General features: G+C 39.0%; 2 long non-coding RNA genes across 2 annotated transcripts; both read left to right on the forward strand.

Moving 5' to 3' along the window:
- The first annotated feature begins 30,185 nt into the window (after positions 1-30,185).
- On the forward strand, positions 30,186-167,891 carry LOC125132057 (uncharacterized). Its single transcript, XR_007136126.1, has 6 exons — positions 30,186-30,503; positions 128,682-128,748; positions 134,622-134,686; positions 158,414-158,571; positions 160,185-160,312; positions 167,826-167,891. It is a non-coding gene; the product is annotated as an uncharacterized LOC125132057 (long non-coding RNA).
- An 8,631-nt stretch (positions 167,892-176,522) lies between these two features.
- On the forward strand, positions 176,523-184,685 carry LOC125133776 (uncharacterized). The gene is made up of 3 exons (XR_007136507.1): positions 176,523-177,155; positions 183,300-183,423; positions 184,529-184,685. It is a non-coding gene; the product is annotated as an uncharacterized LOC125133776 (long non-coding RNA).
- The last annotated feature ends 103,673 nt before the right edge of the window (positions 184,686-288,358 follow it).

Raw genomic sequence — 288,358 nt, forward strand, 5'->3', positions numbered from 1 at the left:
CTTTCTTTCCTTGTTATGCAGGGATGCTTTATTTATTTATTTTTAACTGTCCTCATCTCAAATCGGTGAGTCCAGGTCTCTACAAGGGTATAGGCTGCCTTTCTTTGTTTCTCCCCGTGGCTGTCCCCAGAATGGTAGACACGGAAGACAATTCTGAGGTGTTCGTATTCTTTTTCATATAGAGAAATGGGTGCAAACCTCCATGACATTAAATAGGTTTGAATCATCACAGATGACCTTCACAATCTAGGTCGTCATAATTTTAGGTGGATTAGAGGAAACTAATGAGGATTTTGAAACAAGCTTTGGACTAAAACTCTCATCATGCAAATCCACTGAAAAAACCCCAGAACTTTAAGACACAATTAACCCATCCCCAGTCCCCACCCTCCTGCATCTGACTCCTTTAATTTCTTCTGATTTTACTTTCTTCATAAAACAACAATAACCACAAGTCCGTGATTACTTTTTTTTTCTATTTTTCATCAGATCCCACAATGCTTTTTCATTGTCATCTTCTTTTTTTTTTTTTTTTTTTTTGTTCTAAATTGCTCTGTCCGCAGAGTCCTTTTTATTATGGTTTAGGACTCACAAGAGTTAATAGGCGAGACGGAGGGTGGGGGGAGGAACCCACTTGTTTTAAGCCTGGAGCCTGTCACCTTTTCTTGGCAATTACACTGCTAATGGCTGGGTCCCAAGCAAAGTGGCAAAGAATATCTCTTCTCACGTTCCCAACTCACAGTGCATTCCCAAATACCAGATGGTGTTTTTGGAATCCATTTCACTATGTTTGATATGACAATACTTTTGTATAATGTTAAATTATATATAACTATTGCAAATAGCTGAGATCAGAACAACCAAGAAGCGGAAAATTAGACACAAGAAGGAGAGATAGGAACTAAAGACTGTGGACTTTCATCTGCCCCCATTGTGTCCTGTTTCCCTGGGATTTTCTTTTAATCTGAAGAGGATTGGCAGGAGGGGGGCTGGGGTGCGGGGGGAGGGGGAGGGTGGTGGTGAGGGAGAAGCGTGGGGGATGGGGGGAGTGAGACGTAGTGCTGCTGTGTTGTTGCAACGAAATTACATCAAATTGGGATCCTCTCCCTGCTAGAGTTTGGTACACATCATGAAAAACTTGCCAGACGTTTCGAGAGTAGCGTCATCTCCTTTCCGTGGCCAAAACCCTCAAAAGAAGCCAAAGAAGACTGATAAAGCCCCACGCACAACCTTTTTGGAAAGTGTGTGTGTTTTTATTCCTTGGGGTGGGGGGCAAGTAAATGAATTACCAGATCCCAAAACCTCAGTCCCTGCCTTAGGAAGCGTTAGAAAGACAGCGGGAGGAAAAAAAAAAAAAAAAAAAAAGTCCACTGGACATGTTACAAGGGAATTCAACGGAAACAGTGAGAGGCTTTTCCTAGTTTGAGGGAACATGGATGTATTGATCTGATTTCTAAAACAGTGTGGATGGAACTGGCCCCTTGCAAGAAAAACAGCTCTAAGAATCCACCCTCGAGAAACCTGGGCCACGCCAGTGGAGCCCGTGTTTCTACCCCAGATGGCCAAATGGGGTAAACATATCACTTTGATTTTAATTTTCTGGCTATTTGACAATAGGCAACCTCTGGTCTTCTTTCCCCCACCTTCAAACAGGCCTTATCTCCCCATTGCAGGACTTATTGATTTCAGCCCAGAGCGAATGCATTACAGCCAAGTGATAAATTGCTTAAAATTATTCTTAAATGAAAACGCTGGAAACCTCCAGTGCGGCTTTTTGAATGGAGGGGCGGGCAGGGCAATTTCCAAACTGCCTGTATCAGAGATCCTTTCAGCCGATTGATTCCTTCTTCCTCAGCAACACTACTAAACCTTCCGAGCCAGGCGTCAGAACCAAGGGCTTACCCTATTCATGCCGCTAGGGTTTGATGATTTGTTTTCCCCTCCCACCCCATCCTGGCTCCGAGTCCCTCAAACCCCTTCTTTTCACAGTCACCCCTCCCCCACTTCCTTCTTTCCCCAGCATATAACCCCATCACCCTCCCCAGAAAGCTCCTACAGCTCCAGTGACTACTACATAATTAACAATAACTTGTAGTAATGCAATTTAAGAGTCCTTTTAATGGGCAGCGATGGTAGAATGTATAGCCCATCTTTCTTTGTCATCTGAGAAAAGCGGCCCCATGCAGAGCTGCTGGTTGCTGAGTGACGCTTTGTTGTCTGCACCAGACACAGTACCAGCTGCACTGGCAGGTAGCCGAAGTGCAAGGAGGTAGCTGCCAAACTATGCTATACAAAGGGAGCTGTGCCAGAGAGAAAGGGACCTTTGCATGTGATGACCTTTGACCCCCAAGCCAGCATGGATCCCATATTCATCCCTTCCAGACAATTGCATCTTTCATTCCTCCACAAACTATGATTAGAAAGGGGCCATTTGTGATCAGGGGTTGGTTAGCTTATAAGTTCCCAGCAATGGAGTTATTACATTTTTCTTCTATTTTAATGGTGACAATATTTTCCTTAATCTGGGGTAGGAAGGTAAGTAATTAAACAAGGGACCATTCTGAAAGCAAAACAGTCACCCAAGCAATGGCATGGGGCAGGGGTTCAGGGAACGTGAAAAGCGTGTAGACAATGACCATATGGCATTTAAAAAGTCAAACGGAAATTGCACTCTCACCTGATCACTGGGAAGGAATGGAATAAAACTGTGCATTTTTAAGGAAATTGCTAACCTACTCCACACTGCCATATAATACTTCTTTTATTCCACCGGCAACGCTTTTGTTTGGTCAACTTAGATTAATGAGAAACTAACAGCTTGTTTTTGAATATGTCCTAGCAAGTTCACTTTTGTTCCTCTTTGGAAAACATCAGCCATCTTCGGAAAAAGACTTTTATTTTGTTTTAGAGCCATTCTACATCAGGACTTATGAAAAGAAGCCTACAGCCTCAAGTAAGGACCACCTCAAAGTCACAGCAGCCTTTTGAATGTAACTCTTGGCCATCGTGTCTGGCGGGCAGAGAAATCAGTTGTCAGCATCACGCACCCACCACAGCAGCCTAACCTCCAGTGCGCCTAGGAAACGCTCTCACAAAAGCAGGAATAGAATGAACTAGAGGTTCAAATTTGACATCTTTCCAGAAAGAAAAGGGAGTCAGTGGTCTACGTGAGGGGACCCTCTGAGAGCCCTTCTAACAGCAGAGGCATTCTGGCACAGCCCTTCTTTGATTCGTTTCCCCAGAGAAGGCACTGTTCCTTTGAGGCTGGGGAAAAGCGGATACCTGCCGGCCAGCCCGGCGGAGCCGCACCTGACTTCAGGCTCCCATGTGAAGCCGTCTGTTCTTTATTTTCACTCGGTATGAAGCTAATGGAATTTGCAGTTGATTAACCTCAAATCTGGAGAAGTGATCCAGTCTAGGATCGCAGCTGGCGAGGCTGAGGCTGCTTGTACTTCTTAAGTGAGTCAGACAGCAACAAGTGTTCGCCCACAAAAGCAGAGGCCTGGAGAAAAAGGTGTGAGAGGGAGAGTCTCTTGGGTCTACAGTCAGCAGGCCCAGAAGCAGTCTGCGTTAGCATCTGAGCCCCAGAAAGAAAATGCTGGTGTCTGGATGACAAATTAAAAGGAGAATCGAATCTTCTTTTAACCCCCCCCCCCCCAAAACCAAAACAAAACACCTCCCTATAACATGGAGGTTTTACCTTGTGGAGAGGCAGCAGTGTGGCAGGTCAAGCCTGGACCCTGGAGCTTTGAATTCTGGCTCGCCTACTTACTGGCTGTGTGACTTCTGGCAAGTTACTGAACTTCTCTGTGTCTCAAAAGCCTTGTATGTCAACTGGCACTGATCATAGTAATCGAGGCATTGTAAGGAAGATTAAACAAATTAATATTTGTAAAGTACTTAAGAATAGTTTCTGGCCCATTATAAGCAAATATTCATTTCCTTAAAAGCAAAGGATTTTTTTTTTCCTCCAGGAAAATGTGCCAGGGTATATTTTTTTCTATCAGAGTCATTACTCTTATTCATACGGCATCAGGAGAAATTGTTTTTCTTCATCAGCTTCTAAATACAAAAGACAATTGTGGGTTTCCCGCTATTCTGCTTGACTAAAAAAAATTTACTGTACTCCCTCTCCTGTTTAAAAGAGTTGAAAAGGCAAAGACAACAAGGCTAAGGTTGTAGCTTATTGTTCTGTGTCAGACGGTAAAGGTTGCTGTTGACTTTTCTGAGGGGAAGCTTCCACATATGGTATATTTAGTGCATGAAATGTGGCAGTTGGATTCCTGTGTGTGTTTTTTTTTTTTTAAATTGTCATATAAACAAATAATTCCAAACATATTTCTTCTTGGTGGATTTGTTTCTATTTTGCAAATTGTTTCAGGCATCAATAAACAGGATTACACAAATGTGCATACAACTGCAAAACGCATTTAGTTTAGCAAGTGCTTCTCACATATTCATTTACTCAACAATGCTACTTTCAAGTCATGTCAACATTACTCCTTGCTGCCTCATGACTAATACAGTGTTACTTAAACCCATTTCACATCTTACATCCAAGGAACACCACGGAACTTTTTGGTTGGTACCACCTGGTTTCTAATTCAAATCAAATTGAGAAAGAGACCTTCCTCGGTTGTTTCTGCCCCAAAAAACACACTGATGGGTCTTCAGCAAGGGCTTAAAATATAAGATCATGAACATGTAAGCTCGTAGCAGAAAAAAGGAAAAAGTGAAAAGCGCATTAGACCACTGAAGAGGCTGTGAGTGAGAGGCATATGATTAACCAACAGTGAGACGGTTTCGTTGTCTGTTCTTTTTTATCAAGGAGGGTGAAAAGAATTTTTCACTTGTAAAAGTAACACATCACCAATTTCAAAAATGGTTCAAATCAGGTCTGTCACATCCATGGATGATAGAATGGGGGAAACACAAACGGAAACCCCTCACCCTGGGCATCATCATAAGAGAATCTGCTGTTTTGTGTGTGGAGTCAAAGATTTTGAAATGTGCAACCATTCGAACCACGGCAAATAGGAAAACAATACCCGTTATTCCCTCAATTTTCTTGAGCTAGAAAAGGCGAATGATAACAACATATGCTCTAAATGTGACCCATGCAGTTTAGCTTAAAGGCAAAATAAGATAAAAGTCAGCATTGCACACAGAGTTTAAACAGAAACATACGTATCTATACACGTTCTTTCCCTCTCCATATGTTCCCCTGTGGTGGGAATTATAATACTGTGCATCACACCTTTCACTCAAGGATCTCAAGCCCCTCTCAGAAATGAACACAAACCCGTGCACCAGCCCTGGGAAGCAGGTGGTGAGTATTACTATTATTAGCGTTTTACAAATGGGGAAACTTAGTGTTCCCTGACTTCTAGTTCATTAGCTCAAGGCGCTGGCACTCTTTACGGGAGGGGAGGTGTGCTTCCTCTCTCTCTCTTTCTCTCTTTTAAAATTTTTATTTAGTGACAATACACGTGAATTGTAGCACATAAAGATTCTAAAGGTTCAATGATGCCATTGGAAAAAGTTTTGCTTCTCTGCCATGGACTTCTTTTCATCCCGGAAACTGCCAAATATAACTGTCAGCAGGAAGAATAATGATCTCAAACTTTCCTCTGTGTATCTCTTTTGAATAGAGCTTGGAACGGTAACAAATGAAAGTCACAACCCAGGGGAGTGAGTTCCTGAACTGGACATTTTTAAAACCAAGAGTTAAACTTGAGCAGCTTAGAATTGAAGCTGACAAGTCACATCCTCCACGATCCCAACTCCTGGGCTGTGGTTGGGGAAGTCGACTTGGACCGCTTTCCAAAGCAGCCCAAACATTAAACCCAACACAGGTAGGTGTGTTTCACAGCAGAGTTAGCCAGGGCAATGTTTCAGATTAAGCTGTCAGCTGCTAAATTTTAACCCAGGTACAAATGCTTCGGAACCTGAGGTCTAAGCCGGCACCCGTAGTGAGCAGGCTGTCCGGTGAAAGTCAGCAAGCTGGTGCCAGCTTGGGGGTTTCCTTAAAAACCATTAACTTCTTGCCAGGTTCATGTCCTCTAAAGCAGGGCTTCACTTTGCTACAACTGGAAAGCCAAAGTGTTTCTGAATTTGACACAGTAGATTCTTGGGAAAAAAAGTTTTTAGAAATTATGTAAAAAAAATCACTTGGCTTTTCAGTTTGTGTATCTAAGGGAGAAACATTCACTTTGCTGACATCACATTTATATTTATTTATATCCTTGATGAGACCCAGCCCGATGTGAGATACACAGAAACACTTGAGGGGGGCTCCAGAAGTCTTTGGTTTTTTATTTTGGGAGAATCACACATAGCCAAACCCAGGAAAAAAAAAAAAAAAAAGAATCAGACCTCCCTTCCCTTCCCTTGCCAAAAACAAAAACAAAGAAAAAAAAATAAAAAAATAAAAACAAATAAAGAAATAGGAAGATAATCATAGCTAACATGTTGAGTGTTTGTTATGCACCATGCACTGTGCTGAGCACTATAAGTTCACACCCTTTAAAAATTATGAGAAAACAGAGGCTTAGAGTGTTTAAGTCACTTCTTCACAGTCACATAGGAAATGCTTTCGGACACTAGGTCTGTCTCTAGAGTCCATGCTTTTAATCATTGCTCACACTATCCAAAGACAAAATATAACTTATGTGGATTACTATGACCTAATGAAAGTGGGAAGAGAATGAAGTAGTAAGTAAAAGAGTGACTTTTAAAATCATTTCTTTGCAAAGAGCTGCTGTGGGTAATGATGTACAACCCATGGCTACCTGAGGTTGCCTTTGTTCCTCTGGATTAATCTCATGCCACCTTTCATCAAGCCTTCTAAAAGCCTAAGGGACAATATGATAATACGTGATAGTGGCTAGGGCAGTGCTAATCACAAGCACACGCCCAATAAAAGTCTATTGAAGGCAGAAATAAATGAAATGACTACATAGGTTTTCCAAAGGCACAATGACCTGTCAATGAATTGTTGGGGGCAACTTTTAAAATAGTGTCTAGTTTTTTCAGGCACCTAGCCAGCCGCCCCCACCCCCCCAGTCTTTGAGTTCTCATGGCATGCAAACACATGGATATTAAATTGAGCCAACCAGAATTAGGTCCAGGGATAGTGCTCCTTGGTGAGAGATGACACTGGGGAAAGTCATGCTATTAACAGCTAGAGGAAGAACTCAAGGGAGACTTAACTGCTCCTTTTTAAAGGGGAACTGTATCTAATCACTTATGACGGAGCATGATGGAAGATAATGTGAGAAAAACAATGTATATGTGTATGTGTGACTGGGTCACTTTGCTGTACAGCAGAAAACTGACAGAACACTGTTAACCAAGTATAATGGAAAAAATAAAAAAAAATTAAAAAAATAAAGGGGTGCAGTGAGTGGTAGAAATTCTGGAGAAGAGGCAAAATGTTCATTCAAAATCTATCTTCAAAAAGCTGACGAAAATATGCTCAACATAACTAATCATTTGGAAAATGCTAACCAAATCACGAGATTACTAGTCACACACATTAAGATGAGCTTTATTCAAAGAAACAGAAAGCAACAAGTGTTGGCAAGGATATGAAGAAATTGGAATTCTTGTGCATTGCTTTTGGGACAGTAAAAAGATATAGCTTCTGTGGAAGACACTGGTTGATCATCAAAAAATTAAAAATAGAATTGCATATGATCTAGCAATTCCACCTCTAGCATACACTCGAAAGAACTGAACGTAGCGACTTAAACAGATGTTTGTGCACCTTTGTTCAGAGCAGCGTTAGTCACAATAGCCAAAATGTGCAACAACCCAAATGCCCATTGATAGATAAATGGATAAACTATGGTGTATACATGCAATGGAATATTATTCTTCCTTAAAAAGAAAGGAAATTCTGTTGAGTGCCTCAGCATGGAAGAACCCCAACAACTTTATGCTCAGCGAAATAAGCCAGTCACAAAAGGAAAAACATCAAATGATCCTGCTTATACGAAGTACCTAGAATAGTCAAATTCATAAAGACAGAAAGTGAAATGGTGGTTACCAGGGGCTGAGGAAAGGGAGAATGGGGAGTTATTGTTTAATGGAATGGATGGTTTTTAAAAAAACTGAAGTATAGTTGACTTACAATATAATCTTCTGAAGTAAAACATAGGAATTAGATTTTTTTATACTCTATATAAGGTTATAAAATATTGAGTATGTTCCTAATGCTGTATATTATATTCTTGTATCTTAATTATTTTATACCTAGTAGTTTGTACCTCTTAATCCCCTTTACCCATTTTGCCCCTTACCTTACCCCTCTCCCCACTGGTCATCACCACTTTGTTCTCTGTACCTGTGAGTCCATTTCTGCTTTGTTTTAATCATCCATTTGTTTTATTTTTCAGATTCCACATGTGAGTGAAAACATAGTGTTTGTCTTTCTCTGTCGGACTTATTTCACTAAGCATAATACCTTCTAGGCCTATACATGTTGTTGCAAATGGCAGAATTTCATTCTTTCTTTATGGCTGAGCAATATTCCATTATGAATATATACACATACATATATATGTGTGTGTGTATGTACATATACCTATACATACATATATAAATATATATAATCTCGCATCTTCTTTATCAATTAATCTATTGATGGACACTTAGGTTGCTTCCACACCGTGACTATTGTGAATAATGCTGTTATGAATACTAGGCTATATGTATCTTCCTGAATTAATGTTTTTATTTTATTTATTTTTTTGTGTTTTTAGGGCTGCACTTGTGGCATATGGAGGTTCCCAGGCTAAGGGTTGAGTTGGAGCTGTAGCCGCTGGCCTACACCACAGCCACAGCAACACAGGATCTGAGCCATGTCTGCAACCCACACCAGAGCTCACGGCAATGCTGGATCCTTAACCCACTGAGTGAAGGCCAGGGATCGAACCCACAACCTCATGGTTCCCAGTCAGATTCATTTCCGCTGCGCCATGATGGGAATTCCTGAATTAATGTTTTTATTTTCTTTGGGTAAATACCCAGGAATGGGATTGCTGGATCCTTTAAGTTTTAGAGGAAAAAGTTTTGGAGATGGATAGTGGTGACAGTTGCACAGCAGCGTGATCGTATTTAATGCTACTGAATTTGTACACTAAAAAAAAGGTTCAGATGATAATAATTTTCATGTTATACATAGCAAGTATATTTTACCACAATTAAAAAACCCCTATCATCAAGAGTCAGTGGGCAGTGGGCTTGGAAGTGTGAAAACAACTGCAATCTTGGGACAGGCCTAATCTTTCAAGAAACCTTAATAAATTCCGAGTGTCCACTGTCATAGTAAAAGCATGCTTGGTGAGGGTGCTGGTGGACCCCTGGCCAGCAATCCGGGATGGAGAAGCAGGTGGCAGGTGCAGAGTCCCAAGTGTGTGGTGTTTCCCGAACCTGTTATTGGGTCCCACCAGCTGGCACACAGGGCCACAAGTTCCCAAACTCTGTTTTGAACACCTTTTGGATTTGGGCAGGTCTGTGATGTGTAGCATAGAGTCTCTGGGTTAGAGAGGTGTTTCTCTTTCACCACTGCCTGTGGCTTTTAACATCATTTCCTTGCCAGGCAGAGAAACGCCTTTTGTCCCCGTTTGACTTAAAGAACATTGTCCTTAGGTTACTTTCTCCCTAGTTACAATGAAGGCATTAATATCAGATATTAGAATTAGATGCCTAATGATTTTTTGAAGATGTAGACTAATTCCTTTCACGCTAAGTGGTACTCAATATGATTGTCTAGGAATCTAGAACAGGTAGGAATCTACAGCAGAGGTGCAGAATTGAATTTTGACCTAAATTATTAGAGCTTTGCATTACATGGATAATGATATTTATCTCTTCCTGTTTCTATTGTTTTCAATATTTTATAGCATTGCTTTCATATCCACTATTGCCTTAAAGATTCTTACAAGAAATCTGCAAAGGAAACAAGGCAGAAATTTTGACTAGTTTATAGACAAGGAAATTGCTAAAAGTTCCTTAAGATCAGGGCCGGCGTCTTGTTCCTCCCTCTGTGCCCTCAGTATGTGGCCTTTCCATGCCAGCTTCGAACACAATAGGTTTTCCACAAGTTCTTGCTAAAAGACTCAACAAAAATACGGAAAACTTAGTTAACTGCGTAAGGTTCTATAGTAATGAGAGCATGTCTGGAATTCCTTCTGATTTCTTTTTCTATAGCAACATTTTGGTATAAATAGCAATTCTTCTGGTGCCAAATTCCTGCTGGAGAATCTGTCCACCTGTAAGGTTAAATACATCTTAGCCAACCAGCCACCAGCCTGGTGGACTGAATGCCTCAGTGGTTTCCCCTTAGGTAAAAGATGTACATCTTGATTGGAAGCTGGCAAGGCAATGGTACTCCTACCCGAACCCTCCATGCCACCTCGCACCTCACAGCCCCTTCTCCAGTACTGAGCTCTCTGACTGCCGGGCTTCTGTCACCCTTTGCTGCCTGTGTCAGGTGATTCCTTGCTTACCTTCTAGACTAGCTGCTGTGGACCAGAATTCCTTTATCTTGAGGTTTTTTATCTCTATCTTATCAGGCAACCCCACTCCTGTTCCATCCTTCCAGGCTTCCCTGCTGGGTTCTGGGCCTTTGGTAGCTGGGCACCAAGCAAATTGCACCCTCCCCACCCCCCGCCCCCTCAAGGAGATGCTTCTCTCATTTCCCTTCTCTCTATCACAGTCTGCTCTGTTTCCTATTAGGGGATTGTGCATTTCAAATGTCTCAGCAGTGTCTGTCTCTGTAGCCGCAGTTCCTCTGCTCGCCCCATCCCCCATCCTCTTCCCCAAGTGAGACACAAGAGTGGGGAGCATCAATTTACAGTTTCTGTCCAGATACCAGATGTGCTGGGTGGAAGCAAATTGTCACAGAAAATGTTTGTAATTTCAGATAAAGATCAACATTATAGTCATAAGGATGGAAAGGAACAAAAAGAACTATAGTTTTTATTGTTATCATGATTGATAATAGTCCCAAGCAGTCTCCCTCCCTCGCTCTTTTTCTCTCATCCAGTTGGAAGTGATTATAAAGTTTTCTTCCAGAACTTCCCCAGTAGACAGCCTCTATCATGCTCTCATACACTACAGAAACACAGGAATCAGGGAAGGGATTTTTGTTAGAAAGTGGTGAAAAGTGATAACATTTCCAGGAGAAGCCTTTGTTTCGATGACAGGGTGTCATAGACGCTAAGTGATGAAAGATAGAAGGTACCACTGAAATGAACCCATCCAATCTTCTAAGTTTGGAGGCTCATCAAAAACAAAGTAACTGGCCCGAGGGCACAAAGCAAGATTGAGAAATGGTGCATATTATAAAAATGTTCTTGGAGAATCACAAAGCACAATAGCACTGTGAAACTTAGCAATCAACGAATAAGTTTAATGCTGGCTGGTCAAGCATAGTCTTAACCTATTAAAGCATAGATTTTTTTTCTTCAGATAATTAGGAATTAGTATTATACAGAATGTACTTTCACAGAACCTGGCTTAAGATAGTAAAGAGCAGCACCATCTCCAGTCATTTAGAAGTCTTACAAAGATGCTTCTAAAGAAACAAGAATTATTCTTGAAATGAGTCAGGGGGCTTGTAGAGAATGACTATGCTATCTCTCTATGTTCTTTGGAGATTGCTGGAGACATGAAACACCCACATTGGGTGACCTATGTTGATTTCATTTCCAAAGGGAGAAAACAATTCCTTTTTTTTTTTTTTTTTTAAATGGCCACACCCATGGCATATTGAAGTTCTCAGGGTAGGGGCTGAATCAGAGCTACAGCTGTCAGTCTATGCCACAGGAGCAGCAATGCAGGATCCGAGCCCTATCTGTGACCTACACCGTGGCTCACGGCAACGCCAGATCCTTAACCCACTGAGGGAGGCCAGGGATCAAACCGGAGTCCTCATGGATCCTAGTTGTGTTGTTAACTACTGAACCATGAAGGAAACTCCCAGAAAACAATTCTTTTCATGGCACATCCAATGAATGCTGTCTTCCAAAGTTAGAGGGAAAGCCCAGGAGAAAAACATTTCAAGGTAAGATTTGGTGAAACAAAGTCACCAGCTTTGAAAGGTATTGTCTGGTTACCTAGCCCAGGGGTTGGGAGAGAAGAACAATATTCTGCAATACTTAAAATGCTTTAGATAACAAACTCTATGGGTGGGTCTTTGAAAAGAGGTTAATTTGGAGCTTTATACCTCTGTTTTCCAATTGCTCCTTCCTTTTTCTTTCAGTCTTCTCTTTTCTTGCCTGGTGAGTGTGGGGTGAATGAACCAACCCAAATACTCATTTGCTCTGCCAACTCTGAGATTCCACTGGGTCCCAGGAAGAAAGGTTGATGATCTGGTAAAGTAATTCACTCACTAGGTGAGGTGCCCATAGATGGCATGTCAGCTATGAGATAGCTTGAAATAGAAAGAATTTAGATTCTGCCCCTCAGATTATAGTGTGTAGGTGACTGCCTACTCCACCTGTGTGGGATGAATGAGAAAATAAGGTGAACAAGGTAAAATGGTAAATTATTCAGTTTTTACTGCCATGGGACTTGAAAGAGGTAGGGAGACAAATACATCCAATAGAGTACTTGCCCTCATTTTCAGGAGGGGGAGTTTTGAGCATCTTCAAATGCTCAGAATTCTGATGCACAGGAGAGACGTGGCACACTCTCAAGTCCCTGTAGACAATGGTCAGGGAAAGGCGCATGACGTGGGGGTTAAGAGATCTGTAGTGCTCACGATACCAAAGCCCATACCAAGGCACTCAGGGCATAAATGAAGGAAGGAAGGAAGAGGTGAACAATCATTTAGTCTACCACGGTGTCACAGCACATAAAGTAGAGCATAGCGGGGGGCAGAGAAGAGTTAGACTTCACAAAAGAGTATAACACTTGTGATAGTTTTATAGAGATTGTTTTGTGCTTAAATTCTTATTTGTGAATCTTATTTCAGGTTCGCTCATCACAGACTCCATTGAATCCACAGGACCCATTGCAACAAGAGAATTCATTCAAAAGCAAAGTAAACACCTGATTAATCTGAACTAAATTAAATGGAAATGTGTGTTTTCTCTTGCTTTCTAGTTCTTATAATAGGATAATAGGTAGTCATAAGGACAGAAATTGAAATCAGAGTTTTTTTTTTCAAATGTGGTACTTGGCATATCAAAATCAACTGGGAAGACAGTTCAGTGCATATCCTGCTTGCCCCTGCCTTGTCTGAATCTGGAGCCTAAGAGCATTTATTGAGAGAAATTCCCCAGCCCTCAGGTGTGCTGCCCTGTTTTATTTTATTTTATTTTTTTGTCTTTTTGCCATTTCTTGGGCCGCTCCTATGACATATGGAGGTTCCCAGGCTAGGGGTCTAATTGGAGCTGTAGCTGCCAGCCTAAACCAGAACCACAGCAACATGGGATCCAAGCCTCGTCCAAGACCCACACCACAGCTCACGGCAGCACCAGATCCTTAACCCACTGAGCAAGGCCAGGGATCGAACCTGCAACCTCATGGTTCCTAGTCGGATTCGTTAACCACTGAGCCACAACAGGAACTCCGTGTGCTGCCCTGTTTTAGAATCATTTTTAGGGGATTTGTCTCTAGTTCAGGTTTAAAGGAAAGACCAGGGGATTTGGTAACTTCTTGGGGTAATTTTATGACATGGGGTAATTTTTTAACTCTTTGAAGTCTCAGTCCTTTGGTCTGGAAAATGGGGATAAACATACCTACACTTGAAAGAATGTAGATCAATGTGTTTGAAAATATCAGGTCACTGCCTGGCACAGAGTATAGTGTTCAAACAACATAAAATTCCTCCTGTTTCTAAACTTAAAGTCGTAAACTTACGCTCAGAACAATGCCTGTGAGCTCTGCAAATCCGTGGGCATTAAATAAAGATTCAGCATAATGCCCTGTTGAGGCAGGTAAGTATGCTATTATATTTTACAAGAAATCTTAGCCTCCAGAATGGAAACCAAAAGGGTCAACTCTTGGCCAACTAGAAAGTCAAATGAAGTAGTCTACCACTTCTCCAAAAATACTGATTGATAGAGATATTTTTAGAGATTTGACAAGTGCCCAGAGGATCAACTGAAGGGAACAGTTTTGTTCAGGAAAGGCAACCTGTCTATAAATAATATTAAAGGTCTTTAGATTTAACGCTTTCCAAGCCTGGAGTGTGCTTTTCTTTTTAGAAAAAAGAAGTCGATGTTTTAAGGGTTGAACTTTCAACACAAATACATTTTTGGATGGGAAGGCTGGGTAGGGAAGGAGCTTCATTTAAAAAAATTATTCTACCCCTTGTTTCTTTCCACAGGCGTCTCCTTAGAGATCCTATAATCGACTGGTTGGTTTAAAGACTGAGGAATACAAAGGAATGGAGCCCAGAAACTTCCAATGAAACTACCACTAATTAAATACCAGTTAAAAATGAAGAATATTTCCTTAACTACCTCTATCCTCCAACTACCCCATCAGCTCATCTCTCACCAAGTCCTGCTTTAATCACATTGGATGAATCACACTGGATGCTTTTTCCATTCTTGGTTCATCTTGAGGCTTCTACAGGTTCTGTTTACTTCTCTACTATGTTCCTACTTCTGTCTGGTGAAGTTCTATTTGGTTTTCACCATTCAGCTCAGTTCCCTCTCGTCTTCAAGTATTCTCTGATGACCCCAGACTGGGTTTTTGGCTTCTCTTTCAGCATCCTGGGCAAATGTCTGTCATTCCAGTTACCACATTCCACAGTAATTATATGTTCCCTTGTCTGTGTCCCTTAGCAGCAGGTGACTGGCATATCATTACCATTCAATAAACATCTGCAAAGTACATTTATTCTACAAACATTTATTAATCATCTACTGTGTGCCAGGACCTTTTCTAGCTAGAGGAGATACAGCAGTCCTGGAGACTATGTTCCTGACTTTCTAAAGCTTCTATTTTCATAGGGATAGACAGACACCAAATAAATAGTAAGAAATACAAGGAAGAAAAATAAAATTGGTAAGGCGGAAAGAAAGTGTGTTTGTCTTTGTGCAGTAGCTAATCCAGCTAGAGGGGCTGGGGAAGGCAACCAGCTAGGGTGCTTGGGGATGGCATTTGAGCAGAAATCTCCAAGATTTAAGGAAAAACCCTCCGTGGATATCTGGAGGAAAAACATTCTGGGCAGAGGGAAAAGCAAGTGCAAAGGCCCTGAGGCAAGTGTGTACTTGTCCTGATGGCAGAATAGCAAGGTGATGGAGTGAGTGAGAAGCGTAGTTGGACCTGAGGTCAGTCATCGAGGGAATGTGACATGTCCACTGGCCTGTGTCCTCTGTCTTAACTCCTTTCCATCCATCCTCCATACAGAGGCAGGAGCCATTGTTCAAAACATAAATCGCATCATGTCCCTTTCCCACTGAAAAATTTAAAATAATTCCCTGGCCTTTACAAATCATCTTCAGGTGCCTGTCCATGCAAAGATCTCAGGTTTGTCACACCCACTGCGCGCCCACACTGACTGCATCCCTCTCCTGATGGACTGGTTTGTTTCCCTCATCTGGGGTTACGTGTGTTGTTTTTCCTCTGAGTAGTGACCTCTACCCCTAAAGCTGATCTTCATATAAGTTGATCAACCTCCAAAATTCAGTAACAATTGTCATTTGTTCTGGGAAGTGTTTCTAGACACTGAACTTCCTTTTTACTCTCTCCCCAGCCTTATCCTTCAACCTAAGCCTGAAACTAAGCTGGATCCAAACCTTAGCTTTCTGCTAAATCCAGCCTCAACTGCACTGCTGACTGGAACCCTAACTTCAATCTAATCCTAAACCTAGCTTGAACTCCAGCCCAAACCTCACCCCTGACCCCAATCCTGACTGCATGGGCTGGCCAAGGGTCCTTTTCCTGCGATGCCAGATATGCGGCTCTGGGGAAGACGATGTGTGAGGTCCGGCAAGCCACACCAAGCTCGCTCCCCCTGAGCAAGTGCTCAGTTGACTTAGCGGCGTCTGCGGCTTCTCCAGTTTGAGAGAAATCTACCTGTAGCTCTTATTTGCCATCTGTATACCTTTGGTAAATGACCAAATCTCTTTATGACTCAACAAGGCCATCCATAAAATGGAGAAAATTAAATTGATGTCGCAGATTTCCAATGACTACAGCATAACCCAGGTACCATAGAACATAATAGGCTCTGGGAAGGTAAGCCAAAGGGGCTTCCTCTGCGACCTGGTGCTTCCTCTGAGGCCTCAGTCTTTTCTGATCCCTCTTAGGTGAGCAAGGTATCTTCTACCTTAGAAACCTAATACATTTTATTTGCCGATAATGTTATCCTTGAAATTTGGTATAATACTTCGTTCTAATGAAGACGATAGTGGTTTTCATCTTACATGTATGGAGAAATTTGAAGTTAAAACGTTTATTCTCTGATGTTTAAATTCCAATAAACGCCAACAAAGCAACATAAGAACAAACTACTGCAATACCTTAGACTTCTGGCATGAAGAGCATTGAACCTATAAATTAATTTGGGAGAAAACTGTTATATTTGCAATTTTAGGACAGTGTGTTTTAGTTCCACATGGGGGATATGTTTATTAAAGTCTTCTTAATGATGAGTAGTTTATTCATCTAAACTATTGGCAATGGAGTCATTTCCCGTTTTATCTTTTATCTGCCGTTGTATATAATTAGCTGTGGCCATTACTTAAGTAACCTATCTTATTAACTGCAAGAGTTTTTCATTTGGTTCTTTTGGATTTTCTAAGTATTTAATCAGGTCACCTGAGCAGAACAATGCTTTTATCTTCCTTCAATAATTATACCTTGTACTTCTGTTTCATATTTTTTGAGTTGGCCAGAACTTCCAGGATAACAATAAAATAATGATAATTTTGGGCTTCCTTACACTGTTCCTGATTTTAGTGGGCATTCTTCTTGTTTTACCACTAAGTATGATGTTGATTATTCTTTGATATGATTTTTTTTCCAGCTTCATTAAGCATGACTAGACAAGAAAGCCTGTGCAATTTCTACCTTTAGAATTTAATGTGTGTGTGCCTGTCCATGCACCTGTATGACATTAGACATTTTTGTAGAACTTTTATGAATGCTTTTAAAGATGACCTATACTGTATTTGTAAGAGGTCAGCATTGTCTAATAGCCTTAATATTATTAACTATATTTATTTAAATTCTCCATATCATTATTTATGGCTTCTCTAATTGAACTAAAGAGAGTGGATAAATCTGAGTTAACATTACATACACAAATTGTATCCTTTTCAGTTTCTCCTTAATTTTCTGAGCATTTTTGCTTTATATCATTTATTTATTTATTTATTTTTTGCTTTATATCATTTATTAGGTTAATTGCTGCATAAAGGGATTAATTACTACCATAGATTCATTATGCTATTCTCCAGTTTGTAAATATAAATAAGTAATCAATTTTTCCCTATTTAATTGCTTTTGCCTTGATGCCTACTTTGCTAGAAATTAATATTCTCTCTTCTCTTTTTAATTTCATCTTATTTAGTAACTCTTTGCCTTTCTTTCAAGTTTAGCATGGACAATTTTGTTTTAGGTATATCTTTTAGAGGCAGCAGATATTTGGATTTAATTTTTTACTCTAGTCAGAGAATCTTTGTTTCCTAATACTTGGACTTAATCACATACTTTTATTGTCATATAGATGACTTCAACTTCTGTCATTCTATTCTACATAATTTACTTTCTTTTTGATTTTTTGCTCTTTTTTTGTTTTGGGGGCTTGAAAGTATGGAATGTTGTGTGTGCTTTTTGATTTCTTAGTAATTGAGAAGATGTCTATTCTCTTTTTGACCTGACTTTTAATTTCAAAAAGCCAGACTTTGGTTTATATTTTTCTAATTCTCAGAGTCAACAACTTGAATTCTATTTAGAACTTAGAATCTCTTCTGTGTGACATCAGGCATTGAATTTTCATTCCTTTCCCACCCAATTTTATAGACAATCTTTTTGCCATTCTGAATAGCAGGTGATCTACGTAGGGTCCTTTCATTGACCTTTGCCTGGAATGTAAACTCAGCTCAGTCCATAAATGTCTTATGTGTGAGTTCTTTCTCCCCCTCTAGTTCAGAATGTTTTTTTTTTTTAATTCTATTATGTCTTTGATTATTGCTTCCTGTCCAATGGTCCTCTTTTCTTGGGAAGCATACTTGTAATTTTTTTTTTTTGTCTTTTTAGGGCTGCACCTGTAGCACATGGAGGTACCCAGGCTAGGGGTCGAATCAGAGCTGTAGCCACCAGCCTACATCACAGCTACAGCAACGTGGGATCTGAGCCGAGTCTGCGACCTACATCACAGCTCATGGCAATGCCGGATCCTTAACCCCTTGAGCAAAGCCAGGTATTGAACATGTGTCATCATGGATACTAGTCAGATTCATTTCTGCTGAGCCACAGCGGGAACTACCATCCTTGTAATTCTTGACTTGGAACTTTAGTTTCTGGGATAGGTGTCACTCTCTGTCATATGAGCTTTACAATCACTCTCCATGATTTGGGTCTGTCTGGGAAAGTTATTGAAAGTTTGACTCTGAAATTACTGGATCAATTTTCACAGTATTAATTCTGTCTTGCAGCAGGTTTAGCACAGGTCATTATCTTGAATTACTACCTGCTTTTGTCAATCTCTTTCAAAATTTTATCTTCTGGTTTTTATTTATTAATTTTTTTTTTTCAAATGGCTTTCTACTCCTGTTTTGGAGAGCAGAAATTTTTCTTTTTCTTTGCTTTTCTATCCTTTATGATTTTCAGATTTTTCTTCCAAGTCTTCCCTTGCTCTTGTTCAGCAGCATTTAATGCTTCTTATTTTGTACGTGGTTTTTATTTATCCATCTTCAAATAATAAGAGACCTAGCTGGATCTGTTTTTTTCTTACTCATAAGGCCTGTCTATTGCTTCTGATACCACTTCCTCTCCAATTGAGTTCTGTGGAAATCTTCTTCCCAGATCTATAATTGTACATCCAGTTGATGTCTTGGCTTGATTTCCAGTGTATTAGCATCTTTCCACTATTTTGCTGGTCTGTGATAAGAATTTTCTTTCTTTCTTTTTTTTTGGAGGGGGGTGTTGCTGTACCCATAGCACGTGGAAACTACCTGGTCAGAGACTAAACCCACACCTCAGCAGTGATAACATCAGATCCTTAACCCACTGAGCCACCAGGGAACTCCAAGAGTTTTTTCTTATCCCACTGCCTGACTCTCTAATATTCAGAGCAGATGAAGTACATAAAACTACAATTCCCAAGGACAATTCTACAAGGACACTGCAGCTTTCTCCATTTCTTCTCCAGCCTTTTGGGTGTTACTGATAGGACCACACTTTTGAGACTGCATTGGGTCAACACTAGCTTGCTCGCCACCCCTAATCAATTGTTTTGTGGTAGTAATATTTTTTCAACAATATAGACATATGAGTGGCAAAAGAGTATTGGCAAAGGGGATGTGCTAAATACATGTTGTCTATTGTTATTATTATTTACTTATTTATTTTTGTCTTTTTGCCTTTTCTAGAGCCGCTCCTGAGGCACATGGAGGTTCCCAGGCTAGGGGTCGAATCGGAGCCGTAGCCACCGGCCTACGCCAGAGCCACAGCAACCCGGGATCCGAGCCACGTCTGTGACCTACACCACAGCTCACGGCAACGCCGGATCCTTAACCCACTGAGCGAGGCCAGGGATGGAACCCACAACCTCATGGTTCCTAGTCGGATTTGTTAACCACTGAGCCACAAGGGGAATTCCTGTTATTATTTTTAATATTACTATTGAATACACTCTCATAGTTTCCTAATATAGTTTTCTTGAATAGAGGGACAGTGTCACTTTTTTTTTTTTTTTAAATACCGTGGCTTGTAGTAATAGATAAAACTCATGAGTTAGTTGTACCCAGGCCATGGTTCTCTCCCAAGGGACTAAGAGGCCACTGATATTCTATGGAAACTGTTGAGTAAAGGTGGCTAAGGTGAATTGAACATGTGAAAATTCCAAGTGTAGAAAGCACACTTGTATTTCAGCATGAATTTAAGTGACATGGGGATCCTCCCGTGGGTCTCTCTCACTAAATATCTTGGGAAATGGAATTATATCTTGAGAAAGGAGCACATTTGCTTGCATGAAATTTTATCACAAGATATGTGATTTCCGCAGCATGGGATGAGGTTATTGTTAGTAGGATGTTTTTTCATATATTTTTTCTGTTTCTGAGGTGTCTAAGCCACATGACCCTTGTGTTGCCCGAACTGAGTTGATAGGGCAGGGTAATCCAGCATGTTAGGGGGGCAATTTCTTTGCCTCTCAAACCAAATATACCATCTTGGGGGAATGTGTCTGTTTCGTGTGGTTTAACTGCCTTGCTATCTTCCTATGCCCCCTGGATATTGATCTCCTAGAAATCGATAGCTATCATCGCTGATGATGATGATAGTAAAGACAAAAATAATTATAATTTTTTTTTGCTTCTTCTTCTTCTTCTTTTTTTTAATGGCCGCACCTGCAGCATATGGAGGTTCCCAGGCTAGGGGTCAAATTGGACCTACAGCGGCACAGCCAGAGCAACATGGGATCCTAGCTGAGTCTGCCATCTACACCACAGCTCATGGCAATGTCAGATCCTTCACTCTCTGAGAGAGGCCAGGGATTGAACCTGCATCCCCATGGATCCTAGTTGGCTTTGTTAACTGCTGAGCCATGAAGGCAGCTCCCCACAATAATTATAATTTTAATGAAGTTTGAAATGTGTCAATGTTTTATACAGATTACATAATTTAATCTGTATAGCAATCCATGATGTAAGCATTATCTTTTGTCCTACTTTACAAATGAACACATTAGGCCATTTTCCTGAGACCACACTATTTGGGAAATTATGGAGGAGAGATTCAATATGGAGATTCAACACATATTCAATTCAATTCAATTCTCATTCTAAAATGTCTGTTCTGAAACACACTGTCTCTACACTCACACATGGACCTTCGGTTATCAACTACTTGAAGTCACTGTTGAGCAGTTGTGTTGAACCCCACTCTCATTCTCCCCACATAGTCCATCATGAAGAGAAGATATAGCAAAGGCCATGAGAGTTTTGGTTGAATGGGTTTATTTGGCACCTGTGCTTCTTAGGTTTGTCCATAGTGGTGTCTTCCATATCTCTTGCATTTAATAATTTTCAGAGAAAACTTTCCCACCTGCTGATTTATTTGATTCTCAAAACAGGCCCATGAGCCATGTGAGGATGACAATATTATTCTAAAGATGATGAAGCCGATAACCAGAGAGGTTAAGGGGATTTCTAAAGGTCACACAGATTATTAGAGGAAGATTTGGGATTAGCTATAATAATAATAAATCTTTCACTCAGTGTTTACCATATACCAAGTACCATGATAATCACATGAGATGCATTAACTCATTTAACTCTCAACCACCGAAGATGTTAAATCAATGACCAAGTTTCACTCCTAAAGCAGGACAGGACCAGAAAGAAAGCCCAGGTTGGGGCTGTCAGCTCTTAAGTCCCCACTTCTCTAATCCTTTTATCAGGGAGAAACACATTTTCTTTAAAGGACATTATATCTACTCTTAAATACCTATCTGTATGTGTAACATATTAAGATAATAATAACTTAGACTATTATTCATGAGGACACGGGTTCGATCCCTGGCCTTGCACAGTGGATTGAGGCTCAGATCTGGTGTTGCTGTGGCTGTGGTGTAGGCTGGCAGCTGTAGCTCCAATTAGACCCCTAGCCTGGGAACCTCCATATCCTGTGGGTACGGCCCTAAAAACACAAAAACAAAACAAAACAAAAAACCCCAAAACTTTTTATTAATAATCAGGGAAATGCCATCTAATACTGATCTTGGCAAAAATCAATGTCTGACACTATCAAGTGTTGATGACAGGGTAGTACAATATGAACTTTCATCCACTGATGGTAGAAACATAAGCTGAGCCAAAACCTAGTAAAATTAAAGTAAAATTGCATATACTTTATAGCCATGTTTTTCATTATGGCTGGAGAATGTTTAGGGAGAAGAGGAGTGGTCCCAAACAAGCTGGAGAGACAACATCATGCAGGCCTTATTAAGGATTTTCCTTTTATCTAAGAGGAAGTGTAACCTATTGAAATCACAGATTACTTGTGTTTGAAAAGATCCTTTAGCCTTATGTGTGAAGAATAAATTACAGGGGGCAAAGATGCATCCAATGAGACCAGTTAGGAGGCCACTGAGGCAATATGGGCTAGACAAGATGGTAGCTTCGACTGAGGGAGGACAGTGGAGATAGAAAAAAACAGATGGATTTAGAAACTATTTAGGAAGTAAATTCATGGAATAGACAAGAGGAAGGTGTTAGAATGTCCCCCCAGGCTTCTGGCTTGTGCAATATGCACTGTTTCATTTAATCCTCACAATAGCTCTCTGATGATCACACTTCCCAGTTTTAGGAACCTGATTCACAATTTTTTAGTCACTAGCCATAGTCACATGGTCTGTCCAAAGCAGAGCCAAGATTCACTCAAGTCCACCTGAATCTGAAATCTTTGCCTTTGACTGCTATGCTGCACTGGGGGATGGAAAGATCCACACGACCCATTACAAAAAAGAGAATCTTAAAATCAGCAGTTAAGTATGGAAATTAATGATAAATGGGCATCACTCAAATTTGAAAATATGCACATCCTCAGAGCCCAAGACCCCATGATGCCCATGCATCTTTCCATTAGTGCTACTTACTGTTTTCATGAGACAAATGGGAAACAAGATGAATATCTTGAATGAGTGTGATTTTGTTACATATAATTTTAATAGATAAAGAAATACATGTTCACTGTAGAAAAATAAAAAAATATAGGCTAATAGAAAAACAATGAAGACTCTTGTAATCCTTTGGGGTGGGGGAGGGGATAGGAATACTTGCTTGTATTTCATACATTGATGAATTTTATTATTCATTTATTTATCTTTTGTTATTTTAGGGCCACACCGGAGGCACATGGAGTGTTCTCAGGCTAGGGGTCTAATTGCTGGCCTATGCCACAGCCACGTGGGATCTGAGCCGAGTCTGTAACCGACCTACACCACAGCTCACAGCAATCGCTGGATCTTTAACCCACTGAGCAAAGCCAGGGATCGATCGTATGTCCTCACGGATGCTAGTTGGGTTCGTTAGCCATTGAGCCACCATGGGAACTCCTACTTGCTTGCTTTAATTCATCAATGCCATGCACTATAATTAACCACCACAGGTTTCTAGTAGAAGGATTGATCCCTAGAGACCGCAGTTTTCAACCCAGCCTTTGTGATGATTTTGACTTCAGAAGGAACTTTAGATTCTGGGGCTTCCCCTTAGTACAGTGGAGTGAAACTGTCCTGATCCAATGATCACAGTCTTTTGTTGAACCTGAGTCAGAGTGTGGCAGTGCTGGGTATACTGGTTCACTCCAGTGTAGGACTGAAAGAATTTCAGAATTTCTCCAGCAACTCACTGGCTTCTTCACCTCCACTCAGTATCCTCCTTGGTGGAGTGGAGGTGATGATATTGTGTCACAGGAGATTTTGAGGATTAGCCCACAGGAGGGCAGAGCACTTGCCGAGCGCAGTCCCTGTGCCCGGCAAGAAGTGGAAAATCTCCACAGAAACATGGCGGACAGCAGGGCCGACGGAACCCTTGTGCTGGGGGGGGGGGGGAGGGAGCGGAAACAGAGCCAAGGAGGGCCCGCAGGTTCTCATTGCTCTCACTTCGTCAACTGCTGTCCTGTGTAAAACAACTCTTTTTTTTTTTTTTGGTGGGAGGTACTTGCCTCAGGCTTTTTATCTCTTTAATTGGAGGTAAAAAAGAAAGGTAAGATCTAGGCTTTGTTCTTAAGGAACAAGCAACACGGCGGTGGAGCTGGATAGTAAACAGAAAGACTCCAACACCATTTCACCAGTGTCCTAAGACTGGGAGCAATGGGCTGTGGGGCCAGTAGGGAGTGGGGAAGTGACTCACTTTGCCTCTGGGGACCTGGGAAGGTTGCATTTGTCCTGGACCTGGCGGGAGGGTAGGATTTACTGGATGGAGAAGAAGGCTGGTGTGCCTGTGAAGAATTCCTTTCTTGGAACTCAGAGTCCATGAGAGCCTAGGGATGTCAAGGCCACTTTGAGAAAACCTGGGCTGGAGTGGAGGGAACCGAGGTGAGCAGTGGAGGCTCAGCAAGGCATATCTCCCGTCTCGGCACCCTCTCCATTTCCTCTGATATCCCCTCACTCCCCTCTCTGCTAACTGCTTTTCCTGCTTGAGGACGCCTCCCCCTATTTTGGATATTTAGAGGGTCCTTGCCTTCTACCTCCCACCCACAAAAGCCTGCCAGGGAAAAGAATCAGATGTGAATGGTTGAACCTGCAGTGTCGTTTATGTAGTTTACATTGCTGCGATCTTTTCCCCAGGGGTATTTGCCTTTAAGTTCCTTGTTTTTTTGTGGAATGAAACACTTTGATGCTGGAATCCCACTCTATCTTCTGATCCACAGTCTGTGCTCAATAGCTTTAGGCCCCCGGGGTGGCGGATGCGTTTTGTCTGGTTAGAGCAGTGTTGTTTTTACTGCTGTTGAGGGGTAAATATGTATCACTCTCCAGTTTCTCACAGATGCACCCCCCCCATCCCCACTAATTTATTACATTCTCATTGTCTTACACTTGGCTGACCTGCCTCATCTAGATATTTGTGTATGTGGCCCCCAGTGCGAAGCTTTGTTATTTCTTGGCTTTTCATTGAGCAATTACATCAGCCCCTTCTCTAGTAATTTTCCACCTCAGTTTTTTTCCTTTCTTAGGCAGTGCTACCCACAGTACCGTACCAACTTGTACCCTGGTGTTGGGCAGTGGGTTACAAATGTTCAAGGATTTCCTTCTCTTCACTAGGAGAGAGTCTAGACTTTAGCACCTGTTTCTAGGTTTTCACATGCTTACAAAAACGAGAATGGAGGCTGCTGTTTTTCTTAAAACATAACAAAACAATTTATGATGATTTTAATTGATTCTTAAATGAATGGGTGAAATCAATTATTTAGCCCACAATGTTTAGCTTTTCAACATGTGAAGGAAGCTTATCAAACCCAGCTGCTAAGGCATTTCATCCACATAACTAGAGTAGTGTAGCTGAGGGGCGGGGAGGGTGGATGAGGATGATTTGAGGGTTCTCATACCCTAATGTGTAGAGATGTTGTCTACACCTGGGAGAGGGTACATGTAGTGTGGTACCTATTGAGAGAGGTGAGACGGGTCAGCTACATCCACTGAATGTCTGATTCAGCTCACAAGTGCCCACGCCCCCCATGACCCTCTCTGCACTGCGACTTTGTGGAGGGCTGATCTGCTCAGGATTATGCCTCCCCACCTCTGACCTGGTCATTATTCCCAATTATCATCAATTTCAAACAGTCAGCAGAGCAATAGCATGCGCACATCAAGGATCACAAAAGAAACTGGGATTATGAGGAATAGAAAAATCTGTCCAACATGTGGCATCATTAAAGAGCTCTGGCTGAGACATATTGTTTATAGTCAGCAGTTGTCTGGAAAATAGATGTTTACTTATAGGGAGTATATTAAGATCTTTGCCATTAGGTATCCTGCATTGTATCTTCTCTTACAGAAAACTATGGTGGAATAAACTTTTAATTAGTGATTCTTGTGGCATAAAAAATATTACATAGCAATAGTGTTCTATGTTGGTGTTTCTGCTTATTAAAGACAAACAGAGAAGAGAGGGAGGAGAGGAGGCAGGGTGGGGGGAGAGAGAGGAGGGGGGAGAGAGAGAGAGAGAGAGAGAGGGAGCACTGGGAAACTTTTTTTTTGGAAGGATGGCCTTTTAAAAATGGTATGATCCATTTAAAACTGCAAGTGAGATATTTGCTAAATATAGATTACATTACTTAGGGGAAACAAATTCGTAATATTCAGCAAGAACTTAAACACACTAGGTTTCCTTGAGCCATCCATCTTCTGATGAAAGAGGTATTTTATTTAATTTATTAATTTTTGTATGCCCTCACCCATGGTATACGGAAGTCCCCCAGCCAGGGATTGAATCTGAGCTGCAGCTGTGGCCTATGCCGTGAGATCCTTTACCTCACTGCATTGGTCAAGGATCAAACCTGCTCCTTGGCAAGCAAGCCGAGCCGAGCCACTAGAGTCTTAACCCACTGCACCACAGCAGGAACTCTTTAAATGTATATTTTAATAAGATGAGGTGTGCTCTTTGAATCAGACTCTGTCACGTTCTCTCATGAGTTTCTTTAGTCCATGATGATACAAAATATTTCTCTTGAAAAGTAGGAATTTTTCTTTGCACAGCTCTTTCAGAACAGGGAGTGGGCATCACAAGACCCATGCCCTATCTTGCTTTTAATACAGTGTAATTTCTCTGCCTCTGATTTCTTAGCAAACAGATTTGTGCCCCCACAATACCATCATACAAATGGATGGATGATCCTGATTCCATAAAGTTCTGAATTCCCTTACATTTTAGTGCAAAAGGAATCAATTTGTTTATGACAAGTTTGGTCCCAGATGAAGCCAGTGGGCAGGCAGCGCAAGAGCAGCTCATCCTAAGTGTGTGCCTATCCTTGGGCAGTGTGCCGCCTTTCCTAAGTCCTGTGTATAGAAAGTTGGGCAGTGACACTTATGTCATAGTTTATGGTGAGGATGAAATGAAAAAAATTATGTAAAGCACCTAGGACAGATTTCTAAGCGACAGTTGGTGGTCAATCAATAGTAGCTGTCAGGATGAACTTCTCAGTTAGCTACAGAGGGGTTGGCTTCCCAGGGCCTTTAAAGCTTGAATGATGGCAGCTGGCAGAAGCAGCATTTGATTCTCACCCCTCTCCATCCCAGGGCCTTAGTTGGGGCTTGGTGCATATGTGGAGAACGAAAGATGCACCTCTAGAACAAGCTCCTAAAATTTAATTCCCAGATCTACCCTGCTAACTGACCAATTCATTTTGCCAGATCATATATTCCACATTTGTTTCATCTGTTTTCCTCAGTAGACGACCGACCACCCCCCCCCCCCCCCGGCCCCATTTCAATCAGAAGAAAAACTGTTAGATACTATCCTGGAGCCCTCTTAAGCCAAATTAATGAATGTGAATTGAGGGCAAGACAGGTGAACAGAGTGGAGTCAGGAAAAAGAATTCTCAGCATGATTTCTAGAACACAGCTCTGTGAATATGTATGACATGGTAAAAATCTAGGTCAGTGGTTTGTTTTTATTATTTATTTTAAAATTTAAATGATCTAATGGTATGAGACGACTCCTAACCTTCTTGTCCTGATTTGCTATTTCATTCCCTGCCAGACACTCATTTCACAATATAAGATCACCTGGAATATTCAGACCTGCTGTCCCAGTAAGAGAGATTACTTTCTCAACTGGTGCCAAGGGGATCTCGAAATGGTTCTGGGTCTCTTAGGTTAACCCTCTCACTCACCTTCCCTACCCGTTCAGTCACATGGGTATTGGGAATTTGGAGCAGAACCCAGGGGAGATGAACTGCAAAAGGGACCACCATCTAGTTTCCATTTCCAAAACAGTGCATCTTGCTTCTTCCCTTATAGCATTTCCTATTTGCTTAGTTTCTCATAGCTGTTTTAATAAGAAAGTTTGGAGAATATCCTGGGATTACAGACTTTGAATGAACTTTCATGCCCATAGTATAAACCCCTTTGGTTTAAAACTATCCCACTTAAAAGCATCTACTTATAACTAACAGCTGCTGGTTCTTTTCTTTTCATACTTGCGATGCACACACAAACACATATAGCATGAACATGTACACACACACACTGTATATATGTAAACATCCAGAAGGAACAATGCATTGTAAAAATTGTCCTATTGAGTTTGTAATCCAGTGTGAGTTACTGAGTGCTGATAAGTAAAGGAAGTTCAACCAGACAGTTTAATCCTCCAATTTCCTGTCTTCTAATCAGCCCCTGATTCTTTTGGTTTTAAATTAGAAACATTCCTGACAATATTCAGGACAGGTGAAGGAAAATCAACTAGAAAATAAGTAAGGACAAAGCACTTATTTTACTGTTTTAAAGTTCACGGGAGAAATATGAGTGTAATAACAGGAAATCAAGATTTTAAAAAAGATAGGAGAAGTACATAGGCTGGCTTAAGTAACCAATCACATTTCTGGATGGAGTACATTTGGATCATAATTTGATTTAAAGAAAAAAGATAGGAACATAGTTTAATGTATCTGTTTCTCCCTAAGTATAGTAAATGGTACTTTGAAAAATGTTACATAAGGCTAACCAAAAAGAAAGTGATAAGGATATTTTCTTAATGTATATGGGAGAAAAATTCTACTTCATTCAGTCAATCGTTGCTAATACTGTGAGAAAATAATGTTTGGAGCATACAGAAACTTTGAAGTTAATACATGTTCTTAGACATTAATAGAGTCACACATTTATAATGCTGGATAAAAATAAGACAACTGTGCGTTTAAAAATAAGCTCAAGTAGACTGTATATGCTTGAAATAGAACATGTGTAAGTCTGTTTATCATGGACACTTTCTTTTAAAAAATACTGAATTCTGAGAATACAATAAGATTTATTATTTACTGAATTCCCTCTTTTAATTCTTTTTATTTATAGCCATTGTAGCAGATTCCAAGTTATTTTAATCATCATGAAAGAGCTAGTGCAAATGAATAGAAAAATCTTCATTAGGCAATGTTTTCAAAGGAATTCAGAAGATAATCACTACCAAAATTTGTTCAATTGAGAATTGACATTTAAAAAATTGAAATGATAAACACAACTTAAGACGTGAATCCAAGCAAATAACAACAAAAGGTTTGCATGAAATATGAGTTCTTAGGTCTGAAGCCGTTAGAGCTGCCAATCATTTGGAAAGTAGGCTGGAGTTGAGAGTTTTTTTGAATTGTTGAACACAGTAAGACAGCAATTCATACAAGTACCTTGCTAATTTATATCTATATCCCTCTATCTGCAAATAGATATATATTTAAAGGCATTTACATCATAAGGCATAGCGTATCCTTCCTGCCCAAGTCTTTTCCTGGCATACAAAGTCTGAGTTGTAAAAATTTGGGTTAAGTGATGGATAGTTCTTGATTGAAAAATTGTATGGTAATTTCTAAAGAGAATACTTCCAAACTAAGTGCTTGGGAAACTAGCATGGGGTGAGGGAGTTGCAAGATGATTTAATAGCTTTCATTTCGTAGTTGCTATGAGTTTTTGAATTTGATCGCAGAAGCAAGACAAACGTATTTTATAATTTACATAAAAATAGTCCCATAATATCTTGTTATCAGTAAATCATTAGGAAGAGGAGAATGTTTATTCTGCCTTTATTTTAATGCCATGTGGGTAGAATGAAAATAATTCCACTGGATAGAATTATATTTTGAAGCATAGACAGACATTCAAGGTGCTTCCATTTCATCTGGAGTGAAGAAAAATTTCACAAGGCTTTCCCTTGGTTTTATGCCGGAAGGTTTCAAATAGAGATGTCACAACATAGCTAGATTAAGTTGATATGTAATATCTATTTCTTGATTTGCATGATTAAAGCATTAGAGAAGTGGCTCAGATATCAAAAGATTTCTCATAAGTGGCAGCGCCAAAGCTAATTACTGTTAAAATGTACATGCTCGAACCCTGGTCTCTTGTTAACTTCTAAGCTGTTTACATCTTCTTGAGATGGAGTCAAAGTTTTCATTTGACTTTTGGATATCAAGATCCCTTTCTCACTCCATTTTGATATCAAAAATGTATTTATCAATTCTTATATCCTATGTCCCTCAAGGCAACATTAGCTTCAACCAAAAAAAGAAAAGTGATAGAAGATAGAAAAAGGACCTTTTCAGTATTTATCATTTTAAAACACGTTTCTTAAACAAAAGTAGCCTTTAAAAGACAAAGCTAAAATGTATACTAAAAAAAAAAAAGCCCATTGATGTAGTCAACTGAGCTCCAATTAGTTATCCGAAAGTGCAGTTCAAACCCTACTGTAAGCCAGGGTGCATTATGAGAGGGGGTGGGGATAGAGAGGGCGAGAGGAGAGAGGTTGTTATTCTCAGTCTTTTATTAATCGGGTTCTTTCATTCTAGTGGGGTCTTTATTATTTGGAAAAACAAAAATGATCTGGGGCTCTCTCCATTCTCACCCCAAATTTTGGAGTAGGTAATGGCTGTCTACCACCTGGTCCAACATATGCCCCCAAACTAAAACAAACACACTCATTTGCCATACAAATTGTTTACGATTCATTAAAAAGCAAAATTGCATATCCCTGTGCTGGCCGCTGAGGCCGAGCCTCCACGGCGGAGGGGGCATTCACTGAGTTGCCTTTGTATGCTGGGAGGACCAAGCCGCTTCCCACTCTGCAGCCCGGAGGAGCCTGTGTAGCCAGATGACGCATGAGGTAATTTTAAAGCTTTATTTGCCTTTAGTGTGAAACTCGGATCTTGTACTGTTCTTTGGTGAAAGAAGCATATCAGCCAGGGGCAAGTCTAAATTTTTTTTTTGAGTTGGGGGGAATCGTTTGGGATAGTGGGGGGGGGGGTGTGTGTGGAGCCAGAGGAAGTGAATGCTATTCAAGGAAAGACCAGAGCCAAGAGAAAATGCAAAATTTATCTTAATTTTAATGACTCCTTTCCCCCTTCACCAGAGCTCTCAATTTCCCATCAATAATGGGAGGTTTACATTAGAATTATTTGTAACTGGCAGATCTAAAACACTGTGGTCTGTGGCCACCTTGGAGGGAAATAAAAAATCGATTTATTCTCTATGGTACTTCCACAACTTCTTTAAAGAGCATTCTGATCTCTTTCCCCCTTTCAAAGCAAAGATCTAGAAGTACTGAAGTTGAGAACCTTCCTGTAGTATGCAGCCTAAACAGCAGCATGTGAGCTTACGGCATTGTTTATTTTTAGTCAACTGCATTGCTAAGTGTTTCCACCACTTTTATATTTTATATTCCCGGCGGTAAAACATCTGTAAAATAATTTTAAATGAAAAGCAACTTCCAAGTAAACTTTACATAAAAGAAATGACAGTTTTCCAAGTTAAAAAAAGAAGAGCATTTGGTGATCTTTGCAAGAACGAAAAAAAAAAAAAAGATGACACAATTTGCCATAAAAAGTAACAGTCTATAAAATCTATGAACTCTTGCAATACAAGGAAGGAGAATGTCACGCAGAATATGACATCAGCGTGCAGTTTTTTTTTTTTTTTAACTTACAACTTAGAAAATAATAGCTAAACCAATCAGTATATTCATTTCTGGTGTTTAACAAGCTGTATAAGGCAAAGCAATAGGAAACATCACAGCATACAAGCAAACCTTGTTCTTGCTGGCAGAAACTCTAATGGGAAAATAAGTGCCCTGAATAAAAGTTCAGGAGCGAAGTGCATAGTCTCCTGCTAGTCTAATTAACCATAAGCTGAATCACCATTGTCCTGAGATCACTGGTAAGGTTTCTAAAGTCTAGTTAAGAAATTACAAGTTAAAACACACATGTGCACACATACACATAACCACATTAAACTCAACTGTCCTTAGAATGGACCTCCTGCACCCCAAGAAGCAGCCAGATAGAATCCTGCGGAAGCTCACTTTTAATAGTCTCCCAGTCCTCAGAATTCCTAAAAACTTGCCAAAATGATACCACCACTGGTCCAGGAAGGGGAAAGGAGAACTCTTCCCCGCAGATGATACAATGAAACCGACATGTCCCGTCTTGTAATTCCATTTGCCAGCCTCCCCTTCAACGCCACTCTCTCTCTCTCCCTTTCTCTCTCCCTCGTTTTTTTTTTTTTTTCTTCTTCTTCTTCTTAAACTGATATCTATGTGAAATGAGCTGAAGTTCACGGTCCAGTTAGGAACGGATAATACATTCATTGTCCTGGCAGCAAACTTTTTTTCACTCCCTGGAAGAATTCACGCTTGCCGCAAGAATAATAATTACGGAAAACTAAAAATGCACTGCTAACGAATTAATCCTTAACGGACACCATCCTAACGAGGGCGGTAATGATTTGAGGACACTCTTCCTCACAGGACTTGCATCTCCCGTGACAATAAGCTTTTGTGCATCCTCCCAACTCGCCCTACCTCTTATAGATCCAAGATGTCAAAGGTTGTCTGGCCTGGTTGACCGTGACATGTGAGTTAACTCGTTCTGTGGCCGCATGGCGGAACTTTTACTAAAACTTTATCTGTGCCCAGAATATCGAAAAGATGGGCTGTGTGGGTCTTTTCCAACCCAGCGCTACTGTTCCTAAGAGACTTAAGAGACCTGCTCTGACAAACAAATGGGGAAAGTTAGATGAGAGAGTGGGTCCCCGGATGGAACACAGGGAGTGGGAACCCAGAGCTCTCGCACAGGTGACTTCAGGCAACCCAGTTAATGGGGCAGGACCAGAGCGCGGCCAGGGTTTGGTTCTCCCCAGCGTCCTCAGAAAATACCACAGTCAAGGAAAAACCGTGCACCTCCTAGTCCTTGAAAACAAAAGTAAAGGGGACATAAAGCTAGAGAGAGGGAGGAAAACCTGAGGGAATAGCTCATCTTTTACCCCAAGACCTGCTTGGTTAAAACACCTACCTCTACCTTAAAACTTCTGACACTCTTAAAAAATTTTTTTTTTTTTTTTAAAAAAGCAATTCCTATACACTGTCCCATGGAAAACCAGGACAAGCCTTCCTGGGAACTCAAGTCGCAGAGTGGCAGAGAGGATGGTAAGAGGAAGCAGTGTGAGGCTGCCTCACTGAAGAGTGTGAAAAAAATCAAATGTGAATTTGATGAATGTGAGGTCTGGGACATTTTGTCAAAGAGGGAGGGAAAATAGAAAAGGGAAAAAAAAAAAAAAAAAAAAGCAGCCCCGGCTGCCAACTCACCATCCACCAAGTTCTGGCCGAGATGTCGTAGCAGAGCTGCCATTTGATGGAGCCGTCGGAAGCTTTCCCTGCCATTACGCTGTCAGCAAGCTTCATCTGATGCTAACTCACGGGAGATAAGACACCTAATTGAGAAAACATTTGCAGTGGCATGTGGGGCAACATGTAGTCCGGTCCATACCATATGGAATCATGGGTAAAAAAAAAATCTCCTTGACAATGAACCAATCTCTCACAGCCCAGTGGCAAGGTGAAGTGGAGATGAAAAGTCTGCTCTTAGCACTGTCTTCTCTCTCCTTTTTAAAAAACAAGAACCCACTGCTACACATCAAAGAGAGGCGGTTAAAATTAGGGCTTCATCACTCAGATGATTTTGGTCTGCAAGGTTTTTCCTTTCCTTCCAACAACCAATCCCCCCTCTTTTTTTTTTTTTTTTTTTTTTAAGGAGAATAAAGAGATTTAATAGGACAAAGGCAGGTAGTGGACTGCGGAGGGAGATCGCCACAGGCTATTAGCCTAAAATTTCTGCTTGACAGATGGAACTGCTTAGAGACTATCATGCAATGTTTTGGGCTTTTTTTTTTTTTCTTTCTCCCCACTCCCCCCCGCCCCCTTCGACTTTAAGTCTGATTCAGTATCTGTTTTTCACAGCCACTTTTCTCAAGAACGTGAGCTGTGCTTTTTCAAAAGTGTTTAGTTCAGTTTTCTTGTCTTACACATCTCGTTGGAAGCAAAGCGGAAAAGTCTAAAACTAAATCTGGGAACAGCTGAACAGGTTTTCCAAGGAGTTAAAAAAACAATTCTTAGGGAAAAGATTTCTCCTTCCTTACCTTAAAAAAAATTTGTTAGTTGATTTGGTTGTGTAATTTGGAACGTAAACACGAAAGGACAGTGTTCAAGTCCCTTGATTTTTGGTTTGGCTGATGTTGTTTTTACATGTGTGTTTTTCTGTGAGGAAATACATTACTGATATTTCACAAGTTCTAATCTAGGCTAGGTGCCATCTCTCTATTGTTTGGTATACCTTTAAAAAATAATTCTGGGGCTTTTCTGCTCTTTGTAAGTAGAATGATCAGTTGTTTTCAATCCAGTTTAACAGAGTTCAGGCTAAACTTGACATGAGCACTTCCTTATTCAGGGAGAATCACATCTGATTTCCTTACTGTAACCAAGCCATCTTCTTCACAGGGGTTTTTAACCACACATCCTCTCTTTAGTAGGAAAAATAAACCACAACATGGACCCACCAATAAGAATGGCTGTAAAAATGATTTTTTTCAAAAAAAATTTAACTGAGAAGAAGTACAAGCAACTGCTGAATTTCAAGTCATCTGACTTCAGAACTAAGAGGGGCGAGAGAAACAGGGAGAATGCCTTGTATTTGTTATATTTTATTCTTGCTAATGGTGTGAAATTAGGAACTGCAGAAATATCTTTATAAGAGCAGGGCACCAAACCCATCCTTTTTTTTTTTTTTTTTTTCTCCTGAATATAAGCGATTACTTCATCTCCAAGAACCTAGCAGTAATATTATAATTCTCTACACGGCAGGTCTCCTATATAGGCACCCGGGAGCATGTGAGAATTTATCTGCGGTATTTTTCAGGGCAACTGAACTGTGATTATTTAAAAAGTTGTGCATTTACAGCCCAGTTATCCAGCGGATTTTCTTCTAGTCACGTTTTCGATGGAATAATGTTTAGATGAACTTATACAGGACACATTATAAGTTCCAAAGAGGTTAAATTTGGTAGCTTTTGCTTTTCAATTTCTGACCTCTTCCTTAGTTGGTTTTATTTTAACCATTTAGCATCAGGAAAACAGCTGTTTTGACAAAAATATCATTTTAGCAAAGCAGATTTTATTCAGTTGCACCTGAAACGTTTCATAATTTAAAGCATCATCCACAGATGGCGTCTATGGGATGAACCACAAATACAATAAATAAGGCATTTTTTTTCCCTTCTCATCTCTCATTTAATGAATAAGAATTTAATTCTGATAATATGGGGTAGGAGGCGGTATCAGGAATGATCATCAAATATGGATATTGCCATTACTCTGAGAAGCATCTTTGTAGCCTTTATAATTCTGGTGTCACCTCTCTATTCAGAAAAAGAGTGGGTAGCAAGGAAGTGCTAAGTTATCCAGTGTCCATGAGCAAACAGACCTTCTGCCAGGACCTTGCTCTGAGCTTGCCGGTCAAAAGTGTGGTTGCCTTGTGTAACTGCTGCGTGAAATGACCTAGCCTTCAGCTTACCATTTAGCGAAAGAAAGAGAAGAAAGTTGAAAATGCTACATAAATGTAAAATAGGCTACACCGGGGTAAAAAAAAAAAAAAAAAAGGGAAAAGGGAAAAAGAAAGGAAATGGAGTAGTATTGTCTTTGCATCAACCTCTTGTTCCATTTTATTCTTTCCAACTTGTCTCTGACAAGCAGACAAAGCCAAAGTCTCCCCAGCCTTCTCCTATGGTATGAATGCACATGGCTATTTTCGACACGTGGGTCCAAAATTGTGGGTCCAATTTCTAAGTTTGTCCTGCTGCAGCCTCCGAAGTTGGAGGCATCTCTTATCTGAGCCGCTGCATTTCTGCAACTCAGCTTACCCTATGCATGCCCATTATTTATGAATGAATGGGACATAAGCTAAACCGGAGTCCAGATTTCACTCTGTGAATGATGGAATACTTGGGAGCATTTTACAGGAGATGGCACAGTAGTTTTGAAAAAAGAAATGAGAAATATTATTGGATAATAGTGTTTTAAATCCAGAACAATTAGTTGCATTTAACTTTATCATTGTTCTCTAAGAGGCTGGTGGAAACTGTCCTTTCCCATATAGCAATCAATCTTTTCACAGTGTGGCCCATTAATAGCCTTAAAACAAGATTAAATAAAACATGTTAAATATTGCAATTATTGTGGGAAATAAAATTATTTGGTGAGCATAATGGGGAGCAATTCAAGCATTTAACATGATCCAGGAAATGCTACTCCAAACAATTGCATTTGCTTTATGCATTTTTTCCCCTTTGATTGCTGACAGATGCCTTTTTGGAAACAAACATCTAAATGGTTTGCTTTCAGTCAGAAAAAAAAAAAATAACAGAAAGCGGCTACATGTTTTGAATTTAACTCGTCATTTGAATACTTCTTCCCACTGCACGTGAATGAATCTGAGGCAAAAACAGCCCTCTCATCAAGAAATGTCCATCAGGGTTTGGACTTGCTTACATTCTTTGGATATGTTTTCTAAGAAGTAGGAATCCCCCAGCTATGAAGTCAAGTGATGGGCTAAACTGCTGGGCATGTATGAGGAATATGGTCCGGGTGGCTATGGGGGAACATTAGACAGGGAACTGTTTTGTCATAACATGAGGCCCCCTGGGATAAAGACAAGTCATGGTCCAGGCTTTTTCCGGCTGTCCTGACCAACGCTACCGAAATCAACTACCTACCTCCCTTGGGTGAATGGGAAGAACCCAGGAGAGCTGAGGGGATGGGGGATTCCCATCTGGGTCTTTGCTGCAGTGCATTTGGATAAAGGCCTCAAAGACTCTGCTGCCAACAGGTGTATGATACCAAGGACAGGCTTTGGTTTTTGTCTTATGTTGTTAAAAGCCAACATGAAATAGAATATTAAATGATTTTTCAGAGGCTGGATAGTAAAGTCCTTGAAAAGACAGTTTCTGAAGTCCAATTGCACAAATCCTGGCTTGTTTGGTTACTGTGTGACCCCTCCTAGGTCACTTAACCTCTCTAATTCTCTGAATCCTAATCAGAAAGATAACTTGTTATCATATATAACTATATATATATGACTAGCATTTACATATACTAGTTAGTAGCAAAAGTATGCATAAAGTCAATAGTTCTGATATGCAGTGAGTTTTCAAGCAAAGTCATTATTTTGTTATTGATGTTTTGTTATTATTAATCCTCCTCCATTGAGAGGAACCCCCTTTCTCTCACCTCTGGTCCTGCCCTGTGAGGCTGGGTTAGGTCCCTTCACTCTGCTCTTTGATAATAATTGGTGCCTCACTCCATTTCAGCTCTTAGCCCCCTTTCCTAGAAGCAATCTTCCTCCCAGTTGGCCTTCCAAGAAGAACCATGAGATGCTTGAGGTCAGGGACCATGCCTTGTCTTAGTAGCTACAAGTTCAGGCTCAGTGCTGGGCAGACAGTAGGGGCTCCCTAGATTGTGAGAGAAAGCTAGTATAAAGGCACAGAACCTTAGGTGATTTGAAATTTGATTGCATTCTTCTCACATTTACACCACCTGTTCATTTACCTTGGCTTGAACTATTGTCCCTCCTAGTACAACATCTGCCTTTTACAAGTTAACACCCTTTCCAAATTCCTAGTCGGCAGGGATCTCTAGCCCCTTTGAATTTCCGTTGACTTCCTTATCTCTGTCATCCACTGGTACTTCACATAGACCAAATATATTTTGCCTTTAGTGAACATATGTCATTCATTCATTCATTCATTCACTCATTTAACAGAAACTTCTGCAATGTAGGCAACTACATTTTTTTTTCTCCTTTTCAAGATTTGTTTCGAGGGCCATTGGAAATTTGAAACTCTAGAAGAGCAACTTGATTTTGAATGCAACATGTAATAACAGCTAACATGTATTGAGTGCCACCCATTAGCCAGGCACTGTTCTAAGATTTTTTTTTTTTTTAAGATAGGTCCTTATATGGTAGGGTTTATTATTGACCCATTTTGTAAGCAAGAAAACAGGCTCTGAGAGTTTAAGCAACTTGTTTAGGGTCCTGGAGTAGAGATGGAAGAAGGATTCAAGCCTAGGAAACTCCAGAGCTTCACCAGCTGGTGTTGCCTCCAGCCTTTTGCGCCTGCTATGTGCCAGACCTTTATCAAGGTGCTTCCAGGTATGGTGTATCATTTAACCTCTGCAGCAACCCTAAGAAGTTGGTATTATTCTTTTCAATTTGCAGGTCAGAGTCAAAGGTCAGAGTCTTGCATAAGGACGCATATTAAAAGCAGTCAGCCCAGTATCTGTTTGAAAAACAAGTTCATGCTTTTCCTGTTCCAATTAGCTAGTACTCAGAAGACTTTTTAAAAATTTCTTTTGTATCATTGGGTGTTGGGCTTAATAAATATGTGTGGCTTTGAATCACCAGGCTCTTGGAAATAATGAAATTAGAAATGTACCCTGTTGCAGAAAATGCAGAGAAGTTCCTTTTAGGGCAATGGGGCATCTAAGACTTTTAAAAACCCTGTATTGAAGAGGGATTATTGACTATTAAAAGACCTAGGTCTTTTTCTAACCTTGATCAGGTGGGAAATCCTAAAATGATGTTCAGGACATCACTGTCTAACATGGAAAATAAGTGTGTACTCAAACATAAGCTTGGGAATTGGAAGAAGAATCTACACAAAAGTTTGGATAACCTAGTTCTCCCAAAGCCCAGAAAAATGCCAAGGTCTCTGGTGGGAGCTTTAGCCCTTTTGATGAAATCAGCAAAGTCTTCTGCACAGGTACTCATCATTACTGGGCATGAGTGTGGTGACTGAAAAAAATCAGTGTCCCAAGTCACCTGGCATGGTTTTCTCACCGTATGGCAGAAGCAAATGCTGCAAAGCTGCAAAGGGCAGAACTGAGGAAAATGCCAGGGGGTCCAGACAGCCCCATCAATTTTAATGATCTGCCCAGATTTTTGATCTAGGATATATATATTTTTTTCCTGAGAAAAAATATTGATAATTTTTTTCAGCAGAAACTCACCCGCCATGCCCTGCAAAGAATTGGTTTTCTCCCTAGTGGCAGCTCTTGTGCCTTGTTGCCATTTAGAAATTCTCTGACTTTTACTTTCTCTGCATTTTCTGTTAACCAGCTGCCACCCAAGATTGGACTAAACCCTCTGCCCCCTGTTAAAAAAGAGAAAAAGAAAAGATGCATACAACATAACCCTCTAATAAGTTTATTCACAACTTCTATGCAAGGCGCTTAAGAAAACTAAAAGGTTAATATATTCTAACTAGATGTTGGGTATAGAATGTCAGATCTGTCAAATTTCATTATAACTTGCTGCTCATTGGAAAAGATTTGATTTCTTTTGCCACTGTCCTACTATGTTCAAGTCACAGACTGCCAGCAGCAGCTCACTGAAGACCACAGGCTGGCAGTGAGCGGGCTCGAGTGGGAAACCAGCCGCAAGGACCATCTGTTTCCGATTTCTAGCTGAGCCAAGATGTGCAGTGAAGTGCATTCCATTCACCAGGCCAGCTTCTCCCCTGCTCAAGTTATTAGTGTTACAAGTGAAATTATCTTTTCCAAACAGCAGGGGAGCTATAATCCTTATGGAACAGGACTTTAAAACATACACACACACACTCACAAAACACACACCCACATATACACACACAACATTCAGACATCCTTTGTTCAAGTTGTGAGGAGAGCTCCTTGTAAATTTAATTACAGCCTTCACAGGATTTATAAAGTATGTTTTATTAAGCATGATAACCTCTGAGGCAGCCGTGTATACATTGGCCTCATTTAGTCTAATTGAATGATCAAATATCTTTAAGATGCTTTTTGTGGGCATGGTTAAAAATGACAAGATGGATAGATTTAAACCATCTTAAAATGTAACGGCTTTCAGAAGCGTTAATGGCTTTATAGGAATGATCAGTGAAACTCTTGCTCAGCTGGCCCAAGTGAGCCAATCGCGTGCAAATAGACCCAGCTGAGGCTAGGTAGCCAGCTACCAAATCTCAAAGGGGCCAAACAACAGGTGTCCCCTTATAAGTGGGGAGACTGTAATAAACTACCTCTTTGTGATTTGGGCTTGATCTTCTGTCTCAAGATGGATCATTTTTAGAAATATGTGCAGGTAAGGAAGCAAAGCTGATTGTATGATGGTGTAGTAGAAATAGCAAGAGAAGTCAGGAGGTCTTAATTAATGTTATAAACATGAGTTTAGTAACTACAGATGCTTGCCACTGTGCTAAGTACTCAGGGTACAAATGAAACTTGGGACCTGCCATCAAGGAACCTTCACCTCTAGTTGAGGAGACAAAGGAGCAGTACTGCTATTACAGTGTGATGGAACCACGGTGGGTCCTAGCTTTCGTTCTTCCACATTCCCCGTGCGTGCGTCTGGTTTGTCATGTGTTATCTGTAAAACGGAGAGGGCAATAGCCTACTTTCAGGGGGTGTTGTTGGAATTAAATAAACTATGTAAAAGTATGAGTCAGTGATAGGATCTTAGCAGGTACTCAGCATATATTATGATTTCTCAGTCCCCTCTAATGATCTCCTGAATACATAAGAATCTTATCATTGAGGAGTGGCTTCTCCATCGTGGATGAGTAGCACGTTGAATCCAAGGAAGCTGCCTCTTCTGTGGCTCCCTGTGCATGTCAGCCAGCCTCAGACCACAGGTTTCTGAGTACCATGCCTGCAGAGGGTGCCATAAAGAGCCATGAGTAGTTGGGCATCTAACATGAGCTTTTGGTTCATACTGAATGAGACCACTTTCTCCAAAAATAATCTTTTGTTTTCCAAGCAGTGATAACATGAATTTATTTAAAATAAGGAGAGGAAAGGAACATGACAAAGCCTTTTATTTTGTAGATTAAGAAAATGATGGAGTTCCCTGGTGGCTCAGTGAGTTAAGGATCACAGTGTTGTCACTGCTGTGGCTCAGGTCACTGCTGAGGCACAGGCTTGATCCCTGGCCCCAAAACTGCCGCATGCCACAGGTGCATTCAAAAAAAATAAAGAAGAAAGAAAGAAAAAGAAAATGAGGGCCAGTAAGTTAGTGGCAGAGACAGGACTCCAACTTAGAAACCCTAATATTCAGTGTCTCTGTTCACAACTCTACCAGTTGTTTCATAGCATTTGAAGAGCTGTACCCTGGACTATGTAATTCAGTTGTGTTCAGAGGCACATGAACCCAGGTGCTGTCTCTGCTGATTATATTATACAGCTGGCACTTGGGCCATTGTACTTTATTTGTGTTTGCAGATAGAAATGGAGGCATCTAGCACAGTCCACTTATTGGATGGATGGAAAAGCTAAGGACTAGTGTCCCAGGTGGGTGGTAAACTTTGAGTCTTTGGTAAGCTTGTGGAAATTTGCATATGAGGATTTTATTGAGGTGGCCGTCAGGGTCAAGACCTGCAGGGAAGTAAAACAAGGAGAACTGGGCAGAGGGAGGAGTTAAAAATCCATGCAGTCCCAACGAAGGCATAGCTAGTCTTACAGAGAACCCAGAAGCTGGGATGGCCCTACAGAACTTTTCCAAATTGGTCAAGGGGGCCAGATCTTTGTACTCTTGTAGTGATCATCCAGTCATTAAATGTAGCTTTGAGCTGCATGCATATTTCAGCCAAGACAAAATCCAGTGGGGTTTTCAGCTGAGAACTGTCAACTTCCAATGTTCCCAGTAGCTGCATGGCATCTGGATGGTGTGCCACAGGATCCATCTGAACTCAGAAGTCAAATGGCTTACTCAAGGACACCTGCCAAGTTAGTGGCAGACTTGTTAGTGGGCCTGGGCTTCATGAGTCTCAGTCCATAGCCTTATTCATTTCCCAGATGGAAGGGGGAAGGCATCATGCCTTCTTTAAGCAGACTCTACCCAGGACCTCTCTTGTTTTTAAGAGCAGTACACCTCTTTAAGAGAACTTTGTAAACTGCCATATTTATTGCCACAGTGACTGCTTGGGAAATTATTAGTTGAAAAATCATTGTGTGTTAATATATAAATGTGGAAAGAGAAAGTCCTGTCTGTGAGTGAGAAAAGAAAGCTGTGAAGGAATAGAAACAAGCTGTTGCCAGTACACATCCAAGAGTACCTCTTCTCATGGAGATAATGAGCAGGGAAAGGAAGCCAAGACAGTGAGACCAATGTTGGGCAGTTCTTGTTTTTTTTTTTTTTTTTTTTTTTCCTCTACCTCTCCAGCGACAGCCGTCTTTCTTGGCATTTGCAAAGGCTTCAAAGAATGAATGAAAGAGGGATTTGGACTGTGACTCTAAACACATGCAGTCAGATCTCTCTTTGCACTTCCCAAGAATCTCTTGGTAGAAGCACTTGTTGGCATCTCCCTGGAGGGCGGCACCAGCAGAGAAGAGAATCTGGGTTAGGGGAGGAGGAAGCAAAGTGTAGCAATGGAGTGAAAAACTGGTGTTTCCTTATCTCTATATTTTCATCTCAAGGAAGCTCTCCCACAGTGTACCTGGTCAAGAGATTAAAAACAAAAAAACAAAAAAACAAAAAAACCCCCAAAACCAAAGCATCCAAACCTGAAGCATTGATGGTGTGGGATAAACTCTTAGCTTCAAAGGAGAGTTTTGGAGAACAAATCCAAGTTCCAACAATCTCTTGAAAAGAGCAAATTTGTCTAAAGCTAAAAGAAGACTTTTAGATATCCGCTTCCCCATCTCACCTTTGACTCTTTAATGTCTTTTTCTTGTATGACTTCAGTAGGATTCTTATACTTGCTATAATATTAAAAAAATAAAATTATAACATTAACATTTTATTTAAATACATATAACATTTAATTAAATACAATCATAACATTTAAAAATTTAGTTTTTTAAATTTTATTGGAATATAGTTGACTTAGTGTTGTATTATTTTCAGGTGTACAGCAAAGTGAACCAAATATATACATATATCTATTCTTTTTCCCATATAGGTTATTACAAATTATTGAGTAGATTTTACTGTGCGATACAGTAAATTCTATTTTCTATTTTATACAGTAGTTTGTATATGTTATTCCCACCCTCCCAATTCCTCCCTCCTCCCAACGGTTTCCCCAACCATAAGATCGGTTTTGAAACCTGTGAGTTTGTTTCTGTTTTCAAACCATTGCCATTTCTACATTCCAGAAATACCAGAGAGCATGACATCTTCCATGGGACACCCAGAATGTCTAAGGTGGTACCTTTTCCTTAGGCCTCGATGGGACAATCTAAGAGATTTTTTTCTGCCTTTCTTTCCTGACCCCGTATAATGCGCAACCGCTTTTACACAGGATCGTGGACTACTCCTCATGAGAAGCAGAAATAGTTTCCACATCCACTTCAGGCAATTTTTCTTCCACTTCTCTCCTCATGGTTTGGTGTCAGCTTCTCCCCTCAACTCCTGCCTCTCCATATCCCACTCAGAGCCTGTATTTATAGTTAAGTACTTCTATCATTTATCTTTTTCCCTTTCCCTACTTTCTTTCCTTCCTCTTATCCTCTTTTTCAACATTTATTGGGCTCCTCTTTCAAACACTGTGTTAGTTTCTAAGGAGGTACAATTATAATCAATATAGGAACCTGCTTTCACGGCACCTGTCTTCGGAGCAGGGGAGCAAGCAATTCCAAGCCAGTGTGACAGATGCTGTGATGGGAACACATAGGGTACTAAGGGAGAACAGAAAAAGGGCACCAAACGTAGTATGGGGTTGGGAGTAGGAGTGGGTGGGTTACCTTTCCTGCAAGAAGTAACAGCAAATTTTGGCTTAAAGTATGACAAAGAGCATGACCGACAAAGGCAGATGTTGAGAAGGGGGATGGTGGCAGGACTTTGCAGTGCAAAAGAATAACATAGCAAAGACCCCAGGGAGAGACTGGGAACCTAAAAATAGCCCAATGTGCCTGGAGAGTCTCGTGTTACCTGATCATCACATTCTCTCTGTAGATGGAAATGCAGCCTACCATCTGTTTTTATATGATCCACAAACTAAGAATAGTTCTTACCTTTCAAATGTTTGGAAAAAAAATGAAAAAAAGGAATCATATATTATGAACTGCAAAAATGATATGAAATTCAAACTTCAGTGTCCATAATAAAGTTTTATTGAACATAGCCACACTCATTTGTTTCGGTGTTGTTTATGGCTGCTTTTATGCTGCAATGGCAGAGAAGAATAGTTACGTTGGAGACCATATGGCCTGAAAAGGGTAAAATATTTATTATCTGGCTTTTTGCAGAGAAAAGTTTGCTGACCCCTGGCCTAGTGAATGAAGCTTAGAGCTTGAAGTTTTACAGGCTTGGATTCAAATTCTGATCTTACATCTATGGGTACGACCTTCAACAAATTTCTTAAACTGTCTATATGTCAATTTGCTCACTTGAAAAATAGTCCTGATAATACTTCATGGGCTTGTGAAGATTGAAGGAGATACTGTCATATAGAGCTCCTGGGAATGATAAGTGCTGAAGTAAAATTATTTATTAAAAATAGGTAATGACAATTTCAACCCTTTTGAGCTCTTAATAACATTTGTGATAAGATAAATATGTTAACATTGTGAACTGCCATATTAATTCCAGGATGATTGCTTTGGTAAATAATCACGTAAAAAAGCACTGTCTGTCAGTAGATAAATGGAGAAAGAGAAAGTCGTATTTGTGAGTGAGAAGAGAAAGCTGTGAGGGATCAGGGACAAGCTGTTGCCAGAACTCCTCAAACAATTTAATAATCATATCTCAAATTGATGGAGTGCGTACTATGTTACATTTCTAAGTACTTTACATGCTTTATCTCATCTGATCATCATTTCAACCTATGAAGTAGTAACTATTGTCACACAGTTTTGCATATGAGGAAGACTGAGATTTAGAGAAGTTATCTAAATTAATCCAAGCCCCACAGCCCATGGGGAGTAGTGTCAGGACTTGAACCTGGAACGTCCTGATGCTAAAGTTTCTGCCTGAACCACTGTGATTTGGGAACATTATCTGATGAGAGCAAGGGTCCCAAGTCGCTGCAGTTCCTGGTGAGTGGCAGGTCCGAGCATCACTGTGAGCTGTGTTCTGCAGCAGGACCATTTTGGGAAAATGTTGAAACTGCCTGTATCCATTTGAGAGTCAGTTTCTCAGACGCTTCCCATGAGAACTACAACCAGGGTTACATCTTGAGACTTGTCCTATAAGGGGTGGTCCTTCATGTACTCTGTTACTTGGATCTGGCGTTGTGGATATGGTGGAATTGGTAGTGGATGAATGCGAATGTTTGGCTGTGTGACTGGGATAAAATGCTGGGATTAATCAAATCCGGTCTTCAAGTATTATTTATTCACATGGAAATGTCCTCATAAACTATTCTACCAAAACCCAAACCTAAGCACAATGATCTTAATTTGGTTAATTGTGTTTGTATATGTATATGCTTTCAAAAAGATGAGGTAGGACTATGCCAGGATATTCAGCAGTTGTTTGTCTCTGGGTTCTTTCTATTTCCAAAATTCTGAAACCGTGTTTATATAATTGTGCATGAATAAGAAAATATATAAGTGATGTGGAACTATGCACCCCAAAACTTAAAAATCTTAAAATTTAATGCCATAATTTCACCTTGGTACACTATCAAGTGTGGATCAGTGGTTGATAAATGAGGATCAGCCATTTTATACACAGATATGTGTTCATTTTAACACAATTTGAAATAGTATAAAACTAGAAAAAATGTTCTGTATAGTACAACTATTTGCAAGCATATTATGTAGCTATGAAAGAAACTGTTTACAAATGGAGAATGCTTATGATATTGAAAATAAGCAGGATTCAAAATTGAACATGCAGAATGAGCATGGTTCAGTGAAAATTTAGTATCATTTAAAAACAGAAACCCCACATTCAAATGTTAATGGTTGTATATATAACTGGTAGAATTATAATATTTTCTCTTTTTTTTCTGCATCTCTGCAGGTTCAAAAGTTCCTTTAATGAATGAGTATTATTTCTATAATGGAAAAAAATAGGCATACAAAACCTGTTGACATTGGAAATCTATGTCTACTGCTGATTAATTTTAAAAATCCACCCCTCCCTCCATAGCTGACTGCTTCTCTGTTGCTTCTGGTTAGCTGGATATTTCCCAGGTTAGTCACAAGGAACTTAATGAGAACGCCAAGCTGGGAATGAGGAGATGTGGATTCTAGCCAGGGCCATGCCACTAACCCACCACATAATCCCGGGTGAGTCCCTGTTCTTCACAGGTTCTTTATCTGAGGTTCTATATCTTTATTATAAAATGAGGAGAGCTTACATGAGACTTGGGTACCTCGGGTTTGGGCTGAAATAGAGAGAGAAATCAGGGATAGTGTGGGTGGTCCAAAATCTGGATCCCTTCCCTCCAACCCAACTCAACACAAACAGTTCTACTTTTACAATTTCCTCATTGAGTTTACGGGAAAAATTTTAAGTGAACAAGGATTCCAATGGTAGTAAAATTTTCGAAACTGCTGGACTAGACAATTTAGATTATCCATGTCTAGATCATTACCTGCTTACATAGTGTAGCTGCTGTCCATAGTTCTCCTTTTTATTTTTAATTTTCTATTGTGGTAAAAACATATAATATGAAATCAACATTCTTAAGTCTTCTAAGTACAGTATTGTTAACTATCTGCCCATTGTTGTAAAGCAGATTTCTAGAGCAGATGAATCTTTCATGACTGAACCTCTATACTCAGTGAACAACACCATTTCTCCCTCCCCCTAACTCCTGGCAACCATCATTCTTCTTTCTGCTTCTAAGGGTTTGACTGCTTTAGACATCTCACATAATTGGAATCATGCAGTATTTATCCTTTGGTGACTGGCTTAACTCACTTAGCATGATGTCCTTCCTCAAGGTTCATCCATGTTGTAGCATATGACAAGATTTCCTCCTTTTTTAAGGCTGACTAATATTTCATTGAGTGTATATATTATATATTTTTATCCATTCATTTGTTGATAGACTTTTATTTAAAAATTTTTTTAAATAAATCAATTTTTGTTTTTTCCATCATATCTCATTTATAGTGTTTTATCAGTTTTGTACTGTACAGCCAGGTGACCCAGTCACACATACGTATATACATTCTTTATTATTTTTTTAAAAATGATTTTTATTGTTTCCATCATAGCTGGTTTATAGCATTTGTTTATAGACTTTTAGGTTGTTGCTACCTCTTGGCTGTTATAAAAATTGCTGTAATAAACATGGGAGTGTAAATATCTCAAGATCCTGAGTTCAATTCTTTTGGATAAATATCCAGAAGTGGAGTTGTTGGATCATATAGTATTCTATTTTTAATTTTTTGAGGAAACTCCCTTCTGTTTTCCACAGCAGCTGTCACCTACCAACAGGTCACAAGTGTTCTACTTTCTTCACATCCTTAAAAGAACTTGTTATTTTCAGTTTTTGTTTTTGTTCTTTTATAATGGGCATCCTTACAACTATTAATTGATATCTCCCTGTAGTTTTGACTTGAATTTTCCCAATGATTAGCAATGTTGAACACCTTTTCATACAGCTGCTGGCCACTTGTATGTCTTTGTCTAAGTTCTTTGACCATTTTAAAATTGGGTTACCTTTCTTTTTTTTTTTTTTTTACTATTTGGGTTGTAGGATATATTTGGATATATTTTGGATAATATTAACCCATAGGATATATGGCTTCCATTTATTTTATCTCATTCTGTAGATTACTTTTTCACACGATTTTTTGTTTAGATACACAAGAAGCTTTTTAGTTTTATGTAGTCCCACTTGTCTATTTTTGCTTTTGTTTTCTGTACTTTTAGTGTCATATCTAAGACTTGCCATCCAGTGTATAGAGGCTTCCTTCCCTTATGTTTTATTTTGGGAGTTTTATATTTTTTGGTCTTACATTTAATGTCTTTAATTCACTTTGAGTTGATTTTTGAATATGATATAAGGGTCCAATTTCATTTTTTTGCATGTAGATGTCCAGCTACCCTAGCACCATTTGTTGAGATCATCTAGTCCCCATTGTTTGTTTTTGATCCTATGTCAAAAATCATGTCGTCATATATGCATAGGTTTATTTCTGTGCTGTCTGTTCTTTTCTGTTCATCTACATGTCTGTCCTTCTGTTGTGGTACCACACTGTTTTGATTACTTTGGCTTTGTAATATGTTTTTAATCCAGAAAGTGTGAAGCCTTCATCTTTGCTATACTTTCTCAAGATTATTTTGGTAATTTGGGGTCCTTTGTTGTTCCACATGAATTTTAGGATATTTTTTCCCTACTTTTGCAAAAAATTCCATTGGGATTTTGATAGGACTTTCATTGAATCTTAGATTGCTTTGGGTAGTATCGATATTTTAAAAATATTAAGTTTCCAATCCATAAACTTGGGATCTCTTTACATTTATTAGTGTTTTTAATTTCTTTCAGTAGTGTTTTATAGTTTTCAGTGTTTAAGTTTTTTACTTCTTTAGTTAAGTTTACTACTAAGCATTTTATTCATATTGATGCTTTTGTAAATGGGATTGTTTTCGTAATTTTCCTTTAAGATTGTTTATTGCTACACAGTAAAAACGCAACTGATTTTTGCATGTTGATTTTGTATCCTGCATCTTTGCTGAATTTATTTAACAGTTGTGTGTGTGTGTGTTTGAATTAAATTATTATGGTTTTCTACATTTCTGATCATGTCGTCTGTAAACAGAGACAGTTTTACTTCTTTCTTCATGATTTGAATGCTTTTTCTTTTTCTTTTTGGCTGCCTTTCAGCATATGGAGTTCCTGGGCTAGAGATCAGATTTGAGTCACATTTGTGACCTACACCACAGCTGGGGCAATGCCAAATCCTTAACCCACTATGTTGGACTGGGGATCGATGCACTCCAGAGACACCGCCAATTCCATTGTGCTATAGCAGAAATTCCTGCCTTTTACTTCTTTGTCTTACCTAATTGCTCTGGCTAATATTTTTAACACTGAGACCAATAAAGAGGTGAGATTGGATATCTTTGTCTAGTTCCTGTTCTTAGAGGAAAAGCTTTCAGTTTTTTTGATGCTGAGAATACTAGCTGCAGGCTTTTCATATATGGCCTTTATTACAATGAAGTAATTTCCTTATAGTTTGTTGAGTACTTTTAATATGAAAGGATGTTGAATTTTGTCAAATGCTTTTTCTTCACTTATTGAGATGATCATGTGATATCTATTCTTGATTTGTTAATGTGTTGTGTCTAGTTAATTTTTGTATGTTGAGTCATTTTTGCATCCCAGGGATAAATTCCACTTGGTCGTGGTGAATGATCTTTTAATATACTGTTGAATTTGGTTTGGTAGTATTTTATTGAGGATTTTGGCATCTATATTCACCATGGATATTAGCCTGTAGTTTTCTTTTTTTTTTTAATATGTTTTTATATGTTTTTGCTGTCAGGGTAATACTGACCTCATACAATGAGTTTGGAAATATTTCCTCCTCTTCAATTTTTTGGAAGAGTTTGAGGACAATTGGTGCTAATTCTTCTTTGAATGCTTGGTAGAATTCTCCAGTGAAACCATTTGGTCCTGGGATTTTCTTTGTTGGAAGGTTTTGATTAGCGATTCAAAATTTGTACTGTTTTTAAGAGTTTGACTAATTTAGATAGCTCACTTAAGTGGAATCATGAAGCATTTTTCCTTTTACAGTTATAGGTCTGTTCAGATTTTCTATTTCTTCATGATTTAGTCACTGTAAATTGCAGGTTACTAGAAATTTATCCATTTCTTTTAGGTTATCCAATTTGTTGGCATAATAATCTCTCATAAACCTTATTATTTCTGTAGCATCTGTTTTAATGCCTCCTCATTTATGGTTTTATTTTATTCTTTTTTTGTTAGTTTAGCTGAAACTTTTAAATTTTGTTGATTTTTTTAAAAACCTACTTGGTTTTGCTGAATTTTTCTATTGTTTTTCTATTCTCTTCTGTTTATGATTTAATACTTACAATTTCCTTCTGTCTGTTAACTTTGGATTTAGTTTGTTCTTTTCAAGTTTATTGAATTATAAATTTAGGTATTTGAGATTCTTTTCTTTTTTAATGTGTGTGTTTAGCACTGTTAACTTTCCTCTAAATACTGCTTTTATTGGGCCTCATAAGTTTTGGTACATTGTTTTTTCTTTGCCTCAAGTTAATTTATAACCTCCTTTTTGATTTCTCCTTTGACCCATTTGTTGTTCAAGAATGTATTGCTTAATTTTAACATATTTGTAAAATTCCCAATTTTCTTTCTGCTATTTATTTCTAGTTTCATTCCATTGTGGCTAGAAAAAAAATACTTTGCATGGTTTCCTTCTTAAATTTGTTAAGATTTGTCTTGTATGAGGAGGTATTAGCTCAAAGGTAGGGCATTTGACTGAAGATTTGTCTTGTGACCTAATATGTGATCTATTCCAGAAAATGTTCTGCAGTTTAGAAGAAGAACATGTATTTTTTTCTATTGTTGCTGTTGGTTGGAATGTTCTGTATATCTATTAAGTCCATCTGGTCTACAGAGTTGTTCCAGTCCTCTGTTTTTTTTAATTGATCATTGTCTGGATGTTCTTTCATTATTGAACAATGGTAATGTTGTCTGTTTATCCCTTCATTTCTGTCAATGTTTGTCCTGTATATTTGGGTACCCTGATATTGGGTGTAAATATATTTAATAGTTACACCTTCTTGGTGAATTGATCATTTTATCAATATACAATGTACTTCTTAGTCTCTTTGACAGTTTTTGACCTAAAGTCTATTTTATGGTATAAATATGGCTACTCTTGATCTTTCTTGGTTACTATTAGCATAGAATAGCTTTTTTTTTTATGTTTACTTTCAGCCTATGTGTGTCTTTAAATCTAAATTTACACACACACACACACACACATATATATTTTATTTTTTCTTATTCTTTTTAGGGCTGCACCTGTGGCATATGGAAGTTCCCAGGCTAGGGGTCGAATCAGAGCTGTAGCTGCAGGCCTACACCACAGCTGCACCAATATGGGATCTGAGTTGCTTCTGCAACCTACACCATAGCTCATGGCAATGGTGGATCATTTTTTCTTTTTTTTCATTTTTTTTTATTACTCAAATGAATTTATCACATCTGTAGTTGTATAATGATCATAACAATCTGATTTCACAGGATTTCCATCTCACAGCCCAAGCACATCCCCCCACCCCCCAAACTGTCTCCTCCAGAGACCATAAATTTTTCAATGTCTGTGAGTCAGCATCTGTTCTGCAAAGAAGTTCCGTCTGTCCTTTTTTCAGATTCCACATGTCAGTGAAAGCATTTGATGTTGGTGTCTCATTGTATGGCTGACTTCATTTAGCATGATAGTTTCTAGGTCCATCCATGTTGCTAAAAATGCCGGTATTTCGTTCTTTTTGTTGGCTGAGTAATATTCCATTGTGTATATGTACCACATCTTCTGGATCCACTCCTCTGTTGATGGACATTTAGGTTGTTTCCATGTCTTGGCTATTGTAAATAGTGCTGCAATGAACATTGGAGTACATGTGTCTTTGTGAGTCATGGTTTTCTCTGGATAGATGCCCAGGAGTGGGATTGAGCAATGGTGGATCCTAACGCACTGAGCAAAGCCAGGGATTGAACTTGCATCCTCATGGATGCTAGTCTGTGGTTCTTATCAATTGCACAGTTACCCTTTCTGCCTTCTTTGATAAGCCATCTCAACTGCCGTTGACTTATTTTGTCTGCAGACCTTGCCTGTGTTGCCATAGCTTTCAGTGACTGCTTCTTCTATAAATTTCTTCTAATTTTAACACCTATACCCATCAATGAGTACAGGAACAATGCTTTATCCATCTCAATGTCCCATCACAAGTGATGTCTACCCATGGCAGGTTTTTAGGAAATGCTGTTGCCAATTGTGCTTTCCTTAAGGAAGGTGGGCAGATTTCACTTTCTGGAAGTAGTGAGGAATTGAAGGAACTCAAACTCTCATTTATCTCTATTTTTTTTCTTTCAATTTGAGGCATCTTTAGAGTGAAGTTGAGAGCCCAAGCTATTGGGAAGGATTCTACCTGTATGGATAAGGTTTTCCATTTTAATATCTCCTTCCTTTTCTGTGCCATGGTGAGGTATTATATCAGGCACAATGTTTAATATAATGACAAAGACCTTAAAACAAAAAGTCACTGCCAGAGTGGGAGCCTGGACTAGACCTTAACTTGGAAATATACATCTTGTTTCTGGATCTCCTTTGGTATTTTCTAAACATCTCTTGTTTTTTTTTTTTCTTTTTAGGATAACACTTGTAGCATATAGAAGTTTCTGGGAAAGGGGTTGAATTGGAGCTGCACCTGCTAGCCTACACTACAGCCACAGCAACACCAGATACAAGTCACATCTGCAACCTATGCCACAGCTTGCAGCAACACATGATCCTTAACCCACTGAGTGAGGCTAGGGATTGAACCCCCATCCTCATGGATTCTAGCTGGGTTGTTAACCCAGTGAGTCACAATGGGAACTCCTTTCTAAACATCTCTTGATGTTCCCTTACTTGGAAAAGGAATCTTAACTTTATTCCAAAACTCATGTGAAACTTTTGATATTCATTCATTCATCTCTTCATAAATCATTTGTTGAGTACCTAGTGTGCAAAGCCCTGCTTCAGGCCTGTGTAGCCTCAGTAGGGCCAGTCTGCTAATTAAGTGCTTACAACTTTCAGAGCTGGGGTGTAGAGAGTAATAGTAATTCCTTAAAAGTTTGCTCCTCCACTTTATTTAGTAAAATGGTGCAAATTAAGCACATCTAGAAAAATGAAACATACCTGAAATAGAAAAATATAATCATTGCAAATGTTTACAAATACAAGGTAAATAGATCCAGGATTCATGCAAACACAGAACTATAAATATAAGGCACATGTGTATACAATATGTGTTCCTAATGCCTATGCAGACCCTTGTAAGTTGTCCATTTCAACACCAAATATTAAAATTCTCCTTAAAGATGTCAACAAGTTGCTAATTCATGGTAATATCATTCCACTCTAAAATCTACAGTTCCAAGTATAACTGGTACATAATTTTCGTTGCTGATATTGAAGCCTCAAGTAATAAATTGGATAATTACTGTGAAATTACATGGCTTTTGGTTTCTATACACACTGATAGTGACTAAAGGAGGGATGGGTTCATTTTGTATATTTATAAATTATTCACCTGTTCTGCTGGAGTTCTTGATTTTGCATTCATATATTCAAGAAATATCTCATTTTTGTGAGCATTTGCCTATGGCTGAAAAATAATAGAGTCTAATGAAAACAAAACCAAGTTATTGGTGTTTGCTTTACAATGTTCTTGAGAAGTGAATCTCATTTAAAATTGTCATTTCTGATCTCTAGATCTTTTGGTGACCTAACCAATTCATTTGAATTTTGGAGGTTAAGCCTTTTCTTTTTAAGATTCTGGGACTATGACTTAGGTACAACACGCATAATTCCGAGGTAACTTGAAAAGGAATTTACACAGAGCTATATTGGAAACATGAGCAAAGGAAAATTATACCCAGCTTCTGATGCTATTGCTGCTTGTATAAAGGATAGCAGAAATTTTTGCTTGTTCATTATCCCTTCCTTCTACCTTCTGAGGGTCATTCTCTGCTCACGATGTATTGTATCCTGGCGGCAATGTCAGCAAGGTACTCTGCCACTCCCAGCCAGAAGAAGAGAGCTCTCACTAATCTACTCCTGATGTTATTCTTGGAAATTTGAAAACTGACTGGAATGGAGGGATGAAAAATGGAGCTGACTCATTGTATAAGCAGTGTCTAAAAGGACCACCCTAGTGCTTATATTCTCAAATAGTCGTATGTTTCTGATGTTTCCAAAGTTTTGTTATTAATGTTTTCCTTAGATTCTATACCTTTTCATGTCATTTCAATACATTCCCTTTTTCTGGGAGGCAGAGTCTGATGTTATACTGAGCTTGTTTGTAATGTTTGCAGTCTAAGAACCCTAACAGAACTTGGGATTTCAGAGGTAATCATAGATTCATAGAGACTTTACATCTGTAATATACCCAAGAGATCATTTAGTCCAAACTTCGCATTTTACAGATAGAGATAGAAGCCTAGAGAAGAGCTGACTTGCCTAAGGTCATAGAACTATTTGTCAGTAAAGCAGGAAATAGAATTAAATTTGTTCAGTTCTACCAGTATGGACTAGAGTTAGATCCATAGATTTGAAAGATGTAAAAAAACAAAGAACTTACCTATAAAACAGTAGTAACACATTATCTTACCATTTACCCAATTTAGATAATGTGTTATTACTGTTTTATAGGTGAGCTGAGATTCCAAACAATTGTGACTTACCTGGTTTTGTGGATATTAGATGGTTTTTCTTTAAGATCCATGCTCATTCATATTTTTCTTTGGGGAACTCTCTCTCAAACTCTTAGTCTATGTGTTCCAGTGGGACTGATCATACTCCTGGGTGTAGATTCATGAACCGGATGTACCCAATCAAAACATTGCATTTCCATGGCCACAATTATTGGCAATTGTACAACTAAAGCTATGTGACATGGAAGCCAATAAGCATCATCCCTGAGACTGCTAAAACTATTGGGAAAGAGAAATTCTCCTTCCGTTGGTCTATAAATCAGTGTCTCGACAGGAACTAAATGAGACATTCTAATTTGAATGATTCAAGGGAGGTCTATTTACAAAGGGACTTTTAACAAGAGTGCTCCAGGAGACACAATATCCTAAGGCTAGCAAGATTGGAAGAACTGTCTCCCTGAGGCAAAGAGATGAGAAGAGGAGCAGGTATAAGTAATTCAGAGAGAATCATGTAGAATAGATCACTTTGGTCATGGGACACAGACAACTCAAGGTGATCTTTTAGGAAGGGAGTCAGCCAAATGAATACCATGCCCACCTCTTTCCTCTCTCCTCCTTCCACGGCATGCTATTGGCCAAGTCTATCCCAAAAGCATGGGAGTAATTTGATGTAGTCTATACAAAACACTCTTTCAGGCACAGACCAGGGTGAATAAGGGTGGAGAATGGGCATGAGGGGAAATTGGAAGATATTTGTTGCAGCTGCAGATACTACACTGAAAAGATGATTTTTTTTTGATAGGAGTCTCCTCAGTTTTTTCAACTTCTTTGAGGTATAGTTAATAAAATTGTAGGATATTTAAAGTGTAGTGTGTAATGATTTGATGTATGTACACATTATGAAAGGATTTCTTGCATTTTTCCATTTCCCCAATTTCTTGACAGGTTTTCTTTGTGTTTAGGTTTGGAAAAGCATACTTTTATCAAGAAAGTCCAGGAAAGAATTCTGACATGGAAACAGTAGTATCCACACTAACTGGCTCTCGATTTGCTCCTAAAGACTAGGTAAAACAAATCCAAGCCTCCTATATTAGCTAGCTCTTTGCATAATTAGAGTCAAATCTCTTGTTCTTACTTGTGTATTCTTTCCTAGGCAAAGAAGTCCTATTTATAGCAATGTTCTGATGCTTTTTTAATCCCTTCACCGTCCTTTTCCCTAAAACAATATATTAAGAAGGAGGTGTTGTTTTTACTGACAAGGGATGCTCAGAAGAATCGGAGCTCATGGTCCTCAGTTTCACTGGAATCTGCTCATATGCATCATCCTCATTTTGAGGGGCTTACCCCTTTTCATTCAACATTTTAACCTTAATGCAAGACCCTATGAGCTCCTGATGCATTTTGCATTATAATTCAGCTACATTTAATATTAGATTTTTTGCTTTGGTTTTCTGAAATCTCCACCTGTGCCTATAAGAGATAATGATTTCTTTAAGTGTAGTCATAGCCGCTTTCTTGTTCCTTAATCAAACTTTGAACTTGGAATTTAAAGCACTAAGTTCATCTTTTCTCCCCAGGTTCTCCTTCACTCTTAGGAACAACCTATCAATTCTTTATTTTTACTGAAATGTTCTATAGCAGCAGCTATTTGGTCACTCGAGGACTTCTCTTGTATAGGCACCTGATTCTGAGTGCTACAGATAATTTAGGTAAAAATTTTTCCACTTCATCTGTGGATAATCAGTGTTCCTTCTATCACTGGCAACTGGGTCATTAATGCCTTTTGATCTAGTCAGATGGAAGAACCAGTTTCTAGAGGGGAGAGAGATGTATACGGTGCAAAATTTAAAGGGAGTGCATAAACAACCCTGAGAGTGAATGCCTTTTTTAAAAATGATGGTTGATTTACAATGTTTCTTCAGTTCCTATTGTATAGCAAAGTGACTGAATCACACACAGTTCCCTGTGCTGTACAGTAGAGCCCCACTGCCCATCCATTCCAAATTTAACAGTTTGCCAATGTCTGAATATTTGCATTCTAGATAACTTGCTTGCCTCACGCTAGTCTCTGTACTCCAAATAATCAATTCCAGGTTTTCACTTTTAAGGTTTTGTTTCCTTGAAACACCTTAGCTTTCCATTGCTGTACAACAAGACACCTACAAAATCAGCCGTATATTTATTTGACATTCTGTGGGCTGGCAGTTTGGACTGGGCTCATCCATGTGATGGCTGGGCTCAGTCATGCATTTAAAGATAAATGGTTGGTTTTCTAGGGAGTGGCTGGTCTAGATGACCTCATGTATCTAGGACTCAATTGGGATTGAACTGGAATGGCTACAACAGTTGGGATGATTGATCTTGTCTACTTCTTCATGGTCTTGCTCACCATGTGGTGTTTCATTCGCATAGGGGCTAGCCTGGGGTTGTTGATAAAGTGGCATTGTTCCGAGACAGTAAGAATGGAGGTAGTACACGCACAAAGGTGAGAGTAGAACTAAGAGGTCCTACAACATCACTTTTACTTTCTATTGTCAAAGCAAGTCACATGGCCATCCCAGATGAAAGAGCAGGGAAACTGATTCTCTGTCTTGATGGTTGGAACTTCAAAGAATTTATAGTGATTTTTACTCCCATCCCTCCCCACCCTGCAGTATTATCCTCTGGTCATACTTACATTTTTCCCACATACAAAATACATTTATCCTCTTATAATGGGATAAGATCTCCCAAAGCTTCTTTCCATTATTGCAAAGGCTTGAAGCCATTATCTCACTATCTTTATCAGGGCTACATGGAGATTGAAGTTCCTCTACTGCAGCTGCTTGAGTAAAGAGAACTATTAATTAAAAAGACAGTTATCTCTCTCTCATGCTCATAGCATACAGTGGTGAGATAGAGAAAAGATAGCTGCAAAAGACACATTCAAAAAGAGGAGGATTGGAGTTTCCTTGTGGTGCAGTGGGTTAGGGGCGTGGCATTGTCACTTCAGTGGCTTGGGTGACTTCTGTGGTGTGGGTTAGATCCCTGGTCCAGGAACTTTCACATGCTACAGACACACCTCCACCTGCATCACCCCCCCAAGAGAGGAATGTTGCAAGGTAAGGAGTAAAGAGTTTCCATAGAAATTCTGTAATCTAGCAGGGCACATGTCAGAGCTCCCTACTCCAGTGCTGGAACATGTTCATTGACATGGGTTTAGTTTTCAACCTGTGTGTGATTCTCTAACCCACTGTTCTCCTTTGTTCTCCATTCTCCTCTGTTTTGATAAACTCTCTGAGCTTTTTTTTTTTTTTTTTTTTAGTAAAAGCTGGCCTGTGTTTGCAGCTGAGTGCATTATCAGCCTACTTTCTGCCCAGAGAAAGTTTGGAGTCCAGAGGACTTTTTTCATTTTGAATAATTTCTACTCCTTTTCATCCAGTTTTGTAGTGTTAGTACAAGTTTCTTAAAAATTTTGTGGATTTCTATGTATCTCATTGAGTTTAGTTCAGATCCAAAATCCATATCATAAAATCTTTTTGGGAAATACATCTCCTTACCTTATGCTACAAGTCAGAGACCCTTAAGATTTTAAACTTCTTTTTCCTTACTGAAAAGACTTATCAGTTATTAATTTAAAATTTCTGGAGGTGTTATAAAGCTTCTTACGGTCATAGTTTTAGCTTTACTCAGAGATTGATTCTTAATTTAAGAAGTTTTTTGCTGGCTGTAGAGACTAGAGAATGTGAAATTAACTTTATTTCCTAACTCAGCAAATCCTAAATTGCGTATGTATCTCTCTCTCTCTCTCTCACACACACACACACATACACAGGTGTTTGCTTATAGCAGTCTTATTTGCATATGTAATTTAAATATTCTGCTGGAAAATTGGTTGTTTCTCTTTTTAGCTCATATTTCTCTTCCTAAAACTTGTATGTAGATCAAAGATGCCAATTGACACTTTCAGTATTCTGCTTGAAAATGTTTTGGGCAGATCCACCAGTTTATTTGGTAAATTCTCTATCTTCTGAATCACCACAAGTGACAGTTTTGCTAATTGTTTAATCACTGTATAATACTGATTGTCCTCTTTTCTGGCCTCCAGTTTACTCACTGCTCTTTTAGCCTCTGCAAACTATGTCCTAATTGCCTTTCCAACCTCTGCTTGCTGCTGTCTAAAAGGCAATGGCACATATTGTCATGTTTACGCTATGGCAGTTTCTGACTTCTATGCAGAATTTTCTGTATTTATCAAAGATCAGTCAGGGAAGCAGAGCTCCTGTGAGTATTTGGATAAGGGATTGATCAGAGGAATTATACCTGATACAATAATGGAGGAGCTGTTGATGTAAAGGTCCAAAAGAAAAGTTGAAGTAGCTGAGAAATATATTGCTAACCAATCTTTTTCGAAGTATTGATGCAAAAGGACAAGTTGGAGCTTCCAGGGGTACCTGGGAAGTCAAGCACGTCCAGCTGCTAATGTGGGACCTAGAGGGAGCAGCTCATGGTGAATGAAATCAATGAGAAGTTGCTGTCTCTGAGGAGCTACTGCCTGTGTGGGTCTTCTGTTAAGTGTCTGGTGCTGAGCCTGGGACCTGCTGTTGTTCAGCAGAGCCAAGGTATGGAAGAGGTGTGAAGCATGTAGAGAAGTAAAGACACACTGGAAGCCACTGGGACCTCTGTGTCTGCCACTGACCACAATAAGACCTTCAGAGAGTAATGGCCTCTGCTGTACTTCTGCTCCTCAGATTACACACAACTTATTCTTTTGGTGGACTTCCAATCAGAATCATATATGGAAGGGAATTTGGGGAAACCAACTTCCTGGTTTAATCAAGTTGAAAATTTAACAATCCAGCATAAACCCCTTCGTATCTTACTCCATCAATAGTTCCAAGATGCACATACAATTAGAAAATTTTGATACTCTCCTTTTATTCCAACTGCACTGTCTTCTCCCTCCTTTTTGTTTATACATAAGTTTACTACAGCTCATGTTTCCTACCAGAGAAGAATTATTATCCCTTATAAGAGCACTGTTTAAATAGCCTATTAATTTTACAAACTCCAACAGTGGCTCTCTGTGTACCATGTACACTCTGTTGGTGTTCATTTAATTCTGGGCCTATAATAGGAATGTCAGAAAGAGATTCTTACTATAAATTAATTGAAAATGAAACCATCTTATGGGGAGAGTTTCCTTCTTTTTTTCATTTCCTCTGGGGGGAAGCTACGTGTATTTTGTTATAACCAATTCCTCCTTTAACCCAAAATGTTCTAGGGGATTTGATGCTTTTCTTTGTTCTATAGATGAAGAAACTGAGATCAGAGTTGAAAATAACTGCTCAAAATCACAGAGCTATATTTTAACATAACTGAGAATAGAATTTACCTATGGCAACTGTGGTTTTCAAGCACTTTTTTAAGTTATGAAAGTCTTTGTTGAAATGAAATTGTATCTAGCCCACAACATCAAATTGTTAGAAGTAGAACTGCTGTGATTGTTATTGTTGGTGGTGTTGGCAGGGGGAAAAGGAGGCAGATATAAAGATCTGGAGCTGCGCCTGGTCCTCCCACCCACCCTGTCCTCTGTTTCCAGCTCTCGGGGTCTCCAACCCTTGGAAGAGTTCCATGGAATACAGTTTGCAAAACACTGTGCTACACTCTGCCCCTTGCTTTCTCCTTTTGCTCTATAAATGGCTAAACAAATTCACAAAGGAACAAAACAAAATCACACACACACACCCACTGCCCCCAGCCCCTCCCCTAAGCAGGAAGTTTTGTCCACTTGGGAACCCCAGTGGGGATCAGAGGAGTCAGTGTCATTTTCAGCCCAGCAGTACAAAGTGCCCATTCTTGCACTTTGAGTGATGGCAGCACAGCCTGGTGGGTCTCCTATGGCACATCTGAAGGGCTGTATCTCACAGGAAGTCATGCAGCTCTTCAGAGATAAGTTTCACTGGGGAACAAAGAGGGGTTTTGTTCACTGCCTCAAGAATGATGCATTGAACCTGGACTTGGCTTTTCAATTCATGTTGCTGGAAACAGGGCAAAAATGACCCAATGTGCTCTTTTCTTCTTTCCAAGTCAGGCAGAGTGGCATCCTTCTCTTCTTGCATTCCAAAGGGATTGAGAAAGAACTCTCCCCTCTTCACCGTACCTATCATTTCTGCTACGCCCACCACATTCCCTGAAATCAAGTTTGAACATTTATAATTGTGCTTATCTTACACATTTTTCCTGTTTGGGGAATCTGGGCAGTTCAGATTGACAATAAGATGCTCCAAACCTTGGAAGCTATTGTTAAGGGTTTTTGACCCTAACAGTTCCAGCAAAATCCCATTGAGTTACTGTTAAAGCTTTTCCATTTATGGGCGAGCAAGCTTGTGAGTTAGGACAAACAGACTTGTGTTTGATGTCTGGATTCCCTTTGACTAGATATTTGACTTTGACCTTGGGCAATTTTCTAATGTCTTTGTACCTGATTTTCCTCATTTGCAAAATGGGAATAATGACACCGCCCCCCCTACTCCCATTTTAAAGATAAAATATCAATCCCAGAAGGATGGAGTATTTGGTTTAATGTCTCAGAGCAAGTTAGTGCCAAGAATACCTGGGTGAAGCTTCCAGTGTGAGTTCAGGAAGCTGGACTGCTGGTGTGGCAAGCACCAGCCTCTCACCTTTGGGTCTCCCTCCCAGCTTCGGAGGCTCAGGTCTGATCACATTTGACTTTCCAGAAGCTGTATATTTCCTGTGAGATAATGAGGTATGGTATGGAGGCAGGCAAGATTTATACGGCAGTTAAATGTAGTTTGGTATAAAAATATGATTGCATTATTCACTGTGGCATAGCAAAGATCACCTCTGCCCCCTTGTTTTTGACTGGATCAGCAGATATAGACCACGATTAAGGAAACACTGTCAAATATTTCTTTATAGTTTTAATTTTCCTCTTACTCTCCACTGCCTGCAATGCCCTTGCCTTTGGGGAAAGTGGCAAAAACACCATGGTCTTTCTTGTCACTTTTGTCCTTTCTGCTTTTAGGGGGTGATTTAAGAGTTCAGACTGGCTCTGGTGGTGGATTGCCATCTTTGGCATGTTGCATCTGGGAATGAGTTGGCTGAGAAAAGATTGAGAATCTCCACTCAAAGGAAACCAAAGGCCTTTTGGCAGCTGAGAAAGTTCAGAGATCAGAAGATCCTTGGCCCCCTGAAGCAGCCCCCCATTTCATTTCTGGAATGCTTTCATTGTTAGAAGCAAATACTTTCTAACAATCAGAGATGTTCCATGATGGGTTGGGTCAAATGTGGCTTTTGAGCTCTCAGTCTTAGAAAGTGGTTGAACATAAATTAAATGTTCCCCTTTCAGGAGAGCTATCAAAGAGATTGCTACATTAAGATTAGCCAGTCTTGGGCTTAAAGATTAACCTGCAGTTTCATGCTCTAAACTCTGAGTCTCAGTTTCTGCATATGTTAAATGGAGCTAATAATGCTTACCTCACTGTGTTGTTCAGGGGTTAAAGTGAGATCGTCTTTATAAAATGCCTGGTGTATGATAGGTTCTCAACAAATATTCCAGGTCAGTTTGGAGTCCTGTGACGCTTAAGAGAGCATCAGTGGTCCAAAGAGTCTGAGTCTCTGTTAAGGGATGGGGTATTTACATCAGTGGCAATGTCGTGGACGTGGGTTAGATTGGATAGGAGAGTGGAGTGGTGAGAGGCAAGGGTTTTGTGAACTTATTAAACTTTCTACCTTCCCAGGAAGAACATCTATCTTTGGTGTTCCTGCATTACAAGACTCTTCTGAGGAGACTTGGTATTGACTGGTGTCTTCTCCGATAATTTATGAACTCCATGAAGGCAGGGGCAGAGGCCCATTTACCTTTGAACTTATAGCTCTCAACACAGGGCCTGACCCACAGGCACTCAAAGAACATTTATCAACTACTCTTCAGGTTAAGAATGTGAGCTCAAATGTTGAACTGTCTGGGTTTGCATCCTGGATCTGCCACTTGGTATGTAATTATGAATGAGTTAGTCACTTAATCTCTCTATACCACAGTTTCCTCATCTATAAGCTGGGTATATTAATGGTACCTATAATGTTTGGGGACATAATGTGATAAACAATAGGTGTAAAACATCTAGAGTATACCTGGAAAATGATGAGAGCTTAACAAGGCTAGCGATCATGTAGTCATTGATAATATGAGACCCCAGAGAGCAGAAGTGAGGTCAGAGGTTCACAGTAACATGAGGTATTTTTCAAAACAGAGTAAGGAAGAATTTTCTAACAGGTGAGGGGGGATATCTGAAGGCTGAGCAAACTGCTTAAACACATTGAATTATAGTAATCAAAACAGTGTGGGAAAGGCATAAAGATAGAAACCGAATAAAATTGAGAGTCCAGAAATAAAACCATACACATACAGTCAATTGATTTTTGACATAGGTACCATGATCATTTAATGGAGGAAGAATAGCCTTTTCATCATTGGTGTGAACAGCTGGATATCCACATGCAAAAGAATGAATTTAGACCCTTCCCTCCATAATAGCATATACAAAAATTAACTAAAAGTGCACAAAGACCTAATTATAAGAGCTAAGACTATAAAACTCTTAGAAACTATAAAACTCATAGAAATAAACTTCATGATTTTGGCTTTGACAATTTTTTTGTTAGACATGACACCAAAAGCACAAGCAGCAGAAGAAAAATAGATAAATTGAACTTAATCAAAATTAAAAACTTTGTGACATCAAAGGACACTATCAAAAGAGTAAAAAAACAAAACTGGAAAAATATTTAAAAATCACATATCCATTCATAATCTAGTTTCCATCATATATATAAAGAATTCTTACAACTAAACAATGAAAACAAACAGTCCAGTTAAAAAGTGTGCAAAAGGCTTGAATAGACATTTATCCAAGAAAACATATAGATGACCAACAAACACATGAAAAGATAATCAGTGTCATTAATTGTTAGGAAAATGCAAGTCAAAAGCGTAACCCATTATCTCTTCACACCCACTAGGATGGCAAAAATGAAAGACTATAGAAAATAACAAGCCTTGATAAGAATGTAGAGAAATTGAAAACTTCATACATTGTTAGTTCAAATGTAAAATGGTGCGGCCATTATGGAAAACAGTTTGATGATTCCTCAACAAGTTAAACGGAATTACCATATGAACCAGCAATTCTATCCCTGGGTATGTACCCCAAATAATTGAGAACAGAAGTTCAAAAATGTGTATAGAACTATTCATAGCAGCATTATTCACAGTAGCCAAAAATAAAAATAACACAAATGGCCGGCAACTGACCATTTGTGGATAAATAAGATATGGGTATATCCATTACATTGGAATATTATTTAGTTATGAAAAGGAATGAAGTGCTGATACCTGCAAATACATGGATGACCCTTGACAATATCATACTAAGTGAAAGAAGCCAGACACAAAGGCCCATTTTGTATGACTCCATTTAGATAAATTATCCCATGTTGTATGGTTCTATTTAGATGAATTATCCAGAACAGACAGATAGTAGAGACGGAAAGTAATTAGTGCTATGGGAAAGGGGGGGTGGGGATGATTGCTTAGTTGGTGAGTGGGTTTCCTTTTGAGGAGATGAAAATTTTCTGCACCTAGATTGTGGCCATGGTGGCACAATCTTGTGAATATAATAAATGCTACTGAATTGTATTTTTTGAAGTGGTTAAATTGGTAAATTTCTATGTTATGTGTATTCTGCAATGATAAACGAAAGAGTGAGATTTTTTGGTAGCAGATACTCAAACAGAGGCCGAAAAGCCACTAGCTGGGGATGCTGTCCAGGCAGCTTCATAGGGAATAAGGGTTGGACCAGGTGAATTGAAGGGAAGTCAGTGAACAGAGCTCTGCTTTTGGGTTGGGCAGGGTGGGGAGCCAGTGTGCCATGTACTGGCTCTGTGACCCTGGTCTTTACTTAAACTTCTCTGAGTCTCAGGTGTAATGTGAGGACAATAATTACAGGGATTTAGGGTGAGAACACAATGCCTGACACATGGTAAGTGCTCCCAAAAGGCCAATCCCTTTTCCGGTTTTGGGATTCTATAATTCCTTAAAGGAACCTTCCTAGTAATAAAACATTTATTGTTGAGATAATCAAGAGGAATTTTGTGTGCTGTGGGAGGCTCACAGAAATTAAGATAATGTGAAGGCAAACTCTACCTTTCCGATCTTCTCCCAAAGGAAATCCCACTACCACTAGGCCTGTTTATCAGGCCTGGAAGATGTTTTGTTCCTCGTCTATCTCTGCTCCATTTTCTTCAGCATCCATCTCTGAATGAGAAGGGAAACTGGACGAAGTCAGTGTCTAGCCTACGAGGAGAACCCCCTCTTTAACAACTGATTTCTGGAAAATATCTCTAGGTCTAGCTTGCTTTGTGGGTCCCAGCCTTCCCTGGATTTTGGCTTCATAGTTTCTATAATACTTCAGTTTGTTACAATTCTGCCTGTATATGGTCAATCGTCTTGACTTTCTCTAATTTCATCCACCAGGATTTCCAAGGCCAAGCACTTCCATAAGCCTGTGGCATTTTCAAAGAGCTCACACTCAGGGATTTTCCAGAAAGCTACAATGGATTAAAAATACAAGCATTCCCAAACTATTACATTTAGAATGTAAAAGAAATGAGGTCCTGCTGTATAGCACAGGGAACTATATCCAATCATTTGTGATAGAACATGATGGAAGACAATATGAAAAATATATATATTTATACATATAGTTATATATATGTATAACTGGGTCACTTTGCTGTACACCAGAAAGTGACAGAACATTATAAATCAACTATAATAAAAGTTAAAAAAAATTTAAAAACAACAACATAAACATTCCTTGACCTCTGAATACCCCATTTACAGGGCAAATATCCACAGAGGCTTGGCCCATGCTGGGTATGGAGCTGGGACAGACTGGAGAGGAGAAAGAGTTTCAGCTGTCATCCATCTTATCTTCTTACTGTAGAGGCTATGGTGGAGGAATTAGTGAAGGGGATTGGGAGTCAGGGGAAGAGAAATGTTCTCAAGAACCCTTCTTCTTCACAGATGAGGCATCATGGTCATATATTCAGAGCCTGAATTTGAGAATCAGAACTGGCTCAGAAATCTGTCTCTAACTTTTAAAAAGTGCCTTTTATAAGGGTGTTTCCCACAGTGAATTGCCTAACCTTTGTAGGTTTCAGTTTCTTGATCTATAGAATGGAAGATAAATATATTTACCTTGAAGGGTCATATCAAGGATTAAATGAGATAAGATATATAGCATATTATAAAAAATTGTTGACAGTTATTGAATACATACTATGTGTGTGGGACCTGTCTCTTTTTGAAGTAGTAACTTATTCGCAACATCAATAGGTTATTACTTAAATTCCCATTGTATAGATGTGGAAACTGAGGCACAGAAGAAAGGAAGAACCTTGTTCAATATTTAGAGCTAGCAAGTATTGGGAGATAAGAGTCAATCTAGGTAATCTGGTTCTAGTGCCTATGCTATTGAATATGAAGCTATACTGGCTTACCAGATAGTCTCTTCTTAATACAAAGGCGGTATTCCTGCTATTCCATAGCTTTTGAAATAGTAATCAGGATTGCGAGGGAGAGGAGATGTATTTCTGAGATTCATGGGTTCTTGCCTTAGTGCTTAGCTATAGCACTGTTCTACAGCAGCATCATGGCTTGACTTGGCTTTTAAGGGTCCTACTGGGAATCCAACTTTTATTCACAATGTTGTTTCTATGGGACATCACATTTGACATACCAGGGGATAGATTCACACAAGGATATTTTTCACTATTACTTGCAGTAGTGACAACGGTATGGTAAATAATTTTCCTCACTCTTGGCAAAGGCTGAGATGCTTAACATCTCTTTTTGTTGTTGTTCTTGAAATGCTTATCATGCGATGGAGAGGGGCATTGGAAATTTGGTTAGGGTTTTCTTTTCTGAAAGCAGAAAACAATATAATTAGTAGAACATTTACCCATAATCTTGATCTTCAGAATCTTCTGCCCTTTCATTCCATTAAGATTGCCTTTTTTTTTTTTTTAAAAGGAAGGAAGAAAATGCATAAATAGCCAGTCTACTAAGTTCTCTTTAATGACTGAAGCTAATAAGAAATGGCTCTGGGAGTTCCCGTCGTGGCGCAGTGGTTAACGAATCTGACTAGAAACCATGAGGTTTCAGGTTCGATCCCTGCCCTTGCTCAGTGGGTTAACGATCCGGCGTTGCCGTGAGCTGTAGTGTAGGTTGCAGACGCAGCTCGGATCCCGCGTTGCTGTGGCTCTGGCGTAGGCTGGTGGCTACAGCTCCGATTCGGCCCCTAGCCTGGGAACCTCCATATGCCACGGGAGCGGCCCAAGAAATGGCAAAAAGACAAAAAAAAAAAAAAAAAGAAATGGCTCTGGTATTTCATCCAGCCTCTCAAATAATGGCTCTGTTGTTTTGATCTCAGAAGTGTAAGGGAATCTTTATATTCAGAGATGGGCATCCCTGTCTCAAGCACCTGAGAGGCTGCATTATATATTTGAAAACCATTTTATAATGTCCCTTCCCAGAGTGTGAGGCCATTGATGCTTTGATGTGGTTAGGTAATTTAGTACAATCATGTAATAGGTTAAATTAGATTTCAGCTTCCCTGAAATTTTTGAAGAATACACATGAAATTAGTGCACCCATAATCTTGTAGCACTGGAAGCATTTCTATTTTTCTATTTTGATTTTTCTGCAGCAAACTGCAGGTAGAGATGGCAGCAGAATTTCTTCTCTTAATCTTGGATAGAGGCAAAGGAGAAATTGCTGAATTTTGTTTTGAAGTACCTATTCCTGAGTGAGAGAAAAGAAAGGAGTGTGAGGGGAAGAAAAGAGGGAGGGTTTTTCTAAGACACAGAGGAAGAAGCTGCTTTATTTTCCATAAAATAAATGTTATGTGGGGTTGAGCGAGTGGGAGGTGGTGGGCAAAAACAAAGAATTTGCAAGGGATTTGAAAATAGGCAGATTTGGATTTTTAGTCTTTATTCTACAATTTCCTTTTCTTACTTAAGCTTCCTGAACTTGTCCCCTAATCTGAAAAATTGGAATCACAATATTAAAGCTGACCTGTTACCATGGGATTAAATGAGATGCTGTAGATAAAATGTCTGGCAGAGTCAATGCTTAATAAATGATTGTTTTCCCTTCTGATTCCAAGTCAGTCAGTTAACATATACGTATTGAATTTTTACTTTGAAATGTACACTGTACTGAGTACTGGATATTGCATTGAAATAAATTTCCCACTTGACATCTCCAATTGGATGACTTCTCTTCACTCACACTTAAAATATCCCCGGATGAACTCATGCTCTTCACTTTTGCCATAAGCCCCCAGCTTCAGCAAAGGGCACAAGTGGCTCTGCACAAAAGAAAACTGGGAGTCATCTGTGAAATCTCTCTCTGCTTCACTCATGAACAATTCATCCCCGAGTCTTACCAATTTTTTTCTAAAATATTTTTAGATCCTTTAATTTCAGAGAAAGCACTCCAGTGGTAGTCTTGTTAGCCATTTCCAAGCAATCTTACCTTTCTCCTGAATTTCAGCAATAGTCCTGTCCTCTTCCTCTTGCGTTCACCCCTGTCCTCCCTCCTCTGCTCTATTCCTTACAGAGAGTTTTTACAAATGCAAATCTTATCATGTTACTTCCCCCACTCCAACACCTTTAATGATTTCCTACTGCTCTTCTAAAAAGGACAAAATCTTTTTGTCCATCACTGTATAGAAGCCACCTAATGTTAATGAATTGCACATAGTATTAACTAAATATCTCTTTAATGACTGATTTTTTAAAAAAACAATACTGGCCTAGCTGCTTTGCAGGAAATGAAATGGAGCATATAGGAGGGCGATTGTAAGAATAAGAATATTAAGAAGAGAAGAGATAAGGATATTCCAGGCAGAGGGGGGAATACATGGGTGAAGGATGGAGTAAGTGAAATGGGAGAAAAGTTGAAGAAATAGTGTAGGACTCTGAAACTATACTGAGGCTGAGGTGTAAAGATCTTTTGGGTATCTTTAGGGTAGTGGCTATCAATGTCTTAGCTGTGGACCATTCACCTCGCATGTTCTCACTTCTCAACTCTCCAAGATTTTAATGCTAATAAATTATAAGAGGAATGTATAGAAATAAATTAACTTTCAGTGAAAAACTTTCATTCATGCTTTAATATTATAGGACAGGAGTTCCTGCTGCGGTGTGCCAGGTTAATGATCCAGTGTAGTCTCTGTGGTGGCTCGGATTCGATCCCTGGCCCAGGAATTTCTATATGTTGCAGGTGCAGTCAAAAATAAAATATGACAGTACAATGCCCAATGACCTCAAAATAACTGAATAATTTATTAAGCTTTGTTACTTGTTTTCTATTTGTTCTCTATGATGTTTTGTTCCTTTGTTCTTCTTTTGGATTCTTTGATGATTTTTTTTTAGAATTCAATTTCAATTTATTTCTTGTCTTTTTAGTTATAACTCTCTGCATTATCTTTTTAGTGGCTGCTCTAGGGATTAAAATTTACTCCTTAAGATTAGTAGATGCAAACTATTGCATTTGGAGTAGATAAGCAATGAGATCCTGCTGTATAGCACAGGGAACCATGTCTGTTCACTTGTGATGGAACAAGATGGAGGATAGTGTGAGAAAAAGAATGTATATATATGTATAGCTGGGTTACTTTGCTGTACAGCAGAAATTGACAGAGCATTGTAAATCAGCTATAATAAAATAGGTAAATTTTACTCCTTAATTGTAATATTAATATTTTACCACTTCATGCCAAATGTGAAAATATTGCAACTATGTTGGTCCATCCCACTCACAGCTACCTGATATGCTATTCAAGGTTAAACCTATAAAAAAGTGACTCTTACCTTTCTCTCCAGAATCTTTCTCTTTTTCACTCTCCTGTAACTTCAGATGGGTTTTTTTTTTTTAATCCATATTTTTCTTGACTATGTAGTTATCTGATCAATAGCTGGTTCAGTTGGATTTATTTGCCAGGTGGGAAGCAGAACCCTATTATGTCAAACTTCGAGTGGCTCGATTTCACAGGCAACGCCAATCAAGTGTTACCACATATTTAAAAAAAATTGTCATTATGTATACATATGCCTTACATATGAAGTATGGATGATTCATATTTGAACCATAATGTATGCACATCAAAGCCTAGTATTAGACCAGTAGATAACAGAATATGCACATGTCCATCATTATATCCTGAAGGGTTAACCAAACAACTTATAATAAATTAAACTGAGTGAGCTCCAGGCACTGAGGTATTTGTATTTGCCCCCTTTGGTACATCTTCTTTGCTTTTGGCCAAGGAGGTGAGATAGGTCAAGGAGTTGCTCCTGCTGTCAGAAAATGTGATTTCCAGGGCAAAGAGATTTATAGAGAAATGAGAAGTGCTTTAGTTTAATATCATATCTATTACAATCAGGCACACAGTAAATGTATAAGGACTACTTAAAAAAAAAAAAGAATTCTAGGAATTCCCATCATGGCTCAGCAGTAATGAACCTGACTAATACCCATGAGGATGTGGGTTTGATTCCCGGCCTCGTTCAGTGGCTTAAGGATCTGGCATTGTGGTGAATTGTGGTGTAGGTCGCAGACGTGGCTCAGATCTCATGTTGTTGTGGCTGTGGGGTAGGCCATCAGCTTAGTTCCCATTCGACCCCTAGCCTGGGAATTTCCTTATGCCACATATGAGGCCCTAGAATGAATAAATAAATAAATAACAAAAGGAATTCCAAAAAAAGTGATCTAATAAAGAACCTTCAGTCAATGCGATCATCTGTGCATTGTCTACTTATTTTTATTTATTTACTTTTTTTATGGCCACATCCACAGCATATGGACGTTCCCAGGCCAGAGATTGGATCTGAGCCACAGCTGTGATAATGCTGGATCTCTGACAGATTGCACCAGGCCAGAGGTGAACCTGTGCCTCCACAGTGACCAGAGCCACTGCAGTTGGGTTCTTAACCCACTGCCATCACAGCGGGAACTCCTGCATTTAAAAACAAAGAAACCAAAGTGAAGACGGGCCTCAAATCCCAGCTCACTGTGGAAAACAATCATTCTGAATACCTGTGAATGATGCCTTCTGCATGAAAGCCTCTGACTGCAATGTTCCCTAGGAGCATCCTGTCACTCTCGTAGGAAAATAAGTCCAATGTGGAATGGCTTTGAATGATTTTATGCAAATTAACTATCAGAATTGAAATCAGAGTGGATGGAACCACAACCCTGCAGCATAAATAAAATGGTGGTTTTAAACCTGGCGATTCATCAAAATAATCTCACTTTTTTTTTTCTGGATAACCATAGATCTTAGGATACTCATTAGGGCCTTATTTGAGGTCTGAGAGTTAGAAGAAGTAGAACCGAGATAGAAATCTGGGTCTAACTGACATCAAAGTCTCATACCTGACTATCCCATACCAAATTGCCAGGAAATCTGTACTGAACTATGTATAAGTCGAGCAGCTAAACTCTAATCCCCACTCTGATAGTATGTGTTTCTGTGGTATTAGCTATGTCTCTGGGCCTCAGTTTCCTCACTCTTTATAGCCTCAGTGTTATGTGAGGATATGGCTCTATTTTCTCCAGTGATCTTTCTTCTACTTCTTCTCCTCCTCCTCTTCCTCCTCTCCCTCCTTTCCTCCTCCCCTGCCCCCCTCCTCCACCTTCTCCTTCTTCTTTTTTATGGTCACACCTGTAGCACATGGAAGTTCCCAGGCTAGGGGTCAAATTGGAGCTGCAGCTGCTGGCCTACAACCACAGCAATGACAGATAGAAAGGTTGCATCCGTGACCTGTGCTGCAGCTCGCAGCAACCCTGGACCCCTAACCCACTGGGCAAGGCCAGGGATTGAACCTGCATCCTAATGGACCCTATGTCAGCTTCTTAACCCATAGAACCACACTGGGAACCTCTGTCCAGGGGTCTTTCTTCTTAAATATCTAATGAAAAACATTGGACCACAGAAAGAATATCTGTGGGCAGTGAGTCTTGCATCTGAGGGTCACATGTTTTCTTCTCTTCTAAGTAACTGTCTGAAGTCAGTATTTAAATGTTTAAAAAGAATTCTGTTTTCCTCATCTGTGCAGGTAGCTTGAGACAGAAATCCAGTGTGAAGAAGACGGATTGGCATTATTTATTTACTTATGTAGTTTAGAACGTTCCTGGTCTCCTGCCCTTGAAGTAGGGCCATATATATTAATACCAACAGAATCTCAAGGGACTTATTCAGCGAAACTAGAAAAATAAAAAATGCTCTCACATTTGCTATGGCTATTTGCTTTCTGCATTCCCAGATGAATGATGTCTAACCTCAGGGACCCTCTATGTACCAGCAAAGGCTAAGGGCCTTTTTTCCTAGATGCTCATTCTATTTATAACACAGGCTGCCTCCTTCTAGAACTAAATGACTCTGGGAAACATTAGCAATGGCATCTGGGCAGCCAGGAGATTTCTGGCAGCCCTTTAAGCCACCCATACCTAGGCTCACACCATCCTCACGTGACTGAAGCCATGACCTAGGAGGCATACTTGCATGTCCTTCAGTGTGACAAGGTTTTTCTGAATAATTTCCTCAGTTCTGTGGCCCTTCCAGACTTAGCATTAATACCCCGGGTTTTCTTGAGGTCCTGGCTTGACTTCCTCCTTTATTTCCTTGCATCCTGATTTCCTTAGCAAGGTCCTTACAGGATGCTATCCATGGCCAGCATTCAGCATGCAACACTTCAGTGGTGACTGGCCCTGTTTGTACCCCCTTAACTATTGCAGGATAAGATGGATGAGGGCTTTAAAAAAGATTGGGCTGACCCCACGCTGGTTTTCCAGGAATGATCTTTGTTTACTTCTTTATACCAGTACAATTATTAGTAATGTTCCTTTTAGCTTACAAAATGGTCCTGATGTGAATGATCAAATTATATTGTCACTTCATAGGTAATGTTCTCTGTCCCAAGGAAATAGTCCTGTAGTGTCGCACCCAGTGTCCACAAGACATGGAATTATACACCAAATAAAAAGCTGCCAAGATCTATGCCAAAGGAATCCCCAGCACATGTTTCCCACTTGGAAATAAAGTCCTAAACTCCTCTGACTAACTTATGTCTTCCACTTTCTACTGTCCGATTGCCATACTTACTAGTTTTGTGACTCATTTTTAGGTAAAGAGAAGTGAGTGTTAAAATGACAGATGCTGCTTCTGCATAAAACAAAAAAATCGAGAAGTCTGGATGTAATAAATGTAACAGAAGTCATCTAAAGTAAAGGAGAAGAGAATGCACATGAGAAGAATGTCTATTGGGATTTTATAAGTGATGATTATTCAAAAAGAAGGGGAATTCAGGGTGGAGAGGATGGGAAAGATTGAAAGGGCTCTAAAAGTCCTTTTCTGTTGCTATCTGTTTTGAGACGTCTAGCTATAGGGAAGGTCTCTGTGTTTCAGATGATGTAGGAAAAAGAGCTCTCCCATCTTGGGCCCCAAGGAAGTGTGCACTCACTGCAGCAGCCAGATCCCAGGTCTTGGAATGAATGGTAAGCCTTGGAGCAATCACGTGTCCTCTGCTAGGAATGCATTCCTAGGGATCTGTGGTCTCTCCATCTGGGCTGCAGGTGGTGGAGTGGGATCAGACCAGGGAGGAGGGGAAGGCCCAGGAGGGGATCTGAGACCCTGGGCTCGACAGGAGCTTTAGCTGGATTAACACGAAGACTGCAGTCATAGCCAGGCAAGGGACTTTTCAACTCCCCAAAGTAGTACTCTTGGGGACAGTGTGGGGTGGGGTGGGGACAGATCCTGGGGGTCTAAATGATACTAGAGGAACATCTGAGTTTGAAAGTAAAGGACAGCAGAAAACTTTTTAAGCAGCCCAGGTCAGAGGAGCCAGGTCACAATACATAGACAAGAGCAGAGATGGAGGACAAGGAGTTGGTCATAAAGAGACGGATTTTGGCATGACATTAGCTGCTAAGTACTTGAGTAAAGATCAGAGTCTTAAATATATGAGACGGCATGGAAATGAAGGTCAAAGTTTCTAAGTGGAAGTACTTTGTTCTATACTCTGACTCAGAAGGGGTTGATTTAGAAAAGACAAGACTGTACTTGAAAAGACTGGGTTCAAATCCTAGGTCTACCCTTAACTTCTTATATATATTTGGACCTGTTCCATTTTGCCTCCTTTTCTTCATGTAAAAAAATGGACTCTAGACCTTTGCTATCTAATATGGAAGCCACATATGATTACTTAACTTTAAATTTAAATGAAAAAATTCAGTTCTTCAGTCACCCTAGTCACATTTCAAGTGATTAAGAGCTACAAGTGGTTCATAGCTACCATATTGAAAAGGGCAGATAGAGAAGCTTTCCATCATTGCAGAAAATTCTTTGGAACGAATTTGCCTAGATTATCTTTAGGCACCTTCCATCCTGGATTTTTTCTGAGTCAATTTGGGAACTAGAAGGAAAGTTACTGTCTGTCAGTAACTTTCTGAGATTCTTCTAAGAGCAATCTTTGCAAGGAAGCTCCCCCTGGGCTGGTGAAGATTTTCTCAGAGTTGAACAATAAACCGAGGCTCTTTCTGCCTGATCTTCCTGTACCCTCCTCTCCTTTCGCAGATCTCAGATCTGCTTTGCAGCATTGCCTGCTGCTTCTCCTTCTCTCTTATCTTTTATAAGCAGCATCCTTGATAAATCCCTTGTACTTCTAATTCCATCTTGGCATTTGTTGTTTGGAGGACCTGAACTGACACACGAGGACAGGTTCTTCATGATAGACAATCAGGATCTCCAAAGAACATGACTGCAGGTCATGGTCTGAATAGGCAGCCAGGCCTGTCTGATTTATCTCAGGGGTCTTCAGAGCTCTTTTCTCAGCCATAAGCTTCCTGGAAACATCTTATGAAAGATTTCTTGCCCTTAACCTTTCTCATCTCTGCCTTCTGGGTCCTCTAACTCTGTCTTAATTCTTCCCTTGGAGCAGACTCCATCATTCAGAGCTCGTATCTGATCTCTGGCCACTGCCTGGAGCTTGATAATTTTGACTATACTTGGATTCAAGGCCCAACATTGCTCAGGATAGAGATCCTGGGGTTTCTTTCCTCTCTACTCCATAATCTCTTCCACTTGGATCATTCCCAGCCTTGGGTTTTTTAAATCCTAGCTTGGGCAAATCAGTGGCCATGATTTTTTGCCTGAAAGGTAAACTGGACAAGACTGTATATGAAACTCAATGCTGGAAATTGGGATACTCCGTCAGGTGGAAGTCAGGCATGCAATGCCGGGGAGTCTAGTTGAGTTGCAGAACCTGGAAAGGTACAAATTGGTCAATAGGATTCCTTGACAGTCCTCCAGTCTTTGGAGAGAGGCTTGAAAAAATAGGAAAGGCTCTTAAGAGGGCAATAGTGGAACATTTTTCATTCACTATTTTTTTTGTTTTAATATTTAATCAGTATTTGTGTGTGCTTGGTCCAATGATAAATGAGAGTGGAAATATGAACTAATGGTGTCTTTGCTTTTGGATGTTCATTGTCCAGACTTTAGACTTGGAGTGGGAATTCAAGAACTTTATTTGAGGCAGAAAACCAGCAATGGAATGGGCAAAAAACATCCTAGACCAACTATAAGCAAAAGAGAATTGAAGCCAAGATCTAGGAAGTGGCTCTGAGGCTGCTCACACTCTCCTATCTTAGAAGGCTTTGGGGTTTAGATTGAGACTAAAGCAGCTCCTGCCTGGAGGAGAAAAGTTCAGTAGAGGGCGGTATCCAGGAAAAGTCCAACACGGGCCTTCCTAGATAAAGACTACAGATTTCAGGCTGCTATGACCTTTGAGTGGCATGCAAACTACTAGATGGCTTGCAGAAGGTTCAGAGAGGCTACTGATTTGAGTGGCATCTTTTCATAATATCCTGTGTTTGTAGATCTCTTCTGTTTGGCATATTTGTCAATTGAAATATACAGAATTTATCTGGACAAGTAGCTGTCACTATAGGCAGGTATAAAAGTATAAGATATGGCTGCGTATAACAGAGATCCAAGATAGTACAGTCAATCAACTGTCGTATAAATGTCCTGATGCTAGGGTGGCTCTGCTTTATGAATTCATGCAAGAAGGACCCTTGCTTCTATTCTACTGTTGCTCTGACATTCCTAGGTGATATTCTCAACCACGTGGTCCCAGATGGCTCACTACCATGCCTTCAGAAGGAAGAGGGAGAGGGAAAAGGGTGGACATGACTTTCCCTTAAAGGCAGAGCCTGGAACATCACAAACATCACTTAAGCTCAGATCCCACTGGTCACAATTTATTCTCAGGGTCTCTGGAAGAGGCCATGTGCCAAGGGATTAATTTCCATCAATCCCGGGTGCATACTTAATTTACAGAATGTGGCTCATTTCCAACACTCTCCCTGGCGGCGGCAGAGGGGTGGGTTCTAAACCTTCTTTTTGCCGTCACTATCCATTGGACTTACCTCTATTAATACTTTTTTCACCATAGATGGTAACCCTGTGTTTATTTGTATCTGTGAGCTTCCTGCCAAGCAGAAACTATTCATATTTATTTTGTGCCAAGCCTGGCACAAAGTAGATGCTCAAAACACAGGATATCTGGCTCAGTAAAGGCTTGAATGGGTGAAATCCTTTAGAGATGAAATGTTACAAAATTCCTGCATGAAAAGGGACATTCAGCTAAGGACATTCCTCCTGTAAGGACAGGCTGGGCTTGTACTTTTTTTTCCTGCCATTTTTTGAGATGACTTGAAAAAAAAAATCTATTCACATTTCATACTATTTACTGGAGAAATGACTAAATAGGTGCAGAAGATACAGATTTGGCATTCCCAGAGGCAAAGTTCATTGTGAATTTCAACCTCAGGTCTCTCTAAGCCAGCAGATCACACCACTCCTCTGTGGCTAGGAACTGGCTCGGTGATACCAAGTGGAAGGAACGCCCTTTCCCACCCGCTGCCACATCAAAGGGGCCCTGGGAGTAGGAAGGAGTGTTATTGTGGCTTTTCACTTCAGGAAGCAAGCATAATGATGCTATTCACTGCATTAACTGCAAAAAACTATCATTAAGTCTTTGAATGTCTTATAATCATGGGGAAGGGAACAAATACTTTGGAGCTCCAAATATGCCAGATGCTGAGTAACCACCATCTCTTTTAATTTTCTCAATATTCTAGGAGAAAGGAAGTTTGAATCCCCATTTTACAGATGGGAATCATCTCAGATAAAATAACATGCCCGATGTTATGCTGGGTTGAAACTAGGATCTGTCTCTACTAAAGCCTGCACTCTTGCCATGATATCAAGCAGCTGTCCTTATTTTCCTGGGTTACTTTTTAATGCATAAAGTACCTTTATAACATCAACTGTCTTGGCCCTGACCATCATCTTGTGGGGTGTGGGAGGTGGGAGTTTTGGTTCCGATTTTGTAGATGATGGACAGAAGTTCATAGGTTTATCTGACTTTCCCTGTGTCAGACTGCTCCTAAATGATGGCCAGATCCAGGTCTTCAGGTCTAGGGCTTTTTGCCCTGTCCACACTCACCTTATGCAGAGGTTCTGAGTGATCAAGCATAAAGAAGTTGATTTCTTAAAGTCATCAAACACTGTCATAATGGAGTCCAGGAGAGGTGACCGACTTGTCTTGATTTTCCTAGGACATTCCTGGTGTAAGTACAGAAATCTTGTGTCCTGAGAATACCCTCAACCCTGGGAAAACTGAAGGGTTGGTCCCCCCGATCAGGTAGATTTTGTTGAATTTCACAGAAACCAATAATTTTCTTTGACAATGTTAAGGCAAGGAAATAGTATTGTAATAATACCAGATTTCTGAATAATGAAATTATTCATTTAAAAAAGTTAATCCCAGTGGGGAATTCCAATATCTTTAAGTTCAAGGACTTACCCCTGCTGAGATGTAACTTGTGATTACACTTCTGCCCCATCAATCATCCTCTTAGAACCGACCACTTTGCCCTAATCTTGAGTATTTAGCTATCAGTGGTTCTCAAAGTTTATTGTCCATAGAATCACATGGGGAGCTTGAAGAACTAGTTGTCCCAGCCCTAGAGATTCTGATTTCATAGGTTGTGGGGCTGTTAACTCGCACTTCTAACAAGATCCCAGGTAATGATGCTGCCACTTTGTAGAGCACACTTTGAATAGCACTTGGTGAATTCAGTGATCCCTAAAGTGGGGATGCCAAGCAATCCACTGGGGTGTGGGAAGAAAACTGAACATTTATATATATTTTTAGTAAATTTAAAAAATTCGTGCTTTTAAAATATTAAATGAGATAATGTATTAGTATAGCAGTATATGTAAATAATTTATATGTAATTTTTTGTAAATAAATACACATAATTAGGGCTGCATGTCAAAAAGAGCTTGATAGAATTAACCACTTGGCTTTTCTCCAATAGGGCAGAGGGCACCTCCCTCATCAGAGTCACCTCTGAGGATCTGAACTGTGTCAAGGGAAGAAGTAGGGATTGTATGCTCAGTAGGCTACCCAGGTAATTCTTTTGGCCACACCTGCACCAGATGGAAGTTTCCAGGTCAGGGATTGAATCCGAGTTTCAGCTACTAACTACACCACAGCTGTGGCAATGCTCCTGGCTGGGGATTGAACCCGCACCACTGCAGAGATAACCCTGGATCCTAAACTCGATGCATGACAGTGGGAACTCCACCCAGGTGATTTTTTTTTCCCACCCCTGCACACTTACACTTGGGAATCTGGATCTACATTCTGGGGTCTGTGCTCTGGGCCAGTGTTTCTCCTGGTGTTGTTCCAAAGCATTGGCTTTAGAATCATCTGGAAATTTGTTAGAAATGCAAATAATCAGGCCCCACCTCAGGGACAATGAATTGAATGCTTTGAGGTCCCTTCCAGCAATCAGTGATTTAACCAGCCCTCCAGGAGATTCTGATAAAGTTGAAGAAACACTGCTTTCCATAGGAGAACTTTAAGGGAATTAGGCTGTCTGAAAACAAGACCTATATCCCCTAAATCATAGCACATTAAATCCTCTTTCTGGTCTCATCATTAGAGAGTTGACCTTTGCTTATCCCTTATGGGTCCCAAGGTCCCTTGGGGTAGCTTGTCTCCCCTGGCCGCAAGCTCTGGTTTGGACTCTGCCGTAAGGGACGAGCCATATTCCGCTGGAGTCAGCTGCTGCCAGAGGCACATGAGAGTCTGTAAATATCACTGCTTCACCCCAGAGCAATTGCGTTTCTGGTTCTGCCTCAAACCCCATCTGAAAGTCTAGCTTTTAAATACTGTGCTTTCTATTTTCAGCACATGCCCACGCAGGCTGCCTGTGGAGCCTGTCCTATCTGCTCCCTTAGTATTTCAGGCTTACTTCTCTTGAATTCCTTAAAGCAGTGAATTGTAGGCAGCAGGTGTTGTTGGATGCCCACCACCTCCTTCTCCTTGTTGTGAGATGCTGGTTGTTTCATCTGCCCTCTTCTTTCCCATGAAATTTAGGAGAAGTGACCCATTCCAACTCTAGGAATAAGTCGTAACTGTCTATTCATGGCAGCCGTGTTCTTCTTTCTAGTCATTGATGTAGGGAGAGGCATATCACACAGTGGTGGCCAAAGCTGAGAAGAGAAGTCTTCTGAGGGCTTCTGGGAAAAGGCTCTTCACTGACAAAGAGATGGGTAAGAAGATATGTTCCTGTTTTCGCGGCTGCATGGTGCTGCTCTGTAAGTGTGTTCTTAGAACTATGGCAGCCATGTTGTGTCTGTGACAAGAGTTAGCCTGCGGCAATGCCAACGTGCTGGGAATGGAATGATCTTGAGTTTTTATAACAGTATTGAGCCATTGCATGCACCATTCTTGAAGGAATTCCATCTTAGTCTGTCCAGGTTTCTATAACAAAATACCATAGCCTGGGTAGCTTGTAGATAACAGAAATTTATTGCTCACAGTTCTTACTTATGGCTGAGAAGTCCAAGATTAAGGCACCATCATGGTTGTGTTTGGTGAGGGCCCCTTTATAGCTGGTGCCTTCTTGCTATGTCCTCATATTGTCACGTTGTGGAATGAGCCAGTGTCTCTCTGGAGCCTTTTTTTTTTTAATGGAACTAATTCACTCTATCCTCATGACTTAGGCACTTCTTGTTTTTTTAGGGCTGCACCTGCAGCATATAGGTTTATGGGCTAGGGGTTGAATCAGAGCTATAGCTGCTAGCTTACATTGCAGCTTGCGGCAATGCTGGATCCTTAACCCACTAAGTGAGGCCAGGGACCGAACCCACATCCTATGTCAGGTTCTTAACTCACTGAGCCACAATGGGAACTCTGGCTCAAAGACCCCACTTACTAACATTATCACTTTTTGGGGTTAAGACTTTAACACATGAATTTTGGGGGGACACAAACATTGAGATCATAGCACCTACCTTGAACTTTTTGTTGAATGAAGTAATAAAATCTCCATTGATGTAAATTTATGCTTCGAATTTGGGTTTGTATTCTCATTATCTGAAGCTGACAACATTGTAACTGACACCTTGAAACTCTGTGTTTCTACACTGGAATGTAGGGATTTGTATCTTGTTTAAAGATTTTTCTTTAGCATCTAGTATTGTAATTTTGTACTGCACACATAGTAGGTGCTCATCAAATGCTTGCTAACTGAATGAATAACAGCTCTGTCAGAAATTGGAAATGCAACACTCTCGCCTGGGAGGCAGTTTGAAATCAAAGCTTGAGGAGACACAGTGTGGACCAATAAAAATTTATGCTGGATAATCTCCACACAGAGTTTGAGTAGAAATCTTAAATATCAGATCAGGAAGCGGTCCTAAACCCAGCTATCCCAAACTGTATTTTTTTTTTTTGAAGATGAAGAAAATAGGCCCAAAGAAGGCAAGTCACTTGTCTAGGGTACTTATTATGAACTTAAATGTTGGTGTCCCCACACCCACCAAAATCAGATGTTGCGGCTCTAGCAGCCACAGAGAGTGTATTGGAGATAGGGTGAGGTTCAATGAGGTCAGACGGGTCGGGCCCTGATCCAGGAGAATTAGTGTCCTTAAAGAAGAGGACACATACTCTCTCTCTGCCATGTGAGGACACAGTGAGGAAGAGAGCCCTCCCTAGAAATAGAATCAGCTGGCACCCCGATGTCACAGAACTGTGAAAATTCCTGTGGCTGAAGCTACCCAGTCTGTAGTGTTTTGTTACAAAGCCAGAACCAACTAAGTCAACATGCATATATTTCATGGTTCCATTTCTTTAAGCCATCCCTATCCTTGCTCTGATACTTGCTGTGAGACTGGGGCCCATCACACCTGCCCTTGGAGCCTCTTTCTGACATAGGTAACAAAGGGCAATGATTCCTATTTGCTCACTTCCTAGGTCCATGGTAAAAATAGAGGCTGTGACAGAAGTGGACACATTTTGCGAATTGCACAATTCCAAGCCAGGTAATCTGGCTATTACACTAGATACCAAATATATGTGTATTGAGGTGAAATGAGAGGAAGAGCTAACCGGGGTGGTGGCTTTATAGCAAGCACAGAAAAAGGATTAAAGGGGGAGTAAAAAAAGACGTTGGATTTCCAAGTTACCAGCCTTTGAAAGCTTGTGTTTGTGCCAGGAACAGTGCTAGACACAGCACATCTATTATCTTTGTATAATCCTCACACTAATCCTGAAAAACAAGTGGTCAGGTTTTTATGGACAAAGAAACTGAAGCTGTGAGAGGTTCGGGGGGTTGTTGAGGTGATGGGTAGTCAAGCAGGAGTCAGACCTTTATCACTTGGTTCAGCATCCTTGCTCTTTCTTTCACTCCACTGGCCTCTTCAGAAACTTGAAGGTGTCTATCTGGATGACCTAGTCTGAGGTCCTTCTGCCTCTATCACATCAAGGCTCTCATTTTGCTATAGGTCCTTCCCTGCCTGAGCAGGCAGGTAGCACCAAAGTGGCTTGGATAGCGGAGGTTCAGAGGTCAAAATGCAAATGATCATGGTGACCAGCCATAGCAACCTGTTCCTGCCCCATTAGCCTATTCCATAAAAACCTGGGCATGGATAACTCTTCATTTTTGTGTTGATGCCTAGGTCATGTAATTTGTGTTCACATCAGTTGTGTTTGGTCTATAAATCTGAGCTCTGAGGCGAGGGTAGCAGGAACGAGTTGAGTGTGACTCCAAGTGAGACAGGCCTGTGTTCAAACCCTGGCTCTGCCACTACTCACGTGGTGGCCTGGTGCGAGATCTTCCAGGTCTCAGCTTACTTACTTGTGACATGGGGATAACTCTTACTTCTACTGAATGTAGAATTATGGTATGATGTTGAATATAGTTTCCACATATAATAGATACTTCTAATAGATGAAAGTATATTTAAGGAATGATAAATTCCTTACATTCATTTATAAAAAATAGAAAAAAAATCACAACTTTTCTTGCTCCCTAATGGTACCTCAGATCTTTCAAGGTCAATTTACTATCATTCCTCCATCTCCGTAGATTTCTCATTTGTTCTCAAACCACCCTCTGTTTTCCACAATGATGTTTCCAATAGGTTTTTCTCAATATTTTTCTGCTTTTCCCCTCTCAGCTTTGTTTATCCCTCCAAATGGATTCTTTCGTTCTTAGCCTCTGTCTCTGTCCCTAGTCTCTCTCTATCCAGACTCCATCCCTGCCCTATCTACTGTGCAAAAGGGTTCCTTTTCCCCCCAGACCTCTTACATGTGGTTATATAGACAACTGTGTCTTCCCTGAGTTTGTTTCCAGTTCCATTCAGCATCTATCCTACTCCAGGAATTTTTGAGGCCAAAACATTTGTCTGTGGAAGTGACTCCCCATGGTATCCGTTGAGGTATGTCTGAATTCTGCAGTCAGTGACCTTTGAAGCCGTACAGTGCCTCTGGTTGAAAATGTTTTTGGCCAATGAGGAGCTCAATTATCTATGCACTTCCCCCCGCCCCAATCTATCTTTCTTTCTTTCTTTTTTTTTTTTAATTTTCCCACTGTACAGCAAGGGGATCAAGTTATCCTTACATGTATACATTACAATTACATTTTTTTCCCCCACCCTTTGTTCTGTTGCAACATGAGTATCTAGACAAAGTTCTCAATGCTATTCAGCAGGATCTCCTTGTAAATCTATTCTAAGTTGTGTCTGATAAGCCCAAGCTCCCGATCCCTCCCATTCCCTCCCCCTCCCATCAGGCAGCCACAAGTCTCTTCTCCAAGTCCATGCTTTTCTTTTCTGAGGAGATGTTCATTTGTGCTGGATATTAGATTCCAGTTATAAGTGATATCATATGGTATTTGTCTTTGTCTTTCTGGCTCATTTCACTCAGTATGAGATTCTCTAGCTCCATCCATGTTGTGGCAATTGGCATTATGTCATTCTTTTTTATGGCTGAGTAGTATTCCATTGTGTATACATACCACATTTTCCGAATCCAATCATCTGTCGATGGACATTTGGGTTGTTTCCATGTCCTGGCTATTGTGAATAGTGCTGCAATGGACATGCGGGTGCACGTGTCTCTTTTAAGTAGAGTTTTGTCCGGATAGATGCCCAAGAGTGGGATTGCGGGGTCATATGGAAGTTCTATGTATAGATTTCTAAGGTATCTCCAAACGTTCTCCATAGTGGATGCACCAGTTTACATTCCCACCAACAGTGCAGGAGCTCCAGGAGCCCAATCTATCTTTCAATCTGTTAAAGACATCCAGATTTACTGGGTTCCATTTAGAATGGCAAACTACAACTACTTAGGAACTTTGATAGCAAAACCCTTTGCTGGCTCCTCATTGCCTACAGAATGAATGCTATAGCACTGCAAGCAATCCAGGCCTTCTGAGTCCAGCCTCACATACAGCCTTAAATCAGGGGTTCTTAACCTGGGATTTGGGAATCCCTTGAAGTTTCAAGCAAAATTGTTTATATGCACTTTTTTTTTTCTTTCTGGATTCAGAGTCTAAAGCTTTCATCAGTTTTTCGAAGAGGTCCAAAAATCAAAGTAACTAAGTATCCATCAATCTTCTAGTCTTGCCCTTGAATCAGGCAACTGGTACATCAAACTCATTTTAATAGACTTTTGTTGAACCTCTTTTTCTGCTGTGCCCTTACCTACTGCTTTCTTAGCCTATATCTTGCACCTGCTCTTACTTTCCTACTTACTGTCTCATATCTCCTCTGTTTCCTTTTATAGCATTGTCCCAATCATCAAAACTTATCACTGGGTTAATTCTCTTGATCATGACTTAGTTTGTCATTAACGATAATTTGCTCATAGTACCTCAGTTTGACTTCTCCTCAGAAGCTGACCAGTGAGACTGTCAGGTGTAAATGGAAACCTAGGTAAGGGAGTGGAGAAGTTAAGACATAGTAGGGAAGGAAGCTGATAGAGAATGATCAGACAAGCTAAAAATGTGGGCAGCTGGAGCCTAGTCCTTTTGGGCAGCACATGCCTCAGGATCTCTATAACTGAGGTAACCGAAGAGGGGTATTTATTTACCACTAATCATTGCTTTGGGATGGGGGAGAGAAGATATATACTCTCTTACATGCTGCCCTGCCTAGCATGCAGGCACAGTAGGCTGTAGCAGCTAGAGTCACAAGTGACCGAAGTTGGGAGGTGGGTTGACATGGACAGAAGAGGTGCATGATGAAGGGATATAGCTGGGTTCCAACAGTGTCTGCTACATGACCTCAGCTCCACTTGATTTAGTTTTATCTTCTGACTGCTTGGGTTTTTTTTATAGCTGTGGGTAAACACCCCTCCCAGTAGAGCTCAGGCTATGGGCCACCTCTCCTTGCAGGAGGCACTCCTCTTAGGTTTGTTGCACCAGACTCCTCACCAGCTCCAAAATATGGACAATCTGGTCTTGTTTTCTCAGTCTGTTCCGTCTAGGATGTCCCTGTCTCCTGCTGAAGACTTAGTCATAATTCAAGGTCAAGATTAAATATTCTCATTTCCACAAAGCCTTTCCAGATCTAACTAAGTTGGAATCAAACTGCCCCTCTCATCTCATCTCTTAACATTTCAAGTTTGCTCCTATGAAAGTGGCAAAACATCACAGGTGGATATACTCTTCCCTGTCCTGGAAAGTGGAGTCCTGAGGTCAGGGGTGGGTTTAGTAATCTTTGTGTTTCAGAGATGAATCAAATGCTTGGCACACAGTAGATATATGAAAAAGAATTGCTGAGGTGACATAAACAGCATCCAAGAATACAGTTCTTAACTGTCATGCTGTTGGATATGGACCGTTTCATTTGGCCTCTGAAATCTGACTCTAGATTCAATTCATTCAAGGGAAAAAGCTCTTTTTCTTTGCATCAGTTTCTTGTGATATCTTCATCTTAAGTTGCCTCTCTGGAAATCAGTGCTTCAGGATTGCCCTAAAATTGTCCTATGGAGAGGGATGTTGATTAACACAATGAATATTTACCAAGAACTAACTAGATTCTAAGCACTGGAAGCACTTACCTGAAGGTGCTTTCAAGGAATTCTCAGTCTTGTCTATCACTTTCTGGTCACGTGAACTTGAACTGCTGCCTTGGTTTTCTCAAAGAGGATTAGATTCACTAGCTTTAGGAGTCTGTTTCTAACTCCGTGATGCGCTGATGTTCTTGATGAAAATGATAAAGATAATTTTCTTTGACTCTTTCAGCTTCTGCCTCTTCTCTCTTATCAGCACTAAACTAGAACTCATACAGTTGGAATCACAATGTCAAGCTGATATCTACAGTCTTGGAGAGATGCCTGTAACTGTTATGTGTGTACAAAGAAGTTTTTGTCTATGACCAGATAGTAAATTCCTTGTGGAAATGTCCCTGAACATGGGCACTGCATTAGGCTATTGTAAAATAATGAAGGACAAATGAAAATCTTTTGGGTAGCTTCAGGCCCATCTCAAAGATTCTTACTCAGCCTTCAAACTCAGCTCAGAGGTTTCCTCAGGAAGCCTTAGGGCATTCAAGTTGGGTGAGGTGCCCATGCAGTGGTCTTCTAGTATCTGGTGTTTGTCACATTACATTAAAATTGTTAACTCTCTTCACCTAATTGACTGTCAGTTCATCGAGGTGGGGAGCTGTACTTTGGCCTCTTCTTGAATGGAATGCCTGAAAAAAAAAGAAGGTTCTCAGTTAGTGTTTGTGAGTGGAATTGAACTCAGTGGTACATGTTTTCTTGTTTTGGATGGAGAATCTATGGTAATTCCAGAGGGGGGTGATTTTTACCAGTAGGCCTTCCTCCAACATCCCCTTCTTCCTCAGATCTGTTCAGTTTTTCATTACCTTCTCTGACTGAGTTGTAAAACAGGTTACATAAAAACTCTAAGGAAGCCACTTTTTTTTTTTTTTTTTTAGGGCCACACCCACAGCATATGGAAGTTCTTCAGGCTAGGGGTCAAATCGGAGCTGTAGCTGCCAGCCTATGCCACAGCCACAGCAATGCCAGATCTGATCCTTGTCTGTGACCTACACCACAGCTCAAGGCAATGGTAGATCCTTGAGGAGTGAGGCCAGGGATTGAACTGCATCCTCATGGATACTAGTCAGGTTTGTAACTTGCTGAATAACAACGAGAACTCCTGAAGCCACTTTTTTTTTCTTTTTTTTTTAATGGTACTTCTGGAGATTGATCTACTTATTTAGCTTCTAGAGACAATTATTCCCTCAGGCTCTCATTTCACCTTTTGTTGCTTTATTCAGAGGTGGAAATGCTTTATGCCTCCTGTGGGGTGCGAGAAGTTCCAAGTTATTTAAGTTGGTCAACATAAAAATTTGGCCACAGTAATGGGCATGAATATCCCATGTCTGTTTTCTGGGAGGAGTTTGTAATTTTAGAAAACCATCCGATGGATTTTTAGTTCTTGATGTGTCCTTAATCATTTTTTATGGCGTTTTCTAGATGCTTTCTTTTATTTTAATTTACTCGCTATTGATTTTTCCTGCCCTCCAACATTTTGGTGCTGTATTGTTGGAAAGCAGCTTCAAGAGTTCAAGGATGTGTCAGGGCCTTGCCTCTTACCAAAGGATGAGATTGATAGGGGTCTTTTACACAGGGTAGCAAAGAGGTCCAGGGCTGGGGAGCAGGGATGGGTTACCCAGGGCAGCTAGAAACAAGGTATCTGGCTGAGAGAAACAGAGCAATCCATCTCCCGAGTAGCCTGAGTTCTAGACTATAAAACCACAGGGTAAGTGGAAGAGTGGAGGGAGACAACATGCTAACACAACAAGTTAAGCCATTTCTAAAGCACTCTCTGTTGAAACAGTGTGAGATGTGAGCTACGGAAAATAGAAAGTGATTAAGGAAGTTGTGAGTGAAGGAAGACACCAAAACCACCCATTTCACTGATGCCTCTTATTAAAGTAGAGACAGGTGTGGCACTTTAAAGATTGCAGTAGTCTGGATGGAAGCTGTAGACAAAAGGTCCCTGTTAATTGGTTTTGCCTTTACCTCATAACACTTTCAAGCCCCTGGAAACTTTTCCAGAGTAGGATTGTACTATATGTGGAGAGAAAAAATATCTCAGGCAGTCATGCCTTTTATGATTTTTCACTAACATCTATTTCCCATTCATTTGGATTTTACTTAAAAAAACAAAAAAACAAAAAAAACAAACAAAAAAAAACAACTCAACTCACAGACCTACCATGCCTGTACTTCTCCTGTGTGGTATGTGAGCCTGTGGGATAGCTATGACAAGTCAAATAGGAAACAGGTGCCCAAGTCCTGGAAACAAGAGACAGTAAGAACAAATTGATTCCAGTACCATGCAAGAGACACCTCCATCCCAACTCAACACTAACAGCCACCCTGCCTCTTGTGGCTTTGACTCTCTTGTACAGATGCTGCATATTATGGTGTTGTAGCACTGACAGGAACTGGTTTCTATGCAGTTCAGCCCACTGCTTTCCTCTTATACTCATGCTAGCATATCCACTCGAAGAATAAGTCCATTCTCTCAACCCAAATGGACCATGATGCCATATGACTCTTTTAAGATTTAAATTCTTACAAAATGGTTGCCAAAGAGCAAGCAAGCCTTATACTCATTCACTACAACCTTTGTGAACTGTTTACCACAATCAATTCCAACTGTCTATTTCATAAAAGGTACAGATTGAAATCAAATGACTGAAAAGCATGAACTGAAACTCAAGACCCTCCATTCAATATGTGTCTTAATTTTATAAGGGAAGTGAAAGGAATGGAAAATGCATAGCTGGCCACAGGAAGTATAGTAGCTAAAGTGATTCAATGCACATATTCTAAGTGCTGACGGTATTAGGCTCTGCTGACGGTATTAGGACAGCAGACATAGTTTAGATGTTGATCCTGGCCTTGAGAAGTTCACAGTCTAGTGAGACAGACATTAAAGGGCATTGTCAGCTGATATAACATGATTTGTTCCATTCCTTTTTAAGGTACAAATTAAACATTTCTGAGTCCCAATTCCATTTATTGCAATGAGGCCTGTCTTCTCAACTCAGAGTCACTACTGTAATGAAGTCAAGGATTCCCAGGAACTTGAAATAAGTTTAAGAGGTCAGTCTTGATTACTATCATCTTGCAAAGAAAACAAGAAATTCAGAGCTGTGGCTTGCACTGGTCCTGTTATGTGCTGCACTTATTCTCACAGGGAGTTGCCCCTCAAGATCAGGCTCTCTCTTGTCATGTGGCCTGACAATTGCAGTAAACTTTTCAGAGATTCAGACCCAGTCACAGAGACTAGGTGTGCCTGCCCACTGGGAGGTCAAGCAGTCAGGTGCAAGGAGCACTAAAAATACAGATTTGTCCCCATGCTTCTGCCATTGGTGGCTAAAAGGACATAACCCTGTCTTTGGTTTGGAGTTTATAGAATGACTGAGAAAGTGTTTTGGTGTGTTTTCCGTGTTAATATTTAAGATGTTCTATTTGATGGAATTGTTAGGATGAAATTTCTGTGGATTTTTGCAAGATAGAGATATCAGAGAAGGTGCAGAACTGGGGAGAGATAGCCCTAAGTTGAGTTTTGGTCATGTTGATTCTCGGCCCTTCGTGAGACAAATTTTATGTGAGCATTTGGATATAAAGGCCTGGAGCTATAAGAGTGGCTGGAGATATAAATTTGTGTATCATCATCATATTATTATTATCCTACATTGAAGATGGGGTTAAATAACTTGGTGGAATCGCTCCTACATATTACATGATCTCTCTTTCTCTTCTAATCCTGTTTCTCTTTCTCTCAATCATTCCTGTAACCCTCTGTGCCTAGAGCTGAGTCTTGTTCCTAGAGATGCTCAGTAAAAATTTTCATCTATCCAAGGGCTCCCTAGGTAGGCATCTCAGACCCACTTAAAATCTGCTGGCGACTGGTCATTTGGAAGAGCTTTGAAAATGTGAGATTTCTGATGGCTGTACTCTGGGAGACAACAGACGAGGAAACGTGCGGTGAGACTGCTAATTGCATTTACTGGATCACATGCCTTTTCTGCTCTCGGAGGAATACACGCTTCCAAGAAATATGAGGTTTGTCTGAGGTTCAAGGGCACTTAGACAATGGAGAAAACATGTCCCCCAGGTTGTGGTGAATGTCTCTGCCTGTCTCAAGACCAAACCCACTATGGCCTTATTTACATTCCAAACCAGTGCTTCAGGATACTGGTGTTTAGATTTCATGTATACAAATGTAAGATTTTTCTTGGTTTGCTAAATATCTCCCTGTCCAGGGCTTTCATGCTCTTAATGTGAATTGGATGTGGGTGTGTGGATTTGGAGACTGAAGACCAGGCTGTGTATGGGGCTTCTGACCCCTATAAGCATGTGACTTGGGCCAGTAACTTTAATTGTCTGGGTTCTGTTTTCTTTACTCATAACAGGGATTAACATTACCTGCCTCCTTGGATAGTTGTGAAAGTTCAGTGAAATGACAAGTGTGAAAATATGTACCACACGTTTATTTAAAAATATCTGGCAGGTGTTAGCAAAGCCCACTTCTCCTAGTCTTTCTTTCTTTCTTTCTTTTTTTTCCTGTCTTTTTAGGGCTGCACATATGGGTGGCATATGGATGTTCCCAGGCTAGGGGTCAAATCAGAGCTGCAGCTGCTGGCCTACGCCACAGTCACAGCAACGCCAGATCCCAGCCACGTCTGTGACCTACACCACAGCTCATGGCAAGGCTGGATCCTTTAACCCCCTGAGTGAGGCCAGGGATCAAACCTGCGTCCTCATGGATACTAGTTGGGTTTGTTACTGCTGAGCCATGATGGGAACTCCCTCCTCCTCATTTTTTGACGACTTCAGATTTCTTTCCTGTCTTCAGTTGGAAAGAATCTTTTTATCCCACACTTCACCCTATCAGTGGATAAATAGAGCTATTCTACTTCAGAAAATACCCTGACATAATATTTTAAACCACTGTGGCTGATGCAAATTGCTTTTGAGCCACTTCTTTGGGGATAGATTTCTTTTGCCCTGATGAGGTGTTTGGAGGGAAGCTGCTTGTTCTCAGATCCTGTGCTTGACCAGAGGGATTCATCATTAGCTCAGGCCATTCACAGTTCCTGGTCTTTTAACCACAGTTGTCAATCTAGGAATATGCACACTACCAACTGGACCAATCCCTTTCTCTGGAAGTTTAAAATTATTACTGACCCTGGGAGGGACACATTTTCTTTCCTTCCAAAATAGAGCAGACAACATGGGAGAGAGAACTCTGTGAACCACATCAGTTCCTAGGCTATTATTTTTGAGGCCAACTCAGCCCTGCTCTTTCCAAATTCATGAGTCAATAGATTCTCCTTTTTGCTTATGCTAGTTTGATTGGAGTTTTGCACTTGCAGTCATCATAATCGTTACCTACTATTCATGACAAACCACCTACAAATCTAGTGATATAAAACAAACTCTATGGATGGTATCATGGATCCTGTGAGTTCTGGAATTCAAACAGGATACCAAGGAAATGATGCCTTTATTCTCCACAATGTCTGAAGCCTCAGCTGATAAGGTTTGAATAGCTCGGATGCTGGCACTGGAGGAATGAGGCTAAAGGTGTTCTACTCAAATGACTCTTGCACACACACCTGTGCCACCTTGGCTGGGATGATGCCATGACTGAGCTCACCTGACACTGTTGTTTGGCATACCAGTGGGTGGTCTCTCTATGTAACTGGGGCTTCTCACAGCATAGTGGCAAAGTTTTAAGAGAGAGGGTTCCAAGGAGAAGCATTCCAAGACTACCAGGAAAAGCTGTATAACCATTTATGATCTAGACTCTGAGGTCACACAATGTCACTTCTGACATAGTCTACTGGTAGAAGAAATAAAGGAGAGGTGACGTGGACCCCACCACTTGATAGGAGGACTATCAAAAAATTTCAAGGTCATTAAAAATACAGTCATACTGATCTGAATACATAACCTATTCCCTTTCTTCTACCCAGGCTCATCACTCTAGCCCCTCCTGTCAACTCCTACTCTGATATCTTCAAAACTTACCTTTTCCAGGAAGCTCCCCATGGCTTTCTATATTTTACTCAGAGCAACATTTTAATCCTTTGGTAAAAGAAAAAAATGTTAGAACCAAAGAGAAATCAGAGTATCCTTATTAATCATTGTCTCCTTAGTGGTTGGCGATGGCCATTTCTAGTATAATCACAGGCACATCTAGGCATCACGGAGCTGTAGAGGTGGAAAGCTGAAAGAGATATGAGAGACAATCTAGTTGATACTCTTAATTTCACAGATTTCATTTAAATGATCTTTATTAAGCTCAACTCTGTGCCAGCCATTGTGCTAACAGAGAAGATAGAAAGTTTTTGCACAGGATAACTACATAAGCAATTTATAACCCATGGAGCTATTTCCTAAAGCATCTTTTGAAAAGTTGGTTTCAATAGAATATTATTTCAGGAAGAAAAAAAACTATGTCATCAAATATTTTAGAAATGCAGAGTTCAATCAAATCAAACATGCTCTTTATTGTAAGGCTTTTGTGGGCCTTAAATGTGGATGTATTAATCCTGAACAAATGTTTGTCAAATGAAGGTTGGATGAACACACACCATACACCTCCAAGGTAGAAGCAGGATTCTCTGACTTCAGAGCGTCTTTCCTTAAAACTTACATCTGAACTACTGTACTGTGGAGAATATTTTAGGAATGAAAACAGAAGAGGATATCAAAGCATTCCTTTTCCAGCCGTTTTTCCCCCACTTCAAGTTGGTCTTGTCTAAGACCTGGACTTCTGCCTCAGTTTCCCTGTGTGCATTCCTGTTTCCTGATGAAACTTCAGTCTGCTGGTCAAAAAACTGATAACCATTCTTATCTTGCTAGGATTGCCTTCTGGAAGCTGTTTCCTTTGACAGCACTTCATGGACAGACATTCTGCTTCAAATGGACTAAAGCCAGTATTCACTGGAATTTGAGAATATCCCATTCATTAGATTGGACCTTAAACACTGCCTGCTGGAAGCATGCCTGAATTAGTTGGTTTCTTCTTGGCAATACATAAAAAGACTAGTTACCATTTACCAAGGAATTTCGTTGGGCTAAGTCCTGGGTGAAAGTATTTGGAATACTTTATATCAGATTGAACCACACCAAATTACCATTTTTGTAGGTCAAAACAGTCAAATATAGGCAATTGCATGGTTCCATCTAACGTCACTTAATCCTCACAACATTTCTATTAGTTAAACATTAGCTGGTGCAGAGCAAGGCATGTGGGCATCATGGTAACTGAATAATTTGTGCCCTTTCAAATCAATCATCTTTAAAGTTCTAGTACTTATAAAAAGGCTAAAGAAAGAGGGTAAGTAGGCAAAGAGGATTCCCATTAACCATGCCAGCCATTCTTCTATTTTACAAAATAATTAAGCTCTGACCCAAGATTTCATAAAGAACTCTGGTAAACAAAAGTCCTTCTGTTAAGCAGACACACCTGTCCTTAGAAGGTGGGTGAGCAACTATTTATTGTTATTTAATATTGCCTTCCCCACACTCAGCAATTGATTAAAATATTCCTTCCTGCCACATGTTTTACTCTATGTGAAGGAAGTTATGGAAAAATACCCTTTTTTCACCTTCTTGCCCCATTTCATCTTCAATAATGTTTGGATGTATCATAGATATCTGCCTAAAAGTCTTGATAGACTTCATCTGGCTCTGGGTATATTCTCCCCATTTTTCACATGGGGAACCACAGCTCAGTGAATTAATGAATGTGTTAAAGTTCCTACTGCCAGTATGTGCCAGAGTTGGGATTTGAACTCAGATCTAGATGATTCCAAATTCAGTTTTCTTAACCACTACAGGGTCCAGGTCTGGCTGCCTTCAGACACAGTTTCCCTAGTTAAATTAGCTAAAAAACGTTGGCCTGGGCTTGAATTCTGCTTTGCTATGTACTAGGTGTATAAGCAGGATAAATTACTTAATTTCTCTGTTTCAGTTTCCTCATCTGACCAATGGCATATGTATTCAAAACTGACTCATATGTACTCAGAACTTCTTCATTCATATATGAACAGTTTCTGGCCATGTCTGGGCTTAGGGAAATCCTCAATTCTGCTTGGATTCATGGTTTCAATTAAGATATTTCATTCTTTAAGATATTGTGATGATTCAATGACTTTAAAATACTAGCTCTTGCTATCATTTATTATCTCCTATTCCCATAACACCTGTTTCCATCTTCCTTGCGTTTTCATTGGCTTGTGTTACTGAAGACCCAGTATGACTTGGTCTGGCTCTTATTTAACCTGGAGCTGGCCTATGTAAGAGCCCATAAAAGCTGCATTCTGGGAGTTCCCGTCGTGGCGCAGGGGTTAACGAATCCGCCTAGGAACCATGAGGTTGCAGGTTCGGTCCCTGCCCTTGCTCAGTGGGTTAATGATCCGGCGTTGCCATGAGCTGTGGTGTAGGTTGCAGACGCGGCTCGGATCCCGCGTTGCTGTGGCTCTGGCATAGGCCAGTGGCTACCGCTCTGATTCAACCCCTATCCTGGGAACCTCCATATGCCGCGGGAGCGGCCCAAGAAATAGCAACAACAACAACAGAAAAGACAAAAGACAAAAAAAAAAGCTGCATTCTCATCCCCAACTGATGCTCAAGAATTCTAATTGGCTAACATTAGGGGACTAGATGGTACAAACTAGACAGCCACCAATAATCCCCTAGTGATAGATATTTAGATTGTGCCAAACTTTTGCAAGTATAAACACAAAGAACAGGGACAATTGGTGGAAAATGAACTAGAAAATTTGAAAGACTGAGAGACTGACTATATAAAGAGTTAATAGCAAGACCATGAATGACAGGAGAACTCTAATATCCATCTTACCCATGAGCTAGAGGTGCAGGCCACAGTAGAATTGAAACTATGACCCCAAGCTGAATTAAGGATTTCCCCAAGTCCAGACATGGCCAGAAACTATTCATATAAGAATGTTGAAGTTTTGAGTACATATGACCCAGGGTTACCTGACCTATAGTTAACTTTTACACATAATAATTGGAACCTTAAAGGCTTATCCTGGGTGACAAAAGGAACTGGAATGACCCAGAAAGGGACTGACCCAGAAATGGATCCCTCTTTCCAAAGAAAGGCCTTGAAAGTAAGCAAAGTCTCCTAAAAGCCAGACCTGAAATATCTCCAATAAAGACTGATCGGATCATAATTTAATCATGCAAACAGAAAAGCTAAAACTGTAGGAGATTTTGCGATAGACCAGAAAATAATTCCTGACATTGGGGAGTTAAAAAGGCACTGATATAACAGCAGCCCTTTCATTGGAGACCTAAAAAGGAAACAGACATTAGAATGGGGGAATAACCCTTTTACCTGAACTACAACACCTGGTAGAACATTTTGAAAAGCTTCAAGAACATTGATTGAGTTCATACTAAAAACGAGGCATTGGAGTTCCCGTTGTGACTCAGTGGAAACAAATCTGACTAGCATCCGTGAGGATGCAGGTTTGATCCCTGGTCTTGCTCAGTGTGTTAAGGATTCGGCGTTGCTGTGACTGTGGTGTAGCCCAGCAGCTACAGCTCTGATTCAGCTCCTGGCCTGGGAACCTTGATATAGGTGTGGTCCTAAATAAGACAAAAAAAAAAAAAAAGGCACTGCACTCATGGCTTTTATATTCATCATATCATTTAATCCCCACAATATAGTCCCTGTGCTACAGGTCATATAATGGAGTTTTGGAAAGCTGAAATAGATGGTCTACAATCACATGGCTGGTGGGAAGCAGAATCTTCTTAATTCAAGGTGCTCTTTCTTCTCCATCATCACATCTTCCCTGATTTCCCATGCACATGCCTCCTCAAAGTCTCTGGTCACACTTTCTTCTGACTCTATAGTAACAACCATGACAAAGAAATAACAATAGCAGGTAAATTTCTTTGAGGGAGATTGCCTCTCTCCTTCATATCTATTCTTCTTCTTTTCTGCCTTTTTAGGGCCACACACGCAGCACATGGAGTTTCCAGGCTAGGGGTCAAATAGGAGCTGTAGCTGCCAGCCTACACCACAGCCACCGTCACAGCAATGTGGGATCTGAGCTGCGTCTGTGACCTACACCAAAGCTCATGGCAAGGCTGGATCCTTAACTCACTGAGTGAGGCCAGGGATAGAGAAAAATTCCATGAAATATATTTTCCTTGGTTCACAGATGGAGATCAGCAACTTCTCAAAACTGGAAATTGGCAAGTCCAGCATAAGAACTCTGTTTTCCTAACTTCTAATTCTCTAATGAGAAATTTATTTCCTGGTCAACATTTGTTTAATTAACACAGGAGAATATTTTCCTCTCTGAATCTATGTACAGCTGCCAAGTCAATTCTGACCAACAGAAGTAGCTGAGACTGGATTGATGGTTTTGGAGGGAATATCAAGTTCAATGCAATGAATCCTGTTAAAGCAATATGGATTGGTGTCCAGGAAATATCAGAAATGCTGGTGCTTTGTCAACAGCTTGACTATCAGGCTGAAGGCCACCTGGATTCCTCTTTAAGGAGTTTCCCAAATGAAAAATGGCTTCCCAGAACATTTGACTCTTGCCTAAAGTTCTGGGCAGGACGAAGCCTCTGTCTTTGGCTGACATGTCCCAAAATATAAATACTGAAGCTTAAGGGTAGGAAAATTTCTAGTTTTTTAAAGGCATGTATTGAAAGAGAGAATTCAAGGCTATTTTCACATGATACCACTGGCAACTCTTTAGAATTTTTCCTTTTGCAGCCTCGTTTTAGGCGGTCTTTTGGTTTGACTTGAGGTGAGCTTATAAAGGAACAGGGCACTTGTCTCCCAGGTTCCCACTTGACCAACCTGTGCTGACAGAAGTGTTGGGGGCCACAGAGCAGGCTTGAGGGGAATCTTTCCTCTGGTTTGATGAGGAAAGTGCTGTGAGAGCCACAACACTGCTTGACTCTGTCAGGATGGAATTTTGCAAACCTAGATGCTGAAGTACAGCTAGGGAGAGGTGAGGAAGGGAGAGGAGGGAGAGTAGGGGAGTGGAGGAGAGGGAGGGAGAGGAGAGGAGGGAAGAGGAGAGGAGGGGAGAAGGGAGGGGAGGAGAGGGAAGGAGGGGAAGGAAGAGAAGGATAAAGAAGAGGACACACCTACTTACGTCCCTAGGTGCTGGTTCATTCCTGTGCCTTAGATGCACATGAGTCTGGGAAAGCAAGTATCTAGCATTTCTGCCTCCTACAAGACCCGTGCTAGGTGGCCAACATAAATGGCTAATGTCCACGAGGGCCTCCTGCCGCAAACTCTTGACTTCTGAGGAACCCTAAAGCAGCATCCTCTGTGGAGAACACTCTGAGTTCAGAATCTTTTCCTCTTCATCTTTGACCCCTCAGATCCCTTCTCTCTCATAACAAGCTTCATGTATAAACCACAGAACCCTAGAATCATTGTCACAGAAGAACCTGAATGGCTATCAGATTAGTGCTTTCAAACATGCTCTGAGGATCCACAAGGCTTCCTTACACACTGCACTGAAGATCCCTTCCCCCCTTCCCCAACATCCCCCCCCCCCACACAACCTGTTTCAATTTGGAGCAGCTCAGCTCAGAATTGTGTTACATATTGGGCTTTTGTCTTTTTGAGGGAAGAGTCCAAGGCTCAAAAATGTCTGCTCATCACTGGTATAGCCCACGCCCCTCTATATGTCTTATTCATCTTTGTAGCCCTGGTGCCTAACACAGCCCTGGTGCAGTGGAGCTGCTTCATAAATATTTAGGAACAAACACCAACACATATTTCATTCATTCACCTAGTCACTGGAGAAACACTTGTCCATCTGCTGTGGGGTTGTGAGGAGCATTTGCCCAAAACTTCTGTGATCTTCCTGACTGCCAGTCTTTAGTTTACTAGTGCATATGGCTAGAAAGCATCCTTTTCATCCCTCACCATCTCTGTGGTACCCATGCTTTATCCTGGGCCGAATCAGCCTTAGGGTTAAAAGTGAGGTCATAGTAACAGGAACAGACATTATTTTTTTGGCTTTACTCCCAATTCGTTATTGCACATTTTCTCTCCTTTGCTGGCCTCATTTCTCTTTGAGACATGTTCTGGCTGTAAGCTTTGTCTCCTTCCTAACACACAAGATAGAAGTGGTGGGAAGAGGCTTTTTCTTCAAAGATTATGGCGCTTTAATAGAATGTATATCTGAAAGTGCTTTGAGCAAAGGACTGCTCTTCAAGGGTCAGAGGTTGATATTAAATAAGGCTGCCTGCCAGCCAACTGGGTGCTTATGAGAAATTTAGGATGCCAGTGAGAAGATACTCACCCAGAATAATTGATGCCCTTGTTAAAAAAGCACTTTGTGGTCAAGTCTCAGCCAAATCTTAGTCTTCGCCACAGGGAAAAAAAACACAGCTTGTTGATTGTGTCTCTATTTGGTACTGTTACTATTCTGCGAGTTATTTAAGGTAGATTGTGGCCCTTTGCTTCATTCAGCTAACATTTAATGAGTTTCTTTTAATGTTTTATTTATCTATGCATCCATCCATGCACCTGTGCTTGCATGCATGCATCCATTCATTCACTGGTTTATTCAGCAAATACTTACTGAGTTCTCACTATGTGCTAAGGATAAATGAAAGAATCAAGGGTTTTTTGGAGTTTACATTCTAGTGGCGGCAACATTTAAGTGAAAAGAGAGAGATTGAATCGTAGAAATATATGGAGCATCAGATGGTGAAAGAACTGAGGAGAAACATAAAAGCAGGGAAGAGAGAGGGAGGTAGTGTTTGGGGGATGAGATTACCATTTTACTCAACATGACCTAGGTAGGAAAGATCACAAAGACGATGGAAAATCTATGAACCAGGTGTTATTTCTATTTTATAGGTGGAGCACCTGGGCTCAGAACAGTGAAGTGACTTGGTTGACAAGGTCGCATAGGGACTTAATGGCTAAGTATGTATTTGGACCCAGATCTGGGTGACCTTAAATCCAGGCTATTTCTACAATGATGCACTGTCTGGTTTTTCATTTATAAACACAGCGGTAGGCTAAGTCAAGACATATAGAATCCTTTCTTTCTGACATGCTCTGTGCCAGTAGTCTTTTGTGAGGGCTATACAATATTCTTAACTGCTGTCAGTAACATCAGAAATAACTGACCTTATATTACCCACTTGCCTGCTCACTTTGGAGTAATTATTTCTAGTTAGAGATTTGGTCTAAAAGTTAGACAATCCTGAAAAGTGAAAATGAAAGGGACTTCCTGCTGCTGCATGATGCTGCTAAAATATAATCCATGTAGGAGGTATTGGTATTATTTATGATAAATATTAATTGTTTGATTTTTAAACAATGTTCAAGAGAGTTCTAGAAATATAAAGCTGAAGAAATCTAAACACATGGGATAGCAGAGAATTCTGGAGGGAGGTTGTGGTGGTGTGTGAATGTGTGGGGCTAGTAAATTCTATGGATTCTAAAGTAAGTATGTTGCTACTTAAAGTGCTCTGAGGACAGAGCCTCTAGGATCATAGGCTGGATCTTATAGCTAAGTTCCTACAACAAAGGCAGGGATTGCCTCCTCATTCTCCTGAGTGTGTAAGGCTGGACCCAGTACCTAACTGATGTTTCAATATATGTTTGCTGAATGAGTAAGTGTATGATGACAAGGAGATTTGAAACCATATAGACGAAGAATAGGCGATAGAACTGAGAATATACATAGTTTTATCGACTTTCCCTCATCCACCCTAGAGTTGTGGTGAGAAATACAACAGACTGGGTGGTTTAACAGAAATTAATTTTCTTAGGGTTCTGGAGGGGAGAAGTCTAAGATCAAGGTGTTGGCAGGGTTGATTTCTTCTGGAGCCTTTCTCCTTGTCTCCTTGACTTGTAGATGGATGTCTTCTCTCTCTGTCTTTACATGGTCCTTCCTCTGTGGATGTCTGTGTCTCAATCTCCTTTTCTTATAAGAAGACCAAGAATAATGGATTAAGGCCCATTCACATGACTTCATTCCACCTTATCTTTTCTTAAAGGGCCCATCTCCAAATATAGTCACATTGTGAAATATTGGGGGTTAGGACTTCAACATGTGGATTTGAGGGAACATAATTCAGCCCACAAAAACCTCTTAAAGAGATTACGTGCACATAAGTCCTACTCTCAGTTCTGCTTTTGCAAGGAAACATAAGCTAAGCTATGGAACTCTTAAATCTCTCTTTCTGTTCCCTCTTATCTTAATGTATGCATTCATATATTATCTATCTACTTGTTTTATTTTTTTGTTGTTGTTGGTGGTGTGTGTGTGCGCATGTGTATATATTTATATGAAATTGCATCCAAATACATAATCTGCTTATCTCTTCATGACATTTTGTTAAGAAAATTGTAACAGTGTCTGAGAAGAAATAGACCTTTTTTTTTTTTTTTTAAGCCTGATGTTTAAGCTGCCTTAATTGTCTAGTGCTTTCAACAATGCTCTGCTGATTCCTGGTTGTCATATGCTATGCAAGCCCCATTAAAGGCTATACAAACCCCTTTTGAGCTTTCTCATAGCTAAGTAGTTATGCCTTGATTGATGGAAAAGTAAGCACACCTTGATTGCTTATGTAATTTTGAATTAATTACATTACTTTCAGATTTGTGTGCTATTGAGGAAGGTACTTATCGACTGATTCTAATTAATGTATAACAACTATATGATATACATGGAAGTTTTAAACACTTAAGATATTACAGCTCCCAAGATTCAATCCATTCATTCATTCATTTATTCATTCATTCATTCAACAAATACTTATGGAAGTTTTAATATGTAGACGGTACTTTGGGAGTTGGTGTGGTAAGAGAAAATGTATAACACTTGGTGCCTGTTTTGTAAGGTAGAAATGACAGGCACACAAATAATTGCAGAGTGAAATAGAAATATAGGGAATATGGAGTTCTCACTGTGGCTCAGCAGGTTAAGAACCTGCCATAGTCTCCATGAGGTTACAGGTTCGATCCCTGGCCTTTCTCAGTGTGTTAAGGATCCTGTGTGGCTGCAAGCTGTGGTGTAGGTTACAGATGTGGCTTGGGTCTGGTGTTGCTGCAGCTGTGGCATAGGCCTGAAGCTGCAGTTCCGATTCAACCCCTAGTCTGGCAACTTTCCTATACTGCAGGTGCAGTCATAAAAAGAAAAAAGAAGAAATATAGGGTGTAGTTATCCTAGCTTTCTGTTGTCGTCTTCACTTATGTCAGTCTAATTGAAAAAATAAAAAAACACTTTAAGGGAACTGGCTACACAGGTAATAGAAAAGGTGGAGAGCCAACAAAGGATGGTAAGGCGGCAACACAAAGATCTATAGCAGCAAGAAGCCCCTACCCTCCCAGTTTAGAGGGGCCAAGGGTGGCAAGGGTTTCTGAGGCCAAAGGGCAGGTTTCACAGGGAGAATCCTGAGGATGGCAGGCCTATCAGATGGGATCTGTACTATGGAAGTGACGTGGCTCTAGGGCACAGAGAAGGGGTGGAGAATGCTCCAATTTCCCTTTTCTTCTTGCCTCCTTGGTCTGCTCAGAACCTCTCCTGGGAGATGCAGGCTGTAGAGGTGAGTCCCTGCTGCGATACAGCATGGAGGAAAGGTGAGGAATGGATCCAAAGGCAAAATGGCCTCAGCCTTGAGAGAACTCTAGGATTTATTGCTACCTAAGGCACATTACCCTCATATATAGAGAAATTATTTATATCACTCAGAAAATGCATAGAAAGTTTGCTATTGGCAGAGGGAACTCTCAGGATGTATGTAGCTGCATGTGTGTCTGGTGTGCACACCTTGGTGGGTGGGAGTGGGATGGGGTAGATGGCTTGCCTGGGAGGAAAGGGAAAGACAGATTCTTCCCAAGTAGTGGATCAGTGGGAGATGGTTAACTGTAGGCTAGCTTCCATCAAAAGGTAAGATATTTGGTAAGGGGGCCAAAAGATTGGGGCTTATTTCATGGTTGATCTAGGGTTAGCCTCCCTAGGAAGCATTTAGCAGAGGTTAATCCATTAACTAATTAATTCAACCAACATCATTAAAAGCCAGTTATGGACCAGGTGCTAGTGGTAATATGGTGTACAAAAATAGATTTGTTTCTGGCCTTTGGGGTTTTATGGTCAGTGGGTGAGAAAGATATTAATTTTTCAATAAGTGATAATTGTAGTAAGGAAAGAGTACAAGGAGCTCTAACGGTATACTGTAGGGGATACTGGTCTAGCCTGGGTGGTTGAGGATGGCTTCCTAGAAGAGGCAAGCTATCCGAGATGTTTAAGTATCATAGAAGTAGAACTAAAACTAAAAAGAAAGAGAGGGTGTGGGGAAACATATTCTAGGGATATAGAGGAGACTTACAAAGGCTCTAGGAGGGGAGGGAGCCTTCTAGTGAGATGGTTTATAATGGGAAGTAGAATCTTTTGGTGGAATTTTCAAACAAATCAATCAACTGTAGCCAAGAGGAGTCACACATCACACATTTCCATAACTTTCCTATCCTAAAATTACAATATTTACAGCGTTTAATTATTTGGGTTCAATCCAGGAAGAGCTGCTTTGAGAGATAAAACAGTAAGAGATAGAACAGTAAGAGACAAGGTGCTTTGGTGAGTAGAACCTAATGGGCCAACAAGTTGAGTGACCATATATGACAGCATATAATTAAGGACCACAATGATAGGTCTAAGTGTCTAGGAGGGTTGGAGGTAAGGGGAGAGAGCAAAGTGGGATGGGGCTTCCTGTTGTCATGTCTCCTGATCAGACAGCTGGAAATCTTCACTCTGCAGAGTGGAGTCTGAATGAGAAGGAGAATTTTTGGCAGCCGGTAGGTAATCCCTACACCAGCTGTCAGCAAGCAACTCTCAGGAATGAAGAAAGGATGCTGGGAAACAATTGCTACTTTGTAACAGATGCTTAAAGGGTATTGTCTCAGTCTTCACACCAACTGTATGAAGTATTATTATTCCCATTTTATAGACAAGGGAGCTAAGATTTGGTGATTTAGAGAACATGCCCATGGTCACACCTTTAGGCAGTGACTGGGGTTAGGACCAGCTCTGCCGGGCTCTGAACTTCAATGTTCCTATCATAGTCCTAGGTTTCCTTAACCCCCGTAGTATGTGCGTGTGTGTGTGTTTTCTTGCTTTATTCCTTATACTAGAGTATATGTTCTTAATAATGGAAGGAGAGGAAAGAGTAGGGAAAAGAAGTAATTTATTTGAAAAATCTGCTCCTTACCAAGCAATATACTTGCTAATTCCATAGAATATTTCACTTACTGCTCACCGCAAACTGCATGCTATATGTTATTCTTCTCATTTCAAAAATGAGGAAAATGAGTTACGTGTTGTGTCGATGACCATTCATCTACCAAGGCAGCAGAGGTGGGGTTAGATTGCAGGTGTGCTTGCATGCTCTTTCTAGCCCATCGCATTAGGCACTGGGGCCCTCTAAGTCGAGGTTATATTCTGCATGGTGTCATGTGCCTTCTAATGTTCAATAAATATTTGCTCATTTATTTACTTTTAAAACAACATTGTGCACCATTTTGTGCTGGAAATGTACAGAGAGCGTTAAAATTCTTTTAATTCCATTTTAGTCTTATGCTCAGTACCAAACTGTGTGATATTTAATTGTTCTCATACTGTTTCTTGGATTTTCCTCAATGGATATTAGAATTGAAAGGGAAATTAAAGAACGACCAGTCAATGCTTTTGTATTTTAAAAGATTCTTGTAATCAAGATGCGAAAATTCCAAATAAAACATTAGCTGGCGGAACCCAGCAGTATATTAAAGAATACTGCACCATAAGGAAGAGGAGTTATTCTGGGAATATAATGATAAATCAAGATAAAATCATATATTAATAAAATTATTCACCATAATAGATCTAATGGCATAATTTCTATGATGATATTCCAGAGCTAGTGAAAGGCAACTGATTGATGCAACATCCCATATCTTTTATGTATTTACAAACTATATGCATCTGTAATATATTACATACACGTATAGAAGCAAGCACACACCTGTTACTTGTTTATATGTGTATAACACACATATAAGCGCACACATACTTCTGAAATTTGACAAAAGAGCTGAAAAAATAGAAAGTATGTACTAAGTTCTTAGGTAAGAAGACTCAATGTAATAAAGCTGCAATTTTCCCCTGCCTTAATTTATAAATTGAATGTAAGTCTAATAAAAATACCAAAATAATTTTTGGAAGTTCTTGTGGAAAAAGAAGCAAATAAGAATAGTCAGAAAACACAGAAAAAGAGATGTAATAAAGGAGTACCTGTTCTAGAAGAGATTAAAAGATATCATACAGCTTTAACAAATCAGCGAGGTATTGGCTAATAAATAAGACCAATGGAAAAGAATAGAATATCCAAATATAGTTAGGATTCAAATGTATATATAGAAATTAGGACCTCAGCAAATTTAAGAATATAGAAATTATTTCAAATATCTTCTCTAACCACAATGGCATTAAACTAGAAATCAACCACAGGAAAAGAAATGAGAAAAAACTAACTACATGGAGACTAAACAACATGCTACTAAAAAACCGATGAGTTAATGAGGAAATTAAGAAGGAAATTAAAAAAATACCTCGAGACAAATGATAATGAAGACACAACTATTCAAAATCTATGGGAATTGCTGAGGGAAATTCATAGCAATACAGGTCTTCCTCAAAAAAGAAGAAAAGTTTCAAATTGACAACTTAACTCACCACCTAAATGAATTAGAAAAAGATAATAAACAAAGCCTAAAGTCAGCAGAAGGAAGGAAATCATAAAGATAAAGAGGAAATCAATAAAATAGAGATTAAAAAACAATAGAAAAACTCAATAAAACCAAGAGCTGGTTTTTTGAAAAGGTAAACAAAATTGACAAACCTCTGGCTAGATTCACCAAGAAGAGGAGAGAAAAAAAAAGCAAATAAACAAAATAAGAAATGAAAAAGAAGTGACAACATATACTGCAGAAATACAAAAAACCATGGCAGAATACTATGAACAATTACATGCTAACAAATTTGATAACCTAAAAGAAATGGACAACTTTCTAGAGACTTACAGCCTGCGAAAACTGAATCAAGAAGAAATAGATCAATTAAACTGACATCACTAAAAATGAAATTGAATATGTCATAAAAACATTCCCTACAAATAAAAGTCCAGGACCAGATGGCTTCACAGGTGAATTCTACCAAACATACAAAGAGGAACTTATACCCATCCTCCTTAAACTTTTTCAAAAGGTTGAAGGAACACTCCCAAAGACATTCTATGTTGCCACCATCACCCTAATTCCAAAACCAGACAAAGATACCACCAAAAAAGAAAACTATAGGCCAATATCTTTGATGACCATAGACACAAAAATTGTCAAAAAAGAATTTTAGCCAACCAAACCCAACAACATATAAAAAAGATCATACACCACGACCAGGTAAGAATGATCCGAGGTGCACAAGAATGGTTCAACGTATGCAAATCAATCAGCATCATACACTGCATTAACAAAAGAAAAGTCAAAAACCACATGATCAACTCAACAGATGTGGAAAAACATTTCACCATGTCTAACATCAATTCATGATAAAAACTCTTAGCAAAGTGGATATAGAGGGAACATAACAACATAATCAAAGCCATTTATGACAAACACACAGCAAATATAATACTCAATGGAGAAAAGCTGAAAGCCTTCCCACTAAAAATCTGGAACAAGACAGGGATGCCCACTCTCACCACTCTTATTCAACATAGTACTGGAAATCTTAGCCACAGCAATCAGACAAACAAAAGAAATAAAAGGCATCCAAATAGGAAGAGAAGAGGTAAAACTGTCACTGTAAGCAGATGACATGATACTGTATATAGAAAACCCTAAGGACTCAACCCCAAAACTCTTTGAACTGATCAACAAATTCAGCAAAGTAGCAGAATATAAGATTAACATTCAGAAATCAGTGACATTTCTGTATACTAACAATGAAATATTAGAAAAGGAATATAAAAATATAATACCCTTCAAAAATTGCATCCCAAAAAATCAAATACCTGGGAATACACCTGACCAATGAGGTGAAAGACTTATATGCTGAGAACTATAAAACATTCATCAAGGAAATTAAAGAAGATGTAAAGAACTGGAAAGATATTCCATGCTCCTGGGTGGGAAAAATTAATGTTGCAAAAATGGCCAAACTACCCAAAGCAATCTACAGATTCAATGCAATCCCTATCAACTTACCCAGAACATTTTTCACAGAACTAGAACAAACAATCCAAAAATTTATATGGAACCACAAAAGACCAGAATTTCCCAAGCAATTCTGAGGAATAAAAACCAAGCAGGAGGCATAACTCTCCCAGATTTCAGGCATCATTACAAAGCCACAGTCATCAAGAAAGTCTGGTACTGGTACCAAAACAGACCTACGGACCAATGGAACAGAATAGAGAATCCAGAAATAAACCCAGACACCTATGGTCAATTAATCTTTGACAAAGAAGGCAAAAACATAAAATGGGAAAAAGATAGCCTTTTCAGCAAGTATTGCTGGGAAACCTGGACAGCTGCCTGCAAATCAACGAAAGTAGACCACACCCTCACAGCATGAACCACAATAAACTCGAAATGGCTTAGAGACTTAAATGGAAGGCAAGACACCATCAAACTCCTGGAAGAGAACATAGGCAAAACATTCTCTGACATCAAGCTTATGAATGTTTTCTCAGGTCAGTCTCCCAAAGCAACAGAAATAAAAGCAAAAATAAACCAATGGGACCTCATCAAACTAACAAGCTTCTGCACAGCAAAGGAAACCAAAAAGAAACCAAAAAGACAGCTTACAGGATGGGAGAAAATAGTTTCAAATGATGCAACTGACAAGGGCTTAATCTCTTATACAACTCAAAAGCAAAAAAACAAAGAACAGAAAACAACCCCATTGAAAAATGGGCAAAAGACCTGAATAGACATTTTTCCAAAGAAGATATACAGATGGCCAACAAGCACATGAAACAATGCTCAACATCACTGATTATTAGAGAAATGCAAAATCAAAACTACCACAAGATACCTCCTCACACCAGTCAGAATGGCCATCATTAATAAGTCCACAAACAACAGATGCTGGATGGGGTGTGGAGAAATGGGAACCCTCCTATGCTGTTGGTGGGAATGTAAGCTGGTACAACCACTATGGAAAACAGTATGGAGGTACCTTAGAAAAGTATACATAGAACTACCATATGACCCAGCAATCCCACTCCTGGGCATATATCTGGACAAAATATTCCTTGAAAAAGACACATGCACCTGCATGTTCATTGTGGCACTATTCACAATAGCCGAGACATGGAAACAACCAAAGTGTCCATTGATAGATGATTGGATTAAGAAGATTTTTTTTAATATACACAATGGAATACTACTCAGCCATAAAAAGAAAAAAATAATGCCATTTGCAGCAACATGGATGGAACTAGAGACTCTCATACTAAGTGAAGAGAAAAAGAAAGACAAATACCATATGATTTCACTTATATCTGGAATCTAATATATGGCGCAAAGGAAGCTTTCCACAGAAAAGAAAACAATGGACTTGGAGAATAGACTTGTGGTTACCATGCTGTACGGTACAAAAAAGTAATGTATTGGGGAAATAAAAAACATATAAAAATATAAATAAATTTTTCATGTGATGAAATTAAAAAAAGAAATTAGGATATAATAAAGTTAACAAATCAAATCTGTTTGTGTGTGTTTGTGTGTTGTGTGTATGTGTGTGTGTGTGTGGAGAGGACAGGAAACAGACGAGTCCATGCAGTCTTAGTGGGAAAATAATTGAATTAGCATTTATACTGTAAACTAAAATTAATTCCAAATGGTTTAAACATTTAAAAGTAAAACATTAAATCATAAAAGTCATAGATGAAGACATATGAGAGTTATTTTATTAACTGGGAATGGGAAAAATCTTTTCAATTATTAAACAAAGTGCAAAAGACAGAAGAGAAAAAAAATCACTTTATGTATTTAAAAAGATCTGTATGCAGAAATGTTCTAAGTAGAGCCAAATGAATGACCCTTGGCTGAATATCTGCAATTTATCACTGACAAAAGGCTAAAGTCCTTAATATACAAATAGTTCTTACAGAGAAATGTAGAAAAGATCATCAAGCCATAAGAAAAATGGGCAAAGGATATGCATAGACAGCTCAGAGAAAAGGAAAATCCAAAGCTAAAGATTCTATAAAAGGGACAATTAATTGATTTTTTTGCATAACAAAAAATGAAAATTTAAATTATTCTTATATACCATTTTCATCTATTAAATTGGCAAACATTCAAACATTTGATGACACCTCATGTTGCCAAGTGGCAACATTTTTTTTTTTGCCATGCTTGCGGCATCCTGGGCCAAGGATCGAACCCACACCACAGCAGTGACCAGAGCCACAGCAGTGATAACGCCAGATCCTTAACCCACTATGCCGCAAGAGAACCCCCTTTGTGGAAACACTTTTATATGCTGTAGTAGGAAATAAATTGGCATAGTTTAAACAATATCAAACAAAATTACAAATACATCCATTTTTGACTCTATAAATCTACTTCCAGGAAATTATACTATGGATATATTTGTGCACATTAAAAATGACATTAGCAATATTATCCTTCACAGCAAAGAATTGGAAATAACTTAAACATTCATCAACAGAAGACTGGTTAAATGGAATTATGCAGTTGAAACTTTTTAGGAACTGATATTGAAAGATCTCAAAGTTTCATGTTTTAATGAAAAGTCAAGATGTGCGACAGTGTATATGGGATGGATGAAAAATGGAGAAAAAAGAATAAATATTCCTATTGGCTTCTATAGTCATTAAAATATTTCTGATAGGACACACAATGACTTTGACTTAATGACAATGATAACTTTGTTGTTGTTTTGTTTTTCTTTAGAACAGAGGTTACCAGGTAGCTGTAGGATTCGAATAGGAGAAAGGTTTTCGTTTGATACATCTTTCTACTTTTTGCGTTTTTTTTTTTTTTTTTTGCTACACCTGCAGCATGCAGAAGTTCCTGGGGCAGGGAATGAACCTGTGCCACAGTAGCTACCCAAGCCACAGTAATGACAATGCCAGATCCTTAACCCATTGAGCCACCAGGGAACTCCTACTTTCTGAATTTTTTAATAATATAATATATATAATATCATTCCATACATATTATATATAATGTAGTATACAATATATTATGCAAAATTATATGTAATGTATTATACGTATAGGATGTGCAGATATGATATAATTTTGAATCATGTATAATAAAATTATTTTCAGAAACACAATATCTATAATGAACAAACCCCAATTTTTCAGGTTCTCTTTCTGGATGAAGTTGGGAGGGCCAAATCTGGAGGCACACCCAATGAACCTTTTCATTTCTCACTGACCTTTACAGCATCGTTTGGGAATGCTGTATCACGTGGACAGTTTGAAAACCAACTTTTAAAATCCAAGAGTTAGTGACACAGAGCATCTCTAAAAAGCCAGGCATATAGTAATTATCTTGGCAAGTGTTAAGCATTATTTTTATTTCTATGCTTTGTAGGTGAGCAAACCGAAGCACATAAAGAGTCAGAAATAGTCAATGAGATTTTAAGATCCTTTTTCCCCCTTACTTTATATGGTGATTTTTGATGTATCAACATACAGTAGGTAGTCAACAAGCACAGGGTGATGGATTGACTTTATCTTGTGGTACCTTCAGTGATTAACAGAGGTCATATAACTGGTGAGGGCCTATGGGTGTGAGGGTAACAGGTATCAGAATATGGTAGCTTGTCCTGTTGCAGGACTGAGGACCTTCACCTCCTGAGAGAAGAGCATTCAGGAGGCACAGCCTATGAAGGCAACATGGCATGATGGAAAGCACATGGAATTTGGAGTCAAAAGTTCTAGTTTAAATTCATGATTCGTCCACAGGGTAGCTTAATAGACTGTAAATCAATTTTTGCAAGATCTGTCCTCCTATCTTCGTAAGGCTGTTCTAAAGCTTGAAGAAGCTAACTAAGTTTGAAAGCATTTCAACACCAAAAAAGTAGCACAGAAGTGTGCAGCATAATACACGACAATTTCATAATAATGTCAGGCCTGTTTTCTCTCTGCATAAGTGGTAGAGGATTTGTGGCTGGTAAGGACAGTGTTAAATTTACAGAGCAACCCAAGGAGAGACTCGCTTGCCATAAGGGGAGACCCAGGACTGATGGTAGGCACTTAACAGCATGTTCCAATTACAGCATTTAAATCTAATTGCATACTCTGTTAATCTCTGTCAGTGCGGCATCATTTAATATCATCTCGGCAGCCTCTAATATCGTAAGCAATGTGAGCTGAGCTGAGACTATTGAAAAAGTTCAGTCCCAGGTCTTCATATCCCCTTTAATTCTCTCTGTCAATTATGCCTCAGCCAAGAGTTCAAATAAAGGTCTTGGAATCCGGAGTTGGAGCTACCTTTTGAAGGAAAGCCTCTTATAAATATACAGATTATATCAGGAGCCTCTAATTCCTTGTCCTGGTTACTTTTGATGGGTTAGTTGCAGTGACTAGTACCTAAGGTATAACTTACTATGGTTTATTTCAAACAAATATTGTAAGTGCAATCTATTCTATGAATTACAGTCTAGAAATAATGTGATACCACTTTCACATGTATTTTTTCTCCTGCCCAACCCCTGGCTCAAATAAGACTGATGGGGAAAAAACCCCAGACTCCTACTTAGCTCAGTTTATTGCACATAGTAAGCTTTTTATTTTGTTTATTTTTATTATGAATGACATTGATAAAGATCCAGCCTAGTGGATAAAGATCCATTATTGTCACTGCTGTGGCTTGGATCACTACTGTGGCATAGGTTTGATCCCTGGCCCAGGAACTTCTGTATGCCATGGGCACAGCCAAAAAAAAAAAAAATAGTTGATTAGCATGAAACCTCTGGTCACATACTTAGTTTAAAATGTAATCAGAAAACTAAAATTTAGGGATACTCCTGACTTTATTTAAATCATACTTTAGTTAAGAGTTGTTTATTCAGTCAACAAACACCAGATGAAATAGAGCCACTTGTGCCAGGATTGTGCTGGAACTCTGGCTGAGGAGTTGTGTTCTTTCTGAAAGAATTCTGGGCTCCAACTCCAGCTCCAAGTTTTACAAGACATATGGTTAGGTAATTTTCTAAAGTTCTCTAAGTCTAAACTTACTTTTTTGTAATATTTTAATACTGTTGCATCCCCTGGAGCACCTTATGGGAGATTAAATGAGATAATGTATGTATAGTACCAGGTACAGTTTGGGGACTTTTTATGAATGTTTAGTTTTTGTTAATAGTTAACGAGTAGTTATCATCTGCAAAGGGCTAAGCCTCTTCCATGAGTTATTCTTTTATTTAATGTTTTTAGCAGCCCTATAGTTAGATACCATTATTAATCCCATTTTACATCTGAGGAGACGGAAACACAGGGAAATTAAGTATTTTGTTTGTGGTGCCACAGCTGCGATGTAGAGAGCAGGAATTTAAACCTAGGGAATGAGAATCCACAGATGTGTTTTTCTAAGACCACAGTGGGTTTGATTCCATGCCTTAGAGGAGATTTTCTTTTTCAAATCTCACCAGGGAGATGAGATGCACCAAAATCTATAAACTAGTTGGCCAAACAGAGCCATGTGAGTCTGCCCGCCTTATTGGAAAGACCTGAGACCAAGTGCAGGCTGAGCTGCTCAGAGACTCAAAATCACATAATGGAAATAAGACAGAAATACCTCTCCCTCAAGGAGTCAGCCAAGAATGTGGTCCTGGGATGCCCAGTTTCATCTGCCATCTTCACATGATGGTTGGGTCCAAGCCAGCTGCTCTGTTTGTTGCTGGTGTTGAGTCCCTCTTAGCTGGGTGGACACATGGGACAGTGTAGCGATTAAGATCTCTGTCTCTTTTTGTGGGAATTTGGGCAGGGCGTTTACTCCCTGTGCTGCAGTTTTCTCACCTGAAAAACAGGCATAATGATAGAGTTAATGATGTAATCGAAAAAGATTTAGAATATTGCTGGGCACATAGTGTTATATTGTGTGTGTGTGATTATTATATGCATATAGTGGGCTCTCAGTATTTGCCCATCAGATTGTCCCATGAGATGGCTGTCCCCCTTTCTGGAGATGCCTAAAATGAGATTACTTACTGGAAATAAATGAGGTTTGTAATCTCCTTCACTTGTAATTCCTGCCATGGAAAGGGGGACCCAGACAGAGACTAGAAGAGACAGAGAAAGATCAACCCACAACGCAGAGTGCAGGGCAGGCTTCTGTGCCTGCAGAGAGAGGGGATGGGGAGCAGTCTGGGTGAGTGATGGGACAGCTGTACCCTCTGGTAGAGGCGAAGGATTGTTCCATTTTCCCCTTCCCTTCTTCACTCCTTGAGAGGACTCAAACTCTCATTTTAGTCAAGGACCTACCATGGGCCACGGAATAGGCAGGGATACTCTAGGTTTTTTTTTTTTTTTTTGGCCGCATTTGCAGCATGTGAAAATTCTAAGGTCACGGATGGAACCTGGGCCACGGCTATAACAGAACCATGGCAGAAACAATGCCAGGTCCTTAACCAGCTGAGCCACAAGGAAACTCCATCTAGTGTTCTTGACAGTCCTTCTTTGGAAGGTCTTACCTAAAATTTCTGCAAACATATTAAATGCAGCCACATTCCCTATTTCCTGTAATTAAAAATAACCATATGAGTAGAGGTGTAATCTAGTAGCTGACAAAATGTTACATATATGTACATACTTAATTCAAAATTCATTCATCTTGATTTGTAGATTTTGTTCTTCATTTTGGATCCCATACATATTTTAAAAATTTATTTTTATTGAAGTATAGTTGATTTGCAATACTGTGTTAATTTCTGCTGTCCAGCAAAATGATTCAGTGATTCATTCTTTTTCATATTATTTTCCATTATGGGCCATCACAGGATGTTAAATAGAGTTCCCTGTGCTATATAGTAGGACCTTGTTGTTTATCCATTCTGTATTTAATAGTTTGCATCTGTTAATCCCAAACTCCCAGTCCATCCCTTCCTTACCCCCACCCCCTTGATAACCACAAGTCTGTCCTCTATATCCGTTGAGTCAGTTTCTGTTTCACAGAGAAGTTCATTTGTGACTCCTGTGTGTTTTTATGCATGCGGGTCTAAGGCCCGGAGCTCACTGTATTAAATAGATGAAGTAGCCTTGGCACCGGTGGTTAGGAGCAGATAATTTGGTCTAAATAAGGAATTAGTTGAAATGATGATTTTTGCTTTCCACTGATTTATTTTTGGAAATTTTACACAAAACTTTTGTGGTTGGAATTTCTTATTCATGGAAGGGGAGAGAGAGGTCACAAGCTCCTTGGATTCTCCTCCTTTGGGGACTGTTCTTCACTCTGATGGTGAGATTAGGTAGTCTGTGGCTTCTTCTCACTGAGGAACTATCTCCAAAAGCATCTCAATATCAAGATGAGGCTCAGCTAAAGGACCCAGAAATGAGTGCTTAGGTCTAATGCTTAAGTGGGGAAAATATTCTGAAAATCTCCAGGCCAGATCGTTAGGGTAGGGATAGGACTTTAATAGTGGTGTGACCTTCAGCAGGGGCTGATGAAATCATGGATGGTGAATTCGGAAGATTTGGGACCAGGGGTGCCAGTTGAACATCTGGCTAATTCCAGTGCACCCCACTGATTATGACCAGCAAAAGGCTTTGCAAAGTTATCTTTATTTGTTCTGTGAGGGCCTAGAAACTTCTGGGAAGTCAGTGTGAGTCACTTAATTCCTAGCATCCTGGAAGCTGTGACCTTTCCTAGGGCCAGAGTTGGGAGAATCTCCATAAAACAGACACTATTCTTACCTTACTGGACCAGAGAAAGATTTGCAGGAGCTTGCTAAAATGCCTTAAAAGTTTAAACATCTCCAATTGGCTGTTTTTGTTTTATGGTTTCATTTTTAAAAGTTTTATTGATGTGTAGTTGACTTAGAATGTTGTGATCACTGTCTGCTGTATAACAAAGTGATTCAGTTATATACACACATCCTTTCTTTTTCAGATTCTTTTCCCGTTTAGATTATGACAGAATATTGGGTAACTTCCCTGTGCTATAGAGCATGTCACTGTGACCAATTATTCTATATAGCACAGTGTGCATCTGCCAATCCCAAATCCCCGGTCCCTCCCCGCTACCACCTGTAGCCTTTGGTAACCATAAACTTGTTGTCAAAGTCTGTGAGTTTGTTTCTGTTCTGCAAATAAATTCACTTGTATCCTTTTTTAAAGATTCCACATATAAGTGATATCATATGATAGTTATCTTTTAGTGTCTAAGTTCACTTTTTACGATCATCTCCAGGTCCATCCATGTTGCTGCAAATGGCATTATTTTATTCTTTTTATGGCTAAGTAATATCCCATTGTACATATGTACCACATTCTCTTTATCCATTCCTTTGTTGATAGACATTTAGGTTACTTCCACGTTTTGGTTATTGTAAATAGTGCTGCGTTGAACATTGGGGCGCATGTATATTTTCAAATTATTGTTTTCTCGAGATAGATGAGCAGAAGTGGGATTGTATGGTATGGTAGTTCTACTTTTAGTTTTTTAAGGAACCTCCATACTGTTTTCCATAGTGGTTGCACCGGCTTACATTCCTGCCAACAACGCAAGAGGGTTTCCTTTTCTCTGTACCCTCTTTAACATTTACTGTTTGTAGACTTAAATTTTTTTTATTATAGGTGATTTACTATATTTTATTATAGTTATTAACTATAACTAAATCAATTTACTGTATTTATTTCTGTCAATTTTTGCTGTACAGCAAAGTGACACAGTTATACATTTATATACATTTTTTTCACATTATCCTCTATCATGTTCCATCACAAGTGATTAGATATACTTCCCTGTGCTATATAGCAGAATCTTATTGCTTATCCATTCCAAATGCAATAGTTTGCATCTGCTAACCCCAAATTCCAAGTCCCTCACACTCTACACCTTCTTTTTGATGATGGCCATTCTGGCTGTTGTAAGTTTTTATTTGCATTTTTCTAATAATTAGGGATATTGAGCACCTTTTCATGTGTTTTTGGCCATCTGTATGTCTTCTTTGGAGAAATGTCTATTTAGAGCCTCCCTTTTTTTTGTCTCTTTTTTTTTTCAGAGCTGCACCCACAGAATATGGAGGTTCCCAGGCCAGGGGTCTAATCGAACTGTCGCTGCCTGCCTACGCCGGAGCCACAGCAATGCCAGGTCCAAGCCGCATCTGTGACCTACACCACAGCTCATGGCAATGCTGGATTCTTAACCCACTGAGCAAGGCCAGGGATCGAACCCGCATCCTTGTGGTTCTTAGTCAGACTTGTTTCCACTGCACCACAATGGGAACTCCAGATCTTCCCATTTTTTGATTGGGTTGATTTTCTTTCTTTTCATATTGAGCTGTTTGTATATTTTGGAGAATAATACCTTGTCTGTCATTCATTTGCAAATATTTTCTCCCATTCTGTAGGTTGTATTTTTGTTTTGTTTATGGTTTCCCTTACTAGGCATAAGTTTTTAAGTTTAACCAGGCACCATTTGTTTATTTGTGCTTTTATTTTTACTCTGGGAGGTGGATCTGAAAATATCTTGCTGCTGTTTATGTCAGAGAATGTTCAGCCTATGTTTTCCTCTAAGAATTTTATAATATCTGATCTATATTTAGGTCTTTAATCCACTTGAGTTTATTATTATGTATGGTATGAGGAAATGTTCTAATTAATTCTTTTAAGTGTAGCTATCCAATTTTCCCAGCACCACTTATTGAAGAGAATTTTTCTCCTTTGTGTATTCTGCCTCCTTTGTCATGGATTAGTTGACTATAGGTGTGTGGGTTTATTTCTGGACTTTCCATCCTGTTCCATTGATCTATATTTCTGTTTTTGTGCCAGTACCACACTATTTTGAAGATTGTAGTTTTGTAGAGTGCTCTGAAGTCAGAGGGTCTGATTCCTCCAGCTCCATTTTTTTCCCCCTCAGGATTGCTTAGGCTATTCAGGGCCTTTTGGATTTACAAACAGTTTTAATTTTTTTTTCTAGTTCTGTGAAAAGTGCCATTGATAATCTGTTAGGGATTGTGTCGAATCTGTAGATTGCCTTGGTATTATAGTCATTTTGATGATATGAATTCTTCCAGTCCAAAAGCATGGTATAACTTTCCATCTGTTTGTGTCATCTTTGATTTCTTTCATCAGCATCTTGTAGTCTTCAGAGTACAGGTATTTTTGTCTCTTTAGGCAGGTTTATTCTTAGGTATTTTATTATTTTGTTGTTGGATTCGGTTTGCTAGTGTTTTGTTGAAGATTTTTGCATTTATATTCATCAGTGATATTGGCCTGTAATTTTCTTTTTTTTATGGCATCTTTTTCTGGTTTTGTTATTTGGATGATGGTGGCCTCATAGAATGAGTTTGGGAGTGTTGTTTCCTCTGCAATTTTTTGGAAGAGCTTCAGAAGATTACGTGTTAACTCTTCTCTAAATATTTGACAGAATTTGCCTGTGAAGCCATCTAGTCCCGGACTTGTTTTTTTGGAAGTTTTAAAATCACAGTTTCACTTTTAGTATTTGTGATGGGTCCATTCACCTTTTTGTATTTCTTCCCAGTTTAGTGTTGAAAGATTGTACCTTTGTAAGAATTTGTCCACTTCCTCTAGGTTATCTATTTTATTGACATATACAGTTGCTTATAGCAGTCTCTTATGATCCTTTGAATTTCTGCGATGTCCGTTGTAACATCTCCTTTTTCATTTCTCGTTTTATTGATTTGAGCTCTCTCCCTTTTTTTCCTTAATGAGTCTGACTAAGGGCTTATCAATTTTGCTGATCTTTTCAAAGAATCACCTTTATGTTTCATTGATCTTTTCTATTGCTCATTTCTATTTCATTTCATTTTTTCTTTCTTTCTTTCTTTCTTTCTTTCTTTCTTTCTTTCTTTCTTTCTTTCTTTCTTTCTTTCTTTCTTTCTTTCTTTCTTTCTTTCTTTCTTTCTTTCTTTCTTTCCTCTTTCTCTCTCTCTCTCTCTCTCTCTTTTCTTTCTTGCCACACCTGCAGCATATAGAAGTTCCCAGGCTAGGGACTGAACTAGAGCTGCAGCCACTGGCCTACACCACAGCCAAAGCAATGCGAGATTTGAACCACATCTGCAACATACACCCCGGCTCATGGCAGCACGAGATCCTCAACCCACTAGAGTGAGGCCAGGGATTTAACCTGCATCCTCATGGTTACTAGTCAGATTCGTTTCCACTGAGCCACAGTGGGAACTCCTATTTCATTTATTTCTGCTTTGATGTTTATGGTTTCTTTCCTTCTACTCACTTTGGGTTTTGTTTTTTCTTCCCTCTCTATTTGCTTTAGGTGTAAGGTTAGATTCTTTATTTGAGATTTTTCTTGTTTCCTGAAGAAGGTTTATATTGCTATAAAATTCCCTCTTAGAACCACTTTTACTGCATCCCTTAGGTTTTGGTTTGTTGTGTTTTCTTTTTCATTTGTTTCTAGATATTGTTCGGTTTCCTCCTATCCTTAAGTGACATTGTTTTGCCTCTACGTATTTGAGTTTTTTGCAGTTCTTATCTTGTAGTTGATTTCTAGTATCATTGCATTGAGACCAGAAAATGTGCTTCATATAATTTCAATTTTCTTAAATTTACCATAGCTTGATTTGTGGCCCAGAATGTGATCTTTCCTAGATAACATTCCATGTGCACTTGAGAAGAATGTTTTCTGCTGCTGGAAGGCAGGCTCATTAACCTTTTTTTCTTTTTTTTTAAAGGACTGCACCAGTGGCATATTGGAGATTCCCAGGCTAGGGGTCCAGTTGGAGCTACAGCTGTTGGCCTATACCACAGCTGCAGCAACATCAGATCTGAGCCACGTCTGTGACCTAAACCACAGCTCACGGTAATGCTAGATCCTTAACTTGCTGAGCGAGGCCAGAGATCAAACCCACAACCTCATGGTTCCTATTTAGATTTGTTTCCACTGTGCCATGATGGGAACTCCTCATTAGCTCCTTTTGTTATGAGGGTTTTTATAATTGATAACTGCCAAGAAGCAGATAAAGGCTCATCAAAACAGCCAACAAGGAAAGGGATTCCAGACAAGATGACAGAGTAGAAGGACTGGTCTGCACGTTTATCAGTGACTATTGCAGATATTGAAGATATGGGGCTTGAGTCAGACTGAAGAAGTCCTTGAATGTCTTAGAGTACTTGAATGCCATAGGGCCATGTCCATGACTCAGTGCCCACCTATCTCAGGTGAATACAGAGACTATGAGTATATTGGTAGCAGGAGAGATGGGGAAAAGTCACTGGAACTCCTAATTGTATCCCTCACATTCTCCTGGGAATAGACTGCTCCTCTACCTCCAGTACTGAAATGTTAGCCAGTCTATGAGGCAAGGAGGAGAAAGAAGAAGCACAAGAGCATGAGAATGAATGGTCAAGGGTGAGCAGGCCATACTCCTCTCCTTTCCCAGTGGTCCCTGCAGCTGCTTCTTGGAAAATGCAGGAATGGGGAAGGGTAATTCCTTTGCAAGAGTGAATTTTTGCCTGGAATGAATCAGAGGATCAGTCCACAAATTGCTTGGTTGAATCATTGGAAGGACTAAGATATTGTCAAATAGTTATTTCATAACTTTAAGGGATGATCAAATCCTTTCCCTCACTGCCCTCTCCACTAATATGTGACAGTGGCGGTACTTGAAAAGCAATTTGAATATCAACAAAATGTTATAGAATCTCAAAAAGAATGGGTAGTCTTATGTATGGCTGATTCACTTTGCTGTACACCTGAAAATAACACAAGATTTTAAGTAACTATACTTCAATAAAATTTATTTAAAAAACAAAATATTATAACAGAATGGGAGAATAGTGTGGTAGAGGTAACTAGGGAATACCAATGGACACATAATCCATTGGAGAAAGTAAGGACTAAGCCTATGGAGAATGTGTGTGTGTATATGCAGTGGTGTAAATATTGAAGAATGGCTCTCTTGAAGAAAAGACTATGATTTGTAGCATTTGCCAATATCTGTGTTGTAAATACACCTGCTATGGCAATCAACAGGATGTTACAAAGTAACAAGTTGAGAAAAAATGTGCACAGTCAGCTCTAGTGAGTATTCCCATCATCTCTAGCTCACTTGTGTGTGGCTGTGTGCATGTGTCTGCATCAGTGAAGGTTTTCTGGGAGAAGGGATCGCTGACCTAATTCTGAAAGGATGAGTAGGAAATAACCAAATGGGAGTTCCCTTTGTGGCTCAGCAGTTAAGGAACCCAACTAGGATCTATGAGGATGTGAATCCGATCCCTGGCCTCACTCAGTGGGTTAAGGATCCAGTGTTGCAGTGAGCTGTGGTGTAGGTCACAGACGTGGCTCAGATCCTGCGATGAGGTGGCTGTGGTGTAGGCTGAGAGCTGTAGCTCCGATTTGAGCCTCCTAGAGTGGGAACTTCCATATGCTGAGGGTGTGGCCCTAAAAAGCAAAAAAAAAAAAAAAAAAAAAACAACGCCAAAAAACAAAAAAAGGGAAATAGCTGGATGAAAAAAGGCAGGAAGGATATCCCAGGCAGGGGAACAGAATGTGCAAAGGTAAGAGGCTCCGTATGGTATGCCACTCAAGGACAGAGCATTCAGTTCACTTTATTGTGATTACCGAAGGTCAGCATGTGCTGGGTTCTGCTCTGCTTTTTTTTTTTATTGTTATTGTTATAAACAACATGTATGTTATGCAAATAAATGAACTTAAATTATTGTCACATTTAAGTCTATTCTTTGTATTTTTATCATTCATTTGTCAATCACAACAAACATTTATGAGAGCCTACTCAGTGTTTTATCCTAAAATGATTTAAAAATGAGTGGAACATGAGCCATGTCCTCAAAAAAACCCTATAGTGTGGTTGGAAACAGAAAGTAAACAGATACATAAACACAGCATGGTTAAACTATGCATATGTTATTAGGCATTATGGGAGGCTGAGAAATGTGGGTGCCTTAATTCCTAGAACCTGTGAGTACATTTCCTTACATTGCTAAAGTTAAGGACCTTGAAATGGGTAGGTTATCCTAGATTATTTGGGTGGGCCTTGAAATGTAATCACAGGGATTCTTATGAGAAGCAAGATGTAAGGATGGAAGCAGAGGGAGCAAGAAGATGACGTGCTACTGGTTTTGAAGGTGGAGGAGGGGCCATGAGCCAAGGGATGTCAACAGGTTTTAGAATCTGGAAGAAGGCAAGAAACTGGATTCTCCCTTGGAGCCTCCAGAAGGAACCCAGGCCTGTCACAACTTGATTTTAATTTACCGAAACTTGACTTCAGACTTCTGACCTAAAGACTGTAATTCATACTGTTTTAAGCTACCAAATTTGTAGTAATTTCTTATTGCAGCCATGGGAATCTAACACAGAGGAATTAAAAGGAAAGATGTAACAAGGTGATTAAGAATCTTAATTTGAGAGTCAGAGTGCCTCTTTTACAAGCATGGCCTTAGCTGTTAATAATTCTATGATTTTGGGCAAGTTACTAACTGCTTCATGCCTCAGTTTCCTCCTCTGTACAGAGAGACAATTAGACCTAGTTCATAGATTTAGAGTGTAGATGTCATGAAATTATATACCTATTGTAGTAAGTCCATAGTGAGCAATCCGTGAATGTCAGCTACACTTTTCCTTGACATCATTAAGTTTCCTTTCTCTCTCTGCTCTCTGATTAGGTTTGTGAGTATAACTGAATATGCTGAAGATTAAATGGGATTTTGTGGTCTGGCCTGGACAAAAGACTGCTATTTACGATCTCATTTCTCTTGGAATAAACATTCACATTTGATCAGCCAATAAAACGGTTAAGAGTTTGTATCTTTTCCATCTCCCTGCCACCCCCTCAACACTCGCCCCACCAATAAAAATCATGTTTTGTGCACCCTTTCTTTGGCCCGAGTATTATTCTCTGCTCTGTGATTTGGAGTCAGCCTGTCTGTCTCCTGACCGAGCAGGAGCAGCTGAACAGCTGTGAAAACAATGCAGAAGCCGAGAAGAGCTATGATTAGTGGGGGAAGCTGGGGAAATCTGGGACCCACCAGGCCCATTTCCCACGTCAGCACACAGCCTGCAGAATCTGGGTATCACGTGGGCTGGGCGCAACCTTGGCAGGCTCCCCCCCAAGCTGGGGCTCCCCGTCATGGGCACTGCCCTTGCTCTCTGGCACCCTCTTTCCAGAAATAAGATTTTTTTCTCTTATTCCCTCCACGTCCTTGGGACCATTGCATAAACATAGCGTTGCTAGGCAGCCCTCAAGCCTCTTTTCATTCTTGATCCCAGCAAATTCTCTCCAAGCAAATTCGGAGGAGTGTACTTACAGCTGGCGTTGTCCACCAAACCAGCTCTCCACTCTGGGCCTGGGTTTCCCTGTCAGCAATCCCTCAGCCTCTGCTTTGTGCATTTGATTTTCTAGATGCATATTTAGGTGAGTTTAGAGATGCCCCCCCCCCATGTCCTTTTCCTCCTGCTGTTAAGGGTCCCTTACTCCCAGGCTGTGCATACAACAAGTCTAACTTAATCATAGCCCTTTTCAAGTCAGTCCAAGATTACTGGAGAACAAAGAACTTTGCTTACTTCCCAAATGAAACACCTGGTGACCTCCTGGCAGAGCTTGCCATTTTCACTCCACTTTTTCAAACTTCCTTCTACCAGCGGCTTCCAAGTGCCCACCCTCTTCTGGTTCCTTTCACCTAAGTGACAGTCTTTCTTTCTTTGGCCTTGTGTTTCTCTTCCTAGTGACAGCAGTGCTGCATTCATCTTTATAACCCCAGCAACAGCACAGAGCCTGGTACGCATTGAGCTCAGGAAGCATTTGCAGGATGAAGAAATGATGAAATCATATAAATGGCCTCTCACTTTTTTCCCCCTTGAAAATTATTTTAAAAAATCTGTTACTATCTTTTTTTTTCACTTATAATGATTTTTATTTTTTCCACTATAGATAGTTTACAGTGTTCTGTCAATTCTCTACTGTACAGCATGGTGACCCAGTTACACATACATGTATACATTCCTTTTTCTCACATTATCATGCTCCATCATAAGTGATTAGACATAGTTCCCAGTGCTGCAGAGCAGGATCTCATTGCTTATCCATTCCAAAGGCAATACTTTGTATTTATTAACCCCAAATTCCCAATCTATCCCACTTCCTCCCCTCCCCCTTGGCAACCACAAGTCTGTTCTCCAAGTCCATGATTTTCTTTTCTGTGGAAAGTTTCATTTGTGACTTATATTAGATTCCAGATATGAGTGACATCATATGGTATTTGTCTTTCTGACTTACTTCACTTAGTACGAGAGTCTCTAGTTCCATCCATGTTGCTGCAAATGGCATTATTTTGTTATTTTTAATGGCTGAGTAGTATTCCATTGTGTATATATACAATGTATTCCTAATCCAATCATCTGTCAATGAACATTTAGGTTGTTTCCATGTCTTGGCTATTGTGAATAGTGCTGCAATGCACATGTGGGTGCATGTGTCTTTTTAAAAGATATTTTATCTGGATATATGCCCAAGAGTGGATTGCTGGATCATATGGTAGGTAGTTCTATGTATAGTTTTCTAAGTTACCTCCATACTGTTTTTCATAGTGGTTGTACCAGCTTACATTCCCACCTACATTTCAGGAGGGTTCCCTTCTCTCCTCACCCACTCCAGCATTTGTTATTTGTGGACTTATTAATGATGGCCATTCTGACTGGCGCTAGGTGGTACCTCACAGCAGTTTTGATTTGCATTTCTCTAATAATCAGTGATATTATCACTGAGCATTTTTTTCAGGTGCTTGTTGGCCATCTGTATATCTTCTTTGGAGAAATGTCTATTCAGGTCTTTTGCCCATTTTTCAATTGGTTTTTTTGCTGTTGAGTTGTATAAGTTGTTTATATATCTTGATCTAGTTTTAATATTTTCTCTTCTGGATTGAATCATCAGTATAATTATTCTTAGTTCTCATTTGACCAAAATAATCTCCATACATTATAAATGTTGACAGTTCATTAGTAAACCTAAAATGAGAATTTCATTGAAAAAGCATCTCTCAACAATGGAATTTTTCCTGAAGTTTATGGATCTGTGGAGGACTAATAGTTATTCTTAGGATTACAATGGCTTCTATGTTAATTCTCTTCCAATTTTCCGTTTTTAAAATATTTTATGTTATTAGAGACTTCAAAAATATACTAAGTGGAAGGATTAGTATAATACAGTTATCATTTGATTTTTCCATGGTTGTTGCCTGCAAACTGCACTTTATAGCTGCATGTGAACTATTTAGCATGTGTCAGTCTTTGCTTAGTCAACATTTATTGAATGAATAGTGTGGGCATCTGTCCTTATTTGACTTCTCTACTTGTTATACACAAAATATTACTCTCATTTTTATTAGGCTTTTGGAATGTTGACTGTACATCGCTGTTTCTTGAGAGCCATGGCAAACTGACTAATCAATCAAAGTATATTTTTCTGCTGAGCCTTGATGCAACTCAAAGTCCTTCTTAATATGGTACTTTAGGCAATTCTACTAACCACAGATTGGGCATGAAAACTGATATCAATTTTATGTCCTTTGTATCTTTTTTAAAAAAGAATTATGTCTTTATTATATTTGTAAATCTGGTACCTAACACAAATAAATTTCAAGCAGTATTGATAAGTTCATAGAAGAAAGTAAAATTTCACCACAAATTCCTCCACCCATATATTAGCGTTGGGAGCTTGAGAATGTATTATTTTACACACTTCTTTTACTAAATGCAGACCTAGAGATAAAGCTCTGTGGAAATAATTACATAAAAGTATAGTCATTATATGCATCTCACTTTTAATAAAAAGTATTTTTTTTCTTGAATCTAATAGAAGAAAAAACAAGGAATTGCTGAATCTCAGATTGTCTCTTTACACGATGTTTATTCTTAAAAGATCATTCAAAAGTTAAGAAAAACTATGAAATACATTAAGGGGATGAGGAAAAATTGCTTTCAAATTACATGTTTCAAGATGGGCAGTATCTTTTAGAGCCTTTTTGAAATATGAGAATAGTAGGTCATCTGTGTCTTCACATCCTTTCCTCACATCTCTCATTTTTTTCCTTAGTGAAATTATTATTTTATATTGTTAGAATTCATAATATAAATATTCTAATTTATAACCATAATTGCCAGTTGTTTAATCTTAATTAATATTCAAATCCATTTAGTGCTCACTACCAGCCTTTTTACCATGACTTTGCCATTGCAGAATTCTTTTATTTTGAAGCATCATTGATTTGGTATATTTTGTTATCAGGCAACTTTTTCACCAAAGGCTAATAGGTGTTGTGTTTCTAAGTTTTTAATGTACTTGAGAATGCTCTCATCTTTGTGCTTGAAAGGTAATAATTAAATTGTCTTTATGGTTCTGCTATCCAGACAACCAGATGATGCTACTATTTCTTTGCAGAGTGACTTAAAACCAGCCCACATCTCTAGCATTTAGGTGTCTTCTGGAAGCCCGCCCAAGGTCTGGGAGGATAAACTTTTTGCTCACTGCCATCATGGTGGTACCCAGGAGGCCCCTTTTGCCTTCTCTGTGTCACTTCATCTCTCTCCAATCCCTTCCTGCTCTTGGCCTAGCTGAGTACCTTTTCCTTATTTACTGTGTGGATCATAATTCTGGCCTTGGTCCATCCTCTGTGAGATTTAATTTCTTTAACACCTGCTCTGGAAAGAAGCTGTTTCTCACAAAATTTCCTCTTTCTTACTCACAAGGAAAATGCCTTATATCCTTGGCACCTCTGAAAATTGAGGTAAATGACTTCCCTACATCTTCCTGCAGGTTTTGTTTCTTATTCCATTAAGGTTTTCTGTGTCATCTCTCTCTCTATTATTTTGTAGCCCAGTGTTTCTTCAGTTCAGGATATAGCTGCTTGTTTTGAGCAGTTCTTTATTGTATCTAAAAATGAGGTGTTTATTAGAGACTTATTACCCTACAGTGCTACCATACTGACTGGTTCAAAGCCTGATAACTGATTAGCAACATCTAACTTGGTTTTGGCCTTCATCTCTTGCCCACTAAACTAAACAGCAGAGACCACTGTAATAACGCTTTTTATTAGTGTAGTATAAACACAAAGTCTCACTAATTGTGGTTGATTCTAGTTTGTGGAGAGAACACACAAGGCAACAATTTCAATATAATGTGAGTTTTGGTTTTAATTGGGTGAGAGGAGGAATGGTAGGAGAAGATGGTCTAAATCGGAAGGTCTTCAGAGAAGACTTTTCAAAGGATTTGGCTTTTGAAGGAAGATTTGAAGATCAGTTCAGAGTTTGTCAGGATCTCAAGCCCTTGGAGAGAGTTCAGGAGAGAAATGGCAACACATTCAGGAGAGAAAAGCGTGGGTGGCCATGGGAACTGGAGGAAGGTTAGCATAGCCTGGAGGGTCCAGGATTGGAATCAGTGGCTGATAAGGTAGACAGATCTGTACTGGTCCATATAGATGAGTTTCCATTATAGTGTTTGTGATGGGAAGTCAGGGAATTCCAAGTTTGAAGGGCAGGGTTTTCTATAATCTAATCTGCATGTCATGGGAGTAGCTCTGGCAGTTGTGGGGGCTGTTGTAAGAGGGTGAACCTAGAGGCAAGGAGAAAAAAGGCAACTATAAATGCACAGTTGAGACGGCAGTCATGGCTTGAGCTTGACTGACCAGGAAGGCAGTGGATATGAGGTGGAGAGGGGGCTGCCGTGACGGAAGAGATGTCTTGGATGATCCCAAAGACAGAGAGCGAGTCCTTAGAGAAAAGATCAATAGCTCTGGATGCATCTGAACTGGTGGGACACTCGATCTGTCTCTTACTGGCTGTATGATCATGGGAGAGTCACTAAACAATCTTTTTTTTTTTTTCCTTTGTATGGCCGCACCCACACATATGGAAAATACCAGGCTAGGGGGCGAATCAGAGCTGTAGCTACTGGCCTGTGCCACAGTCACAGCAATACCAGATCTGAGCCACGTCTGTGACCTACACCACAGCTCATGGAAACGCTGGATCCTTAACCCACTGAGGATGAAGGGATTGATCCTTCATCCTCATGGATATTAGTCAGGTTCATTGCCACTGAGCCACAATGGGAACTCCAGTTGGGTATTTTTGATGATCTGGGTCAGGCTTGGCTGGTGTCACCTGGGCTTAAACGCTTGCGTCTGTGGTCAGATGGAGGCAAGGCTAGTCTTGAATGGCCTCTCTCCATGGTCTTCTCTGGCTGTTGGCTGGCTGTCAACTGGAGCAGTGAGAGTGACTGGGCCTCATTAACCAGCAGGCCAACCCAGTTCATACACATGGCACAAAGGGAATGTTCCAAGACCAAGAGTAGACACGAGCAGACACTTGTGATCCAGGTTCAGAGTATTGTTTCTGCTACAGCCTTTTGTTCAAAGCAAGACAAAGCCAATGCAGACAGAAAGGATGAAAAAGTAGGTTCTACTTCTTGGTGGAAGACGTGAAAAGAATTTCAGTCATTTGTGCTATGCAGCACACAGGCCTATGTATGGCTTTGAACTCCAAAGCCTATGATCCTTCAGTGAAAGACATTATTTTTAATCCTTATTTATGGATGAACAAACTGAGACCCAAAGATATTAAGCAATTTGCTCAAATTCCCTAGACTAGAGACTACCTGAACCTTGTTGTAGATCCTGGCATGTCTGAATCCAAAGCCTGTGAATTTGTACTGGACCTGGATGATGACACTCAGGGTTCAGAGTCTGTGAGATATGAAGCCATTCACTCTTGGGGGTGGAGAAGTCATTAGAGGTTGTCTGGTCCATTAGCTGATAGGCTTTTAAATTTCCACGGGTCACTACAATTTCCAAAGATATTTTGGCAACCAACACAGATTTCTCAACCCGCTATTCTTTGCTGAGTCAGGGCACTATAAAAACCATCTCCTCTCATCCTCATGTCATTAAAAAATTAAATTTCAACACTGAAAACATAACTTTATAATTAAGAGCCATGGTTAAATTGAATGAATTCATGTTTGTGAAAACTTACTACTTTGTCTTTATTTTTGCTTATCTGTGGGCTGGGGATGTCTTTACATTGGTCCAAGGACCAGCATTATAGAAACCACTAATCTAGCCTTTTCTCTTCATTTTTGGTACTTGAATCTCCTCTAAAACATTCCTGACTTGTGGTCTTCAATTTTTGCCTCCCTTCTAGTGACAGAGAGCTCACAATTCATTCCATCTTTAGATAGCTGTACCAAAGAATAGTATTCTTTTATTATGTTGACTACAAATCTTTCTCCCAGTGACATCTACCCATCAGCTGAAGTTCATCTTTTGGGGCTCACCTAGAAAAATTGAATGCACAAAGGCATTTGACTATAGCCGTGGCACCCCTGAGTTGTCATTATTCCTAGTCCCTTTGGTCTCCATTGAGAAGTTGGCTTTGAGAGCCATCAGCTCTCAGACTCCATCCAGTTTGACTTCATCTGCTTTTGCGTAGATGTAGAAGTCCATTTTTATCTCTGGGCCTAGCCTGATCCGCTCCAGTAGATCAGGTCATCCATTTTCTCTTTCTACAGATGATTCTTTTGTTAACGTGGTTTAAGATCACATTTGCCTGAGCAGGAAATCTTATTAAGCTGTTGACTCAAGGCTCAAGGTTAAGCCTCAATTTCTATAAGAATAAAATGAGAACATTACAGAGGTGTTTCAAAAGCTCAAGAGATATTTCTCAAAACCCAATACAACCTCAATAGCATTTAAAGAATATCTATCATGGACCAGGTGCTGTGATAGAGGCCGGGAACATAAAGAAGAAAGGACAGCTTCTGTTCTCAAGGAAGTCAGAGTCCAAAAAGTAAAACAGACATGCCAAACAATAATGCAATAAGATCAGTTTTTTGGGTGATGGGTATCAACTGAGATGGGAAAATGGGAAAAGCAGTATCAATGCCTCCCTGGGGTTCAAGGAAGCCTTTATAAAGGATGTAGCATCAGAATCAAGAGCTGCCAGGTAGAACTGGTCTCTCGACCTTTGGGACAGTTTTTAAATCCTAGAGGTTAAGAAGCACAGGCTTTGGGACCAGACCATCTGAACCACAGTCATGACACTGCCCCTTCTCATAGGTTAAAGCCCCTATATCTCAGCATATTTCTCAAGGACATTATTGCTCCCTTCGCAGTGTTATGAGTATTGAATAAGATTACATGCATAAAGTTCTTGGTATAATCCTGGTATGTAATGTGGTAACTATTCTTATTCCAAATGACCCAAGATAACTCAGGGTCCAAGCCTGATCAAGTGTTTCCTTTAACTTCCTTCAATTGCTGTCTTCCTGATACAATGAGGAATAAACCCAGGATGCATCCTTGCTTATCAGAGTCTGCAGGAATGACTTTAAGAAGGGTACATGGGTGGGCCAAGAGGTTGCTGATACTCACTGGGGTAGCAGAACAATCTGAGAAATTCACATTTCTCTTGTGAAATATAATCACTGAAAACCCAATCCAACATTAAATGATTTTTTAAATTGGAAATAATTTAAAACTTAAAGAAAAATCATAAAAATAAGAAAAGTACAAGGATAGCTATATGCCCTTTACCCAGATTTTCTATTGTTAACATTCTGCTGCATTTGCTTTATCATTTCCACACACACACACACCCACACACACACCCCCACACACCCACACACATATATATTCTGAATCATTTGAGGGTAAATTGCATAAATTATGGACTTGATTCTAAATATTACAGTATCTATTTTCTAGGAACAATGATATTCCCTTCCAAAACCACAATGTGGTGATCAACTTGAGTAAACGCTGAAGAATACTTTGATGATAATCTACTGCCCTTATTCCAACTTTATCAACTGGCCCAATAAAATCCTTTACATCATTTTTAAAACCTCCATTATAGAATCCAAGAGTCAAAACTCTATAAAAAGTTATGCTCAGAGGAGTGTCACTCCCTTACCTCCCTTCCTCCCTGTTTCCTTACTCCTATAATATCCAACTTAGTCATTTTCTTGTTTTTATCCTTTTTTTGCGGGGGGGGCAAAGATAAGCAAAGATTTGTGTGTTTTCTTACTTCTCCTTTTATTTTACATAAAAGCTAGCATACTATGTATGTAATTTTGGATTCTGATTTTGTCGGTTAACAGCATTTCCTAGAACTCACTCTGTGTCATTATATAGTGATCGCTATTCTTTTCTAAAACAGAATAGTACTCCATTGTGTAATACTATGGTTTATTGAACCAGTCTCCTATGTTTGGATATATAAGTAGTTTCTGGTGTTAGGAAATAAAAATGATACTGCACTGAATAGCCTTATGTATATGTAGTTTTTTATTATTAGAGGTTGATGGTAATTTCATAAAAGTAATACTCTGGGTAGAAGAGTAAATACATATGCAGTTTTGTTATTTATTGACAAATTGTCCTCCATAGGGTTGATGTTGTTTTTCATTTCCACTGGTAAAAGAGTGCCTGGGAAACCAACATTTCGACTTTTATTTTCACATGATGATAAAGTAGGGATTCAGGAGCCAGGACAGAATGAAGATCAAAGGCCAGGTGCTGCACAAAGTGAGAAAAAGATGCTCAGCACAAAATCGATACACAGAATGCTTTTCCCAACCCTTGGACATCATTTGCTTAAGGGGAGGACAGTGTTATTTAATTTTTCTCTTTAGGGCAAGGCGTCTCTCACAAGAGATCTTAGCAAGATGCCTAGCACATTGTAGGTGATCTATAGATATTGACTGCTGAAATGAATGAAAGAATAAACTGGGAAAAACTTGGCATTGCCCCCTGGAATAAATAAACCTGGCTGGGACATCATTTTAAAAGAACACATCTCACCTCTTCTTCTCCCCTTCCATTCTAGACAGACGCTTCCTTGTACAGCTGTTCCTGGGGACTGAGCAGTTTGAAGTTTCCAAAGATGAAAACATGTAAGCAGTCCTTGCATTAGGAGATGGGGCTGCACAGAGGCCTATTGTCTGCAGGGACACTGGGAGCTCTGTGGTGGAAGGGGAGTGTCCTTCACGGAAGCCTGGTCTTTTCAGCCTGAGCATTGCCTTTTCTCTCTGGAATGTAATATTCTACCCCTGCCCTCGGAGTGGCATTGTGCAGTCGCAGGGTCAGCAGTGGGGGGGCACAGGCAGGGAAATGATCTCTGTACGGGCAATCTAATAAGTCAGAGGCAGCATCAGAGGGCACGGCCAGGACGAGGCCTCTGAATGAGTGCTTTGTGCAGGTCCTGGTGGCAGTGGCTGGAGAGGCACCTTCCTCTTGCAGCTCACCTGGTAGCTGAACAAAGCTGCCTTTCAGGCCTAAGGCCCTGCAGCAAACATTGCGCAGGTGATAGACCTGCTTTCCTGCCCTGCAGTGGCCCAGGGATCACATTTCTGGCTGGCATTTCTTGCGGGTGGCCGCTAGGGCTCCTTCTCCCTCTAGGCTCTTGAAGCAGCAGAAATCACCCAAGAGAGGATGGGCCACCTGTTCTGAGGCCAGAAGGGTCACTGCCACTCTGAGGACTTTTTCTTCAGAGTCACAGGGGAGCAGACACGGCTAATCTAGGTTTCCGCTGAATTTTGGCTCAGTCCACACTAACAAGCACTCTTTGTCTAGCCCTCAGCATTTATAAAATTCCTTTTCTCATTTGATCCTCATGATGGTTTTGAGAGGTCAGTGGAATAACTTTTACACTAGAGAAGATGGAGCCATGATGAACTGAAGTGGGTCGAGGTGGTAGAGTTTTCCAACTCCAGATTCAGAGTTCCTTCCAGGACTCTATTTCCACAGAACATGGGAGCTAGAGTGATGGTAGGGGCAAAATACTATGCTGCAACAGGATTTTGAATTTCATTTCAGCTGCTAGCCATACTTGAAAGAGCAAGGTACTTTGATATAAAAGCCACACCTCTGTTCTGAGTTTGGGTTCCTTGTCTAAGGGATTGTTTATATATTTTTTAAATTATTTAAAATTTTTACTTCTTTTCCTTTTTAGGGCCACACATTTGGCATATGGAAGTTCCTGGGCTAGGAGCTGAATTGGAGCTGCAGCTGCAGGTCTATGCCACAGCCACAGCAATGCCAGATTTGAGCTGTGTCTGCAACCTATACCCTGCAGCTCATGGCAAAGCCGGATTCTTAACCCACTGAGTGAGGCCAGGGCTCAAACCCTCATCCTCATGGACACTAGTTAGGTTCTTAACCCGCTGAGTCACAGTGGGAATTCCTAAAGGATTGTTCATAGTTTTTATCTGTTAGAGCTGAAAACAGAAATTGTGAAGCACTCATTATTCTATTTGGGCTTATAAACTCACAGAGAGAGGCTGGTTCTATGGTTCAAGGAAACAAAAGGGGTTTATCTAGAAGTGGATGGATTTCCCTTTCTCTGACTCAGACAGGGTTAGTTAGGATTTAGGGTGTTTCTTTAGGTGGCAGAGATCCATGACCTATGTAAACAGAGCACCAAATGAGGGAAGATGTCTATGAGAGGACTGCTAACACTGAGGCTTTTAGAGCAGGTGTCATATCCGTGGCTAGGCCTATGTGGGGTTAGAGAGCACCACTGGGGAAATGGGTGCCACTCCTGGGGCAACCTCACCTGCTAGAAGGTGGAGGGCTGTTTGCCCAGTTGTATCACTTATAGGATGGATGCAACTGTAAGGACGGAAAACACCATGGGGTGTTCCTTCATTCGGTGCATATTCTATAAACCTCCAACATCATTTTGAAAACCATAGGCAGGGAAGAAAATCACCCTCAAAAGTGACTGAAATTAAATCCTCCCTGCCCCTGGCCAGAAGGATCTCAGAGCTAAATTTAATTTGCGTAGAGAAAATGAACAATTTATTCATTCATTCATTTATTCATTCAACAATTTTTATTGGGTTATTACCATGAGTCAGTAGGATCTCTAAGAACGTCAGTATGTCTTTCTCTGGACAGCTTAACAGAATTTGTTTAAAATGGATTATTTTGATATTTGGCCTCTATAATGATTCTGTTTTCTCTGTCATGCTTTCTCTTCATGAATCATTTGTTTTAGTGTTTGCGTAAATCCTACTCTGCCTTCAAAATATGGTTCGAATGCCTCCTTTCCCACAGATACTTTTTGTCCCACCTAACCTATAAATTAAGGTGTAGCTGGGTCTCAGCTTGAGCACGGGCCATGTCCACTCATGGATCTAGGCATGTCTGAGGGTGTCTGGAAAACTGCAGCCTCAGGCCTGATGGAACTCTATTTTGGGGGATATGGAGAATCCTCCTCTGAAATAAATCATGTCTCTACTTATGGGATCCAAACAGATACATCTCAGCATGTCTGGAAAACCAATAGAGTGACCTCAGTTTTTAGGAAGTGGATAGCATCAGATTCCTAAGGGAAAAATATTATCCTTTAGTGAGAAGGCATCCCACTTAAAGCTCTTAATAGAGTGACAAACTTCACCTTCACAGGTCAGAGAGAGAGAGTGCTCTGAATATAGCACGGGGGTTGCCATTTGGGTTTGTCTCCTAGCTTGCAAAGGCTGTGTCTTTGGAGCACAGAGTTGCCATATATGAAAACAGAACTAACTACTTTATTTGAATCTCTTCATTTAAACATTTTGGTAACACCCCCAACCCTTCATTCTGGGAAATTTACACAAAAGGAATAGAAATACTCTCCTCCATTTGACCACAAACTTGTGTTGAAGCTTTGGCATGTTCAAGTCTCTGGGTCACTGAAGGTGAGCCTGGGCAGTAAAACAATCATGAGCCTGGGTCTAGAACTTGATTGGATATCATAGAGGAGCCATGAACCCTGGACTGCCTCGTGCCTAGGTGTAGAACTCTGCATGAGTGGATTTGTTCAGGAGTTGGACCTGCCTGTGGATTTACAGAAGTTACATGAAGTCTTAAAGGTAGCTGGTGTTAGTCCGACAGAGGCAAAATATTACACAATTTTTGGCTCGTCACGTAAGTGTGATCTAGAGGCAGACGGAGTGAGTGGAGAAATGATGGAGACAAGGCTGAGGAGGGTGATGGGGGAAGATCATGGGCAAACTCGTAGCCAGTCCAAGGGAGCTTGACTTGATTGTGAAGACAGGTCAGATTGTGTTTAGAAAAGGTCATTTTGGAGGCTGGTAGATAACTGATTGGAGATAGGTAAAACTGAAGGAGGGGAAACTAATTACATGTCACTCTTCTCAATAGCTCTAGGACTGTTGCTGACTATGGAATATGCCTGGTCTTAGAAGTGGTAGAATTTTCTCCCCAGGTCCTCTATTTGGATGGGCTAACTGTCTGGGGAGTAAAGTGAAACTTAGTCTTTATCTTGAAGTATCTTTTGATGACTATTTTCCAGTCATCAAAGAGTCAGCTATTTATTTAATATTTATTTATTTATTTATTTATTTTGCTTTTTAGGGCTGCACCTATGGCATATGGAAGTTCCTTGGCTAGGGGTCAAATTAGAGGTGCAGCTGCCAGCCTACACCATTGCCACAGAAACACCGGATCTGAGCTTTGTCTGTGATCTACATCACAGCTCATGGCAATGCCAGATCCTTAATCCACTGAGCGAGGGCAAGGATTGAACTTGCATCCTCCTGGATACTAGTCAGGTTTGTAACCCACTGAGCCACAACGGGAACTCTCCAAAGAGTCCTTTAAATTAGACACCTTTGTTGAAGAATCTTTCATTTTATGAGCCCTGATAATCAAAGCTTATGTATCAAGAACTAATTTCTGCCTTTATTACAGGCTTCTAGAAGACCTGATTATTTGGGCACAGTAGTTAATAAAGAAACAGTGAATGAAATCTGATCCACTTATATTCTCACCCCTTCCATGTTTTCTTCATTTTGCGCTGAAGTAATAAGAATACTCTTTTGCTTTAAATTTGTTTGCTTTTTAGTGCACCTAGTAATGTTTAGTAATAACTTTACACCTAGTAGTGTTACAACCATCAGCTCTCCTTTGATTGAAACACATACCCCCCCACATCACTTACATACCATCCCATCAGAAACAGTAGTTCATTATGACAGAAAATCAGGATCTTTAAAGAAGTAACAAGATATGCAGTTTGAAAATTTTCATATAGAAATGTTATTCTTTCTAGAAGGGCTTACAGGATGGAGGCCCATTATCCCTTTGTGTCACCTTCAGTATCCACCTATGCTGGCCTTTAAAAAAGGAAAATATTTATTTGATCACTATCTCTGTGCTACACATGGAAATTTTGCATGTGTGGCAATGAGAACACTAAATGGGAATCCAAACACAAAGAATTACTCTAAACAAATGTATAATTGATGTTATTATTGTCATCCATTCGAAATGCCACTGGGATCGTCAGAGGATGGAAGGGTGGTTGTCATGGCTGATTGTAGTGATATAATGAGGGAATTGCTGGTAACTGATGAATTTATTGTAGTTTTTAGCTACTTACATGTTTTTATGACTAATAGCTATTTTAAGAGGTTGAATTGAAATTGGGCCATTATAATATTATCTTTGAAAAAGATAATTGAGCTCCTTAATGCTTTAGATAGATCAACTTTAAGAATATCATCCAGCTGATTTGTGGTCATATAATTTTTCAGAAAGCTTTTCTCCAAACAAGATTATATATGTAAAGAAATGCTCAAACCTTCCATGGAGCTTCAAATTCTCTCCTACTCAAATGCCACATTTCCTCAGAAATAGCTTAACAATTTATGGTCAAGCCATAGGCAAGGACTATTCTTTTCATACTTCTAGGAAAGAAATTTCCTCTGTCTCATTTTTGTTTGTACAAAAAATGGTTAAAATGGGACAATACCGTTTTTTTACCCTGAATGGTGACTGCCAGCTATTAAAATGCTAATTTCCCCCAAAATACAAAAAAACCCAAATAGGAGAGCCAAAGACAGCCAGGAAACAAGAGAAATGAAGTCTATGGAGTGATTAATCATTTGATTAACCAGGTAAGTCTCTGGCACATTACTAATTAGCCACTTACAAAGCCCTGGACTGAGAATCCCTGGTTTGATTAAAGAGGTGCTGAGCCATTCAAACCCTGATGCTTGAGCTCCTTTCATAAAACAAAATATGACTTTCATGCTAAGCTCATTTCTTTAATCCAGCTGTGATTTCTCAGGCCTCTGACACTCAGGCCTAGGCACATAAATCAAAAATTAAATTCCACACTGTCCTCATGAATGTTCAGAGACTAGGATCTATATTTTAGGACACTTTTTTTTCTAAATTGAAAAGGGGTGTTTACATTCAGAGGTTGCAGGAATTACCTGTTGGCTATCTTAAAGCTATTGTTTTTGATGACCCTTTAGGTTATCTGGAGGCATGGGTAGAAGAAGACTTGGCCTTGGGAGGACGTATAAATCTGCCCTCTCTCCACTCTATTCTTCTGGGAGGGTTAATGACCTGTGAGAAAGGATACTTGACATTAATAACAAAGATCTCAACTTTACTAGGGAGTCTGCCTTTAAAATATACTCAAAGATGATTGCTTCTTTTTGTTTGTTTGTTTTTCAGTGCTGCATCCATGGCATATGGAAGTTCCCAGGCTACGGGTTGAATTGGAGCTATAGCTGCCCGCCTAGCCACAGCCACAGCAACATGGGATCTGAGCCGTGTCTGCAACCTACACCACAGCTCAGGGCAACGCTGGATCCTTTACCTGCTGAGTGAGGTCAGGGATCAAATGTGCATCCTTGTGGATCCTGGTCGGGTTTGTTAACCGCTGAACCATGAGGGAACTCCAGATGATTGTTTCTTGATGAAATATTTCTGTTCTTAGTCACGTGAAAGCTTTTGTTTTTCCCCCTAGATTGAAACATCCATCTTCTCTGTGGTATTCAGTGAAGGCCACCCTTACAACTTAAAGGACAAGAGGTATAGTGGATTCTTCCTGATTTTACTTTGAATCCTCATACAGGATATTTGCTACTTTACTCTTAAGTTTGCTTAAAACATCTGAAGATACTGTGTCAGGTACTCTCCCTGTACTAATGAATTCCTCAGGTCTAAGGGAGTTTTCTTTGTGATTATTGCAAGAATAGAGAAACTAAAAGAAATGTATGGCTAGATTAGCTGAGGTATAGGGGTGAGACCAAATCCAAATTCTTACCCTATGATATTCCAGGTTGATCACATCATGTCTGGATAGTGTCTCCATTGTGGGTGATATATATATATATATCGAGAGAGAGAGAGAGAGAGAGAAGAGAGAGACAGAGAGAGACAGAGAGACAGAGAGACAGAGAGACAGAGACAGAGACAGAGAGAGACACACACACATACACACACACAAGCACACAAATACTCCTTCCCATATATATATATATGCATACACACACACATATATATACATACACACATACCTCTTTTATTTTTTATTTTTATTTATTTTTTAGATTCTACATATAAGTGATACCATATGATATTTAGGTTTCTTTGGCTTACTTCACTTAGTATGATAATCTCTATGTCCACCCATGTTGCTACAAATGGCATTATTTCCTTCTTTATTATGGCTGAGTCCATTGTATATACGTACCACATTTTCCTTATCATTCATCTGTTGTTAGACATTTACTTTTCTTCCATGTCTTGGCTATTGTAAATAGTGCTGCAATGAACATCGGGGGCCATGTATCTTTTTGAATTGTGTTTTTCTCCAGATACATGCCCAGGACTGGAATTGAAAGATCATATGGTAGCTCCATTATTAGTTTTTAAAGGAACCTCCCTACTGTTCTACATAGGTTCATTTACATTGTGGGTGACATGTTTTGAAAGGATATTGAAAAAAATAGCTCACCTAGTGAAGACCAGGAAAGAGAGGATTATTTGGGGGAACTTTTGTCCTTGGGGGAATAGCTAAGAAACCAGAGGAGACTGGAGTGGAAGTGGAGGAACATGGCACTTACCTTTAAATAGCCGAAAGGTGTTGTGTTACATTGTATGAAGTATATTCTTATCCACATGAATCCCCAACAGGTAGCACAGTGCCCGGTAAAGAGCAATTATAAACAGTAATCACCATTTTTTGAGCACATACTATGCACCAGTCATTGCAACTGTGTTTTGCTTGCCTTGTCTAAGTCAGAAATGATTATTATCTTCAATTTATAGCTGAGGAAATCCAGGCTTGGAAAGATCAAGAAACGTATCCCAAGTCACATAATAAATATCTAAGTTAGGATTTAAGCAAAATCTGTTTCCGGGCTCTGAGTCTTTGTCTTCATGGTGCTCTCCTTCTCAAAGGACCTCTCCTGATGCATCAATGAGGATGATATCATTGGGATCTTGGATGGGTGGCCAGATTCTATCACTGCTATCTTTTCCCTTGTGGATGAGGAAATGAGGTTTGGGGAATGGAGTATTCACAGCTAGTATGTTCAGGGGTAGCATTAAAACCTAAACTTTTGTGTACAAAATCCAGCCTCTTGATCATTATGTTCTACTATCCTTTTGGTACAAACTTACACATGCTTGTTTATAATTTTCTCTGAGTGAAATATTGCTATTTCAAGTCTGAATCTCCACTGGATCTACCTTCTTTGGCTTAACTTCCAAAAACTAAGGATTCCCTTGGCTTCTGTACCAGAGTTTTTGGTTTGCTCAGTTCCTCCCTGGATCCTTCATGGACTCTTCTCCAGCTGACCTTCCTTCTGATGGTGGTGAGGATAATATAACCTAAGTTTATGAAGTGTTTTGTCACTGTCAAGATATCAGATACAATACTGAGGCTTATTTAAATGTGGAATTTAAATATTTAAATATTCTTTAGATTTAAATGTTCCTTATAATATTTAAACTTTCCTTGTAAAAATCCCATGAGTAGAATTATTATTGCCTACCTTTCACAGGTTGGCAACCAGTGTCTCAGAGAGGATATATAAGTTTTGCCAGTTTTACAGCTAGTTACTTGATAGCCAATTCAGACTAATAATGTATATTCATTATATATATTCATTATATATATTCTTTATAGCACATGCATGTGAAGAATTTGCTTCATACTTCTTAACTTTGCTTGCTAACTTTTTCCTTCTTTCCCTGCCCCAAAGAGTATGAAAATCCCAGGGCATTACCAGATAACTATCATCCTTTTTATCATCATCAATTTAAGTTGAAAACTGTAGAAAAATATAAATAACACTCATTCTGTTCTTTAAAGAGGAATTCATTATAAAGAAAAGAAACAGAGTCTTATAGAAATGAAGTGACTTTCTCTTGGTCTTCCAACTATATATAATGGGAAGGTATATGGTGAGAAGGCTGTGCCTTGATTTCAGGGCATTCAAGGTTAGATGGCATATATTTTGATACAAGAGCAGATAAATAATCCAGATGTTCGTTAGTGGAGGAGGAATAGACAAAGATGGAAAAATGTTTAAGAAATCTACAAAAGTAGTAAAAAGTCATAGAAATGCCATGGAAGCCTTGCTAAGGCATAACTAAAAAATTTTAGTGATATAAAATATAGATGAGTTGCAGATAAGTTGTATGTATACGTGGATAAAGAAGCCCTTTTTAGTTCAGAGAAGATTTAGTTAAGTGGCCCCTCGATTAAGGAAATGAATTTTTTTTTTTTTTGCTTTTAGGGTTAACACCAGTGGCATACAGAATTTCCTGGGCTAGGGGTCGAATTGGAGCTGCAGCTGCCGGCCTATACCACAGTCATAGCAAGGCCAGATATGAGCCATGTCTGTGACCTGCACTGTAGTTCATGGCAATGCTGGATCCTTAACCCATGGAGCAAGGCCCGGGATTGAACCTGCCTCCTCATGGTTTCATTACCTCTGAGTTACAATGGGAACTCTAAAGAGTCTAAATCTTTATAGGGTCTCCAAGGCTCTGTTGCCTCTCCTTCCTTATTTTCACTCTCCCTATTTGGTTCTTGATACTGCAGCACACTGGCCTTCTTGACATTTCTCAGCTACAGGAAACATGCTCTGATTTCAGGGATTTTGGATTTGCTGTGCTCTCTGCCTCAAACTTTCTAAATCCAGATGTCCACCATGCTTGTCTCCTTGTTTCATTCAAATCTCATCCACCTTAAAACTTTATGCCTTGTCTTGTTTCTCTGCCTTGCACACATCACCATCTGACATGTTTTCTCTCTTTTGTTCAGGTGCCTGTTATCTGTTTTCCTCAACTAGAAATATGAGCCACTGTGTCCCTTTTGCCTGGAACATTTAGTGGACACCTAATGGGCACTTGTAAATTTTATTAAATGAATGAATAAAATGGAATGTCTGAGCCTGTGAACTTGGTCAACCTAAGGGTCTAAGCGATTGTGTCCCTGGAGGTGGTGAGGGGTGAGATGTTGGATAACTGTCTGTCAGGTCTTACAGGCCCAGCTTTCAATAGTGACACCATGTGGCAGGAGAGACAATGCCAACCAAGGGCTGACTGCAGACCTTCCAGTTTTCAGTTGGTCTGGCATGTTTAAGTAGGACTGAGTAAACCCCAGGGATATTGGACAATTTCAGGTGGTGTGTTTTTAAGACTTTAACTCAGTCTATGTTGCAGTAAGGTGAGATAATGACATGGTTTAATATGCAAAAATAGCATAAGGTAGGTAGTGAGGGGGTCTTCCTCTCACCTCTGCCCTTAGTCACCCAGGAACTCTGCTCAGAGGTAAGCGGTATTATCAATTTCTTGTGAGGCCTTCTTGAACTATTTATGCAAGTTTAAACAATTCCATGTAGAGACCTGCATACTTTTTCTCTTTTGCTTATTTTGTACAAAACACAGAATGTTATGCACACTGTTCTGCACCTTGTTTGTATTTTTAAAATTAAGATATAAGGTGTAAGGCACAGAGATCTTGTGTACAGTGTGGTGAATTTTTCTCCCAATATATGCCAAAGTAATAACCTGGATTGAGACATGTGTTACCGAGACCCCAACAACTGCCCTTGTGCCTTTCCCAGTCGCCCTCTGAGATCATTGCCAGCCTTACTTTTATCATTATCTATTATTTTCTCCTGGTCAAAAAGGCCATATGGATGGAATCATGTAGTATGTGCTATTACATTTCTTCTGTTTCCCTCAAGATCGTGTGCTTCTTTAAATATAAAAACACATCTTGATTGTAGGACATAAAATGTTTTCTTGTCCTTTTTTATGATTACGTGGTATCCCATTGTAAGAATGCACCATGTTCTAGTTAACCACTCAGTCCTTATTTAGATGGGATTTGCAATAAAAAGCACAAGCATATGTGTAGGTATATCTGCTTGATGAATACAAGGAAGTGGAATTGCTAGGTCAAATGGTATGTACTGGTGTAATTTTGAAAGGTACTTCCCATTTGTCCTCCCGTGTGTTTATAATAATGTACAATTCCACCAGCAATATCCAAGAATGCTTCATTTCCTTACCATCCAAACATATTTTCAAAATATGGATCATTGCCAATTTGCAAGAGAAAAATGGTGTCCCAGTAATTTTCTCACATGAGTGACATTAGCATTAGTTCTTATTTTAAAAACCCATTTGTATTCTTCTGTAAACTATGTACACTTGAGCATTTTCTGTGGGATTAGAGATACTTTCTACTATTTTTCTCTGAACACTCTTTATATGTTTGGAAAAACAGCTCTTTGATATGATATGAGTTGCAAACATATTTTCCCAAAAATTTCATTTGTCTTCTGACTATTTTTAGCCACTCATAAATATTTTATTTTTATGTGGTCAAATTACTGACCTATTTAAAGTTTCAAGGTTTTGTGTTATTCTTCGTAAAGGCTTCCCTACTCCTAGATTGTTAAAATAAATCATAAATTTTCCTCTAGTCTTTTTTTAGTTTCCTTTTAAATTATTGAAAACTTTGATACTTCTGGAATTAATTTGTGTGTAAGGTATGAAGTAGGAACTAAAATTTTCTCCCATTATAACCTATCACACTAATTCTATTTATTCACTGATAGAGTTTTCCTAAAACTGAAATGCCACTTATTATATACTATCTGTGCATTTGGGTTTATTTCATAATCTCATATTGTTCTATTTGTGTTTGCCACTCTAAGTTATTGTAGGTTTACTATGCTTAATGTCTGGAAGGCTTATAAATAGAAGCATGTCAATACGGAGGTACTGTCTTATTCTTTAATAATGGCAACAGTCTCCATAGCAATCAAGTATAATGATAAAAGAGATATGATTATATTTCATCTCAAATGTAAGGAGAAGAATATTGTAGCTTAGAGAAGAATAAAATGTAGTCATGATAAGGATCTTAGACTAAGATTCTAGAACACATTCCTATTACCCCTAGCTCCAGTATACACATACACTTAGTGGGTAACCTGCCTGGAACAGGTAGAACCATTTGGCTTGAAGATTGTGAGTGATAAACTCTAACCTAAGTGATAAGTTAGAGTTTGATTGTGGAAGCTTTGCTTTTATTCTCAGTCTTTTAAAAGTAATAATGTAAAGAATAGATTTCGTAACTTTTTTAATATTTTAGAATTTCATTTTGTCTTAATTTATGATTTAAAATTTGTTTACTGAAAAAATATTTGTGGAGTATGCATCCATTAGAATGGAGAAAATCCAAAACACTGACAGCACAAAATGCTGGTGAGGATGTGGAACAATGGGAACTCTCATTCATTGCTGAGGAGAATGCAAAATGGCACAGCCACTTTGGAAGACAGTTTCGTAGTTTCTTAGAAAACTAAACATACTCTTACAATATGATTCATCAGTCACATTCTTCGATGTTTACCCAAAGGAACTGAAAACTTATGTCTACACAAAAACCTGCACACAGATGTTTATAGCAGCTTCATTCATGATTGCTGAAACTTGGAAGCAACTAAGATGGTCTTCAGCAGGTAAATGGATAAGTAAACTGTGGTACCTCCAGACATTGGAATATTACTCAGCACTAAAAAAAGAGCTATAAATCTATGAAAACACATGGAGAGACCTTAAATGTATGCTATCAAGTAAAAGAAGGCAATATGTGAAGGCTACATGCTGGATGATTCTAACTATATGGCATTCTAGAAAACGCAAAACTATGGAGACTGTAAGAAATCAATGGTTGCCAGGTGTTGTGGGCAAGGGAGGGATGAATAGGGTGAAAGATAAGAATTTTAGGACGGTGAAACTATTCTCTATGATGCTAAAATGGTGGATACATGTCATTACACATTTGCCAAAACCATTAGACTGTACGACACCAAGAGTGAACCTTAATGTAAACTGTGAACCTTGGGTCACGATGATGTTTCAGTGCAGGTCCATTGATTGTAATAAGTATCCACTCTAGTGTGAGATGTTGATGGTGGGGGAGCCTTGCACTGGGGGGATAGGAGATACATGTACCTTCCTCTCAATTTTGCTGTGAACCTAAAATTATGCTAAAACATAAAATCTATGAAAGAATTTTTAGAAAAAAATCATTGAGTACCCACTGTATTTTAGATATTTTAAAAGTAGTAGTTGGAATTAAATAATAGTCCCTGCCCTCACAGATTTGGGAGTACCAGCCTAAATGTTATGTGATGCCTGACGAGAGTCCTAAACATTCTCAGAGGGAAAGCTGTAAGAGTTGAAAGGGCTTTGGTGCTAGTCATGGGTGGATTTGAATTCTGACCATGCATCTTATAAGCACAACTTTGGGCATATTTTCGAGACTAATTTGTTCAGTTGCAAGAAGAAGAGAAAATATTTCTCTTGTAATATTTTTTCTGAGGATTAGCTGATAATTGTAAGGGGGATGTAGCACCTGACACACAGTAGGAGCTTATTAGAAAGTGTGTCCTTTCTTTGCTTCTGTGTGCAATTCACACTTGGGCAGACCAAAGGGCAACTTAGCTCAGTGAGTGCCAGCTAATGCTTTCTAAATATATCAAGTGCATACCTCAGAGAGAGCTTGCTTGGCCTTGGCAGTTCCCTCCATAATCTTCCCAAATTGCATATGTTCTTTGCAGACTATTAGACACAGACTAAACATTCACCCTCTGCTTCCATCTACCTTTCCTTGGGCTTCTTGTGTTTACTCTCTCCTCTGGCTCTGGGCTGAAAAATAGACTTTGTAAGAAATTTCCACATAAAATGCTCTTCTTTTTAACTAAGAAAATAGATGCTTTTGACAACTGCACATCATTATGATAGTTATACTATGTATAATATTCCTAACATCTGCTTCTCTGTCAGCTTCCCAAGGCCTAACTGACTAATAACATGATGGGCTGATACAAAATCAGCTGTGTCAGTTTCATGCACAGCTCTGCTTCATGGGATGTGGGGGGAGGCACTGGAGGTCAGAGCTGAATATTCACTTTAGGATTAGCCTGAATGGAAACTAAATTTTCTAAGCCAGACAGGAAATGCATGCTGTTCTCAGACAACCAGGCTGGACTATATGTCCTCCTTCCTTGCTCCCAAAGCACCTTGTGTGTTTTCCTCTGGACAGGGAGTGCTGGGCTCTGGAATCTGACTGCCAGGAGATCCTGCTGTGTGGCATTGGGAACTATGTCTAGATACTTATGTCACAACACAACAATGGGAGGAAAAATTATGTATACATGTATGTGTAACTTGGTCCCCATGCTGTACAGTGCAAAAAAAAATAAATAAAAGTTATAAAAAGAAAATAAAAGATACTGCACAGTCAAAAAAAAAAAAAAAAGAAAAACAAAAAAACAAAGCATTCCCGATCTGTGTTAAATTGCTCTGTGCCCTAGCTTTTTCATCTGTAAAATGGGCTTTAATAATAGCGCTTATGGGGTGTTCCCATGTGGCTCAGCAGATTAAGAACCTGACTAGTATCCATGAGGATGTGGGTTTGATCCCTGGCCTCACTCAATGGGTTAAGGATCCAGCATTGCCACGCTGTGGTGTAGTTTGCAGATGCAGTCTGGATCTGATGTTGCTGTGGCTGTAATGTAGGACAGCAGCAGCAGCTCCAATTTATCCCCTGGTCTGGGAACTTCCATATGCTGGGGGCGTGGCCCTAAAAAGAAAAAAGAAAAAAAAAGCTGAATTGTCTTTCTATTTCTAAACAGTTATCCCATTGAATTTGAGATGTATATTTACTTGTGTTTTTACCCCACTAACCCATGAGGTTTGGATGGCAGGAAATGTGTCTTTGTTGCTGTATCATCAGAACTTGGTGTTGGACTTTCATATAGTATGTGCTCAATATTTGTTTAAAAAATAGCAACATAGATGTCTCTATAGCAACATGTTTCTGTCTATTCACACTATACTGCCTCAGTCCCCACATGATTACTAGATCAATGGACCAGAGTGATGTATTAACCATTTGTCCTTTTTAAAAGTCTTTTACTTGAGATATAATTAATATACAACAATCTATACTTGTGAGAGCTTAACTCTGAAACCCAAGACTTTTCATTATGAAAAAAATATGTTCTTATTGTTTAACAAGATTTATTTAGTAGAATTACTTCTTGTGAAATAAGAAAGCACAGCTAGAAGTAAATGGTGAAAACTGCAGGGAAAAAGACAATGAATGGTCTTTCAATAATATGTGTTCCAAAACATTTAGTACAGTTCAAGAGTATCTGTTATGGACAAAATATGGACATTTTGACTTAGTCCAGTGGCAAAATACATGCATTTAGACAGGGACCCAATAGTAAGTAGCCTGACGGACTTTCCTAAAATGAGAGACTGTTCTAGAACTCTTAGGAAAATAAGTTTATGTTGCTTGCCTCAGGTAAAAATCAGCTTTATATTTGTTTTATTAATAGCCCTCTTTGATAATATGTCCTATTTAATTTCACACTGATTGACCTTCTACTATTTTACGACCTTGAACAGGGTTCCTGAAGTTCCTTGTGGAATGACACAGTTTCTAAAATGGCCCCTGTAACAGAAAAATGTTTCTAGAACTTAAATGGCTCGATATCAAGAACATGTTTCATTCGCTCAAATTTCATCTCTATTTGGGAGACAATTTTAGAGTCATAGCAGTGAACTTACAGGAGAATGGAGATCAGACAGTGACTACTTTCTCCCGTGGAATCTTTTATTCAGAAATGCCAGGTACTGGATACAAAGGTTAAACAATATGAACAAAGATTAATGTAATCGGCATCCATAGAATCAACACTTCAAAGTCATGGGGGAAAGCCTAAGAGCATCAACTAAGTCAGAATTTCAGGGGCAGAAAAGTTTACCAGAGAAAGTGGCATCCAAGATGAGATGCAAAGGTCAAGGCAGAGTTAGCCAAGTGCAACTTGGGCATGGAGGGTCCTGGCCAGCATGTATACCACCCAGAGGAGAGAGAAAGTTTGAGTGCTGGGGAATGTACAGGTCATTACTTATGACCGAGTTTGAATGAGAGAAGAGTGTCTCTAGATGAGTATCCAGGGGTGAGGTCACGGAGGGTCTTGCTAGCAGTTATGAGAGTGGGCTTTCTAATAAGGGCAGTGGAAAATCACTGAGGGGGTTTTAAAAAGGATGGGGGCATGAGAAAGTGTTTTCTTTAGAGTGGCCTTTCCGACTACAGTGTGAAGAATGAGTAGAGAAAGAAAGAGAAGAGGCAATGAGATCACTTAGGAAGTTATTGCAATAAAGTTGCCAGGAGTTGGTGATGACTCACATGAACACTATGCTATTAGGGATGGAGAAGAGAAGATAGATTCTAGAGATATTTTAGAGGCTTAATGTGTGGAGCTCAGTGATTTATAGGGTATAAGGAGTGAGAAGGCAGTGAGACACCCAGATTTAAGCAATTGGGTGATGTGGGTGTCATTAATTAAGGAAGAGGAGAGGAGTGTGTTTTTGGGGAAGGAAAATAAATTCAGTTTAGGACATGGTCTAGCCAATCAAGAAGAAAGCCAAGAGATACTAACACCAAAGTCAAGGGGAGAAGGTTTTTCTAAGAGAAAGGAATGGTTAAAATATAAATGCTGGCAAGAAGTCAAATAAAAAAGAAATAAATTAGAAAAGTCTACCAGGGAGATCCAGGTTTCAGTTAGGAAAAACAAAACTGTAGAATTATTAAATAGGTTCTTAATGCAAAAGAGTGAGGTTTCCATGAAGAAGTGTTTCCAGTGCAGAGGTGTGGGAGAGAGGAGCACAGTGGAAAATGGGTTTATGGAAAGTAAAACAGCAACATCAATAATATTCATATTAGTGTGTAACTTGAAAAGTGCTTTACTAGCATTACTGAATTTTATACTCTAACTGTCCCCTGAAATTGGCACTCTCACAAGGTCCCTTTCATAGATGAGAAAATTGAGGTACTGAGAGGCTAAACAAATTTCCCTAAAGTCTCATATCTAGCAAATAACATATCCAAGATTTGAACGCAGATCCTGGCTCAGACTCCTGTTCATAATTACGAGTTATGGTGTTGTCTAGGTGTCATGTACAAAACACTATAAAGAGCAGAATATAGGAAATAACAGAGGACCACAAAGACTTGAGTCTTATGGGAGTTTGACCTTGTGAGTTGCATGATTTGGGATCCCTTGCTGGTTGCCTTCGGATTGGGCTCAACCAATGGGTTATTAGTGGGCAGAAGGGGAGGAGAAGTCACTCCTGTTTTGGCATCCCGTATCTGGCAAGAGCTGTATCCCTCTGGCAGGGCCCTCCTCCTTTAGGGCTCCCATCCATGCTGAGCTCTGGTAGAAGCTTCTACTCCATCCTTTCACTCTGTAGTGGGGAGTAACAGCTGTTGCCGGCCTTGTGGTACCTCACCATTCCTTGCTTATTCCCTGAACGTTACCAACACTTTTCTAAGTAAGGGCTTCATTAGAGCCTCCTCATCTGAATCACCTGGAAATGAATTATGTCTTCCTGAATTATGGAAACAGTAGCCAAGAGGTAATGGGGACATGAAGACTGAAAGATTTAACTGGCTGCAAAGCCTATTTGTTCCATCACCATAAATAACAATGATGAGGATTGCAACACTCACAATTGTTGTCATTTTACAATTTATAAAGTGCTTTCACATGTTATATCATGTGAGTCAAGAAATAATCCCAAATAGTAGGTGCTATTATTTACATTTTAGACACGCAAACTGAAGCTCGGAAAAGTTAATTTGTTCAGGGTCTCCCAGTTGACAGAGTGGAGCCTCCTGAACCGGGCCTCCTGAGACCAAGACCAGCATTCTTTCTACTACATCTTGTCTGCTTTCCATTACTTAGTAAGATGACAGGATGCCTTCCCTGTATAAAGCCTCGTGCAGTGGGCAGGCAAAGAATGTCTAAATCATGTCAGGAATCCCCAAGGACTCAATGCATTTCACACATAGCTAGCTTCACCAGAAACAAAACTTCCCTCCACCTCCTGGGATCTGTCTCAACGTGTGTAGGTTGATGAAGACTAGTAAAGCATGCCAGCTTCACGAACAACATCAGTATAGACTGGGAACGGATAAAAGGTCTCTGGGGGCGGAGAATACCTGGACAAGGTACTAAAAGTCCGTGCACAATGCCAAGAGATCATGCCGATGACTTCATTGGGCTTATGCCTTGGGTCTGCAGCCCTTTCCCAACATATCTGGCCTTTCCCATATGAATACTGCTTATTTCTCAAGTTCCATGCAACCTGATTGGAGATGCAGATTTGATAAGCATCTTCTGAGGGCCTACTCTGTGCCAGATGTTTTAAAATGAAGGATCTTATTTTAATTCACATAGCAGATCAGACAGGGAATGCCATCTTTGCTCAAGGCTATAGGGCTGGTGGGAAGGTGAAGTAAAACCCAGGTCTCCCAGTTCGTTTCATGATTGAATTCTCTCAATTCTGCTACCATAGTTTAGGAAGCAGTTCCTGTAATTTCTTCCCCTTTCTCCACCTTTCCTTAGATATGCCCAGTGGAAACTTAAAGAGGAATCACCTATGCTTGTATTCCCATCAATTTCTCCTTTTATGCCTGTTAGTATTTGTTGTAGGTATCTGGGTGCTCCTATATTGACGATTGTAATATCCTCTTCTTGAATGGATCCTTTAACCATGAAATAGTGTCTTTCTTTGTCTTTCTTTACGGCCTTCATTTTAATGTCTATTTTGTCTGATATGAGTATTGTGTAGCTGGGCCACCATGCTGTACAGTAGAAAATTTACAGAGCACTGTAAACCAGCTATAATGGAAAAAAATTAAAATCATTATATATATATATAAAAAAGAGGAATCAAGTCTATGGCACTGAATCTGTTAATTCAGCCTAAGGGTGTGTGAAGGGGCTCTGCTGAGTAAATAGGGAACAGGGCTGGTGGCATGGAGAGTTATGGCATCCCCAAACCAAGTCATCCCTTTATCTTTCCCTAGATGCATGCAGAGAAAAGAAGAGATCCAAAATTGTTTTTCTGGATTCTGAAGACGTTGGCCTGGAAAACCTCTCCAGTAAAATAGCCTTTGAGAGGTTGTATTCTGATCCAGTGCTCCAGCCTAGGAGTGACTGTGACAGTGACAATCAGTATACACCAGCCATTGTTCTTTTTGTTATCATTTGTTGCCTAAATTATCAGCATAGTGTATCAGCCTCAGAGGTTACATCCTTAATAACAAATGACTCATTTAGACTGCCATCCTTTCGTTTTTATTTTTTTTCATCTTTTGTCTTTTGTCCTTTCAGGGCCACACCGTGGTTCCTGGAGGTTCCCAGGCTAGGGGTCTAATCGGAGCTGTTGCCTCTGGCCTCTGCCAGAGCCCCAGCTACGCAAGGGCAGGGATCAAACCCGCAACCTCATGGTTCCTAGTCGGATTCATTAACCACTGAACCACGATGGGAACTCCGAGACAGTCATTCTTGATAGGAGTCTTCAATTTCCAAGTGTGACAATAACAGCCTGAAGTAGGCAGTGGCAATGATATTATGCAGAGAAGGAGACATCGAGTAAATTCCTAGACATTTTGTATGGAGTTTGTCTTCTCAGTTTGACACAAACTTACTCTCTTGTCATGCAACTTGCTTATGATTCTCTTCCATGCACCCTGGGTTATGGTTGCACCAAATTGCTCAAGCTCTTTGAACACACCATACTTTCATGCCTCTGTGAAGTTTTCCTGCAATGAACTTCCTTTGTTTTCCATTTGAGGAATGTCTGTGTTTATTTTAGGACTCACCTTCTTTCTGGAAACTTCTATGGTCTCCTCTTCTCATCCCCATTCTAGAAATGTTCATTTGTTTTCCTATGCCTCATAAGTAATGATGTCTTACCCTTAGTACAGGGCTTATCACTTTATGGAAACAAAGCTATTTGTATTCTCAACACTCTGATTCACTCTTCTCAGGGGAGATGGCCATTCCAATGTGAGCACTCAGTGGAAGCTGATGCTCGGGTAAGGGATCTAATTCTCCTTCTATGTGTTATGGATTCTGAGATTTGATCATTCTCTGATCCTCACAAAGCTTTCCAGATTGTGGTTACACAATGGCAATTTATATCTCTGCTTTCAGATGGGACCAAGCTTTGGCTGGATGCCTAACAATATAGTGGACATAAATTAACATTGAAGCAATTTACAGTCTGTCATGTCTTATTGCTTAATGAATTTGTCAAAAATCATATTACTCTGAAAATTATGGCAAGCAGGGTCCATGGGGCTTATGTCTTTAAGAGCAAGATTGTTCCAGCCTCACTCAAGCAAAACTGCCTCAGTAGGCTCCTCTTTGGAACATGGATACCAGAATCTCTGAGCACTTCTGTTTATTTATCAAATCTCCATTAACATTTATTTTGCATTAGGGCTACCAGGGATGACCTTGGCCAGTTTGCAAATCCCCAACCCCTGTCCACCTGCTGTCACAGCCAAATAGGATTTAGGGGTCTCTCTAAATGCTTGATTCTGTGCTAATATGATGTCATCCATCCCCAGCTTATGCTCATCCTAGACTTTATTACTCATTTTTAAAACAAAGCTAAAGCCCTGTCCTTTATCATGAGGGCATCAAGCAGAACCCCTTTTTCTCTCTTCCCAACTTCCCCTCACCCTTCTTTCTGTTTTCTTCTTCTTTCCCTATCCATTTGTTCCCTGAACCTCTCCAAACCTTTGTCCCTCTCTGCTTCTCAGGAGATATCCCTGAGAAACTCTTTGCTATTTCACAGTGTAAAAACTTAGATAGACTTGAGTTTCTCTGGGCATTGCTTTTCTGATCTATAAAATGAGATTAATAACAGCTAACTTATCAAGCCACGTGAGTATTAGAATGTCTGGTATCCATCCATCCATCCATCCATCTAAAACATTTGTAAATATTATTTGAGTACCTAAAATGGGTGAGGCCCAATGCTTGGCATTTAGCATACATAGTTGAATTCTATGCTCTACTATCAAGGACCTAGGAGTCTACTGGAGGAACAAATTAAAAGATAACTAAGAGTAAGGTGAGGAGTTCAGTGATTGAGACATGCTCAAACAAGATGACAATTTCACAGCGATCTTCACAGGGCTCCTGGGAGGAGTGTGGAGAGCTGCCAGGGCTTTCTTCTGGGGGGAGGGCTACCCTTAGGTTTGAGGCCATAGTTAATACTCAGAAATGATGATGGTGCCACTTGTGGGAATGGCAGCACTGGCAACAGTAGTTATTATAATCTTTCTCTTTTCTCTGCTTCTTTTTCAGTTTCTTTCTGTGTCTTTCTTTCTTTCTGTGTCTGTCTGTTTTTCCCTTCCTTCCTTCCTTCCTTCCTTCCTTCCTTCCTTCCTTCCTTCCTTCCTTCCTTCCTTCCTTCTCCTCTTTCTTCTTCCTTTCTTTCTTTCTTTCTTTCTTTCTTTCTTTCTTTCTTTCTTTCTTTCTTTCTTTCTTTCATTTTACATCTCTGCATTTCTTCTTTTACACCCTGCCTATCTTATAATTCTTTTGGGAGCATATAACTATGGATTAACTGATGGCTGGCTAGAACACAATTGGATCTTTTTAATGCATGTTTTTCCTAAGGAAAAATTGCCCCAATGGCACCTGAACATATGGAAGAGCTATGGCTGGGTTGCAAACCAGTGGGGGCTGCCCCACGGAGGTGACAGATGCCCCAGGCTCATCCCATGATCTGTCTGGTCGGCCAAATGGAAGCAGGCCAGCCACCGAACAGTTAACTGTGATTCTTTTTTCCCCATTTCATTTCAATCTCTTTGTTCCATGCAACCAAAGAGCTAATGGCTGGCGAATTTATTATGACCCATTGTTTGGCTCATGGAATAAACTGATTCTTCCCCTTTCTGTGTTCTGACTCCCCCCTTTGTCTGCAATTTTATTTTACAGTTCTTTTTGCACACATCCAACACATGCTGAGGTTATTCAAAAGCACAAATTACAGAGAATTCAATTTGCATATCTATTGAGGGTCCAATCCCAGAGTCCTTAGTCAGGCAAAATGCCCAGTGACTCTTACCTCCTTTACTCTGCTCCTTCTTGGCACCAAAATCTGCAGGCTGCCCCTCTGCTGCCTCTAGCAGACCTGGCAAATGGCCTTTAAGAACGATGGAAGCCGAGTCACACTGTAGAGAAAATGAGTTGGGCTTTTGCAAAGTTCCAGCAAAGTTACATGGAGTGTCTTATAGAGCAAGGTGGAGAAGGGGCATTCTGACAAGAGCAAAGTGGGGCCAATTTAGTACTGGTATGACTGGGAAAGTACAGGTGCTGGAGTCACACAGGGTTATGGGTGAATGAATCCCTGCTCTGCCAATTACTTGCTTTAAAAAAAAATTAAACTTTTTATTTTGAGATACTTGTAGATTCACATGTAAGAGATAACTCATGTACCCTACACCGTGTTTCTCCCATCAGTTGGTTTTGACCTCTTAGGTAGTTACTTAATGTAGCTAAGCCTTCTCTTCCTCATCTGTAAAAGGAGCATAATAATAGTACACACCCACATGAGACTGTTTTGAAGAGCATCTGAAATAACATCTCTGGGACATCCCAGCACAGCACTGGTACCCAGCCTGTTCTCAATGAACAGATATTCTCCTCAGAACTAATTGAGGGTAGCTAAATAATTCTGATTAATGGAGGAATCTTGACCTGAAGAGAATCTCTAGCAGTATATTTATTATTTTGATCTAAATTCTGTCATGAAATATAGCATATATTTTAAAGTTTAATATAGGAATGATGTTTTGTCGAAAAAAATTTAAAAAATGGAGTAACATAAAATAAATAACTTATCATCCTATAACACCAAGTTCAAATTATTGCTAACATTTTGTTGTAGTTCCCTCATCGTTGTGTTCAAATCAAGAAAAATGTGATCATGTGTGATCCATGTGATCACCTCTCATAGGTACCACATTAGATGGTTGTGTCTAATGCAACCATTATAAAAAGGCAGCTGTCTTAGGGCTGCACAATACTGTCCAGAAAGGAGTACATTTTGTATTCACTTTTGGGGGTGCCCTGTGTCTTGCCCTGGGCAACCAATTTCTTTCTTCTTCTCCTTCAATTATTCTGCCTTATCTTCTTTCTGTTCCTCCTTCTTTTTCTATTTATAAAGAGATCTGTATTAAACATGCTTGTAATCTTTGCACTCAACTATGGTTATTTCCTCAGAGTCCATTTCTAGGAGTGAATTTTTATGGTTCAAAGGGGCAGCACATGTTATGGGTTTTGGTACATAGTGAATCACATTATTACCAGTTATTTAAATCAGCGATTCTTTAATCAGGATGCATATCAGAAATCATCTGGGGAGATTTTTAAGCCTATGCTTCACCAGGATCAACCTCTGGAGGTTTTTATTTTAGGGCTGTGGCACTTTTAAATGCTCCCAGAGGATTCCCATATGCACATCTGGTTGGGTACCACTGGCTGAGAGGAAGACAGGGGTAAAATGTCAACAAAATTTTCAGATTACAGGAGGCTGGAGAGAAGAATTAATTAATCAGGTGGTAATATCAGTTTTCCCCAAGATGTCCATATGCTAGAATAATGAGGGAATGTGCTGAGGGGACTTGCCCTACACTCTGTAGCTACAGCAGGTAGATTATCTGATGGTTGCAACAACCCAGTCAGGAATGCATTCTCTTATTTTACAGATGAGGGAATTGAAACTCAGGGAGTTATTTACTTGCCCAAGGCCAGCATTTGCAGAAGCAGGTTTTGAACACCAGTCTTCTTGTCTCCAAAGACTGTGATTTTTTTCCCCTTTGCCGCAATTTTGCATTGGTGAATTTAAGAGGAATTAATACAAAGTTATGAACTTTGATCCTAAAATCCAAATGCATGAGAACACCATTAGGAGCTAAGTTTTATCTAAAGCATCTGTGGGAAAGGCTTAAGAAATCATTCTCAAAGTACAGGCTAAAAATCACCCAAACTAGAATTATTAATGAGGGGAATTGTTAAAAATGCAGATTTTTGAGTTCCACTGTAGATCTACTGTATTAGGTTCTCTTAGTTGGGACCCAGAAATCTGGATTTCTAACAAACACCCAGATGATTCACATGCACACCAAAGTCTGAGAACCAGGGGCTAAGAATTTTAATTAAATGTAGGTTTAACATAAATTGATGGCACAATATTTCTGAAAAGAAAGATAAATCTGAATGTGAGCCAAATTTACATTAAGGAGCAAACACACCCATACAGTGGAAGTCACTTTTGAGCAACTTGTTTTAAGGGCATTTAAAATTTGCAGTGTGCACAGAGAAAAGCAATCAGCGTGGTGATGGTTGGTGTTCTTGACATAGTTGAGGGCACTGTGACAGCTCAGTCTGGAGAAGAGAAAACTTGTGGACAAAATAGCATTGCTATTTTTCAGCTCTAGGTAGGTGATGCTATTTGCAATTTAGTGTAAACCAGAACTCAGCTTCTAGGAATATCAAAATTAGACATTAAACTCACATAGCAAATCCTAGATTACTGCTTTCTCAAATAACTCATTATGTTAAACTATATGTAGACTGGATGAACTGGTCAGTCAAAGGGCTTACTTTTTCTTGAGTCTAGTGAAGTTTTGCTTCCAGCATGCTCTCTTTTGCTCATAAGAATAAAGTTTATTGACAGTTTTTTTTTTAAAGACTGGTATGAATGTTGAGTCTTTTTGGTAGAATCAAGTCTTTAAAACTTACATATAAGCTCTTAAAACTCAAAGGAAGGTTGAGCAAATATTTCTTAAGATTAAAAAAGTACTTATAATAGAAAAGATTGATACATTGAAATTTACTAAAATTAAGAATTTCCATTCATTAGACTGTGGTTGCCAAGAGGGAGGGGGATGGGAGTGGAATGGACTGAGTTTGGGTTTAGTAGATGCAAACTATTACATTTATAATGGATAAACAATGTCCTATTGTATAGCACAGGGAACTATATCTAGTCTCCTGGGATAGACCATGATGGAAAATAATATAAAAAGAATATATGTATAAATTATTGAGCCACTTTGCTGTACAGCAGAAATTGGCATGTTATAAATCAACTATACTTAATAAAAAAGAATTTCTGTTCATTAAAAACCCATTAAGAGAGTGATTACACAAATCACACACTAGAGTAGAATGTGTACAATATATATCTATAGAAAGATCTTTTATCCAGAATACACCAGGAATTCCTACAGATCAACCAAAAATAAAAGACAAATACCACAGTTAAAAAAGGCCTTAAAACTTGAACAGATATTTCATAAAGACAGACAAATGATGAATACACATTTGAAAAGTTATTTAACGTCATGACTTATCAGCCAAATGCAAGTGAAATCACAGTAATATTTCATTATACACCTCAAAAGCAAAAAAGGCAACAACTCAATTGAAAAATGGGCAAAAGACCTGAATAGACATTTCTCCAAAGAAGATATACAGATGGTCAACAAGCACATGAAAAAATGCTCAATATCCCTGATTATTAGAGAAATGCAAATCAAAACTGCCATGAGGTACCACATCACACCAGTTAGAATGGCCATCATTAATAAGTTTACAAATAGTAAATGCTGGAGAGGGAGTGGAGAAAAGGGAACTCTCCTTCACTGTTGGTGGGAATGTAAATTTGTACAACCACTATGGAAAACAGTATGGAGGTACCTCAGAAAACTAAATATAGAACTAGCCTATGACTCTGCAGTCCCATTCTTGAGCATATATCTGGACAAAACTTTCATTGAAGATGATGCATGCACCCATATGTTCATCGCAACACTATTCACAATAGCCAAGAGATGTAAACAACCTAAAGATCCATTGGCAGTTGAATGGATTAAGATGTGATATATATACACAATGGAATACTACTTAGCCATTAAAAAGAACAAAATAATACCATTTGCAGCAACATAGATGGAACTAGAGACTCTCATACTGAGTGAATTAAGTCAGAAAGAGAAAAACAAATACCATATGATATCACTTATATCTGGAATCTAATATATGGCACAAATGAACCTTTACACAGAAAAGAAAATCATGGACTTGGAGAACAGACTTATGATTGCCAAGGGGAAGGGGGAGGGAGTGGGATGGATTGGGAATTTGGTGTTAAAAATGCAAACTATTGCCTTTGGAATGGATTAGCAATGAGATCCTGCTGTATAGCACTGGGAACTATATCTAGTCACTTATGATGGAGGATAATGTGGGAAAAAATGTATATATCTATGTGTGACTGTGCCACCTTGCTGTACAGGAGAAAATTGACAGAATACTGTAAACCAGCTATAATGGAAAAAATAAAAATCATTTATTTAAAAAAGAGTATTTCAGTACCATCTAGTTGAGGAAACTGGCTAATGAAAAATGTTGGTGAAAATGTAGACCTCTTATCAGTTTCTGCTTGGAATATGTGTATACATAAGTAGGAAAACTGATTGGCCAGACATACTTAGGATAAAATATGTTTACCTTTAGACATTCCTAGATACATACCCCAGAGAAATGAATACATATGTGTACCAAGAGACATGTAAAAGAATGTTCATATAGCAGCTTTATTCCTTATAGCCAAATAAAACAACTCAAATGTCCAGTGACAGTGGAAAGGATTAATACAGTGTGGAAAATTCATACAGTGGAAAAGTATACAGCAAGTAAAAATGGGGAGTTTGAGTTGTAGGGCAGTGGAAACGAATCTGACTAGTATCCATGAGGATGTGAGTTCAATCCCTAGCCTCACTCAGTGGATTAAGGATCCTGTGTTGCTCTGAGCTCTGGTGTAGGTCACAGACGTGACTCAGATCCTGTGTTGCTGTGGTTGTGGTGTAGGCTGGCACCTGTAGCTCCGATTTGACCCTCTAGCCTGGGAGCTTCCGTATGTCACACCTGTGGCCTAAAAAGCAAATAAATAAGTAAAAAATAAATAAATAGATAGGAGTTTCTGTTGTGGCTCAGTGGAAACGAATCTTACTAGCACCCATGGGGACTCTGTTTGATCCATGGCCTTGCTCAGTGGGTTAAGGATCTGGCATTGCAGTGAGCTTTGTTGTAGGTCACAGGTGTGCCTCAGATCTGGCATTGCTGTAGCTGTGGCATAGGCCAGGGTATACAGCTCCCATTTGACCCCTAGCCTGGGAACCTCCATATGCCATGGGTATGTCCCTAAAAAGACAAATAAATAAATAAATAAAATTGGAAACATAAATTAATACAAATTAAAAAATTAAAAATGATGTATTGCTGCACACGGAAATATGGACAAATCTTCCATATTTCTCTATCACGGAAATATAGAAGGATCTTGATTTAAGGCTGCACACTTCAAGATTCCATTTGGTGAAGGTCATGAATAAACAAAACTAACAAATAGTGATAGGAGTCAGAGAGTGATTATCCCTGGAGGGGGTGATGGATTGAGGAAAATGATCAGTATTAGGAATGTCGTATGTATTGAGCTGTGTTGAGGTTATAAGGATGCACATATGCACTTCATACAGACATAATCTAAGATTTAGAGTTTACTGTAAAACTTCAATAGTAATAATAAGAAGAAAATGTAAAGGAAGTACACTAGCATTTCTGAAATCCTAATATAAGCCAGACACTGTAAAGAGAGCTTTTAAGTGACATTGATAGGAACAGAAAAACTACCACCATTTATTAAGTATCAGAGACTTTATTATCTTATTTAAAACCACAGTGATCCTATGAGATGGGCTTTATTATTTTAGAAATGAATAAACAAAAAGTGAGAGAACTTAGATCACTGTCCTGTGATCTGTGAAGCTAGGGTTCAAAAGAAATTTTGTCATAATCTATTCACCTGTAGACTTTAAGTTTCATGGAGGAAGATGACATTTCTGTTTCGCTCACTTGTGTATCTCTAGTACCTGGCATAAGGTCTCGCATACACTAGGTACTCAATAAATAGAGTTGGGTAGGTTACTGTTAAATGAATGAATAAATGGTCATGTTCCTTCCCCTGTACCAGCCTAGGTCCCTCTCTGCTGGTGACACCAACATTAGTGAAGATCAAAACACATTTTTTCAGATTTGGCTGATGTGGTGACTGGAATCTAAAAAGTAGTTCAGAACCAGGAACGCTTATGGAATGGGGATGTCATGGGGATCCCAGACAATCCTGAAGTGCCTTGAATTGGTGGCTGTCTCTTCCCTGCTCCACCTCCCTCCACTCCCACACACCTTACTAAAAGGATTCCTGCAGATAAGCAATTACACCTGTTCTCTATGGCCTGGGGGCTTAACTTGGACCAGGACTGATGCGCAGATGGTATGTACTGTGAAGGCTCTGCAGGTTGTCGATACTTGGAATATCAGCCTAACTTGAGACCAAAGGGCAATAAGCTTCCTAGAGGGACTGATCACTGCTTAATGCAACGAAGAAATTTCTAACACTTAAGATGACACGAACTTTCTGCAGTAGCCATGGTCCCATCAATGGGGATGGGACAAGTTCTTGTCCTTGGACAAGTTCCTGCAGATGCTGTAAAGGAGATTTGAATGTCAACTGAAATCATGGACAAGATTTGTGATTTTCAAACTATTTATCATTAGTGGCAGAAATGTTTCTGAATGGAAATCTTAGGTGGAAACTTCATCGATGAAAGAGATAAAAAGATGATGAGTCAGGGCCTCCTTCTTACCCTGCCCGCCAGACACTGGCAGTGTAGCTGAAGCCTTAGGATGGGGAATTCATGTTCTCTTCAGTAGAAACTTTCATCTCTGAGATGTTCGTAGCATTCTCTCCATAGCCTGCTTTGGTGCAGTGGATTAATGATCCAGCTTGTCTCTGTGGAGATGCCAGTGGGTTAAGGATCCGGTGTTGCTGCAGCTGTGGTATAGGTCGCAGCTGTGGCTTCGATTCAATCCCTGGCCCAGAAACATCCATATGCCACAGGTGGGACCAGAAAAAAGTCTCTCCCTAGCAGGAGGAAGGCCTGTCACAATAACATGGTGCTAATAGCAGCTCCTCTCCACTGTTGCAGGAAATTGAAGATTTCTTCTGTCAGGCTGTCCTCATTGTTTTTGTTAGTTCAGTAATTTCACGGTAACAGAGAAGCACCCTCACTCCGGTCCCATTCTGGAGGTACTGCCATGTTCATCAGTCACCTCCTTCTCCAATAGTGTCAGTATGGACAAATAGACAGAATCTTGGCTTCAGCATCAGGGGAGATGGATTTGGCCCCAAGTGAGCAATTAAGCAGGTGGTTGAGGCAGAACGTGCAATCTCTCTGCAGTGTTTCTATGTCTGTAAAATACTGATCACTGGGGCTACTCTGCCTCATCATATTATTGGCCAGGGCCAAATTAAAAAAAAAGGCAATGAAAATGACATAACCATAAAACACTATACACAAAGACCTCTGTATAGCACAGGGAACAATATTACATACCTTGTAATAACTTATAATGGAAAAGAATCTGAAAAAATATGTGTACGTAAAATAAATACATACATAAGATTGTTTTTAAAACTATACAGGAGTTCCCGTTGTGGTGCAGTGGTTAACGAATCCAACTAGGAAACATGGGGTTTCGGGTTGAATCCCTGGCCTTGCTCAGTGGGTTAAGGATCTGGCGTTGCCGTGAGCTGTGGTGTGGGTCGCAGACGCAGCTCGGATCCTGCATTGCTGTGGCTATGGCATAGGCCGATAGCTACAGCTCCAATTAGACCCCTAGCCTGGGAACCTCCATATGCTGCGAGAACGGCCCAAGAAATTTTAAAAAGACAAACAAAACAAAACAAAACCAAAAAAAAACTATACAAAGTCAGATATTAATACAATTCCTATGACAGATTTTATTTAATTAAACAATTAATTAATTATTTTGCTTTTCAGGGCCACACTTGTGGCATATGGAAGTTCCCAGGCTAGGAGTTGAATCAGAGATGCAGCTGTTGGCCTATGCCACAGCCACAGCAACGCTAGATCCGAGGCGTGTCTCACAGCTCATGATAACGCTGGATCCTTAACCCACTGAGGCCACGGGTCAAACCTGCATTCTTATAGTTCATAATCTGCTAAGCCACAATGGGAACTCCCAGTTCCTATAACAGATTTTAAATACACATGTTTAAACATCTATATTGTTTGCAAATAATAACATTTAACAAGAATAATAACAATAATTTTTTGAGAAAAAATATTGTGCATTAACCTTAGCACAACTGTAGCAAAACAGATTATGCTAAAGTAAGAAGGATTGGAACAAATTAACTATAACAGTATTTGTCCCTTTGTACAAGCCCTGCTTTCTATCTTTACAGGTTATTGTGAAGACCATGTGAGTACATGCATAAGGAAGGACCGTGAATATACAATATGGTTTAAGTGCATCGGTTACTATGTTCCTACCACAATCCTTTAGGAGCAGCCATCGGAAGCCACCTGTTTTACAGGTTGAGGAAACTGAGGTCCAGAAATTGTAAGCATTCTGCTCATAGCAGTCATTGGCAGCTCTACCTGGAGGCAATTGTTGGTATTAAGGCAGTTACGAGCTGGGGGGAGGTGATTGTATTTTTCTTCTCTGTTGTCATTGGTGAAAAAAGGTCTCATAATTTAGGTCCGATGGAGAGTTAAGGAAGTCTCAGGAGCAGAGAAATCCAATAAATAACACGGGTCTGGGATGGCCTTGAGGCAGGTTGATCTTGTCTCACATGCATTTATGGGGTTCCTGCCCTGAGTCACACACTCCACTAGTCACTGGTGACACAGCCAGTAACACACGGTTTCTGCAATTCCAAGGCCCTTAGTACTTGTGCAAACAGATTACATTTATGCTTTCTTCCCGTAGCTTCTGCTTCCTGCCTCCTCCCTCCTTTTCTTTCCTCAGTTCCCAGCCTATAAACACACGGCAGAGACAGACTTTGGCTCTTTGTCCTCCTCTCCCTCACTCTCACCCTGTGCCTTCCTCTTAGTAATAATTTCTTTTACCCTTACTATGTTCCAGACATCGTGCTGCACATTTCATACAAACTGTCTATCTCTTGTAGTCTGAATAATATTATGGCATGTTTAATGATCTTATTTTAAAAAATTAATCTGGGATGTTAAGTAATGTATTCAAAATAGCCTGTTGTAGCCAGTAAGTTTCTGAGCTGGCTGTTAAGGCTGGGTCTTTGGACTTCAAGTAAATCACACTTAAATGATACAATAGCTGCCTCTCTTCAGCATGCATTTATGTTTTCTGTTGACACTGATAATCACTTCAGTAGATGTTAAAAATAAAATAATAACAGCTTCTGGAAGCCATATTTGAAGAGAGTTGATGTGCTATACATATAGATAAGAAGTATAAGTAAAGATCATATGTCTTAGAATTATCCCTTTGTATGCAGAAGTAGAAGTGGCTACTGACAAGCTATTAAGAGACTACAGAGTCACAAAAGTTGGATTTCAGTCTTGATTCTACCATTTTGTTGACACGTGCCCTTAGAAATTTAATTTGGCTAATCTTCATCTATATAACGGGATTCAAACATCCAGCAATTATAGGGATTTGAAGCATGGCCTAATTCCTAGTTTACAGTAAGCACTCCATATCATCATTATCATTATGACCATCATTTCATATTTCATGTTTTTCGGGTACTCTCAGAGGTCTTATAGAGGATATTGTTATTCTTCATTCTTTTATACTTAATAAATGTAGAATAGATGGAAAGTTGGTGAGTTATTCAACACTGTTAGAAGGGAACATCTTTTCCCTACACCTTGCTCAATTCATATGCCCTATTCCTTTCTTATGGAATTGCTCTATCCTGGGAGAGGTGTCAAGAGATTATGAAAAAATTAGGTAAGAATAACTGGAGGTTCTCTGTTCTTCTTTTTCCTGTTAATTTCTCCCCTAGCTACACCATGAGTGACACCTGAGCATGACTTTCCTGGCTAACGTGCTGTACACGAGCCTCCGTTTCCAGGCTTTTGTTTTCAGTGCTCCAAAAGCCATGTTGATCCTCCAATTTATCAGCCCAAGCACTAAAGTTGAACTTTGGAACATCATTTGCCATTCTTTTGCTTATTTCTCAATGTGTCCAGGACTCAGGAAGAGAAGAGGGGTGGAATATATTGCAGTCACCCTCAGAGAGCCCCCAACAACCACCTTTCACTTAATTTGGCAATATTCTATTGGACAAGTCAAGTGATACCCACAATGCAAGAAGCTGGTAAGTCATGGCTGAAAAGGGATTATGGTGCAAAGGCAGAACTTAGCCTTGGGAATCCCACGGTCCCAAATAACAACGAGGATGGTGTGGGTGATGTAGTCAAACAAGGGAAGAGTAAAAAGAGAACTGATATGGGCCAGAATTGGTGGGGATGTGGGCCTTGAGATGATGTCTGGAAGGATAGAAAAGATTAGGAAGTTGGAGGATTCTTGGCAGCCCTTCCAGAGAGCAAGAGAAAATTAATATTAAGAACATAGCTGGGCCCTGGAGTTTGAGAGACTGCTCAAATTGAATGTGGACTTGGTACAGGGATAGGGTGGGGGGAATCCTCAGTTTTTCCTTTTATTCACTGAATGAGCTTGGACAAGTGAATTCCTCTGGCTGAACTTTGATTTCATCATCCTGAAAATGAGGACAATAATTTTGTCTTTGCCTGGTAGTTGTGAGAACTTAATGAGACTGGATAGAAGGCATACAGCCTAATGCCTGACACATAGTAAATGAAAACACGAAACATTTATTTGTGATGACTGAAGATAAACTGAGGTGTGTGTGAATGAAGTGACTTGCCTGCAGTCACCAAGTGTTGTCTTTGCTTTCCATAAAACAATGTCAGAATCCTTTGGACTCTGAAAGCAAAATACCCTAATTTTTAAATGGATATAGTCATTATTCAATAGACCTGAATTTCAACCTTTAGCTTGTCGTTGCAAAAGTCTTTAAGCTCTGGTCCTTCTTCAATTATTCATTTTTGCTAAATTTTTAATAAAAGAAATGTAAATATAGAACCAACCTGACCAAATTACAGTGCTGATGTTTTGTACCAATTATTGTATGTTTGCTTTAAATATTAAAGAACAGGATTATGATGGAAGACTTTATGAAGTCAAGTCTCACTAGAGTTTTCATCTGCCTCTATTTCTTGTGATAGATTCTCCGTCAAAGTCCTATTTCCTGTCGGAAACTCATATTATTTTTATAGGCTTTTGAATACTACAAACATGGCCTTTGGGTAAAAACTGCCATATCCTCAGATAGTAGTTAGTACACAGAATAACTAGCAGAGTAATAAATATTCTATAGGAAATGAGGAATAATTCTTGACATGCAACCAGAACCAGATGTGAAATTTGAAGAGCACCTCTGGCCATGTCACATGGCCCACATGAGTCACCTACTTGGCAACCACTGCCGTCTGTACACAGATTATTTCCAAGTCTAGATCTCTGGCGTAGAACTCTCCTTTTCTCCACATCCACCTGCCCATCTCCTTGCTGGGCATCTCCTCCATGACGTTACAGGTGCTTTGGTTAACATGCTCCCAATAAACTTGGTCTTTCTCCTATCAGGATGTAAATGACATGACTATCCATCCAGTAGCCATCTAAGCCAGGCACTCTCGGCAGTCACTCTTAGCAGCATAGTGTTATCGGTATTAGTGTCTGTGGTTAAGAACATAGACTCAAGGGGAAGACTATCCATTCATGAGCTGTGGGACCTTGGGTAAGTGACTTAACCTGTCTGTGTCATATTTATCACATCCTTAGCATAAAGATAATCATTCAAACATCATAGGTTTGGTGTGATAATTAAATGAGTTAATATTTTTGAGTTGTTAGAATAGGGCTTGGCACATAGTAAATGCCATGTAAATGTTTGTTAAATACATACATCACACATAGCACTCCCTGAAATGCTATTAACTTCACACATTCCTCTCCATCTCCATGGAGGCTGCCTTTGTTTGAGTCTAACTCCTCTGGCATCATATAGTGATCTTCATTTCTCAGTGAGATCCCACCCCCAGTTCTGGGCTCCTCCAAGCTGTGCTCCCTATGGTAGCCTGAGTGATGTTTACTGAAAGCAGAGCTGATTGTATTTATCCCCATCTATAACTTTGAGAGAGTCTTTGCCATCTCACCCAGGCTGACTTAGCTTTAATAGTCTGGCTCCTACCAGCATCTCCTGCAGCCATTGCCTTCCACATCTCCCTGTGTCCTATGCATTACCAACTAAGATGTTTCCTTAAGCCTGTCTTTATTTGCTCTGCTCCCCATTGGTGGGGAGCCCCTCTCAGCTTTATTCACCTTCAGATCCAACTTTAGCATCTCTTTCTCTCTGAAGGTTCTCTGATTCTTCCACCAGAAAAAATACCTTCCCTTGAGTTTCCCCTGTATAGGTGATTCTTATTGCACACTGCATTTATTTGTCTGCACATCTGTCTCTCCAACCATAATGTGAACTCCTGAGAGCATGGAGCTTTACTCTGTCTGTCTGTCTCCCATTTAATTTCAATGAACATTTAAAGATTTTTATGCCAGTGCCTTCCACAAGGTCTGGCAGAGGGTATATACTCAATGTGCATTTAATGAAAAAAGAAATAAACTGAACGGCATCTTATTGACCATTTAACCAAACCCCTAACTTTATAAATGAGAGAACAGATCTTGGAGAAGTGAATTACTACCTCCATCTAGGTTACTTTTCTGGGCAGTGTTAGAATCTAGACTAAAAGCAACTTTCCATCACTTCCCATTACTACATCGCCTCAATTATTAAGGTCCTTTCAGATCAATTACACCATTTGGAATTCTAGTTTGAGAAAGCAAAGTCCTCCCTGACCCTGTTCTTCTCACCTGTGCCCATTAGCAGTACCTCTCTTGATCCTCTGGATTCTGACTCTGTGGGCAGGAATGGTAGCTGAGTCTCCAAATCATCAGGGTTCTAGGGCAGGAGTAAGTCTTGCCTACTGCCCAGGTGCTGGAAGTGACCTGTACTCTTTACCATTTTATTTTGGGTTGGGGTTGGTAACTGGGACCACTTTTTGAAATTTAAATGTAGGAATTCTTTTTCAAACAAATTATTTTATCCTTGAGAAACTGTGTGTGTGTGTGGTGGTGAGCAAGGGGTGGTGACTGGTTACTGGAGAGAGTGGTTCAGAGGGGAGAACTGGGGATACTTGGGGTTTGTGTTCCAGTTGAAATGTCATTAGAAAAGAGTAAGGTCAGCTCTGAGTTCTGCCAAGTTTTGCCTTCGGTGCTACAGAACGAAATGAGGTAATGTAATTTATGAGCTGTGAAGAGCTACAGAAATATGAAGCATTTTTAGAATCGTTGATTTATGGAAAAGGAAGGTCTATAGAAATGATGTGGCCCTCTCAGTTCCTCACTTCACAGAGAAGGGAAGCTACTCTCCCAAGGTCATGGCTAGAAGGTCACAGAGTTGGGCCCTGCTTTCCTCTTTGGCCCATGGCTCACCCTTCCCCCCAAGGGCTCTCCAATCTTCCCAATCACTCTGTCACGTGATACAGGCAGGACACTTCACTCCTCTGTGCTTTTGCAAATGCTGTTCCAAATTCTGGGATACTATTTCTTTCATGGCCACCTGAACTACCTCCTCTCCTTGTGAGATTCTGGATCTCTGTCATCTCCCAGCTCTGCTTCCCAGCTCTGTAATCCCAAAGCCTGGTGACAATATAAAAAAGTCATGAAGTTTAAAGGAAGTAGTTACTTTGGGGCCATATGAACTCCAAGCTTTCATCTGCCTCTAACATTCTTGAGTCAATGGCAGAGTAGCCATCCCATCTCCAATATCATAGTTTGGGGTCCTTATCCCACAAAGTGAAGAAGATGGTTTTTTCCTGTGGACCTCCAGAGATACGGTGTTTTAATCAAGATAAGAATGACCAAGTGAAGGTTTTTCGAAATGTGAGAAAAAGCCATAGGTGTGGTGTGGGTGTATCTATGCATGTGAGTATAGAGAGAGCAGAAAATATAGAAATAATTTTTCTTATCTTCTTCATCTTTTCCATCTAATGATACTTCTGGGAACATCCATTTAGCACACGTATATTGAGCACATTCTGTATCTCCGTTTCCAAGCTAGATGCTGGGGGTTCAGATTAAAAGATGAATAAAATTTGAACGTTGTTCTCAATTTTCTCAGCTGGAAGGGACAGATGAGAAGGACAAGACAGATAGCCTTCCCACTTCTCTCACTTAACCTGAGCTGGTTTGATGGCTCAGTATGTACCTAACAAAATATATTACTTTATTCTTCACCTAAAAATGGATTTTCATGTCCACATATTTATTTAGAGTCCCTTTGAAGGACTTGTAGAATATGAGTCTGCCAGAGTCCCAGAAAGAAACAGATGGCATACTCAACCTGGATGATTAGAGAAGAATTGAATAAGGAATTCATTTATAAAGGTAAGGACAGGTTGTATGGAAGCCACAAGGGTAATCCAATGTCCAAGGGTTCATAGAAGCTGGCTCCTTTTACCCTTATGTGCAAGGGATAAAAGGAGGGGCAGTTACTAGAATCTTGAGATCTAGAAAATGGAGGGAGAGGACCACCTGGAAGGAATTGTGGACTTCTGCCAAGGGTTTAGCAACCTGAGATAACTCACTTCTCTCTGATCTCTTACAATGCTCTTCATTACTTTACCCAACTGGAAGTCAACGGGGGAGCCCTCTGGTAGAATTTAAACAGGCCACCCTCCCAGGGTACAGAGCTGGTGACAAGGTTGTTGGGGGTGGATCTGGGGGAACAAACTAAAGGTAGTTCACTCTATCAGATACGGTGAGCCTTCAGCCCTGCAGAGACACACACTCGAGGGTTCCTCTCTGATCCACCCAATCACACACGCACATGCATCCTTCCATCTCTCCAGGTTTATTTATTTGCTTTTTAGGGCTGCAGGTGTGACATATGGAAGTTCCCAGGCTAGGGGTCAAATCAGAGCTGTAGCTGCCAGCCTACGCCACAGCCACAGCAATGCAGGATCAGAGCAATGTCTACGACCTACACCACAGCTCATAGCAACACCAGATCCTTAGCCCACTGAGCAAGGTCAGGGATCGAACATGCATCCTCATGGATACTAGTCTGGTTCATAACCACTGAGCCACAACAGGAACTCCATTTCTCCAAGTTTATGAAACTTGCTGGTGTCAGCTGCTGCATGAAACACATCGTCTACTTCACTTTTATTTCAACCTCAAAATTATGTTTCAAAGTAGGTGAAGAGAGGGTACAAAAATGAGGATAAAATCTCTCTGACTCCAATGCACATGCTCCATATCGAGTTCCTGAGTAGAATGAGCACATTGGCTTCAGGCAGCATCTTCAGGAGACCATCTCCCTTCTGCTTGGACACCCTTCCAACCTCATCTACTTATCCAGTCATGATTCTTTACCTCCTGGTCAGTTAGGTTTTCTCCTCTAGAAAGCTTTTCTAGAACCTCCAAGCTGTGGCGTGTCCCTCCTTTGTGCTCTGTGCCCACTGGCCTCACTTCCCATGTGGCACTGATCATACTGAATGTAATCATCCTGACTCTCTTTCCTGTGAGACTGTTAGGTCTTTGAGATCAAGGATCATTTCTCTTTCATTTAAATGTCTGTACAAAGCACAGTGTCTGCCATGCACTAGGGATCAGTATATGCTTCTTTTTTCTTTCTTTCTTTCTTTCTTTCTTTCTTTCTTTCTTTCTTTCTTTCTTTCTTTCTTTCTTTCTTTCTTTCTTTCTTTCTTTCTTTCTTTCTTTTTTTTTTTTTTGATTTTTAGGGCTGCACTCATGGCCTATGGAAGTTCCCAGGCCAGGGGTTGAAACGGAGCTGCAGCTGCCAGCCTACACCACAGCCACAGCAACATGGGATCAGAGCCGTGTCTGTGACCTACGCCACAGCTCATGGCAACACTGGATCCCTGACCCACTGAGTGAGGCTAGGAATTGAACCCACATCCTCATGGGTACTAGTCGGATTTGTTTCTGCTGTGCCACACTGGAATTCCAGTAAACATTTCTTAACTGAGTGATCGAAAAATAAGATCTTTGTTCATACAGGTCAGAATGGCCATCATTAATAAGTCTACAAACAAAAGATGGAGAGGGTGTGGAGAAAAGGGAACCCTCCTTCACTGTCGGCGGGAATGTAAATTGGTAAAACCACTATAGAAAACAGTATGGAGGTTTCTCAGAAAACTAAATATAGAACTACCATAGGATTCAGCAATTCTACTCCTGGACCTATATCCAGACAAAACTACAATTCAAAAAAAAAAAAACATACAGGCACTCTTTTGTTCATAGCAGCACTATTCACAATAGCCAAGACATGGAAACAACCTAAACGTCTATCGAAAGATGAATGGATTAGGAAGATGTGGTATATATACACAATGGAATATACTGCTCAGTTATAAAAAGAACAAAATAATGCCATTTGCAGCAACATGGATGCAAGTAGATATTCTCATACTATGTGAAGTTAAGTCAGAAAGAAAAAGACAAATACCATATAATATCACTTATATATAGAATCTAAGATATGGCACAAATGAACCTATTTACAAAACAGAAACAGACTTACAGACATAGGGAACAGACTTATGATTGCCAGTGGGCGGGGGGGGGCGGGAAAGAGTGGTGGGATGGACTGGGAGTTTGGGGTTAGTAGAGGAAAACTATTACATTTAGAATGGATAAGCAATGAGGTATAGCACAGGGAGCTATACCAATATCTTGGGATAGAACACAATGGAAGATAATACTAAAAAAGGGAATGTGTGTATATATATATATATACACACACACACACACACACGTATATATATACACACACATACATATATGATTGGGTCACTTTGCTGTACAGCAGAAAATGGTATGACATTGTAAATCAACTATACTTCAATAAAATTTTGAAAAATGAGAAAAAAGGAAAAATAAGGACTATGTCTATAACTAAAAAAGATCAGGTGGAAGGGAGCTAGGAAGATAAAGTATGGAATATCTTTCATTCCTCAAGGTTTCAGGAACATTCAATATTCAGGTAGGTTCTGTAACCAGATAGACCAAAGTCAAGTCATGAAAATTCCACTGTTATCACCCCAGAGAACTCTATTTCAGTTAATGGAAGTAAATGTACCATTTAGTACTTTAAATCACAAAGCAACATAACTGACTTCTATTTGTGGCAACCTTCTGGTGCCCTCATTATTTTCTCCCTGTGGATGTCGTGCCTGATCTTGTTGATTCAGCATAAGGAGATGCATCCACAAGCCATAGGTGAGGTGCTGAGAGTTTGGAAAGTGGAGGAAGGAGGGTTCTGGACCACGTGAGGTGTGGCCAAGGGCACCCTTGATTCCCCCATTCTCTTCCTCACAGCTCTTAGCACGTTCGCTGTAGGGCTTTACATGTTTCCCCCAAGATCATGAGCATCTTGATGGCTGGTCTCACACTGACTTCATTTCTGGGTCCTCAGTGTCTGGTGTAGCATGTTGGGAAAGGAGAGTCTCAGTGTATATGTTATATAAATGACAAATGAGGGAGTGAATGATTCAAGGAAGGACTAGGTTCTTTCTAGCCTCTATTACTGATTCAGAAATATGGCTGAAAAGAGTGAGAGTGAGTTAAACCTGTGTGAAGATGATAATTGAATTTTTTTGGTGGGGGGTGCCTAGACAAAAAACCATTTGTTCTGATGCTCTTCCCTTTCTCTCTGACAGCCCCCTGACTCCCTGATGTTGACATCCGTCATGGCACCATATAGATATCCTTCATGCATTGTCTTCACCAAGATAAGTACCATATTTACTTGATTCAATGTGATATTCTCACTGTTTTGCACAGTGCTTGGCACATAGTTATAGCTCAACAATTATTTTTCATAAAATTAAAATCTCCCTCTTGGGGATTTTACTCCTCTTCTCATAGTCAGCCCCTCTTACCTTCCCTGCCTCCACCTCCAATGCGGAGTACATACTCTGAGTGATGTTGCCTAGGGGACTTTTAAAAGTGAAATGGGAAGGGGACTAAGCTCTCATGTCATTAAACTTTCCATTTTACAGACAAGGAAACTGAGACCTAAAAGGGAAGAAGACTTAGCTAAAGTCATAAGGATTCGGCATTGCCTTGAGCTGCAGTGTAGGTCGCAGATGCTCGGATCCCATGTTGCTGTAGCCGTGGTGTAGGCTAGCAGCTGCAGCTCCAATTCAACCATTAGCCTGGGAACCTCCATGTGTAGCACGTAGGGCCCTAAAAAAAAGGTTGAAAGACACTGAATCAAAATCTAAAGTTGGGGTTGTAATATGATGGCAAACAATGGAGACAAGTGTTTCATTTTCTGTCTTGCAAATTCTTTTGTATCATTTTTTGTTAAATTCCTTGTATCAGTGATCTCATATGACATTTGTCTTTCTTTGTCTGACTTTCTTCATTTAGTATTATAATTTCTAGGTCCATCCATGTTGCTACAAATGGTATTATTTCATTCTTCTTTTATGGCTGAGTAATATTCCATTATATATATGTTCCACATCTTCTTTAGCCAGTCCTCTCTTGATGGACATTTAGGTTGCTTCCATGTCTTGGCTATTTTAAATAGCATTGCAATGAACATTGGGGTGCATGTATATTTTCAAATTACAGTTTTCTCTGGGTATATGCCCAGGAGTGGGATTGCTGGATCATATGGTAGTTCTATGTTTAGTTTTTTAAGTCACCTCCATACTGTTCTCTACAGTGGTTGCACCAGCTTACATTCCCACCAATGGTACCGGAGGGTTCCCTTTTCTTCACACCCTCTCCAGCATTTATTGCTTGCAGATTTTTTGGAGATGGACATTCTGACTGGTGTGAGATGATACCTCATTGCAGTTTTGATTTGCATTTCTCTAATAATTAGCAATGTTGAGCATCTTCTCATTTTTTTTCTTGCTGTCTATATATCTTTGGAGAAATGTCTAGCTGTTGTGCCCATTTTTTGATTGGGTTGTTTGTCTTTTTGATATTGAGCTGCACTCTGATCCATTCTTGATTTCTTCAAGATATAAATGAAGCTTCATAATGTTCATGGTGAACAAGCTATTCCTTTTCTAATCTGATTAATTCAGGAAATAAAAAATGTTTAAGTGCCACTTATTTTAAAAAATTCAATGTGAAAATAACTATTGAGTTCTATAGAAAAATTATATTCTTATAACCTATATTGCCTCCTTTATTAAACAGGAGACTTTCAATGACGAACTTGAAAGCTTTTGAAGGTACTAAAATTAAATCTTGGCATACTTGAGAAATGGCAATATAGAGACAATTTCATAATATTCCATCCTGATGCTGTAATTTAGTATTCACATTTGTTCACATGCATTATCTCTATTCATTAATGAAAAATCCTACAATATTAGCTATAATTGATGGGGAGACTCAGAGAGGTAAAGTATTTTCTTTATCATCCAAGTTTACCACAGAGCTGGGACTCAAAATAGTTAACCCCAGTTAATGCAATGTTTACTAACTTTATTAATAAAGGAAGATATAACATCTGTAATAAGTAAGACTCCAAAATATAATGCCTAATGCTAAAATTTTTTTCTAATCTAAGACACCACCATGTTTGCTTGTGGTTAGTGGTTCTCTTCTAAGCCAAGATTCAGAGAGCCAAGCTCCTTTCATCTGTGGGTCTCGAGTTTTAAACACATGGCCTCCTGGTTACCTGTGGGGGGTGGTGGGCATCTCAATTCCATTCAAATGGCATGGGAGAATTGCATGAGAACATTTCTATGAAGCAGGTCTGGAAATGATACACTACCATCACGTGACTGTTGCTGACTGCAAGTAGTGTGGGAAATAAACTCTCACTGTGTGCTGGTGAGGAAAGGGGCCTGATGATCCAACACACTGGTATTGTGAGCACCTTGGGGACTAGTGACAGGTCTTATTCATCTCTCCAGATAGCACAGTATTTTTGCATGTGAATAATGTGTTGAGAAATCTTCCCACTGTTGAAATCTCCCTCTGTTTTTGTTAAGAGGGCTTTCTATTGGCAAGATAGAGAATAAGATCCTAATTCCTGTCCCTTCCTCTGATAGTATCCCCCTCTTTTCAAAGGGATACAGTGGGTTTGACATACTGTTGAACATAACCTCACTCCTCCCGATATAGTTGATCAGTGAAGGGGTAGGTACCATCCCAGGCTCAACCAAAGAGAATCCTTTATATGGGCCTTACTCTAGGACTTTTCCAAGCTATAAACTTACTTCTCTGAAGGCAGAATCTTTGTAACATGAGGCCCAGGGGCTGTTGGTGGCCATGTTTTTCACCTTGCAGCAGAAGGCAGTCTGTGGTGATAGACAAGGAAACCAGCAGTGCAAAACCAGGGGTGTGAAGAAAAGAGATGAGACACATCCTTCTGGTCCACACCCCCAATTTTAGTTGCTGCAAGGCCCAATTACAAGCCCACATTCTTTCAGTTTTATCCAACACTTCCACCCATGTGAGATAGTCCAGCATCCTTCTGGTAAAGTCTCCCTTTGCCTGTCCTAGTGTGAGTTGGGTGCATATCTAGGCAGTCACTAGAGACACGATTATGTGGTTTAATAGCACACAGTGAGCCTGAGCGGAGTTCTCTCTTTCAGAAGTGGTCTTTCTCACTCCAGTAGGCTGCAATGAGCTCATTCCCCACCATGCAGGCTTTTCCAGCCTCAGTAGGGAAAGCCACGGTCCCTCCCATGGGATTCCTTTAGGAGGGTATGTGCCTGAGGATTCTAAGAAAATGTTCTGTGAGGTTGTCTTTCCCTTTCTCTTTCATCTGCCTAGTGTCACCTGAATGGACAGGTTTTCAAGTAGATTGAAGTTCTCCTCTGAAAGCTAGGTGGTCTAGTGAGGCCGCTGGTTCTGGGCTCACTCATATCCACACCAGATGATCTGGGAGCTCCTCTCTGTCTCTGAGCTTTGTGCCTGTGGCACACATGGGCTGAGGGTGGAAAAAGTACTTATTTTTGTAGTGCCTCTTTTTACAAAGTGATTCCCTGACCCATTTCTCTTTTAAGCCTCTAAGGAGATAAGTGACTTCATCACACATGAGTTTGGTAGCCTAGTAACCTTTAGGATTTCAGTTTTCTCATTTGTGAAATGAGTGATTAGTGAGGATTAAATTACATGAATGGACACAAAACACCCAGCACAGGAAAAGGAACCTACTAAGTGTTAGTTTCTCCCTCCCATTTCACATTACCTACCTCCCACACTCAGGGCTCTGAGCAGCAGAGGAAGCTTAAGATAAGAGGGATACAGTGGTTTTGTCCACATTCCCTCAGGAACCACCACTGAGCCCCCTAACTTGCTCCCCTTGGCCCTCTTCTCCTTCCTCCCTCCAGATGCCTCTATTTCTCCTCTCCTTTCCCTTGCAGTGTCTTTGTTTTCTCCTGAGACCCCTCCCCTCTCCCCCATGCTCTCCCCTCCTCCTGCCCTCCCGCCCGAGCTGCTGGTGTGGCTGGCTGTTCTGCAGCTATTGATTTTGTTCTATAAAAGATTGCTCAATTCATTTTCTCCACTGCGGCCCAGTGCCAGACCTCAGGGTAGGCCCCATGATGACCGAGTTGATTATGTGTACGGCTTCCCCTGAAGGGCTGCAACCACATTCCCTCTTGATGGCCAGGCAGGATAAGACAGTGAAGGTGAACATGATTCATAAACTCAAAAGAGCCAAGCAGAGAGCAGTGGACCCTGACTCAGTCATCTCCGTATTTACAAGGCCGAGCACGCAGCCTGGCATGGAGTCGGTGTTGATAATGTTGGTGGAAATGAAACGAATCTCTTTTCTTAGCTTCATAGCATTCTAGGCATGCAAGGAGAGTCTCCATTGACTTCTGATTGCCTGCAGCATTGATTCACAGCCTGTGGGTGCACATAAGAATCACCCGGGGAAATTTGAAAACTCTGATGGCCAAGTCCAATTAACTCGGAAATGCAGGCAGTGTGGCCTGAGAATTGGCACCTTCTGAGAGCTGGACAGGTGACTCTGATATGCACTTGTGGGCTTACAGGATAAGACTGGGTTCCTTAGCCTGGAACTCAGGGTCTCCATGTCTCTGCTCCTGCCCTGTTTCCAGCCTCACCTCCTTCCACTCTATTCTACACACTCAATGTCCTAGCTACTTGACACTCAAGCTCTTCCCCTTGGATGTCACTGTGCCTTTGCCCTGCTGTTTCCCCTGCCAGGACACCCCTCCCAGGACTTCCCTTCCCTAGCATGTCTTCTTGGCAAGTTCCCATTCAGACTCATATCAAAACTACCTCCTCTGAGGAAAGGTTTCCAGCTGTTTCAAGACTCCTGGGGCTCCAGATTTTCATTGTGCATCATGTGTTCTTTTGTGATTGGGTTTTGCCTGATACCACCAATATGTGTTCTGATGCCCTGGAGTTCCTTTCACACTAGGCCATCCAGTCTGATGGTCCAGGCAGGTTTTTCACTTGGCCTTGTACTCTAGCTTTGTCCTTGGAAATGGCTCTTTGGGGTCTTCCTTGGCTCTAAGCTTTGAGGTCCACTAGCTGGCCCTCCCCAATATCCTTTCTCTCCTTCAGAACCCCTGCCTGGATGCAAAGCTGGGACCCATGTATGTCTCTGGGAGAGGCATTTTGGTACAAATTGTGCTGAGTAACAATGACCTAAATTTATTGAGTGTTTACCACATTCTATGTTAAAGTCCTTCACTACATTATTTCACATAACCTTTTATAGGTGAATCACTGGGACTCAAAGACCTTAAATAAATTGGTCCAAAGCAAATAGGCAGCAAGGGCAAAGCTGGATTTCCCTGGACTAAGTCTCCCAAGTCCACATCTTTTGTGCTTGTGTGATATTTTAATGCTTCTTCTCTGTGCGTTTGACTTTTAACTCTGCTGTTATGTTTCAGAGCAGAATTAAATTTACTGGTTGATGTGTCTTGCCTATCCCACTAAACTGTGACTATCTCAAGGTCAGGGATTGAGGTGTTCAAGAGTCTATATTCCTAGCACTTAGCAAATTGCCTGGCATGGAACAGAGGCCCAGAAAATGCTTGTGGCCTGAATAAATAAATGGCCACTATAGCCTGAAGGGAGACTGATAGAAAAAAGGAAATAGAACAATCTACACCACAGTCGGACCAAAAAGCCCCTTCTCCTCTGGCCCTGCTTAGTGAGATCTCTGCTAGCAGGGAAGGCAGATGGGTGGAGGAGTGGGGGCAGCAGGCCCCAGGGCGCCTTTCCCTAGTTCCCTTGAAATCCGGCGTCTGTCCTGTCCTGTCACCCAGCAGCCAGAGAACATTTGTTTCCCAAAGGGCCGGCGCTGTGCCAGCAGCAGGTGGCGGCCCGTCCACTGGGAGGGAGGGAGGCAGCAGGCAGAAGCACTGATGTGTGCCGGAGACAAGATGCTGCAGATCGGCCGTGGCCCGCCAGTGACAGCAGCTGGGATGGGGGTACAAGTTACCACTCTGTAACCATTAAAAACCAGTGGCTGTCTCTTTCATAATAATAAATTAAAATATCACTCCATATCATGCTGGTTTCAGAGAGCAAAAAGAAAAATAAAACTCAAAAGACAAAAAAAAAAAAAAAAGAGAAAAACAACAAAAAGAAAATACCAAGTAGTGCTGGACCATCTGTTATCAGTTGGGTTGTCTATAAAATGGATAGGTTTCTTGGTAATTACAGAAAAGCTTTATGGCCGCTTTTCAAGATGCAATTTTTCATTTTCTTACCGAAAAAAGAAATAACAACCTACCATCGACCAACATATACATTTGGAAATAAGATAAGGACAGTAGTGGCAAAGTATTCCTCTCTGTTTCTTTGGTTGCTGGAAAAGCTTAGGTGTCACTACTAAACCAAGTCGTCAGTATCCTTCAAAACCGCCTGAAAACACACAGTTTTATGTACACAGGACCTGAGTGGAAGCCTGTGCCATTGACCCTTATGGACCCATGTGCTTTGGCCTTCTGCAGGCTACTTGTAATTTAATAACCTGGAAGTGAAGTGACCTGCAGCAGCCCTCACATCTGTAATGGGCAGCCCAGTGTCCACCTGAAGATTTAAGGAGATTCATGTCACAGTTCCTTATGATTCCTTTGCTGTGAATTTTGGTTTCTCGATCAACCAGCTCACACTTTGCCTCTTGAGGCTGCCCTTCTGCCTCTACCGCTCTGTCTTATTTGTTGATGGGAGTTTTCTCCTTCATTTTTCCAAAGTATCACTGATGGGAGGGAAGGCAGTTATATGCAAAAGACTTTTACTAAAAATGTAGGGATGACCACAGGGATTAGACAACAGAGCAGGAGCTAAACTAAAATGCAAACTAGATTCCGAGATGTCCCTCAAACTGCCAGCCCTCCTACCTGCAGGGAAAGCCTCACTTGCTGTGTTTATGTTTACAGATCTATGCTTGTAGATGTGTCTCATTAGACCACAGCTACAAAATTCCTCTTACTCCATGTGCAGAGCAAGTCATCTCTTTTTTTTTTAAAACAAATTCTTACCCAACCAGAACAACATAGGAGAGACCTGTTGTATACAGACCTATGTGTGTGTGGGTGTGTTTAAAGGGTAAACAGTCTCTGAATTTTATTCTCTATGAAATAGGAATCTAGCTTTTGTCATAGTAAGAGAGGGAATCTGACTGGATAATATTGAAAGCAAATTCATCCTATAAAATATTTCTACTAATCTTACTATTAAAACTACCATGACTCTAAACAGAAAAAAGTTGGAAAGTTTTATGTCACTTTGTCTTAGTGGCCCTGAACTTATGTTCTGAGCTTTGATCCAAGCAGGCTAAGGAGAGTGGCAGGGTGACAGTGCAACTGTCAGCAGAAACATCACACACAATGTGCTTTGAGTGATTTCCTTAAGTGGAGGCTTTGAGGGTGGCAGATATTTAGATCATCAGGCCATTTTCTGGTAGGGTAGAGCTGAGTCTTTGAGTTAAGGGGTGGCACTGATATCCTGGCTGTGAACTCAATAGTTTGCTTAGTAAATGGAAGGAGGAATATTACTCGGTGTTAAAAATGGCCTCTTCCACAGTCGAAATCATAGCAAATATAGGAGAGTATTTGTGAGGTCTTGTTCCTGATGGATCAAAATTAGTTCTTCAAGGCAGCAGCAGTAGATGGCAAGATTTTACATTCTCCATTTTGGAAACTTCTATGGAAATGTACAGAATATCTGGAATATTCTGAGCACGGTATTTGCTAAATCAGTAAATGCAACAAATGGCATAGTCTGCCAACTAACAACCCTGACATGGGTTATTCTTGCACCTTGGAATGCTTCATACTTCCCATGAACTTCTCTCTCTCTGTTAAACACACACACACACACACACACACACACACACACACACACACACACACACACCCCATACCATCCTCTCTTAACGTGGCTGATTCCTACATATCTTAGTCCCTTGTTGTCTATGTAATATTACTTGTTAAATTTGCCCCTTGTACACTGTGTTCTCATCACATTTGCAATGGTATTGTTTAAATATGTGTATTCATATATTGGGTGATTACTTGTTGAAGCTCTGGATTTTTCTCCATACATTCAGCTCCCTGAGGGGAAGCCATGTCTGGGTTGCAAATGCTGTCTTTTCAATGCATGGCCCAATGCCTGGACAGAGCAGGCACTTCTGGCAGAAACAGAGTAGCTTCTGCTGAGCTTGTTTCCTTTTGCTCATGGACATGAGCCGGCCTCCATTTCCTAGTCTCACTTGCAGATGAGTATGGTCATTTGATGGAGTTCTGGCCAGTGGACTGCAAGTGGGAGTGACATGTACCCTTTCCCAGTCTTGCCTTTAAAAATCTCCCCTGTGAGAACTTCCATGCTCGTCCCTCATACCACTGGCATGTGGGAGTCAAGTACAGTGATTTTGGAAGCTGTATATTGAAGACGTTGAAGTCACAAGGTGGAAAGAATCTGAGTTCCCGAGTCATCACTGAGAATAAAGCCATCACCAATCAGGGTTACCTGTATGGACAATACTTGAATGAAAAGCTTTTGTTCTATTTGAACTTTTGTATTTTTATGTATTTGAGCTTATTTGTCACAATGGCTAGCATTACCTCAATTAATATAATACTCATTCTTTTTTATTTTATTTAAAAAATTATTGGGGTATAGTTGATTTACAATGTTGTATTAGCATTAGGTTTACAGCAAAGTGAATCAGTTAGACATCTACACATATCTATTCTTTTTTTCCATATGTTATTACAGAACATTGAGTAGACCTCCCTGTGCTGTACAGCAGGTCCTTAATACTCATTTTTTGTGTGTGTGTGTGTGTGTGTGTGTGTGTGTGTGTGCATGTGGAATTAATAGATGCACACAGAGAAATAGATATCTAGGTACAGATTGTATCATTAGATATGTGGAGGCCATATGATACCAATCTTCAAGGTATGAAAAGATAAATGATTCCATGGGTAGGAATGAGTTGGTATACCAGCAATCTAAAATTCCCTTGCAGCCATGAGACACATCCCTCAGACTGAAGTTAACAGAAGCTTGATCTCCCTTTGCACCTATAAATCTATAAATACCCTCTCTTCTTTAAGACACCTATCGTTCCCAGCTGCTGTAGACTGAATGTTTGTGTTCCTCCCAAATCCATTTGTTGGAATCCCCAGTGTGTTGATATTGGGAGATGGGGCCTTTGGGAGGTGACAAGGTCACGAGGGCTTCACCCTTACTATAATACTTTAACATGAGAACTTGATATCTGTGGGGTTAATGCCCCTACAAGTCAGGCTGAAGAGAGTTCCTTCATGCTCTCTTCCACTTGAGGAGATGGCTGTCTATGAACTATGAAGTGAGACTTCATCAGACATGCTTAGCTGTTGGTGTCTGTATCTTGGACTTCACAGCCCCAAGAACTGTGAGAAATAAATTTCTGTTGTTTATAAGGCTCTCATTCTCTGGTATTTTGTTACAGCAGCCTAAACATACAAGAATGAGTGCTCTCTATTCAAAAACCATCCTCCCTTCCTGTGCCATCAGAGAATCCAACATTTTACCAGGTATTAATGATCTTTTGAAGCCAACTTGTATGGAGGAGTAAACCACTGCTTTCTGCTTCATTTTTCATAGGGAGGATATGCATTTTTAGGAAGAATGGCAATAATTGGTCTTTCATTGCTGAAATTTCAGGAGCAAATTAAAGTGGAGCAAAGATTATTAAGCAGCAGAAGGCCACTTATACTCTCATCACCCCAAAGTAGTTGCAATACTCTATCCAGAATGCAGAGATGAATGATAGTGGAGGTCTCAGATCTTGATAAAAATATAAAACCGCCTTCTCGGCCCTAAACTTCAACCTCTGGGCTTCTGTTATTGAGGGGAAAATAATTCTTAACTGAAATAGGCACCAATGTCTTCTCATGACCATGTACTGCCTTCCAGCATCATGGATGCTGAGTGACTGAGAGGAGAAGTAGATGTTATGGGGCCAGGAAAACTTTAGAAATGCTTTGTCACAGATTCAGTTTGACAAAGATGTAAGAGATGAGGCAACTGAAAAAAATTCTACTCCACCTGGGACCTTTCTTCTTAGAAGGGTAGGACCTGGTGATGAAGCCCAGACCTGATGGACCAGAAGAATCTGCAGTGACCTTGCCTACATCCCCCACTCCCAGGCCTAAGAACTAAAGACTCAGCCCATCTAGTATTTCAGGACATTAAAGGACCAGTGCTTGCTATGAATGAGATCTGGATAAAGTGTGTTATTCCCAAGCAAGGTTTAAAGTCCTGGATGAGTATAGCATCACTGCTGCCTCCATGAGTCCTTGGCTGTTGCCTTCTCTCCTCACCCTCACCATCTGTGGCCTGTCTGCTCGACTAACTGAGGAACTTCATTCTAAAGTACCCTTAGGATTAAAGCCTAACTCTACATCTCAAGATGGTTAGTTGGGATTCAAGGCTATCTTATCCTGCTATGCCCCTTTCCCACAGAGCTAAATTCAGATAGACTTTCTTGATTCATAGCTGAGCCACCTACTCAGCAATGGTCAGTCCTTTCCTAAAAGCCCTTGAATCTTTTCTCCAGCATTTAATTTCATGTGCTTATGCTGCCCTTCACGGTAACCTGCCTTAAGGTCCTGAGCAATGTATTATTTACCACCATATCCCCAGGGCTCAGCATGGAGTTTGGTGCATAGAAGGTCAGTTTTAAGTATACACTGTCTACGTAAATGATTTGGTGGTTTGGAAAACTGATCCATTGTGAAGAAAAGACCAACTCATGCTGCTCTGATTAATTTTCTTTCTCCTGTTTGGCTCCACCTTAGGCCACATAACCAAAACCACCCAGAGTTGGGCCAAGTGTCACCTATAGATTTTTCCCAACTGAGGAGATGGGAAGTAGGAAGAGTCAAACATAGTGAAACATAGTGTAGTAACCTGCTACTACTTTTAGAGATAGAGTAGGCACAGGTGGTTGTAGAAGTCCCAGTAGGGGATCATAGATAAAGAGGGAAACCTGAGGGATGTTGGGAGACCACTGTAAGTTCAGGAAAGCCATCAGAACAAGGCAGGCTTGCTTAACTAGTGGAGGTGTGAGAATTGCCTCAGGTCATTGAGTGGGGGATGGGATGAGGCCTGCCTCCAGATTCAGACCAAGGCCAGAGTTTGAAGACTGCCCTTCAGCTGATTTGAAGACACATCTTACCTGATACTAAGGAGGAGCTACTACTCCCAGAAAGGAAGAGGCAGGCCTTTCTCCTCTTGGAGGATAAAACTGTGGCCCACTGGCTCCTCAGGCAGAGCTTCCTTGCCTGCCCACTTGCATCTCTTATAAGCATCCTAGCCTAACAAATCTATTTCTTGCCTATCACTTTATCTCTTGCTGAATTCCTTCTGGGTGGAGGCATAAAGAACCTGAACCTTGGTGAGTCCAGACAGAGGGTGAGTAACTCGAATTTAAAACCATGGGTTTAAATGTCAATCGACAGATGATTGGTTTAGGAAGATGTGGTATATATGCAAAATGGAATACTACTCAGCCACAGAAAATAACAAAATAATGCCATTTGCAGCAACATAGATGGAACCAGAGACTCTCATCCTGAGTGAAGTAAGTCAGAAAGAGAAAGACTAATACCATATGATATCACATATCTGGAATCTAATATATGGCACAAAGGAAACTTTCCACAGAAAAGAAACTCATGGACTGGGAGAATAGACTTGTGGTTGCCGAGGGGGAGGGAGTGGGATGGATTGGGAGCTTGGGGAAAATACATGCAGACCACCGCCTTTGAAATGGATTAGCAATGAGATGCTGCTGTGTAGCACTGGGACCTATGTCTAATCACTTATGATGGAGCATGATAATGTAAGAAAAAAAATGTATACATGTATGTGTGACTGGGTCACCATGCTGTACAGTAGAAAATATAAAATAAAATAATTTGCTTTATAAGAAAAAATAAATAAATAAAGCCATGGGTTTAAGTCCAAATCTGACTTTAGGTTGTGTTCAAGTCCCAGCATGTGGATTCAAGTTCCAGTATGGGTTTTGGCTGGGTGTAAGTCCTGGCATGTGGGTTCAAGTCCTAATCTGTGTTCTGGCTGTCAGTTTCACTACTACTAAAAGTTTTGGGCAATAAGTTTTTTTTTTTCCCCCTAAGGGAATATAGAGCTGGCAGAAATTTGACCTCAGGGAGATGAGATAGTTGATCACACTGGAAAGGACTAAAGAATGAAAAGCAGATTGCTTTAAATCTAAGATTCTGAAATACACGGAGCACAACGTGGCCACTAAATCCTAACAATAGTATTTCAGTAGTAATTGTAGGAGTAACTGTGGTGACTGCAACAATTATGATCATCACCATCTTGTCATCACTATCACCACGTATTAGTATTCGAAGATCATTCCAGGACTCCTGCTGCCATAGCTGTGCCACAAGGAAACAATTCTCGCATTCCCTCTGCTTTGTTTCTCCAGCTGTAGAGTCAGAGCCTTAGAAAGGGGAAAGAGACAGATGGAGACCAGGTTATACATCCACACCTCACATGCCAGGCAGCTGGGAAAAGGAAATCCTCCATTTCCATCTCTGAGGAAAGTATGAGATGTGAATCACTTTTTCCATATTCCAAATATAAAGGATGGTGGACCTCTCCAAGGATGTTTGTATTTGAATGAAGCTGGAAAATTTTCACCACACTACATTGACTTTACAATATTTTGATGCTTTTGTTTCCTATTTCCCTCTGTAAACATATAAAATATCTTACTTTCCATCTAATTCATGTGGAATATTACTGATAGAAATAATCAAAATAACAAAAATTGGTAATGTCTAAAACTTTGCATGATTAAATATGTTTCAGGTGAAGGAGTTCCCATCCTGGCACAGCAGAAATGAATCTGACTAGGAACCATGAGGTTGTAGGTTTGATCCCTGGCTTTGCTCTGTGGGTTAAGGATCCAGTGTTGCTGTGAGCTGTGGTGTAGGTCACAGATACGGCTCAGATCCTGTGTTGCTGTGGCTGTGGTGTAGGCCAGCAGATGTAGCTCTGATTTGACCCCTAGCCTGGGAACCTCCATATGCCACGAATGCGGCCCTAAAAAAGAAAAAATTGAGGAATCAACTGGGGAAATAATGTTTTCTGGAGAAATAATGAAACCATTATAGGCTAAAACTAGATAAAGTAAAAAATTGACAAGACATTAATAAGTAAATAAAATAATTTAGACGTAATTTATAGATGCAAAATTGAATTAAGAAAATTAGACTTTGGGGAAATAATGGCCCCCCAAAAAACTTCCCATGGCAGTTTAACACAGATGAAAAAATAAATAGGAGTTCCCATCGTGGCTCAGTGGTTAATGAATCTGACTAGGAACCATGAGGTTGAGGGTTCGATCCATGGCCTTGCTCAGTGGGTTAAGGATCCGGTGTTGCCGGGAGCTGTGGTGTAGGTTGCAGATGCAGCTCGGAACCCGCGTTGCTGTGGCTCTGGCGTAGGTGGCTGGCTACAGCTCCGATTAGACCCCTAGCCTGGGAATCTCCATTTGCCACAGGATCAGCTCAAGAAATGGCAAAAGAGACCAAAAAAAAAAAAAAAGGAAAGAAAGAAAAAAATAATTAAAAGCTCTATTTTAAAATATAATGGAAAACAGTGGATATTCATGAAAGTCATTTTAGTGAGATAGAAATAAAGATGGAAAATATTACTAATAGAACACTGGTCAAAGAATTAAAATGACTTAATCATACCAGAGAAATAATTTTTTTCCTTAGGGAAAATTCACCAATATTAGGATAATTCTTGGGACAGGTTTGTAATTGCAAATATTGAAGGCAATTTTAGGGTCACTACATCTTGATTGAATTGAGCCATTGTCAACCAGAAACTATACCACTCATTTATTGGTAGTGGCCCTATAAAACAACTTATTAGAAAAACAACTTTTGGCTGAAATATGTCTCTGAACCCAAGATAAAAGGCAAAGACTCGTGAATTTCTTCTGATTTGATAATTAGATTTCAAGAGCAGACTGCTATACAATGTGTCACTAATATGAGAGGAATGTCATTGGGGAGGACAGCAGACGTCATTCTGTACTACATGGAAGCTTACAGAAAAGACTGCACTCGTCAGAGGCACTGGGTGGCCAGCAATCAAGTACAGCTCTAAAGAAGCTTCTGGGAGGGTCCCAAGGAATTTCCAACTCCCTTAATCTCTTTTGTCATCTCCTCAAATGATTTCTTCTCCATTTCTGGGAATAAGAATAGGACGAAAGGATCCTGAGTCCTGTTTCCTGCAGTTGACAATGCATTGCCATGCATAAGACGTAGGGCTTTGATGTTGAGAAGTAGGACACATGGGACATTTCCTCAGTGTAGCCCCCGGACACTGCTGGCTGAGATCCCTTTCTGCATCCATTATCAGCAGCGAAATCATTTACTAAGATCTCTCTGTGCATGTTTCATTGTGACACTGGACACAATGAAGGGAACAGATGTGGCGGGCCAACCTCCAGGGGTTTGTAATCCAAGGCAGAAGGATAGACAGTGCGAACACAGATGAGCGCTCAGGCATAACCTGTGAGCCAGGACACAGGTATGACAGTTGGGATTGACACGGCCCAGGAGCCCAGGCAGAGCTTCTCCCTTTATATAAGAATGCTTCTTCTCACCACAGGGGTCTCTCTAGGGCTCCTTTGAACAGCCGGCTTTCTTTGTGCATTTCTAATAAGATCCGATTTACAAAAATATCTTGAAAGCAACTTATGTGGGAGCACATTGACTGCATACAGCTCATGATGTTGGTACAAAGAGACCAAGCCAATATCCACCAAGAAGGTAAAGAAGAATGTGAACTTGTATTGACATTATAAACAATCTGAGGGGCTCCTTCCAATGTGCAGAAACATCAAAAACCCTGGTTTAATTCTGTGCCTAGATGAACACCTGGCCTGCGGTAGATGGTCAACTAATGTTTATGGGGTGAATGATTTAAAACAAAACACCTACATCATTCATAGGGGAGATTGATACAGCTCATTCCCATTTTCTACTTTTTTTCTTCTCCATTTCCCTCTTACCCTTCCTCTTGCTTCCCTTCTCCTCCTCTTCCTTTTTTCTATTCCTCTTAAAACTTATCATTTTACTAAGAATGCCATATATTTTTGCATACGGTATAAGATGAGACTTTACAGGTTTTTTCTCAGAGTATGGGTAAATTCCCAATGACATTTGCTAAATAGTCCTTCCCTTGCTCACTAATTTAAGCTTCTTCAGGAGAGGAACTCTGCTTTACTGATCTTTATCTCTCTAGTACCTGCTGCAGGGCCTAAAATATACAATCTTTTTATTGAGTGTATAATATATTTGCATTGCTACACTTAGCTCCTGTTATGGACTGAATTGTGTCCCTCCAGTGTTTCTTTGTCTATTCAATTTCTCACAAATTTATTATTCCTTTGTCTAAAAAGTATAAAAACTGCCTGCTTTGGCCACTTCTTAGGTTCCATTTCTATGAGACTTTCATATGAATAAAGTTTATTTCTTTTTCTCTGGCTTAAAAAAACTCGTACACTGAGTACTTTAGTACCTAAGAATGTGGCTGTATTTTGACATTGGATCTTTAACAGACAGTTAATATGAGGTCATTAGGGGTAACTCTAATCCATATATGATTGGTTTCCTTACTAGAAGAAGAAATATGGACACAGGCATATCCAGAAGGAAGAGCATATGAAGACAGGGGAGATAACTGTCTATGAGCCAAAGAGAGAGCCTTCAAAAGAAACCAATCTGGCCATCACTTTACTTTCAGGTAAAATCGAGCCTCTTAGCCTCCACAACTGTGAGAAAAGAAACTTCTGTTATTTAAGCCATCTAATCTCTCATTCTTTGTTATGATACCCTAGGAAAAAAATTAAGCATCTACAAAATATACTTGTTTCTATTAGAATCTATTTGTGGGTTATCTTCTTTATGACCTTGAGCTATATGACTATGCATTCAATGGAATTATTGTATGACTTCAAGTATGTAACATATGCGTAGGAAAGAAAACAAAGGTAATTGAGCAAAATATTAACCGGAGTTAATCTCCAGGAGTGTATTGTGGGTTGAAGTATGTTGTTTCTTTGTGTCTTTCAATATTTTACAGATTTTGTATAATGAACATGAGTTACTTTTCTAAATAGGAATGTAAGCTATTTCAAATTTATATGAAGGTGTTAGTGTGTTTATAAATTGGTGACCTAACTGTGATATACAAGTGAGGTTGGGGTGTAGATGAGTTTTGCAGTCTCTGGTTCTCTTTATCCATTTTTTAAATTGATGTACTGTAGGCTTATTCTGTAAAAATGCTTATTTCTGAAAGTAGTGATTTGTTTGGAAGAGCCCCTCCCCTTTTTGTCTTTTTATTTTACAGTCACGATGGGAAGGCATTATTCACAGAGACTAGCATAGTTCATACTATTCCTGTCACTGACAGTATTATTTGCAACTGCTTTTTTTAGCCTTTTCTAATTTCCACACCACCACTTACTGTATTTCATTAAAGCTGGTTTAGAAATGCAAGGCATATAATTAGATTGAGAAATATGCTATCGATTTAGTTTTCCATTATGATGTTATCACACACACAAAAAAGTCATTTGGTACAATTGTTATGATTAAAACCACAAAAGAGATCTATTACATCAGACTTAGTTTTCAGTGCTTGATGCGGTATAAAATATGAAAGAGAGGGGTTAATCTGTTTTTATTAGAGCTGCATATGTCATGTATCCATAAATGCCTATAGGCTAATAATTTTAATTGAATCTTTGGTAGACAAGAGGTTTTTCAGGAAGTCATATTAAATAAAAGTAAATCAATACTTAAATACCCAATTTTTAAGGTTGCTGAGGATAATAATCCTTTTTCAGCTCTGCACTGCGCAAAAACCACATGCCTCAAGGCAGTTTTGAAGCACGAACAAGGCACAAGGCAGCTTTCTATTGAAAGAAGACTATGGAAGGCAAAGAGCATAGATTTTGGAGTCAGACATAAGTGGAGTCAAATCACAGTGCCATTGCTGTTTAGATCAAGGTGGGGGTCACTATTTATTAAGTATATACCATGTGCCAGGCTTTTAGAGACATTATTTCAGTCAGTTCCTATAAAGTTACTGGCCCAAGTTCATAACTAGTAATTGACCTGACTTTAGTCCCTTTCACCCCAAAGTCCCTGCAGTTTCCACAATAATACTCTTTCCTTCTGTTGAGTGATTTTGAATAGTCTCTGAGCATTAGTTTTCTCATTTGGTAAACAAAGATAATAATATTTCTTCATAAGGTAGGTTTTTTAATTATTAATTTTTAAGTTATTTCCCCAATAAATTTTTTTTCTACTGTACAGCATGGTACCCAGTTACACATACATGTACACATTCTATTTTCACACATTATCACGCTCCATCATAAATGACTAGACATAGTTCCCAGTGCTACACAGCAGGATCTCATTGCTAATCCATTTCAAAGTCAATAGTTTATATCTATTAACAGCAAGCTCCCCAACCACCCCACTCCCTCCCCCTCCCCCTTGGCAACCACAAGTCTATTTTCCAAGTCCATGATTTTCTTTTTGGTGGAAAGGCTCATTTGTGCCATATATTAGATTCCAGGTGTGTGATATCATATAGTATTTGTCTTTCTCTTTCTGACTTACTTCACTCAGTATGAATCTCTACTTCCATCCATGTTGCTGCAAATGGCATTATTGTTATGGCTGAGTAGTATTCCATTGTGTACATATACCATATCTTCCTAATCCAATCATCTGTCAATGGACATGTGGGTTGTTTCCACGTCTTGGCTATTGTGAATAGAGCTGCAATGAATATGCGGGTGCATGTGTCTTTTTTAAGGAAAGTTTTGTCCGGATATATGCCCAAGAGTGGGATTGCTGGGTCATATGGTAGTTCTGTGTATAGGTTTAGAAGGTTTAGAAGGTATATCCATACCAATCTCCATAGTGGTTGTACCAGCTTACATTCCCACCAACAGTACAGGAGGGTTCCCTTTTCTCCACAGCCCCTCCAGCATTTGCTATTTGTAGGCATATTAATGATGGCCATTCTGACTTGTGTGAGGTGGTATCATGTGGTAGTTTTGATTTGCAATTATCTAATAATCAGTGATGTTGAGCATTTTTTCATGTGCTTGTTGGCCATATGGATATCTTCATTGGAGAAATGTCTATTCTGGTCTTTGACCCTTTTTTCCATTGGGTGATTGGTTTTTGTGCTGTGGAGTTGCACAAGGATGGTTCAATATACACAAATCAATCAACATCATACACTGCATTAACAAAAGAAAAGTAAAAAAAGCACATGGTCATCTCAATAGATGCATAAAAAGCATTTGACAAAGTCCAACATCTATTTATGATAAAAACTCTTACCAAAGTGGGCATAGAGGGAACATACCTTAACATAATAAAAGCCATTTATGACAAACCCACAGCAAATATAATACTCAATGGAGAAAAGCTGAAAGCCTTCCCACTAAAAATCTGGAACAAGACAGGGATGCCCACTCTCACCACTCTTATTCAACATAGTACTGGAAATCTTAGCCACAGCAATCAGACAAACAAAAGAAATAAAAGGCATCCAAATAGGAAGAGAAGAGGTAAAACTGTCACTGTATGTAGATGACATGATACTGTATATAGAAAACCCTAAGGACTCAACCCCAAAACTCCTTGAACTGACCAACAAATTCAGCAAAGTAGCAGAATATAAGATTAACATTCAGAAATCAGTGACATTTCTGTATACTAACAATGAAATATTAGAAAAGGAATACAAAAATACAATACCTTTTAAAATTGCACCCCCCAAAAATCAAATACTTGGGAATACACCTGACCAAGGAGTTGAAAGATTTATATGCTGAGAACTATAAAACATTCATCAAGGAAATTAAAGAAGATGTAAAGAACTGGAAAGATATTCCATGCTCCTGGGTGGGAAAAATTAATGCTGCAAAAATGGCCATACTACCCAAACCAATCTACAGATTCAATGCAATCCCTATCAACTTACCCAGAACATTTTTCACAGAACTAGAACAAACAATCCAAAAATTTATATGGAACCACAAAAGACCAGAATTTCCCAAGCAATTCTGAGGAATAAAAACCAAGCAGGAGGCATAACTCTCCCAGATTTCAGGCATCATTACAAAGCCACAGTCATCAAGAAAGTCTGGTACTGGTACCAAAACAGACCTACGGACCAATGGAACAGAATAGAGAATCCAGAAATAAACCCAGACACCTATGGTCAATTAATCTTTAACAAAGGAGGCAAAAACAAAATGGGAAAAAGATAGCCTTCAGCAAGTATTGCTGGGAAACCTGGACAGCTGCCTGCAAATCAACGAAAGTAGACCACACCCTCACAGCATGAACCACAATAAACTCGAAATGGCTTAGAGACCTAAGTGGAAGGCAAGACACCATCAAACTCCTGGAAGAGAACATAGGCAAAACATTCTCTGACATCAAGCTTATGAATGTTTTCTCAGGTCAGTCTCCCAAAGCAACAGAAATAAAAGCAAAAATAAACCAATGGGACCTCATCAAACTAACAAGCTTCTGCACAGCAAAGGAAACCAAAAAGAAACCAGAAAGACAGCTTACAGGATGGGAGAAGATAGTTTCAAATGATGCAACTGACAAGGGCTTAATCTTTAGAATATACAAGCAACTTATACAACTCCACAGCATAAGGTAGTTTTGATGATTAAATGAATTAATATCTGTATAAAACTGAACATTCTGCTTGGAACATAGTGCCAGTTAATGCATTCACCGTTTCCTTCTGGTAACCTGAGTTAACCTGGAAGTTGTAGCAGTTTGGAGGAAAGATACTAATACTCCTTACCTTGCATATGGAGGTAATGAAAATGCTGGCTGAAAAAAAATATGACGATATAAAAAGTTCTTATTCGTTAGAATAGTCTGGGAAGTAGCTATAAAGATTATCTTATGGTTACATTTCTTATGTATTTTCAAAAAGTCCTTATTTTTAGAGCAGTTTTAGGTTTATAGTCGAATTAAGAGGAAGTTCAGAGTTTTCCCAAAAGATGCCCAGTTTTTCCCATTGTCGTTGTTTCCCACCAAGTGGTACATCTGCTACAATTGATAAACCTACCTTGACACATCTTGTCATCTGGAGTCCATCATTTACATTAGGCTTCATGCATGGGTTGTACATTCTATGGGTTTGGACAAATTTGTAATGGCATGTATCCATCATCATCGAACCATACTGATTAATTTTACTTCTCTAAAAATCCCCTGGCCTTCACCTATTTATCCTTCTCTCCCTCCTAACCTCTGGCAACCACTGATCTTCTTGTCTATTTTTCTCCACAATCTCAGCTTTACCAGAACATCCTACTGTTGGAATCATACAGTCTGTATCCTTTTTCAATAGCCTTATTTTACTTAGTATATGCATTTAATGTTTTTCTGTCTTTTCATGGATTGATAGATATTTCTTTTTAGTGCTGAATGGTATTCCATTGTCTAGATGTTACACAGTTTACTTATCCAGTCACCTACTGTCATCTTGCAAATCCAAGTTTTGACAATTGTGAAATAAAGCTGCTATAGACATCCATGTGCATGTGTTTGTGTGAATATATTTCAACTCTTTTGGATAAATACCGAGGAATATAATTGCTGGATCATATGGTGAGAGTATGCTTAGTTTTATAGAAACCACCAAACTATTTTCCAAAGTGGCTGTACCATTTTGCATTCCTTTCAGCAGGGTATGAAATCTCCTGTTGCTCTACATCTTCACCAGCATTTGGTGTTTTCAGTTTTCTGAATTTTAGGCATTTATTAGGTGTGTAGTTGTATCTCGTTTTAATTTGCACTTCTCTGATAACCTATGATGTGGAGCATTTCATATGCTTATTTGCCATGTTTATCTTCATTGGTGAAGTATCTGCTAAGGTCTTTGCTCTAGTTTTTTTTTAATTAGGTTGTTTGTTTTATTATTGTTGGGTTTTATGTATATGCATTGTATCTTTATGTACACTTTTTGGAAATTCTGGATAACTGTCCTTTACTATGTATGTCTTTTGTAAACGTTTTCTCCCAGTCTGTGATTTTTCATTCTTTTGACAATGCCCTTTGTTCAGGGTCTGCTTCTGGGGAACCGAACCTAAGGGATTTCATTTGTCAACAGCTGCTGCAATAGTGCTGAATAAAAGATGTCATCAAAATTTCAGGAGTGTACCACATCAAATATTTTATTTTTACCAAGAAGCTGGCTAGGGAAGCTCTACTTCAGAATATAGATTGAGTATAACTTTTGTACTCTGTGACCCAAATCTCCCCACTCCCCCCAGAATCCAACCCCTGGCAACCATCATTATACTCTCTTTTTCAATGAGTTTGGCTTTTCTAGATTCCAAATGTAAATGATATTATACAGTATTTGTTTTTCTCTGTCTGATTTCTTTCATTTGGCAAAATGCCTTCAATTTCATCCATGTTCCAAATAGTGGGATTTCTTTTTTTTTATGTGGCTGAATTCCATTTTTTATGTATAACACATTTTCTTTATCTACTCATTTATTAATGGACAGTAAATTTGCTTCCATGCATTGACTATTGTGAAAATGCTGCAGTGAATAAGGGAATGCAGATGTCTCCTTGAGATAGTGATTTCATTTCCTTTGGAGATACACTTACAAGTGGGACTATATGGTTGTCCTACTTTTAATTTTTTGAGGAACCTCCATACTGTTTTCCATAGTGGCTGTAACAGTTTGCATTCCTACCCATAGTGCCTCCTCATCCTTGACAACATTTATGTCTTGTCTTTCTGATGACAGCCATTCTAACTGGTTTCCTAGTGATATCATTTTGGTTTTGATTTAGTGATTGTGATTAATGATGTAGAAAGTCTTTTCATGTACCTGTTGGCACTTTGGATGTCGTCTTTGGAAAAATATCTAACCAGGTCCTCTGCCCAGTTTTAAATCAGATTATTTGTGTTTTTGTTGTTAAGTTGAATGAGGTATTTATATATTTTGAATATTAATCTTTTATCACATATATGGTTTGTAAAAATTTTCTCCCATTCCATAGGTTACCTTATCATTTTTTGCTTGCTTCTTTTGCAGAAGCTTTTGCAGAAGCTTCCCAGTTTGATGTTCTACTTGTTTATATTTGCTTTTGTTGCTTTATTTTGGTATCATAGCCAAAAAAACCCATTGCCAAGACCACTGTTAAGGAGCTTTATTCCTATGTTTTCTTCAAAAGTTTTACAGTTTTAGGTCTTCCATTTATTGTTAATCTATTTTGTATTAATTTTTGTGTATTGTATAATGGTCTAAATTTTTTCTTTTTTTGTATGTGGGTATCTGATTTTATGAACATCATTTATTGAAAAGACTGTCCTTTCCCCATTGAGTCTTCTTGGCTCCCTCTAAAAATATTAGTTGACTCTATATGTGTGGGTTTGTTTGTGGGTTCTTGATTCTTTTCCCTTGGTCTATGTGTTTGTTTTAATGTCATTGCTATACTGTGTTCTTTGCTACAGTTTTTGTGCTACAAGCTTTAAATACAGTTAAGTGATGCCTTCAGTTTTGTTATTCTTTCTCAGGATTTCTTTAGCTATTTCAGGCCTTTGGTTGTTATGAATTTTAGGATTGTTTAATATATTTCTGAAAAAATGCCATTTGAATTTTGATCGGGACTGCATTTATTTAATTGATGACTTTGGGTAACATGACATTTTAACAATATTAATTCTTCAAATGCACAAACATGGAATATCCTTCCATTTATTTGTATCTTCTTAAATGTTTTTCATCACAGTCTTACAGCCTTTGGTGTACAAATCTTTCATCTCCTGGGATAAATTTATTCCTAAGTACTTATTTGAAGCAATTATAAATGGAATTGTTTTCCTTTTTTTTTCCAGATAGTTTGTTGTTAGCATATAGAAACATAACTAATTTTTGTATATTTGTTTTGCATCCTGAAACTTTACTCAGAGTTTTATTGTTTATAACTGTTTTTTGGGTAATTGTTATCTAGGATTTTATATGTATAAGATTATGGCATCTGAAAATATAGACAACTTTACTTCTTTCTTTTCAATTTGTATGGTTTTAATTTCTTTCTCTTGCCTAATTGCTCTGGCTGGGACTTCCAGTACTTTACTGAATAGGAGTGGTGAGAGTGAGCACACGTCTTATTCCTTGTCTTGGAGAGAAAGCTTTTAATCTTTTTTGCTAAGTATGGCATTAGCTGTGCTTTTGTCTCATATATGGCCCTTCTTTGTTGAGGTATTTTCCTTCTATATACAACTTATTGAGAATTTTTATCATGAAAAGATTTTTAATTTTGTCAAATGCTTTTTATGCATCTATTGAGATGATTTTACACTTAGTCTTTCATTTTATTAATATAGTGTATTATATTTATTGATTTGAAAACATTGAACCATCCTTGCATTCCAGGGATAAATTGTACTTGATTGTGGTGTATGATCATTTTTATTTACTGTTGAATTCTGTTTGCTAGCATTGTTTGAGAATTTTTGCATCCATATTTTTCAGGGATACTGGGCTGTAGTTTTAGTTTATTGTAATCTCCTCTTCTGACTTTGTTTTCAGGGTAATACTGGACTCATAAAATGAGTTTGTGAATGTTTCTTTCTCTTCATTTTCTGGGATGAATTTGGGGAGCATTGGCATATATTCCTCTACATTTAGTTTTGTAGAATTCATAAGTGAATATCTGTTAATATTTGCTTAATACATTTAAGTGTTTTGGTGTTGGATGCATCTATATTTACAACTGTTTATTTTCTTGATAAATTGAGCCCTTTATCATTACACAGTGACTTTCTTTTCTATTTTTATAATTTTTGCCTTAAATTTATTTTTATGATAAATACAGCTATCTCTACTTTCTTTTAGTTTCTATTTGCATAGAGTATCTTTTTTACATCCCTTCACTTCGGATTTACATATGTCTTTGAAGGTGAAGTGAGTGTCTTGTAGGCAGCATATAGTTGGATATTATTTTTTTTAATCCATTCAGACACTCTATGCCTTTTTATTGGAGAATTTACTTCATTTTGCATTTAAACTATTTATTGAAAGAATGCATTTAAAGTATTAATTCAAGGTGTTACCAATGCCATTTTATTAATTGCTTTCTTGGCTGTTTGTAGTCCCTTATTCCTTTCTTCCTGTTGTGTTATCTTCCTTTGTAGATTGATGATTTTTCTATAGTAGTATGCTTTCATTCCTAATCATAATCTTTGGTGCATCTACTTTAAATTTTTGCTTTGTAATTACCAGAAGCCCACATAAGATTTCCTAATGATGTGATAGTCCCTTGTAAGGAGCTGACAACTTAACTTTGATCATATGTAGTACCTTATCCTTCAGGAGTCCCATTGTGGCTCAGTGGTAACAAAACCTGACTAGTATCCATAAGGATGTGGGTTTGATCCCTGGGTGGGTTAAGGATCACTCAGTGGGTTAAAGATCTGACATTGCCGTGAGCTGTGGAGTAGGTCACATGCAGCTCAGATCCTGCATTGCTGTGGCTGTGGTGTAGGATAGCAGCTGCAGTTCTGATTTGATCCCTAGCCTGGGAACTTCCATATGATCCAAGTAAGGTCCTAAAAAGCAAAAAACAAAACAAAACAAAACAAAAAAACCCCCACAAAAACAAAAAATAAAAACTTTATCATTTTACTTCTCTTTCCACATTTTTTTTGATATCACAATTTATATCTTTATATATTGTGCATGCATTACCAAGTTATTGTAGCTATATTTATTTTTTAAATACTTTGTCCTTTAATGTTTTCACTAGAGGTGAATGATTAACTCAATATCATATTACTGTATCAAAGTATTCTGAATTTTGCAGTATGTTTGTATTTACCATTGTGTTTTGTATTTTCATAAGTTTCATGTTACTAGTAAGCATTCTTTCATTTCAGCTTGAATATTCCAACATTTCTCGTAAGACAGGTCTAGTGTGGATAAATTCTCTCAGGTTTTGTTTGACTGGGAAAACCTTTACTTCTCCTTTATCTCTGAAGGACAGCTTTGCTACGTAAAGTATTCTTCACTGGAAGCTTTTTTTTTTTCAACTTTTATTTCTTTCTTTGAATAAATCATCCTACTTTCTCCTCACTTGCAATGTTTCTGCTGATAAATCAGCCTTATAGTGGTTCTTTTGAATATGAGAAATATTTTTTATCTTGCTGCTTTTAATATTCTCTTCATCTTTGATTTGACAGTTTTATTATAATGTGTCTTGGAAAATGTCTCTTTGAGTTGAATTTGTTTGGGAATCTATGAGTTTCATTAACTTGGATATCAACACTTTCCCAGATTTGTGAAATTTTCAGCCATTATTATTATTATTATTTTTGTCTTTTTACTATTTCTTTGGGCCACTCCCGTGGCATATGGAGGTTCCCAGGCTAGGGGTCGAATCAGAGCTGTAGCCACCAGCCTAAGCCAGAGCCACAGCAACGCGGGATCCGAGCCACGTCTGCAACCTACACCACAGCTCACGGCAATGCTGGATCATTAACCCACTAAGCAAGGGCAGGCACCAAACCTGCAACCTCATAGTTCCTAGTCGGATTTGTTAAGCACTGTGCCATGACGGGAACTTCTCAGCCATTATTTTTTTAAAGAAACTTTCTTCCTCTTTCCCTTTCCTTTGCCCTCCCCTCTTCTTCTGGTGTTCAAACAATGCATAGATGATTTCTTTTCATGGTATCTCATAATTCACATAACCTTTCTTTGCTCTTTTTTATTCTTTTTTCCTCTGGTTCTCTTTTGACAAGATAATTTCAAATGGCCTGTCTTCTATCTCACCAATTCTTTGTTCTGGTTGACCAAATTTGGTGTTGATTTTTTCATTTCGTATATTGTTTGGTTCTTTTTAAAAATGATTTTTACCTCTCACTTAAACTTCTCATTTTATTTGTGAATTGTTTTCTTGATTTTGTGGAATTGACTTCCTGCATTTTCTTAGCTCACTGAGCTTCCATAAAACAATTATTAGGCAAATCATAGATCTCCATTTCTTTGAAGTAAGTTACTGGAAAGTTAACATGTACTTTTGGTTTATCATGCTTCCTTGATTTTTCATGATCCTTGAAATCATGTGTTGCTTTTTATGCATTGAGGAGGCAGTCATCTCCAGTCTTTATTGACTGGTTTCAGGAGAGAAATATTTTCCATTAGCCCTGTTAGGATTTCTGAGGACCCCTTCAAACTTTTCAATATGCATAATCTTTACCTTTGTTCTTTCTTGTGGAAGAATTCCTAAAATTGTATACTTTACCTTGATCTTGCAGAGCCAGCTCAAGAGTGGATCTCTCATTTGCTTTACCCAGTGTGGTACTGAATGCTCATTTGTAGGATTTCCCAATCCTGCAAAATTGGGCTGACTCTTTATGCATACTCACTGGCTGTCTGCAAAGACTGTCTATTGCTGTCTTCATGGGTCTACACAATGAGCCAAGCATGAGGTGAAGGTGTGTGTAGGTCAGGCACATTGAACATTGGCATGCTGATGGGCCAGTTCAGGCTTCCTGATGTAGTCTACTATGCAATTAGTAGAATCTACTCCCATCTGATACACTCTGAAAGGCCTGGTATTTTTCTCCCATTGGCACTCCTTCTTTTAGTTGTGCAGCACATTTCAGTATTCTAAATGGGGCAGGAAAAAAGTGGGTATTTTTGGAAGCATCCTGTACACCTGGAGAAGCCAGCTGCTCACTCACATGCTCTCCACTTTTGTAGCAGAAATCAAGATCCTAAAAGTTCTTTTGGGTGTCAGGTACTGGAAATGTATCATGTTCCTTTGGTACTAAGCTATACTACCTTCTGGGAGGGGTGATGCAGGTAAAGGGAAACTGTTCCTTTTAACCTCTTCAATATATCCAACATCATCTTTTCCACCCCACTTGTGTGCTATAATTTCTCTGATGAACAACTGTACTTCTACAAATACACTCTTGTGCATGGACAAATTTCAAAATTGATATTCTTTGGGAGTGATATGGTAGAAAACCTGATTTTACCATTTTGATGACATCACCTTCCAACAATTATCTTTGGTTTTTGTGGTAGAGCTACAGGTTTTACAGCAACTTGTGTAGCACACCCAGTAATGTGTTCCTTGGGAATAAAAATAACTGTGCTTCTAAGTATGATGTTATAGTCTGAATTTTGTAACACCCCCCAAATTCATATTCTAAATCTTTAACCTCCAGTGCTATCATATTTAAAGATAGGGACTTTTTGGAGGTAATTAAGGTTAAATGAGGTCATCATGGTGGAGTACTAATAAAATGGTAGCTGGTGTCCTTATAAGAAGAGAAAGACACCAGAAGCTCACATAGAGAAAAGGCCATGTGAGGACATAGTGAGAAGGTCACCATCTACAAGCCTCAGGAGAAAGAGAGGTCTCAGGAGAAACCAACCCTGTCAGCACCTTGATCTTGGATTTCCAGACTCAGGAACTGTGAAAAAACAAATTTATGTTGTTTAAGCCACCTAGTCTGTGGTATTTTATGATAGCAGTCCTCACAGACTAATATAGATGCCATCTTGCCTCTTTTACTCTTATGGGGGCTTCAAATAATATTTTTCTTTCTCAAAAGTTATGATAATTCATACCTTTTATAATGGTAAATACTAATATTTATTTAAAGAAACAGTTACTGTGTAGATTATATTGTTGGGACTCAAATCAATGTATCTTTTCATATCATGGAAAAGAGCTGGAGAAGGAGAGGTCTGAAAAATGAGTAGGCAAGGAGGAAAATGTGCTGCAGAGAATGGCCCATTTTTTTTTTCTGACACTAAATGTGAACCTGATATATTTTGTTATTTTGCACATAAATATGGGCAACAGCAGGACCTCTCATATCCTGAAGACCTTTGAGAGGAAAAAAATGTGTGGGGAGTAATTTAACTAGCAAAGGAATCACACATTCCCCTCAAAAACATAAGGAAATTGCAGTTAGGTAAGTATATAGTATTTATTGAAACCTAACGCTGTGCCATGCAAAATCCTGAGCATTTTTTGAGTTATATACATTATTTCATTTGACTGCAGCAATAATCAAATGCGTTGAGTTTCATTTTACTGCACTCATTTATTTGTATATATCCTTGGCACCTGGCAAAGTTCATGGGCACATTGTGAGGACTCAGTATCTATTGATTGAATACATGCATGGACTGTTGGATGAATAACTACTGGTAAGTATCTACAAGGCCAATTGCATGTCATATTGTGCTGAGGAGAAAAATAGAGTAGGAGAAGAAGGGTTGAGGAAATAGACTTGTGGGTTAGGAGGGGGATAGAGGCTAGGTGCTTGACAGTAAACTGACCTTCAGTTGAGTATTTTCATATTCTAGTCAGTAAATTCAAGCACAATTCAGGTATATGTGGTTTGGTGCTATAGTTCAAGCAAGTGATGAGTAGATTTCCAGAGTTAAGAAATCTGGGAGTTGTCCTTCAGATATTCTGGGCAGGTACTTGTAAGTCTGTTGGGCTAGACATTTCTGGTCTACAAAGCTGCTGATTTGGTAAAAATGTATTTAAATGTATAATTTAAATATTTTAAAAATGTATTTAAAATGTTTGGTTACCTAAGATTGAAAATAATCAGAATTTTCTGGCTAATGTCAGCATTTTTTTTAAAAAAACATCAGATGCACACAGATTTAAGTTAATCATCCTCCTCAGTCTGGTTGATTCTCATCATCAGCCTTTGTAGGTGCCCTTGTTTTTCTGTTATTTTTTTTGTACTTTCTCCCTTCATTCTCTTTCCCTACCTCTGCTATTTCCTCCCTCTCCACAGTTGTCACTCAAATGGTATATTTGATCTATGGCTTTCTAAGCCACATAAGAGGCAGTAGAGTATACTATGTAAGATTGTAGGCATTGGAGCCTGGAATCAACTGCTCACTCTGCCCATTGTGACCTTGCCCATTGTGTTTAGTCTCTCCATGCTTCAGTTTCCTCATTTGTGTATCACTATTTGATAAATACATTTATATATATATATGGCATAAAATTTGTGCCTGGCATAAGTGCTTATAAACCTTTGAATATGTACACATGGTTTGTGTTTTAAATAGATACATTTATAAATCGGTAAATCACATTTCGTTTGCTTTCACTGCTGCTAAGGCCTATGGGCACTGACAAATGTATGGTGGCATGAATCCGCCATAGTACCACACAGAAGGGTTTCACTACCCAAAAAAATCCCTAATCAATCCCTGCCCCCACAAATCACTGGTATCTATTGATCTATTCTCTATCTCTATCATTTTGTCTTTTCTGAAATGTCATAAAATGAAATCATAGAGTTTTAAGTCTTTCAAACTGGCTCCTTTCATGTAACAATATGCATGTAAGACTCATTGGTATCGTTGCAAGGAGTAATAACCTAATTCTTTTCTGTCACTCCCTCGTGTTCCAGCACTGTTTATCACTCACCCGTTTAAGGACATCTTGGTTTCCAAGCTTTGGCAATTATAAGTTACTAAAAACATTGTCAGGCAGATTTTTGTGTGGGCATTGCATCTATTTTTAGAATTGAAATTGGCTTGTATTTTTATTTTCATTTGACATCTGAGTTTTGTATCAAATACATATTATTTTTTTTAAAATGAGTAGAGTTGTTTTACCTCTTTTTATATTCTTAAAAAGCTTGTTCAAGATTGGAATATTTATTTCTTGGAAATTTCGTAAAATTCATCTGAAAATACGTTTATGCCGTGGCTGTTCAGGTAAGCAGATGTTTTTGGTTATCACTTCATTTTTAAAAATAATTACTGATTCATTAAAAATTTCTAATTTTTTATGTGCCAGTTTAGTATTTGATATTTTTCAGGAAACATATCAGTTTTATATATGTTCTGAGTCCTACCTAATTTTTTTGTAGAACCTCTGTACTGTTTTTTTTATAATTCTAGATACTATTTTTTATTAATGATTTTTATTTTTTTCATTATATCTGATTTACAGTGTTCTATCAATTTTCTACTGTACAGCAAAGGGACCCAGTCACACATACATATATACATTCTTTTTCTCACATTATCCTCCATCGTACTCCATCCTAAGTGACTAGATACAGTTCCCAGTGCTATACAGCAGGATCTCATTGCTTATCCAGTCCAAAGGCAATAGTTTGTATCTATTAACCCCAGATTCCCAGTCCATCCCACTCCCTCTCCCTCCCTATTGGCAACCACAAGTCTGTTCTCAAAGTCCATGAGTTTCTTTTCTGTGGAAAGTTTCATCTGTATTGTTTTGCAGTGTCTGCAACATTTTACATTCCTTTCAAAGTACATAGAGGCTCTAATTTCTTCATATCTTGACAACACTTGCCATTCTCTCACTTCTTTCCTCTCCCCTTTTAATAATGGCCACCCTAACATTTATGAGGTAACATTTCATCGTGGTTTTTGATTTGCATTTTTCTGATGATGAGATGTTGAGTATCTTTTTTCATATGCTTGTTGGACATTTGTATGTCTTCGCATGTCTTCTTTGGAGAAATGTCCATTTAAGTTCTTTGCCCATTTTTATTTTTTAAATTTTTAACTCAAGTGTAGTTCCTTTACAATGATTCTTCAATTTCTGTTACACAGCAAAGTGACCTAGTCATAAATATATGTACATTATTTTTTTTTCATACTCTCTTCCATCATGTTTGAACCCAAGAGATTGGACCTAGTTCCCTGTGCTGTCTTTGCCCATTTTATTTATTTATTTATTTATTTATTTTTTTGTCTTTTGTCTTTTGTTGTTGTTGTTGCTATTTCTTGGGCCGCTCCCGCAGCATATGGAGGTTCCCAGGCTAGGGGTTGAATCGGAGCTGTAGCCACTGGCCTATGCCAGAGCCACAGCAACGCGGGATCCGAGCCGCGTCTGCAACCTACACCACAGCTCACGGCAACGCCGGATCGTTAACCCACTGAGCAAGGGCAGGGACCGAACCCACAACCTCATGGTTCCTAGTCGGATTCGTTAACCACTGCACCACGATGGGAACTCCGTCTTTGCCCATTTTAAAATCAGATTTTTTTTTTGCTGTTGAATTTTACTTCTTTAAAGCTCATTATTGAATGCTTAGTTTATTTGTTTTCATTATTCCTTATTTTTAAAATAATTTTAGTCAGAGCTAAAATGTTCCTTTTAAATACTGCCATAATTTTATTTCACAAATTTTATCATATAGTTTTTATTGTCCTTGAGCTCTAAAATTTAATAATTTCCTTCTGACTTAATTTTAACCCATGTATTATTTAGTAGTATTATTTAACTAATAGATATGCAAAATTTCAAAATTATCCTTATGTCATTTATTTATGATATTACAGTATAGCAAATAGAAGACATAATTTGCTTAATTTTGATTCTGTTTCCTTTTAGAAATTCAATATTTGTCTGCATTCCATGAATGTTCCAAGCATGCTTGAAAAACAAAATATGTAATCTTTATTAGTGTAATGTTTTCTCTTTATAATAGTGCAATGTTAATCATGTGCTTTATTTTTAATTTTTTCTCAGAAATCTTTCTTTTAAATGTTTTTATTGAAGTTTAGTTGGTTTATAATGCTGTGTTACTTTCTGGTGTACAGTAAAGTGAGTAAAATTTAAATATATATATATACACACACATGTATATATATACATACATACATATACATATACGTGTGTGTGTGTGTATATATATATATGTATATATATATATTCAGAGTTCCTGCCGTGGCATAGCAGAAATGAATCCGACTAGGAATCATGAGGTTGCAGGTTCGATCCCTGGCCTTGGTCAGTGGGTTAAGGATCTGGCATTGCCATGAGCTGTGGTGTAGATTGCAGATGAGGCTTGGATCCGGCATTGCTGTGGCTCTGGCATAGGCTGGCAGCAACAGCTCTGATTAGACCCCTAGCCTGCGAACCTCCATATGCCATGGGTGTGGCACTAAAAAGACAAAAAAAAAATATATATATATTCATATCCTCTTCCATTATGATTTATTACAGGATGTTGACTATAGCTCCACATGGTGTACAGTAGGACTTTTTTTTTTTAATCATGTGTATGTATATATATATGTGTGTGTGTATACAAATACATGATATCATATATATGATATAGTAATTTGTACTCTATATTTAGTAGTTTGTATCTGCTAGTCCCAAACCCCTTATTTATCCCTCCCCCAGGCCCTTTCCATTTTAATAACCATAAACTGATTTCCTATATCTGAGTCTGTTTCCATTTTGTAAATAAATTTATTTGTACCATATTTTAAATATTCATATTAGTGATATCATTTCATATTTGTCTTTCCATTTCTGACTTAATTCACTTAGTGTGATAATCTCTAGGTCCATCCATATTGCTGCAAATGGCATTATTTCATTGTTTTATGACTAGTAGTATTGCACTGTGTGTGTGTGGTGGGTGTCTGTGTATTGATTACATCTTCTTTATTCCTTTCTCTGTCAATGGACATTTAGGTTGCTTGTATGTCTTGGCTATTGTAAATAATGCTGCTATGAACATTGGGATGCATGCATCTTTTTGAATTAGAGTTTTCTCTGGATATATGCCCAGGAGTGGGATTGCTAAATGATACAACTCTATTTTTATTTTTTAAAGGAACCATCTTACTGTTTCCCATAGTGGCTACACCAGCTTACTTTCTCACCAACAGTGTAGGAGGGTTCCCTAGTCTGTGATGTTTACATTTTTTGTTTACCTTATTTCTCAGCTTCTGTGATAAAGGCAATATTTACAAATTTTCTTTTATCTGCTTGTGTCATCATGTAAGTTGTTTTCAGTAGTCTGAAACTATGCTATTAAGTGCATATACGTTTATGATTTACATATAGGTCTGTCCTATAAAATTGCTTTATATACTTCGATTTTATTTTGCCTATTTTAAATGCTGTCTCATAGTAAATTTGGTGCTTAAATGTTCTATTCTTCAATATTTGATTTGAATAAATTTCCATCTCTATTTTTAGCTGTTTTGTTTCTTTTCAATTTAAATCTCTCTTATATTCAATATATTACTGGATTAAAAACTATTCTGAGAATCCCTATCTTTGGATTAATTAGTCTAAGCTATTTTCATTATTTAAAAAATGTCAAGACTTCTTTATACCATTTGTTTTTGGTATTTTTCTAGTTGGCATATTTCTTTTCTTTCTTTCTCTCTCTTTTTCCTCCTCCTATTCCTTCTCCTTCACCCTTTTTGGTTCAATTCCCCTTACTAACATGTTTTCTTTTTTAAAAGTTTTTTTTTTTTTGTCTTTTTGCTGTTTCTTTGGGCCAGTCCTGTGGCATATGGAGATTCCCAGGCCAGGGGTCTAATCGGAGCTGTAGCCACCGGCCTACGCCAGAGCCACAGCAACGCGGGATCCGAGCCGCGTCTGCAACCTACACCACAGCTCACGGCAACGCCGGATCGTTAACCCACTGAGCAGGAGCAGGGATTGAACCCTCAACCTCATGGTTCCTAGTCGGATTCGTTAACCACTGCGCCACAATGGGAACTCCTATTTTTTTGTATTATAGTTGATTTACAATGTTCTGTCAATTTCTGCTGTATAGCAAAGTGACCTAGTCATGTGTGTGTGTGTGTGTGTGTGTGTGTGTATTCTTTTCTCACATTATCCTCCATCATGTTCCATCACAAGTGATTAGATATAGTTCCTGTGCTATACAGCAGGATCTCATTGCTTATCCACTCCAAATGCAATAGTTTGCATCTACTAACCCCAAACTCCCAGTCCATCATATTCCCTCCCCTTCCCTTTGGCAACCACAAGTATGTTCTGCAAGTCCATGGGTTTGTTTCTTTTCTGTGGAAAGGTTCATTTGTGCAACATATTAGATTACATAAGTGATATCATATGGTATTTGTCTCTTTCTGACTTACTTCACTTATTTTTAGAACCTCTAGTTCCATCCGTGTTGCTGAAAATGGAATTATTTTTTCTTTTTTATGGCTGAGTACTATTCAATGCGTATATACAGTATTCCATTGTATATATATACCACATCTTCTTAATCCATTCATCTGTCAATGGACAGTTTGTTTACATGTCTTGGCTATTGTGAATAGTGCTGCAATGAACATACAGGTGCATGTGTTTTTTTCAATGAAAGTTTTATCTGGATATATGCCCAGGAGTGGGATTGCTGGGTCATATGGCAGTTCTATATTTAGTTTTCTGAGGTACCGCCATGCTGTTTTCCATAGTGGTTGTACCAATTTACATTCCCACCAACAGTGAAGGAGGATTCCCTTTTCTCCACACCCTTTCCGGCATTTGTTTTTTGTAGACTTGTTAATGATGGCCATTTTGACACTTTACTAACATATTTTCTAATGCATTTCAGAAGTTGTGTAATGTTCATCCTCATATATAAATGATAATTCATTTAGATAAAAATTTGTCTTTTTTTCTTCAACATAGAAGTGCTATATCATGTTCTTATATTCAATGTAGATGTTGAAATTTTGGATGTCAATTTGATTCCTCTCCTATTTTAGGTGAATTGCTTTAACTCTCTGCAATTAAATTTCTTCTCTTTGAGACTACCATGTTTTGAATACTCTTCTTAATAAACCTAGGCATTTAAAAATCTATTCTGTGTTGAATTGCATGAGCCTTTTAATCAGAAGTGCTGCATGTCTTTTTATTTTGGCAAATTATCATTAATTGTTCTTTAAATATTTTTTCTCCTTTTATTTCTCTCATTCTGATAAAAACAACCATTAAATATTGATATCACTATCTTTTTTATATGTGTCTTAACTTTTTATTTATTTTTATATTAATTTTTTTTTGTCTTTTGCCATTTCTTGGGCTGCTCCCGCGGCATATGGAGGTTCCCAGGCTAGGGGTCTAATCAGAGCTGTATCTGCCAGCCTACACCAGAGCCACAGCAGCGCAGGATCTGAGCCACGTCTGCAAGCTACACCACAGCTCACAGCAATGCTGGATCGTTAACCCACTGAGCAAGGGCAGGGATGGAACCTGCAACCTGTGGTTCCTAGTCGGATTTGTTAACCACTGCGCCACGATGGGAACGCCTACATTAAATTTCTTAATACCTTCTGGGATGATTCTTTGGATCTTTTGGCCAACTAAATAACTTTTTATTCTGTAGCGCACTATTCAGCCTATCCATTGAGTTCTTTATTATAGCAATGATGTTTTCATCTCAACAAATCCAATTGATTATTTTTCATACTTGCTTATTTCTGATTTGTTTATTATGATTCCCTTCCTCTTTGTAACTATTGAATTATAATTTAAAAATTATTGTTCTATTTGCTTCATTTATTCTGCTGCCTCTGTAATTATTGTCTTGTCATTGCCCCCTATAAGCTATTTCCTTGGGACTCTGTTACTTTTTTTTGTACATTATCTTTTCTCTCCTGAATATTCTTTTTTTCATTTTTTAAAGTTTTATTGAAGTGTAGTTGATTTACAATGTTGTGATAATTTCTGGGGTACAACAAAGTGATTCTGTGATACATATATACCCATCTATTCTTTTTTTTCCTCTTTTTTTAGGGACACACTTGTAGGATATAGAAGTTCCAAGAGGTCAAAGCAGAGCTGTCACCAGCTTATGCCACAGCCACAGCCACAGCCACAGCAACAGCAACGGCAGATCCTAGCCACATTTCTGACCTACACTACAGCTCATGGCAATTCTAGAGGCTTAACCCGCTGAGCGAGGCCAGGGATCAAACCCGCATCCTTATGTATACTAGTTGGGTTCGTTTCCACTGAGCTGCAATAGGAACTCCCCCATCCATTCTTTTTCAGGTTCTTTTCACATATAGATTATGTAGACTTCCCTGTGCTATACAGCAGTTCCCTGTAGGCCAGTCATTCCATATGCCACAATGTGCATATGCCAACCCCAAACCTCCAGTCCATCCCTCTCCCCTCCTATCCCCTTTGCTAACCATAAATTGGTTTTCAAAGTCTATGAGTCTGTTTTGTTCTGCAAATAAGTTCATTTGTATCTTTTTTTTTAGATTCCACACATAAGCAATATCATAGGATGTTTGTTTTTTTACTAACTTCACTTAGTATGATCATCTCTAGGTCCACAAATTTTGCTGCAAATGGCAGTATTTCATTCTTTTATATGGCTAAGTAATATTCCATTGTATATATGTACCACATCTCTATCCATTCTTCTTTTGATGGACATTTAGTTTGCTTCCACATCTTGATAGTTTTAAATAGTGCTGTAGCGAACCCTGGGGTACAGGTATCTTTTTGAATTATGGTTTTCTCCAGATAGATGCCCAGGATTAGGATTGTTGGATCATATTATAGTTCTATTTTTAGTTTGTAGGAACCTCCATACCTTTTTCCATAGTGGTTTTACCTATTTACATTTCCACCAACAGTATAAGGGTGTTCCCTTTTCTCCACACTCTCCAACATTTATCGTTTGTAGACTTTTAATGATGGTCACTCTGGCTGGTGTAAGGGAATACGTCATAGTAGTTTTGATTTGCATTTCTCTCTGAATTAGTGATGTTGAGTATATTTGCATGTGTTTTTTGTTTTTTGTTTTTTTTTCCATCTGTAATGTCTTCTTTGGATAGACTCTGTTACTTTAATTACCAATGGGTACCTAGAAGAGGCTTCATTTGAGCCCTCACTTGTTACTTTCCAAATAATCCTTTTTTGGACTAGTGATAGGGAGAGCCTCTGTAGTTGCAATCCAGACTTAACCAATGCCTGTTTGCAGCTCTTCCTGTCCTTGTCTGGAGACCCTTCCCCTTAAGAGATCTTCTGCTATTTTGGAAGGGTATCACTCTCTGCTATATTTTCTAGCCCTAGAATAGGTTGCAGAGGAAGTAGGGAGGGTATCATGAATTTGACAAAATAAAAGAGACAGAGGGAATATGAATGAGTTAGAATGATCACAGCTCTAAGTAGCAGTGCTAGGTATATCAGATCAGACCTGTGGTTTGCCTTGGCTATGGCTATTTCCCAGTCCAATTTTCCACCCAGGCTCTCAAACGAATCTGTGAACCTTGTTTTATCTACCTAACCTATCTATCCATCTATCTATCCAGTTTATCTATCTATCTATCTATCTATCTATCTATCTATCTATCTATCTAATCATCTATCGTGATCTATCTATTTATCCATCCATCTAGATATTCATCCGCCTATCTAGCTAGCTATCTAATATATTTATTTAGGAAAAAAGAGTAATTATCTTTTGAAAGTGCCCATGAATTCTGGCTAGAACAGTATGTGCTTTAACCTTTTAAAATGCAATAAGTTTAGAAATTGAGAACATACACTCCTTGGGCTTGTTAATTCAAACTTTTCATATGCAGCAAAAGATTAAAATGCAATCTTTTTTTTTTATTCTGTAAGAGAAGAAAACAACTGAATTCATGAATCTATTGCTGGCAAATGATGACTTTGAGTAAGATACGGAAAACTGATTACAAATGAGGTTTTACTTTGAAAGCCTGTGTCCTCCCCCTAGTGAGTAAAATTGCTTAGTTTCAAGTGGAGCTTTTGCTTCCCAAGTGAAAGGGGAATGTCTAAGACATTTTAAAGGGTTTAGCTGTTTATTTTATTTATTTATCTCTTGGTTGTCTTTTCTAATCATAGAAAAACCTCTGTCTGATTAATGAACAATTTTTGGCTCTGTTTCAGAATCTGGCTGCCATGCATTTGCTATTTGATATCGGAGAGATGTACAACATGTTCACAGCAAATTCTCCAACTGAAAACAGTAGAGTTCAAATAAAGTCAATTAATTCACAGAGAGAATGGATTGAAGCCCAGAATCGCATGTCTCGTGGAGGCCTTTTTGATTCACTTGCCAAAAGATATCTGTTTATAAATGCAGGACCATTACTCTTTGGTACTGTGGCAGTTACAACCTGATGTGATTTTTTTCCCCCTATGTTATGGATGATCTCAGATAATTAAGTTACATTTTACCTACATTTCTAACGTTTTTTGCATTTTCTCTTTCCTAATAATTGTCGTATTTTCCTGCTTTAACATATCTATCTTTCTCTATTTTCTGTCATTCTCTGTCACATTTCTACCTTCCTCTTTTCTGTTTTTTTCTCCCCCCCCAAATATTTTTCCAGTTCTCTTATTCTTTATGCTTTCCCCCCCTTTTTTGTTGTTGTCTTTTTAGGGCTGCACCCACAGCATATGGAGGTTCCCAGGTTAGGGGTTGAATCAGAGCTCTAGCCACTAGCCTGTGCCACAGTCATGGCAATGTCAAATTTGAGCCACATCTGTGACCTACACCACAGTTCACAGCAACGCCAGATCCTTAACCCACTGAGCGAGGCCAGAGATCAAACCTGTGTCTTCATGGATGCTAGTCAGGTTTCTTTCGGCTGAGCCATGACAGGAACTCCCTCCATGATTTCTTCTTTATCCAACCTTCTTCCTTTTTCCTTCCTTCTTTTCCTCCCTTCCCTTTCTCCCTTCTCTCTTTCAGCTCTCTCAGCCTGGGTCCCTGAAACTGCTCCCCTGTAGGCTCATGAACCCAGTCTCTCCCAGGATATTAGGAGCCTCATTCTCTTTGCACTTCTGTTTCCATCATCCTCTCACATGGTAATCTGGGGGCTGGCTCTCAGCAATGAATGCCACTGAGGTCTTGGCTCTCATCTAACTTGCCTATATGCCTTGGTCCTATACCTCTACCTGCTTTGTTATTGTTTGATTTTTTTTAAACTGTATTTCTCTCTCTCTCTCTCTTTTTTTTTCTGCTCCTGTTCAATACTCTATGTGAGCCCCCTGGCTTAACTCTTGGCATGCTTGGCTAGTGATCACACATCTCTTTTTAGGTTTCATTTTTGAATTTGGATGCAGTCCCCTACACACACACTCACACAGACACACTTCATATTCTGAAAAGTAGGGTAACCAGGATTCTGAACAAATCTTAACTTTGACTTCAAGGATAACAACCTGCCCTGGAGACTCTTGTACCTGTGTCCTTCCCAAGATATTGCATGATATTTTAGCCTTTCTTATACACTAGATCCATCCCTCACCTGACCTTGCTAAACCCTGCCAAGTACTCTATACTGAACTGTGAGATCCCCTAATTAGAAACCACCAAACAAGATACCTCTGGTCATTCTTGTGTCAACAAAGCCCTACTTCCCTCCTCTATCAAATCATGCCATTCATATTCCTCCTACCCTGTCTGTATCTCCAACCTTGCATATTTCTTCTTCCTTCAGTAGGGAGATGGGCAAGAATTTGAAGCAGGAGAATAGTCGAACTTCAATAGTCGATCTTGAAATATGATTTTCTTTTGGCTGTTTAACCAAATTTCATTTTCTCAGCTTCTGTATTCTTTTCCTTTTCATATTTCTTACATCTCATCTCTTCTGAACCTTGAAATATTAGGGTTCAGTGGGCTTTGGAGCCCTTTTCTCACTCACACACTTTCTTGTACTGATCTCATCCATTCTTACTGTTTCATATGACTTTTTTGGGGGGCCGGGCTGTACCTGCAGCTTATGGAAATTTCCCAGTCAGAGGTCAAACCTATGACACAGTAGTGACCCAAGTGGCAGCAGTGACAATACCAGGTCCTTAACCTGCTGCACCACAAGGGAACTCCTCATACGACTTCTTTTTAAAAAAAGTTTATTTATTTATTTTTTTAGGACTACACCCGTGGCATATGGAATTCCCAGGATAGGTGTTGAATCTGAGTTGCAGCTACCAGCCTAAGCCACAGCCACAGCAATTTCAGATCTGAAACACATCTGTGACCTACACCACAGCTCATGGCAATGCTGGAGCCTTATCCCACTGAGCAGGGCCAGGTATCAAATCCGTATCCTCATGGTTACTAATTGGATTTATTACCACTGAGCTACAATGGGAACTCCCTCATATGCCTCCTTAATGGTAATTTTGACTAGTGATTTTCTCAGGAAGTCTAGTTTTGTTCATTCTGTATGCTTAATATTTATGGATTGTGTTCTCAATTTAGTAAAAGTAATATTTTCTTTAAGTGCCATTGTGAGCTCTCAATGATATAGTGTTTGCAAAATTTCCCAGTAAAAATAAAACAGTAAATAATAGCTAAAATTTATTAAGGAAATATGTATTTCAGCAATTCCTTTAAGCATGTTATATGCCCCCTTTAGTTGAATCATCACAGTTTCCTATAAGCAGAAACTGCTATTTTTTCCACTTTATAGACAAGGTAATTGATGCCAAAGAACAGTGTATTAGTCTCTTAATTTTCAAAATAAAGAAACTTTGTCTGATTTAGGAGAAAAGAATTTATTAAAGAATGGATAGATTGATTGGAAAATCAGGCTCAGAGGATACTTCCAACAACACTACCCAAAATCAACTCTGAAAGGCTGGTCCATGAAGGAAAACATTGCTGCTTCTGGCACAGAGCTAGAAATGAGAGGACACTGGAGACCAACATTAGAGCTGAAATGTTATTTTTCAATGGTAATCTCTAAAGGAGGAGATTCTCCATGGCTCTGAAACTTTGGGTTAGAGCATCCACTTCAAAGCTCCTGGTGAATGCTGCCAATTGGCAGATTCAAATGCTCAAGTCCTGTCTGTGGGGAGGCTAAGGAAGCAAGCACCCAACTTCTTTATCCTCTATGCTGAGAATCAGGCAATGCTCTAACCAAGATTTGTACGGCAGAAAATATCCCCAAAATGTGGAAGGAGTTAAGATAATAAGTAAAAAAGAGAGTAGCAAATGTCCACTATTAAGAATTTCCCCAAAGTCCCAATGCTAAGATGTTAAAGGAAGATTTGCTAAAACCTAGGAATGAACTTTTTCACAATGCTGCCTCCAAGGCTAGAAATGGGAGATGGTGGAGAAAACTGTTTAAGCAAAAGCAAAGAATTCTAAAATACAAGTGTTGGATGGCTCCTTAGAGGTGACCTAGGTTGAAATTCCTTGTAGATGCCCCTCTTCACATCCTTTAGACACACTGTCTTCATTATTCTGTGTGCAGATAATTGTGTTCCAGCAGAGTGGTGTGGCGCTACCTGATTTTCACCCCTGCTCCCTGATCTTGGCATCCGAGCTTCTAGTTTGGCATCTATCTTTTAGATTTCTGAGTTTTGGCTTGTGTTGCCTTTGGCTCCTGCTGCTGCTTCCTACTAGATAATATTCCTTTTTATAATTATATGTGTATTACAAACATATAGTGAACTCCTCTTATATCTCAGGACCTTCCATCTATATTATCTCATTTATCCTTGTTAATCCTTATGAAAAATTTGTAAGGGAGGCACAATGATTGCCATATTGTACGTAAAGACACTGAGGTATAAAGAAATTAATTAATTTGCCCCCATTTGCCACATCTTATAAGTAGAAGATTTGGGATTTAAACCCAGCATGGTGTGACATCTGAGGGTGTTCCTAGTTCAACTTAATATCTCATTCTATCTTCTAGTCATTCTATTTCACTGAACACTTTATAGATCAGGGAGTTACTTAATGCTCAGAGGGCTCCTCTCAACCTCGTTCCCTTCACAAATTTACCTGACATCTTGCTGTTTTTAACTTTTTATATTCTAACACATACTTACATCTGAATGGTGAAGATGTAATTTTTCATCATCCTTTTGGATGGCAACTAAGGAAATGGGATTCTTCCAAAGGCTGATTTTTAAGTAGAGCTGACAGGATGGAGGAGACCACAGCAGGTGTGCCATTCAAATTACTGGGGAGGGAGAACTGCATGGAAAGTGAAATCCAGAGGTCTGTAGATCTTCCTTGAGTCTTTAATTCCATGCAGACAACCAAACCAAGGATAAGGAATTGCCTTTGTAGTGAAAGGCTTGGAATTGCTCTGGCTTTCAGACTGAGCACAATGTTTGCCCAAACATTGAAGTTTAGCTTAGCAAAGTTTAACAATCATGTGAAGAATGTGAACTTGGGGACTGTGGCTATTTGGGTAGTTTCTGGTGTATAAGTGCTTCAGTGGCAACTCTGACCTCAAGGAACTCACAACTTAATATGGACAAGAGGTTCTAGCTATAGATGATTTCAATACTGTTCCACATGTGCTAAGCCCAAGGGCTGCAGGGGTACAATTGAAGTTTCCTAATTGTCCTAGTGAAGAAAATTAAGGCTTTTAAGAAGTTGTGCCTAAATGCTGAGCTGAGTTCTCCAGTGAAGAAAATGGGAAAGGTATTTCATTGGAGTCATCTTCATTCAGGGAGGGATTAGTTAGTCCCTGGAAAACATCCATAGAAACAATTGTTTGATACCATCATTCCTGCATCCCCTGTGCTTCCCAATTTGAACTCATAACAACATGTTTTGAGAGGTGATCATAGGTGCTGTACTTTGAAAAGAAAACAGCACCCAATCAAAGGGATGAAGCAAATTTGAATATATATATTTTATGGCTTTCTCAGAGTATCTGATATCCTAATGTGACTTGTTAGTATTCAGGATGGATGTAAACAGAGTATGCGGCATTTTACAGACTTATCTGATGACAAAACCCTTTTTTTTATGGAATCCCTATAAACATCTCAAGTCTGTGTTCTGGGAAAGTTTAGAAAACATTATTGTATTCTATGTGTTACTTAACTTTTCTTTCGGCATCTGTCAAGGATATTGAAAAGATATGTGCCTATTCAACTTCTGGTTTTCATTCAACTCTTTCTCAAATGACCAAAATCTCATGCTGAATTGGTTTCAGACTTCCGAGGGGAGAAAACCTATCATTTCCCCACAATATTGCAGCAATCACACAACAGCCTGGATCTGATTAATCTGTCCAGTACCGCCGTCTCTCCACAGCCAGGCAATAGCCGTGGGGCATTCTAAGAGGACGTTGGGCTCAGACAGAGTTCAGTCTCTTCCCAGCTCAACCAGCTCCTGTATCTCAAAATCTCAGAGTCCACCCCTGAAGCACCCTTTCCTTCCCAAGATCCCACCATAGAGCTTTGTAGGAAAAGAATCTGGGCACCCAACTCCTCATGAAGGGCCCTGATGTTCATCCTCTTGCAAATTTTCCTTGAGACTCTGAGCAAACCTGAACACACATATTAGCCTCTGTTTGTACGCTATTGATTTTCTCTGATGTTTTCTGTTGCTTACTTCCTAAGAGGTAGAGATTACTAGTCTCCTTATCAAAGGAGAAACTAAAGCTTAAAAAAGATTAGATGATTTGTCTGAGAACTTAGAGTGGCAGAAGTGCACCCAGACCCAGATATAGATGACCCCCAAATTTGTGCCCTTCTGTTGTCACTGGATTCCAAATGCACATGGCCAGCCAACATTTGTCTTGTTTTTGAAAGAGAAGCCTCTTCCCTCTCCCCATTTGAATGTCTCACAGTTTAGCTCAAAAAAAATCTTTCCTTTCATTTTTCCCTTTGTAAAAAGGACACAGTCCAAGAAATCACCTTGAGGATACCTCACATCATGCCAGATCCAAATTCTAAGTAAAGAAACATTTTGAGTTTCAGTGATTATTTTCAGCACCACATTAAAAGGTGCCCTCTAAACTTTGTATGTGAGTTGAACATCCTCAAGCACACATTCTGAACATTGATAAAGCACTTCCCTGCGTACACCCTGGGAATGGTATCCTCCTACAATCCCTAGACACTACTGCTCACACATTCCAAAATTTAACCCAAACAATCACTTTGTTGGATGGCTATTAGCATTACACTCTTGATAAAAACCACATCTGACCAGCACTTTTACATGTTGTTGTAACTTAGTTTATTATTCCAGATAATAATAATAATTTCTGATGATATATTCCTACATTCTTCACGTCCTTCTATGTCAGAAACTTATGCTGTTAATCAGATCCCTCTGAGTATTTCACATCTAGTTTTGATCCCTATACCATATTTTTACAAAATGTCAAAAAACATGCAGTTTTAATTTCACCATGATGGTAACTGTTTGAATAGAATTTTTAGACTTTGGGCATTCTGGTTATTTAAATGGACTCAGGCAGTATAAACCAGACTCCCACTGGCTTCTGGCAAGCACCTGCTCAGTTCTGTACTGAACCTTAATTAAATCAGATCCAACATACCAGTTCTTTAGAATTACATGCAAGGTCACAGTACTTTAATATAGAACATTACAACATGAGGCTACAATACCTACGGCTAAAACCTGCTCTTGAATAAGCTTCCTTCCAATCATTATTTTCTGGAATACTGTCATCTTTTCATAGATCTTGGTCTTTTGTAATACTATGGGCTTCTATTGGTTGAGTGGCCTCTTTGCATCAGATATTTTGAATTTCTTTTATCCTCATAGTATATCTAGAAGTGAGATTACATCAACTCCATTTTACAGATGAGGAAACTTCAGCTGGAACAATAAGTGACTTACTCATTGACTGCTCTTAAATGATATAACTAACATTTAAACTGGCATGTATCATGTATACACAATGAAGATTTATTCTTAACATAAATTCAGCATTTAGTAAGTTCTAATCACTGTTCTATTGGCTTGAATCAGATGAAATTGCTGATCTTTTACCTACAAAAAAGAAATTTCATATGATTTAACCTAATATTAGTTGAATTTGATCCTAACAATGGCTTTACAAAGCAACTACTGTTAATGTCATTTTGTAAAAGAAGAAATTGTAGCTTAGCTTGATTATATTATTACACCATGTTAAACTGTCAATATGTGCAATAAGTAGTGTGCTTTTTTTTTCAGCAGGCAATTCTTCTCTATGAACTGGTGATGATGATGAAGTAATGTGACACTTTTATGTCCCTGGTGGTGGCAATTCTGAGTTTGTTACTTCACTGAATTCATTCTATGTATTCAGTGATGCTATGTACATGAATCACATATATTCAACCTGTGATGGAACAATGAGTTGGGTCATTAAGCTAGGTAGTCCTGATTTGGGTTGAAAAAAACCAAAAGCCATTGGAAATAGATTTTTTTTTTAGGTTTCTTTTTTTTTCTTTTCTTTTTTTTTATAATTTTTTTCCCACTGTACAGCAAGGGGATCAAGTTATCCTTACATGTATACATTTTTCCCCCCACCCTTTGTTCTGTTACAGTATGAGTATCTAGACATAGTTCTTAATGCTACCCAGCAGGATCTCCTTGTAAATCTATTCTAAGTTGTGTCTGATAAGCCCAAGCTCCCTATCCCTCCCACTCTCTCCTTCTCCCATCAGGCAGCCACAAGTCTATTTTCCAAGTCCATGATTTTCTTTTCTGTGGAGATGTTCATTTGTGCTGGATATTAGATTCCAGTTATAGTGACATCATATGGTATTTGTCTTTGTCTTTCTGACTCATTTCACTCAGTGTAGGATTCTCTAGTTCCATCCATGTTGCTGCAAATGGCATTATGTCATTCCTTTTTATGGCTGAGTAGTATTCCATTGTGTATATATACCACTTCTTCCGAATCCAATCATCTGTCAATGGACATTTGGGTTGTTTCATGTCCTGGCTATTGTGAATAGTGCTGCAATGAACATGCAGGTGCATGTGTCTCTTTTAAGTAGAGTTTTGTTCGGATATATGCCCAACAGTGGGATTGCGGGGTCATATGGAAGTTCTATGTATAGATTTCTAAGGTATCTCCAAACTGTTCTCCATAGTGGCTGTACCAGTTTACATTCCCACCAACAGTGCAGGAGGGTTCCCTTTTCTCCACAGCCCCTCCAGCACTTGTTATTTGTGGACTTATTAATGATGGCCATTCTGACCTGTGTGAGGTGGTATCTCATGGTTGTTTTGATTTGCATTTCTCTTATAATCAGTGATGTTGAGCATTTTTTTCATGTGTTTGCTGGCCATCTGTATATCTTCTTTGGAGAAATGTCTATTCAGGTCTTTTGCCCATTTTTCCATTGGTTGATTGGCTTTTTTGCTGTTGTGTTGTATAAGTTGTTTATATATTCTAGAGATTAAGCCCTTGTCGGTTGCATCATTTGAAACTATTTTCTCCCATTCTGAAAGTTGTCTTTTTGTTTTCTTTTTGGTTTCCTTTTCTGTGCAAAAGCTTGTCAGTTTGATTAGGTCCCATGGGTTTATTTTTGTTCTTATTTCTATTGCTTTGGGAGACTGACCTGAGAAAATATTCATGATGTTGATGTCAGAGAGTGTTTGTTTTCTTCTAGGAGTTTGATGGTGTCCTATCTTATATTTAAGTCTTTCAGACATTTTGAGTTTACTTTTGTGCATGGTGTGAGGGTGTGTTCTAGTTTCATTGCTTTGCATGCAGCTGTCCAGGTTTCCCAGCAATGCTTTCTGAATAGACTTTCTTTTTCCCATTTTATGTTCTTGCCTCCCTTGTCAAAGATTAATTCACCATAGATGTCAGGGATTATTTCTGGGTTCTCTATTCTGTTCCGTTGGTGTGTCTGTCTGTTTTGATACCAGTACCACACTGTTTTGATGACTGTGGCTTTGTAATATTTTTGAAGTCTGGGAGAGTTATGCCTCCTGCTTGGTTTTTGTTTCTCAGGATTGCTTTGGCGATTCTGGGTCTTTTGTGGTTCCATATAAATGTTTGGATTGTTTGTTCTACTTCTGTGAAAAATGTCATGGGTAATTTGATAGGGATTGCACTGTAGATTGCTTTGGGTAGTATGGCCATTTTTACAATATTGTTTTTTCCAATCCATGAACATGGAATATCTTTCCATTTCTTCACATCTTCTTTGATTTCTTTGATTAAAGTTTTATAGTTCTCGGCATATAGGTCCTCTACCTCCTTGGTCAGGTTTATTCCGAGGTATTTGATTTTGTGAGGTGCAATTTTAAAAGGTATTGTATTTTTGTATTCCTTTTCTAATATTTCCTTGCTGGTATACAGAAATGCAACTGACTTCTGAATGTTCATCTTATATCCTGCTACTTTGCTGAATGTATTAATCAGTTCAAGTAGTTTTTGGGTTGAGTCCTTAGGGTTTTCTATGTATAGAAACATGTCGTCTGCATACAGTGACAGTTTTATCTCTTCTCTTCCTAAATGGATGCCTTTGATTTCTTTTGTTTGTCCAATTGCTGTGACTAGGACTTCCAAAACGATGTTGAAGAGCAGTGGTGAGAGTGGGCATCCCTGTCTTGTTCCAGATTTGAGTGAGAAGGCTTTCAGTTTTTCCCCATTGAGTATTACATTTGCTGTGGGTTTATCATAAATGGCTTTGATTATGTACAGGAATGTTCCCTCTATACCCACTTTGGCGAGGGTCTTGATCTTGAATGGATGTTGGACTTTGTCAGGTGCTTTTCTGCATCTATTGAGATGATCATATGATTTTTGACTATTTTTTGTTAATGTGGTATATGACGTTGATTGATTCGTGTATGTTGAACCATCCTTGTGAACCTGGGATGAACCCTACCTGTTCATGTTGTATGATTTTTTTGATATGTTGTTGGATTCGGTTGGCTAAGATTTCGTTGAGAATTTTCGCATCTATATTCATCAATGATATTGGGCGATAGTTTTCTTTTTTGGTGGTATCTCTGTCTGGTTTTGGAATGAGGGTGATGGTGGCATCCTAGAATGTCTTTGGGAGTATTCCTTCTTCTTCAACCTTTTGAAAGAGTTTAAGGAGGATGGGCACCAGTTCCTCTGTACATGTTTAGTGGAATTCACCTGTGAAGCCATCTGGTCCTGGACTTTTATTTGTAGGGAGTGATTTTATGACCTCTTCAATTTCATTTCTAGTGATCGGTCTGTTCAGTTGGTCTGTTTCTTTTTGATTCAGTTTTGGCAGGCTGTAAGATTCTAGAAAATTGTCCATTTCTTCCAGATTGTCAAACTTGTTGCCGTATAGTTGTTCATAGTATTCTCTTATGGTTTTTTGTATTTCTGCTGTATCTGTTGTGATTTCTCCTTTTTCATTTATAATTTTGGTTATTTGGGTTCTTTCTCTCCTCTTTTGAGTGAGTCTGGCCAGGGGTTTGTGAATTTTGTTCACCTTTTCAAAGAACCAGCTCTTGGTTTTATTAATTTTCTCTATTGTTTTTCGAATATCTATTTTATTGATTTCTTCTTTGATCTTCATAATTTCCTTCCTTCTGCTGACTTTAGGTCTTTTTTGGTCTTCTTTTTCTAATTCGTTTAGGTGGAGGGTTAAGTTGTCAATCTGGGATCTTTCTTCTTTTTTGAGAAAGGCCTGTATTGGTATAAATTTCCCTCTGAGCACTGCTTTCGCAGCATCCCATAGATTTTGAGTGGTTGTGTCTTCATTATCATTTGTTTCAAGGTATTTTTTAATTTCCTTCTTGATTTCCTCATTGACCCATTGGTTTTTTAGTAGCATGTTGTTTAGTCTCCATGCAGTAGGTTTTTCTCATTTCTTTTCCTGTGGTTGATTTCTAATTTCATGGCATTGTGGTCAGAGAAGAGACTTGAGATAATTTCTATGCTCCTAAATTTATTGAGGTTAGCTTTGTGTCCCAATATGTGGTCGATTCTTGAGAATGTTCCATGAGAATTTGAGAAGAATGTGTATTCTGCTTTTTTTGGATGTAGTGTCCTGAAGATATCAATGAAGTCTACCTTTTCTATTGTTTCCTTTAGGATCTCTGTTGCTTTATTGGTTTTCTGTCTAGAGGATCTGTCCATTGATGTGAGGGGGGAATTAAGGTCTCCTACTATGATTGTATTCTCATCAATATCTCCCTTTATGTCTGTTAATATTTGTTGTATGTATCTGGGTGCTCCTGTATTTGGGGCATATATGTTGACGCTAGTAACATCCTCTCCTTGGATGGATCCCTTAATCATTAAGTAGCGTCCTTCTTTGTCTTTCTTTATGTCTTTTGTTTTAAAGTCTATTTTGTCTGATATGAGCGTTGCGACTCCTGCTTTTCTGTCATGTCTATTGGCGTGAAATATTTTTCCCCACCCTTTCACTTTCAATCTATATGTATCTTTTGTCCTAAGGTGAGTTTCTTGTAGGCAGCATATTGAAGGTTTTTGCCTTTTTATCCACTCAGCCACTCTGTGTCTTTTTATTGGGGCATTCAGTCCATTGATATTTAAGGTGATAATTGATAGATGATTATTTATTGACATTTTGAACCTTGTGTTCCAGTTGATTCTATGGTTCTCCATTCTTCCTTTCTTTTTTTGGTTGGATGTTCTCCAGTTATTATCTGTTTGAGTGTTTTTTTTTTTCATGGAAATAGATTTTCTTAATTGCCTGTGTAGGTAGACCTTGAAGATTGTTCCTAAAGTATTCAAAGATTGATTTTTATTGAAAGAGTATGTAGTGTTTCCAAGTTTTTATTGATGAAGTAACTACACCCTTTGGATATTGTAATTACACGTTGTGGATAGGGTAGGTTTGTTAAATAGTCTCTTTTACTGTTTTTTTTCCCATTTTTATTTTATTTTAAACACTTTTTAAATTGTTATTTCTCCAAAACAGTTTTTCTTCTACTGTACAGCATGGTGACCCAGTTACACATATATGTATACATTCTATTTTCTCACATTATCATGCTGCATCACAAGTGACTAGATATAGTTCTCAGTGCTACACAGCAGGATCTCATTGCTAATCCATTCCAAAGGCAATAGCTTGCATCTATTTATCCCAAGCTCCCAATCCACCCCACTTGGCAACCACAAATCTATTCTCCAAGTCCATGATTTTCTTTTCTGTGGAAAGATTCATTTGTGCCATCTATTAGATTCCAGAAGTGATATCATATGATATTTGTCTTTCTCTTTCTGACTTACTTCACTCAGTACGAGAGTTTCTAGTTTCATCCACGTTGCTGCAAATGGCATTATTTCATTCTTTTTTATGGCTGAGTAGTATTCCACTGTGTATATACACCACATCTTCCTAATCTAATCATCTGTTGATGGACATTTGGGTTGTTTCCATGTCCTGGCTATTGTGAATAGTGCTGCAATGAACATGTGGGTGCATGTGTCTTTTTCAAGAAAAGTTTTGTCTGGATATATGCCCAAGAGTAGGATTTCTGGGTCATATGGTAGGTAGTTCTATGTATAGTTTTTGACAGTACCTCCATACTGTTTTCCATAGTGGTTGTATCAATTTACATTCCCATCAACAGTGCAGGAGGGTTCCCTTTTCTCCACAACCCATCCAGTATTTGTTATTTGTGGACTTATTAATGATGGCCATTCTGACCTGTATGAGGTGGTATCTCATGGTAGTTTTGATTTGCATTTTTTAATAATCAGTGATGTTGAGCATTTCTTCATGTGATTGTTGGTCATTTGTATATCTTCCTTGGAGAAATGTCTATTTATGTCTTTTGCCCATTTTTCAATTGGGTTGTTAGCTTTTTTGCTATTGAGATGTTTAAGTTGTTTGTTTATTTTAGAGATTATCCCTTGTCAGTTGCATCATTTGAAACTATTTTCTCCCATTCTATAAGCTGTCTTTTTGTTTTCATTTTGGTTTCCTTTGCTGTGCAAAAGCTTGTCAGTTTGATTAGGTCCCATTGGTTTGTTTTTGCTTTTATTTCTTTTGCTTTGGGAGACTAACCTGAGAAAATGTTTGTAAGGTTGATGTCAGAGAATGTTTTGCCTATGTTTTCTTCTAGGAGTTTGATGGTGTCTTGTCTTATTTTTAACTACTAACAGACATAAAAGGAGAAATTGATGGGAATACAATCATAGTAGGAGATTTTAACACCCCACTCACATCAATTGACAGATCCTCTAGACAGAAAATCAATAAGGCAAGAGAGATCCTAAAGGATACAGTAGAAAAGTTAGACTTCATTGACATTTTCAGGATATTACATCCAAAAAAATCAGAATTTACATTCTTCACAAGTGCACATGGAACATTCTCAAGAACTGATCACATACTGGGGCACAAAGTTAGCTTCAACAAATTTAAGAGCATAGAAATTATTTCAAGTATCTTCTCTGACCACAATGGCATGAAATTAGAAATCAACCACAGGAAAAGAAAAGAGAGAAAACTTCGTACATGGAGACTAAACAACATGCTACTAAAAAACCAATGGTTCAACGAGGAAATCAAGAAGGAAATTAAAAAATACCTTGAAACAAATGATAATGAAGACACAACCACTCAAAATCAATGGGATGCTGCGAAAGCAGTGCTCAAAGGGAAATTCATAGAAATACGGGCCTTCCTCAAAAAAGAAGAAAAATCTCAAATTGGCAACTTAATCCACCACCTAAATGAATTAGAAAAAGTAGCACAAACAAAACCTAAATTCAGCAGAGGGAAGGAAGTCATAAAGATCAAAGAGGAAATCAATAAAATAGAGATAAAAAAAAACAATAGAAGGAATCAATAAAACCAAGAGCTGGTTCTTTGAAAAGGTAAACAAAATTGACAAACCTTTGGCTAGACTCACCAAGAAGAGGAGAGAAAAAACTGAAATGAACCAAATAAGAAATGAAAAAGAAGTCACAACTGATACTACAGAAAAAAAAAAAAACAAACCATGAGGGAATACTATGAACAATTTTATGTCAACAAATTTGACAGCTTAGAAGAAATGGACAGCTTTTTAGAGACTTACAGCCAGAATCCCCTATTTCTAATCACAAGATTTTTGAAATCTTAGTTCAATGGTCACTTTGTCTTTAAGGCTCCTGCACTTTTGTCCAGCTGCAAATGTCTCTCATTGCATTTTGTTCTCATTTGTCATATCACCTTTCTCTTACATTATGTTTATTTGCTTATCAACCCATCCACTCATCCTTTTGTCATTTACTATATTTTCGTAAAGCTTTAGTCATGTAATAGGTCCTAAAGATAGAGGGATAAAAAGGCAGTTCCTCTTCAAAGGCCTGGCAGAGAGACAGATAAATGAACAGAATATTTCAATACAACTATTGTTCTCTAATTCCAGCTCAATACTTCTGAAAATGCACCCATATCAGTAAGCGTTACTCAGGATGGCTGTGGTTCTGGTCGATGATGAAGACCAGTGGGAGGGAAAAAGGAGAAAGAAGGGAAGAGCTATGTTGTATGGCCCATGCCCACCCACCAGAATGGAGTTGGAGAACATATGATGTGTATCTCTCCTGCTCAGCCTCAGTGGGGGACTAGTGTTTGAGGTTAGCACAGGTTACAGAGAGGAGGTATGTTTATCCCACACTTGAAGTGTCCTCGCAGGAAGTGCGGGGATGACTTCTAGGAGCTGAAGTTTGAGCTAAATTATGAAGATGTGTTCACTACATGAAAAAAAAGAGAAGGAAAGTCAGGTAGAGGGGATAGTTAACACCTGAAAAAGTGAAGGTAAAATACAGAATGCTCTGTGTGTGTGTGTGTGTGAGAGAGAGAGAGGGGAAGGAGAGAGAGGGAGGAAGGGAGTGGGAGAGAGACAGAGGCAGAAGTCTGATATGACTATGTTATAGAGCAAGTTGGGTGAGAATTGAGTGCCAAGTGCAAGTAGTGTCCAGATGATGGTGTTTTTTAAAAAGTCACACGATGGTTTGGAGAATGGGAAATATATACATATCTTACATCCATATTTAGACAGTGATATACCTGAGGGCAGGGACACTGATACAGTCCATTTCCTGGTATGCCAGATTCCTAGAATGTCACTCTAGAAATTTTAGAATTGACTGCACTATAGCTACATCTTAAATCTCATCTCTTGACTTTCATTCTTGGATGGCCAGGTGGCAAGGCAGTGAATTTCAGGAGATATTGTTAGTTTTGGGTGGACACTGGGAAGACAGAGGCACTGGGCTATAAGTGAGAGGTCTGCTTGGAAGAAATAAAAGAGGCTTAAATCCATTATCACAATGACACTCAAATACAGCATTCCTTCTCTGAATAGTATTTGTTCCTGTTTACTTTCTTCCTTGTGGCATCGAGCTGGGCTGCATTTGCCATTGAGGCATAATTACTATTTTATTATTATTTTTTTTCACAGATAAGTGGAGCATTTGAGCACAGCTGAATTGCTGGGAGCCTCAGTGGAAGAAATCTATTAGTGGTATGGCTTGAAACAATACACAAAAGGCCCCTGCGTGTGGTCTGCCCTCCACGCTTTCAACTTCCTTATGTGGAACAATAAATCTCCAAGTCAGCTAGAATGCAGACTCCCATCCAAGGAGAGGGGAGCTGCATTTTATCTTTTATTCATTGGCAGGAACATTAGCTGTAGGAGGTATTCAAATCACACTTTTATTTAAACAAACACAGCTGGATCGCAGCCTCTTAATATAGCAATTCTCTAATGAAAAATAACAACATAGTATTTATCTCTTTTCTTTTGTGTGACTCTCAATTTGCTAAAATTAGGCAGACTTCAATCCCATACAAAATTGGCATGTTTTCATGACCAGAGCTCATCGCAACTAACTGCAAAATTATAATGGGGATATAATTATAGGAGGGCATGTGAAATACACATCCTTTTGCTGCTGTAAGCTATATGGGGTTATACAATTATGTTGTAATAACATCATTTATCTTAAAGGAGTCAGACAGCTGACTTCATTTATTTAACTTGAGCACTCCAATTATGTGCTGGGTCAGTTTAACATAAACGTCTTGCCCAAAGAACATGGTGTAATAATAATGGTAATAGTAATAATAATAATAATAATAATAATAATAATAATAATAATAATAACATTCGTATAAGGCTCTGTGGAACACAAAGCCTTTTTACAACTGTGATCTTGCTGGGGCATCATGCTCTATAAAGTAGGCATCTAGGACTGTGATTATATTTGTCCCATTTAACTGGTGAGAAAACTGAGGTTCTGCGGTTCAGAGATGTGAAGTGAGGTTGTCAAGATTTAATGGTTAACAAGTGGTGAAGTAAGAGCTTCAAACTCAAATTTCCTGATTTTGATGTTCAAGGATCATTCAGCTGCTATCCACAAGGGTACCAGATTTTGGCTAGTGTGACAAGATTTACTGGCATCTCATCCTATTTTATCTCACAACCATTGTTTAAGGCATGAAGACCACCAGTGGAGGGAATCATAGGTATTAATTCTGTGATCTTAGGAAAATTAATTTTTTAGATCTCAGATTCTCTGTTAGAAAAAAAAACAGATTATAATACCTACTAAGCAGATGAGCAGAGTCGTAAGAATTAAGATAATGCTTGTAAAGTCCATAAGTAAGTGCTTAGAAGATGAGTTTGTTCTCATTCTCTGCAAATGAAAATTTTTTTTCATTTTTTTTCCTCATGTAAAATGAAGAAATTAATGTCTGTTTTGCTTAACTGACCTGCTCAACTCACCAAGCTCGTATCAAGGTAGTGAGTGAAATCCACACCCTCCTTTTCCTAATCTACATGTTATTATTTTCAGTGAGGTTGGAATGCCTTTAAATACTCGCCATTATTTTTCAGCTCTTTTTCAATTCTTTATAAATGTGCTTAACACACTCAAAGATGGAATAAAATGCTTGTTTTTTATTTGAACTGAAATCTCCAGGCCCTTTATCTGAGTGGGAGAGACCACAGGTGTGGAGAGAGCAGATGTTGGAATCAGGAAGCTTCATGGAGTTCCTGGCTGCTAATCTTCTGTCTTCTCTTGGTCTAGGTCAGAGATAAATGTTATTTCAATCTGAATTTCCTGAGAGGAAAGATGAAGTACACGGTGTTTCTAGGAGAGAAGGAAAAGGTTTTAAAACAATAGCTTCCCCCATGCTAGGCACTGTTGAGTACATTGCTCTGCAAACACTGTCTCATTGAACAGTGATATTTTTCCTGTTTTACACATGAGGAAATAGAAATTGAAAGGCTTGGCAAAGAGTTATAAGGTTTGTACTTGGGTGAATTCTACTTAATGGTTTGGGGGACCTAATTTTCAAGTTTCTTAAATAATTAAGTAGATACATGGGAGAAGGTGGGTAAGGTCTCTTTGGATGCCTTCAGTTTACAAAATAGAGTTTTATAAACTTTATCATGAGTCTTAGAGGAACCATTGCAGATATGGTTATTGTTTCTAACTGAACCAGCAAGGATGTAGTTTCTTAGGAAAATTTTACTTAGTGGAGGCATTTCAAGTGTCTCACCTAATCCAGCATCAGCTAAGGGGATCAGGTATTTTTAGATGGGCAGACGAAGGCACAGATAGATGAAATGATTTGAACATGAAGTAAAACAAACAAACAAACAAACAAAAAACCCAAGATTTTATGTCTATGTCAATTTTTAAAATAATGATTTTAATTTTTTTCGTTATAGCTGGTTTACATTGTTCTGTCAATTTTCTACTGTACAGCAAGTTGACCCAGACACACATACATGTATATGTTCTTTTTTTCTCACATTACCATGCTCCGTCGTAAGTGACTAGATACAGTTCCCAGTGCTATATGACAGAATCTCATTGCTTATCCATTCCAAAGGCAATAGTTTGCCTCTATTATCCCCAAATTCACAATCCATCCCACTCCATCCTCCTCCCCCTTGGCAACCACAAGTCTGTTCTCCAAGTCCATGATTTTCTTTTCTGTGGAAAGGTTCATTTGTACTGTATATTAGATTCCATATATGTGATATCATATGGTATTTGTCTTTCTCTTTCTGACTGACTTCACTTAGTATGAGAGTCTCTAGTTCCATCCATGTTGCTGCAAATGGCATTATTTTGTTCTTTTGTATGGCTGAGTTGTATTCCATTGTGTCTATATACCACATCTTCTTAATCAATCCATTTATTGCTTCTTCTCCCCCTACCCTTATCCACTCATACATTTAATTTGCTAAGTTTTAATTTTTAAAAAAGTCCTGTTCAGTAGCTTACCAGGTTCTTCCAGTATATTGGGGAGATGTCCAGGTGAAAAAGCATTATAGTGGCACTATAGTGGCATTATAGATGGCACTAAGACAGAAGCAGTGTCAGAGGTTTAATGTTGGCTCTAAAGAGGAGATATCAATTCCACTTAGAGGATGGAGTCAGGGAGAATTCACAGATGATTCCTTTGAGAAGAATTTTATTTTCAGATGCTTTTAATTGTAGGTGATAGAAAACCTATATAAGTGATTTTATCTCAAAGTTAATTTTTGTTGTAGAGATGCAAGGGTGTATCAGAATTTTAGAGAGACTTTATTTACCACTCTGAACTTAATGGTTCCTAATACTCAATAACTTTCTGGATGAAATTTTGTGACAATTAAAAATATGATTTTGTGATGTTGTAGAGTCAACATATCAACATTTGAAAGCTCTAGATGGCTAAAGAAATATTTTAGAAATGACTCATGCATTGATGCTGCAAAGACCATAGATGAAAGATACATTCAGGGTTGACCAATAGATTCCAGTGTAACAGAATATTAAAAAGCTCATTAGTTTGATTTCAGATTCTACATTGCAGCTAACCTTTGATAAATTACTACTTACTGAATGTTTGCTTGGTTTCAAAGAATAATATGCATAAAATTCTCCAAGTTTCTTCATATACTTCAGCCAAATAATATATCAAAGTAGACTGAATATGGACACTGATACAAAATATCTTCTTTTATGCCAGAAAAGTCTTCTATTAAGCCAGACACTAAAGAAATTTTCATAAATATAAAAAAGCCACTCATTAATTTTTAAAAAATAGTTATTTTTCATAAAATATTTTTATATGTTAGTAAATAATATTGGTAAATAAATATGTAGATATTCAAAATTGTTCTTATTTAAAATTTATAAATGGTAAATATTAATATATGTAATTGACGCAAGCAAATGATTTTTTGGTCCTCAATAATATTTGAATGAATCTGATTCGGAGACTAAAATGTTTGATGCCTTTTGCCATAGATGCTCACCATGGTCTTTAAATATGGATAAGAGCAAATAGATGGGTGGGAGATGAAAGAGCATTCTAGTGGAATGACAAGGAGGCATGAAACAGTATGGCACATTCATGACCTTAAGAAGGGATGCAGATGGAAAATGGAGTATGTGAAGTGGATGATGGAGAGAGAAGGTTGAAAAAGAAAAGTTCTCTGCCAGTCGATCAGAAGCTTTTGAAAAATTTTAAGTAAAAGAATGATGTGATTTGATTTGGGTTTAAACATGGCACCTTGTTGGCAGTATGAAAACTGAGTAGGTGTCATAAATGGAAATTCCTTCCATTCATGACACCTTCCCCCCAAATTCATATGTTGAAATGCTTATCTCCAGGGTAATGTTATCAACAGGTGGGACCTTTGGGAGATGCCTAGGTCATAAAGATGGAGCCTTCATGAATGAGATTAGTGCCTTACCAAAGAAAGTCCAAAGAGATACTTTGCCCTTCCCATGATGTGAGAACAAAGAGAAAACTTGCCGTCTGTGAGCCAGGAAGTCGCCTTCACCAGACACGAACTGCTGGTGCCTTGATCTTAGACTTCCTAGCTTCTAGAACTGCGAAAAATAAATGTTTGCTGTTTATAAGTACCCAGTCTTTGGTATTTTGTTATCACAACTAGAACTAAGAATATAGGTAGTGGTGTGGTGTATGGGTTGGCAAAACTGAAAGAGGAAATGAATTTGGAAGTTGTGACAATATTTCAGCACATAAAAAGATTAGAAGCTGAAGTAAGGCAATGGAGTAAGGATGGAAATGAAGGGGTATGTTTTTGAGATTTTTAGAAAGCAAAATTGAAAACAATGTCATCTTAAGGGAGGATTTAGGGAGTGGATTTCATAATTTGAGCACCGTTAAGAGGTGGAAGTTAGGCTAGATAGTATCACTGGAATTTTTTAACATGAATGGTTTCCTCGTAATTCCTTTAAAGGAGTTGTTCCTAAATCTCAGGTTCCCAAGGTTTATTTTTGCAAAATTGCATTGTCAGTTAGGATTGGGTTCAGTTATACATAATAGGCAATACCAATAATGACTTAACAAGAGCAGAGTTTGTCTCTCATGCAAAAGATAATCAGGGCCAGCCATTTTCTACTTCGTATTTCTTTCATTCTTAAGGTCACCTCATTGTCCAAGAAGGCTGCTCGGACAATACCATATCTGCATTCCAGGATGGCATCAGGAGGAAGTAGTACAGGGGAAATGGGCTCAGTTTCCAGCTGAGTCGGCTTCCTTTAGCAGCTTAAGTGATTTCTACTTACTTTTCATTACTTAGATCTTTTAAACTTTACCACACTCAACTGCAAGAAGGCTAGGAAATGTAGTCTTTTATCTGGGTTCATAGCCATCTCAAATAATGAAAAGATTATTTTACAGGGAAAAATGTTTATCATAGGACATCATATGGAAATGTTGGAAATGTTTATCACGTGACATCAGCAATCTGTGTCACAGAGGTCTAGATTCCTACCTTCTCTTCCCAGAGATGCTGTAATTCAGAATTGTTTGTCTTTTCCTTTTAAGTGGGATATTCTAGGAAAGGGAAAGAAACTTTCTCATATGAAGGCTCTTATCTGGAAACCCCAAGTTTCCATAACACAATCTGAGGACTAAGAGTAATAAATGAGTCTATACTATATTGTAGATTTGACTGTAGTTTGACACTATATCTCTCTTAACTGCTTGTCCCCATTTATTTGCATTTCAATACCATTCTCCCTATACACTGTGGCAAGATTATTTTTTCTAAAGTATATTTCACATTATGCTATTTAATTTGTAAGGAATATTAATTCCTCATACCCTCATGAACATTCACAAATGCCTGAAGAGCTTTCAAAGCCTTCTAGCAAATTTACCCAAAGCAACATTTGTAGGTAGGTACACTTTCCATACTATACACTTGAGCCAAAGGGGATCTAACCCACTTTAGGAACTCTAACTTCTGTGGTTTTGTTCAAGTTGCTTTACATTTTAGAATTTTAGCTGTGCACCTATAAGGGCCAGGGAAACCTACAGGGTATGCATAGGATTTCTTGAATTCCAGTCTTCTCTCAATACCATCCTTTGATGAGACATGATAAGACCCAACTCTGTAAATATTACATTCCACATTTTATGCTTTAAGAACATGTTCCTTCAATCCATGCTTACCCATCTATAATAGTCACAGGGAAGGAAAGATTGCTTAGAAGTACAAGAGTCGGGCATGTGCCTAAGTGTTGCCCCTATATCTCTTATAGAATTCTATATTATGTTCATAACCTGAGCTGTGAACTTACTAAGTGGACAGTTTTTGCTGTTGTTAATGTTATTGTATTGTTATTCACTATTTTTATTTGTTTCCCCTTTGACCTCACTTTTTTTTTTTTTTTTGCTTTGAAAGAAGACACCTCAGCATCAACTGTACACATACCTTTCTCTTTTTCTGGCATAAAAAATAACCTTACATACTAACCATCTAAAGAAAGAAAAGACTTTGGAGGAGTATCAAGTGCCAGGGGGTTCTTATTAATACAGAAAACCTTGTGTTCACATTGGAAAGCTGATTCTCTCCTCCTCTCCTCCGGGCTCCTTTGAAAGGTTCCAGGGTATTGAAGTCCTTTAAAACATGCCTCTCATCATTTACTCCTGTCTGCTGCCACTGGAATTGTGTTGTGGGAACAGTGGACAAGAATAAGGATACATGAAATCTCTTCTTCACCTTTGCCCAAGAATCACACCAAAGTGTAATATAAATTTTGTAGGCAGTTAATTCAGGGTCTTATTCAACTATGTGTACTAGACAGTTTGTAAGACATTGACCCAGTGCTACATAATCCTATTAAAGAGCTGTATTTTGAGTCTGAATTTCCTCACCAATATATGGAAAATGGCACTTATAGAGCAGTTTATTTTTCATCTTGTTATCAGTCCTTTAAGAAAGTTGGGGCATTTACTGTTAATTAGTTCCAATTAAAAAGCTCAGATATGGTAAATAATTGTCTTAACATTGTTTTCCATTTCAAGTAGGTAAATCTCATTCTGAGATTTCATTATCTCTCTCTTGGTTTCAGCTTTATCCGTAGAATAGGTGCGTAAAAATGTTCCTGTATTGAGAGTCAATATGGAGCACTAAATGAGATGAAAGATGTGAAAACTTCTGGCATGTGGTAGATTCTCACTAGGGATGGTTTTGAGAAATCTAACTCCATCCTTGATCATTCTAGATTTTCCTCATCTTTGGCTTGTATTTTAGCTAGTCTGATTGGTTTCATGGTGGGGTAACAGACATCTTCATCTCTGATGGGAAGCAGCCCTCAATTGCCTGATTCATATTGGGTTGTGGTTGCTGTCTTTGCCCATCAATGATTATTACTTGGCATGGAAATATTAAAAGACCCTTCAGTGAATCTCAAGTTCTACACACCATCTTCCCTGCTGCCCTCATCATGCAGTAACTCTCTTTTGCCCATTGGTCCAATGGAAGCATGTACCTAAACTAGCCAGTTCACAGCACAGTGTTTCCCATTCAGTGGAATCATCGAGTCCCTTGATGGATGTGTTCCCCTTTCCCAAGAAAAACACTGTGAAGGCAGGAAGCACAGTCCTTCTGCTACTGGGTCCCTGGATGTGAGAGAGGCCACACCTGCTTCCGCTTGATACCTGACTCCTGAACTGTAACAGTTGCACACATAGTACCATAAACTGTTCTTTGATTCAATGCATATTCCATATTCTGGAAGTTGGGAAGAAAGGGAAGGTGCTATATTGCTCATTATCCATTGCTTCACGAAAGCCACAAATATGAACCCCAGCTTTCTCACAGTTGGGTTTGCTTCACCTCATTGAACATTTCCAGTCAGGCTACACACAGATCCCAGCTCTCCAAAGATTCCAGAAGAAATGAAAAGGAGAGAGATCCTATTTGTTTGGCTTACTCTGATTTTCTTTATCTCATTGGTTAAAGTTAACCTCACTGGGAATTAACACATGTACATGTCTAGGTTGTACTATCCATTCATTTGATGGATACATTATTATTAGCAGTATAGTCTTATTAGTATGTTATTATGGTCATTATTAGTAACCTATGACAGAGGTACATTAATTTATATATATGTCTATATGAATCTCTATATCTATCTATTTATCATAGTAAATGCAATGGCAAATATATTTAATCAGGATGTCAGATCAATGAGCAAGGAGAATTAATCCTCTTGGGGATCAGAGGAGCTAGCTAGGAAAAGGAGAATGACTTGCCTGGAAAATGAATTTCAGTTGCAGAAACAGCATGAACAAAGACTTTGAGTCAAGATACAGCATGAAATGTGCAGGAAGCAATTTACTACTGTTGAAACATGAGTTTTGTTGAAATTTGAGGCAAGGCTGTCAATTCAAGTAGGGACAATATGGTATAATGACCTTTTAAGTCTTTTGACAACCTTGAAATCTTTTCAAATACTGGTAACTTGCTAAGTTGTTACCCTTCCTGTTCTTAAAATTCCTTATATGCATAACAGGAATAATAACAATACCTACCTCACAGTTTTTTTGGTAAGCTGGTAGCAAGCATTCAGTAAACCTTAGCTAGTATTATGTAGCAGGGAGCCACGAAGCATTTTCAGTGACAGGATGATATTGTCATGTTGTTGACATTGGTATAGAGAATGGATTGGAGAGACTTAGGGATAGGAGCAGAGAGACAAATTATTTGCTGATATGATACTATAATAACCCAAGCAGTAATGGTGGCCTAAACTAGATAGAGTCAATGGTAAAATAAAACATTTAGAAGGTATATGGTCATTCAAAATGGCTGCTCTCTTGATCTCTGTAAATCCCCTAGTCGACCAGGCCCTGCTTCCCTTATATGACTATCCAATCTTCTTCATTAGAGGGCTTAATTAGTCCCTAGTGACTGAGGAGCCCACCTGATGTCAATTCCCCTATAAATAGTTTCCTCCTCATCATGCCAGAAGTGAAGCCTGCTGCCATGTCCTGTCTGCCACTGGCTGTGCACGGTTGGGTGTGGCTCCAGGACCTTGTTTCAGACGTGTGAGGTCCCCCTGTCCCAAAGACCACTGACGTCTTTGTCATTGTCTCCAAGCTCTTTCTTCAGTCTCAAGGCTGGGCAACTACAAAACTTGAAGGCGTGTGGGGTGCAGCCCAAAAGAAGGTAAAATAACCAGGACCTGGGGTAATTGATTAGAAGTGGTGGGTAAGGGGGAGGGCTGACTGAAAGATCCCACCCACGGTTTTGGCTTGGGTGACTCAGTAACTGTGATGAAAGCAAGTAGGACAGGAAATACAGAAGGAAAAGAGCAGAGAGTTTTAAGGAGGATGTTAACAATAGTGTTAAACTGGAGAGGCCAGTAAGAAAAATGACAGAAATGCATCCATTGCATCATTACTTGCGATCTTAATGATAGTACTTTCAGGGAAGTAGTCATTGTTATCTTCTCTTTACAGAAATGAAAACTGAGGCTCAGAGTTGGTGTGAGGACCCACTCCTCTTACTGAGTGTTTTCCATGTAGCAAAACATGGGAACATCATTAAATAATTCACAGCTCATGCCTTCAAAGAGCTTATAGTTTTGGGAGCCATGGGAAGAGAAAATTGTCCATTTATAACAAATCTGTGCTCAGAGTAAGGGGGCAGTGGGCACAAAGATGCGTGCTTGTGCTAGAGATTTGCAAAAGATTTCGAAGTGCTAAAGTTATTTAGTTATTTCTTTGCTTGGGTGAGTTGGGGCAGAAAGGGAGACAGAAGGAATTTCAGATTTGGAAACAACAGGAGCAAAGGCAAGGAAGTGAGAAAGAACCTAGCATTTCCAGAAATCACAGGCAGTTCAGTAAGGCTAGAGGTAGGCTGAGGCTGATTAGTGTTTGGAAAGCCTTACCAAGAATTTTAGCCTTATCTTGCAGACCAGAGGTTCTTAATTGGTGGGCTTCAGAAGGTCTCTGAAGTCCCTGAAATCTTACTTATAATTTCCTTTTTTATTGATGTATAGTTGATTTACAATATTTTACCAGCTTCATGTGTACAATATAGTAAGTTGATATTTTTATAGCTTATACTCCATTTAAAATTATTATGAAATGTAGCTATGTTCTGTGTGATGTACATTATATCCTTGTATCTCATTTTATACCTAGTAGTTGGTCCTTCTAATCCCCTTCCCCTATCTTGCTACTCCTCCCACCTCTCCCCACACTGGTAACCAATAGTTGGTTCTCTGTATCTGTAAATCTGTTTCTGTTTTGTTATCAATGGGCATTATGCTTAGTGAAATAATTCAGACAGATAAAGACAAATACTGCATGTTTTCAATTTTATGTGGAATCTAGAAAATAAAACAAATGAATATTACAATTTCTACAGATCTATGTGGTCTTAGAAGCTGAGGGAGGAGTTTCAAGGAGGTAGTGAGTGTCAAATGTCAAATTCCAAAATAGATATACATTTTATTCTTCTCAGGAGGTAATTGTATGTTGTAGGAGAAAAGCCTGTGTAATCGTCACATGATTGAATACTTCCTATTCTAGCGGTCAGTGCACCTTCTCTGTGAATAAGATAATTAGATGTACCAGAGTTATTGGAGGAAAGACTTGCAAAAGATAAAGGGATGGGGACTGGGAGTAGGAAGGAAGACATTTCAGACCATAATTCCATTCTGACACCTGTGAATGAAGTGAAAGAGGGAAGAGGTGTTGAATTGGAAGATCCTTAGACAATATCATAGTTCTGAGGGTGATTTGACTGGGCTGAGGGGAAGTTGTTTAGAAAAGGTTGTCCATTAGAGAAATCCTGTTTGGGACATTAATGGTCTGGGTCTCACACCTCTTCAATCACGCCCGCTTATTGGATGGGAACAGCTTGGAGGAAGTGTGGTCTTGATGTGAATACCACATCAAATTCAAAGGTGCGGCCACAGGAGGCTGCCCGCCAACTATGCTCCATGCAGTGAATTCTCTAAAAGGGAGGTCTGGTTGGGCCACAATATTTTAGATTCAGGGAGAAAAATGATGAAACAGAATGTTGATTGGTTATGTCTATTGCCAGAATTACTGAATAGGGTCTGAGTTGAGGACCAAGATTCCAGTTCCTCACGTTTTAAAATAATCAGATCCCTTCTCTCCTCAACTCCATCTAAGGGAAGCATAGTGTTTTCAATTATATTAAAAATACGCTATTTCTGTAGAGGAAGTTCCTTTTCATCTGAAAGCTGGGAGTAGGGGTGGGAGTGAGAAATACCTCCAAGGAGTTAACTTGCAGAGATGAGACTGGCATTGTTCTCCCTGGCTGAATGGACTTCTTATGCTGAAGAATCTTTAGCCTTATTTGGGTGTTGTCTTGGGAACGTGGTGAGAAGGTTTTGGGGCGGGTTTAATGTGTATATGTTGAAGTTGAGAAGTTTAATTGGTATAGAGAATGCTATCTTTTTTCTTTCTGGGGTTTCCTGAATGTAAGATGCTTACTGGAGCAAAATGAACTAAGAAGCCAAGGAGAGATTAGAAGACTATCTAACTGGGAAGAGAAAAAAAAATGGCTGTTCGGTCCTAAGGGATGAAAAGGAAAGACTTAGAAGATCACACTGATCCACGTGAAAGAGCCCAAAGAGTAGAGAATAGCAGAAGCTACAGGGCTATCCAGGAGACTACCAAGCATAGGGATATCCATCTAGAGAGGACATTTGGGAAATGTACCACTGTTATGGTTGAAGGAGACATGACTGTATCTCTCTGAGGGTTCTTCAGGGATGCAGGAAATGAGGAGAAAGCCAAACAACACTCCAAGAAAGCCCCAAATGTGCCCCAACAACATAAAGTTCGCTGTATCCTCCACTTAGTAGATGGGACTATATGTAACTTAATCTCATTGTCACAGGTTCCTTGTCAGTAAAATGGGATAATAATCATAGCTAATCTCGCAGTATTATTGTATTGGATGAGTTATCACAAGTAAAGTGCTTAAAACTCCACCTTGCACATTGTATATTTCATCAATTCGCAGAGGCCAGTGTTATATTCATTGTTAAAGTCCCATGAAGAAAAGACAAAAATTCTGACAATTAAACTGTAATAGATCATCAATCATAAATCACATTGCTATTTTATTTTTTATTTCTTGTTAAAGTATAAATGATTTACAGTGTATCTATTTCTGCTGTACAGCATAGCGAGCCAGTCATACATACACATGTATACATCCCTTTTCTCATATTATCTTCCATCATGTTTACCCCAAGAGACTGGATATAGTTCCCTTGCTGTACAGTAGGGCCTTATTGCTTATCCGTTCTAAATGTAATAGTTGCATCTACCAACCCCAGTATCCCCCTCCATCTCACTCTCTCCTCCCTTCTCCTTGGAACCCACAAGTCTGTTTTAGAATATGAAAGAATATATTTTAGAATTCATGAAGGATGGTAGTGAGTACTCAAACATTATATGTTATATCATTATAATTATAGTTACTATCTGTTTGATTGTTGTTATTGTTATTCGTGGATATCACTTGGAGAAGAGGAACCAGACAAAGTCGGGCAAGATCAGAGATGGCTTCCTTTCACTAATAACATGACTAATTACATAAGATGACACCTACTTCCTCTATTTTTCTTTCAGTTCTTGTCAAATTCTGATAGAGGAATTAGAAGACAGTGTATTCAGGGCTTCCATCTAAGGCTGTGAAGATTTTATACTGGACAACACAAGGGAGGGTCACATGGTGTATTTTCTGAATCCTGCTCCCCAGAGTTGAGCATTGCAAACCCTTCCTGGATTTCAGAGCCCAGCCTGCCTAGTCTATCAGCCCAAGGCTTCACTGGGGAGAATAGGAAAGATGGTTTTAAATAAATTTTGAGATTAAAGTTTTAAACTGTACTCTCAGTTACAAGAAAAAAAACTAGAAATGATAAAATCTGCCCAGGAGATTGTCAAGAAACTGCAAAGGGTGATTTGTCAGAATGTGGTTGAAGGTATTGATGGTAAAAATAGCGATATATTCCTGCTTTTACCACACTGTATTGAGAACCCTCAATAATCTGGTTATATAAAATTGAAAAGTAGATAGGTCCCCTACCCAGAGGAACCTCTACTTTTCCTACAAGAAAAAAGACAGGTGATAATGAGCTAAGTGGTATTGAAAAGGAGAGTTCCAGGAGGTGCAAAGAGGAGACAGGTATTGGCCCTGCAGGGGCAGGAGAGGAGACTTCTTTGAAAAGTTTTGAACCTGCCTAAAACATGATAAATGGAATCTAAAGCCATCTATAATTTCTGTAAATGGTGAAAGAAGAAAAATCCATTAGTAACATGTATGTTGTGGACTGAATATGTGTACCCTCCCCCCCATTTATACATTGATGCCTTAACCCTCAACATGACTATAGTTGAAGATAGACACTATGAGGTGATGGTGAAGGTTAAGTGAGTTCATAGGGGAGCGACCCTAATTTGATAGCACTTGGTGTCCTTGTATGAAGCGAATGAGGCACTAGAGAGACCTCTCTGTCTGTTTGTGCTCAGAGGAAAGGCCATCTGAAGCCAAAGAGGTGATCTGAAAGCCAGGAAGAGAACTCTCTTCAGAAACCAAGCCTTGCCATACCTTAATGTAGGACTCCCAGTCTTGTGACCTGTGAAAAAAATAAATTCCTGTTGTTTAAGCCACCCAATTTTTGTTTTTTTGTTATGGCAGCCAGATACAGACTAATACACTGTGTCTACTCTAATTCAACTTATTCTAGCCCTCGGTTGTAATCTTTATCTATAATTTTCCAATCACACAGATTAGCTTAGCTTTTGCTTTGCTTTTTATCCATAAAATTTCATTAAATTCTCAGAATAGTCCAGGGAAAGTTATTTTCCCTTTCATGATAAAAAGATACTGAGACTCAAAGAGTTTCAGCTAAGTTGCCCTAAGTGTCTTGCTGTTTCTACTCAAATCCAAATAATTTTTTAAGGTCAGGGCAAGGGTCAGGAGCTTGGCAACCCTAGATTACGATAGGCACATTGCCCCTCTTCAGTTGTATGCTGTGGCAGTTTCTCAGGAAAAAAATTAAAGTTTTTGTTTTGCATTTTGTTTGTTTGTTTGTTTTTTAGAAGAGTAAAGCTTCCAGAGTTTTTGCAATTTTTTGAAGTCTTAATACAAGAAAGTTGTTGATTTGGCGTGGGGGGAGGAAGGAATGTATGGAGAAGCAGTTATTTTATGACTGCAAAGAATAATCCTAGAACATATTTGATTTAGCTTCTATTCAAACTATTCTTTCCAAGGATATGTTTTCCAAGTAATTATACTAAAACATCAATTAAAAGCCTTATCAGGTATGGTAATGCCTCAGGTGCAATTTGAAAAGTGCAATTATTAGAGTGTAAAGACGGCTTCAAAACCATCAAGCAATCACACTCAGTTGTGGTGTTGAAGCAAAAATAGCAGCAATTGGCATTTGGAAGTAGTACCTGGAGACTCTTATTTGGGTTGATTTGGGAGTCCAATTTCTACAGCAGAAATGAGAACTCCACCTCCAGAGGGCTTGCCTCCTCCCACCAGATTACTGATCATCTCCAAACTAACTCACAGTCCATCTCTCTAGCCCCCTTGCCCCTTACGCACAGAACCTCAGCAGGGTCCTTAAACACTCCATGAGGCCACAATTCTCCACTAATCCTCTCCTACTATGTTTTCTTTCTTTCCGTTTTTCAGACTGTATTTAACATTAATTTGTCATCTGGATTAGTTATTGATCACATTGGAACACTGTGGGGAACTGGTTAAGAGATCCTGTTCTTTAAAAAAGTTCCCTTGTTTGAATTTACAAAGGATGTTAGTAGGTCTGAACTGCTGGAACAGAACTTAAGGAAACACAGTCTTGCCTGAGAATAACCAGCAATGCACAGCAGTACTTTTTAGGTGAAAATAGAGAAAATGAACTACTTTCAGTTACATGGCCTTGTGCTATTTAACAAAATACTTCTACTGGATCTTAGTTTTTCTCCTGTCCTCTTTTTTCCTTCCCTTTTCCTTGGCTCTTTCCCTGCTTCGTTCCTTCTCTCCCTTCCTGCTTGCTTTCCATCTTCCCTCCCTCCTTGTTTTCCTCCCTCCCTTTCTTACCTGCTTCCTTTCTTCCTTTCCTTTTCCTTCTCTTCCCAGTCTTTTTGTCTGCAAACACTTAATGATTGCTGGGCATGGTGCCAAGAACAGGATCAAAAGAATGTTAGTTTTAAAGGGCTCTGTGTTTGTGGGACTGACAACAAGAGGTGATTCTAATACAGATTGATAAGGGCTGTGGTTGGAAGCACAAAATGTTTCCTGGACAAGAAGCCCCTAATACAAAGTGCTCTGGGGGCCAGGGTGAGGGTGAGGTTAGGAAGGACTTTATGCAAAAATGTAGCACTTGCCTGAGATATTTCTGAAAAAAAGAATTCAATTTAGATGAGAGACGAAGGGGAGGAAGAGTTTTCTAGGAAAAGGGACCAACAGTGCAGATAGGTATATCTGGTATTGACGGTAAGAGAGGTGGCAAAAAGTGTTAAGCTGAAGGTCGGGGAGTGGGAAGATGAGGGTCTAGTCAGAGAGGCAGTGATGAAATCATGAAAGTTCTTGTGTATCTCACAAAGGAATCTACATTTAATCTCAAAAGCAATGGAATATTCTAAGAAGGGAAATGTTGCAGTCTGGTTAAACTCAATAAGATATTTAAGTTTCTTGTCTGCCTTCAAGATTCAACCAAATTTTCAGAATGTTGTTGTCTTTTTTACACTTCACCTGACCTAGATGCTGCTGTTGCTTTGTAGAAAGTTGGAGAGCAATTGCTGACTCAGCACTGCAGGGAGGAGTTAGGAACATGGATTATTCATGGGGCCTGTGCAGTGTTCCAGGTTTGCCCTGGACTGGGACCATTTGTAAGGCAAAGGCATGGCAAGAAAAATCCATTTTCTCATTATCAGAGCTGATTTTATCTCCATGCTCCTGCCTATGTTACAAACTTAGGCTGATAAAGCAAAACAGGAGGCAGAAGAGCAAAATGGAATTTCTAACTACTGTTTGCAAAAGGATTTCTTAAATGTCAATTTATAAACTCCCTTATTTGGAAGGAAATCATTCAGAGAATACATCTTGAGGTCTTGTGTTATAAAACAAGGGAGAATGTTTTGAAGTCAAAAAAATCTGAATTTGAGTTATGTAACCTTGAGCAAGCCAGCTGTCTTCTGGGAAGTGAAATTATTGGCTCCAGTTTTTTACTTCTTCCTGGATCCTTGAATTTGACCTTGTGACTGCAGTTTTTCCACTACAGGAAAATCTCATGGGATGTATATTCTCTGTCCTTTTACTTTGTCTTTAATTATATGACTTGCTTTGGTCAATGGGATATGCAGCAGGGGCAGCAACAATGTGATAACCTTAAAAGTATCACATGGTTCTTTTCCCTTTCCTCATTTCTGCTATTGCCGGGAAAAGAACCTGCCTAGGATTTTTCAACCTCCTCAGCCTGGGCTCCAATGATGCAAACTTACATTGAATCAACAGCAAGGAGTCAAGCCCAGCAGGATGGGTAGCTTGAATCAGATGTTCAGCTGTGCCCTCTTAACTCACAGACATATAAGCAATAATGAATAATTTTCACTTCAAGTCATTGAGCTTTGGGGTGACTTGTTATGCAGTGATAGCTAACTGATACAAACACAGTAGTAGGCTGCTTCTGAAATGGCTCCCAATAATCCCTTGCTCATAGAGTCTCTCCCTTGTGTAATCTTTTCTCTTTATGTATGGGCTGGATATATTGACCTAGTGACTTCCTTTTAACTAATAGAATAGGCAAAAGTGGTAGGATGTCTCTTCTGACGTTAGGTTGTACAAGGTTATGACTTCAATTTTGCTGACACTTTCACTCTCTCTGCTTACTCATTTTTTTTTTGTCTTTTGTCTTTTTAGGGCTGCACCTGCAGCATATGGAAGTTCCCAGGCTGGGGGTCTAATCAGAGCTGTAGCTACTGGCCTACACCACAGCCACAGCAGTGCCAGATCCAAACCATGTCTGAGAGCTACACCACAGCTCAGGGCAATGCTGGATCCTTAACCCACTGAGAGAGGCCCGGAATCAAACCTGCAACCTCATGGTTCCTAGTTGGATTCGTTTCCTCTGTGCCATGATGGGAACTCCTGCTTGCTCATTTTGAAGAAGAAAGTTGCCATATGGAGAATCCCACCGAGACAGGAATGAAGGGTGGCTTATGGCTAACAGCTGGGTGGAACTGGGGCCCTCTGTCAATAGACTATGAGGAACTGAATCCTGCTAGCAACCATGTTGTGAGTTTAAAAGCAGATCTATCCTTTGTCGACCCTCAGGTGAGACTGCAGCCTAACTGGATTATAGCTTTGTGAGAGACCCTGAAATGGAGGATACAGCTGAGCTGTATGTAATAAATGTCGTTGTAGGGAGTTCCTATTGTGGCTCACCAGGTTATGAGCCTGACTGGTATCCATGAGGATGTCTGTTTGATCCCTAGCCTCCCTCAGTGTGTTAAGGATCTGGCATTGCTGTGAGCTATAGTGTAGGTTGCAAATGTGGTTCAGATTCAGCATTGCTGTGGCCGTGGCATAGGCTGACAGCTGCAGCTCCAATTTGACCCCTAGCCTGGGAACTTCCATGTGCTACAGGTGCAACCCTAAAAAGCCAGGAAAAAAAGTCACTGTAAACTACTTTTGGGGTGATGTGTAGTACAGCAGTTGATAATGAATACACCTGCCTTGGGCATTTCCTGGGAAAAATAAGTGCAATCACATGCTTAGGTTGTCATATGCAGAATAATGGCACCACATATGAGCCCCAGTGAAAGGAACCTTACATGGCAAAAGGGACTCTGCTGGTGTGATTAGTTGTACAGATCTTAAGGTAAGATTTTCCTGAGTTAGTTATCCTGATCTAATCCCATTAGTCCTTAAAAGTAGAGAATATCTTCCTGCTGTGATCACAGAGACACAGAGAGAGTGAGAAAGGGAGAGATATGACAATGGAAGAAGGGTCAGAGACAAGCAAGGTGAGAAGAAAGAAACTTTCTTTTGCAGACTTTGAAGTTAAAGAAAGGGGGTTGTGAGCTAAGGAATACAGGGGGCCTTCAGCATCTGAAAAAGGCCAGGAAACCGTCTCCAGAATGGAATGCAGCCATGTTGGTACCTTGGCCCACTGAAGCCTGTATTGGGGTCTGACCCACTGAGCTGTAAGATAATGCATTTACATTGCTTTACGTACAAAACTGTGGTAATTTGTAACAGCAGCAATAGTAAAGGAATACATAGAGTCACCTATCTTATCTTAATGCGTATGGATTTTCTACTCGCTTTTACTTTCCTTATTCACCTTTGAAACAAGTGGATTCAACTCTGTAAGAGGAATTTGTGTATAAACTTCATAGCATTGTTTGAGGATTACTGAGAGAATATCTGTAAGCCCTTAGAACAATGCACATTGTAAGTGGTCAGAGGTCAGAGGTTAGTTATTATCATTATGATTGTTATTGTTTAGAGTCTCTAGTTCTCTATTCTACTGGAGAATAGAGTGTTCTTTATTCCACTAAGGACCTAAGATATAGGCAACAATGAAAAGTGTTGGACATTTGACTTTTTCCCCCTGAGAATCCCAATGCTCAAACTTAAAACTTTGCTACAAAAAGTTTAGTATCATTTATCACAAACTACTGTTTTCCTGAAAAATAGTCACAGTTGTAAGCATGTCCTATTGTTGCCAAAACAAAGTCTCAGGACATAAGAACTGTCCTCAGATATCTCATGGGGTGTCATATGGAAGCAGGAGCAGATTTTGTTTCTTTTCTGTATGATCTCATTGGGTAGAAGTGGCAATGCATAGAAGGTTTGGGAAAGGAGAAGTAGGATTACTGTAGCTGCCTAGAACTGCAGAACCCCTAAAAGGAGACTTAAGAACTACGAAATGAGCAAAAATTAGAGCATGTAATGCTATCACAGATATGGTCAAATGCAAAATTTCTTTTTTAAAAAATTTTTTATTAAAATATAGTTTATTTACAGAATTCCTGTTGTGGCTCAGTGGAAACAAATCTGACTAGTATCCATGAGGACACAGGTTTAATCCCTGAAGTGCTCAGTGGGTTGGGGATCCAGTATTGCTATGAGCTGTGGTGTAGGTCACAGACGCAGCTCGGATCTGGCATTGCTGTGGCTGTGGCATAGGCCAGATGCTGTGGCTGCAATTTGACCCCTAGCCTGGGAACTTCCATATGCCACATGTGCGGCTCTGGAAAGACAAAAAAATATAGTTGATTTACATTAGTTCAATTTCTGTTATACAGAAAAGTGACCCAGTTACATACAGTTCCCTGTGGTATACCAGAGGGCCCCATTGCCCATCCATTCCATGTATAAGGGTTTACATCCAAAAACAATGAACTGCCCATCCATCCCACTCCCTCTTCCCTCCCCCATGGGAACTACAGGTCTGCCCTCATTGGCCATGATCTGTTTCTATTTTGTAGGTAGGATCATCTGTGCCATATTTTAGATTTCACAAATAAGTGATATCATATGGTATTTGTCATTTTCTTTCTGGCTTACTTAGTATGAGAGTCTCTAGTTCCATCCATGTTATACAAATGGCATAAGTTTACAATTTTTTATGGCTGAGTAGTATTGCATTATGTATATTGTACTTCTTAATCCATTCATCTGTCAATGGATATTTAGGTTGTTTCCATATCTTGGCTATTGTGGATAGCACTGTGATGAACAAGGGGTGCAGGTATCTTTTTCAGTGAAAAAGTTTTGTCCAGATATATGCCAAAGAGTGGGATTGCTGGATCATATGGTAGTTCTATATTTAGTTTTCTGAGGTACCTCCATACTATTTTCCATAGTGGTTGTACCAATTTACTTTCTCACAAACAGTGAAGGAGGGTACCCTTTTCTCCACATTTTTTCCAGCGTTTGTTATTTATTGACTTGTTATTGACCATTCTGACTGGTGTGAGGTGGTAACTCATTGTAGTTTTGATCAGCATTTCTATAATAATTAGTGATGTTGAGCATTTTTTAATGTGTCTGTTGAATTGTATGAGTTTATTTTGATAACTGAAACTTTGTAGTTTTGTCTGAAATCAGGAAGCTTGATTACTCCTTTTTTTTCAGTATTGCTTTGGCTATTGGAGGTCTCTTGTGCTTCTATACAAATTTTAAAATATTCTGTTCGAGTTCTGTGAAAAATGTCCTTGGTAATTTGATAGGGATTGAATTGAATCTGTAGATTGCCTTGAGTAGTACAGATATTTTGACAATATTGATTCTCCAAGAGCATGGTATACCTTTCCATCTATTTGTGTCATCCTTGATTTCTTTCATCAGTGTCTAATAGTTTTCAGAGTATAGATCTTTTTTTCTCTTTAGGTAGGTTTATTCCTAGGTATTTTATTCTTTTTGATGTGATGATAAATGTGATGGTTTCTCTGATTTCTCTTTCTGAACTTTTGTTGTTAGAAATGCAATTGATTTCTCTATTAATCTTGTAGCCTGGAAATTGGCCAAATTCATTGAGTTCTAACAGTTTTCTGGTACTGTCTTTAGGGTTTTCTAGGTGTAGTGTCATGTCATCTGCAAACAATGATTGTTTTACTGATTTTCCAATTTGGATTCCTATTATTTTTTCTGCCCTGATTGCCATGGCTGGAACTTCCAAAACTATGTTGAATAATACTTGTGAAACTGGATATCTTTGTCTTGTTCCTAATCTTAGTGGAAATGTTTTCGATTTTTCACCATTGAGAATGATGTTAGCTGTTGGTTTTTCACATATGGCTTTAATTATGTTGAGGTAGTTTCCCTCTATGCCCACTATGGAGAATTTTTATCAGAAATGAGTGTTGAATATTTTCAAAAACCTTTTCTTCATTTATTAAGATGATCATATGGTTTTTATTTTTCAGTTTGTTTGTGTGGTATACACATTGATTGATTGATGGATATTAAAGAATCCTAGCATTCCTGGAATAAATCCCACTTGATCATGGTGTATGATTCTTTTAATAATTTGGATTTGGTTTGCTAGTATTTTGTTGAGAATTTTTGCATCTATGTTCATCAGTGATATTGGGCTGTTATTTTCTTTTTTTTTTGTGGTATCCTTGTCTGGTTTTGGTATCAGGGTGATTGTGGCCTCATAGAATGAGCATGGGAATGTTTCTTCTTCCACTATTTTTTGAAAAAGTTTCAGAAGAATAGGGTGTTAACTCTTCTCTGAATGTTTGATAGAATTTGCCTCCATAGCCAGCATGTTCTAGACTTTTGTTTTTTTGGAAGTTTTAAAATCACATTCTCAATTTCAGTATTTGTGATTGGTCTGTTCAAATTTTCAGTTTCTTCCTGGTTTGGTCTTGGTAGCTTGTACCTTTGTGAGAATCTGTCCATTTCTTCTAGGTTGTCCATTTTATTGGCATATAGTTGCTTATAGTAGTCTCATGATCCTTTGTATTTCTGTGCAGTCAGCTGTATTTTCTCCTTTTTCATTTCTAATTTTATTTACTCAAGCCCTCTCCCTTTTTTCTTGATGAGTCTGGCTAAGTGTTTATCAATTTTGTTGATCTTTTCAAAGAACCAACTTTTGGTTTCATTGATCTTCTCTATTGTTTTGTCTCTAATTCATTTATTTCTTCTCTGATATTTATGATTTCTTTCCTTCTGCTAATTTAGGGCTTTGTCTTTTCTTCCTTCTCTAGTTGTTTTAGGTGTAAGTTTTTTTCTTCCTTCCTGAGATCAGATTGTATTGCTATAAACTTCCCTCTCAGTACTGTTTCACTGTGTCCCATATGCTTTGGGTTGTTTTATCTTCATTGTCATTTGTCTCTAAGTATTTTTTGATTTCCTCCTTGATTTGTTCAATGATCCTTTGGTTATTCAGTAGCATACTGTTTAGCTTCCAGCAACTTGTGTTTTTTTTTGCTGTTTTTTTTTTCTTGCAGTTGACTTCTAGTTTCATAACATTGTGGTCTGAGAAAACACATGGGATAATTTCAATTTTTCCAAGATGTGATTTATCCTGGAAAATATTCCATATGCTCTTGAGAAGAATGTGTATTCAGCTGCTTTGGAATGGAAAGTTCTATAAATATCAGTTAAATCTATCTGGTCTAGGGTGTCATTTAAGGCCTGTGTTTCCTGTTGATTCTCTCTCTGGATTATCTGTGCCTTGATGTAAGTGGGGTGTTAAAGTCCCCCACTATTAATGTGTCACTGTTGATTTCTCCTTTTATCACTGAGCATTTGCCTTATATATTGAGGTGCTCCTATGTTAGGTGTTTATATATTTACAATTGTTATATCTTTCTCTTGGATTGATCCTTTGATCATTATGTAGTGTCCTTCTTTGTCTCTTATGAACTTCTTTATTTTAAAGTCTCTGTTGTCTGATATGAGTATTGGTACTCATGCATTCCTTTGATTTCCATTTACATGTAATATCTTCTTCCATCCCCTCACTTTCAGTCTCTATGTGTCCATGGGTCTGAAGTGGGTCTCCTATAAACAGCATATATATATGGGTCTTGTTTTTGTGTCCACTCAGCCAGTATATGTCTTTTGGTTGGAGCATTTAATTGATTTACATTCAGCATAATTATGGATAAGTATGTATTTATTGCCATTCTGTTAATTGCTTTGGAGTGTTACTTTGTGTCTTTTTTTCTTCCTTTCTTTTGTTGTCTTCTCTTGATTTGTTGACTATCTTTAGTGTTGTGTTTGGATAGCTTTTTCTTTCTTATGTGTGTGTCTATTATAGTTTTTGGTTCGTGGTTCCCATTAGATTTGGATAGGTTCATCTATGTGTGAAATGCACACTTGCAATCCCCAGAGCAGCACATTTATTCTACAACCTAGTCTCACAAAATAATCAAAAGTGCAGCTAATGTTATGCAGCTAATTTTATTGCAGCATTAGTTATAGTAGCCAAAACAAAATAAAACAATAAGAAAAAGAAACTAATTGCCCATTAGCTAGGAAGAAAGATTGAGTAAATCAACACATATCCACTTACTGGCATATTACACATATATTAAATATGATTCAATGTGAAGAGCTTATATTTCCTGTAAAACTTGGTATAATTTTAAAGGTGAAGAATCAGCATAAGGCACTTTAAGATAACAAAAATATAAAACAAAAGTATGTTCAAAAAGTGGAAAACTGTAATAATATATCTCACTAATAACAAACATGTTCTTTTGCGAGAGGAACTCTGATTAGTTCTCTTTCACTTTTACACTTCCGTTTTTTTCAACATATTTTCATAGTGTGCAAATAATATTTTGGACTGAGAATATAATATACTTCATTTTTAAAAAAGGGGATAAAATATTCTTGCAGAATTTGTTTTTTCCCCATATATTTTTTTAAATTATTTATTATTTTTTTATCCCACTGTACAGCAAGGGGGTCACGTTATCCTTACATGTATACATTACAATTACATTTTTCCCCCAGCCTTTCTTCTGTTGCAACATGAGTATCTAGACATAGTTCTCAATGCTATTCAGCAGGATCTCCTTGTAAATCTATTCTAAGTTGTGTCTGATAAGCCCAAACTCCCGATCCCTCCCACTCCCTCCCCCTCCCATCAGGCAGCCACAAGTCTCTTCTCCAAGTCCATGATTTTCTTTTCTGAGGAGATGTTCATTTGTGCTGGATATTAGATTCCAGTTATAAGTGATATCATATGGTATTTGTCTTTCTGGCTCATTTCACTCGGGATGAGAGTCTCTAGCTCCATCCATGTTGCTGCAAATGGCATGATGTCATTCTTTTTTTATGGCTGAGTAGTATTCCATTGTGTATATATACCATATCTTCCGAATCCAATCCTCTGTCGATGGACATTTGGGTTGTTTCCATGTCTTGGCTATTGTGAATAGTGCTGCAATGAACATGCGGGTGCACGCGTCTCTTTTGAGTAGAGTTTTGTCTGGATAGATGCCCAAGAGTGGGATTGCGGGGTCATATGGAAGTTCTATGTATAGATTTCTAAGGTATCTCCAAACTGTTCTCCATAGTGGCTGTACCAGTTTACATTACCACCAACAGTGTAGGAGGGTTCCCTTTTCTCCACACCCCTCCAGCACTTATTATTTGTGGATTTATTAATGATGGCCATTCTGACCTGTGTGAGGTGGTATCTCATGGTAGTTTTGATTTGCATTTCTCTTATAACCAGCGATGTTGAGCATTTTTTCATGTGTTTGTTGGCCATCTGTATATCTTCTTTGGAGAAATGTCTATTCAGGTCTTTTGCCCATTTTTCCATTGGTTGATTGGCTTTTTTGCTGCTGGGTTGTATAAGTTGTTTATATATTCTAGAGATTAAGCCCTTGTCGGTTGCATCATTTGAAACTATTTTCTCCAATTCTGAAAGTTGTCTTTTTGTTTTATTTTTGGTTTCCTTTTCTGTGCAAAAGCTTTTCAGTTTGATGAGGTCCCATGGGTTTATTTTTGCTCTAATTTCTATTGCTTTTGGAGACTGACCTGAGAAAATATTCATGATGTTGATGTCAGAGAGTGTTTTGCCTGTGTTCTCTTCTAGGAGTTTGATGGTGTCCTGTCGTATATTTAAGTCTTTCAGCCATTTGGAGTTTATGTTTGTGCATGGTGTGAGGGTGTGTTCTAGTTTCATTGCTTTGCATGCAGCTGTCCAGGTTTCCCAGCAATGCTTGCTGAATAGACTTTCTTTTTCCCATTTTATGTTCTTGCCTCCCTTGTCAAAGATTAATTGACCATAGGTGTCAGGGTTTATTTCTGGGTTCTCTATTCTGTTCCATTGGTCTGTCTGTCTGTTTTGATACCAGTACCACACTGTTCTGATGACTGTGGCTTTGTAGTATTTCTTGAAGTCTGGGAGAGTTATGCCTCTTGCTTGGTTTTTGTTTCTCAGGATTGCTTTGGCGATTCTGGGTCTTTTGTGGTTCCATATAACTGTTTGGATTGTTTGTTCTAGTTCTGTGAAAAATGTCATGGGTAATTTGATAGGGATTGCATTGAATGTGTAGATTGCTTTGGGTAGTATAGCCATTTTTACAATATTGACTTTTCCAATCCAGGAGCATGGAATATCTTTCCATTTCTTTACATCTTCTTTGATTTCTTTGATTAAAGTTTTATAGTTCTCAGCATATAGGTCCTTTACCTCCTTGGTCAGGTGTATTCCGAGGTATTTGATTTTGTGAGGTGCAATTTTAAAGGGTATTATATTTTTGTATTCCTTTTCTAATATTTCATTGCTGGTATACAGAAATGCAAGTGACTTCTGAATGTTCATCTTATATCCTGCTACTTTGGTGAATTTATTAATCAGTTCAAGTAGTTTTTGGGTTGAGTCCTTAGGGTTTTTTATGTATAGAAACATGTCGTCTGCATACAGTGACAGTTTGATCTCTTCTCTTCCTAAATGGATGCCTTTTATTTCTTTTGTTTGTCTAATTGCTGTGGCTAGGACTTCCAACACTATGTTGAAGAGCAGTGGTGAGAGTGGGCATCCCTGTCTTGTTCCAGATTTGAGTGAGAAGGCTTTCAGTTTTTCCCCATTGAGTATTACATTTGCTGTGTGTTTATCATAAATGGCTTTGATTATGTTGAGGAATGTTCCCTCTATACCCACTTTGGCGAGGGATTTGATCATGAATGGATGTTGGACTTTGTCAAATGCTTTTTATGCATCTATTGAGATGATCATATGATTTTTGACTTTTTTTTGTTAATGTGGTATATGACGTTGGTTGATTTGCGTATGTCGAACCATCCTTGTGAACCTGGGATGAACCCTACCTGTTCATGTTGTATAATTTTTTTGATATGTTGTTGGATTCAGTTGGCTAAGATTTTGTTGAGAATTTTTGCATTTATATTCATCAATGATATTGGGCGATACTTTTCTTTTTTGGTGGTATCTCTGTCTGGTTTTGGAATGAGGGTGATGGTGGCATCCTAGAATGTCTTTGGGAGTATTCCTTCTTCTTCAACCTTTTGAAAGAGTTTAAGGAGGATGGGCACCAGTTCCTCTGTACATGTTTAGTGGAATTCACCTGTGAAGCCATCTGGTCCTGGACTTTTATTTGTAGGGAGTGTTTTTATGACCTCTTCAATTTCATTTCTAGTGATCGGTCTGTTCAGTTGGTCTGTTTCTTTTTGATTCAGTTTTGGCAGGCTGTAAGATTCTAGAAAATTGTCCATTTCTTCCAGATTGTCAAACTTGTTGCCATATAGTTGTTCATAGTATTCTCTTATGGTTTTTTGTATTTCTGCTGTATCTGTTGTGATTTCTCCTTTTTCATTTATAATTTTGGTTATTTGGGTTCTTTCTCTCCTCTTTTGAGTGAGTCTGGCCAGGGGTTTGTCAATTTTATTTACCTTTTCAAAGAACCAGCTCTTGGTTTTATTAATTTTCTCTATTGTTTTTCAAGTCTCTATTTTATTGATTTCTTCTTTGATCATTATCATTTCCTTCCTTCTGCTGACTTTAGGTCTTTTTAGGTCTTCTTTTTCTAATTCATTTAGGTGGAGGGTTAAGTTGTCAATCTGGGATCTTTCTTCTTTTTTGAGAAAGGCCTGTATTGCTATAAATACAGTGCTATAAATACAGCAGTGCTCTGAGCACTGCTTTCGCAGCATCCCATAGATTTTGAGTGGTTGTGTCTTCATTATCATTTGTTTCAAGGTATTTTTTAATTTCCTTCTTGATTTCCTTATTGACCCATTGGTTTTTTAGTAGCATGTTGTTTAGTCTCCATGCAGTAGGTTTTTTCTCTTTCCTTTTCCCATGGTTGATTTCTAATTTCATGGCATTGTGGTCAGAGAAGAGACTTGAGATAATTTCTATGCTCCTAAATTTATTGAGATTAGCTTTGTGTCCCAATATGTGGTCAATTCTTGAGAATGTTCCATGAGCATTTGAGAAGAATGTGTATTCTGCTTTTTTTGGATGTAGTGTCCTGAAGATATCAATGAAGTCTACCTTTTCTATTGTTTCCTTTAGGATCTCTGTTGCTTTATTGGTTTTCTGTCTAGAGGATCTGTCCATTGATGTGAGGGGGGTATTAAGGTCTCCTACTGTGATTGTATTCTCATCAATATCTCCCTTTATGTCTGTTAATATTTGTTGTATGTATCTGGGTGCTCCTGTATTTGGGGCATATATGTTGACGATAGTAACATCCTGTCCTTGGATGGATCCCTTAATCATTAACTAGTGTCCTTCTTTGTCTTTCTTTATGTCTTTTGTTTTAAAGTCTATTTTGTCTGATATGAGTGTTGCGACTCCTGCTTTTCTGTCATGTCTATTGGCGTGAAATATTTTTCCCCACCCTTTCACTTTCAATCTATATGTATCTTTTGTCCTAAGGTGAGTTTCTTGTAGGCAGCATATTGAAGGTTTTTGCCTTTTTATCCACTCAGCCACTCTGTGTCTTTTTATTGGGGCATTCAGTCCATTGATATTTAAGGTGATAATTGATAGATGATTATTTATTGACATTTTGAACCTTGTGTTCCAGTTGATTCTATGGTTCTCCATTCTTCCTTTCTTTTTTTTTTTTTTTTTGGTTGGATGGTCTCCTGTTATTATCTGCTTGAGTGTATTTTTTTTTTTCATTTTTTGCAAATGCAATATTTGCTTTTGGCTTGTGGTTGCCCTGTTTTTTAAGTATGCTAACCCCTTCCCATAATTGTGTGTTTTAGCCTGATGGTCCTGTAAGTTCAAACACTTCATTACTATATTAAAATTAAGAAGAGAAACATACAAACAAACAAAAAGGGTTATTTACTTCCTAACATCCCTTGCCCACATTTTATGGTTTTGATGACTCTTTTTTATTTTTTTCTTTTTAATTTTATTTTGTTTGAGGCCTGTTCATGATTAAATCTGTATGCTGGCTTATTTGAGTGACTGCTCTCTGATTGCGGTTTCCTCAGTCCTAGTTCTTCCTCTTCTTTTTTTTTTCTTTTCTTTTTTCTTCCCTTTCCTTCCTTTCTTTTGGTTTAGAGAAGCCCTTTCAATATTTCCTTTAACCTGGGTTTTGTGTTGCAGTATTCTTTAAGTTTTTGTTTGTTGGAAAAAACTTTTATTTCCCCTTCTATTTTAAATGATATTCTTGCTGGATAGAGTATTCTAGGTTGCATATTTTTTCCTTTGAGCACTTTAAATATCTCTTGCCATTCCCTCCTGGCCTGTAGTGTTTCTGTAGAGAAGTCAGCTGATATTCTTATGGGGGTTCCCTTGTAGGTAACATTCTGTTTTTCTCTTGCTGCCTTTAGGATCCTCTCTTTATCACTAACTTTTGCCATTTTTATTATGATGTGTCTTGCTGTGGGTTCCCCATATATTTTATTGTCCCCAAGGGCCTCCAGAGACTCCTTTGTGTTCACACATACACCCACTGGCAAAACTCACTGTGCAAGTTATTCAAAATTATAAACATTTACTCATAAAAATATATACAAATAAAGAAGGAAGGTCCATCTTTATCAAGTACTTACCAAATATGAGTCATGAAAGTGTTAATAATGAGACCTTTCTTCATTATTGAGCAGTAGAAGTTGATAAAGTACCATTTTCTGAGTGTTTACTATGTGCTGGACACTTTACATATGTTTTCTTAAATAATCTGCACAACATGCAAATTAAGTATTATATTCTTAATGCTATGATGAATAAATTAAAGCTTACCCAAGATTGCCCAAATAGGAACCTTTCCAGACAGGAGTGTAAACCATGTCTATCTATTTCTAAAGCCTACCTCCTTCTCACTATCACATGACATTCATGCAAAGACTATGCAATGCACTATTTTCTCTACTCTGACCAAACCATTAGCTTTGTCTTATTATGAAAGTGGGTGAGTCTTCTCAGTTAGTTATGTTTTTTTATGACTCCTCTGGCAGTTCTGCAGTGGATTAGGCTTATCCTGTTTGAAGTTGAATATTCTGTTCCTTAAGGTATTTGGGTTCCCCCACTATTTTACTCTCCTGGCCTGTTTTCCTCTAGACTCTATGTAAATATATAATTCATAAGACAGATATACTTTACCCTTTTAAAAATTTTGTGGGAGAGTAATTTATGAAGCACTGCTTCCTCATAGGACAGTTGCCCAAGTGAGCCTAGTAGACTGGTACAGCTGAAGGAGGCAAGGGTGGATAACTGGCTAGAGGGCAGTCAAGGGCCTAGCATAATAAATCTACCCAACAGGTATCTTAATCAACCAAATGAATCAGATCTGACCTCAGCAAACCTGAATATGATACATAGAGAGAGAGAAACAATGGCTGGTAGTGAAGGCAGAAGCCAGAGAGCACACAGAGAATGGGAGTTACTGGAAGTTTGAGTACAAAGGTGTGAGTAAACAAGAAGACTAACCAGGAATTATTGGTAGCAGTAGCAGAATGGGTGAGTCACAGTAATGGCGGACATCAAAGAGGGATGCTGGACGTTTACTGCCAGTGCAGCAGCTGCAGAGGCTGGTCACTAGAATGGCTTCCCAGTTCTCCATCCACCGGAAGGCTGGGATGTGTGGCAATTGAAACTTACCTCTCTGAATATTCTTAAGGAAATAAAAAACCCAAGCAAACAAAACTTATTAATGTCATGTGTATGTGTGCCTATTTCTGGTCATTTGAAAGAGCCTAGCCATCAATTCGCATCTGGCTGAAGGGTACAAGGCCTTTCAAAGAGCCCAGAAGGTTGACAGTTAAAGAACGGATAACTGATAATGCTTAGCCAAGAGAGGTCCCTTCAAAATACCTAATTCTGGACTCCATCTGATGAGGGTAGAGGGGAAGAAGAAACACCAACCATCTCTTGTTCTCATTTTTTTCTAAATCTTGGACTTTCTCATTTTTTTCACTAATATAGTGAATAGTTGATGCAGATAATAGTGCAAATACCTCAGATTATAGTCATATCTGTCTCTCAGACAGATTTGGTTATGTGGTGGCAAGGAATCTAGGATGGAGGAGTCAAAAACTGAAAGTTATGCCCTATTAGTGGCATATTAGCCAGGTGATTTCTGGAGAAGTTCTCCAGATTTCAGTTTCTACATTGATTAAGATAAAGAGAATAGTAATAATAATTCCTGACTTCTTAAACTTAAGGACTACTCTGAAAGTTTAAGAAGATAATGAATTTGAAAGCTACAAAGTAATTGAAATAGCTAGTGTTTTTCTTACCATCAATAATAATACACTACTAATAGGCCAGTGTGTTTTCTCAATTTGAAGAGTTTTAGTGAAAACTCTTAGATATGTAAACCTCACTGGTTAGGCTTAGAAAAACTGTTAAAGAAATCTTGTAGACCATTTGCTGGAAGAGCTATCAGTTTCCCAGGCACTTCCCACGAGATGTAGGTGGCATTTGGAATATATTAACAACATCTGAAGGCAGCTGTTGATGGTGTGTGGTTTGCTAATGATCTTGTCTCTCTTCCATGTCTCTAAGTGTTTAACAGAGAAGAAAGGGGCACTAAATCATCACTGACAAATGTGTCTGTAACATCTCAACAACAACCAGCCCAGTGGCTGGTCAGGAAAGGAAGCTGCTTCTTTTATGTTGACTCTAGAAAGCCAAAGGCCTTTATTTGAACAGCCACATACAGTCCTTGTTTCCTCTTTCCAAAGTCTTTGGTCATGGGGTTGGCTCATCTTAACCAACTATCTATCAAGGCACACCTCAAAAGCCAAAAATGCAATCATAAAATTTTTCCTGGTTTCCCTAAGGTGAGAATGATCTCATTTCCTTTTTAAATTTCTTAATGCTTTACCCATTCTGCTTTTATGGCACTTGGAACTTTTTGCATTGAATTTGACATACAATGTAAATTTAATGTGCAAATATGGCACATTTAATTTCTACAAGTAAACTGGTATGTTACATGAAGGTAAGCTCTGTTTCTGATTCATCTTTTTATGCTCCAGACTGCAATGCTTCTATGGCACCCAGAGAAATTTCTCAGAAAATGATCATGGAACATGTGTGTATCAACCCACAAGAAATAAGAAAATAGAAGAATAGTCAGTCTAACTTATGAACAAAATATCTTTTGAAAGTACAAGTCAGCTCTTTGAAATCTAGAGCTTCATTTCCCATTGAGAATATTATAAGTAGTGAGTAGATTACTACATCAGTCCTTTCTCTCTTGGCTAAAAAAAATTCCAGTTTTTGTACCTATTTCATCTTTTACCATCTGAGCCTCTTTCTTCTTTTTGAATTCTATTTTCAACTATTTCTTTGAAAACCCTAGAAGTTAGTTGAACCCTTCAGACATGATCTATTGGCCTGATGTTCTATGGATAGAGTAGTGTGTATAAACCTCCACTTCACTTCTCTTTGGCTTCCCCCAAGTTGACCTCCCTATATCTTACTTGGCCCAAAGAGCCTTCTACCAGATGACTTGGCTTTGCTCTAATTCCCAATAAAAAATCCAACTAAAATAGTCTCAGCCTCAATAAAAGAAATAGCATCTTGGGAGTTCCCAGGTGGCTCATCAGGTTAAGGATCCTGCATTATCACTGCTGTGGCTTGGGTCACTGCTATGGTATGGGTTCAGTCCCTGGCCCAGGAACTTCTGCATGCTATGAGTACAGCCAAAAATAAAAAAGGAAAGAAAGAAGAAAGAAACAGCCTCTAGGTTTAGTCACTGATCCTTTTTTTTTTTTCCTGTTAATATATCAAGTACTGGTAACATGACAGCTACCATATATTAAATACTTGTGTACCATGCACCATGCTAGAATCACTGTAAACTCTGTTTCATTTAATTTTCACTGCAAATCTCTAAGTAGATAATGCGGTGATCCCTATTTTACAGAAGAAGAAACAGATTTGGGTTAAATTTTTTTTTTAGCTTGCCAAGTTAGTTAATGGTATAACCAGTCTTCAAGCCAAGACTTGACTGCCTCCAAAGTCATTTTTCAGTCCTCATTTTTTTTTTGGCCAAGTCCTTGGCATATGGAAGTTCCCAGACTAGGTATTGAACCTGTGACATGGCAGTGACCAGAGCCACAGCAGTGACAGTGCTGGATCCTGAACCTACTGCACCACAAGAGAACTCCTCCAAAGTCATTTTTAGAATCACCATGCTAGTTCATACGGGATGGGCAATACTCTTTTGGGTATGTGGTAGGTAAGGGGGCAAGAGAATTGGTTAGATTACATACTTTTGTGTCTGACAGAACTGGCTTGGCATGTGAGTTCTTTGGTTTCTTACCACTGAGATCCTGGACAACTAATTTAATCTCAGCGAATTGATTTCCCTTAAAATTGACATAACTAAAACCACTCAATTATGAATAGTCCATGAGATAGTATATTTGAAATGTTTAGGTCATTTGTTGGTGAAACTATTCTTCAAATAATTAATTTTTTCTCTTTCAACCTTTTCCTCTAACCCTTCTGTTTATTTTAAATGTGCTGACATAAGTGCCTGTTTTCTAATACACATAGGAGCACTTCCCTTCACTCTTTGTTTCTTACCATGAAAGTATAGTTGATTTACAGTGTTATGCCAATTTCTGCTGTACATCAAAGTGATATATAATATATTATAGTCTTTTCCATCATGTTATGTCCCAGGAGATTGGATACAGTTCCCTGTGCTATACAGTAGGACCTTGTTATTTATCCACTTTAAATGTAATAGTTTGCATCTACTAACTCCAAACCTCAAGTCTATCCCATTCCCTCTCTCTCCCTCCTTGGCAACCTCAAGTCTGTTCACTATGCCTGTGAGTCTGTTTCTATTTTATAGATAAGTTCATTTGTATCATATTTTAAATTCCGCATATAAGTGATATCATATGGTATTTGTCTTTCTCTTTCTGACTTTACTTAGTATGAGAATCTCTAGTTGCATCCATGTTGCTGAGAATGGCATTATTTCATTCTTTTTAATGGCTGAGTAGTATTCCATTTTATATATGTACCATGCCTTAATCCATTCAGCTGTTGATATTTAGGTTGTTTCCATGTCTTGGATATTGTGACTAGTGCTGGTATGAACATATGTTCATCATTGAAAGTATAATTCAAAAAGATACATACACCTGTATGGTCATAAAAGCACTGTTCTTAACTACACTTTGCTCTTAACTAGGTCCACATCTGCACACAATGAATTATATGGTCATGCTCTGGATGGTGGTGGTATTCTTGTCGTCATTCTCCTCATCCAGTGGATTCTTTCTAATCACAAATATGATTGCATTTTTCTTCTGCTTAAAACTCCTTACCTTACTACCATGGAGATAAAATTCAATGCCCTCACAGTGATGTATGAGACCCTTCATGATCTGAACCTGCTGTATTTGTATTCCCTTCTCATACATACCCCAGACTTTTATTCTAAGTGCTGTTCATAGCAACTACCTTCAGTTTCTTCAAACACCTTTGCTGTCTATTGCTTCAATGTCTTTGCAGTTGTCTTCTTGTGCTTGGAATATTTTTAATTCATGTCATCATTTTTCTACCATTAGGACCCTTTTCTAAGTGTAAGAAATCCTCCACTTTGAGATATGTTGTGAGACAGACTATTTTACTGCATAGTGGATGAATATTATTACTTACATTACAAACCTGCTTTGTATCTAAGATGTGAGCACATGATCTAGGCTCTGCCCATCAGCATTTGGCTCAGGAACTTGTGACCAAGAGGGAAGGAAGAGACATTGCCTCTTACTTTTGCAAAGAAACAGCAGCAATAGAAGCTTCAAGGTCAAAGAGCCTGAGTCCAAATTCTCTCTACTTTAGTTTCTAGTTGTATAACTTTACACTAGCCAAACACCTCTTTACATCGGTTTCATCTTCTGCAAAATGAAGATATTAATAGTGCCTACTTCAAATAGTGCTTGAAAGGATCACACATATATGCAGTATAATTGAAAACAGTGCCTGGCACACAGTACATGCTCAAAAATGTTAGGTCCTATTACTATTTCTGATGATAGTAATAATAATAGCAATAATAATGTTACTTCCTAGAGCATCAACTTTTTTTTTTGCATCTAAAAATAGTGACAAATGCATTTCCTTCTAACTAGGTTAATTTGGACTTATGCTTAATGTCTAAGTAAGATTTTTACCACCCGGTAACTTTTCCTGAGCTTACTGTACTGCCACATTAGAGATGACTTCTCTGGACTCACATGTTGTTGTTATTAGTAGCAGAGCACCTATCATGCTTTATTTTAATGCCCAGTCTTTGCTATTCTCCCCAACTAGACCATGAACTTCTAGGAAGCTCTCACCACTCCCTCAATCTTGGATCCCTAGAGTTTAGCTGAGGCAGTACCTTGACACTTGGTAAGGGGTTCAGTAAACATTTACTGGATGAATGAGCAAATATCCTGCCACCCCCTGAGATCCTGCAATGGAAGAGTCAGCCAAGCAGGGGAGTCACTGATTTCTGTTCACCTGCTTTAACTCTTGCTAGGGATTTTTCTCCCTGTAACCGTATTTAAGATTGTGTCAATCAATATTCATATTTGCACTGATGATCCTGAAATGTCCTTGATAATCTCAAGAGAGTCACAATCAGTGTATTTCATTGCTGCAGCTCTCCTGCCTCCCAGGTTTGGCTTAGGAGATGGAACTCACCCCAGAAATTTGAGTTCAATCAATGCTATTGTGCTTCCCTTGAAGAGTGTCTTATTAAAGTCAGGAGGATGCAAAGCAGTTTTCTAGATCTGGGATACAAATGTGTCATAAGAAACTAGATGTTCCCATTTGCTCTCTTCATAATCAGTGACCTGAGGCAATATCATGCTATCTTCTAACCAAATAGAATTACTTGGTGTTCTACTCAGGACTGGGCTGAACTTTTACAACTTCTTGCCTTTGCATGTACTATTATTTCAGTTTTCTGTGGTTCCTCACTTGAAGTATAAAGCCATAATGTAATGACTTAGTAGGGCATTCAAGGCTCCTTACAAACTGAGCTCCACCTTTCCAATTTTATCTCTTACCACATACTCATCAGATTAATCATTCATTCCAACCTTCATCTGATTAATCATTCATTCTTTTCGTATCTTTAACAATAATTTATAGGTTATGCTGTGGCCATGGTAACTCATGACACTGAAGTCTAGTAGTAGAAATAGACATTTAACAAATAATATAAAATAAAAATATAATTACAATGGAATCCCTGAAGTTAAATTATAGCAGGGACTAAGAATGCCAAGGGACTGGAATGAAAGGGGCCTGATCATGGAGGGGTTCTTAGGAAGTTAATAGACATTAAGAAAGCCCTTCAGAGATCTGTTGAATCCAGGAATTGCTCTGTGTCATTGCTGTATGAACAGAACTTAGCGCCAGGCCCAGGGCAGAGCAGACATGCAATAAATAATCAAATAAAGGTGCGAATGAAAATATCGACATTGGTAAAGGATAAGTTAATCTGCACATTGTCTCATGACAATTCCCATTTTCCATTCTTATATAACAGTTGATAAAAGGACACACACGGAGTTCCCGTTGTGGTGCAGCAGAAATGAATCCAACTAGGAACCATGAGGTTGCGGGTTTGATCCCTGGCCTTGCTCAGTGGGTTAAAGATCTGGCGTTGCTGTGGGCTGTGGTGTAGGCTGCAGACTCAGCTTGAATCTGATGTTGCTGCGGCTGTGGCATAGGACAGCAGCTGTAGCTGCAATTAGACCCCTAGCCTGGGAACCTTCATATGCCACAAACGCAGTCCAAAAAGGACAAAAAAGACCAAAAAAAAAAAAAAGACACACGCACATTTGTCTGGGAGCAAATACTAATATAATTATTCACCAATGTCTCAGTGAATCACACATAGAATCATTAATGCAGGAAGGTAAAATTCTTATCTTTATAAGAAATCAAGTCTATGAGAGTGTTGCCCAAAGTGACTCATCTAGTTAGTGACAGAAATTGATACATTACTTTGGTCTTTTGACTTCAAGTCAGGGCCCTCATTCTTCTTTACTTACAAAGATTTAAGGGTGGGATGATATAAATAACATAGGACTAAGTCAACCCTTTACTGGATAAAATATTGAACAACTTCTAGGAGAAATAGGAACGCTATTAATGTAGTGAAGAACTACAGGGTCAGATTTGGAATAAGGGGAACCCAGAGAGGTGACTTTGATAGGTGAAGCTCCTGGTCATCCAGGAACAGGCAGCTGAGAGCTTGAGGTCCAAAACCCATTTTGGATGGGGAGCCCCAGTAAATCATTCATGCTTTGAGTTGGGAATCCACAGTCCTCCACTCCAGACAGGCCAGAGGGAGAGAAATAGGCTCTCTAGAGACCCAATCACTAAATGGCTTGAGGTGACGTTTCATTGAGAATGCCCTTTGCCACTGCCAGAGGCAAATCTAAGCACTTCTCAGAGCAGGAAACATCATCTAGACCTCAATTATTTCCATAATTAATCTTTTAATATAAACTATTCATAAATCACTAAAATATAACCTGAAGGGAATAATTCTTAGATAAATTAAATTTCTTCCCTCAAATGTCATTTTGTCCATGGAGTTGGGCTTTATACTAGGGCCATTAAAAGACTTTAAGGGGGAGACTGAAATGCTTGAGTGTATTTTCTAAGGAGAAAGTCTGAAAGCTATGTGAAAGTTGGTTAATATTCAGGTAGAATTATCTTTTTTTTCCCTTCTTGGTCTTTTTTGCCTTTTCTAGGGCTGCCCCTATGGCATATGGAGGTTCCCAGGCTAGGGGTTGAATCGGAGCTGTAGCAGCCAGTCTACACCAGAGCCACAGCAATGCAGGATCACGGCAACGCCAGATCCTTAACCCACTGAGCAAGGCCAGGGATTGAACCCATAACCTCATGGTTTCTAGTCGGATTCATTAACCACTGTGCCACGACGGGAACTCCAGGTAGAATTATCTTAACCAGCTTACTTAAGTGGTTGGCTAGATTAACAAATTTGCAAGATTAAATGCTATTTTATTCTTTTCCATAATGAAACACTCTGATGAATATCTAGAGCATACTTGTGGCCAGTAGACAGTTCTCTAGCACCTGCATGTACTTCTGCTCCAATCAGTGACTTGCATGTTTGCAAAGAGTCAGTTGTGTTAGTTATCAAATGACTTACATCAATTAGAGTTCTTACTGTATGTAGAATTTGAGTAAATATTATGTGAGATAATAAAATATTCCTTAAAAAGGACAGTCTTTGTTTCAATGAAAGTATGTCAAATGCTTTAGAAAAACTCAGTAGAAGCACATACTAAAGAATTAGCACCAAATAAGGTGTGAACAAGAGAGTATAATGATTGAAGAAAAATGCAAAATTTTAGAAAGGATCTATATTTAGATTATTTTTCAAATATTTTAAAGACTTTAAGTGGAAATAATATATGGAGGTAATGGATACTTACTGTCATGGAAATTACATTCTGGCTTCCAATGGAATTCCGAAAGATTGGCATTAAAAAAAGATTTATTGGGAGTTCCCATTATGGCACACTGGAAACAAATCCAAATAGTATCCATGAGGATGTAGTTTCAATCCCTGGCCTTGCTCAGTGGGTTGGGGATTTGGTATGAGCTGTGGTGTGGATCCCAGATGCAGCTCGGATCTCAAGGTCCTGTGGCTCTGACATAGGACGGCAGCTGTAGCTCTGATTCGATCCCTAGCCTGGGAACTTCCGTATGCCATGGGTTTGGCCCTAAAAAAGCAAAAACCGAAACCAAAACCAAAACCAAAAAAACAAAAAAATGCTTTATTATACATATGTTACTACTATTTATCAATAATATGCAATCAAATGAAATTATTTCCATAGTAATGAAATGACATATAAGGTTATATTATATCATTGCATTTATTACTATAGCAGTAATATTACATGATTAGTATTATGTTATATATTTACATATTTTGTTAAAATAATGTCATAATAATTTATTTTAATATTATTTAATAATAGCAAAATAATGAATGTGTATTCAGTTTTTCAGTTATTTAATATATAAACATTTTGTATCCTTAATAACTAGCTCACGGCTTTTACAGAGTAGGCAGTCAAGATTACATAATGAATGAATAAGTCAATATATAACCTTTTAGTTTCATAATCATCTTTCTCTGGTATCACCCAAATTTGTCAACATCTGCTGAAAAATGTGAATCCCACAAATGAACACAATAGTTGCTATGCTCTTGCAAGCAATGGTCCCATTTTCTCATAAAACTGGCTCTTATGACAATTGTCATCCAATAAACCTATAAGTCTGTTGCTTTTTATAACCTCAGTATAAGAATCTGTGCTTATTATCTTATCCATTTATTAATCCCACAGTCATTTATAGAGTGACTGCTGTGTGTCAGATGTTGGCCTAATCACCTCTATGAATTGCCACTTTATTAATTTTGGCCTACTCATTAAATTGCTTGAGTTATTTTGTGCTCTTGAGCCTATCATATAAAATATTAGCTATTTAGACAAGCTGTTTGTCACTTGCAAATTTGACAAGCATGTTGTCATGTAATTATTCAAGTCATTGAGGGAATATATTGAATAGAGCGGAGCCAAATAAAGAAGATAGTAGAAACTATTGGAATATTCCTTCTAGGCTTTCATTCCTAGGAGAATTCCTATTCTCATTCAGCTGAGGCTGCATATGGAAAAATCTGATAAGGCAGAATTTCAGATAACTGATATGATTTAGGGATGATAGTGGTACATTTTGATAATGTTTGAGGCTATCCAAAACAATAAATGTGGAAGTTCTTCCCCAAGGGAGAAAAGATCAATGTCCAAAGGATATCTAAAAGAGAAGCAACTATGAATATAATTGGGTGAGATCTAGGAAGTTCCCAAAAGCAGAGCTTCCATGTCTTCTGCCCGTGGAATCAGGGTATGTATTTCCCTCCTGGCATGTCTTGTTTTCACCAACCAAGAAGCTCACCTAAGCCTCAATGTCCTGAGTTTTTATTTGGGTTTATTATGTGCATATGATTTCTATTAAATATAAACTAATATATATTACAATTAAATGTTTTTATAGTGACTGCAACATAGAATAAAACCCTGTATAAGTAAACCTCTGAAAAAAAAAGGCAAGAAGAGACAAGGGGAAGCCATCGTCAGGTTCTTAGAAATAGAAGGTAAGTTTTAGGAATTCCCTGGGAAACAGTAGGTGGCCATGATAAACTTTTTAGACAATCCTATGTGAGTGTGCCAAGCACTTTTCATTGGAGTAAAACTGAATGGAGATAGGTTGATATCAATCTACAAATCAACCTCTTTATCCTAGTTAGTTGTTAATTATTTACAAGAGTAGGGTTCCTTGATTCCCCAAACCAAGAAAGAAAAAACCTGCTATTGAATCAATATCCTTCCAGGGCTGGAGATGAATAAAGAGAATTGATGCTTCCTGCCTAAAGGGTCAAAAAGCTTTTATGATGCTCTCAATTGGTGTCTAATCTACAATTACCTTGTTTTCAGCCCTTGGTATCTTTGTTCAGGTTTCTGTAATAGCAAGAGTTTCTCTGTCTTGGTGGGAGAAGGCAGAGTTCTCATTGCCTTCAGCCTAGGATATGTGAACAAGGTGCAAGTGGGGAAAGTTCTAAACTGCATTAGTTCAACATATATTTATTGACCACTATGTTCCAAGCATACTTCTACATGTTTGGGGAGTATCAGTGAGAAAATAGACAAAGGGCCTCGTCTTCATGGAGCTATTGTTCTAACAGAGAAAAATAAATAATAAACACTAAAACCAGTCAATGAGTAAGTTAGGTAGTTTATTAGAAGATCACAATAACTATATGAAAAAAGGGAAAATAGAAGTGTAATAAGAGATGAGAGGAGGGCAAAATAGAGTGAGAGCTGCACAGATCATCTACATCACCACACTGGACACCACAGCTTGAGACACTCAGGTGGGGGCTTGAGGCTGAGACTTAGGCTCCGGAGGTCAGTTCTGGGGAGAGGACTAGGGTTGGCTGTGTGGGGACAGCCTGGGAGGCTGAGGAGCTTTGTGTCATGGGCTGGGAGTGGTATGCTATAGGCTGGAGAGCAGTGTACTACGGGCTGAGGAGTAGAATGCCATGGCAAAGGGAACCCAGGAGAAGGTCTGGGCCTGCAGGAAAAGCAAGGCACCATTGTTGGGGAGAGAAAGAGGAGAAGGAGAGGCCCTCCATGGGAATCTCCTTGTGCGCACATGCATGGGCTCTCAGAGTGTAGGGTGCCTCTGGTGCAGGCTACTGGTGGCGAGAAGCCACTTGCTCTGGCTATGGAAGACTGGGCGCTTCTTGTTCAGGCTATGGGTGGATAGGCACCTCTTGTGTGGGCTAAGGGCAGCAGGGGCTAAGTGTGAAGTGGTGCCTCTTGAGTGATCTACAGGTGGCCAGGACAGACTGTGACAGTCATCTTGGAGGCCAGAGGGAGGCATGGCCTGCCACCTCTGGGGTCCTGTGAGGGGGCTCCACCTGCAGCCCCAGTCACCTCAGGGGTTGGCAAAAAAAAAGAGGGCACTGCAACCAAGCACCACGCATTGTTCCTCTCACTCCCCTGGGAACATCCCCCACCCCACCACAGCTGCCACTGCCGAACATTCTGGGCAGCATGCAGATGCTTGATTACTGTCCCTTCCCAAGACTCTACAACGAGGAGCAGCTGGTGCAGCACCTCCGGAATGGGTTAGGTGGGATGGGGTGCTTCTTGCATGGTCTGCATGTGGCAGGGGCAAACCACCGCAGTTATCTCTGACTCCAGAGGTGAGTGTGGTTCACTGCCAATGGGTATCCCTGAACAGGAACCACTTGCAGTCCCAACCACCTCAGAGGGCACCACAGAGGAGGACATTGCAATGAAATACCACCTGTTGTTGCTCTTACTGCCCTGGGAGCACACCTGCTATGCTGCTGCCACTGCCAAACACTCTGGGCAGTGCCAGGATGCTTGATCACTGTACCTTCCCAGGAACCTACAACTAGGAGCAGCTGGTGCAGCACCTCCTGTGGGGCTAAGAGGGATGAAGTGCTCCTTGCATGGTCTATAGGTGGTGGGGGCAAACCACTGCAGTAATATCTGACTCCAGAGGTTGGCATGGCCACCACCACTATGGGTCCATGAACAAGCACTACTTGTGGCCCCAGTCACCTCAGGTGCAACCACAGAGGAGGGCATTGTGACTGAATGCCATGTGTTTTTGCTCTTGCACCCCCAGGAACATACCAGCCTGCCCTCTGCCACTGCTGAATGCTCCAGGTAGTGCCCACATGCTTGATCTCTGTCATTTCACAGGATCCTGCAACTAGGAGCAGACTTTGCAGCACCTCCTGTGTGGGCTGAGATGCAGGTGCTTTTTGCATGGTCTGCAGGAGGCAGGGGCACACCACCACAGTTATCACTGACTCCAGAGGTGGTCACGGCCCACTACCACTAGGGGTCCCTGAACAGGCACCATCAGTGGCTCCAGTCATCTCAGAGGAGGGAATTGTGATTGAACACTAATTGTTGTCCCCTCCCCATCCTGGAACACACACACCATGCTGTTGCCATTGCCAAATGCTCTGGGCACCTTGTAAATATGCCTAGGGCTCATCGCCACTTCCCAGGGCCCTGCAACTAGGAGTAGCCTGTGCCACCTCTCTACAGGTCCTTGTTGCTGTTAAGAGCCCCATCAAACATGCACTAACTACCAGCCCTACCCATTGCCTCCTTCTCCCTGGAAACACACTCAGCACCCTGGGGTAACAGCCTGCTCACACTGAAGAAACAGAGAGCTAATATTCAAACTCCCATGCTAAAAATAAATAATAACCCCCACACACCAAAATACAAAGGGGTGCTCTTGCATAGAAGTAGCCCTCCAAGACTACAGTTTGGCTTCCCTAAACTAAGAGACAAAGAAAGACTTAAGCTATATGAAGAAGCTCAGAAACAATTCCCAGTTAAAGGAACAGGAGAATTCATATTAAACAGCAAATAGTGAAACAGACCTCTGCAGTCTGATAGACACTGAGTACAAAAGGGAGGTAGTGTAAATACTGAAGGAATTAAGGCTGAATATCAAGGAATCAAGAGAAGATATGAACTGTAATGCAGATTCCTTTACAAAGGAACTATAAAATGTAAGGAGGGACATAGAAAAATTATAAAATTCATTTACAGAGACACAAACTGAGCTAAAGGCACTAAAGAGCAGAATGAATAATGCAGAAGAACAAATTAGTGACTTGAAAGAGAATAATGGAAATCACTGAATCAGGACAGCAGACAGAAAACCCAATGAAGAAACATGAAAGCAATATAAAAGATCTGAGATAATATAAAGCAGGCCAATCAATGCATAATAGGAATTCCAGAAGGAGAAGAAAAAGAAAAGGGGATTGAAAATATATTTGAAGAAATTATGTCTGAAAACGTTCCAAATCTAAAAGAGACTGCTATCAAGGTATAGGAAGCACAGAGGACCACAACAAGTTGAACCCAAACAAGACCACACCAAGACGTATTATAATAAAAATGGCAAAAGTTAAAGATAAGAGGATTCTAAAGGCAGCAAAAAGAAAGCAAAACATTAATAACAAGGGAACCTCCATAAGGCCATCAGCTGATTTCTTTACAGAAACACCACAGGCCAGAAGGGAGTGGAAAGATATATTCAAAGTGCTGAAAGGAAAAAAAATTTCAAGAATATCATTTAAAATAGAAAGGGAAATGAAGAATTCTCCAACAAACAAAAGCCAAGACTACAGCAATAGTAAACCCATTCTAAAAGAAATACTGAAAGGGCTTTTCTAAACAACAATAAAAAAAGAAGAAATAGGATGCAGGAAACCACAATTGGAAAGCAATCACTTACATAAGCCAGCATACAGATATAAACATGAAGATGCTAAAAAAATGATTTCAAAATTATGCCAAGTTGGGAAGGAAAGTAAGAAAATATAGATTATTTTTTTATTTTAATGATGTGTTTGGGCCTATATGACTATCAAACTAAAGCAAGCAGATATAGGAAGGGGTTAACATACTTAAAAAACAGGCAACCACAAATCAAAACCAAACATTAAATTCACAAAAACAAAAGAAAAGTACTAAAGCATAAAATAAATGGAAACCATCCCACCAAAAAAGAAAGGAAGAAAAGAGAAACATAGAATCAACTGGAAAACAAGGTTTAAAATGGCAATGAATACATATATATCAATAATCACCTTAAATGTCAATGGACTGAATGCTCCAATCTATTCACAATAGCCAAACAGGGAAACAACCCAAGTGTCCATCGACAGATAATTGGATTAAGAAGATGTGGTATATATATACACAATGGAATACTACTCAGCCATACAAAAGAAAATAATGCCATTTGCAGCAACCTGGATGGAACTAGAGACTCTCATACAGAGTGAAGTAAGTCAGAAAAGGACAAATATCATATGATGTCACTTATATCTGGAATCTAATATACAGCACAAATGAACCTTTCCACAAAAAAGAAACTCATGGACTTGGAAAATAGACTTGTGGTTGCCAAGGGGTGGGGGAGTGGTGTGGATTGGGAAGTTGGAGTCAATAGATGCAGACTATTGCCTTTGGAATGGATTAGCAATGAGATCCTACTGTGTAGCACTGGGAACTATGGTCACTTTGATGGAGCATGATAATGTGAGGAAAAGAATGTATACATGTATGTGTAACTGGGTCACCATGCTGTATAGTAGAAAAAAGTTGTATTGGGGGAAAAACAAGTAAAAAAAATAAAGTTGGAGAAATAAAAAAAAATGGTACAGGAGAAAAAAATGTTAAGTTTATGATTAGAACATATTGATTTTTAAAATCATTGCCAGTAACTAATACTATTATCCTAGCAAACATCTTTATAGTAATTAATATTTTCCAGTCAATATTCTCTGTCCTCACAATAACCCTATCACTCTTTCCATTTTACAGATAAAGAAAAGGAAGTGTACTCTATTGAAGCAGATTACATAAATTTATACAGTTAGGAGAGGTAAAGAATTAAATATTGACACTTTGGTTCCAGAATATATATTCTTAATCTTAATATCCACTTGATTGCTTCACTTCATTCTAAAATTTCCAGAAGTTAAAGGAAATTAACCTATTAGACCAAAGATTATATTATGCCACATAATATTTCACGTTATCATCCTATATAATATGGGGTTGCTTGAATTCCCATGAAGACTAGAGAATGTTGCTTCATTAATGACTTCAAAATTCAAAAGAGGTTTTATTGTAGCCCAAGCCTTATATTTAATTAATTAATTTATTTTTATAATGACTTTTATTTTTATCATTATAGCTGGTTTACAAGGTTCTGCCAATTTTCTGCTGCACAGCAAGGTGACCCAGTTACACATACATGTATACATTCTTATTTCTACATTATCATGCTCCATCATAAGTGACTAAATATAGTGCCCAGCACTACATAGCAGGATCTCATTTCTTATTCATTCAAAAGGCAATAGTTTGCATATATTGACCCCAACTTCCAAATCCATACCACTCCCTCCCACTCTTCCTTGGCAACCACAAGTCTATTCTCCAAGTCCATGGTTTTCTTTTCTGTGGAAAAGTTCATTTGTGCCATATATTAGATTCCAGATATAAGCGATACCATATGGTATTTGTATTTTTCTTTCTGGCTTTACTCAGTATGAGATTCTCTAGTTCCATCCATGTTGCTGCAAATGGCATTATTTCGTTCTTTTCTATGACTGAGTAGTATTCCATTGTGTATGTATACCACATCTTCTTAATCCAATTATCTGTCAATGGACATTTGGGTTATTTCCATGTCTTGCCTATTTTGAATAGTGCTGCAATGAACATGCAAGTGCATGTGTTTTTTTCAAGGAAAGTTTTGTCTGGATATATGCCCAAGACTGGGATTGCTGGGTCATATGGTAGTTCTATGGATAGTTTTCTAAGGTACCTCCATATTGCTCTCTGTAGTGGTTGTACCAGGTTACATTTCCACCAACAGTGCATGAGGGTTCCCTTTTCTCCTCACCCACTCCAGCATTTGTTATTTGTGGACTTATTAATGATGGCCATTCTGATTTGTGTGAGGTGGTATCTTGTGGTTGTTTTGATTTGCATTTCTCTAGTAATCAGTGATGTTGAGCATTTTTTCATGTGCTTGTTGGCCATCTGGATATCTTCCTTGGAGAAATGTCTATTCAGGTCTTTTGCACATTTTTTCCATTGGGTTGTTGGCTTTTTTTGGTGTTGAGTTGTATAAGTTGTTTGTATATTCTAGAGATTAAGCCCTTGTCAGTTGCATCATTTGAAACTATTTTCTCCAATTCTGTAAGTTGTCTTTTTGGTTTATTTTTGGTTTCCTTTGCTGTGCAAAAGCTTTTCAGTTTGATGAGGTCTCATTGGTTTATTTTGGCTTTTATTTCTGTTGCTTTGGGAGACTGACCTGAGAAAATATTCATAAAGTTGATATGAGCGAATGTTTTGCCTATGTTCTCTTCCAGGAGTTTGATGGTGTCTTGTCTTCCATTTAAGTCTTTAAGCCATTTTGAGTTTATTTTTGTGCATGGTGTGAGGTTGTGTTCTAGTGTCATTGCTTTGCATGCAGCTGTCCAGGTTTCCCAGCAATACTTGCTGAAAAGGCTGCCTTTTCCCCATTTTATGTTCTTGCCTCCTTTGTCAGAGATTAATTCACCATAGGTGTCTGGGTTTATTTCTGGGTTCTCTATTCTGTTCCGTTGGTCTGTCTGTCTTTTTTGGTACCAGTACCACACTGTCTTGATGACTGTGGTTTTGTAATGGTGCCTGAAATCTGGGAGAGTTATGCCTCCTGCTTGGTTTTTATTCCTCAGAATTGCTTGGGAAATTCTGGGTCTTTTGTGGTTCCATATAAGTTTTTGGATTGTTTGTTCTAGTTCTGTGAAAAATGTCATGGGTAATTTGATAGGGATTGCATTGAATCTGTAGATTGCTTTGGGTAGTATGGCAATTTTTACAATATTAATTTTTCCTACCCAGGAGCATGGAATATCTTTCCATTTCTTTACATCTTCTTTAATTTCCTTGATGAATGTTTTATAGTTCTCAGCCTATCAGTCTTTCATCACCTTGGTCAGTTGTATTCCCTGGTATTTGTTTTTTTGGGGTGCAATTTTGAAAGGGATTGTATTTTTGTATTCCTTTTCTAATATTTCATTGTTAGTATACAGAAATGCGACTGATTTCTGAATGTTAATCTTATATTCTGCTACTTTGCTGAATTTGTTGATCATTTCATGTATTTTTTGGTTTGAGTCCTTGGGATTTTCTATATATATCATGTCATCTGCTTACAGTGGCAGTTTTATCTCTTCTCTTTCTATTTGGATGCTTTCTATTACTTTCGTTTGTCTTATTGCTGTGGCTCGGACTTCCAGTACTATGTTGAATAAGAGTGGTGAGAGTGGGCATCCTTGTCTTGTTCCAGATTTTAGTGGGAAGGCTTTCAGCTTTTCTCCATTGAGTATTATATTTGCTGTGGGTTTGTCATAAATGACTTTGATTATGTTAAGGTATGTTCCTTCTCCACCCACTTTGGTAAGAATTTTTATCATGAATGAATGATGGACTTTGTCAGATGCCTTTTCTGCATCTATTGAGATGATCATGTGGTTTTTGACTTATCATTTGTTAATGTGGTATATGATGTTGATTGATTTGCATATGTTGAACCATCCTTGTGCGCCTTTGATGAATCCCACCTGGTCGTGGTGTATGATCTTTTTTATATATTGTTGGATTTGGTTGGCTAGAATTTTGTTGAGAATTTTTGCATCTATATTCATCAAGATATTGGCTTGGAGTTTTCTTTTTTGGTGATGTCTTTGTCTGGTTTTGGAATATAGGGTGATTGTGGCATAATAGAATGTCTTTGGGAGTGTTCCTTTTTCTTCACCATTTTGAAAAATTATACAGAAAATGGGTATAATTTCCTCTTTATATGTTTGGTAGAATTTGCCTGTGAAGCCATCTGGTCCTGGACTTTTATTTGTGGGGAGTGTTTTTATGACATATTCAATGTCATTTCTAGTGATGGGTTTCAGGTCAAGGAGTTTGTATTCAAGTTCCAGGTAATATAACAGATAAAGGAAAATACATTAAAATCACAAAAACTTGAAATTGCCTTGTCAGTCTCCCATTATTTTCAGGTGATATGATCATCTACATTGAAGTTCAAAAGGATTTATAGAAAAAATATTGGAGAAAATAAATACTTAGCACAGCAGCTAAATCAATGTTAAAAGTTGCCTTCAGGATGGATTAGCAATGGGATCCTGCTGTGTAGCACTGGGAACTCTGTCTAGTCACTTATGATGGGACATGTAATGTGAGAAAAAAGAATGTATACATGTATGTGTAACTGGGCCACCATGCCTACAGTAGAAAAAAATAATAATAACTGTTTAAAAAATAAAGTTTATTTAAATATGACATTAAAAAAACCACTCTTTACTGCCTTTATATATACCAAAATAAATGTTAGCCCCTGTTGTGTTATTAGATACATATGAGACCTTGATCAAGTAATTTCATCTCTCTGGGCTTAGGATTTTATCTTGTTTATCAGTTTTATCTCTCTAAACGGAGGTCATTTTACTTAGTCTCTGCTCTGGTCCTTTCTAGTTCTAATATATGATAGGTCATCATATTTTATGCCTTTCTTTTCTTTGTCAGTGGTGATTTTCAATTGAAAAATATGCTCCAACATTTGCTAAGTGCAACATGTTATTTTACATAGTAATTTTTATATACTTCTTGCCTCCACTGAGTTTATAACCTTGTAAAACAGAAATATTGGTACCTATCATTTTCTTAGCTCATCAAAGTTAATAAAGGGCTTTCATTCATATGATGAAATATTTCATGAATATATGATAAGCACACAGATGATATGAATAGCATAACAATGTAAAAATAATATGAATACTGTACAAATTGTATTAACCTCAATAAAAGAGGTAAAAATGAAGTAGTATTTGGGAGAACTTCAGTTAATGTTGGTTGACTGGCCTTTTCTTACTTGATTTTAATAAAAATATAGTAAAGAATTAAATTTAAAAAATAGAGTATCAGCTCATGGGGATAATGATTTATTCTGCATTATTTACTTATGTATTCTTAGGACATAGAAAAGTATCTGGTACTTGGTGTATACTTAATACATGTTAGTTGCATGAATGACAATCCAGATTGGATATTTCAGCAGATGGGGTATCTCAATAAGTTTATGAAAAACAAATGAGATATTTCAACAATTTATGATGGATGATATAGATAGAAAAGTCCATTTTCAATTATACTTCAGATTAGATAACCTGACTCTCCTGCTGAAAAAAAAAAACCTAGAAGTTCTAGATTTTAGGTTAGTCTTTTAAAATAAATTCATTAAATAGCAAGAGAGGAGGCCAAAACCAACATGGAAATAAGAACCCAGAATGATAAACTCAGCACTGCATACTGCTTTCAGTCTAAAAGGTTATTTAGTGAACACTGATGAACTTAATTGCATGGCTTTGAAAGGCACCATGGGCAGATCATGCCTATGGTCGGGGAACTCTAACACAGGACAATCCTCCTTCTCCTACTTTTTAAAAAAATTTAAATTCTTTTAATTTTTATTTTTTAATAGTTATTTCCCCAGTACAATTTTTTTTTCTGCTGTATAGCATGGTGACCCAGTTACATTTACATGTACACATTCTATTTTCACACATTATCATGCTCCATCATAAGTGACTAGACATAGTTCCCAGTGCTACACAGCAGGGTCTCATTGCTAATCCATTTCAAAGGCAATAGTTTGTATCTATTAACCCCAAGCTCCCCAACCACCCTGCTCCAATCTCCCCAACACCCTACTCCCTCCCCCTCTATAACTGAGAATACTTTCCTATATAACCTTTCGTTAAACCTGAACATTGTAACCCTTAGAAGATAGCAAGGAAAAATGTCTGTTTTTTTTTGTGTGTGTGTTTGTTGGAGAGAAAATCTATTCTAAGAATTTTAACTATAAAATAACTATCATTAAAATTTGTAACCAGTGGAGTTCCCACTATGGTGCAATGGGTTAAGAATCTGATTGCAGTAGTTTAGGGTGCTGTGGAGGCACAAAATCTATCCCTGACCTGGTGCAGTGGGTTAAAGGATTCCACACTGCTGAAGCTGTGGCCTGGTTCACACCTGTGGTTCAGATTCACTTCCTGGCCTGTGGATTTCCCTAGGCTGCTTGTGCAGCCATTAAAAAAGACAAAATTTACAATACAGGGTTGTTTAAAAAAAATCTCAATTTGAGAATTTAATTAAAAGAGCTCTATATTTGCAGTAACCAAAATACCTGGTGGAAACAAATATAACTACTCTTTTCAGAAATCCTCAAACTGGGCCTTAATGAATATGTAAAGTTTCAAAGAATATAAATTAACGGTGAAAATTACAAAACAAAGAAGATGCAAACCATGATTAAGAGCTAGCACAAACTACAGATTAAAAGAATCATATATAGGAATTCCCATTGTGGTGCAGTGGGTTAAGAATATGACTTCAGTAGCTCAGGTGACTGCAGAGGTGTGGGTGTTATCCCTAGCCTTGTGCAGTGTGTTAAAAGGATCTAGTGTTGCCACAGCTGTGGCATAGGTCACAGTTGCAGCTTGGATTCACCCCCTGGCTCAGGAACTTCCCTATGCTGCAGATGTGCCCATAAAAAACAAATCAGCCAACCAACAAACAAGAATCATATTCAATCCCCCAGATTTCAGATCCTGGAATTGTCAGGTAGAATATCAACTAAATGTGTAAATAGGTTTTACATAAATCTGTAAAGCAAATTACATCAAAATTCAATGGCTTAGAAAAATAAGCATTAATTTCTTGCTAAGAATTTGTGGGTAGGGATATGGCTCTAATTGTTCTTTTTACTGGGGATATAATGGGCTTGGCTGAGCCTGACTTCAAGCTAAAAGTTGGCTTCAGGTCTATTCCATGTTTTTCTAATTCTGGAACTCAGACAAAAGATATAGTAGCTACCTGGAATTTTCTTTTCTTATGGTGAATTGTAGTAGTGCAAGAGGACAAAGCAAGTAATGCAAGCCCTGCTTAAATATGTTATGTCTTATCTATTCACATTCCACTGGGCAGAGAAAGTCACAGCCAAATCCAACATCAATGTTGCGAGGATAAATACTTCCTGCACTTGTTTATGGGAAGAAGACAGTGAATATCAAATGAACAATAATATGATTTACCAAAATAAACATTATCAGTATGCTCAAATAAGATATTAAAACTATTAATTGTAAACAGACTATAAAAATGACCGAGCAAATTTAAAAAGAATACAATAAATATATAGGAGTAAAGTTATAATATTTAAAATAATGAGTCAATGGAAATTCTATAGCAAATTAGACATAGCTGAGGAGAGAACTAACATACTAGATTTTTTTATCTGAAGCATCAGAGAGAAATGAAAACTTAAAAAAAGTAAGAAGGAAAGAGACAAGGATAGAGTGAAAATCAAACAAACACTTAGAGAAGGAGAGAGAGAATGAAAAACGGGAAATGTTTGAGGAAATTATGGCTGGGCATTTTTCAAAATTTAAAGAAGATAAAATTCCTTAATTTCAGAAAGACTAATTAATTTCAAGCAGAATAAATAAATATAATTCTACACTTAGATACATAATGATGAGAAAAATTCATATCATCAAAAAATTTCAGAGCATTAAAGACTCAGACAGTATGTTTAAAACAGCCAGTGAATAAAAAAAGCAATACTAATTATTCTGGCATCTGACTTAAGAACATCAGTGATGGACACTAGAAGACGGTGAAATGCTATGATCCATATGCTGAGGGAAAATACTAGTCAACTCAAATTGTATAATAAATGAAACTACCTTTCAATAATGAAAGTGAAGTAAAATTCTTTTTCAAAAAATTTTGAGTTTAGTAACAGGTCATTATTGCAGGAGATTCCAAATTATGAACTTCAAGAATATAAAGACATCTCAGATCACAGGGTTGAGGTGTAAAATAGGATGATAAACAATAACAAAAAATGATGATCAAATGAATGAATATTGGCTTGTTTAAAACAAAAATGTTTTAGTGGCATTGAATTAAAATAACGCAAAATTAAAATACATGGTAATAAAAGCATGTATGAATTGAGTGGGTATTAGTAAGAAGCATAAAGCATTGAAAATACTAGGACATTGGTAAATAAAGTATGCATGTTAATTTTTAGGGTGAAAACTAAAAGACAAAAATTGAGAAAAAATCAACCTAAAAGTAGATAAGAAGAAAGCAAAAGAAACATTGAAAATCCAGGTCATTGAGGAAGCACAAAATGTCATAGTAATACATTCAGAGAAATCATTATTATGATAAATGTAAATGGACTATATATATTCTCCATATGAAAGACAAAAGTTATGACGGTAGCTATATTATTATTTTATTTTCTATTTTCATTGAAGTAAAATTGATTTACAATCATTCAGGTGAATAGCAAAGTGATTCAGTCACATACATCTATTATTTTTTATGGTCTTTTCCATTATGGGTTATTACAAGATATTGAGTATAGTTCTCTGTGCTTTACAGTAGGACCTGTTGTTTATTTTATACATAGTGGTATGTATCTGTTAATCCTAAACTTTCAATTTATCCCTCTTCCCCTTTACCCTTTAATAACTGTGTTTGTTTTCTATGTCTGGGAGCTTGTTTATGTTTTTGTTAGTAAGTTCACTTGTATCATAATTTTAGATTCCACATATAAATGATATCATATAATATTTGTCTTTTCTTGTCTGGCTCACGTCACTTAGTATGAAAATCTCTAGGTTCATCCATGTTGCTGCACAGGGCATTATTTCACTCTTTTTTGGCTAAGTAATCCATTGTGTGATCTATCTATCTGCCTATCTATCTTTCACATCTTTTTTATCCATTCATTTGTTGATGGACATTTAGGTTGCTTCCATGCCTTGACTATTGTAGCTTCTGAGGATAATTAAATTAACAAATAAGATAAATACTGCTCATAAGAGCCATATATAAATTTCATATGCAGATATGAAAGATTGAAAGTTAGTAGACAACAAAGATAAACTTACAGATATAAAAAAGGGTATCTAATATTCTTGCTTCATTTATGATATTTGACAAAAATTACTTGCTCCAGATTTCACTGGGCACTAGAATCAAATTAACTCCCTTTCTTTCAATGTGTATCTGGCCAATAATTTCTTGTTGTAACTATTGACTCTTCTCTTGATGAGATGGGATTACCTTCTCCAATATAGTGCCATGGGCTATCTTGGTGAAATACTGCCTGGTGGAACCCTGTCCTTATAATCCTCTACCTACATTCAAGTGTTTCATGGGAAAGCCTCCTGTTACTATCATTTTGGTAAATGGTCTCCTACCCTTAGGATGGATTTCATATTTTTACACAGGCCTTACTTCAAGTGATTTAATGTAGCATTTCCATGCATGCTGTTGTGAAAAAGATTTTAAGAATCGGGTATTTTGGAGCTTTACGGTTCATCAAATAGTAGTGATGATTGGTTCTTTCGTCTTTGTGTTAAGCTATCTATGATTGGGGAGTATACGGTTTTTCCATTACCATCCCTTGACATTCCTAGCCCAGCTGAATAGGAGTCACTGCTTTTGTTTTGCTCAATTTCTGAGTTGAGTTTCATCTACTACCTGCCCATTGCCCTTGTGTATGTGAGGAAGTGGATTACACTGTTTTGGGAATGATTACTGGGCTTGCAGCTAGGCTCAATTAATGGATTGAGGGACTCATTTCTACATCAGTATCTCATAGAGCATGTGACTTGAGTTCATACCTCAATAAAATGAGAAATTCTTTGTACCAGGGACATTTTAGCTGTCTCATGAATAGGTAAAAATGTTAATGTTAAATACACAGATGCTAAGATTTTGCCGACCCTTTGCTGCTGCTTGTTCTTTTTGAGTCTCATGTCACATTTTCTATTGGTTATGAATATTTTCCCAAATTCTTTCTCTTTCCTTTGATTAATTCCACATGTACCCACCATGTTAATTTTCCTATAGCCAAGTTCTGATCATGTTACTTTGGCTTAAAAACCTTCCCCTATTATTTGGTGCTAAAAAGACAATAGTCAAATTACTTAATCTAGTCTCCAGAACATGAGTTAACTGTCAAATCATTCTTTTAAAAATGTTTATCATATCTCCTTTTTTTACCGTAAATTCTAAAGTACATATCCTATATTTCCAGCTTACTTGTCTGTTCATGTTGTGCCTTCTGCCTGGACTGCCCTTACTCTCATTTCCATAACAATCACTTTTTTTTGTCTTGGTAAATAAGTACTAGGAAAAATGATGCTTATGTATTATGATGTGTAGATAAAGAATACTTAAATTTTAGAGTCAAAATCATGACTGGAGTGGGGGAAAACTAGCCAATTCTCTAAGGAGAATTCCTCATTAGCTAGTTTATTTGTTCCTGGATGCATTGGGTGTTACTTTAGGCTCTAGCAGTGTGTGTGTGTGTGTGTGTGTGTGTGTGTGTGTGTGTGTGTGAGAAAGAGAGAGAGAGAGATCTTGGGCACACATGTGCATTTGCAGACATCTCACCAGGCCTGAGCATCTTCCCTTTATAGTGTCTGATTTCAGTGGATGATGCTAAAGGTAATTCAGGACATAAGTATGTTTCCCCAGCCAATCAAGGGAATTTTTACCTAAACCTTTAGAAAGTAAGGTGAAATAGACTTTCGTTTGCCCTTTTTTATATGCACACAGGATATATGTTGACTGGCACACAACATGAAACGCAACATTAACGAGTCTACAAAGCAGTGTGGACCTGGCCAAGTCCAGAGAAAATGTCCTTGGAAATAGATACATTTTGTTAAGCGAATGATCTCCTAATGACCAGATCTCATTCATTTAAACTGCTCTCTTTTCATTGTTGACTTAATTCTAGTCAAAAGAAACAAACACAAACCAGTGAGAAGTGCTGGTCAATTCATCGTGATATTTGAGGAGGTTTGCTTGATATGGGTGATGATGTGGACCAATGATTTTCACATTTTCTCCACAGACACTTGAGGTTTCTTAAAATGCCTTACAGACCATGTAAGGTGTAGGGAAGAATATGTCATACGCTAAATTATATCTCTCCAAAACTTGTATGTTAAAGACCTAACTTCCAATGTGACTGTATTTGGAGAGAGGCCCTTTAAGGCGGTTATCAAGGTTAAATGTGGTCAGAAGGATGGGACCCTGATTCCCTGGGACTGGCATTCTTATCAGAAGAGCAAGAGACACCAGGAGTGTATGTACATAGAGGAAAGGCCACATGAGGACAGAGTGGGTTTCTCATCAGAAACCAACCCTGTGGACACCTTGATCATGGATGGCAAGCTCCAGAACTATGAGAAAATAAATATCTGTTTGAATAACCTTTCTTGAATGCCTACCACTTGCCTGCTCTGTGTCAAGGACAATCGTAGATATTTCCTCATTTGAGGTCTCATTTACTACTAAGATAGATATTACTCTTATTTACGATTTACTCATATGGAGATGAAGATTCAGAGGAGCTAACTCTTCATTGTTCCACATCTCACAGCTAGTAGGTGGCAGAGCTGATACCTTGATTCCAAGGCAGATTTCAAAGCCCATGTTCTTTCCACCAAAATGTGCTGTCTCCTTTATTAAGTGTCGGCTGATGCCCATCCTAATTGTGATGATGGTAGGTAACTGGGGCATCAAATGGGGTCTCTAGTAGCTCAGAGCACTAACCATCTGGACCTGATGGTAATTGGCCATACGGATTCATATCTGACTATTCATCCTGTAAATATATGTTTCTCTGACTTTAATTTTTTTACATAGATTAAGCACATAAAAGCAAAAGGAAATGATATGGAATAAAATGTATAATTCAAACTTAAATGCCCTTCTTATTATCATTATACTTTTAGTTACTTTTAACTCCTCGTGCTCTGGTTTTCTCATATGAAATATGAAAATACCATTTCCAACCTACAGGATAATGCAAAGATCAACTGAGATGTGTAAACAGAAATCCACATTAGTAGTTGTTATAATAACAGTGGGAAACAAGCAGGAATGATATCCAGTAACAGCTAGTTAATTCTAATTTAGTGTGTGTGCCAACATCAAGTAAATATTCTCTTTGTAAAATCTCTGAATAGAGAATAATCTATGCAATTAAGAGGATACAGAAATTTGTATGGAGATAAAAATGATTCAAACTAATTAAGGAAAAGCAAACTCTTCATGGAAATCTTTAAGGATTTTAAAAGCCTGCACAGTATGATTTCTATTACTAGAGGATTTCTGGCACAGGTTTATATATTGTCTAGGAGGTGAAAGAGGTCATTTTTGAATGAGTTGGTGTCAAATTTACTTACATATTTAATATACATGACCATATGTGGTATGTGTGCCTTTAGAATGGGATGAGAGAGGCCAGGGGCCTTGGTCAGCTCGCATTGCTATAACAGAGTGCCTTGGACTATGTGGTTTAAATCACTGAAATTGATCTCTCAGAGTTCTGGAAGGTGGAGGTCCATGGTGAATGTGCCAACTGATCTGGTTCCTGGCATGCAGTATTGCTGTGGCTCACATGACAGAGAAAGATCATTAATTCCTTGATTTCTCCTGCTAAGGACACTAATACCATCCTGAGGGCCTCGACCTTCAGGAGCTCATTTGAACCTAATGACTTGCCAAAGGCCCCTCCTCTATCACACTGGGGGTTGGAGTTCAACAGATGAAGTTAGGCAGGGGAGAGGACAGACACATCCAGTTCATAGCACTGGGTACAATGAAATCAAGAGACATGCAATACCTTCTTTCTGCCATCAAGATAACGCCTCTTCCAATGGTGTGGCCAACCAAGTGTCCAGGAAGACAAGGGAAGGAGACTAATGAAATTGGAAGGGGAGAGGCTTTATAGTTAGAGACACAATATGAAACCAGCACTAGGAAGAAATGTTTCTGTGACAATACATGGATGAATTACTATATAATCTTATATTTATTTAACTGCTTTATATTTTATTTTATTTCCCCAATACATTATTTTTTTCCTACTGTACATCACTGCCTAATTTTTTAACAGCAAAACATTTATCTAAAAGTGAAAGAAAAAATCTTATATAAAACTCCAATATATTAAAAGCAGGAGTAGAATAAATGAAATATATTTTATTTTTATTTTTATTTTTGTTTTATTAGGGCCACACCCACAGCATATGGAGGTTCTCAGGATAGGGGTCAAATTGGAGCTGTGGCTGCTGGCCTAACCCACAGCCACAGCAACACAGGATCCGAACCATGTCTGCAACCTACACCACAGCTCTCTGCAACACTGGATCCTTAACCCACTGAGTAAGGCGAGGGATTAAACCTGCATCCTCACAGATGCTAGTCAGATTCGTTTCCACTGAGCCACAATGGGAACTCCCAAATCCAGTTTAAATGAGGATGCAAGGACCAGACTTTATTTTTCTTGGTCTCTGTATTCATCTGCCAGGAATGCCATAACAGAATGCCATAGCAAATTAGTATAAAATTCGGTCTCTCTCTCTTTCATGGGGGTTTACAAGCTAATTGGAGAGACAGTGAAGGACAGCAGAAAGGTAGCAAAGATCAAGTGCCAAGTGAATGAAACTGTGGCAGGTCAGAGTCAGAGGAGGTTTTTTTAGGCCTTAGACAGTTAAACACCTGACGTCTTTTAGGATCAAGCTTCTGAAGCCAGGCAAGCTCTGATAGGGGAACATGCATATGGCAGAAAGGGAGAAATGACTCAAATGTATATGATTGCATACTAGAACACTTGATCATTGCGGGTGGGGCAAATATACTGCAAGCTGGTTCGTATATTGTACTTTACAGTTTACAAAAAATTTTGTCTTATTTGAGCACCTCCATCCCAGATCTAAGGGGAGGAGAGGACAAATTCCTTTTAAACAGGGACCTGCTCTATAGCACAGTGAACTCTACCCAATATTCTGTGATAACCCTTGTGGGAAAAGAATCTGAAAGAGAATGGATGTGTGTACATGTATAATTGAATCACCTTGTTGTATAATGGAAATTAACACAACATTATAAATCAATTATACTTCAATGAAACTTTAAAAAATGAAAAGGAAAGAGAAGAAATAAAGATGAAAGAAAAACTCAGAGAGGTGAAGTGACTTGGCTAAGGTAATACCTCTAATATGTAAGAGAGTGGGTCCCCAAACTCCAATTTGCAGCCTCCCAAGACTGAGTAAAATGGCAGGAGGAGTGATACGACTAAAGAAGTTAGAGAAAAATTTGTAACTTTGACATTTTTAGCGGTTTAGGATTTTTATTCTGCAGGCATAGTAAAACCACAAAAGCTTGTGACCAAAAGTGCATGTGCAAAGAAATATTTTTGAAAATTAGCCTGGCAGCAAGACTTGGGGTAGATTGTTCAGATAGGACCGTGTTCTAGAATCTCTCTCCTCTAAGACCATCATCCAAGTGAATTTTAGGCCAATGAGGGCTTTGTTCTTTATGCCATCTTGAAGAAGTCCCTCTTAATCAGAGAAATGGAGCCATTAGCACACTGGCAGCCTTTTCTGTTCTGCATTTTAAATTGCTAATTCAATTTATTTCTGGATAAAATATCTGTGTAAATCAAGCCAGTTTGCAAAACTGACAGCTCCATGAAAAAATGTTGGGGAGAAAAGATTATATGCATGACTAAGCTATATATTAATTTAAGCAAGTGTCCTGATTAAATCATAAAGGGAATAAAAATGGCATAACGGGAACATTGTAACTCACCGCATTGGGGTCAGGTTCATCTCCCAGATAATACCACTGCAATGCAGCATTGGGTCTGGTGGAAAGATTCACATTTTAGAGCAGGTCAGATCTGGGTTCAAATCCTGAATGTAAGCTCCAAGAGGTCAGGAAAGTTTTGCCCACTGTTATAACCCCCGTGGCTATGACAATATCTGACTCAGAGTGGATGTTGCACAAATCTTTGCCAAAATCAAATAAAATGAGAATTCAGCCCTACTACTTAGCAACTGGAGAACACCAAAGAGCTTTCCCCTTACAGCACCTCTGTTTCTCATCCATAAAACAGAGATAGTGATATTTACCTTGTAGAATTATTGTAAGGGTTAGCAATAATGAAAGTAAGCAAAATATGGGCATGTGGAATGGGGTGGTATGGATACCCATCCCTGAAGCCTGACCATAAGCTGTGTTTTTCCTTTCATGTGCTTCCTAGCATGCTTTGCTAGGCTGGGGCAGTGTCCTGAAAGGCCCAGAGTCAGACATTACTCAGGGTTATATCCTTCTCAGGGATTAGCAGAGTACCTTTACTAATAGGTGCTCAGTTGTTGACATTCAATTTTCTAGGGTGGTAGAACTTCGAACTAAATTATTCCTAATAAGCAATTAGTTCATTTAGGAAGATGATGGATGCCCACACAATGGACAATTTTTACAAATATTCTATTGTCTCTCACATTAAGGGATACTGGATTCTTTTGCCTCATCTTTTTAACACCTACAACAAAGCCCCTTCTGAAGTATTCCCAGTTTGAAGATGAGGAAATATATTTGGAGAAATCAAGTGATTAACTCCCAGTCACATATTAAATAAACAGCAGAGCTGACATTTGGTCCAGGACTTTTGGGTTCAAAGCCACTGTACTTTATGGAGGTATCTCATATACATTTGTTGATTGAATTAATGGGCAAAGGCCAATCATATCCAGCTTCAACTTTCCTTCAGTCACAAAATGTTCTTTTAGCTCCTGCCACAAAGATATTAAAAACAAGAAATCTGGCTTTGGTTCAGTTGCTAAAAGCCTGTGTAGTCTGGAACTGTTAGATTTTTGTTAGACTATTCATAAGTATATATCAGGCTTACGAGAGCAAGGGCATCCTTTCAATTTATTATGTACCCTCCCTTCCACCAAAAAAAAAAAGAGAGAGAAATGAAATAAAATATAATGAAAAGGGCAAGGTAAAGAGGCTATGAATTTAATGTCCATAGCGGCAGTAGCGAACATTTATTGTATACCGATTATGTAACGGGCCCTGTGCTATGTGCTTTACATAACATTATTTCACAACGGACCTCTCAAGGCCTATTGTCCACAAGTTGTAAAATAAGAAACAGCTCAGAACTCTCCACTGGCTTCCTACTTTGCTCAGGAGGGTGCCCGATGTCCTCACCATGGCTCACAGAGCCCTCCATAAACTGGATAATCATAAATGGAGTGTAGGAATATTGTGAGTGACATGAACACTTGTAATGTCTGCACTACTACAGATACAAGAATGCAAGAGAATTGCACAGGAATATTATGGTCTCCGGACTTATGCCCCAGGTGAGGAATCCTACTTCAGTTCAGGCTCCAGCCAGGAGAAAGAGTTAGCTGGGTCAGATCTTCCCAGCTCCATACAGATATAAGAAAACCCTTCCAAATAAAAAAATAAAAATAAAAAGGGCAGACTATGGCCCCAGTGAAGGAGAAAGTGAGGCTGCAGTGCCACCAAAAGACAAAAGACCCACTCCCCCACCAGGGAATAAATACTAAGATGTTGTCACTGTTTGGGGCATAAATGAGGACACAGCCTGCTCCAAGGAGACTTTGATTACAAAACAAAATAAAATAAATTCTGTAGCTAAAATGGAGCATGAAAAGTCATAGAGAAAAAGCTTTCTTGTGGGAAAAGAGATGGAAGGCGGCACCAGGCTGTGAAATGTTCATGGCCCTCTAGGAGGTCAGTTTTGCCTTCAAGAGGCTCCTTACCTCTTGGAGAGGTAACTGGCTAACTGTGAGTTGGCATCCAGGAGAAATTTGATTTGAACTCATGTTACTCATACTTGCTTTGAGACCACGGAGAAGAGGATATAAGAGGTGGAAAAGAGAAGCATCTCATACTCCTGGTGAAAGTTGTGCTTATCTAACCCTCCTATGCTGTGAGCCTTTCTGTAGCAACTAAGGACTATGTATGCCAGGCAGTCAGCGGTCATGGGTATGGTCTTACCACCAGCTCTTAACCTCTATCCTTTACCCACTCCCGACAGGTAGACAGCAAATTTGCATAACAAACCATTTAAACATTCAATTGTGATCCACCTTCAAGGCACTCTTTGTCCTCAGCAATTCTAATGGTTAGTGACCCCTTCAAAAATCAACATAATTTGTCAAATCAAATTAGGCTTGTTACTGACTGCAAGGCAGTGACATTCATCTTTTTGATGCTTTCAAACCAGTCTGTGGTAAAGTTCTCTTATGGAATCGAGCTTGGTATGCTGAATGAATCACTTCCTCAATGAGGCAATTGTCAGAAAAATAGGAGACTTAGCTTGAAGGTAAATATTGTTGGGTCACTTGAAATGTATGCAGATTTGACATTTCCCTTCTGATTAGCATGTCTACACATTAAAAATTTTTTGTATGTCACATCTGATAGTTCAGATGCCAGGGTAATGTCAGTGAGCACTTGATAGAAACTTAATTTTCTTCCCTTTTGTGATGAAAATGGGAGGATTAAGGGAGAAACATAAGGTGGGAACCTCATTTGGTGACACATGTATAGGAGGTACTCAAAATAAAAAAAATGCTGGGAAGGGAAGTAATATTATCTACTGTGTGTCAGTATATATATAAATATACATAATATACTAATCCTTTAAGGGTTGTGATCCCTCTTTAAATAAGAGACAAGAAGCAATTGGCTGAATGTCAAACAGTAAAATAGCAGAACTAGAATTTCTAACTCATGCCTATTTGATGGCAAAGTCCAGGATTCTCCTAGTGTAGCATGCTGCCTCCTTAGGAAAAATGCTCAAACTTATTATGGCAGAAGACTTCAACTCAAAGTATTAAGCAGTATCTAGGCATCCTGGTTCTGTCCTTAGTTTGCAATATAAAATCGCTAACTCAGAGCATTTCCTGGGCTCAATTTTACAATCAATTTATATCCAGCCTCCACTTGAACACATCTCATGGCTAGGAGCTTACTATTTTACCACTCATCCATCTATGTCTATATCTATTCCTATACTGCTGTATTTATTCATAAACTGATAACCCTACTATGACCTTATATGTGTAAATGTACAACTGTAGCTACATCTAATTATGGCTTTAGAGACTGTGCTGGGTCTTTCATTTATTATATGATTTGTTCATCCCAAGAAACCAACAAGATATGTCCTTTTATTATCCCTATTTTATAGAAAAATTGGATTTAGGAGGCTAAGCAACTTGCCTGAGTCACATAATTAAGAGTAGTAAATCAAAGTAGTAGAATACCTCTAAGATTCAGCTGTTTCCCTAACATGATGGCAATCCACAGCCTGTAGTATGCAAGGAGAGCATGGTCAGGAGAAGAAATGCAGATTTCACCTTTAATTTGCAGTTGGCTATCTAATCTACCTTCCTATTTCGTGCTGTCAAAATCTTTTAAAATGTAGTACCTGTCTAAGAGCAATGAAAAAGTGGTCCAGATAAGTCTAGGCATTCGACATCATCTGTCCACAAACTCTACCACTGGAGACCTTTCTCACACCTTGCACCATACATTAGATCAGGACTTGGCCAACCATGGCCCACAATCCAAATTCTGTTCATTTTCTAATTTAAAAAATACTTTTTCTTTTTACAGCTGTACTTGTGGCATATGGAAGTTCCTGGGCTAGGGGTCAAATCAGAATGCAGCTGCAGCCTATGCCACAGCCACAGCAGCACCACATCTGAGCCACATCTGCAACATATGCAACAGCTTGCATCATTGCCAGGTTCTTTACTCACTGAGGGAGGCCACTGTGTTCGGTTCTTAACCCGCTGAGCTGCAACAAGAACTCCTGTTTTCTGATTTTTTTTAAATAAAGTTTTATTGGAACATGGCAACACTCATTCAATTTATTGGAACACGGCTATTTTCTCATGGCAAGGGCAGAGTTGAGTAGTTGAGCCAGAGACTGTATAGCTCACAGGGCCTAAAATATTTACTCTCTGATCCTTTAGAGAAAGTTTGCTAACTTGTGCATTAGGACTCTTGCATAATTCCTTCATGTCACCTACAGAAAAGGTATATAGAGGGAATGCCAGGATATCATAGGGTGGCTATATGAGAAATTGCAAAATAATAGCCAAAAATGTACTGTGAGCCGGAGAACCAAGGCAAAGAAATGTTGTCTAAACCATATTTTAGTTCAAGCCTCTACTATTAACAAACGGATTCTAAAATGGCTCCTCTAATCCTTGCTGAGGCACTAGAGGACATAACTTTATTCACTTATCCTAACTCTGCCCTTAGAGCAGTGATTCTCAAACTCAGATTCACCTGAAGAGATTAACAAAACACACTCACACAGCTTACTGCATCATGAATAGAAATCCCACAGCCACTGAGTCGAAAATGCTTAGAACAGAGCCAGGGCATTTATATTTTCAAAATGTTTTATCAAGCAACCAAAGTCTGATATCTTTGCCACAAACAACTACAAATGGATCTGCTTCATCTTTCTGGAAGCACTTGAGGATAAGTTATCATTCCCATGGCTTAACATATCATTTATATGTCAGTTACTTTATCTTGACCTTTCTCTGAGCTACATACATATTTTTTCTCTCTGTCTGCTTGGCATTTGGGCATGACATCTCAAACTTCACCTGCCCCAATCTAAACTTGATTTGTCCACCAAAATCATCTTCATCGTAGTTAGCAGCACCCGCTCTTCAGTTCTAGAATTCTAGAATGGGTCCATGATTCTTTTTTTCTCCAATCTCTCATTGGTAAGTCCAAAATAAATCTGGAATCTGTGTACTTCCCCTGTCCTATCCTATGCCACAGTAGGTTAAGTCACCATCATCTCTCACCCGGATCACTGTAAGAGAGCCACTTTTCTCCCTGATTAGATTTTTGAAGTATAATTCATAATCTTTTCTCTCCATGGCAGTTATAGTGATATTTCAAGAATTATGTCAAGCCACTTTCCTGCTTAAAGCTCGTTGATGATGTTCTACTACATTTTAAAAATAATGCAAATGTCTTACTCTGTCCTGCAAACTCCGCATGTTCTGGCTGTTGCCAGAATCCATCTTTATCACTTTCTCCTCCATCCTCATGACGCCTCATGAGTCTTCTTTATGTTCCTTGAACACTAAACTCATTCATTTCCCAGGGACTTTGTTTTTGCCATTCCTTGAGCTTGAACACATTTTCATGTCTAGATCCTTCTTCTCATGTGGGATTCAGCTCAGAGAAGCTGTTTCCGAATACTCTAAGGAAGCTGCTTTAAAGTAATATATCACTTTTATTGAATGGTCTTATTCTATTTCCCATATAACTCTTATATATGAAATTATCATGTTTGCTTATTACCTATCTTCCTACCAAAGAATACAAGGTACACAGGAATATACCAAATGCCTAGGACAATGTGTAGAGTGTAATTTTTGCTAAATTTTTAAACTACTGTTTTTCTCCTTCCTTTTTTTCTTTTCCAGGCCAGATCTTCCTATGCTTTCAAACACTTAGTAAAGTTTACTATGTGAACACAGTGTGAGTTCATTAACTATAATCTATCCTGCGGTCACAAATAATCTATTCTAGCCAACTTGCTATATATTTGCTCAGAGCAGAAGATGGTCTTCACCTTTCTTTGAAAGCTTCCTATGCATTTTTACAATGTTGTGTACACTGTGGGTATTGAGTAAATGTTGATGAATGGAGTATATAATGGGCTTTTGGCTCCATACATCAAGATTTTCTTGAAGGACAGATAATTACTTCTCCTTTATATCTGACATTTTAATATAACTGGTTGTGATCATTATCCTCTGGAATTGCATTCTAGTCAATTCTTTAAAAAAAAAAGAGGAAAATAAGGCAAAATTACCTTGTGAGCAATCCACAATTGGATTTGCATTTAAAAATTGCCGAGTGAGCACTCCTGCCTGATGGCCAAATGAAATTAATCTCTTGTAACTCAAGGTCTCATCTTCTGGGGGTGGGTGTGGACTTAAGGAAGACTGTAGGGTTCCTGGATGGTAAAAGTCACCTCTCTCATTATTTATATTTATAGGGTGTCTGCAATGTTCTCCCACTAAGCTAGCCAGTGGGAGTATAAAGGCAATTAAGCTACTGTCCCCATTCCTGGGGAGCTCTCCATCTCTAGTTTACATGGTCAAGGTTCCTATCCAGCCTGCACACTGCCTGTTGAAAGTGTCCCCCATTGCTGATGATGGAAAGGGTCAGGTGTTCCTGTTAGTAATACTTTATTCCCAACACAGCTGTTGGTCCATGGGTAGACACTTAAATTGGTAGAGTCAGTTTCCCAAAATTTTGAATCAAAGGATCAAATACTGTGGGAATTGGCCCCTGAATTGTGTAAATGGTAGGGTGCAGGCATCCATGAATTTCTTCTGCTCTGTTTCCAAGGAAGGCCTCCCTCCTGGCCTGAGACCTGTTAGTTCATTTTTGGTTTTGGATTTCAATGAGGCCTTAAGAGCATTTGAAGAGGCTTCTGTTTCTTGCAGCAAAATTTTCACAAATATAGTTAGGTAGATGATCACACAGCATGATCATTGTTATGGTAGAGGTTTGTGCAGCTTTCTATGTCAGCAAAGTGGGAGAGCCTTTAACCTGGCCTAAGAAGGTCAGAGACATCTTGCTGGAGATATCACCTCAACTGAATTATGGAGAGTAATAATCAACTTGGTGAAAAACAGTGGACAGAAAAAAAAATATAGAGGTTTTTGCAGCATGAAAAAATCCAGGGATCTGTAAAACAGCAGGTATATTTTGAAAAATACAAGTTTAGGCTAATTGAAGCTCAAAGTGTAAGGTGATGAAGTGGCAAGGAAAGCATCTGAAAAAGTAGGTAGAAGCCAGACTAAGGGATGTTTTAAAGATGTTTGAACAGGTGAAAAAGCACAATGTGAGAGTTGTGAGTTAAGTTTTACTTGTGGCAAAATGAGGACTATAGCTCAGGAGACAGTGTCTCAGATAGCTCTGCAAAAATGATCCATTGAGGTAAGGGGGAAGGTCAGTATTACACAGGAATTTAATGAGGGAAATATGTGCATTCAAGGACACATTTTTGCAGAAGGTAGCTGCTAGTCTCGTGAAGGTTACTGCTAGTCGGGAGGAGCAGATGTCTCCATTAATGATTTTAATGCTTCTCTAGATATGAGGACAGGCAAGAATTTGGGCTCGTAATATTTTCTCCTGAAAATATCCAATAGTCTGAAGGCCTGTTCTGCCAGTTTGTCCCTAGAGCACAGACTGCCTCATTCCTGATCTTCACCCTGAAGTTCTTTCAGGGTGTGTTGAAGGTCAGGGACTGCAGTGGCTATTGCATTGATCCTTATAGAGGCAGATGATAAGTGCCAGTTTTAAGGCTGGCAGATGCTAAGGAGTTTGGGCTTTATCTTGTAGATTTCTAATTCATTGAATGACCAGTTTTAATTCTTTCTCTAAGAATGTACAGACTAAATCCTCAGTGACCCTCTAACTCTTTTACAACTCCTTTTTAGGAGTAACCCAGACAAACTTATGAAAAGAACACAGGGTATGTAGAAAGAAGCCAAGATTCAAAATCAGTAGTCCAGAGGTTGAGCCTCTGCTCACCTGCCTTCTAGCTGAGTAATACCGAACAAGGAATTTAATTCCTCTGAGCCTGTTTCCTCTGTATAAAATGGAAGTTACAAAATACCTACCTCCCAGAGTAGTAGTGTAGATCCAACACGTGTTCTTGGTACCCTGCTATATGTTGGTTTCTGAACCTACTCTTTTCAAGGCAGTATCTCAATGAATTACAACCATATTCTGCGATAAATATTATTGTCTCATTCAAAATGAGAAAGCTGAAGCTCAGGGAGGTAAAGGATCCGCTCAGTTTCATAAGTCAAATATAGAAGTGCTGATATTCAAAATCATATTGTAATAGAACAGGACCCTATGCGGGCTTCGTAGGACAGCTCCTCTCCCAGAGAATTTGCCTTAGCTCCCCTCTGAATAATAGTATCTGATACATATTTCTTGAGTTGTTTTATAGATGCTAAAACCTCACCAAATGGATGACATTAACTACTTGATGATGATGTGCAAGTAGCCTCTGGACTTGCAGAGCCTAAGGATTGATAATGTTAACCCCCGTGGCACTACCCTGTTACCTCACCACCAACCAATCAGAGAAACGTGTGACCACAGACCCTGCAGTGTCTCTCCCTTGCCTTGACATTCAAACACGCTTTGCTGAAACCCATTGGGGAGTTCCAGATTTTTTGAGGACTAACTGTCCCAGACTCTGTGTATGGTGCCCTGCGATAAATGCTACACATTCCTTCACCACAATTCAGTAGATTTTCACTAGATTGGCTTTTCAGCACGTGTTTGTTTTGGTAACAATATCTGTTGGATTTTAAATTCAGTCCTTTCCCCTCAAACTACAGTAGCTTACTTATAAGGAAACAAATGAAAAAAATTAAAATAACAGTATTTTTGGAGTTCTCTGGAAGTCTAGTGCTTAGGATTCAGTACTTTCACTACTGCAGTATGGGTTCAATCCCTGGTCTGGGATTTGAGATCCCACATAAAGCCGTTGCATGCCACAAACAAAAACAAAACAAAGTAAAACAAACAAAAAACCTCCCCAATGTTTTAGTGAAAAAATATTGTAGATATAGGGTACTTTTCAGTGGATGAAGTCACTGTCTGCTGAACTTCCACCTCCTTTTTTGGGAGGACCTTTGTCACTCAAGTGCCCTGTGTCTCCTTGAACTTGCTTCTTGTTATACGCAGAATGCTTCCAAACACCTTGGCCTTTCTTCCACATAGGCTGCCCACCAAGCAATCACCTGGTGCAATGTCCTCACTGTCTATCTGTCTAAACTGGTCCTTTTCTATTCTATTGTATTAGGGGATTGCTAAGAACCTAAAAAATTTCACCTGATTAATTGATTTATCCTAAAGTAAAGAAGACTTTCTTTATGCTTATTTTATTTCCCTGCATTGTGTATTTCCTTTTCAATAGAGGATCCTTGGAGACCTTGTTTCTCCATCCAGCATGTTTTAAAACTGTCTAGGGATGTTAATGCAAGAAGACAGAGTATTTAAAAAGAATTCTTGAGATATACTGAATTGATTAACACCATAAAGGCTCTGAGGAGTCCTGCAGATTAAAAAAATTACTTTTTCCAATTTAATGATTCTCCTTTTTTTGACTCCCAGTTCTCTTTTTGTGGATCACCTGCTAATATCTCATAAAATTAGCATTTATGCAGAACATGCTTTGGGAAACAGTGCCTTAATAAAAAAACTCTCTTTGCGGAAATTCTCGCATTGTACTGCATGGAAGAGGTGATTTTGTGTAAGTAGAATCATATGAGTATAATTTCAAAATACAGCATATAAACATTATTCTTAGGGGTTTTATGGATCTTGATTTTTTTTTTTGTCTTTTTTGCTGCTCTAGGACCACTCCCATGGCATATGGAGGTTCCCAGGCTAGGGGTCGAATCGGAGCTGTTGCTGCCGGCCTATGTATGACAGAGCCACAGCAACGTGGGATCCGAGCCGCGTCTGCAACCTACACCACAGCTCATCGCAACACCAGATCCTAAACCCACTGACCAAGGCCAGGGATCGAACCCGCAACCTCATGGTTCCCAGTCGGATTCGTTAATCACTGAGCCACAACGGGAACTCCTGGAACTTGAAGATTATAGAGTTTGTGGGGGACTCCCTAATGAAATGAAACTAAAATTAT

This window comes from Phacochoerus africanus, chromosome 8 (genome assembly GCF_016906955.1).
Source record: "Phacochoerus africanus isolate WHEZ1 chromosome 8, ROS_Pafr_v1, whole genome shotgun sequence".
In the NCBI taxonomy this organism is placed as follows: domain Eukaryota; kingdom Metazoa; phylum Chordata; class Mammalia; order Artiodactyla; family Suidae; genus Phacochoerus; species Phacochoerus africanus.